The sequence below is a fragment of the Mytilus edulis genome, chromosome 2 (genome assembly GCF_963676685.1).
Source record: "Mytilus edulis chromosome 2, xbMytEdul2.2, whole genome shotgun sequence".
NCBI lineage: Eukaryota > Metazoa > Mollusca > Bivalvia > Mytilida > Mytilidae > Mytilus > Mytilus edulis.
In genome coordinates this window covers 26542752-26810646 of record NC_092345.1, presented here as the reverse complement: position 1 = coordinate 26810646, position 267895 = coordinate 26542752, and the positions used below count along the sequence as shown (strand labels likewise).

The 267895-nt window shown below is 32.1% G+C and overlaps 7 protein-coding genes and 1 long non-coding RNA gene across 18 annotated transcripts; 4 read left to right on the top strand and 4 right to left on the bottom strand.

The window, feature by feature from the left end:
- Window positions 1–35615: 35615 nt before the first annotated feature.
- On the bottom strand, window positions 35616–43462 carry LOC139511849 (uncharacterized). Its single transcript, XM_071298962.1, has 8 exons — window positions 43330–43462; window positions 41542–41566; window positions 40884–40988; window positions 39667–39765; window positions 39225–39332; window positions 37659–37775; window positions 36306–36418; window positions 35616–35673 (listed from the first exon to the last, which is right to left on the bottom strand). Exons 1-7 carry the CDS (start codon window positions 43358–43360, stop codon window positions 36316–36318), a joined length of 588 nt encoding a protein of 195 aa, XP_071155063.1. The 5' UTR covers window positions 43361–43462; the 3' UTR covers window positions 35616–35673; window positions 36306–36315.
- Window positions 43463–63559: 20097 nt separating this feature from the next.
- Window positions 63560–109313, bottom strand: LOC139511856 (choline/ethanolamine transporter flvcr2b-like). Of its 8 annotated transcripts, none has more exons than XM_071298980.1 (12): window positions 109242–109295; window positions 91968–92086; window positions 84655–85188; window positions 82520–82661; window positions 81486–81626; window positions 80463–80530; window positions 80058–80161; window positions 78378–78488; window positions 77625–77728; window positions 72762–72875; window positions 66788–66831; window positions 63560–63661 (listed from the first exon to the last, which is right to left on the bottom strand). In XM_071298980.1, the coding sequence occupies exons 3-12, from the start codon at window positions 85180–85182 to the stop codon at window positions 63587–63589; spliced, it is 1431 nt and encodes a 476-aa protein (XP_071155081.1). In that variant the 5' UTR covers window positions 85183–85188; window positions 91968–92086; window positions 109242–109295; the 3' UTR covers window positions 63560–63586. The 8 variants fall into 8 exon arrangements, with proteins under 8 accessions (XP_071155081.1, XP_071155080.1, XP_071155078.1 ...); XM_071298979.1 differs by lacking the exon at window positions 109242–109295 and adding an exon at window positions 97333–97444; XM_071298977.1 differs by lacking the exon at window positions 109242–109295 and adding an exon at window positions 97184–97319.
- Window positions 109314–118172: 8859 nt separating this feature from the next.
- Window positions 118173–119733, top strand: LOC139510779 (uncharacterized). Its single transcript, XM_071297310.1, has 2 exons — window positions 118173–118378; window positions 119295–119733. The coding sequence occupies exons 1-2, from the start codon at window positions 118173–118175 to the stop codon at window positions 119731–119733; spliced, it is 645 nt and encodes a 214-aa protein (XP_071153411.1).
- A 4548-nt stretch (window positions 119734–124281) lies between these two features.
- On the bottom strand, window positions 124282–140443 carry LOC139511854 (26S proteasome non-ATPase regulatory subunit 5-like). The gene is made up of 8 exons (XM_071298973.1): window positions 140239–140443; window positions 138906–139050; window positions 138049–138187; window positions 133258–133361; window positions 131664–131916; window positions 130844–131032; window positions 129874–129983; window positions 124282–124736 (listed from the first exon to the last, which is right to left on the bottom strand). Exons 1-8 carry the CDS (start codon window positions 140418–140420, stop codon window positions 124341–124343), a joined length of 1518 nt encoding a protein of 505 aa, XP_071155074.1. The 5' UTR covers window positions 140421–140443; the 3' UTR covers window positions 124282–124340.
- Window positions 140444–140452: 9 nt separating this feature from the next.
- LOC139511853 (protein unc-80 homolog) lies at window positions 140453–224650 on the top strand. 4 transcript variants are annotated; one of them, XM_071298970.1, is made up of 58 exons: window positions 140453–140722; window positions 145461–145509; window positions 146493–146655; window positions 147511–149446; window positions 150071–150324; window positions 151023–151210; window positions 151846–152006; window positions 152256–152379; window positions 152742–152886; window positions 153225–153458; window positions 156695–156879; window positions 157176–157391; window positions 157950–158085; window positions 158609–158857; window positions 159327–159593; window positions 160320–160504; window positions 161244–161453; window positions 162611–162787; window positions 163556–163694; window positions 163986–164094; window positions 164568–164640; window positions 166041–166175; window positions 166569–166755; window positions 167598–167729; window positions 171461–171595; window positions 172022–172218; window positions 172764–172847; window positions 173102–173170; window positions 173567–173665; window positions 174004–174100; window positions 175860–175880; window positions 176709–176830; window positions 177571–177648; window positions 195024–195131; window positions 195866–195910; window positions 197108–197292; window positions 197907–198036; window positions 198473–198541; window positions 199612–199719; window positions 200292–200402; window positions 200724–200881; window positions 203094–203213; window positions 204042–204252; window positions 205573–205652; window positions 206252–206375; window positions 207061–207100; window positions 207891–207946; window positions 210625–210798; window positions 211279–211405; window positions 211828–212061; window positions 212376–212471; window positions 213861–213949; window positions 214539–214707; window positions 215209–215373; window positions 215657–215839; window positions 218368–218523; window positions 219372–219700; window positions 224187–224650. In XM_071298970.1, exons 1-58 carry the CDS (start codon window positions 140640–140642, stop codon window positions 224514–224516), a joined length of 10236 nt encoding a protein of 3411 aa, XP_071155071.1. In that variant the 5' UTR covers window positions 140453–140639; the 3' UTR covers window positions 224517–224650. The 4 variants fall into 4 exon arrangements, 3 of the variants coding, with proteins under 3 accessions (XP_071155071.1, XP_071155073.1, XP_071155072.1); XM_071298972.1 differs by lacking the exon at window positions 167598–167729; XM_071298971.1 differs by lacking the exon at window positions 175860–175880.
- An 8043-nt stretch (window positions 224651–232693) lies between these two features.
- Window positions 232694–237494, top strand: LOC139511852 (uncharacterized). The gene is made up of 5 exons (XM_071298969.1): window positions 232694–232759; window positions 233077–233220; window positions 234733–234915; window positions 235333–235473; window positions 237399–237494. Exons 1-5 carry the CDS (start codon window positions 232705–232707, stop codon window positions 237410–237412), a joined length of 537 nt encoding a protein of 178 aa, XP_071155070.1. The 5' UTR covers window positions 232694–232704; the 3' UTR covers window positions 237413–237494.
- Window positions 237495–249807: 12313 nt separating this feature from the next.
- Window positions 249808–252156, top strand: LOC139510529 (uncharacterized). The gene is made up of 4 exons (XR_011661903.1): window positions 249808–249882; window positions 251245–251382; window positions 251634–251698; window positions 252097–252156. It is a non-coding gene; the product is annotated as an uncharacterized lncRNA (long non-coding RNA).
- A 6562-nt stretch (window positions 252157–258718) lies between these two features.
- Window positions 258719–265702, bottom strand: LOC139510778 (uncharacterized). The gene is made up of 7 exons (XM_071297309.1): window positions 265640–265702; window positions 262343–262427; window positions 261951–262028; window positions 260732–260888; window positions 260233–260341; window positions 259595–259724; window positions 258719–259129 (listed from the first exon to the last, which is right to left on the bottom strand). The coding sequence occupies exons 2-7, from the start codon at window positions 262364–262366 to the stop codon at window positions 258719–258721; spliced, it is 909 nt and encodes a 302-aa protein (XP_071153410.1). The 5' UTR covers window positions 262367–262427; window positions 265640–265702.
- Window positions 265703–267895: the final 2193 nt, after the last annotated feature.

Sequence of the window (267895 nt, the reverse complement as noted above, 5' to 3'; positions counted from 1 at the left end):
AGGGTACAATTCATTCTTTGGAAATGTTTCACGCACGCAATCACGAGCTGGGTGACCGTTTTAAATGTTTGTGTCTCAGATGACTACGATCATATACCAAATTTCTTTATCAGAATCCCTTATCTTTACCTCGATCGTGACATCAGCGAATGTTTATAAAATAAGAAGATGTGGCATAAACACCATAAGCAACATGAAGGGAGTCACTAGCTGGACGACAGGATCTGCGGACCTTACTAAAGCACACGAGCCCACTTCCAACACGTTTCAGTTTCACTTCGACGTGTGAGCTTAATATATCTGGTTAATATCATCTCTTTCTTCGTAGTAACAAGAAACGTGTTAAAAGCGGAGTTTTATCTATTTTCTGGTGTACGGAAAGTGGTCTCTTTTCAACTTCATTAAAGATTTGAGAACTGTATTAAAGGGGCACTAGCTGTCAAATTCATTGTCACAGATTTGACTCAAATTCTCATATTTGATTTATAACAATATAAAACATTTATCCAAATTATTAAAAGTCTAAAATAAACAATGTACAGAGCATAGGCTGTATAACACGTAACTTCCTTTCGTGTGTATTTTAGTCTAGACACCATCTCATTAACTATCGAGTTGACCTCGGGAAATCTCCGATTATCATATACGGTATATAAACATAAACAAGATATAAATAGATTAAGCGAACTTGTGCAATTCAATTAATCTAGGTCTATTTAATTTCATATTATAGATTACAAATATATGTTAATCATCGTTTTTGCCTGTAAAAGAATGATTTTTTATGTCGACGATCGAATCAGTCAATCAAATGATTTACCTTTGTTTCACTTTCAATATTGACAGCCTTTTCATTTAAATATTCTAACAAGTCAGGAATATGACTGATTTGAATTTTTGTCTTTTTGTTATTTTACTTTTCAGAATATACCCTTTTTGACCAATAGCTGAGCACAAAACTTTACATCTTTATTGCACCATACGTTTAAGTACTAATCAATGATCTCCATACCATCTAAGAAAAAAAAATTGGGTGTTGAAATCATTCCAAAAACGCCTCTTTACATACATAGTTTTTATAAAGCAGTTTACATGCTAATGTTTAATCTCTTCTGCGTTTGACTTCTAAAACTTTTTTTTATTTCTAAGTTCAATGCTATGTATTGTCAAACTTGCCTCATTTTCTTATATACTCCTGCATCATTCGCATAACCAAATCTTAACAACATAAATGCTTTATCACTATTTAATGACTGCTTCGTTAAAACTTTCAAATAACTTCTTATATATTTTTACAGTCGTCTCTCATACCCCTGGTCTACCGACTAAAAAACATTCAATAAAACGACACGGGAATATCAGCAATGTTTATTAAAGTAGTTGACATGGAGGTGAAATTTGGGATGACGTATTAGCTGTTTTATATCATAAAATGTTAAGAATTCTGATGACTAAGACGCGCTGATGTCTTTTTAGACGCGCCATAGAAAAAAACATAGTTGGTTGTTACAAATATAAGAGCGACATCTTTGGTTATGGTAATGAAGCACTAGTTTCTGGTCATTTAAGAGGTATAATAAATCCTATCAAAACAATTTCAATCAATTATATTGGCAAAAATTTATACATGATGTTGCTCTATACTATAGATCCTGTCCAACTTGTCAACTGATAAAAAAAAATCCATAAAATTTATGTCGCAACGCTACCACAAATTTTTGCATTAAGATTGTAACACAATGTTGACTGATGTACCCATATTATGAATATTTTTACTTATTATCAAATTGTTTATAACATATTCATAATGAATATTCATTTTATGAAATTTACTGTTTGCAAAAGTATAAATTATTCTAAATTATAGGGATTTTCTGGTAACTAACAGAAAACCCTTGCCGTTTTTGGCACAACCTTTTTGATCTTTTGGTCCTCGATGCTGTTCAACTTTGTACTCGTTTCGGCTTTCAAACTTTTTTATCTGGGCAACACACGTAGGTCTTGTGTGGACAAAATACACTTCTGGCCTATTAAAATTTTGAACTTGTTGCCTTTTGTTGGCTGTTGTTCGTGTGATTCTTTGTCAATTGTGTTCTCCAATTTATTTATATTGTAGTCCTGTGTTGTCATTTTGATGTTATATTTCACATGGCCATAAAAGTGCGAGGTTTGGCATGCCACAAAACCAGGTTCAACCCACCATTTTTTCCTTTGAAAATGCCCAATACCAAGTCAAGAATATGACCATCGTTATAATATAGTTCGTTTCTGTGTGTATTACATTATAACGTTGGGTCGTTTGTTTTTCTCTTATATTTGAGTGTAAATTCACATGCGATAAGACGTGTCACGATATTTGTCTATCCCAAATTCATCTATTTGGTTTTGATGTTATATATATATGTTATATTTGTTGTTCTCGTGGGATTTTGTCTATGTGTGTTACATTTTAGTGTTATGTCGTTGTTCTCCTCTTATATTTAATGCGTTTCCCTCGGTTTTAGTTTGTTACCCCGATTTAGTTTTTTGTCCATGGATTTATGAGTTTTGAACAGCGGTATACTACTGTTGCCTTTATTTATTCTGTTTACACATCGTTGTAAGTATATGACTGTCATACACGTGATAGGTTAAGCTAGCTATAATCCGCCATTTTCTACATAAGAAAATGCCTGTACCAAGTCATTAATATGAAAATTCCTATACATACGGGTGATGAATTTACGCTGAATGTAATGTGTTTTTCAACTAAATTTCCATCCGTTTTCTTGTGAAGATAAATCCAGAAAAGTGCGTTCGAAGCACAAAATGTGTAAAATGTTTTATTACATGTATTTGAAAAGCATACAATCTCTTTTTTTAGTTGCAAAAAATAAGTTATGGGTTTATCAGTCTAACTTTTAAGCAGAAATCGGATGTTTTTTTGGGGGGAAGTGATGTATTGATTTGTTCTTCCATGTATCTTTATACTTCTAAATGAGGCTAATTGAGGGAGTTAATATTTTAAAATATAGTTTATCTCACCTCACGTACATGTGTCTGCTCAAAATACTAAATGTATGACCATTTTTGTAAAATGTTGACATTTGTTCTAGACTCAGTGTGGCTTTTTTAAAGGTTTTCATACAGTACACATATTTTCAAGACCGTATGCTCACATCAAGACGACAAGTTTTTGTGTAATATGTAATTCTTCATTTTGTTGACAAGATAATCAAAACTTTTCAGCTGTTGTTTATTTTTAAGAAACTTCTTCCATGTAAATAATTTCTAGGATTGTCAGTGTTTTTATTATTTAGCATTGAATTCGAAATTAAAAAAAGAGAATAGAGTTAAAACAGTAATACTAAACAATAGGAATATGAAACTATCCTTACATGATGAATTGTTATTAGGAGTGCATTTTTTTCTAACACGAACAATGCAAACGGCTAAGCTCGCATACGTTTTGATCATTTCTTTCAAACATACGTTTGCAAAGTTTGCATAAACTTTGACAAACTATGCAAACGATAAAAATGCGTCTGCAGTTTGTCGTTTGTCGTTTGTTAGTACAAACGTTACATTTGTTTCTTACTTCAACCTGATTAATCGAAGTATTTGTTTCTACGTTTGTAAAAAGTCTGTTTACCAACAACATGTAAATGCATTATTGAAAGTTCAAACAGGGTCAGTAAAAACTTATTAAACGATGTATTTGTTTCTACTTTTGTAGCGTTTAGAAAACAACAACAAACGCGACACAACGTTTACAAAATTTGAGCTAGAAAGAAATGCGGCCTTGGTTAGCCCATGGTCGTCGATCGGAACAAATAGATAAATAAAATAAAATAAAACAAAGTATGACAGTTAACTTTGAAACTGCCTACGAATAAAATACTCAACGATTTATCAAGGATACAAACATATTGTTTTTATCTTGACATTTAATAAATGGTGTCAATTCAGCTTGTTTTGTTATCTTATTTAAATGCTGGAAAATATTCTTCAAGAAATGTATCGGTATATCAAAATTATATTGATGAGAAGTGATAACTTGACGTTAATGTGTGAAAATAACCCCATCCATTATCCAATTTACTTTTCCGTAGTGATACAACAATATTGATATTGTAAACCTTGACATTAAAGGAATGATGTCATTGCTGTTATTTTGTTATCACATTGAAATGCTGGAAAATATTCTTCAAGACATTGGTTGGTATAACAAAATTGTATTAGTGTGAAGTGATATCTTGGCCTTAATATCCAGTTTCCTTTTCCATAGTGTAAAACCAATGTAATATATATAAAGATTCCGCCACTGCAACAAGTGTGTTTCGATATATCTCAAATCAAGGCAGTTAAATTTTGATATTTAAAGCGCGAGGCTTGGAAAATGTCGAAAAAAGAAGAACGATTGATCAACAAATGTGAAAACAGCACAAAAATAAGAGAATACTCTTATTTATACAAGTTGTCCTGTGCAATCAAAATAATTGTTTACTAGTATGTTACATGCCATAGACAAGTCGAAGGTTGACTTGCCAGAAAAAACAGAGTCAAGAAAATGACAGTTGCTTTCCATTCGTTCCTTGTGAATACTCTGGTTAGTGAACGCGTCTTTCCAATAAAAAATACAACAGATACATTTCTATGTAACACCATTCCAGCAGCGCATACTTACAGAGTATACATCTCCCAATTGATACGTTGTTCCCGGGCTTGCATTTTCTATTAGGATTTCCAAGACAGTGGGCTGCTGCAAACAAGGAAGCTATGAAAATGGTGAAGTTGACGTCATCCCTTCGTAAATTTTACGGACGCCACCACAAGTGGGTTGACCGTTGTGGAATATCTGTTTCAGAGATTATATCGGATACCATTCCGTTCCTTTTTCACCAATATGACCTACCGAATTAGATTATTAACCGGATTTTTAATGATATGAGCAACACAACGGGTGTCACATGCGGAGCAGGATCTACCTACCTTTCCGGAGCACCTCAGATCACCTCCAGCTTTTTGTTAGGGTTTGTGTTGCCTAGTCTTTAGTTTTCTAGATTGAATGTTACTCTGGTATCTTTCGCCCCTCTTTTATGTGGTGAAATCGATAGTTTGATTTTGACAGGTTTGATAAACTTCCTACTATTTTAATTATTCTTGGAGTTTTGCATTATTATCAATACTGGTTATAGTCATTTACTAAATTTTGATAAAGTTAGTTTGCTTTCAGGATCAGAAATTCACCAAACAAGGCCGTGTTTAGTTATTCATAGATATGAGTATCGTCATCTAAACTGCATGCACAGAATTTTTGGGTCTTTATAGTTTGACGAAGTAAGGTGACAGTAGTTTGTCAGTGTTAAAATTTCGACAATCGACCAAGAAAAAAACCCATATGTAATCGTGATAAACACTTTGAAAAGCATGAACTACATAAGGAGCATGACCGGGTGCGTCGATAAGAAGATGTGGTATGCTTATAAGCGTTACAACTCTTCACCAGAGACCAACCGACATAGAAGTTTACAACCATAGTTCCCATTACAGCCTTCAACAATGAGCAAAAATAGCCAATCAACACTGAAGTTGTGAGTAAGAACACCATAATTGACAAATCGAATTTTTCTACGATTCATCCAGCTTCCGCCACTAAAAAGGGTCACAACAACAAAGCAAATTGTATTGAAAGTGTCGTTAAACACCAAAAAATCAATCAATACTTTTAATTGTTCCAAGATATGTAATATTTCATTTTGTATTCTGTGCTTCCTAGAAATTCGCCAAACATAAACGGGTTTCTCAAATTATAATTGTAGAACGCAACTGAAATTTCATCTTTTTTGCCTAAAAATTAAAAGTAATCTGTAAATCAATCGACATATGAAAACAATTTGTCCAAACATGAAGAACTTTAAAGCTTTACATGTATAATTACTAGCATGTTTTAATACGGCATATTTGCATTAAAATAGCTATTTTGTTATTTTTTCCATGGCTTAATTACAGTTTTCTTACATATTTACTTCATGTATGCTTTTAATAGATAAGAATTATAACAGTAAAACCTTTGTAAAAGGGCAATGATTTCTAAAATGCGTGTATTTTATATGAAGACGAACACGAAATATTAGTTCACTTGAAATTTCGCGTCGTATACATGTGTGTGTCTCTCAAAAAGGATCCTAAATAGATTGAGCGTGAGCCGGCTACTGAACACTATTCACTTTGGACGCCATTTCACACTTGAATAGATGTCAGATACAGAACCTAAATAATTTTAAATTAATGAATAAACCTCCCTCGTTCAACGCACTGATTCCTTTTCTGGAGTTGGTTATACTTCGATGCTTTATTGTTATTAGGACTTCCATTAAAATGAAATAAAAAAAAATATAAAAAAAAAATCGCACTATAATGTCATTTGATTCAAAGCTTATGACGAATGAACCATAAATCCAATAAGAGCCAAAACATAGCTTGTCAAAATTGAAATTGCCCACATCAACACATGGAGTACAACAATCAGTGGATAGAAAACTAAAAGACATAATAAAAATACAAAAAGTATATTGAACTGCTTAACATCATTTTGCATAGCTCATATACACTTTTGAATACTGCTCATCAGATTCAGATTAAAGTTATAAACATGTAATCGCCTAATTAAAAGCGTTGTTTTGTTGTTTTTATTTAAAGCATACCATCCTTATATATATTGGTCGGATTTTTACTGAGTGTATGTTAGTCTGAGATGCATGAGCTTTTGTAAGTTGTAATTGGCTTTGAACTAGATGTTGGTAGCTGCGATTAGTCTTATTTGGGTTGGGGATGTACAAACACCCTGCCACGTTCACTTTGTGCTTTTGTTATATGTTTTCTGCTTGATATCGACCTGGTGAGTTAAGCCCTTTTTAGATAATTTTATTGTTAATTTTCATGTTGTATTGTTTCACCACTGCCCAATGTTAGGTTGAGGGTTTAAATTGGCGCCAGCAAGTCGTAAGTATATATATTTTTTAAGTTGGTTTTGGCATTGAACTAGCTGTCAGTAACTTCAAATATTCTCAGATCTGTAAAGTGTTTTTAGTGTTTTTAGTGTTTTAGTTTGGTTTTTTTTGTTTAGCTTCATATCGATCTGAATAGTGACTGATTTGTATAGGTTGTTCTGATATTGCTCTGTTACACCTTTGTTCAAGTTCAGGGGAAAGTTTTACACCCACTAACTATCTGTCAGTAACTACGAATACTCTTATAATATTAATTTTATGTTTAAATGGGATGTATAAAATTGAGAATGGAAATGGGGAATGTGTCAAAGAGACAACAACCCGACCAAATAAAAAACAACAGCAGAAGGTCACCAACAGGTCTTCAATGTAGCGAGAAATTCCCGCACCCGGAGGCGTCCTTCAGCTGGCCCCTAAACAAATATATACTAGTTCAGTGATAATGAACGCCATACTAATTTCCAAATTGTACACAAGAAACTAAAATTAAAATAATACAAGACTAACAAAGGCCAGAGGCTCCTGACTTGGGACAGGCGCAAAAATGCGGCGGGGTTAAACATGTTTGTGAGATCTCAACCCTCCCCCTATACTTCTAACCAATGTAGAAAAGTAAACGCATAACAATACGTACATTAAAATTCAGTTCAAGAGAAGTCCGAGTCTGATGTCAGAAGATGTAACCAAAGAAAATAAACAAAATGACAATAATACATAAATAACAACAGACTACTAGCAGTTAACTGACATGCCAGCTCCAGACTTCAATTAAACTGACTGAAAGATTATGATTTCATCATATGTACATCAGGCACAATCCTTCCCGTTAGGGGTTTAGTATCATACCATCATAACATAGATGAGAAGAACATAACCCGTGTCATGCCAACAACTGTTTTTAGAATAAATGTGTTAAGTTCCGACGCAAAGACCTTATCAGTGACTCAATATTAACGCCAAAATATGCAATCTTTAATGACTTGACAACAGTATCGTAATTATATCCCTTCTTAATAAGTCTATTCAAAGGTTTTTTAAGTTTCTGAGGTGAATACTGACACCGTTGTGCTTTATAAAGAATATTTCCATAAAAAATTGGATGTGAAATACCTGAACGTATAAGAAGTCTGCATGTTGAGCTATATTTACGAATGATGTCTTTATACCGATGATAAAATTTAGTAAATGTTTTGACTAGTTTGTGATATCGAAAACCCTGGTGTAATAATTTTTCAGTAATACATAAATTTCTCTCGTTAAAATCTAAAACATTGTTACATACACGAGCGAATCGTACAAGTTGAGATATATAAACACCGTAAGATGGTGACAAGGGAACGTCACCATCTAAAAACGGGTAATTAACGATAGGAAATGAAAAATCATCCCTTTTATCATAAATTTTAGTATTCAGGTTTCCGTTAGTGATATAGATATCAAGATCGAGGAAAGGGCAGTGGTCATTGTTAGTATTAGCTTTATTTAAAGTAAGTTCAGCAGGATAAATTTCATTAATATACATACTGAAGTCGTCATTATTGAGAGCCAAAATATCATCCAAATATCTAAAAGTATTATTAAATTTGTTTATCAGATGTTGTTTTGATGGGTCTTTGCTTATTTTTGTCATAAATTGTAACTCATAACAATACAAAAAGATGAATACCCTGCCACGTTCGATCTACTTGTTTTTGTATCGATCTGATGAGTTAACCCATTTCTAATTGATTTTTATAGTTGGATCAAATGTTGTTCTGTTACATCCCTGTCCCAGGTTACGCGACGGATTGACTGCTCGCAAAAATGCTTAACCCCGCCACATTTTGTGTGTGCGTGTCCCTAGGTAGCAGACACCTATATGCGATTTGGTGTCACGATATCACAGTAGCATGGGTTCGAATCCCGGCGAGGGAAGAACCAAAAATTTGCGAAAGCAAATTTACAGATCTAACATTGTTGGGTTGATGTTTAGACGAGTTGTATATACATTATGTACACAGCCATGTATCACCATCATTGATGGCGATTCGATGGATACATCTGTTGTAGATTTGTCACTGACTCAGACGTACTTATAAATATAATTATTTTCTGTGACTGTATATTACATTAATTTGTAGGATCCTTTACTATAGATAATTTAGCTGATCTGTAACAATAACATCTTCATGCCTTATATATCATGTACTGTAGTACGCCGCTAGATTAAAACTGACGAGGAAAGGTATCACACGGCCAGCGAAAGCTCTTTTTTTGAGAGCCCAGGTGGTCGTGTGGTCTAGCGGGACGGCTGCAGTGCAGGCGATTTGGTGTCACGATATCACAGTAGCATGGGTTCGAATCCCGGCGAGGGAAGAACCAAAAATTTGCGAAAGCAAATTTACAGATCTAACATTGTTGGGTTGATGTTTAGACGAGTTGTATATATATATATATATATACAATATAAACACGATGTTGACACGATATTGTCAACATCGCGATGTATACGATGTGAACGATGTAAACAGAAAGGTATAGACTCTACATATACACGATGTTGACACAATATTGTCAATATCGCGATGTATACGATGTGAACGATGTAAACAGAAAGGTATACACTTTATATATATACAGTGAAACCTGGGTAAACCGAACCCTGATAAAACCGAATTTCAGTTTAAACCGAACAATTTTCAAAGTCCCACAAAATTTCTCTATCAATTAACGTTAATCTAACCTGAAAAAACCGAACCCTGTCAACACCGAATTCCGAACGCTTTTTGAAGGCTCGTTAGTAAATTTGTACCTAAAAATTACCTGTCAAAATCGATCAATACCAATCAAAACAATAGAATATTATTAATTATTTGCATGATTTAATTAAACAAACACAGGATGGCAGAGTATCCCCGAAGGTATTTGAGGTTAAATGAACTTGTGGGTTGTTATAACAAACTAATTAGCATGTCTGTGTCCATGTAAAAAGTGTTTTTTTTGTAAAGAAACGTTAAACTGGTCAGCTACCCTCATCGCCGATAATGACAAGAAAGGAACTTTCCCTCAGATCAATTAAATGCACCTTACTCAAATAATTACGGCCACAAAATCGAAACTGCCATTCTGTAGCTAAACTGTTTAATTAAATAATAGTTTTAAAGCCTTTCACCGGATTAAGAAGTCGTGCAACACAACAAGGTCAATGGATTTCGATTGCTGGATTACCTTTAGAGGCCCTATATATTTGATTCGAATGCTCCCGAAGACTTCCGTTAGCTATTTAGCAACGATAAAGTCCGAGAATAAACTGGACCCCTGCTGTTGTTTCACTGTTATCGTGTGCCGAAGTATCAATCAGCAGGTGACCAGTTTAGTCCGAGAACTCGTGTGTACAATGACGTTCCCGATTCAACTACGGAATCGTCATTTGACAGTGACTGTGAATCTGATTGGTCAGTGAATTAACGGATGAGAAAATAATTATAAAAAGCAAAATCGCTCCACGTCGGACATCTCCAAACGACGAGCGTGATTGACGGAGTGGCGTTTGATTTATATAAAAAAAAGTAGCAAAACGTCTATCTTAATCTTCTTTTATTTTTACATTTACATCTAAATTAACACAAAAATTAACTGTCGTCTGTTGTGTCACCTATTATCACTTGTCAGTAAATGCCAAAATTATTTTGGTGTCGACTTCCGTTTACCTCTACAATCCGAACACCTGTGAAAACCGAACAAAACGCAAAGTCCCGTGGGTGTTCGGTTTGGACAGGTTTCACTGTATATATATATATACAATATAAACACGATGTTGATACAATATTGTAAGCATCGCGATGTATACGATGTGAACGATGTAAACAGAAAGGTATAGACTCTATATATACAATATAAATACGATGTTGACACAATATTGTCAACATCGCGATGTATACGATGTGAACGATGTAAACAGAAAGGTATAGACTCTATATATACAATATAAATACGATGTTGACACAATATTGTCAACATCGCGATGTATACGATGTGAACGATGTAAACAGAAAGGTATAGACTTTATATATATAAATACAATATAAACACGATGTTGACACGATATTGTCAACATCGCGATGTATACGATGTGAACGATGTAAACAGAAAGGTATAGACTTTATATATATAAATACAATATAAACACGATTTTGACACGATATTGTCAACATCGCGATGTATACGAAGTGAACGATGTAAACAGAAAGGTATAGACTCTATATATACAGGATGTTGACACAATATTGTCAACATCGCGATGTCTACGATGTGAACGATGTAAACAGAAAGGTATAGACTCTATATATACAGGATGTTGACACAATATTGTCAACATCGCGATGTCTACGATGTGAACGATGTAAACAGAAACGTATAGACTTTATATATATATATACAATATAAACACGATGTTGACACGTTATTGTCAACAACGCGATGTATACGATGTGAACGATGTAAACAGAAAGCTATAGACTCTATATATATACAATATAAACACGATGTCGACACGATATTGTCAACATCCCGATATATACGATGTGAACGATGTAAACAGAAAGGTATAGAACATATTGATAGGATACAATGTAAACACAATAACGACACTATAAAGTTGACATTGCGATGTTGACAATATCGACAAAACATCGTGCACTGGACATTGTTCATGTCCAGTGAAGGATGTTTATTCAATATTGTCGACATCGCGATATCTACAATGTTAACACGATATAGTGGCAACATTGTTTACATTGTTTGAACCCTTATATAATGTATACATCGTTGACATCGCGATGTATACAATGTTAATACGATGTTGTGTTAACATCGTTTACATTGTTTGAACCCTTATATATTGTTTACATCGTTGACATCGTTAACATTGCGATGTATACAATGTAAACACGATGTCGTGTCAACAACGTTGACATTGTTTGAACTCTTATATATTGTTTACATCGTTGACATCGTTAACATCGCGATGTTTACAATGTTAACATGATGTCGTGTCAACATCGTTTACATTGTTTGATCCCTTATTATTGTTTACATCGTTGACATCGTTAACATTGCGATGTATACAATGTAAACATGATGTCGTGTCAACATTGTTGACATTGTTTGAACTTTTATATATTGTTTACATCGTTGACATCGTTAACATCGTGATGTTTACAAGGTTAAAACGCTGTCGAGTGAACATCGTTGACATTGTTTGAACTCTTATATATTGTTTACATCGTTGACATCGTTAACATCGCGATTTACACAATATTAAACCGATATCTAGTCAACTTTGTTAACATTGTTTGAACTCTTATATATTGTTTACATCGTTGACATCGTTAACATAGCGATGTATACATATAAGAAGATGCGGTATAAGTTCAAATGAGACAACGTTTTATTTAAGTTACATCTTTTATAAGTATACCCCTATAGGTTTGACATTCATACGGAGTTTTGGTTTTTATCGAGTAGCAAGCTTTGAAAGGCACAAAAAAACACTAGTGTAAAACTATTTGAACAGGAAAAATAAAGGTCTAATGTAAAAAAAACAATGAAACCAGAAACACGTACGAACAATTTAACAAACGACAACTACTGAACGACAGATTCCTGACTAAGGACAGGTGCAAACAAATGCAGTTAGTTTAACGTTTATATACGTACCATAGACTCAATATAAAATATAAACACGATTTTTACACAATATTGTTAGCATTGTTATGTTAACAATTTAAACAGAAAGGTATTTATAAAAAAAAGAAGTGGTATGATTGCAAATAAGTAAAAATTTCCAGTACATACATACTAACTGGCACATCTATAGATAACTGTATGGCCTTTAACATTGAGCAAAGTTTATATGGCATAGTTAACAATAAAAGACGCCGACATGAAAAATGGAAAACAATTTTAACTATATAACTAACTGCTTAACCATGTTAACTTATTTTAAATAAAAGAACGAAAAAAAATGTTTATACAACAACAACAAGATGTTGACACTATATTGTTAACATTACAATGTAAACGATGTGAACGATGTACACAGAAAGGTGTAGACACTATATATACAATATAAACACGATGTTGACACAATATTGTCAACATCGCGATGTATACGATGTGAACGATGTAAACAGAAAGGTATAGACTCTATATAGACAATATAAATACGATGTTGACATAATATTGTCAACATCGCGATGTATAAGATGTGAACGATGTAAACAGAAAGGTATAGACTCTATATATACAATATAAACATGATGTTGACACAATATTGTCAACATCGCGATGTATACAATGTGAACGATGTAAACAGAAAGGTATAGACTTTATATATATATATATATATATATATATATATATATATATAAGTACGTCTGAGTCAGTGACAACTCTACAACAGATGTATCCATCGGATCGCCATCAATGATGGTGATACATGGCTGTGTACATAATGTATATACAACTCGTCTAAACATCAACCGTACAATGTTAGATCTGTAAATTTGCTTTCGCAAATTTTTGGTTCTTCCCTCGCCGGGATTCGAACCCATGCTACTGTGATATCGTGACACCAAATCGCCTGCACTGCAGCCGTCCCGCCATAAAAGTGCGAGGTTTGGCATGTTACAAAACCAGGTTCAACCCACCATTCTTTCCTTTGAAAATGCCCTGTACCAAGTCAGGAATATGACCATTGTTATAATATAGTTCGTTTCTGTGTGTATTACATTATAACGTTGTGTCGTTTGTTTTCTCTTATTTTTGAGTGTAAATTCACATTGTGATAAGACGTGTCACGATACTTGTCTATCCCAAATTCATGTATTTGGTTTTGATGTTATATATATATATGTTATATTTGTTGTTCTCGTGGGATTTTTGTCTATGTGTGTTACATTTTAGTGTTATGTCGTTGTTCTCCTCTTATATGTAATGCGTTTCCCTCGGTTTTAGTTTGTTACCCCGATTTAGTTTTTTGTCAATGGATTTATGAGTTTTGAACAGCGGTATACTACTGTTGCCTTTATTTATTCTGTTTACACATCGTTGTCAGTATATGACTGTCATACACGTGATAGGTTAAGCTAGCTATAAATCCAGGTTTAATCCGCCATTTTCTACATAAGAAAAGGCCTGTACCAAGTCATTAATATGAAAATTCCTATACATTCGTTTGATGTGTTTGAGATTTTGATTTTGCCATTTGAGTAGGAACTTTCCGTTCTGAATTATCCTCGGAGTTCAGTATTTTTTTTTGATTTTTTTTTTTGATAAACCATTTAGCTGAATGTAATGTGTTTTTCAACTAAATTTCCATCCGTTTTCCAGAAAAGTGCGTTCGAAGCACTAAATGTGTAAAATGTTTTATTACATGTATTTGAAAAGCATACAATCTCTTTTTTTAGTTGCAAAAAATAATTTATGGGTTTATTATTCTAACTTTTAAGCAGAAATCGGATGTTTTTTTTGGGGGAAGTGATGTATTGATTTGTTCTTCCATGTATCTTTATACTTCTAAATTAGGCTAATCGAGGGAGCTAATATTTTAAAATATAGTTTATCTCACCTCACGTACATGTGTCTGCTCAAAATACTAAATGTATGACCATTTTTGTAAAATGTTGACATTTGTTCTAGACTCAGTGTGGCTGATTTAAAGGTTTTCATACAGTACACATATTTTCAAGACCGTATGCTTACATCAAGACGACAAGTTTTTGTGTAATATGTAATTCTTCATTTTGTTGACAAGATAATCAAAACTTTTCAGCTGTTGTTTATTTTTAAGAAACTTCTTCCATGTAAATAATTTCTAGGATTGTCAGTGTTTTTATTATTTAGCATTGAATTCGAAATTAAAAAAAAGAGAATAGAGTTAAAACAGTAATACTAAACAATAGGAATGTGAAACTATCCTTACATGATGAATTGTTATTAGAAGGGCATTTTTTTCTAACACGAACGATGCAAACGGCTAAGCTCGCACATGTTTTGATCATTTCTTTCAAACATACGTTTGCAAAGCTTGCATAAACTTTGACAAACTATGCAACCGATAAAAAATGTGTCTGCAGTTTGTCGTTTGTCGTTTGTTAGTACAAACGTTAGACTTGTTTCTTACTTCAACCTGATTAATCGAAGTATTTGTTTCTACATTTGTAAAAAGTCTGTTTACCAACAACATGTGAATGCCTTATTGAAAGTTCAAACAGGGTCAGTAAAGACTTATTAAACGATGTATTTGTTTCTACTTTTGTAGCGTTTAGAATACAACAACAAACGCGACACAACGTTTACAAAATTTGGGCTAGAAAAAAATGCGGCCTTGGTTAGTTAGCCCATGGTCGTCAATCGGAACAAATAGATAAATAAAAAAAAAAAAAACAAAGTATGACAGTTAACTTTGAAACTGCCTACGAATAAAATACTCAACGAATTATCAAGGATACAAACATATTGTTTGTATCTTGACATTTAATGAATGGTGTCATTTCAGCTTGTTTTGTTATCTTATTTAAATGCTGGAAAATGTTCCTCAAGAAATGTGTCGGTATAACAAAATTATATTGATGAGAATTGATAACTTGACGTTAATGTGTGAAAATAACCCCATCCATTATCCAATTTACTTTTCCGTAGTGATACAACAATATTGTAACACCATTCCAGCAGCGCATACTTACAGAGTATACATCTCCCAATTGATACGTTGTTCCCGGGCTTGCATTTTCTATCAGGATTTCCAAGACAGTGGGCTGCTGCAAACAAGGAAGCTATGAAAATGGTGAAGTTGACGTCATCCCTTCGTAAATTTTACAGACGCCACCACAAGTGGGTTGACCGTTGTGGAATATCTGTTTCAGAGATTATATCGGATACAATTCCGTTCCCTCTTCACCAATATGACCTACCGAATTAGATTATTTACCGGATTTTTAATAATATGAGCAACACAACGGGTGTCACATGCGGAGCAGGATCTGCCTACCTTTCCGGAGCACCTCAGATCACCTCCAGCTTTTTGTTAGGGTTTGTGTTGCCTAGTCTTTATTTTTCTATGTTAAAACGTTGCGTCTTTTAAAATATTATTTGTTTGTTTGTCTTTTTTAGCCATTGTGTTGTCAGTTTATTATCGATCTGTGAGATTGAATGTCACTATGGTATCTTTCGCCCCTCTTTTATGTGGTGAAGTCGATAATTTGATTATGACAGGTTTGATAAACTTCCTACTATTTTAATTATTCTTGGAGTTTTGCATTATTATCAATACTGGTTACAGTCATTTACTAAATTTTGATAAAGTTAGTTTGCTTTCAGGATAAGAAATTCACCAAACAAGGCCGTGTTTAGTTATTCATAGATATGAGTATCGTCATCTAAACTGCATGCACAGAATTTTTGGGTCTTTATAGTTTGACGAAGTAAGGTGACAGTAGTTTGTCAATGTTAAAACTTCGACAATCGACCAAGAAAAAACCCCATATGTAATCGTGATAAACACTTTGAAAAGCATAAACTACATAGGGAGCATGACCGGGTGCGTCGACAAGAAGATGTGGTATGCTTATAAGCGTTACAACTCTTCACCAGAGACCTACCGACATACTAGTAGAAGTTTACAACCATAGTTCACATTACAGCCTTCAACAATGAGCAAAAATAGCTCATCAACACTAAAGTTGTGAGTAATTGACAAGTTGAATTTTTCTACGATTCATCCAGCTTCCTCCACTAAAAAGGGTCACAACAACAAAGCAAATTGTATTGAAAGTGTCGTTAAACACCAAAAAATCAATCAATACTTTTAATTGTTCCAAGATATGTAATATTTCATTTTGTATTCTTTGCTTCCTAGAATTTCGCCAAACATAAACGGGTTTCTCAAATTATAATTGTAGAATGCAACTGAAATTTCATCTTTTTTACCTAAAAATTAAAAGTAATCTGTATATCAATCGACATATTAAAACAATTTGTCCAAACATGAAGAACTTTAAAGGTTTACATGTATAATTACTAGCATGTTTTAATACGGCATATTTGCATTAAAATAGCTATTTTTTATTTTTTCCATGGCTTAATTACAGTTTTCTTACATATTTACTTCATGTATGCTTTTAATAGATAAGAATTATAACAGTAAAACCTTTGTAAAAGGGCAATGATTTCTAAAATGCGTGTATTTTATATGAAGACGAACACGAAATATTAGTTCACTTGAAATTTCGCGTCGTATACATGTGTGTGTCTCGCAAAAAGGGTCATAAATAGATTGAGCGTGAGCCGGCTACTGAACACTATTCACTTTGGACGCCATTTCACACTTGAATAGATGTCAGATACAGAACCTAAATAATTTTAAATGAATGAATAAACCTCCCTCGTTCAACGTACTGATTCCTTTTCTGGAGGTGGTTATACTTTCGATGCTTTATTGTTATTAGGACTTCCATTAAAATGAAATAAAAAAACAATAAAAAAAAAAACCAATCGCACTATAATGTCATTTGATTCAGAGCTTATGACGAATGAACCATAAATCCAATAAGAGCCAAAACATAGCTTGTCAAAATTGAAATTGCCCACATCAACACATGGAGTACAACACTCAGTGGATAGAAAACTAAAAGACATAATAAAAATACAAAAAGTATATTGAACTGCTTAAGGTTCATGTGGACCCTATGGCTAAAATGGCCGTATTTTAACCTCAAAATTTACTCTGAGTACAGACAAACCTGCGCATCTGTAACAAATTTCAGGCATAGCATGCCCTAGATAAATGAATTTTAAGTATGTTTCATGTTTTAGAAAAACAAAAACTTACCAGGATTTTGCCGTGCACTTTTTTTCATCCCTCCAGAAGGTGCCAAAATAAACTAAGTTGGGAAACAGGTTTGAGAACTTCCCCACACGTAAAAATTAAAGTGAGCATTTTTATTGATATGGACAGTACATGGACAATAGATACCTGACAATAATTGGTTATTTAAACTGTGTACCTGAGTGGACCATATCAAGGTAAACTCAACTGTTTGTTAATTCTATCATCTTCTGCAGAGACGAAAAAAAGTGTACGGCAAAATCCAGTTAAGTTAAGAATTTTCTAAATCCTACAATGCATTTGAATTCTATTTATCTAGGGCATGCTATGCCTTAAAACTTTTCCAGATGCACAGGTTTGTCTGTACTCAGAGCAAAAATTTGAGGTGAAAATACGGCCATTTTAGCCATAGGGTCCACATGAACCTTAACATCATTTTCCATAGCGCGTATACACTTATGAATACACTGGTGGTAAGCGGATGGTCGTAACTAAAAGTTACGACCATCTGAATATGGGAAACAACTATAGGGATAAGTTTTTCTTTTCCGATTTTCGTGCAGTAAAAGGTTCATTTGAGTAAAACTGCTTGTCTCATATACACATATCGTGAGTGCATTCTTATTGAAACCAAATTTGACACATAAAATCATTCCAATTTTCGTAAAATAGTCATTCAAAAATTCGAGCATGATGGTCGTAACTTTAACTTGTGATGGTCGTAATGTCAACTATAGTATTTTGGATGATGGTCGTAACCGACACAAGATGGTCGTAACTTTGAAAGATGACCGTAACTCAAGTATTTAGACGAACTTTTATCAAGCTATTTGAAAAGTACTGTGCACATGCATAACCATGTTAATAAACTCAGTTGTTATATAAAGTTTACTACAATATTTTTTATTTCATTTGTTACTCTGATAATGGTATGCAGAAATTAAGTTAAAGAATTATCAATCATACATTTTTGATATGTTCTAAACGACCATCATTTAGGAGAAACAGTGAAAACTAATCAACTCGCATTAAGCCAAATAGTATGTTAGGGTTGAGTATTAATATATTTTTACTGTACGTTAAGGCATAAAATTGTTGAATATTTGCTTTCAGATTTTTTTTTATTTACGACTTTTTATTTCCTGCAATCATGTCGGCAGAGGAAATTATTGAACATACAATTTTGAACAATCTTCTTTAATTTTTAATCAGCTATTGCAGTTTTTATAAACCATTGGCTTTCAAATATTCTGCTTTTGGTGAATCATGATTCATGAAAATCCACAAATGCCTGGTGTTTTTATCGTGTTGTCTTTATTTTTTATCGATTGCATGACGATCTTGCGGTATATCATTGATAATTGTTCTAAGTATTGGTTCAGAATAAAAACTTAATCCATGGTGGCGCAATGAACATTGTGTTAACCTAGAAAGTATGAATAAGGTTGAGATATTTTACAATGCTACACGCGTTGAATTTAAGAGTAAGATCAAATATCAGTAGTTTGTAGACAGGCTTGTAGCCAGGATAATATTACAAGGTAGAACCAAATGTACTGCGGCAAATATTACATACATATATGCAGGTATATATTTTACAATGATACACGCTTTGAATTTAAGAGTAAGATCAAATATTAGTAGTTTATAGCCAGCCTTGTAGCTAAGATAATATTACAAGGTTGACCTAAATGTACTGCGGCAACTTTCACATACATATGCAGGTTGAAAATAATATTTATGTTATATGTTTATATTGTATGAATGTACTCAGATTTAAAAGACCAGCACGCTGAGTTGAAGCATAAAGATCTATCTTTTAAATATTATCCTGGCTACAAGCTATGTATGAATACAGTTTGCTGAAGTCCTTTTGCTTAAAATAAAATAAAAAAAAAAACATTATCATCAGCATATAGTAAACAATGTAAATTGCTGACCCCTTTAATATTCTTTAGAAAGAAGTTTAAGGATCCATACTGTGAAGGAATTTTTTTAACTCGTGTAGTAATTTTGACTCTAAATATGCCTCCTCTAGTAGTGGAAAGATGATTCCAAATTGTCAAGCCTGTGCCAGTATCTGAACATAGACTTTGCAATGACAAAATACAGAGTGAATCTACCGAGTTAAGAAAGATTGGCAAAATGTGTTTCTCTTTTGGTAACACCAAGTAAATGTTTACAAAATTCAATGCGTAGTCTTTCTGAAAGAATCTTTTTTTTGAAAGGGTTGAAATATTCCCAAATTTTAGTACTATATAAGAGAATAGGTTTTATTGTATGCTCAAAAACATGAAGGCTGTTTTTTAAACTTAGATTCAGTGACAGAAAGTCCTTGAGTAGCTTATGGTAGACTTTTAACGCCTGTTATTAAAATAAAAATCATGTTTGATATGTCTGCCTGTCTTGTTAAATACTATTGCTTGGTTTTATTGGGATTAATTTTCAAACACCGATTTTAATCCATCAAGTTTACTTTGAAGTCCTTTTGCTGAAGTTGATAAAATGGCAAGATCATCAGCATATGTATAGTAAAGAATAGGCTGGTCGTAAATAAACAACAGCTGGATCAGGGGAACTTTTAACACAATCAGGAAGTTCATTTATAAAGATTTTAAACAAATTTGGACCCAAATTGTCTCCCTGTTTTACTCCAACTTTAGTTCTAAAGAGATCTCTTACCATACTCTCTAACTATATTCAATAGCTTAAGTTTTATCCCTGGGAGAATGACAGTATCAAAAGCCTTCTGGAAATCAACAAAAAAGGTAAACATTCTACCTTCTTTTGTATTACAATACTTATTTATAATAGTTTTTAGAATGAACATATGGTCAGATTGTTATATATTTAGATATATATTATATGTATATGTGTAATTCAGTTTATATGTTTTACGGAACTGTACAAGTGATGTCCGGAAACGCCTTTTTGTTTTACTCTCTCTTTCATTAAATGTCGTGAACGTAAGACGTGTTTTTGTTCATGAGCTAGTCGCAACCCCAACACTAATATTAATAAGACGAGGCGATATCGTTACATGGTGGAGTGACCCTAAAACGATTATTAGGAGACTTTTAACAATTTTATGAGAATATTTGCCGTTTTTAAAAGACATTTTAATTATTTTTGAAAATGTGACTCCCGTTGATAATACATGTAGACCCCATCCACGAGGACGACACACGTGGTTGATTCGTCAATATGGATACATTATGAGAGCATTATACTAGTGAATTATTCGAACAAATATTTATTTTAAAACTATATATCCAAACAAACATAGAGACATTTATTTTAATACATTGAATCGTCATTTCATAGTAGATGATTCTTCCCCGTGTCAGAAAATATCATGGACGTCCGTGGGTATATTCATATATATATGGTCTTGTATAGACGGAATAAATTGGAATAATATGAGATTGTAAAAATAAAGATTAATTATAGTATGCATTGCCTGTATTTATTTTCATTTATGTAGAATGTGAGATTCATCTCATTTCTGCTCGTCTACTTACAGCCGAGCGTACAGTATGTGAGATTTTTCTCATTACTGATTTTTCCGTGTGATATATATAAAACATTGTATTTTTATTGGGTAAATGTCGGAATCTGACAACGAGTCTGTATTTACAGACGATTTTCTATTATATAACCAAATAACAGACGACATAGAACCCGATATTGGCTATTTATTGCAACCACCGGCTTCTCCACTACAGTTAAATACTTCGTTTAGTCTGCCAAATGTAGAGACACCGATTACCCTTGCCTGGACACAATTTGATAAATTTCAAACCTCAGATTTTACCAATTCTAGTACGCCAAATACCGTAGTTTCTTCAACACTTGACGACGAAGTTCAACCTCCCATATCAAATTTATAACATAATTCTTTTCTCAAAATGGAAAAGTTAGCAAATTGCCGTAAATTTGGGGGATACCCACATGAAAATGCATTTCAGTTTTTGAGTGAGTTTGAGTCTTATGCCGTGTTACATCATATATTACCTGAAGAAGATGCTAGAAAAATTGCCGCTTTTCATTTGCACCTTTGTGGTCCAGCTCTTACTTGGTTCAATACTCTTCCAGCCGACAATAAGCATGTATGGCAAACATTTGAACAGGTGTACAAGAAGCAATATATTGATGTTGATTTTCGAAGTCCAACTATACTTCTTGAAGGTGAAATATTTGAAACATTAAAGCTTTCAAAAGGGCAATCAATTGACGATTTTTACGCTCAACTCCTTGAAAAAGCAACAATTTTGCACAAAAGTGATCACGAAATACTGATTAAATTTATAAAGGGTTTGCCTGATCAACTCGCCTTTTTTGTTCGGGCAGGTCACCATAGTGATAGCGCAAATTGCCTAGCAGCTGCCAAAATGGGTGAAGCTTACGGTTATCGAAAGGACGAAGCACCACTTGTAGCTGCTGTTACTAAATCTGCCAATAACACACCCGCTGCGGTGAAAGATTTAAACAATTCCAAAACCGATGTAGTTAGTGAATTACAAGGACAAATAAACAGTCTAACCCAAGCCGTGTCAAAACTTGCCACAAACTTTTCACAGCAACTAGATAATTCTCGTGATGTAAAAGAAAACGATCGGTTTTCTCGTCCACGAAATCGAGATCGTCAAGTATATCAATATGACCGTGGACTGTGCCATAAATGTCAAGCGCCAGGACACTTTGCACGTGCCTGCAATTGGAATGAACAGGGTAATATAGATTCCTCATTTATTTGTCATATTTGTGGCCAAACGGGCCATAAGAGTCCACAGTGTGTAAACTATTCGGGAAACCGGAGGAACCCGGGGTTCACAGGTCAGGACCCCCGGGGCGGCGACTAGAAAAAAATTATGTACACGAGTCTGCCCATGTTATTAATAACATTTCTGATAAAACTGTAAATTATTCAGAATCAACTGAATGTACAAGTGACGACGATTCAACATTTGTTTGTAAATTTTTGTATATGCCTGTGCGAATTGCAAATCAGGAAATTTCAGCATTAATTGATACAGGTAGTTCAATAAATGTCATGTCATCGCAACTTTTTAACTCAATACCAGATTCAATGAAGTCCGAGTTCAGTGCTACGAGTGACAAAATTACTTTAGCGAATAATCAAACAGTGCAAATTTATGGAACTGCTAAGGTTAAGATTTCTGTGCCTCAAGGAAAGCACTGGATTCATGTATATATTTTAGTGCAAACATCGCATCCTTTAATTTTAGGAACGCATTATTTGTATTCCAAGAATATCGTTCTTGACTTTAGTGATTGTTGCATAAAATCTAAACAGTTCAAAGTTCTAACTCAAAGTCCTGCTTCTTTACCTCCGAATTCAGAAGTCCTTATTTGGGGACACGTAAATGGAAAAGTGCAATATGGAATGCAAGGTATATGTACTTCTAAAATATCTAAAGACCGAGGAGTCATAATATCAAAAGCTGTAGTGACAGTAAATCGAGAGAAACAAGTCCCGATTAAAATATTGAATTTTACCTATGAAACTGTACATTTGAATAAAGGACAGATTTTAGCGGAGCTTGAACCATTTTCTAAGGATCATGTATGTATGCCTTTGAGTGAAAATAATGACACTCATTTTGTTCAAAATATTCAATTGTCGACTGAACCGGTGATTAAAGATACTGAGATCGACTCTAAATTTATTTCTTATTTTAATATTCCCGAATACTTAACTGAAGTACAGAAATCGACATTGATTGAATTTTTACATTCTAATAAAGAATTATTTGTAACCGAGGAAAACCCTGACTTAGGCTTTACCAATGTTGTTCAACACCAAATATGTTTGAAGCCCGACTTTAAACCGAAACACCAACGTTCATATCGTTTAACTCCTGAAAAGAAGGATATTCTAAGACATCATTTAGATGAACTTTTGAGACAAGGTGTAATTGCACCGGTAGACGAAACAGAAGATGTCCCTATTACAAGTCCGGTTGTACTTGTGTCGAAAAGAACGTACCAAAAAGGCAAAGCAAATGCTTCATCGAAAGAGACTAGTTTGTCAAAATTTCGTTTCTGTTGTGACTTTAGGTATTTAAATTCCATGACTCAGCACTTTTCGTATTCAATTCCAGATTTACAAGACCTCACTGAATCGTTTTCTACAAAAACACCGAATTTTCTGACATCAATAGACTTATCGTCTGGATTTCAAAAGACAGTCAACGTTACACAGCCTTTAATACATGTTTTGGTACTTTTAAATTTTTAAGATTACCGATGGGACTGAGCGCATCTCCAGCATCTTTTCAACTGTTGATGGATAAAGTACTTAAGGATTAACTTTTAAATCATGTTTGTGCTATCTTGATGATATCCTTATTGCATCCGAAACATTCGATCAGCATATTGAAGATTTACGGAACGTTTTTCAAAGACTTTCGAATGCTGGTTTAAAGCTGGGACCCAAAAAGTGTACCTTTGCTCAGAACTCTTGTATATATTTAGGTCATAAAATTTCAAATAAAGGAATTGAGCCACCACCGGACCGTGTTCAGGCCATCGTTGATTATCCTATACCAAAAAATGTGAAAGAGTTACGCCGCCTTGTTGGTTTATTTAATTGGTTTCGGAAATACATAAAAAATTTCAGTGCTGAAATGGAACCTCTGACGAGACTTTTAAAGAAATATGAACGTTTTAGCTGGACCGATGAACAACAACGTGCATTTCAGAATGTTAAATCACTCCTGTTAGATTCTCCTATTCTAGCCTTTCCAAACTTCAATTTGCCATTTAGACTTGCTGTAGACTCTTGTTGTAAGGGGATTGGTTACGTGCTATATCAGAAAATGAGCGAAACTGATGAAATTCGTGTTATACGATTCGGATCTAAGGCACTTAGTAAATGGCAGAAATCATATGGCCCAACAAAGCTAGAATTACTTGGCATGGTTACCGCCGTTTTAGAATGTTCATCATACCTACGTACACAGCCGTTTGTTATAGAATGCGACCACCAAGCGTTGAAACCGCTATTTAGCAACCAACTGAAAGGCGCCATTTATGAGCGATGGATTGCAATTTTGCAGCAATATAATTTTGAAATTCAATACAAACCTGCGAGGGAAATGCAAGTTCCGGCTGCTTTGTCACGATGCACGCAAGAGACTAATAACGCCTTTGAAAGTCCAGACGAGCAAGATCCGTACTTCCCATATGAACCGGAAAATACAGGTCAAATAATTGTTCCAGGAGGTATTCAATTGACCACTTTATTACATGACTCGGATACTAGCGACAGTAAACATTTACAATTGAACAATATTTGTCTGCCTGCGCCAGTTCCGATGTATACCGTCGATAATAGTGTTCCACTCAAAAATGTATTGTTACAGGCACAAAATGAATATGATGCCGACACTGAAGACATTGATCAACAGTTTGCACGTGTAGCAAAGAAACGTAAACCGCGAAAAACGATACAACTTTACCCACGAAAGAAATATAACGCAGTGAAAAAATCAGAACCTTTGAATAAACTGACCGATTGTGACTCAAAGCATACTCCAATATCGATTTCTGATCAGTTGAACCAGTTTGAAAAAGTTTATCAACAAATCACTCAGTCGACTAATTTACCAAAATCGGATCAAATATTTGATCAAAGTACTGATAGTGCTACTTCTCAATGTGATGCAACATTTTTCAATCAAAACACTGAAAGTTCTCAAAATGAAGAGCCAGACAAAATATTTAATCAAAGCACTGCAAGTGATAATGTACAGGATTCGGACAAAATATTTGAGCGAACTACTGACGTTAATGAAACGCAGGTTGCTTATACCAGTGAAAATGAAATTACGAACAATTATACCAACAAACGAGACTCTGATACTGGTATTGATAATGATCCAAATGTAAATATTTTGAAATCGATTGACATTTTTCGGGAAAAGGGATTTAGCATAGAGTCGATACATGAATTGCAGCGTAATGATACAAACTGCAGACCGTTAATTAAGTATCTTGAAAGAAACGAACTACCAAAGCTGCAGAAAGAAGCGCGCAGACTTCTTTTATTAATACCAAATTTTCACTTGATCAATGGAATATTATTTCATACACGAAATAGGAAATCAGTGCGTGCAAAAACAATGAATAATTTTCAGCTAGTTGTCCCGGAAATTTCATTGAAAACAATAATTGCATTACATCATGATTCGACATTAGGTGGACATTGTGGTATACAAAATACTCTTGATTTAATCCAAGAACAGTACTATTTTCCGAATTTGAGTGAAAAAGTAACTGATTATATTCGTTCATGTCATGAATGTCAAAGCAGGAAAAATACCACACTAAAAACAAAAGCGTCCATTACGTCATTTCCTACGCCGTGTGCACCATTTGAAGTTTGGGAAATGGACCTTCAATATGGACCCGTCCCTGTCTCTCGAAGTGGCAATTCTTACATTTTTACTGCAATTGACTTATTTAGTAAATACATGTTTGCAGAGCCGATACCTAACACTGATCCGTTAACAGTCGGAAATGCTCTTTTTAGATTAGTCACGCAATTTGGAGTTTGTCGAACTATCGTTAGTGATCAAGGATCGGAATTTATTGGTAAATGTTTCCGAGAAGTTTGTCGTTAATTGGATATTATTCAGGAATATACCCCTAGCTTCGCTCATCATTGTTTGGGAGCATGTGAGAGACCTCACAGAACTTTATCGGAAAGACTAACACCGTTTATTGTAAAAGGAAAACCATGGGAGGACGTATTACCGGGAATAGTATTTTCGATGAACAATACGCCAAATCAAAGTGTTGGATTTTCGCCTTTTGAAATAGTGTTTGGGAAAAGACCCCAATTTCCGTTGTCTCTACATATTTTAAAGGACACCGACTTTTCGTCTGTACCTAAAGATTGCCATACGTATCTGAAACAGCAATGTGAAAAATTAAACATTATACGTACTGAAGTCGAGAAAAATGCTATCAATTCAAAAGTTAAAATGATGGACCGAGTAAATAAGGACAAAATATAAAATATTTCATTTAATGAAAACGACTATGTTTATTTGTTGAAAGAGCCAACCGGGTCAGGACAAAAATTTAAGAATAAATTTGCCGGTCCATATGTGATTTCTGCAGTAAATAGCCCTCATATGTTCACCCTGAAGGACCCACACACGAACAAAATTCTATCAAAGTCAGTGCATATCAATAGACTGAAATCTGCGTATGTGAGAAAACCAAATCCGTCAAAATATTTTATGGACCCTGTTCATACGAAACTAGACGATGTTGAAGTGCAAGATTATACATCTATGGATGAGGATAATACGCCTGTTAAGGACAACCAGAACACCAATTATGACAATTTATCTGAAAATACTTCCAATTCTGATAATACAAGCAAATCAGACAATACTTTGATTGTTGAAAATAGTACAGCCATGTCTCGCCCAAAGCGCGCTAAGAAATTACCCGCTAGGTTCAAAGATAATAATTTCATTCATTTTAGTGAGGTTGACGTATCTAGCGAATCAACGTCTACAAGTCAGTTAAAAGTGAAAAGATTTCTAGCGCACAAAATTATGAATGGAAAAAGAGCGTATCTTGCTCATATAGTTGGTGAACCAGCCCAACACGCTATGTGGCTTCAAGAACATCAGCTTGGATCGAAAGCAAAGGCCAAATTAAAATCTCGACCTCCGCCAAAAATTTAAACATTTTTATTGTCTTATCATCATCTTTATTAAAATGCGTCCACCATTTATATACTCGTTAGATTTATCTCATGAGTACATGCGCGATACAACTGTATATATATATATATATATATATATATATATATATATATATATATATATATATATATATATATATATATATATATATATATTCACAAGTAGACTATTTGTCTGTGAGAATTTTCTCATGACTTCATGCGCAATACAACTGTATATATTCACAAGTTACTATTTGTCTGTGAGATTGATCTCATGACAATTTAATGAAGTAGCTATCTAAAACGTAACATTTATCGAAATTTGGAACATCGACTCATGATATTAATAATTTGTCAAGGATCTGTGTTTGCCGTCTGTATTTTATTCTTTCGCAAACTTACTTGTGAGATTTATCTCATAGTAAGATATCCGTTATACTGGATATCCGTAAATGAAGACCAAGAGGCAAAAGAAAAGAGAATTGTGAACATTTATTGTGTGTTCCCTATTATATTTTGTATTATTATGCATTGATGTTTTATTTTATCATTCCGGCATCACTTATAGTCGCCGTCAGCTGAAATTCGTAGCGGTTATCGGTAAAAATAATCTAAACTATCAATCGCGTTCACTCGAGATATAGTTTTTCACATTCCATTCATAAATCGCATTTAGAAAAACCACTACTGACCTACCTTTTAAGTGATCGCACTGTAATAATCCTGACCTTCACTTTTCATAGACGATTTTGAATGGTGGAATCAGCCATTGTTTTTACCGGAAGTGTTTCCGTGGAGTTCAATTTCATAAAATTTGCATAAAGCGCGGGAAACCTTATCACATCAATGAAAGGAACATTTCAGGAAACTGCGTACAGTGACGAATGTCATATGTAAACAAATGATCCTCATAGAAACGAAGATGGCGGAATTACAATGGAAAATATTCTGGAAAATGTGAAGGTCAGGATTATTACAGTGCGATCACTTAAAAGGTAGGTCAGTAGTGGTTTTTCTAAATGCGATTTTTGAATGGAATGTAAAAAACTATATCTCGAGTAAACGCGATTGATAGTTTAGATTATTTTTACCGATAACCGCTACGAATTTCAGCTGACGGCGACTATACATATATGATTATTGCAATATTTTGTATTGATTATTGATAACATGAATAATTTTGTTTGATAAACATGGTTTTTTTTGTAATGAAGCTTTTATTAGAATGAAAAGGCAGTTAGCCTAAATTACTTTTGATAGCAAATTCATTGACTTTAGAACATGTAGTTAAAAGAATGGTTTTTTTTTGTGTTTTTTTTTTCATTTTGAATATAGGATTTTGCGTATCGTATAAAACTTTTGTTTGTAATTTCGAAAGTTGCAAGGATTAGTTAAAGACTAAATCGTATTGTCAAAACTTTATAAAGAAAACTACACTTTATTTTGAGAAATGAACATTGTTTTTTCTGTAGTGCGGATTGTTAGTGAAATACGTTTAATACCCCCAAAACATGGAAATTGGAATAGTAAGGCATAGATAACCAAATGAGATCGTATGAATATCTGTCAGTGACTTTTATATGTTAATCACGAATAACCTGAGTAGTATTGCTGTGAATAGTATGGTTCACGAGAAATTCAGAGTGCATGAGAGTTTTATGATCTGGTCTTATATTGTATTTTTGTGTGAAGACTCTCTGAAAGTGTGCATATTTTATCACGTTTAGCATTTATCTACAAAATAAGAGTATAAGGTCTCTGGTGACTTCATAGTAATTTATATCATATGATATTAACTGTCACGTTTATGACGAACAAGATATTTTCTATACATGTAGTACTCTGCAATTTGTTACAAGATGCTTATTCCACAAAGTTATCCATACCAGTTACTTGTTTGTTTTTATATATTGAAAGTTGAGAGAATTTTGCATATTATGAAAGTTAGAAAGATATATTGGTATTATTGATCATGTATTGTATTTGATTATGGTATGAATTCCACATATGCAAAAATTCATTGGGAATTTTCTTTCTGCCGGGGGATGTTATATATTTAGATATATATTATATGTATATCTGTAATTCAGTTTATATGTTTTACGGAACTGTACAAGTGATGTCCGGAAACGCCTTTTTGTTTTACTCTCTCTTTCATTAAATGTCGTGAACGTAAGACGTGTTTTTGTTCATGAGCTAGTCGCAACCCCAACACTAATATTAATAAGACGAGGCGATATCGTTACAAGATGGTCGTGTTTTTTTTTTTTTTTTTTTTTTTTTTTTTGGTAAACCCAATTTTGCTCTCATCAATGATATGATATTTATCTAAGGATTTACAAAGACGTGTATCAAGTATCTTATTAAAAAGGCTTCCCCAATGAATCAGTAATTGTAATTCCTCGATAGTTATTAAGATCGGATTCATCCTTCCTTTTATGAATTGGGAATAACAAACGTGTGGTCCAGGGTTCATGGCATTTTCCATAAGAAAGACAAAGATGTATAACGGATAGCATGGTACCAATAGGCGTATTAATAATTTTCTAAAACCACGTGTAATAATATACCTGAACTTCGAATTTGCACCTTAGGGACCGTTCAATATTTATCAGATGGATGGGCCGGTGCAAAATGGGGCGGGGCAAGCACTTTTTTTGTGGAAATATTTGGATGGGCGAGAACTTTTTTTAAAATATTTAGTGGATGGGCCAGAACATATTTTATAGGAAAATGTTTTATCCATTTTATCGGTGTGTAAGAAATTTCTTTTGCGGGCACTCAAAAACTGGTAGCTTGGTTCATTTCTGACAACTTTAAGGATTAAATTAAGGATTAAAAAAGCTAAAATTTTCTGTTCGGACTAACTTATAAATTATTTTGACCTTATGGAATACCAAGTTGTTTAATAGTTTGGTGTATTGCTGTTAAATTTATGGATTTAATTAATAGGTAAGAAAAAAAGCTCAAATTTTTAGTTAGGGATAAATTCAGATAGTCAACTTTATTTTTTTTGTAAATTTTTCAAATCAACTTGGATTTTCAAAAACCTATACAGCTTATTCATTAATATATTGATCTTATAGGAAATCAGGTTGTTTGGTAGTTAGGTGTATTGCTGTTAAATTTATGGATTTTATTAATAGGTTAGAAAAAAAGCTCAAATTTTCATTTTAGGCTAAATTCAGATAGTCAACTTTAATTTTTTTTATAACTTTTTCAAATCAACTTGGATTTTCATAAAACTCAAGAGCTATCTCAATTATATATTGATCTTACAGAAAGCCAGTTTGTTTGGTACTTTGGTGTATTGCTGTCATTTTTATGGATTTTATAAATAGGTAAAAAAATCTAGAATTTTAAGTTTAGGCTGAATCTAGATAGTCATCTTTAATGTTTTTTATAACTTTTTTAGATCAACCTGGATTTTCATAAAACTATACAGCCTTTTCATTTATATATTGAACTTACAGAATGCCACGTTGATTGGTAGTTTGGTGTATGTCTGTCATTCTTACGGATTTAATAACAAGGTTTAAGAAAAAGCTCAAATTTTCAGTTTATGCTAAATCCAGAAAGTCATCTTTAATTTTTTTTATAACTTTTTCAAATCAACATGGATTTCCATAAAACTTTACAGCTATTTCATTTATATATTGATCTAAAAGAATTACAAGTTGTTTGGTAGTTTGGTGTGCTGCTGTCATTCTTATGGATTTAATAAAAAGGTTTAAGAAAAAGCTAAATATTCTGTTTTAGGTTATTTCAAAATAGTCATCTTTAAATTTGTTTATAACTTTTTCAAATCAACTTGTATTTTCATAAAACTCTACTGCTAAATCATTTTTATATTGATCTTACTAAATGCCAGGCTGTTTAGTACTTTGTTTTTTTGCTGTCATTTTTATGGATTTAGTTAATAGCTAAAAAAAAAGCTGCAATTTTAAGTTTGGACCAAATTTGGATGGTGACCGGTCACCTTTAAAAATTTTTTAACTTTTTCAAATCAACTTAGATTTTCATATAACTGTACAGCTTTCTCATTTATATATCAATCTTACAGAATGCTAGGTTTTTTGATAGTTTGGTGTTTAGTTGTCAAATTTAGGGAATTAATTAATAGGCGAAAAAGGCTGCATCAAATTCAACAACATGCCTGCCTATATTTGCTAAAAAGGACCATTTCTTTTTCCAAAAGTATAACAGATAAAAGAATATTCATATTTGAACTAAATGTATACATATATGGAATTAACTAGCACATTTTAAATTTTGTATTAACACCAAAGTTTATTCTTTGATTTCAAGACATAAAATTTTAAAAACTTTAAAATAGAAAAAGAACCTAAATCATTTTTGATTGTCTTATAGTTTTAGAGGGGCAAGGACTTTTTTTATAGATTTTTTTAGATGGGCAAGGACTTTTTTTCATAATTTAAAAGGATGGGCGTTAGCTTTTTTAATGAAACAATATTAAGAATGCACCGGCCCATCCATCTGGTAAATATTGAACAGTCCCTTATAATCAGCTTGACTATATACCAAATGACAATACGACTTCTCAAAATCCAGGCTAAGAATAAGATGTATGTTGTTTAATTCGATTACGGACCTGCGATTTCGCGGATATGGTCTTGTCTCGATAACGATCCCCATAACATTATTTTGACTCCTTACTTATGCTTTTTCGACTTAAAGTATCAATTTTAAATTGTAGATTTTTCTTTTAAATTCCACCTAGTAGGTACATACTAGTTTTTAAAAGTTTATCTTTTCAATACATGCAAAATATAAAGAAAATAAATCAGGATACTGTTATTTCATGTGATGTCAAATTTGTTAAAATCGCCTTTTCTTAATTCGTAACTAAGAATGATCATAACCAGAGCTGTGTGTTAAAATGAATTCTCCACTTTTTAGAATTTATATTGTTATTAAACTTATTAATAACAGCTCATAATTAGTTGCCTCTTGGTTGATTTTATACATTATATTTCAAGTAACAGTGACTGGTCATTTCAATTTGTATTGGTTTTTTTTTCTTCGATTCGTTCCAATTTTCTTTCCTTTTCCACTTTACAGGTATCCCTCTCTTCACCTCTTTTAGTTTTTATCATTTAGTGAAATCAACTTCACAAATATATCATATAATACATTCATATAAAAAAAGACACGTTTAAAACTACTGACTTGTCTTATTAGGTCCTATTTAATAAAGAGTTACGATCATCACAATTTTAAGTTACGACCATCCCGAACATTTTTGTTTTTTTAGTTACGACCATCATGCTCGAATTATTGAATGATCATTTTACGAAAATTGGAATGTTTTTATGTATCAAATTTTGTTTCAATATCAACGCACTGACGATTAGTATGTATGAGACAAGCGGTTTTACTGAAACATTTTTTTACTGCACGAAAATCGGAAAAGAAAAATGTATCCCTAGAGTTGTCTCCCGTCTTCGGATGGTCGTAACTTTAAGTTACGACCATCCGCTTACCACCAGTGATGTTAGTCTGAGATGCATGAGCTTTTGTAAGTTGTAATTGGCTTTGAACTAGATGTTGGTAGCTGCGATTAGTCCTATTTGGGTTGGGGATGTAAAAACACCCTGCCACGTCCACTTTGTGCTTTTGTTACATGTTTTCTGCTTGATATCGACCTGGTGAGTTAAGCCCTTTTTAAATACTTTTATTGTTAATTTTCATGTTGTATTGTTTCACCACTGCCCAATGTTAGGTTGAGGGTTTAAATTGGCGCCAGCAAGTCGTAAGTATATATATTTTTTAAGTTGGTTTTGGCATTGAACTAGCTGTCAGTAACTTCAAATATTCTCAGATCTGTAAAGTGTTTTTAGTGTTTTCGCTTGTTTTTTTTAGTTTAGCTTCATATCGATCTGAATAGTGACTGATTTGTATAGGTTGTTCTGATATTGCTCTGTGACACCATTGTTCAAGTTCAGGGGAAAGTTTTACACCCACTAACTATCTGTCAGTAACTACGAATACTCTTATAATATTAATTTTATGTTTAAATGGGATGTATGAATACCCTGCCACGTTCGGTCTACTTGTTTTTGTATCGATCTGATGAGTTAACCCATTTCTAATTGATTTTTATAGTTGGATCAAATGTTGTGCTGTTACATCCCTGTCCCAGGTTACGCGACGGATTGACTGCTCGCAAAAATGCTTAACCCCGCCACATTTTGTGTGTGCGTGTCCCTAGGTAGCAGGATGTTTTTTTAATTATTGTTATTTGTTGCAGTACATACTATATCATTGTTGGTTTTTGTGTATTTTTTCGAACCAATCTGACCGTGAGTTCTGTCGTTTTTTAATTGTTTTGTATCTATCATGTCGGGGCCTTTAAAAACTTGCTAAGCGGGTTTTGTTTAAGCTAAATGCATGCGCGAAGTACGGTTACATATAGTTGCTAACTTCTTTTTCATTTGGTCTCTAATTGAGAAATGTCTCATAGACAATCATGCCATTTTTTAATTTTTTTTTAATTATAGAGAATATTGCGTCTGCATCTTGAAAACAATTCCATTCAAATCGATTTTTGATGTTTGAAATTGTAATGGGGGTGCGATGTTTTGATCCCGTTTCTTTAACTTCGTACTTCATTTGGCCTTTTGAACTTTTTGGATTCGAGCGTCACTGATGAGTCTTTTGTAGACCAAACGCGCGTCTGGCTTAAATACAAAATGTAATTCAGGTATCTATTGTGCCGTAATCAATTCCATCTAAGATTTGATGGTCAGTTCTTAATCAGTTTAATGATCTTGTTTAATGTGACACTTTATACGATACATTAGTTGCACAGTTGAACTGCAATAGCATTTACAAGTTTATCCAAATAATCTAAGACCCTTAATCAATGCCTTTGCTTACATAAATTAAGAACATGTGTTTATAGCTGGATCTTTTGAGAAACTTTATGTATTGGTCAGATATATGAGAGAAGTATAGCTTGAAGTACCAATTAGTTGTATGTACGAACGTTAATTGGAAATTATGATTAAGAATATTTATTATACATGTACTGTTATATAAAGATTATATATATATGATTAAACATGTGAACATTAAATGGACTTCGTTATATAGACAGTACTAAGTGAGCTTACGGAGAAACTTTACAATAACTAGTTCCCTATGTTAACGGGCAACATGGATTACGATCCCGGATACGTAGATCCGAAATAATGACATAGTTCTAAGACACACAGAAGAAAGCCCCGTTATATCATGATGAGTTTATTTACAATGCATTGCTGTAACTCTGAGATGAAGAATAGCACTGAAAGCCATTATCCCTAGGTTCTGTCAAATGCATGTATGAATTTGTGTCATGCATTAAGTATCAAAAACCATTTATTGTCATTGTTCTTGCTGACGATCAAGTCAAATTTATCAAAGCTGGTGTTATGCTCAAATGGTCGATGTAAAGAAGTGAAACTCCATTATTGTGAGATTAGCCACAATTATTTCGCATTTCAAAGCTCAAATTTCTTATCGAAGATTTTCTCGATATTATCTGCTGTGTTGAGTGTACGCATCGTTTGATGGCACTTATGTGTCTGTCTGTTGTATGTATATAGAAAAAAGTAATAGATTTGTATGCCATATATTTAAAAAAAAAAAAAAAAAAACAGATGTGGTATGATTGCCCAGGAGAAAACTCTTAAAACGCGACCAAATGACACAAAAATTGACAACTATGTCGGTATTGTATTACTCTTTGATATGTTTATATTTGTGGTTTGCTGTGGTATTTTGCACGTAATAAAACATTGTCAAGTGTAAAAAAAAATTTCAAAGAACTAGGATAAACATTTAAAAAAGCAAATGTGCGTTTTTTCTATATAAGATTCATCTTTAAAATTGTTGAAAGGCGAAATCAAGTATTGCTTTGCAGAGGATTGACAAGTCAAATGCTTTTGACAAGAAAAAACCTCAGTTTGATGAATGTATCATTAAGAACCCAATTCATATCAAATCATAAAAATACTGTATATATCAAAATATAGAAAACTTTTATTGATAAAAGTTACACTGTCTCTGTCGTTTGCATTCTGAAATATAATATAAATCAACATTAAATACAGTTTTTGTTCTCAAAATAACGTTAAAAATGATATTTAAATGTGTGTTTTACCTTTGGTGTGTTATTTGTCATATGTATCAACATGACAACAGTTATTTGACATCATGGTTTATAAGGTAATAAAAGCGGGATGTTTGACTAGTCAACACTGTTCAACTGGAACAACCTACCATTATTTTTCTCAAAATGTCCTGTTCCAAGTCAGGAAAATGGCATTTGTTCTAATATAGTTCGTGTCTGTATGTTTTGTCTTGTCGTTTAGTTGGGTTTATTTTGCACTTAAGTGTTTCTGTTGTTTCGTTGTTGTTCTCTTACAGTTGTTTTACAGAATTTTATCACTACTTCATGCTGAAATGACGATAACTGTGTATTTGTTTAAGCTATTTCTGATATCAATTTACTATAAAAGAACCCCTTATTATAATGTTATGTTAACACTATAGTAGTAGGAAATATTTCTTGGACTATTTCATCTGAGATGGATTCACAATCGGATTATTTCGAAAATTACGCAACCGATTTAGCACAATCAAGTAGCATCACTATGGCATTACAGCAAAACTTATAAATACTAACGTGAATCAAGATCATAACACTTACTGGTCGTTCCCTAATGCTGATGACAATGACATTTATTATTAGTGCATGTACCAATATGAGGACTGCAATGTGCTGAACACTCTGAATTATTATGACACATAACTTGTCTTCTTCTACAAAACAAAACAAAAACTTTTCTTAACAAATTATAAGCCTGGAAACTTTTTGTTTTATGTAGGAATATTCCTTCTGGTATAAAGCAAAAACAAATAACAAATCGTGATATCCTTCATCCATTTGGTATATAAAATACATTCAAGATCAAGAGTAATCAGTTATATACAAGAATTTGGTGACTGCTACGATCATATGAAACCTCAAATTTCATTACTATTCACGGACGTCATTCCTTTTTAACATTTAACAACGCGGGTTCTTCAGTATGCACCACTTGTTTGATATAATGTTTTCATTCACAGAAATATTATAGTCATTCCAAATAATTTAATTCTATGTTCCAATTTTAAGGTGTAAATCATGAAAAAAACACACAATTTTAAGACGTAAGTGTAACATGAAAAAATATTGTCCATGGGCTGATATACAAAAACTTTTCAGTCAATAAGAAGACGTGTTACATCTGAAACAATATTGTTAAATGATATGTTAGATCTCGATATGAGAGAAATTGCATTCAATCTCCGTCTGAGTCAGATAAAAAAACTTTAAAACAAGTAATTGCTCATTATCTGCTGAGTATTAACACTAAAACCGATCGGTTCGACTTCAGAATAATGCATTCGTGTAATGATACATGTTTTCTTTGTAATGCTACCTTGAGAACTAGCCTGTTGAAAAAACTCAATATACAAAGCAGTGTTCATATTCATATCACATTAATATTTTTTCATCCTGAATATGCAATTAATTTACATCTGAACGTAAAACATTATTCTACTACCACACTTGCCGAACTAGTCCGAGATTACTCTGACGTCGAACGGCTGTTTTGCCAGACAAGCTGGGGCCAGGGGTCACTCTGACGTCGAACGGCTGTTTTGCCAGACAAGCTGGGGCCAGAGGTCCCACGGCCCCAGCTTGTCTGGCAAAACAGCCGTTCGACGTCAGAGTAATCTCGGACTATTACCGAACTTAATACGAGGACAGGTGTAACTGGAGTAAGACGAAAAGGTTCGTGAATAAAATACCGAAATGTAGTTTAAAGTGTCATATTCTGTCAATGAATAAAATGAGAGCTCATCTGAAAACAGTTTTAAAGGATGGTTGGAAATACAATTTAATGACATGGTACGTTTCAATAATATCTTACCGCTTTCTCAAAACAAAATTAAAACCAATAGTCATAAACGAATGTTAAAATTATTTACAAATTAAATCTACATCGGAACTCACCCTACTGGATGACCATTGTCATGTTTACATTGGCACTGATGATGTGCATCACATTCTGCTACTGTTCCGTGAGGACAGCTACAGTCAACAGCAGTCGTACAATGAGCTCTGAGTGCTCTACATGTAAAATAAAACAATGTAAGTTCGAGCTAAGATATCTAATGTATAACTGGTTGAGTTTAATTATTTAGTTTAATGACTTCATCGCTAAAATCAGTTAAAAAATGTATTACTGGTTGCTATTAATTATGTAGTTTTATAACTTGTTGCGATTATGTATGTAGTTTTATAATTGGTTGCAATTATGTATGTAGTTTTATAACTGGTTGAGATTATGTATGTAGTTTTATAACTGGTTGAGATTATGTATGTAGTTTTATAACTGGTTGCGATTATGAATGTAGTTTTATAACTTGTTGAGATAATGTATGTAGTTTTATAACTGGTTAAGATTATGTATGTAGTTTTATAACTGGCTGCGATTAGATTGATAGTTTAATAATTTGGTTGAGATTATGTATGTAGTTTTATAACTGGTTGCGATTATGTATGTAGTTTTATAACTGGTTGAGATTATGTATGTAGTTTTATAACTTGTGTATGTAGTTTTATAACTGGTTGAGATTATGTATGAAGTTTTATAACTGGTTGAGATTATGTATGTAGCTTTAAAACCTGTTGAGATTATGTATGTAGTTTTATAACTGATTGCGATTATGTATGTAGTTTTATAACTGGTTGAGATTATGTATGTAGTTTTATAACTGGTTGCGATTAGATTGATAGTTTAATAATTGGGTTGACATTAGTTTCTAGTATAAAGTAATAGTTCTATATCTTTTTCTGCTTAGATACATAATAAGTTTGATGATTGTTTCATATTAGTTTTTCTGTAGTTTATTTGAGATCAGTTATGTAGTTTAATAACTAGTTAAGATAAGCTGTCAGACACTTAAACATTGATTTTATTTTCCAAAGTTTAATACATATCAAAACATAGATTGCTATTCGTTTGCTGATTTATATTTATATCTTGATAAAATAAAATGTTGAATTTGGAATTTAAAATATCTCTAAGTAACTTCAGGTATTTTTACATCAGTACTCTACGTCTGTTTTTATTTGATTAAGTTTTATTTGTTAATATGATGTGATCTTTTCCTATTCCTAACTGACTTTTACTGTTTGTTCTATTTTAATACTGGTATATGACTGTCCAATGTTAGCCACATTGACCACCTAATGATTCACGCCCGAAATTCGATATGTGACTTTACCAAGTGTCAAGAGCATTTTAATCAGTTATTGTCATTGGTTGATGGCTGTCATAATTGTATATTGTAACTTGCATAAATAATGTCGTTGATTGTCTTTTTTGAATGTTTTCATATTTTATTTCTAATTCTTGGTCAGTGTGGGTTCTACTCACATCAATATGCTGACGACTTTGTTTTTAATTCTTATCATTAAGTCTTGATAGCTGTCTCAATGGCAACCATAAAAGATCATCTTTATTTTTATAACACAATTATTGTGTAATATCATCTCTCTAAAATGCTAACTTACGGAGCCTCATGGTGACAGTGGCACTTGTCATGTTTACATTCACCAATGTTTGGGGCACAATGAGTGTCACAAGTTGTTGCATTAGTACAGGCAACAGTTTCCCTTTTCCTAAATGAAAGAATAATCATATGAATTATATTTACACGATAGTAGCAACAGACAGTTTCCTTCGTTTACAATCATTTCAATTTCATCTACTAAGTATCATATGATAACAGGATAAATTAAAAAATGTCCTCCATAAATAAGAACATTAAACTTATGTCCTTTTTCCTAACATTTCATTTTTAAAAACAATGAATATTTGTTGGCATGATAATATTTGTGTTTCAACTGATATTCATTGTACACGCTATTACGACACGCGTGTTTTGTGATTCATGAAGACAAATTAAATATAAAATAAAATTAAGTATTAACTGATAAATGAGGAGTACTTTACCCATGATTATGGTGGCAATGACAGTGTCCATGAGCACATTGGGCGGTCTGATCTGCTCCACATGTGCAGTCTGCTTCAGTAGTGCAAGTTGGGCCTTGTCTATAAGATATATTTAAGAATTTTGAATGGATACATATGATTTTGTTTTCGTGGTCATAAATTCTAAGGAACTGCGGTAAATTTCAGAATTGTTCGTTTGAGAAAAGATAGAATAACGTCATGAAAACTGTTGATCAAATTAAATGCTGTCATCACACTCATAAAATAACACTTATAACGTCAGGGTATCCAAATTGCACCTATTTTGACAGTTTTTTAACCTACGTTCATTTATACTTCAGACAAAAGTTTTCATTCTACGTTTATTTTGTAGATGTATCATTATTCATGATATGGTTTCACAAATTTAATTTTGAATCCATATGGAGTCATAGAAAAATTGGTCTAAACTGACCTCCATACCATCAATGATTCTGAAATGAGGAGTACCCAAATTGCATCCATGCTTAAATTAGCATCGTCAAAAGTATAATAACAGAGCTTTTGTTTCATTTTTTCAAATATTTTGAACAATTGGATATTAGTCCATGCTTACTCTTCGTTTTTTAAGAAAAGGATACTTGTAACATATTGTATTTGCTCATTTTAAAAAGATGACGTTTTGATGACGTCGCATGGTGACTTTTCAGTAGATTTTGCTTTTTCAGTAAACACTTCATTTGTTGATAAATACTATGAACAATTTGTGCATATCTAAATAATTTTACCTATGTTGAAAGATGTGCATAGTATCAAATTATAAAAATACAAATTGTTTAGTCTCTAGGAAATCTTGTAAGATTTCCGCTTCTATTTCCGCTAAAAAGGTGCAATTTGGGTACTCGTTGCAATTTGGGTACCGTTACGTTATACTAGTACGTTAAATTAGATAATTAGTGCCTTGTACGTTAAAAAATGGCAGTTGTTACCTTATAGTTTGTTTGTGTGTGTGTGTGTTGTATTGTCGTTTGTTGTTTGTTCACTTCAGTGTTTCTGTTGTTTCATTGTTTTACTCTTATAGTTGATGTGTTCCCTTCAGTTTTTAGTTTTTACCCCGGATTTGTTTTCTCTCAATCGATTTATGACCTTCGATCAGCGGTATACTACTGTTGCCTTTATTTACTAGACAAAATGTATATGAAAAATTAATAGAATAAAAGATTTGTTAAAATACTGACCCTCCAGTGTGGTGACAATGACATGTTCCATCATGATGGCAAGTTGCGGTCTCATCTGTCGCACATGTCGTACAGTCTGCTACAGTGGTACATTGTGTAGTTTGTCTGTAACACAAAATAAGACTTGAGAATTGGACTTTTAGTTTAGGTCAAATAGAAAACAAAGTCAATGCATATTATGTATCTATCTATATATAGGTTAACAAGAATATTTAAAAACAATTTAGCAAAACGGATATTATACTAAAAAAACAAAGGATGTTGGGCAACCATTTATGACACAAAATTAGTACATGCACAGAAAACACACACACAAAAGCAAAGTAACATCGCTTGTATTGCTGTTCTTCATCTCAGAGTCGCAGGGAGAACTTCAACACGGAACAAAAAATCTCTCTTCTCATTGCAAGACGACCCAAAGCATTGTTTCAGTGGAATTATTCTTTCTGAACTCATCTGTGCAGAGGGAAGAAAAATTGAACCGAAAACATTTTTGGCTATTTGTTTCTTTTTTTTGCAATTTTTTGGTGTATTTGTTTGGTTTTTTTTGTTTGTTTTTATTTGTTTTGTTTATTTTTTTGTTTTGTTTATTTGTTGTTTGTTTGTTGTTTTGTCTCATATCACGAAAATAATTAGTTGATATCTTCTATTCACTTACCCACTAACAAATACAGCAGCAATACCTACAACATGAGATATAATTTTGTCTTTTATTTCTTATTATTTTATTGCTGACTGTCACAACTCGACGAATGTTTTTTTTTACATGATTCTATTCATCTGTTTGACTTTCTTTGGAAATAATTTCATGTTGCCTTCGTCGTCGTCGTCTTCTGTCTTATTGAATTACTTGAAATTTCATATACTTTTAGTGCGGATATACCATCATGTGTAAAACTACTTCCGATATATAAATGTTTGATGCCGTAAGCGGCAAAAGAAAGTTCCGATTGATTGGTGAGGGATCGGGTGAAAAGTATGGAGGTAAGTCAGAACAATTATCTTAACACCATTAGGAAACACTTTGACATGCTATTGAAAAAGTCATCATGGATGCCAGGATTATCATTTTGAACGCTAGACAAGTCAACAAAAGACTCATCAATGTCCCTCGAATCACAGAAAATTTAAAAGGCCAAATAAAATACGAAATTGAAATGATTTGAGGACCTTTTGCCAAATACAGATATGTAACATATTCTTGTAGAATAAAACCCTTAATATTTCGAAAATTTAGAGTTTTGTAAACAGTTAATTTAAAAATATGATCACACCAATTATGATGTTCTTCCATATTATTCATACGTACTAACATCATAGGAACAATGACGTCCTTGAATGAATTCAAAATATCTTTATGGTTATTAATGGAATAATATAAGGGTGGGATCTATTTCAAGATATTGTACGATTGGTCCTTAATGTTTCAAACGAATCTTCCTATTCGTATACTTTGTGCATGTTGCTTAATTAGTTGTTTCCTTTATTCCTTATTTAGAAAATGCTATATTTTTTAATTATTGTTAGTCAGTTACAACTTAGCAATGTATTCAGTCAAATTGTATTTATAGATAGTACATGTATGATATAAGTTGGTATGAATTATGAGATATGGTATGCCAATTATCATTTGTTAATTTCTGTGTCATTTGGTCTCTTGTGGAGAGTTGTCTCTTTTGCAATCATACCACATCTTCTTTTTTATTTGTCCACAAAATTTCAAGTGGATGTAAATAATTACAGGCACCGTACTGTCCTCAACAATGAGAACACCCCATACCGTATAGTCATTTATAAAATGTCACAACAGGAGAAATATGAACCTATTCAGTTGAGAAAACCTACGGCGTTATTAATAACAAACACATTTTCGAGAAAAAAATTACAGATGTGAACCAACGAAAACCATTGAACCATCTCTTGACTTGTTTGTTTGCGGCACAAGATATTTCTTCCTATTAAAAAATGCAATCAGGTGGGCTGACCCCCACTTAATCATCATGGTCAAAATTCAAAATTTCATTTTAATTGTACTTGTATCGACACAAACTGTTAAATATAACTGTCAGAGAAAAGTAAAAACGGGAAGTTCCTAATCAAATGGCAAAATCAAAATCTCAAACACATCAAACGTACAAATACTTCCATAAATCCCACCAATCTAATTGTACAATACTGAAACAACAACATATATTAAAAAAAAGATCACATCATTTAGCCAACCAATGTTTTGCCTGTAATTTTGTTTAAAAAACATAGATTTTACACGAATTGAATGCCAAATGTTTCTGCAATATATAAATCTACTTTTTGACACCACAGACGAGTAAAAGGTATGTGGGCAGTATTTAATCTCATCGACAATGTTATGAACACAAACAAGTCATTTGTAACAGAAGTGTAAATACATAAATACGATGAAATTTTATAATGAAAATTTTCTTACCAACAACTAGGAATATAGTAAGCTTCATCATTATGGAGGTAAAGTCGAAGAATAATTTCAAAACAAATTCCTGACTTATATAGTACCACTCATTTGGTTGTGACCTCTTTTGACTAAATCGTGTGTGATCTTTGGTCGAAATTCATGTTTACAGAAATGTTCATACTTTGGTCTTCATTTCGTTCTTATACTATCAGAGATGAAAGATATCATAGGAACAAGCAAACTCATAAATTCGATTACGAATAAACAATGACATGGCCCAAAAAAACGAAAAACGACCAAAAGACAAACACCCGTATACTAAACACGACATAGAAAACTAAAGATGAATTCAATACAAATTATATTTAGAAATGAAATACGAAGCGAATTCTAAAACAATATAATGAAAAGGGTAAACTCTTAAAAACAAATGTCATTATTTTTAACTCACCTGGCCCAAAGGAACAATTGAGCTTTTCTCATTACTTGGTGTCGTTCGTCTGTCATATTATTTTGAAAGCGTTACAGATAAACATTTTATTTAGCATGCTGAGATCTGCCTATTTTTTTAAACTGTCAGACGAAGTCTTATAGGAGTTTTCACCCTTTTGCATTTTATTTCTTCAATTATGATACATAGAAAAAAATATAACAAGGGGATAAAATGCAATTGTTGTGGCTATCTCTTCAATTATAATAGATAGAAAAAATAAATAAAAATAAAACTGATCAGCAAGACATTATTTACAATCGATGTAACATGATCGAAATTGTTAGTCGAAACCTTATAAAAATTATAGCCCTTAAATGACGATTTTCTCAATTGTTGTGTTTGTTGCTCATCAGTAAGAAAACTTTATCAGTAGATAGAAAAGTTTTTGGTGGGGTTCGTGTTGTTTATTCTTTAGTTTTCTATGTTGTGTCATGTGTACTATTGTTTTTCTGTTTGTCTTTTTCATTTTTAGCCATGGCGTTGTCAGTTTGTTTTAGATTTATGAGTTTGACTGTCCCTTTGGTATCTTTCGTCCCTCTTTTATTAGCAAAAAGGATAAACATGACAAAAAGGTTAAGAGACAAAAGTCGTTTGTCGACTCCTTATTGAAGTGATAATCCTTTAGTTATAATTCCCCCTAATTTTCATTATTGCCTATTATCTATAATAAATAGTATAAAACTTTTAAATATGCAATAATTATCACCAAGACAAGATCTAAAAATAAGACTCCTTATTGAAATCAATGCCCTTTAAAATAAGACTCCTTATTGGAATCAATGCCCTTTAATGATCTTTTACCATTGTTTTGTTGGAATCAATGCCCTTTAATGATCTTTTACCATTGTTTTGTTGGAATCAATGCCCTTAAATGATCTTTTACCATTGTTTTGTTGGAATCAATGCCCTTTAATGATCTTTTACCATTGTTTTGTTGGAATCAATGCCCTTTAATGATCTTTTACCATTGTTTTGTTGGAATCAATGCCCTTAAATGATCTTTTACCATTGTTTTGTTGGAATCAATGCCCTTTAATGATCTTTTACCATTGTTTTGTTGGAATCAATGCCCTTTAATGATCTTTTACCATTGTTTTGTTGGAATCAATGCCCTTAAATGATCTTTTACCATTGTTTAAAACTCCTTATTGGAATCAATGCCCTTAAATGATCTTTTACCATTGTTTAAAATTCCTTATTGGAATCAATGCCCTTTAATGATCTTTTACCATTGTTTTGTTGGAATCAATGCCCTTAAATGATCTTTTACCATTGTTTTGTTGGAATCAATGCCCTTTAATGATCTTTTACCATTGTTTTGTTGGAATCAATGCCCTTTAATGATCTTTTACCATTGTTTTGTTGGAATCAATGCCCTTTAATGATCTTTTACCATTGTTTTGTTGGAATCAATGCCCTTAAATGATCTTTTACCATTGTTTAAAACTCCTTATTGGAATCAATGCCCTTTAATGATCTTTTACCATTGTTTTGTTGGAATCAATGCCCTTTAATGATCTTTTACCATTGTTTTGTTGGAATCAATGCCCTTTAATGATCTTTTACCATTGTTTTGTTGGAATCAATGCCCTTAAATGATCTTTTACTATTGTTTAAAATTCCTTATTGGAATCAATGCCCTTTAATGATCTTTTACCATTGTTTAAAACTCCTTATTGGAATCAATGCCCTTTAATGATCTTTTACCATTGTTTTGTTGGAATCAATGCCCTTAAATGATCTTTTACTATTGTTTAAAATTCCTTATTGGAATCAATGCCCTTTGATGATCTTTTACCATTGTTTGGCGTTTTTGTCTCTTTTTTCAAAACAATTATATATAAACAAAAATGGCAGTTGTTATCTTATAGTTCGTTTCTGTGTGTGTTGCATCGTCGTTTTGATTTTTTTTTTATGCACTTCAGTGTTTCTGTTGTTTTGTTGTTTTCCTCTTATAGTTGATGTGTTTACCTCAGTTTTAGTTTGTAACCATGATTTGTTTCTCTCTTTCGATTTATGATTTTCGAACAGCGACATACTACTGTTGCCTTTATATACGAATAGAAACTTAAAAACAAAAAACATGATCAGCTTTCATACTGTAATTACACTTTATACAAAACAGGGGCAATTGTTGACGATGCAGCTAGGTGAGCGACTCAGGCTCTTTAGAGTATCTAGTTGTCATATAGATTACTCAAGTATTAACGTATTTGCGATCAGATTGATCATTCTAGAAAAAAAATATACAAATCGAGTGAACAAACCATATATTGTTATTGTTGTTGCCTTATCCCTATATATTTAATGATCTTAAATTGCAATAATAATATGATTGTTAACTTTCTATCCTTATATATCAATTTAAACAGATATGTGTGAACACGGAAAATAATGTTAAGGCATAATTTCCAAGTTTGAAAAAAGTAAACAAAATCATTTGTGTATAAAAGGTTATACTTTGGACCTGCTATTTCTTTGTATATGTGTATGTTAATAATAATATGTTAATGAGACGTACCATTAAAAAATATTAAACTATTGTGATAACTTTGTGTTAAAATTTTATTAATCATAAAAAGGCATATGTTGGCTTTAATATTGATTCACTTATATGGTCTTTGCATCGGAATTAAACACATTTATCCTAAAACCAGTTGATGGCATGGTTATGTTCTTCTCATATATTTCATAATGGTATAATACTAAACACTAACATGAGGGATTGTGCCTGATACTCATATGATGAGACATAATCTTTCAGTCAGTTTAATTGAGGTCTGGAGCTGGCATGTCAGTTAACTGCTAGTAGTCTGTTGTTATTTATGTATTATTGTCATTTTGTTTATTTTCTTTTGTTTCATATTCTGACATCGGACTCGGACTTCTCTTAAATTGAGTTGTATTGTGCGTTTGTTTTTTCTACATTGGCTAGAGGTATAGGGGAGGGTTGAGATCTCAAAAACACATGTTTAACCCCACCGCAATTTTGAGCCTGTCCCAATTCAGGAGCCTCTGGCCTTTGTTAGTCTTGTATGATTTTTTTATTTTAGTTTCTTGTGTATAATTCGGAGTTTAGTATGACGTCCATTATCACTGAACAAGTATACATCATATTTGTTTAGGGACCAGCTGAAGGACGCCACAGGGTGCGGGAGTTTCTAGCTACATTGAAGACCCATTGGTGGCCTTCGGCTGTTGTCTGCTCTATGGTCGGGTTGTTGTTGCTTTGACACATTCCCCATTTCCAGTCTCAATTTTATGTATGCACATGTTTTTTATCATGTGTATATGTATGAAATTGTATTAAAGAAGAAAACTCATGTCAACTTTCAACTCTCAATATAAAAAGAAGATATGATATGATGGCTAATAACACCCATAGGTGACATATAATTGTTAATATCTGTGTCATTTGTTGTGGAGAGTTTCATCGGCAATCATACCACATATTATTTATTTATAATAACACAACTATCCATCAGATATCAAATTATATAGAAGTTAAAAACTATAAGTCACTGTACTGTCTGATACAATTATGTAAACCAATACAAAATAGTCAGCTAGAAAATGCCCAGAAATGACAAATGTTAAACAAGTCAAACGAGAAATATTTCATGCATTCATGACGACCTCCATTATGGTAAAATCATATTAATAGAACAATTTCTTGGTTTGCCTGCAAATGCGTTGTTTGCGAACCGGTAAATTACATAAACAAATCTCAAATAAAAGGAACGTTCAAACTTATGATTGCGTTGGATAAAAACCGTAATTTTCATACGTATGCATGCAAAACAAATTTCTTGGTAGAGAGGTCTAAGTACATAAACAACATTTTTTTCCAAAAGACCAAACAAGTGACAAAGTATATGTTAACAAAACGCATTTGACTAGCAGGTCGACCAAATGATGTTCTTCAACCCTGATGACTGCCATTGGCGATTACCAAATAAACGGATCAGCATATGGAAGAACATGGATCTTATAAGTTATTAATTAATTACCAAACAGAAAGCAATAAACTTGCAGAAAAGATGGAATACCGCAAACAAGAGGTACAAAAATTTGTACACCATATCCGGATTTCGACAATTAATGTCTCTTTAGTCATGTTAGGAATCAAAAAGGTATTTTGAACGTCATATAATTTACCTGAATTTTATGGTAGACTCTTGAATTTTGAAAGAGTCGAAATAGAATGAACGGATCATTTAAACCCGAAGTCAAAAATAATACAAGCCCATACGAAAAAATATAAATATATCGGATAATATGGATTTTAGCATTCCCCTGATGTATTATCGAATGATTTTATGATGAACTGTCTCTGATGCCATTAACCGAGAGAAAAATAATGTTGAAGTTTATATTTCAAGTAAAAACTTTTTGTGCATTAATCAAAAGTTGTTTTTTTGTAAACCTTCCTAATCAAAAACGTGACTTATGTAATTAATTTACTTTTGAATGAAAACAATAGAGTATTAATATGTATACAAAGTCACATACTCTCTTATTTGACGTATATATGCTGTTAATCGTGATTAAAGCTGTTCACATTTAATTAAGGAATGACTATTGTTCCTGTCTATAAAGCAATAACTTTGATAATATAGTGCACACTGAATAACGTTTTTCATTTCAGTAGTCAGCACATTTGTACAGAAATGATTTGTTTTTCTTATGTTGTGCTGTTAAATCACTTTTCCGTGTTATTGGGATGGTTCAGCGTTTTTGAACATGTTTAACCATGCCACAATTTGTATGTGCCTGTACCAATTTAGGACATGTAGTTCATTGGTTGTCGTTGGTTTGTGTCTGTCATATTTGTTTTATTAGATTGTTTTGAAATAGTTATGGCGGTTGGTTTTCTCTTAAAGGTGTCATCAATTGTTTCACGTTTTGCATATGGAGCCTCTCATATCCAGCTATACACATGATACAGTATATGTATTTTCTCATTGATGAATGATCTACGGTTGCCCATAACTGCTTGCATCTTCGCCATTTGAAAATGTTGTCTCTTTGACCGCCATACCACATGTATTTAATTTGCTATTAAACATTTTCTTTTAAATACAATCCAGTAAATGTTTAAATATTTCTATGTAAACCTCATGTTTCACCATTGTTGTGGCTGGGGGTTACTTTGCTTTCTGTATACCATTGTATTTACAAAGGATATCGGAATAAACGTATTATACCCCAAGTAACAAAGTTGTGGAGGGTATAATGTTTTTGATCCGTCCGTCTGTCCGTCTGTCGAACCGTCCGTCAGTCCGTCAGTCCTGCTCTAGTCATCGCACCTCCTCTGAAACCACACAACAGAATTTCATGACACCTTTTTAGATTAAAAAGGTCATAATATGTAGATGTGCATATCGACAGAAAATTACGATTCAATTTTTTTTTCTAGGAGTAACGCCCCTTTGAACTTATTTGCTTCAATAAACTACTGCAACCGATTGTCATCTCAACTCCTATCTCCATTGAAACAACACAACAACTGTCACGAAACTTTGTAGATAATATGGACATACTATGTAGAAGTCCATATTAACAGTAAATTATGATTCAATTTTTCTTACAGTTATTTTATTTCTCCAGTGACAATGTGGGGACGTGGGGTATTGTGAGCGCGCTCACTAAGGTTCTTTAATTATATAGACATTTTCAAATCTAAGTCATGCTATTTTTAAAGTTGTTTTCCTAATATTGATTATCTGTTCAAGCAGATTAGTGAAGACGGCAGACAGTCAATCGTTATCCCTGTTGCATTAATGCGCCTGTTCCATGTCTGGAGCCTCTGGTCTTTGTTATTCTTGTATGTTTTTAAATCAAAACCAAAAACTTTTCAGTAGCAATGATCTAGAATAATTATAGTTTACCAATTATCAGTCTGATATGATATTTCAGAGCTTGCGTTTCCTATTATGATTTCCTTCTTCAACGGATTTTGCTAACAAGGCAATTATTGAATTAAGGGTTTCAAGTGGTAAACATAAAAGTCGATTGTCTGTTATTGTGTGTCTTTGTCATGACGTAGTAAGTTATTCTTCGACTTGAGAGATTTAAATGTCAACTTGCAATATAATGTCATTTTTTTAAGCGATGAAGTTGGTATAACATTTTAGTAAATTAGTATCATACAAGGTCAAAACCTTTCGAATTAACACAGTAAACAAATCCAGTTGGAAATCCTTTAATTATGTTATTTAGACGCCTTACCTTGATATTTTCAAGGAAACCACATGACATTACACATATGGTGATTTATTCGAGGCAGCTGTTCGACACCTCCACTTAATTACAATTTTGCCATATCTCGAGTTGTCGTCTTTTTGATATAAAATTGGGTTACCTTTTCATACTATTCTGTCATTTTACTTTGTCTTGAAGATATTCTTTTATACTATGAATACATCTTGATATAAAATGGAGCAACCTTTTCATAAAGATTTTTATTATGCTCTACTATTTTGTCATATTACTATCTAGCGATAGTTATTTATGTATTATTGTCATTTTGTTTATTTTCTTTGGTTACATCTTCTGACATCAGACTCGGATTTCTCTTGAACTGAATTTTAATGTGCGTATTGTTATGCGTTTAATTTACTACATTGGTTAGAGGTACAATGTATAGGGGGAGGGTTGAGATCTCACAAACATGTTTAACCCCGCCGCATTTTTGCGCCTGTCCCAAGTCAGGAGCCTCTGGCCTTTGTTAGTCTTGTATTATTTTAATTTTAGTTTCTTGTGTACAATTTGGAAATTAGTATGGCGTTCATTATCACTGGACTAGTATATATTTGTTTAGGGGCCAGCTGAAGGACGCCTCCGGGTGCGGGAATTTCTCGCTACATTGAAGACCTGTTGGTGACCCTCTGCTATTGTTTTTTATTTGGGCGGGTTGTTGTCTCTTTGACACATTCCCCATTTCCATTCTCAATTTTATGATAAAGTAGTATACCTAAAAGATATCTTGATATGATCATGGCTATCTTTTTATACTATCTTATCTCCTCACTATGCTACAATATCATTATGATACATCTTTATACTTTAGAGACGTATTGATATGGCCATTGTTATATTATAGTTCGTTTCTGTGTGTGCTACATTTTAATGTTGTGTTCTGTTGTGTCGAAGTTCTCTCTTATATTTGATGCGTTTCCCTCAGTTTTAGTTTGTTACCCGGATTTGTTTTTTTTTTCTCACTCGATTTATGAATTTTGAACAGTGGTATACTACTGTTGACTTTATTGATATAATAGTAATGCTGACCAAGGAACATAAAAGGTCGCAATTTTTGTTTGTTTTCGTATAACTTAATAAATTGGAGGTAAATTTGGCTTGTGAAAATTTGCTTCCCCTTTTTATATGTTTTTAATAATTTTCTAATGGTCTGTATACTTTTTGGTGAAGTTTTGATTTTTTCTTCCAGAGTCATGGACTTTTTACCCAGACAAAAGGAGAAGGCAAATTATAACAAAACTAGCGATGTGTTAAGTGGGCGCAACAGACGCACGTCACTTAATCACACCCAGTCAATAGCCAGTGAAATGAACGGTAAAGAAATGGTATCGTCCACACTGTTATGAAATCAATAATAATTGTTCTACATACAGTTTTAGAAAGAAAATAAACTCGTCTACATATGATTTAAAAAAGAGATTTAGATATAGAACATGTACATTATTTATGCTTCTGAGCAAAGGTAAGATAAGATAATATATGCGTAAAAAATAAACAAATTGTTATAGAAATTCTTGTCAATATCTTTTTTTATAAATATATATATACATAATGTAAAGATTAAGGACAGTCTCAGTGCTTCAATAAGCAGAGGAAGCAACATTTAAATCTTTTATTGACGTTGCTAACGTAAATTGTTATTTTCGCGACGTCAAACTATGACTTATCGGGAAAGAATTCAGTTTTCTACTGGTTTTTATCATTCAAACGTATTTAACTTGAAAACGAGTACATTTTTTTAAATTGCAATTTGGTTTGAAGTTATGAGAGAAGATTATGTGTACCAATTTTCAAGAAAACGTAAATAGTGCAATTTTTTTTTTATTTCATAAATATACAGCAGTTTTATTCTACATTCATGAACATTTGATAAAATATGAGTTATTTCTGAATAAAAAATGTATAAACTTTTAGGATACTTATAAAATACAGAAATTACAAATTATTTAACAAAAAACAATTTGCGTTTATCTTTTAAAACAAACAAGTTATGTCTTTCTTTCGAAAAGAAAAATACGGCCACAAATCCGAATTTTTAGCAAATATACAAAATTTCGACCTCATTTTACTCAAAAAGTAGCACATGAAGGTATATTTTTTATTACATATTTGATTTAATCAGGTAAAAAATAGTCAATATGGAAATTTTTATCAAAATGTACATACGGGATCAAAAATGTATCGTATGCCCTTAAATATATATCCTGTGAAAGCATGCATTCAAAATCACGGAAAAGGGAACGACCTTTTAACTTCAAGAGGGGAGTTATAGTCCCCCCCCCCCTCAAAAACAAATATTCTGATAAAAAATTCGATTAAAAACTAGAACTGTGGCCAAGAAGATGACAAAAAAAGATTTTTAATCCAGATTTCCCCCATACCTTATACTGTTGAATATTGATAAAGATTTAGGATAAACTCTTTAATTAGGAAAGTCGAAAAGGGTGAACGTATCATATAAACCCGAAGGTACATAATATAAGTCAAAACGAGAAAAAAGAAATCAAGTCTAAATTGAAAACAACATTCAATCCAATGATTGCGTATGCAAAACGAATTTCTTGGTCGAGGGGTCTTAATACAGCACAAACAACTTTTTCCAAAATAACAAAAAATTGAAAAAGTTTATTTTAACAAATCGTATTTGACTAGCAAATCGAACAACGGATGTTCTCAAGCCCTGCTGACTGCCATTGGCGATTGTCAAATAAACGGATCACCAGATGTAACAGAATATATCTTAATTATTAATGTATGTCAAACAGAAAGCAATAAACATGAATAAACACTAAAAAGATGGTATACTGCAAACCAAAGGTGTAAAAATTAGTACATACATAATTGACTGACATGAGTCCGGCACTTATTTTTTAGAGTTTTTTTCTTTTGCCTAAAACTAACTCCTTGCGTTTTACAAAAAATACTAAACTGATCTTACATGTTCTTTTTGCAGGCTTGCACAGCATATACACAGACCCAAACTGGTTTAACAAAGCAGGTTTAAGATTACAATGCACGTTGCAACATATATTGTTAACAAAACAGACATGTATCCTATATCGGAGTTGGATCACAATATTGGCTATACAATTAGTCAAATTATCTTTTTCTTTTTAGTTGTCTTGTATACAGGATTGTTTAACATTCGAATGATTCATATTGTTATCAAACATGAATACTTGCATCTTTCATCAAACTGGATAATGTGTTTTATCCTGTTGTGTGATATATTTATTGTCTTTCAATATTCAATATGTGCAATCATTCTTACGTCTCGTGCTCTGTGGCTTTCAGAAACTGGGGCAAGATTTATTTCTTCTTTGTCAATGGTATCAACTGGAATGCAACGATTTTTGCTTGCACTTGCATCAGTTGAGAAGTTATTTTACTTTAAATTTGTTTATAAACATGTTGATTTGTTTACTAAGAGTAAAACAATCAGGTATATAATCATCATTAGTATTTTTTGCGTTCTCAGTGGAATTTTGTCTTGCCTTCCTACTCAAGTACAGTTTATACCAGACTTGATGATGTGTGCTCTTCGCTATGGTAGTTTTAAAGAAGCTACAATTCTATCTAAGATCTCCATAGTATTTCGATTGACAACAGAATGTGTAGTTGCTATTTTTTCACTTTTGTTGCAAGTGGGTATTTTCATCTTTTCTTGGAATGTTGCGAAAACAGATCTAGTTTTTCAGAGAAAGAATAGGATATGGAAAAGAATGATTCTAAATTTTATCTCGCTATTTTTTGTAACATTACTTATTTTATTTGGAGCAATATTTTTAGAGTTATCTTTTAGACTAACTTTTCCAGTTTTTAGACGTTTATCCGTGTTTGTGTACATCTTTGGATCACCTCTCATTAATCCGTTGATTGCTCTGTTTGGAAATCCTCCACTACGTCGTGCTTTTATGAAGAAAAAGAAGAAGTTTGTAACAGATTTTTGTGCAAAAACAGATAATGCACCTCAAACACCGCCATTACCGAGTATTAGCTGACCTCTTTATTGTAGCAATCAACCACTAATAGAGGTGTATTGCATTATTATATGAGACAAAGTCAACATATTGTTAATTCAATTATCTAATTGATCAAACGGTTTCTTTATCAAATAACTACTCAAACTTAAATGAAAAATGTACTTATTTAGCAACTTTACCTGACCATATAGGAAAGTAGGTATTTAGTCGGATCTTAACACGTACTTGTGATTTGGTTAAAACCGGTTTTGTTCGGAAATGTCGAAAGTTCAGGACTTAATTAAATCCGTATTTCGGTAGGATGGTGCAAGCATACGATTTTTATTGCGTCTTAGACTTTGAGAAGCGAATAATCTTCAACTACTTTATTCAAATATTGTGTAAAAACGTTAATTTTGAGCTATGAAAGTCAAGTGATCTCAAGTGGCTCGAGTATTTTTCTGAGGAAGTTTTAAAAAATTGCAAAGAAATATTTTTACGTTGGGTTAGCTTTCATTAGTCTTAACTATCTATAGATTAACAACTTTTGGTTATATTTATAATTTAGAATCATCATTGAAGGTGGGGGACGATTTCGCAGATAATTAATTATATTGATGTGCCATTTGTAAGCAAAGAGTGACATTTCGTTGTATTATGTGCCAATTCGAAAAAGTTATGCGAGTATTCTCTCCCCTTAACAGGTTCATTATTTTATAATTAAGTCTAGGTTTCTGATATAATTTTTGAATAATTACAAAATGTATCAATTCAATATATTTCAGTTTTTGTTATTGGTGTATCAAAAACATTGATGTACGAATATAATTTCATAAATTTGAAACGTTTAAAATGATTACATACCAATATAAAGAACCGTTCATCATTTTTGAAAAAGACTATGATTGGGAAATGAACCAGCGTAATATAATGGTAATCACAGAGAGGGACCAGCAAGCAATTTTTAATTGTAGCTTATTCAACGTTAAAACAATTTTCTACTATAAACGAATGTTACTTTATACAAATATAAGGACTTTGTTAGCTAAATCTACAAATTTTATTAGATATATAATTTTTTATTGCAATAGATTAATATGCTAACTTATTTTTTTAATAAAAATGTAGAACACAGCATTTACCAGGCTCAAACAATGTATTGATAAATGTACTTAGAGTTTCTCGTCATAATGATATTATTCGAAATGCAAATTGTTTAGCGGCTTTCTGTCTGTTTTCTATAATAGATATAGGAAGATGTGGTGTGAGTGCCAATGAGACAACTCTCCATCCAAATAACAATTTAAAAAAAAGTAAACCATTATAGGTCAATGTATGGCCTTCAACACAGAGCCTTGGCTCACACCGAACAACAAGATATAAAGGGCCCCAAAATTACTAGTGTAAAACCATTCAAACGGGAAAACCAACGGTCTAATCTATATAAAATTTAAAAAAAAAAACGAGAAACGAAAAACACGTATATAACATAAACAAACGACAACTACTGTACATCAGATTTCTGACTTAGGATAGGTACAAACATTTGCAGCGGGATTAAATGTTTAAATGGATCCAAACCTTCTCCCAATTTCTGAAACAATAGCATAACATCACAACATAAAAAAAACACACATTGAAAAAAAAATCACAAAAATACTGAACTCCAAGGAAAGCATAACATCACAACATAGAACAAGAATGTGTCCATAGTACACAGATGCCCCACTCCCACTATCATTTTCTATGTTCAGTAGACCGTGAAATTGAGGTCAAAACTTTAATTTGGAATTAAAATTAGAAAGATCATATCATAGGGAACATGTGTACTAAGTTTCAAGTTGATGTAACTTTAACTTCATCAAAAACTACCTTGACCAAAAACTTTAACCTGAACTTTGCACTATCATTTTCTATGTTCAGTGGACCATGAAATTGGGGTCAAAACTATAATTTGGCATTAAAATTAGAAAGATCATATCATGGGGAACATGTGTATTAAGTTTCAAGTTGATTGGACTTCAGCTTCATCAAAAACTACCTCGACCAAAAACTTTTACCGGACGGACGAACGGAGGCACAGACGGACGGACGGACAAACGGAGGCACAGACCAGAAAACATAATGGCCCTCTACTATCGTAGGTGGGGCATAAAAACACACATAAAAAGATCAATTGGAAAAAAGCTTAACTCAATAAAAAAAAAACGTACATTAATACACTATGAACGAATAAATTCGATCTGCGATATCTGAATGCAAATGCACAGTCAATAAAATATTAGGGACAAACATTCAAGGCCAAAAAGCAAACAAATAAGTCCAAACAAAGCCATGGCAAGTCACCACTGCGAAATATTCACTATAGAAAAAAAAACGGGTTTAAAAAAATACAGGTAAATCTTGAAGTTTGTACAAATGTAGTAAGAAGAAGTGAAACTTAGAATATATTCAAAATAATCAAAGCTGGTATGTAGACAAGATCATATAAATATAAAATAACAAAAAAGCATTATCAACAGGAATTCACAAGAAAATACGATTTGAGAGTTCTAAGAAAATTCAGGAAATCATGAAACCCAACAAAAATAAAACACTGGACAATAAAGACTTGACAAACGTGCAAAGGAAAGGCTAAAATATCAAAGTTTGAAACGCCACAGCTGTCTTATGTGGTACTCTGATTTAAAGTTGTAACATTTTTATTATTAATTAAGATATTTTGTCTCAAAATAACATGGTGTTGACATTACAATGTAATTGGGGTTTCAGGCGTTCGTTTTACGTCATTGGCGACATTTTTAATCCGAAATAGATGGAAATTAATCAAATCTAATTCATCAATCATTACAGAATGTTATCTTCATCTTACACTATCATCTGAACTCTATCATAAAACACAGTGCATAATATGTACTTTCTTCGAGACATTATATTTAGACAATATACTTATAGTGTCTTGAAATATGAAATTTATTTGTATGAGGCTTAGAAACGGGGGAAATGCGAGATTCTACCGAGCATTTCACCTGTTTCGTGCCGAATACAAATAAATTTCATATTTCAAGACACTATACGTATATTGTTTTTATACGGAAATTGATAAAAATAAAAAAATGAAAAAAAATATTTAACAAATATTGTTAAAAAAAAGTGTTTGGAATTTCCATCTTGGGGTATTTCCCTATGACCGTAGTCCAGGTGACAGAACATTGACATTGTAAGGAATTAGAAAGGAAAAATGAACTTAATTAATAACATTTATTCTAATAGTGCAACAACGTTTGTAACGTTCATTTTAATTTGATAACGTCACTTTCTTACATGGCATCAATTGACAATTGATGCTATGGGACGTACGCGCAAGCGAAGACGGCATATGACAGATTTTAAATACACGTTTTAACGTTGTTTTCTGTCAGTATCATTAGAATGGACATAACAATACTGTATTTTAAGCTCCGACGGCATCAATTTGGGATTTGATGGTCGTAAATACCCGTTTACTGTCTCCTCTAACGCGTCGCCAGTAAACTTAATTTGCGACCATCAAATCCGCAATTGTCAATTTGAGGCCGTCGGAGCTTTAAATACAATACAGTTATCTCCTAAATAAACATGGTATATATAAATTACCAATTTGAAGACATAACAAAAAAAAAAAAAAAAAAAAAAAAAAAAATTTGAAGACATAACAAGTATGAAGGCAGGGCTTATAGGTTTGTTTTGAGAGGTTTGTTGAGGTCATTGACGTAACAAGCTAACGTTTATACGTATAGCTTTATCTGTATAGTAAAATAGCTGATTGCAGTATAAAACTTTATATACTGCAGCTGTCCTAATTGCATTGACTGTATATTCATATGTGATATACAGTCACTGACCGTATATCACCTTGTTTATGACGTTGACAATGCGTTTCCGTAGAGTTTTATTTATGACGTCAATAAAACATACAGGTTCGCGGAAATTTTACGTCGTCCGCTTCAAATTAAAAAAATGATGGTTTTTACCCTAAATACTTCATTTAGAACACTTATAAGAGTTGCAGTATATAAAGAATAACCATACATTGTCTCGAAATATCAATCGGTTATTTGTACTCGGCTCGAAACAGGTAGAAATGCTCGGCACAGCCTCGCTTTCTACCTGTTTCTAAGCCTTGTACAAATAACATTGATATTTCGAGACAATGTATGGTTATTCTATATATATACTGCAGCTGTGCTATTTGAGCAGTCATATTGCATTGACTGTATATTTATTTGTGATATAGAGTCACTGACCGTATATCACCTTGTTTATGACGTTGACAATGCGTTTCCGTAGAGTTTTATTTATGACGTCAATAAAACATACAGGTTCGCGGAAATTTTACGTCGTCCGCTCCAAATTAAAAGAATGACGTTTTTTACCCTAAATACCTATTTTGAACAGTTGTAAGAGTTGCAGTGTATAAAGAATAACCATACATTGTCTCAAAATATCAATCTGTTATTTGTACTCGGCTCGAAACAGGTAGAAATGCTCGGCACAGCCTCGCTATCTACTTGTTTCTAAGCCTTGTACAAATAACATTGATATTTCGAGACAATGTATGGTTATTCTATATATATAGCTATTTTGATATGAGCGTCACTGATCAGTCTTATGTAGACGAAACGCGCGTCTGGCGTACTAATCCTGGTACTTTTGATAACTATTTACAAGGCTTATTTACCTCAGGAATAGAATTACCTTAGATGTATTTGGCAAATGTTTTTGGAATATTGGTCCTCAATACTCCTCAACTCCGTACTTTATTTGATCTTTTCTGGCTTCTATGGATTCGAGCGTCACTGATGAGTCTTTTGTAGACGAAACGCGCGTCTCGCGTAAATACAAAATTTAAACCTGGTATCTATGATGAGTCTATTTATACATTACGCTTAATTACAATGCATGTTCTTCCACTTATTCTTTCTTAATTAAATTCTTCGTCAATTTATCCCTTTCTGCACCCATTGTATAAAAAAAATATTCAACGTGTGGTTAATTTGATCTAAGTTCATTTTTGCTTAAAATGACGAATATTGTCTAAAGTGTATACATGTTTATTTGTCATAGTTTTTTATGCCCCATTTATTGTCATTATGTTTTCTGGTCTGTGCGTCCGCTCGTTCGTCCGTCTGTCCCGCTTCAGGTTAAAGTTTTTAGTCGAGGTAGTTTTTGATGAAGTTGAAGTCCAATCAACTCGAAACTTAGTACACATGTTCCCTATAATATGATCTTTCTGATTTTAATGCCAAATTAAGAGATTTTTCCCATTTTTACGGTCCACTAAACATAGAAAATGATAGTACGGATGGGGCATCCGTGTACTCTCTTGTTTTTAGTTGTTTTTTTTCTCTTGATTCATTTTGTTAAAAAATATAGCATATTTACTATACTATGGGTGCAATCAACAGTTTTTTACGTGACGTCATTCTGTAACAGGGCATGTAATAGTGGACCCATCATGCAGAAGTCAGATATTCATAGTTATATAGATATCTATACATCAATGGAAAGATAATTCTATGAACTTTCTGAATAAATAAAAAAAATCCAACATCTCTTGTTTAAACATGCAAATTGGTACAAGTTATCAGATGGAAATTAGGCATTTTCCCCCTAAAAAACCTTAAAAACAGACCACCTTTGGACACACGGATCAGTAACCTGTGCATATATTTGAGATTTCTTATAATATGCATTTCGAAGAGCTTATCCGGCTGATTTAAGAAAATGTAGTTTCAGCCTACGTTCGCCTGCTCCGAAAGGAGCTATCTTACCTGACAAATCAAAGTGCTTTTTGCAACAGGTGAAAATCAGCTGTTTATGGAGTTGCCTCCCATATAGTAGGAAGTCACAAAAACATTTTTTTTTTTTTTAAATCTTGACAAAAGTGGCATTTTAATTGAACTTCAATATATGTTTTTCACATTGAACATAAAAAACAATCAACTTTTTCATTTAGTGGTATATAAATAGCAGGGAATTCCATCAGTATGTAAATCTCACTGGGGAAATACCCCTAGTTTTTAGTACGAAACTGTTTATAGCACCCTATATATAAAAATATTAATTTTCGCGAATTAGGGAGCTACCATTTTATTTTTATGGGGGGCTAGGATGAAATTTGAAAAAAATAGGCAGGACAGGAATTTTGAATTAAAAAAAAAGGCTGGATGTTAGAGACACTTGCAAAAAACAAAAGTCAGGATGACAATTTAAATAAAAAAAGTCAGGATAAACTAAAAAAAAAAAGGAAGGACCGAATAGAGTGAAAAATAAAAAGGCAGGACAGAGATTACAACTAAAAAAAATGGTCACGGAAATTCCAAAAAATGGCATCAGTAAGGAGAGTTGTACAAATAGTGTGAATACACAGAACCCCCATCCAATTCATCTTTAGCTAAAAGTATTCATCATTTTCTAATTTATATGTACTAACAATATTCCAATTTTCTATAGTTTCGATTAAAATGTGCCCAAATCTGAGTTTAAATAGGTCGAATGCCCCAAATAAACATTCCCTGATTGGTTGAAGTACTGTGGCCTCGATATAAAGCACACGCTTCACAGGAATAAGGAGAGTTTTACAAATAATGTGAATACACAGACCCTCATTCAAATTTATGGATTGCTGAAAATAATCAAGTGTTCATCATTTTCTGTTTTGATTCTGCTAACAACATTCCAATTTTCTACAATTCCGATTTCAATATGTGAAACCCCCGCAATAAAAAAAGATGGTCTCAATGATTTAAACGCAAAGCAAAAAATTTCTTTTAATATGTTAACATCTTGAACTTCGACCCTGGGTTCAAAGGAGTTAATACACCGATTCACAAATAGAGATCCCCTTGCGCTCAAATGTAATCCTTAGTAAAGTATACAGGCAACTTCGTTTTCAGATATTTATATATACTTTATCAGAAATATATTGTCATGTATCTGCATATTTACGTTTTTTATACTGAACTTTAGTCAAATTCGATTCCACACAAATTTTATTACGTAAAGCAATAGGAGTAAGAATATTTTTAGCGCCAATTTATCCAGCATTCCCTGATCATTGTCATCATCAAAATTATGTATCGTAATCATTGTGAAATTTCATTTACCATGTTTACATAGAGTTTATTAATATAGAGTAATTTTGGTAAGTATGTCTTATTAATGTCAAGGTTTTCAAAATGTGCTTCTCTAGACATTTTTGACGGTCAATTTAATCCCATTTATCTGAATATTATCCCCGATGACAGAAATGTCAACCCGACCTATTCGTGTCAAAAGTGAAACTCTAATCTATTTGATGAACTAATTTCTTATAAAACTGTACATGCATTATTTCTGTATTATTTGATAACCCAACCACTTTCACGATGCATGTTTGCATGATAATTGGTTCTGTATGAGTGAATTGTGTAGTGAATTGCAAGATCGATGCAAATTGTGACGTCAGTGAGCACGTGACATTATTATTTGTAAACAAACCAGCTCATGTAACACGTGTCTGAAGTATATATTCAAAGTGCAATCAATCTTCCAATCACTATTTTTTTTATATTTTTGTGTCTGTTTTTAGGTTTGCATATCAGTAGTCGAAGTAAATTAGACATAGTGTCATATTGTTCATGTTCTGAGTTGTGATTTTTTATATAGAATTAGAAGGTATGTCCAAATAAGTAATTATTTAAGAGGGTGGGTCGGAGGGGTCCTGATCCCGAAATCCCCAGTTTAAAAACATGAAATCTTGAGGTCCCGAATTTAAAAAATATCAAAACCTGACATCCCGAAATTTGAAGAAAGTGATCCCTGACCACGAAATCTCGAACTTAAAAACACCCGATCCAGACGTCCCGAAAAAGGTCCTGCCCCTTCTCATTTAACTTGCGTCTAAAAAGATGACTCGACTTTAAAATTTCCCTCTAATTTGCTCCCCTTGAACTCTATTTGGCCCCTTCCCAATCATTTTCCTCTACATTTGTTTAAAAGTCAGATATATATTCTTTAGTCCATTTACAGTAACAGCTGTTTTGTGATTTTGATTCGGTTTCCATGTATTTGTGTCTTATATGGGGGAGGTCTTACATACTAAACTATATTTATTTTCTTGTTAAATTATATACTTTTCTGATGCACAAATCAGTCTTAATTTATGTATAATAATTGCACTTCAATTTCTATGCATATTTATTATAATGATTTGGCCTTGTATGTACGTTTCTTTTTTTTTATCTACTAGTTAATCACATCCGAAATGAATGACAGACGGACATATATACATAGATTCTTTATCTACGTATTCTTTAAGAACTTAAATAGTTCTCGTTTAACTTTCTTTTTTTTTTTATCTCATTGTTTGTATTGTATTATGAAAAAATTATTGATGTTGTAATGTTTATGCCCTTTGGGGCCCATAATTGGAAATAAAAATATCTTATCTTATCTTATCTTATACAAAACTTAATGAATAATCGGAATCAAGATATTTGCGTTATAACGCAAATGTTTGCGTTATATCGCAAAGGTTTGCGTTACAACGCAAAGGTTTGCGTTGTAACGCAAAAGGTTTGCGTTATAACGCAAAAGGTTTGCGTTATAACGCAAAGGTTTGTTTGCGTTTTAAAACGCAAAAGGTTTGCGTTGTAACGCAAAGGTTTGTGTTATATCGCAAAGGTTTGCATGATTCATGCAAATTTGTACGGAAGCGTATTAGCGCCACACATTTTTTTCTAAATTTTTCTTCCTATGTTTGCGTTAAACGCAAACCTTTGCGATATAACGCAAGGGTTATAACGCAAACATAGGAAGAAGAAAAAATGTGTGGCGCTAATACGCTTCCGTACAAATTTGCATGAATCGAACAAGAAATTTTATTAAATTTGGTTTTGAAAAATAATTTGTTTATATACGGGGGAATCCCGAGTAAATAATAATACGTATTGCCACACTCTGTAGTCATCTTGCAATTTACTATTATCAATTAAAGGAAACCATTTGATATGAAGGTATGTATATCCTGCGGAAATAGCTTTAATTCATTGTCTCAAAAAGTCTTTACTTAAGGTCATTACTGTAATCTCAGCTCTTCGACTTTTGAAATAAGTTTGACTTTCTCAAATATATTGTCTTAAATCATCCTTGACTGATTAGACATTAATGACCAAAATATGAATCTTGAGCAGTAAAATCGCTGAAAGGTATTCCTTCTGTCGCTAAGCTATGTGAAATTTTGATCAATTTTCTTTGGTTGAACGTCTACTCTTTGTTTTCTTCCCGGAAATATTCCTCACAGTAATGTCGCTGTGCATTCACCCGTATTGACGGTCCTTATCAGCATTTTAATACTAATCCGTAGTTTAAACAAAGATAATCATCTTTGGAAGCAAAGTTACCGAGATGAAAACAAAGAGAACTAGATAAACATTCCCCTCGTTCAATATAGAACGGTTAAAAAGCGAAGGGAGGGAGCAAAACATTATAAGAAAGCTAAGTAAAATACAAATATTTGATAGTTTTAATATTGTCATGTTTTATCCAAATTCAATTTTGATTTTTCATCAATTTCAACGTCTATTTCCACTTTCATTTTCGAATGCATCTGTAAAGATAAAAACAAAATTATCGAATCAATAGATATTGGTAAAGTTTATTGCTTTATAATTAAAATTTGAAACTAAATAGTAAGTCGGTCAATGCTTTGTTATCTTTCGTCTCTCTTTAACGTTAATCAACAAGGTACATGAACATTTTAAAACTATTTCATCGTACTTATTCAATCCTTATTTTCAATTTGTTAAAGAAAAAAAACCTTGGTAATTTGAAGTGACATGTTTTTTATTGTTGTTGTTGATGTTGTTGTGTATGGCTGTATGTTTACCATTGTGTCTATAAACAGTAACACCACAAAAATACTGAACTCAGAGGAAAATCAATTCGGAAAGTCCATAATCACATGGCAAAATCAAATAACAAAACGCATCAAAAACGAATGGACAAGAACTGTCATATTCCTGACTTGGTACAGGCATTTTCAAATGTAGAAAATGGTGGATTAAACCTGGTTTTATAGCTCTAACCCTCTCACTTTGATGACAGTCTCATCAAATTCCGTTATATTTACATTGATGCATTAACTAAACAGACAGTCACACAATAAATAAAATAGTCAAAATATGGGTACATCAGTCATCATCGTATAACAATTTTAAAAGGAACAATTTAACAGAACACAAAAACATCTATCTACAAACACATTCATTGAGTTGTGTGTCTGACGTCAGAAAATTTTATACGTCACATAGATTTGTCGTTCAATATGCATACAAAAAACAATTTTAAAATTTTCATAGGCAATGTTAGCATATAGGGTTATAATTTAATTTTGAATGTAACGCGTCTTCTGATTGGCTGACGTTATTTTGTTATGAGCCCATAGACATAATTTAGACATGTGACCGTGACGTCATCAACGTTTTTTCGAGGTTTTCTACTTGCTGCCGAGTTTTTTTCCTGCTTTGTCGCGCCAAAAGCATCTTGACGTTTCTTATCTGTGACGTTGCAAAACTTGTGCATCTCTGTAGAACTGCGCTTTCCCGCCGTCCATAATTTTTCCCGCGTCAATGTAGCCGTAATTATGAAAACGATGTATAAGTTATTTTACGGAAGTTAAATATGCTCTAAGATTGTCATAAACGATGTTTTTTACACAAGATTATTTAAAAATACACTTTTAACCTTGGAATATATTTTTTTTTATCTTTCTTGTCTTAAAATAAAGTGAAAATAATATACAAATTGCTATACTAGCTTTAAAGGCGACTTTGTTTTATCTTTGTCAAGTGAAATGCATAAATGATTCTTAACCACCTATAAAATAGTAAAATATTTATTCTCGTTTTTTTATTAGGTAATTGGTATAAATACTGTAAAAAAATCTCTCAAATCATTATATAAACGGCAAAACAACGGAACTCAATGAAAATGAAAATAAAAACAAAGCGTGTACAAATTAATAAAAATAAATAAAATCTCCGAGCAGCTGTTCCATGATTCTATGAGCTACTTCTTGTTGTAAAGTATCAAACGTGTCAGATTAAAATTATCATGATTTCAATCCTTGTTTCGGTAGGCGAGGAAATATTTTTTTATATAAAAATTATCATCCATATTCATTTTGCTTATTTTTTTAATAATGTTTATTATAATTTTGTTAACCACTTATTGCTCAAAATTTTAGAGATTACGAATTAAAAAAAATATAGTAAAAACGAGGAAAGAAATTCTCTAAAATGAATTTCTATTGTCTACAAGTGAATCTGAATCAATAATAATTCATTTTCATTTACTAAGATAAAGTACACACTGTAATTGACATATACATGAAATATCTTTAAATCTGTTAATTGATAAATTGTTCTCTTTTCAACTTTCAGTGGCAAATATTTCATGCAATATTAAGGACGTCTGAAATTGAATATACAATACATCTATTGCTTAATGAGTCCTACAAAGTAAAAGATATGTGGTGAATGCAAGAAAAAAGAGGTTGCCACTGGGAAAGGATATCTATGATATATATGATAGAAATCGAAATCATTGTGTCAACTACTAATTTAACATCCCCATTTCGAATGAAAATAAACATTTTTAAGGCAGTGCTTCCATGATGAAACAGGTTTAAAATGTATTGAAATATCGTATGGCAATACAAGTACATCGGTTAACATGTGTACTTTTACAAAAAAAAAATCCTAACTGAGATTTCAATCGTGGTATTTGAGCACTAAATAAATTATCCAGTTCGTTTAAATAAAGCGTGTATGGTGTATTGTGAATGATTATTAATATTTAAGGTAATCAAGTATAACAGTTACCTTTTTTATGATTATTTATCAGGGATAAGATTTTTTGACTTATATGAGAAATTCTGATTGATAGAGTGTACGAAAAAAAAAATGTAAAACAAATTTCTCGAAAGAATGCAACATTTTACATGAAAATGACGAAATAGATAATTAGCAAACACGTTAAATAAGTTGGTATTATAATACTAACAAGCTTATGATCCTGTATCATTTCTTGACATCCGTTTTAAGTATACTTTTAAAGCATTTTATTCAGTTTGCTTCATTCCCGCCAAAATCGCCCTTTTGACGCCGTATTTTGATGTTATCAGTGCCCCCTGAGTATTGTGACGTTACAATATACCTTTGACGTTCTACACAATCAACAAGATTTGTGTGTAGAAGCCATAAATGTCCCTTTGGCAGCAAGAGGGTTAAAATAGAATTTAGAATTAAATTATAAGAAATGAATGTAATATTTTTTCTGTCTATTCGAAATAACATAAAAATGTGGTGCACACTGTTAAATTACCCGCTACGCGCGTAAATATATCATAATAACATAAAATAGAACAATATCATACTGACGGGATCTTTTAAAGTACAGAGTCAAGTTATTAGAACCAAAGAAATACAAACAGTCGCTTATACAAAACACGCCACCAAAAAATGAAAGACAATACAAACACATTGACGAGATGTATAAGTACCGATAAAAAGGGATACAAGTTGACAATACCATACTATATTGACTTCTAGATCCGGCCATTGTAAAATACCACATCTTGTAAGAATATTGCACATTTTAAACATTGATATGGGTAATAAAAAATACGTGTATTAACAACTACAAAACAAAAACATATATAACTATACATTACCTCTTTGCCAGCTGCTTGTCTTTTATAATTTGGTCTGATAAATGCTGCAATTAGTCAGATGAATATATCTTAAGTTAAAGGGAAAATTCACGATTTTTTACTTATGGTTTAAATATGTTCATTATGACATAATATATATATTCACAAAGTTTTATCGCTATATGTGCAGTAATAAAGGAGAAATTCAATAATTAATGAAAAAATATCAACTACTTCCTGTAGGTCGTGACGTTTTCTCCTGATTTTTGCATGCCGGGATTTAAAATACAATCATTAAAAGTCTTGGTTTTTAATCATATTTTAACGTAATCGTAAGCGCGCCGATGACGTATGCTTTATCTAATAACCATCCGATAATAAGAAGATAAAACGCACAGACGTTCAATTGTACTCATTCGTGAGATAAATTATCTATGTTAAACGTATATATTCGAATTATTTTTGTAGACAACACAAAAAGTTATAAATTTATTTTTAATAAATGCATTTTCGGACTGATAAGGTGAGCAAATTAAAGTACAATAATCTGTAAAGACAATATGTTGGTGTACTATTATTGACCTTTTACTATCTCTGCTATGGCTAGGTTTATACGATGTGTGTATTCACGGTTCTGTGGCAATACTCGTAGATGGCTTGTTGAAAGGTAAATTGTTATTTGCACTTCGGTATTTAACCACGCCTCTAGGGCACACCTTGCCAGGTGTGACTGTCTATTCGGATCAGTGGTAGCATTTAATACACACATTAAAAATACATATTCAAGTTGGTGACAAATAAAAATTGGTCGCCGTGGAATTATTTAATTATATTTGGTGCTATTATTTATTTCAATTCAAATAAGTTAATTTACTAAGAAATACACATTTTTCGGTTAAAGACGGGAAACTTAATTCATATGTCAGAATGAAATGATATACAAGTCTTGTCCTTGATTTATGTCTCATAAAAAAGGGGGACTTAGAAATTAGAAATAGCTTTACTAAATCATTTTTATTTGTCTTTATTCGGCGAAAAAATGTACGAGAACACTTACATTTAGACTTTTGAAAGCCATGTATTAATTAATATATGAAACTATCTGAAGATAACTCTACCGAAGCGGAATATAATATGTACGAATAAAGAAAAAAATATTTTTGTAATGGAATCGAAAAATTACGAATAGATATTCTTTTCAAGTGTGATAAACGTCAACCAAATTTATTCATAATCGGGAACGTCCTTATTAAAATCTGAGACAACTATAATAATCGTCGTCCCCCAACGTATATATATACTTAAATAACTATTTGATCAACGATGTTTAAAATTAAAAGACAACGAATTTAATGTTATCTTTCCCTATTTTTGAATGTTATTATAAGTCTGTTCAACATGCAAGAATACCCCTAAAGCGGACAAATATCCGACAAGCAGTTTATTCTTTAAATTGCTGTCATTGAATATCAAGAAAGAAAATAAATCCCGAAATTGATACTCAATAGTTTTCCTAGAAAATATTCACATTCCTTGGGGATTATTAGTGTACGTCCAGTTGCATATATTTTACATGAATGTTGGAACAATTGTGATGATGACGAATTTCGTCCTTTATTCGAGAACAATTTAATTGATATATAAATCTGTGAGTTTACTATGTTCTTAACTTCGATGAACCAAAGCAAGTTATAAATTGACCTGTATTTAAATCAAATTGTTTCTTTTTTTTCTTCTTCTTCTTTTGGTATACAATAGTCTATCGAATTCGTTGATTACATACTGTTGGCATACGTGGACTAGTCTATTTACAAAACTTTTACCACACTTTACACAAAATGTATGTTTCTTTCTTATGTTCAATGTATACATGTATACATATTTTAAATAGCGCTACTGACTATAGTTCCGTAACTTTCTACCAGGCGTATGTATACACGAATCGTCGACAAATGCGCACATTTTTTTAGTTTTTTAGATCAATAATTCTGGTATGTTCCAATCTGTCCTAAACTATTGACAACGAGTATATATTACATTTTCCCAAATTAACCCTTGGAAAAATATGTAAATAGATTTGTATTTCTTCAATTATTTTTTTTGTATTATTTTTTTTTATAAGTAATATTCTTTACACCAGAAATGTTATTTATAAACAAGCGTATGAGTTCAGTAATGACTAGTATATTATATCACTTTCGGACACGCAAGACAAAAATGTATATTATACATGCACCTGATAGTTCAAAATGGAAAGTTATAAGTAACGGTCGTGTACACTGATCAATACCTACAGAAGTGAAACGATGCATGAACTTGCAAGCCCGCCGGACAGGAAATCGATTGAATACCTGGACGTGTCACCTTACACCCCTTCCAATACCTTTGGGAGTAATACCTTTAGCCATGCTGGTGATCAGATGAGGGAAGATCCGAATTTATTTAAATAAAGTTTATTACTTGAAAGAATTATGAACGAATTAGATTTTCGAAAACAATTTCCACGGAACACTTATTTATCATTTTATGATTTGAACTTTGACTTTTTAACTAATTACAATATTATCAGTTTAAAAATAACAGACTATATGGTTATTTAAAAATATAAGACCATTTTCCGTATCAAGTTACTCAGTCAGATAAAACAACCGTACGATTGACAAGATATCGACACGCAATTACGACTACATCGTTTACTGTAGTTTTGTTCCTTTGTGGTTTATTGACATATCGTGATTTTTCATCGGAGAAGGTGACAAGATGGCGGAGAGTAGAGAACTGATACTCAAAATTTAAAATCGATGGTGATCTCTTATTTAGCGGAATAAAACTTTAATATCTATAAATTTGAGCATTTTTATACAGAATGGACATAATATCAATTTTTGATTTTTTTGCGAAGTTTCCCTTTAACAAAACATATTCTCATTCAAAATGTTATTGTGTGATTGATTGCCTTGTTAGTATCTAAATTGCTTCATTCGAAACTAAAGTATTTTTAAGTTATCGTTGGGAAACTTACATAACCGTTGGAACTGTAATTATAATTTTTTTGATTTTTTTTTGGGGGGGGGGGGTTTAAACACTGCTAAGGACTCCTTAGTGCACTAAGGACTTATAACATGCCACTAAGGACTAGATGGGGTGCTGTTACATGTAATTTCTTTTCATATTATGGTAGAGATTGATATTTAATGCATAAATTTCAAATTTTATAGAAAAATAATCATAGATAAATAAGATATTCAACATTATTTAGGCACGTGCCTATTTTTCTTTGATATGCCGAAAATCAATGAACCGTTTGGCACGTGTCAAATTACATATCTGATTACACGGAAATCCTGCTGTCTGTTGTGTTGAATCGACAAGATTGGTAAAGTTGGATACAAATAAATGAATTGTTTCTGAAATTTTATTAATGTTTATTTTTTTGACGAAGTATATTCTCAAGTGTATGTTGTGTTTCTTGAAAATAATAAATTGTTCCACCAGAGCAATATATCTAATGTCGGGGTTTTTATTTGATGTTTAAATATTTAAATTACATTTCATAGATCAGACATACAAATGTTCAAAATCGCGTCTGTGTTCGAGCGACTATTGGTCTTTTTGTTTGACATGGTTTCTTGGCAAGTCTCTGAGGTAATGGCATGGTAAAGTCAAACAGAGTACTTATCACTGTTTTTGCTTTAATTGAAGTCAAACTAAACTTGTCACAGTCTTTCATTAGCTTTTTGAAAAAGGCGATCTTTTTTATCAGATGTTTGTGTAAGCCAGCATTGATACAACAATTGGTAGCGCTTAAAGTATCCAAACAGCAGGTAATTTCCTTGGCTGTACAGTGCTTGTCTTAAGTCAACAAACTCCAGCTTGACTAGTTCGTGGAGCGTTTTCACAAGTTCTGGTATACTTTGCGGTATCCAGTTAATCGCTTGTTTGGACAGAGATGATCTTATGCGGTTGCTATTGTTCATTTTCAAAAATTATGTCATATGAAGAAAAAGTTTTGCCAATATATTTCAGGACAAAAACGAATTCCATATGATAAAAAATATTTACTACGTGTTACCAAACTTATTTACTGCAGCATGTAAACAGACGTATTTGGACAGAGTTTATATCTTTTGCGTTTGCTATGGTTCATTTTCTAAATTTATTATCACATGAAGAACACGTTTGAGCAATATATCTTTTGACAAAAACGAGTTCAATATAAAAAAATTTTACTACATGCAACCAATATAAATAAGAAGATGTGGTATGATTGGCGATATGAGACAACTCTTCACAAGAGACAAAATGACACAGAAATAAATAACCATAAGTCACCCTACGGCCTTCAACAGTGAGTATAGCACATACCACATAGTTATTATTTAATAAATTATTTCATGCAATAAACAAAAATATGTTAAACAGACAATTCGGTAAAAAAAAAATTTGACTCTTTTATTTTTTGGAAAATGAAACTTAATCTGACTTAAGTTCGTTAAATAATTTGTAACCTTCTTTTTCTTTTAGAAAAAAAAAAAAACAATGTCGAACAATTACAAACAAATAAGTACCATATGAGGCCGTTGTAAACAGATATCAAACTCGTTGAAAACTAGTCGTTTTGATAAATCCCAAGGACGCCACATGATTTTTTTTTTTCAATTCAATCGTAATTCGTACTATGTATAATTAAATTAAATATTTATTTTATTTATTTATTTATAATATAAAGCATTAATTAAAAAGTGGAAAAGCAATCATCATGATTTATAGTTTTTTTATTCATATTTTTAGTGCAACCATTTGTATAAAATAATAATAAAAAAAAATATTTTATTATTGTGTCACATACTCGCATCTTTGTCTGAATTAAAATAAAAACAAAACACTTATAAATATATTTATTCCTTTTTTGTCCTCGTGTCTCTTACATAAACATTTTAACAAACTGACCACACTCTAACGTATTAGTCATTTGGTTGCCGCACATCAAAGTCGTGCACCTATGGCAAATGGCTTTGTCGGGAAATAAATAAAGCAAACTTATTTGGCCTTTAAATCATTTTAAATAAGAACAAGACGTTTAATTATAAATATTAAGCATAAATCTTTTCGATACAATTGTTATTTACTTTTAAAAACAAAAAGATCATGATTGTTTAATCAGTAACTGTTGTTATGTTATTTGGCGAAACCTATTTGGCACGTGTCAATCGGTTCATTGATTTTCGGCATATCAAAGAAAATAAGGCACGTGTCTAAATAATGTTGAATAACTTATTTATTTATTATTATTTTTCTATAAAATTTGAAATTTATGCATTAAATATCTATCTCTACCATAATATGTAAAAATAATACAAATAAAAGCTCCCCTTCTAGTCCTTAGTGGCACTGTATAGTCCTTAGTGCACTAAGGAGTCCTTAGCAGTGTTTAGACGTACCGGGGGGGGGGGGGGGGGGGTTCTGAACGCTTTGTTTTCATTGGAAACCTACGGATGAAGTAGATACCGGAAATCCGTTTACTGACATTGCATTGTCAGTTTGTTTTCGACTATAAAGTTTGTATATTCCTTTGGTATCCTTGCTACTCTTTAACTAAACATTTTTAACCAAACTGAAATATGATTTCAAAACTTTCCAAATGGATAGTTAAGTGACATCCATTTCTTAAACAAATAGACTGATTTTGAAAAATCATGTTAATAGCATTTTTAAACTAATGGTAACAGATAGGAGTTTGAGACATCTGACGAAACACAATAAGGATAGTTGGACGATTCACGATTAAACTTTTAACAAATTCGACGCTAACGGTAGCCGAAAATGATTATTTGACGCCTGATGGTGAAAGGAATTCCTACCTTCTTTCTAGTATGTAGCTCAGAATATGGTACCATATAATTATAGCTTGCTGGACGTTAATCATCGACTCATTTGTCGAGCAATAAGAAATCAATTTTTCTAATCGAACTCAATGACTAACTATATTTCCTACCTGAAAGCACAGTTCCAACAAGTAGTGCAGCACACACAGTAGCGTTAGCGGCAAATATACTGACGTTTGTCATCAGTGCTCTCATCCCAATAGTCGATACAATTCCAATAATCTAAAGTTTTAAAGAAAATCAGTTTTCTACATAAAGAAATACTAAATCAAGTTTGAAATTTGACAGGTGTTTTCATTTGTTTTTTGTGTTTGAGCTTTTGATTTTGTCATTTGATCAAGGACTTTCCGTTTCCGTTTTGGAATTTTACTAGGAATTCGGTAGTTTGTTGCATTTTACTTATAATTAGTGCTTCTAATGACAATGGAAAATTACATTTTTGATCCTAATCTATCGAAAATTTAAAGATTCTGTGACGCTTCCCTTATATCTGTAAACAATATAATTGACTTGTGTTCATGTAAGATGCTACAAACATGTTGTTCTATCAGTTTCAAGTTTTAAAAAAATGCAGAACACCTAACCATGGTTTTAAGTTGATCACTTCCATGTTTTTAATACCAAAAAAAAAAAGATAGATAGTCATAGACTACTCCCGGTCTCAAATAATTTATCTTTTAGTGGCATTTTAGCAAATAAAGGATTATGTTCTTTACCGGACAGTTTTGTGATAATATAAATGTCACCAAAAAAAAAATCAGTTTTAGAAACGCTGGTCAATTCATGTGACGCGCAGTTTATATTTTGCTAGTGATGTCCCAGTGTGCTGTCGTAAATTCATTGGTGATGTGTTTTTATTCTGTGGTTTACATGTTGTTATGTACTAATATATTTTTATGTACTATGTATTTCAACGTGCTGAATGTCCTTGCGTTTGTTTGTACTGTATTCTTGTCAGGTATAGTGCTTTCGTTTAGCCATGAAATCGGGTTCAACCCTCCATTTGTTATTTACATGTCCTGTAACAAGTCAGAATACGGCAGTTGTTATATACAGTCCATATCTATGTATTTTCAATTGTTATTCAGTGTTTCTGTTGTTCTGTTGTTCTCCTAGGAGTCGAGATTAAGAATTGAACGGTGGACACTTAGGGCGTGATTTTTTCTTGCTACCTGATTGGAAGATATCACGAGACGTGAATAATCAAAATTTATTGATTGGTTAGGACAATCCAAACCAAGTAAATGTCCTTCAATCCCGTAGAATATCGGATTTGTCGTCTCTATTTTAGCAATTAGATTTTACACAGGTAACTTTTATCTATAAATAGACGAATCTTCTGGAGTAAATAACAAGGACTGTATAGCCAGTCAAGGTCGTTAAAAACTTCCATTTGTTGTTAACAACAACGTTAAACGATACTACAAGTTCATATAACGTGTTACCTCACGTGTGTGGTAAAATTTGTTGATTGATGCACGTGGTTATTCTAGTAAATGAGGGCCCTCATGGGGTTTTTTATTATGTGATTACTTGGCCGTTTTTTTAATGATTATTTGATTATTAAGCCAAATATTTCATGATTATTTGATTACCTAGGACTGTATTTTTAGTTTATGATTATTTGATTACTAAAGATAAGCAAATATTTAATGATTATGTGATTATATTGGCAAAAAAATGGTGATTATGTGATTACTAGGACCCCCCCCCCCCCCCCCCCCCCCCCATGAGGGGCCTCGTAAATGAATTAATCTACAAAGCGAGAGCTCTTTCCATTTTCATCAGCTAAGAGTCGAATTTAGCACTTTTTGAAAGGCTATCGCTTGTTTTCCTCTTATAGTTGATGTGTTTCCCTAGGTTTTAGAGTGTTATCTGGAACTGTTTTTGCTTAAATCGAATTATTTCTTCGGAACAGCGGCATATTACTGTAGCCTTTATATAGTTATCAAAGGTTCCAGGATTTTAATTAAGTACGCAAGACGCGCGTTTCGTCTACATAAGACTCATCATTTATTATAGTTTCATTATGTATACACAAAAAAATATATACATTGTTTGGATTTCCATTGTTAGCGTTATTGATAATATTACACTGAAGACATGAGATTCATTTTTTCCAGTTGAAATACACAACTTCTAGAAAAGTTACTGGGTAGTATTTAAACTTTGCTTGTTTCATCATTACGAACTACTAGGTGTCTCTTGTTAAACTTAATTAAATTTTTATTAGTAAAATAAGAAAATTTATCCCTCCAAAATCACGCTAAAAAAAGGAACAACTCGAATTACATCATATTGAACCAATATATATAGGTAAGTGATTAAATCTTCCTGATGCAGATACCAAGGATTAACACAGTCGAAGAGTTTAATTATGGGTAAAAGCCATACCATATTGCATGTTGTAAATCGTCAAAAACGTAGGCATTCAAGTTTATATTTTTTAAATCCAATTAAATAGTATTGCATAAAGAAAACAGATTCAGTAGCAATATAGATAGGAGAGAGTAAACTTACCTCAGCCGTTTTTTCAATAGAGATAGGAGATAGTAAACTTACCTCAGCCGCTGTATCAATAGAGATAGGAGAGAGTAAACTTACCTCAGCCGCTGTATCAATATAGATAGGAGAGAGTAAACTTACCTCAGCCGCTGTATCAATAGAGATAGGAGAGAGTAAACGTACCTCAGCCGCTGTAGCAATAGAGATAGGAGAGAGCAAACTTACCCAAGCCGCTGTAGCAATAGAGATAGGAGAGAGTAAACTTACCTCAGCCGTTTTGTCAATAGAGATAGGAGATAGTAAACTTAACTCAGCCGCTGTAGCAATGGAATGGAGATAGGAGATAGTAAACTTACCTCAGCCGCTGTATCAATAGAGACAGGAGAGAGAGAATTTACCTCAGCCGCTGTATAAATGGAGATAGGAGAGAGTAAACTTACCTCAGCCGTTTTGTCAATAGAGATAGGAGATAGTAAACTTACTCAGCCGCTGTATCAATAGAGAAAGGAGATAGTAAACTTACCTCAGCCGCTGTATCAATATAGATAGGAGATAGTAAACTTACCTCAGCCGCTGTATCAATAGAGATAGGAGAGAGTAAACGTACCTCAGCCGCTGTAGCAATAATAGAGATAGGAGAGAGCAAACTTACCCAAGCCGCTGTAGCAATAGAGATAGGAGAGAGTAAACTAACCTCAGCCGCTGTAGCAATATAGATAGGAGAGAGTAAACTTACCTCAGCCGCTGTAGCAATAGAGATAGGAGAGAGTAAACTTACCGCAGCCGCTGTAGCAATGGAGATAGGAGAGAGTAAACTAACCTCAGCAGCTGTAGCAATATAAATAGGAGAGAGTAAACTTACCTCAGCCGCTGTAGCAATGGAGATAGGAGAGAGTAAACTTACCTCAGCAGCTGTAGCAATATAGAAAGGAGAGAGTAAACTTACCTCAGCCGCTGTAGCAATGGAGTTAGGAGAGAGTGAACTCGAAAAAATGTACCTCAGCCGCTGTAGCAATATAGATAGGAGAGAGTAAACTTACCTCAGCCGCTGTAGCAATAGAGATAGGAGGGAGTAAACTTACCTCAGCCGCTGTAGCAATAGAGATAGGAGAGAGTAAACTTACCTCAGCCGCTGTAGCAGTAGAGATAGGAGAGAGTAAACGTACCTCAGCCGCTGTAGCAGTAGAGATAGGAGAGAGTAAACTTACCTCAGCCGCTGTAGCAGTAGAGATAGGAGAGAGTAAACGTACCTCAGCCGCTGTAGCAGTAGAGATAGGAGAGAGTAAACGTACCTCAGCCGCTGTAGCAGTAGAGATAGGAGAGAGTAAACGTACCTCAGCCGCTGTAGCAGTAGAGATAGGAGAGAGTAAACTTACCTCAGCCGCTGTAGCAGTAGAGATAGGAGAGAGTAAACTTACCTCAGCCGCTGTAGCAGTAGAGATAGGAGAGAGTAAACGTACCTCAGCCGCTGTAGCAGTAGAGATAGGAGAGAGTAAACGTACCTCAGCCGCTGTAGCAGTAGAGATAGGAGAGAGTAAACTTACCTCAGCCGCTGTAGCAGTAGAGATAGGAGAGAGTAAACTTACCTCAGCCGCTGTAGCAGTAGAGATAGGAGAGAGTAAACTTACCTCAGCCGCTGTAGCAGTAGAGATAGGAGAGAGTAAACTTACCTCAGCCGTTTTTTCAATAGAGATAGGAGATATTAAACTTAACTCAGCCGCTGTAACAATAGAGATAGGAGAGAGTAAACTTACCTCAGCCGCTGTATCAATAGAGATATGAGAGAGTAAACTTACCTTAGCCGCTGTATCAATATAGATAGGAGAGAGTAAACTTACCTCAGCCGCTGTAGCAATAGAGATAGCAGAGAGTAAACTTACCTCAGCCGCTGTAGCAATGGAATGAAGATAGGAGAGAGTAAACGTACCTCAGCCGCTGTAGCAATATAGATAGGAGAATAAACTTACCTCAGCCGCTGTAACAATAGAGATAGGAGAGAGTAAACTTACCTCAGCCGCTGTATCAATAGAGATAGATGAGAGTAATCCTACCTCAGCCGCTGTATCAATAGAGATAGGAGAGAGTAAACTTACCTCAGCCGCTGTAGCAATGGAGACAGGAGAGTAAACTTACCTCAGCCGCTGTAGCAATATAGATAGGAGAGAGTTAACTTACCTCAGCCGCTGTAGCAATATAGATAGGAGAGAGTGAACTTACCTCAGCCGCTGTATCAATAGAGATAGATGAGAGTAATCTTACCTCAGCCGCTGTATCAATAGAGAAAGGAGAGAGTAAACTTACCTCAGCCGCTGTAGCAATGGAGACAGGAGAGTAAACTTACCTCAGCCGCTGTAGCAATATAGATAGGAGAGAGTTAACTTACCTCAGCCGCTGTAGCAATATAGATAGGAGAGAGTAAACTTACCTCAGCCGCTGTAGCAATAGAGATAGGAGAGGTAAACTTATCTCAGCCGCTAAATTTAATAACCCGGATGAAGTCCCTTCACATTCAGGATATGTAACCTCAGCGGCTAGCTGAAATCCTACAGGACGATAGCCAGTTAGAAAAAACCTATAATAAAGTTTGACTCAGAACTAACAAGCTCTCATGGTAGAATCTTAAGATTACATATATTTCCCATGTAGTTATATACAACTTTTTTTGATGGATTTGTTATGTATAAGTTTTAAAAGTTATCGTTTATAGGTCCATTATAGACAATCCCTAGTAAATTAAACATGTTCAGTGAATCGTATACATGTAAAAAATCTAAAAACGTGACAACTTTATGACGAATGTTGTCCATCGGATAGCCAATGGTTATACAGGACTAACATCATAATGTAAATGTCCTTTATCTGGTATGTAGACGGTCGAACAATGACAAATCTGCTAATTTGTTTTATCGGCTTATGCAAAATCCGCAAGTCCATGTCAACTATTTTTCACTTGAGTTCTGATCAAACTGGTGTGGTAACCGATCAAACTGGTGTGGTAACCGATCAAACTGGTGTGGTAACCGATCAAACTGGAGTGGTAACCGATCAAATTGGTGTGGTAACCGATCAAACTGGTGTGTTAACCGATCAAATTGGTGTGTTAACCGATCAAACTGGTGTGGTAACCGATCAAACTGGTGTGGTAACCGATCAAATTGGTGTGGTAACCGATCAAAATGAACTAACGCACAATGCAAAATACAACTGTACAATGTACTCACCCAAGAAATCCAGCAAACACATACACTAGCCACAAACGATGTAGCTTTAAAATAAATGTATACACGACCATACCAATACAACTTATCAAATATATCCCGATTGTTGTTCCTCTAAAAATATAAAATTTGACTGTATGTATTACAAACCCATCATAGCAATGAACAATGGAGATAGAAAATTTGAGGCTGTACTCTAACGATACATAAAAGTAAATCACAAACAAACAGTTCGAAAGCAGACTAAATACATTTTACTTCAATTCTTATCGTTGGTATACAAATCTCCGTTTTTATTTGGCTAGTGTATGAATATTTCTTTCTTTTCGCAATGATGGTATAACCGATAGTAAACGTGAAAAATTTGAATTGCAAATAAAATTTATGCACGCGTCGGCATTTTCTTCGTTCATCACTGACTATAAAATAAAATTGCGAACAATGACAAATGCTCATAGTTTGTTTAGGATTTGAAACATATATAGCGTATACATAAAACAAATATTATTTAGTTTGTCAAACCCTGTACGTGTTCTAGGCTTTAATGTTGTTGTTTTCAAAGGCCCGAAATATCGCGAACCTAGATCCATCAAGTGTAAAACTGATAGATTAAATTAAGGATTATGCCAGGCAAGGATATGCGGTCCTACTAAAATATGCCCGGGAGCGCCCTGGAAAAGAAAAAGCGCCCGGTGAAGAAAATAAAGCGTCCGGGAGAATAAAATAATAATATTTTATAACAATAAATGTTTTCCTGAATAAAAAAAATCATTGCTTGTTTTGTATATGAGGTTATTGATATTTATCATAATTGAATATCAGAATGGATATATGAATACACATGCTACATCGATCTTTAGAGACCAAAATGTTGCTAAGCACATGTCCTATCCCCATGACAAATATATGAGTGTGCCCGCAAATAAAACTCCAGACAACAGCGTGTTTGTGTGTAAATCACACAACATAAACCATTTAATAAAGGAATAAGGTTTTCACAGAACACACATCAATGTGGAAATCGAGAATAATAATAATAGTCTGTTCTATGTTCGTTTGGAATTTCAACCAAAAGATGAATAACTGGATCTTCCTTGATTGTATTGGATGCTTGAATTACATAAGTTTCCTTATGAATAACGCTATATTGCTGGGTATTCCAAGTGTTCCATGACCACTCCTTCTAAACCTCAATTGTACCGGCATTCAAAGCCTGGCTTCAAATTATTGTTAAACTATATAATTTAGGGGAGGCGTGAATCAGATGTGGATATTAAAAATCAATTTACAAAATTATGTTTGAGTAAATACAATCTGTGCTAATTAACTGCCATATATCCTTTACACTGTTATTCCTCTTTCAAAAGTTAAAGACAATTTTAACAAAATCTGTATCATGAGAAAAAGTATAGTCAACGTAGATACAAATCACAATGCATAACGATAAATCTCAAACACATCAAAAGAATGGATAACAACTGTCATATTCCTGACTTGGTTAAGGCATTTTCTTATTTAGAAAATGGTAGATTAAACCTTGTTTGATAGCTAGCTAAATAAAACCTCTCGCTTGTATTCCAGCCGGTGATTAGTCTTAAAATTCAAACTAAGTTTAATGACTTTCTTAAAATTGTTTTTGTAGCCAATGCGTAATTTGTACAACAATAGTTCTGATAAACTTACTTAAATGTTTTAGTCCGATCCAACCATAAACCAGATAATATAGAACCAAAAACTCCCGATAAAATAATTGTAAGACCGATAAATCCTGCATCTTTCTGATGACTCTGTAAAAAAATGCATCGTGTTTTATTTAATTCATATATATATAGCTTGCAAGTGAATAGTTCATCATCAATGTTTCTTAGCTTAATTTGACAAAAAATGTACCATACTGTCTGCTAAAAGCGACTATTTCAATTTCGTTAATGAATGAACAAAACAAATATTACCTTAAATTTTGTTTTCATCTCGTTGCTATAGTGCCCGTTTAAGACATGACACTTCGGAAGAACTATATGACCTAGAGAAGCTTTAATATTAAAAGCAACATTTGTCTTAGCCCAATTTTGGCTGAGGAATAATTACCTTGAAGTAAAACAATATGATTGGATTCAGTAAGGTTGATATGGCATAGGAGCAACCCAAGTTCATTGCTGTAATATAGAAAGTAATATTATATCAATTATGCTCAACCAGGAAGATGATTATAGTAGATTAATTTGAAATATTGACAAATCCTCAGAACATCACAGAAAGATGGAAAGGCTCTAGGAACATGATTTTAAAAATAGTTTAGTTTAGTCCAATGGTCGAAATTCAAATGTTTCGCCTATTGGTTGCTGCATATATGGAACCTATTGAACATATTTGAAAATGTTAAGGGCGTAATCATGAGATGGCTAGTTGTTATTGAATACCTGTGTCACAGATGACCATGGATGTAGTCCAATTGTCATATTTACACTCCCGTCCTACGTGTGAAGTAGGATCTGCTCACCCTTTCAAAGCATCTGAGATTACCACGGTTTAAGTTGTGTTGCATGTTGCTTATTCTAATGTTTCTTATGTCGTGTATTGTAAACGTGTTTGTCTTTTCTGCAATTTACGTTTCTGCCATAATGTCACAAGTCTCTCTTCAGATTATATTTTTTTATTTATCTTAAGGTATCTTCTGTCACTGGTTGTTTTTTTTTCAAATATAAAAGACAAAAGAATATTAAAACGGTAACGAATAAGCGAAAAGAAATAAAACATATTATCAATTGTTATTTCAACTAATTTTTATAATCAATTATTTCAATGTTTTAAACAACAAGTTAAAATTCAGGCGAACGAAAAAGAAAGAAAAAAAAAGAGAAAATGCTAAACAGTTTATTTCTTATTAAGGCACCAACCATTTCTCAAATGAAAAATTACTGAGATTGAATTTCAAAATTACTTTTGTTATTCTATATATATTAACAGCATTTTCCCCCCGTGGAGACACCTGCTGAAATGGCATTTCGCGATAAAAGTTAATTTAGGAATGTCTTTCTTAACAAAAAATTCAAACTCCAATCTCGAAAACAAAATGGTTGGTGTCTTAGTGTTACCTGTGCCGACACTTGCCAAATGAAACACAAACCAAGCAAAAATCCCTGTTTTTAACGAAATTGAGGAGTGATTTTCCATAATGCACCTGCTTTTTCGTTAAGTCTAGTACTTTCTTTTGAGCTTTACTTGGAGGTAATGGTGGGCTTTCTCTAAAAACTTAAAGAAAAAAGGTGAAAATAACATTGAGTTCCTTCTCAAGCATTGGCTTCTTTCCATTTTGCTGTCAGATTAAGTGCAGTGACGCAGTCTTTGACAGCTAGACAAAATGACGGCAGCGTTCGCTTCAATCTCCGTACAGCGCTCGTTTCCTTTCCGTATACTTAGTACACTACAATACAATGACCTCTGCCGTACGTTGTTTTTAAGCCCCGCCTCTTTATGCAAAGTATGCACTACTTTCCAAGTCTCTAAAAAAAATAATTACTAAAAAAAAAAATAATGAGCTTCAAAACATTTAAATAAAGATATACAAGTTATATTTAGTGTAGTGATACGTAGTAAGTACGGAACGGATGTGAGCTCTGCGCCGGAGATTGCGTTCGCTTATCTTCCATCTGGTTTATAGGAGTATTTGTATATAACCGAGGCTTCATTCGTTAGTGTGCTTGTTTACACTTTCTTCGACATTGTATGGTATGTGTGTGTTAATAGGGATCAGTTTCCAGCTATCTCAATTTCTTACTATTTCGGATTTACAATGTATAACGATAACTAAACTGAAGCTTTGAGAATGTTTTACCAACAAGATTAAGATCAGTAATAATTTGTTAATTGGTTCCATCTAAGATCTACTATTTACCTATAAAGTGTCCGCAATTTACAAGTATACATATTGAATATTTGGAAAGTATGTTTTGGGATTAGTGAAATATATAAGTATAAAACTATCGGGCATTTATGAATAAAATTTTAAAATCCAGACAATAAGAGACTTCAAAATTTAATCATGGTATAGACATAGATATATCTGATGAGAGCATAGACTTTTACCCTCTCATCCTATACCAGTAAAATTTATATAAGTTTAAAAAAAAGGGTTGATATCTTACCAATAATAAGTAAAATGAAACACAATGTGGTAACTGCTGCACTTATGTAAAACATTAATGACAAGTTATGACCTATATAAGTAATATCTTTAGTGTATGGCACAACAATAGGTGGTAGCAAAAACCCTACAGCATTACCAATCTGAAAAAAAATATAATAAAGTGTAGTTTTCAAATTCTCACGTTCCAGCTAGTTTAAGATATACAACTTGAAAACAATGTGGTGTGTTATGTATATCTTGAAGAACACTTGGTGATATACCAACGAATATCAAACAATAAAGCTTATATTAAGTTAAAAATAACATCACAAAAATACTGAACTCAGAGGAAAATCTAATCGGAAAGTCTTTAATCACATGGCAAAATCAAATGACAAAAAAACATCAAAAACGAATGGACAAGAACTGTCATATTACTGACTTGATACAGGAATTTTCAAATGTAGAAAATGATGGATTAAATCTAGATGCCGTCTTGATCTGACATCGAAATCTTAGAGATAGTTTATGGGTCAAAAAGGAAATCCCTTATCGCAGAAAAACACTTACAACAGCATAATCAAATGAAGAAAAAAGGCGAAAAGACTCATCAAACTCCGCAAAACACCACATACTGTGTTTGTTACTAGTCTTGCGCTTTCCAGAAATATCAATATTACAAAAAGTCAGAAGGTACCAATTAATGAGGCAATCAAAACCCTTACATCGAAAACAGATGGGCAACCTTGTGTTCAAAAAGAGCAGACTGACAACCTTATGGCAAAAAAGGACGATTTATAAAACAGCAAACTACAAAACAATACACAGAAACTTTAATATTGGTCATTACGGTACATGAAGAGAAATTTATCTAATTCAACCAATATCTCTTTCCCTAAAAATATTTATATAATAGAAAAACAAAGAATATGTGCTATTAATCCATGACACACAACCAGTATATGCACAGCAAAAAAAACCCACACACAAGCAAAATAACAGCGTTTTTATTGCTGTTCTTCATCACAAAGTCACACGTTCACTTACCAGCAATCAACACAACAAAATATATTGTAGAAACACCAGCACTTATGTAAAACATTTTTGATAAGTTCTGGCCTATATCTTCAATAATTTCACTGTGCGGTACTATAATAGGAGGTACTACAAATCCCATAGCATGACCAATCTACAATAGAATTCAAAAAACAAATTCTACCTCCGCCAATATTTTTTAACCTGATTAATAATCAGCATCAGACTGAGAACGGGATAATTGGGACGCTTTCTGGACTATATACTATTGTTGTGATGAAATAAATGTTTACAAATTTCAAGTCACGAATCACAGAATCTTGGATCGACTTTTGTCAAATTTAATCAAGGAAAACTCCTGGTGTGTTATTTGGGCTTTAAACAGTGGACTTCTTGTCGTTTGCATTACATAACCATAATGGTATTATCCAATCATCATACAGTTGCCACAGGATAACTTTAGGAAGCAGCAATCAATTTAACGAATTGACCATGCTTTAATGATCTGTGCATTGAAATTTTTTGTTCATATGATCATTTTTTTTTGTAGAAGGTATTTTTGTAACAAGAGGGAGGTCAAATTTCTTATTCTTTCCATTCGATTATTAATTTTTAATGGAGACCCCCCTTGAGGGCGTTACGTCCATTACCTATCTTTGGGTGTGCCTCAGTTGTTTACTGCACGTGAAGAAAACTCCTTTAACAACTCTTTGAGAATTTGTATGTGGCATTTACACAAAATGTGGCATGCCGCCATTACATCTTTTACCAGTGACCGCCAAAATTTCCAGTCGAACATCCCGGTCGAACCTACTTATTTGATTTATTTTGTACAAATTTTATATCGTCCTGAATATGTATGAAATGATTTGACATATATGACTTGTGGTATTTCGTGATTAAAATTTTAATCGGATGGACAGGAAGACGGACAGGTCGAAATTAGTGTACAAAAGTAATTTTGCGCTGATGCATCGTTAAACAAATAGTACTCAATCAAGTTTTTAAAAGTGAGTTCAAACTTATTCGACCTTTTACTTCAATGTGAAATGGTAAAATGTTAAGAATAGGTGAAAAAAAATATGATTGCAATTAAAGTCCTCTGCAGACTAAGATTACCTGGATACCAAAAATCCCAATAGCTGTTGCTGTAGAAACTTCGTTAGGGCCGAACCAAACTGCTGCTATTCTTGCTGGTAAACTGAGAGTGAAAACCTGAGCAATGGCGCACATAGTTTGTCCAAACATAAGAACTCCAAATCGGTCAGAGTTCACAGATGCTACCTTTATCCAAGCACCAATGGCATTTAGAAATGCCCCACACAAAGTGGATACTCGTAATCCTTTTTTCTGTAGAAACCACATGGAGGGAAAAATAAGTGTAACATACGTCAACATATAAATCAAAGACAGCCAATCAAGTGACATGTCTCTTTTTAATTCATCTTCCGGTAAACTCGCGTTATAAAACGTTAATATGACGTCACCTATTATGTTTAGAGAAAGCCACTGAAAGGCATTGCTAGACAGATAAAACGAGAAGACAAATATAATGATCCATCGACGTTTATACAGTCGTGATTCTGGTTGATCTTTTGTGTTGTCCACTTCTCCATTTAATAGCATTGGCTTTTCTTGCACACTCATCGTTACCTAAAACGAAAATTAATAAATTGTAAAACAAATCTGTTTGTCTTTTGCTGCCAATGATCGGCAATGCTTTGTCATATTATCATTGTTTGTCATTTGCTGCCAATGATCACCAATGCTTGTCATCTTATCATTTCCATACCCTTCATGTTTACCAAATCGACTCATATTATCGTCTTAAAAGTTGCTTGTCTTTTAAGTTGTAAATGTAGCTCTGTATAACAAATCCCTAACCCATTGTCAACTGTACTTCGTTCTGTGTTTGATTTCCTACAAGACAGCCTGTTATATACTTCACGTGGTTATATAAATTTTTCTAATTTTTGTGATATTTTCGCCTTTTTTTAAGCGGTGCGATAAAAAAAAATTTCACTATTGAAATATCTGTTCTCAGCAAATTATTGGTCTAAATTTAATTATTGACGTTAAATTTTCTTGATTTTTTTATTGTGACGTCCTGAAAAAGGCGATCATGTATGATGGCGTCCACATAGTATATAGAATGAAATTCAAAACAGTGTGGCTGTGGCCATTGATTGACACATTAAATCCATCCATTGACTGGGGCAATTTAGGTAAACGTTTGTATGTAACAACCACTGCTCACTATGTACTTTTTAAAGACACTTAAACTATGGGGTCACCAAAGGTTCTCAACACCTTAATAAAGTAATTCGAAAAATTAATCAGAAATAACACGATGTTTTGATTTATATCAATTATATAAATCAAAACATAAAGGTTATTCCTGATTAATGTTTCGAATTATTTTATAGTTAAAGGCGTTAAGAAACCTTTGGTGACCCCACAGTTTAAATGTCTATCGTAGGTACGTCGTGAACAGTGGTCGTTACAGACAAACGTTCACGTAAATTGTCCCATTCAATGGATGAATTTAATGTGTCAATCAATGGCCACAGCCACACTGTTTTGAATTTCATTCTAGAACACTACATTCTGCAAATCTTTGAAAAGGAAGGATAAAAATCATTCGAGAAAAAGATTCCACCACTATAACTAATGTATCACAATATTTCTCCACTTTCAACAGGTAAATTTTAATCAGTATTTAAAAAAGCTCAGCAAGCTTTGCGCTTTAAATATCAAAATCTAACTGTGTCGAGTAATGCAGCCAGTGACAGAATATATTTATATCAGTATTATTTATTTGGAATTTGACACGAAATTGTATAATCGGTTCCTTTATACTGTCTTGTTTCAGTGACATTTCGAGGAAAATTTTCGAAATATTTCTTAATTTTGACCATCAATTGCTCACAAGAAAATTATATATCAAGTATCCAACCAAACCTATTAGAAGCCTAGAAAACACAATGTCAAACAAACAGATTCCAGTAACTGTTAATGGAATTTAAGTTTCTTAAGCCAATAGAATGACATATTTTACAAAATATGGCTTTGAACAGAAGTATAGATTTTCACCTACATCGTTATAAAAGCTAAAACTTTTTTGGCAACCTGGACTTGTTATTGAATGTCGAATTTTATTAAGAATTAAAATAGTTGATACCTTTAATAAATTGATAAATCTGAAAGAATTTTATGCAGGTTATGTACCAAACAATTCAAATAAAACATACACCAAGAATGTGATTCAACGCAATTTTAAAATGATTTCAAAATCAGATTTAAGATTGTTATGACCGTATTTCTATTTTTTTTATACAACAAGTGTGAATGAAAAAAGTTTTTATAAAATTCTCATTCCCTTCCCCTCTCTCAAATCATATGCATTTTCCTTCTCACAAATACTCTGTCACACACATTATGTCTCCACTCTCAGTCAATCTTCTCTCTCACACCCACCCGCGCACACACTCACTCAGTACTCTCTCTCCTATCTCACACAAAGAAACTGTATTTCCTCTCTCCAAAACACACCCATACACGGGAGTCAGTTCTCTCACTCACACATACTCTTTTTTCTCACACACTCTCTCCCTCACACACTCGTCCTTTCATACACTCTCCCTCAAACTCTCTCCTCTCACACACTCTATACCTCATACACTCGTCCTCTTACAGTCTCCTGTCACACACTCACCCTCGTCCTCTCAGACATACTCTCCCTCACTCACCCTCTCTCCTGTCACAGACTCATCCTCTCACACACACTCTACCTCGCTCACTCGTCCTGTCAAACACTCGTCCTCTCACTTAGCCTACCCTGAACACCACTCGATCTTAACCTTTTTCACCCTGAAACATACCTTTAACCCTCTCAACCCTTCGCATACCTCCCCTTCAATACCCCTAACTATGCTTACCTTTAACTAAACCTACCCGTAAACACCCAACTCAACCGATAACCCATAACCCTAACCACCCTTACCACCAAAAAATCACCCCGTCATATCCCCTACCCTACACGACACTTAACCCTTACTCCTTTCCATGACCCAAAATCCTCACCCAGTGAATGCTCTGTATACAACTATTTCCATTCCACATGAAAAATGTTAATATGACAGACATTCAAAATGGCTATGACAGTGTAGGAGTTCTACTCCTTCACGGCTGTGCACACAATAGTCCATCCAGAAGGACGCCACTGTCTACCATTGTCTAGGAAAGGTTGGTACTCGTCCCTTCAGTTAACCTTCATTAGGTAAGAGTACAACAACATATAAGAAAATCTATGCTTTTTTATTGCAATGAAAATGTCATACTTCACCGGTCTTTTAACATTTTACAATTTGCAATATATACCTGTATGAAGAACCAATTGTTTTGTGTTTTCATTTGCATATCACTTTTTAATATTCTTGGCCCTTTTTATGTTCAGTTAGCTATAAAATTTCTTAAATTTTGTATGCACAAAAAATATTAAATGAGATGAAATAAAGGGTGCTAACTGTGACAGTCCTTAAGTCATTGTTAATATATAACGTAACAAATATACGGCTAATTAACAGATTGCACAAAAAGTCAATGTATGAAAAATCAGTTCACTTGTAATCATAGTAATCACTGAACTGTAGAAATATCAACTGAACATTAATATCTTATATTTCAATTTATATTATAATGATTTTTCTAATGAATTAAAAGTGGTTATATCACATTTTTTTATCTGACTAGCTCTCAAAAACTCTGTTGAATAATATCAGCCCCTGTTGTTTCCTATTATCTTTGGTTGGCCCATTTGTCTGCACTTGGTGGTATTCTTTCTTCTTGTAATGTCTTTTGTTTATAGCCTTTTAATTCAGTATTATTCGTTGGATACCAACTTTCGTTGATTTCGTGGTTTCATGGGAACAACAGTTGTCAGGTTTGTGAATTTATCTGGTAGGTCGTCGATTTCCGCTTAATGTATTTCGCCCATTGGTTATTTTCAACAAAATATTTCAAGCATTAATAAAAATCATTATAAAATTGAGAATGGGAATGGGGAATGTGTCAAAGAGACAACAACCCGACCATAGAACAGCCAACAGCAGAAGGTCACCAATGCAGCGAGAAATTCCCGCACCCGGAGGCGTCCTTCAGCTGGCCCCTAAACAAATATATATACTAGTTAAGTGATAATGAACGCCATACTAAACTCCAAATTGTACACAAGAAACTAAAATTAAAATTAATACAATACAATACTAACAAAGGCCAGAGGCTCCTGACTTGGGACAGGCGCAACAATGCGGCGGGGTTAAACACGTTTATGAGATCTCAACCCTCCACCTATACCTCTAGCCAATGTAGAAAATGAGTACTTTATTGAAGAGCGAACTTTCTAAAAAAAAACATTGGCAAAACAACATTATTATGGAAGTCTTTGTAAACGAGCTTTTGTACAACTGCTCTAAGATCCTCTAATAGCCGATATTACGAATGTGCACCTGGTTATTTCAAATACGTGTATTTTATAAATTTTCAATTGAATCTGTAGGCCATGTGAATAACGAAATTTTCAAACTGCAATTTAGTATCAAAACAGAAAATATATTGAATAACAGAGGTGGGCCTTTTTGTACATATACCAAGAGGAAACTTCGTGCAAAGCATTATTATTTATTGTTTCATTGCATTTTATAGAAAAGGGGGAGGGGTTGTGGCAACTTAATCAAAGTAACAAATCAACAGACTTTATGAATAGATTTTTGTTATAAAATTTCAAACAAATATTATTCACTTGATTTTCTATGATGTGCTACCATTTATTCTTTACAAACAGTCCAAAACAACCTTTAAATTCCAAATCACCTCGTGCTGGGTCACTAAAGTCGAGGCACCCGAGAAGGTGTACTTGATTTTTTCCATATTTATATTTGTTTTAATCAATATCTAAATTTATAAACTTGTCTTAAGGAAATCATTGCTAGCACTGCATGCAATAATCCTGTATCCAAATATGAGAGTACAAGGGGAAAGACTTGATATAAAAAATCCTTATGTTTATCATTGAATCAACACTAGGGTACATAATCCTTAGTTAAATACATTTGTAACGAGTCAAAACCAAAGCTTCGTTTTACTACAAATGTTTCAATTTTAAGTGTATTTTTCGAAAGTATATTTTATATATATGTAAATGCAGACCAACTTGATGTTAATCCACAATAACATAAGCTATTTCTATGTTCTATTCATATTTGCTGGAACATAATATATATATGTATACTACCCAGAAATGTGTTTGCTAATATGTTTATATAAAATAAAGCTGAAATCTTAAATCATTAATTAAACATTTAGTTTTATCTTGTCATTTTTTACTAGACTAGTGCAAGTTTTCTCAGTGCTCCAACCAATGACAAAGTGATCATTTATTAGCATTGGTTTGTTTAAAGTCAGTTATTCATGTTTAGCATAATAATTAGCAACACATACATTAACTATTGTTGGTTGATTGCTTGATGTACAGTCGCAAATGTTTCATGCATATTTAGAGCAAATATAAAGATATAAATAGTTAATTTTGTTCAGTTAAATTCATTGTTTACAAAGTAAATTATTCTTTTCCACAAATAAATTGCAGTGATTACTATATATTTTAATAATGGATCAGGGATTCGTGGTATTGCAGGTACATGTTTACCGTTCTGAAAATCGAGAGGCCGGATTTATACTGGATATATTTCACGGAGAGAACAAATCGGCCTAAATGAGAGGTGACAAAGTCTGCTGAGATCTATAAAACCCAAATAAACACCACTACATGTGCATGTGTCTATTTTAAATCGGTTATTTTATGTCACATATTAATGTTTTGTCGTTAAGATAACTTATTCTAATGCAACAACGTTTGTAACGTTCATTTTGATTGGATAACGTCACCTTTTTACATGGCATCAATTGACAATTGATGCTATGGGACGTACGCGCAAGCGTAGACGGCATATGACAGATTTTAATTGCATGTTTTAACGTTGTTTTCTGTCAGTTTCATTAGAATGGAGATAACAATATTGTATTTTAAGCTCCGACGGCATCAATTGGGGATTTGATGGTCGCAAATACCCGTTTACTGTCTCCGCTAACGCGTCGCCAGTAAACTTAATTTGCGACCATCAAATCCCCAATTGATGCCGTCGGAGCTTAAAATACAATACAGTTATCTCCTAATTAATGTTTATGGCAGAACTTTTAATGTGTCTGTCATTGTTTCATTGACGTAAACATCATTTTTCTTTTTTATTCTTTAACATGCTGCATGAATTATTATGTATGAGATTTCTAACCATTTATGCTCAAAACTTTTTCAAATTGTTTTTATTGCATTTTAGTATTTTTGGCATACACTTGGCGTCATCGGTGCTTCGTTTTATTCAAACATGTACATTTGAAACACCTTGTGGTCGTTGTTTACTTATTGAAATTTATGTCAGACCCGTAACGCCTCATTACTTAAAAGAAGAGAATATAGACCTCCACCGGTACGAAAATTGTGCATGATTCGATTATATTGATTAATTCGCTTTTCAGCACTCTGAGTCTCGCTCGTGTGAGCTAAAACATTTTTTTTTTAAATCAACGCATTTCAGTTTTGCGTTTCATCTTTAACGAAGACCGGTGCAAACGTATCTAGATATCCTGTTTTGGGGTCAAGGCATATCAGCACTTACGATACGGGTGGGATATTTTGTGACATACATAATGTGTGTCAGTGAAAGTTTGATATGGTTATCTGAATATCTAATATCACACAGCAAAAAAAAAAATACCCGCTAATAAAGTATCAAAGAATTCGATTATCAAAAACTAACAATGAAACTCAATTGAACACTACTATCACTAGTCTTTAAGTTATTTCAAGTTTTTTTTAATTATTATTTCTTTACTGATGATTTGAAATCTTCAGGAGTAGTAGTATATCTATTTCTAGTAGACTACGTTTCAGTTAAAACACAAATTGAAATGATAATCAGGCGCGGATCCAGCCATTTTAAAAGGGGGGTCCCAACCCAGAGTAAAGGGGGGTTCCAACTATATGCTCCCATTCAAATGCATTGATCGGCCAAAAAAGGGGGGGTTCCAACCCCCGGAATCCCCCCTCTGGATCCGCCACTGATAATGAATTGAAAATGGACGAAGTTGTCATTAATCTTTATTCAGATTTATCATTAGACAGTTGTATTTGTACAATAACTTTTTAAACTAATTATCGACAGGGCCTCCCAATTTTGCACCATGATGCAAGAATAAAAATAAAAAAAAGAACAGGATTGTTTTTCCTATATTGTACACAGTTATGTTTCAGAATGTACATATCTATCTTGTCTTAGGAGTATTATTCATTTTCAATGTGCAGATTTTCTACTTACCTCGTTTATTTGATCCTCTGAACTAGACTTACACTAGCTTTTAGTTATTTTGTTTTCCATAAGGTATGATTTTTTTCACGTAAAAGTTGTTAAACATAAACTGTATGTTTCTTTCAAATCTACAAATTTAGGAAAATTTTCTGTAAACATCTATCAAAAATTTCCGAATCTTATATTGCTATTCATAATTTTTACTCACCATTGTACTTGTATAAAAAAAATACCCAAATTAATATCAATTATAACAGATGACCTGAAATGACCTCGAAAATGACCTTAATGTTTTTTTGGCTATTATATTCAAAACCTTATATAGAGTTAAACAGTTTTAAAGGATAACATAACCTAGATAAGTTTCATGAAGTTCTTGGGTGATTATAAATATGTCTATATAATATTTTCTCAGTCATCATTTTCCTTTTATCAAACTTAACCAAAGCTCATAATCATATTAATTACTTCGAAAAAAAAATGAGTTGTAATTAATTTAGAAAGTACAGCAAATATTATATAAACAGTTTATTTCGATTTGACGCAGTTTTATTGTTCGGCCTATCGTATTTGTAGCCTAGACATCAATTTCAAGTGTATTCGAGGTCATTTCAGGTCATTGATCATTATAAACTTTTATATAAGTTAGTAATTACAACAGACTAACAATATGATAGTAGTAGCAGGCGTGGATCCAGAGGGGGGGGGGTTCCGGGGGTTGGAACCCCCCCTTTTTTTGGACGATCAATGCATTTGAATGGGGACATGTAATTGGAACCCCCCTTTGTCTTGGGTTAGGAACCCCCCCCCCCCCTTTTTTAAAATGGCTGGATCCGCCCTTGAGTAGGAGCATTTCTATATTTCCGATGATACATCAGATCTGTTAATTTGAAGACGATTTTGCTGAAACTTAAGTTGACAATACCAAAGGAAAAATTTACAAACTTGAAGAAAAAAGATTCTGCATGCAAAGAAATTAGTTTTGCACCAGGGTAGCGCTAGTGCCAGTTCTAAAAAAAACAATACGATTACGAAGTTTTGCGATGTTTTAAATAAAAGTTTAAATTCAATACTTTGTAGTAAGTTCATATATGAAAATAAGAAGAGACCAAATGACACAGAAATTAACAACTATTGGTCACTGTACGGCCATCAAGAATGAGTTTAACACATTTCGCATGGCCAGCTTTATAAGGCCTCGAAATAACAAATGTTAAACAATTCAAACGAGAAAACTAATGTCCTGCTATACGGCAACCAATAAACTTCAGGATTCTGCATGACTTGGGACAGGCACATATAGAATGTGGCGGGGTTTAACAAGTTAAAAGGCGCGCCAATTCCCTCCTCTAACCTGGGACAGTATATATAGTTTACTTATAATGCATTGTTTATCGGTAAGAGGCAAAGCTACACTTTTCAGTGTCCTGTTTCTTGGTCAAAGTATATCAACCTTGTATATTAAGGTGACGTGTACTGTAATATGGCATGCAATTAAGTCTCTTATCTGTGGACGTAATATTACTGAAAGGTAATTTACAAATTTACAAATTAAGGTTTAATGCGCTTTATCATATATTTGAACAGGAGAGTATATATGAACTGCTTACTGATCAAAAGCACATAGGTTACCTTCAGATCAATTTTGCCTTGTTTTAAAATCTTTATCAAATATTAATTATTCATCCGAAGCAACTGTGTGTACAATTTGCGACCTGTTGTCCATAGAAATATTTTGTTTTTGCACGAAAAAAAGTCTTTTGATGTTGTTCAAGAGTTTGATTATTAGACCTTTTCAACATCTCTCGACACCGACTAATGACACCTACAGTTTACAGGTAAAATGGATGGGTCGTCTCAAAGACAAAAACCTTCATGATTATCAATACGTTACATATTGGATTGGCGCCCGCCGCGGTAATATACTGTCTTGACTATACACCTTCAGAATATATATTAACCAAATACTAGATAAATAAATATATGTATCTGTCATATAGTTTTCTTATTTTGTATGTATTTACACGACATTTCATGTTGAATTGATTTAAACAAATACAGCAACCATTCTGCATCCTGGTCCGCTTCTCTTCAATTTTATGATTATGTGAGTCTTTTACCAAATATTTGTCGCAAGTAAATAGCGATTAATTTGTTGGTGTTAAAACTTTGATGAAATTTTCAAAAATTTAAAAAAAAAAAGAAGTAAATACTGGACTGTCCGTATGTCCGTATCACACTTGTGAACACGACCAAATTTGTATTTTTCAACCGGTCTTCGCCTTAGTTGATGTACATATTCAATTTCTGGATGGATAATCACATATAGATTTTAAAGGTCTAAGGAAAATATCACATCTGGTTTTTTTTTTTTTTTTTTTTTTATCAACGGCGGACTTCTCCGCCTCAAGATATTTTATTAGAGTTGATGTTTTCATGATGAATTTTAAAGAAAAAAATATAATTGACTTCTCGTTTTAATGTTACAACATCTAAGCAGTACATATTTTTTTTTACATACATGCGTATGGAATTTATATTTCAAGTTGTTAGTTAACACTATAGAGCTCGTTGACATTGCAAAATCAATATGGTCAGTGCTAAGCAGGGGCTTGGAAACCAACGGCTGATGTCCTGAAAACAACATACCTTGTCCCTTCGTCATAGTGTTTTTCCCCTGTTCCTGAAAATGACCTTTTGGTTTCTTACACAAAGTTGATACACTGTCATTGCTGTATTTTGTTTTGTTCTCACCGGGTCAGAATGTGTTTCTCTATATCCAATTTAAGGAACAAAGTTTTGTACCTTTTTCAGTTCTTTTTTTTCGTACTTTAGATTTCTTTTATCTCATCTATGACCATACATAAGGGATGTTTTGGGTCAAAATAAGGAGAAATGGTCTTCTGCATTTTCCGGAGGACTGTGTTCTCCTTAGAGACAAAGTTTATCCAAATCGTCATATTTCAGTTACACCATTTACAACACCTCAAATTAATCGTAAGCCATAACATTTGATAAAAAAACCCAGCAAATAGCGTGATTGGTGAATACAGAATTCAAGTGGAACACCAAATTGGTGAATTAAAAATATACAAAGTATTGAGTACATTATGGAGGCACCAAAGGCCAAAACTAACAGACACTTTGGAAACATGTGCCGCCTTTGTCAACAGACATAATACATTGTTTAATTGAATTTTAACCACAATTAAGCATGCTTTGTTCTTTTCAAATTCCACCAGGACAGCTAGAAGCTCAACGTCTCAAAAGATAAACTATAAAAAAAAATCTATGTTATTTGGACTCTGTAGGAAAGTTCTATCATTGTCAATGAAAGTAATAAAATCAACAATGATTTCATTTATTTTTTATTTTTGAGACGACCCTTCACATTTTACCTGTCGTAGTCGTTCTCAATTGTAGGTGTCGAGAGATGTTTAAAAGGTCTATTATGATATATCGACACGCCTACAATTATGAAAGAAAAACTTATGCAAATAGACAAACACAAAAGTAACATGAAAAAGACATGTGTACGGACCAAAACAAAACATGTGTATGGACCAATTGGTACGGACCAACACATGACAAGTGTATGGACCAACACAAGCACAGTATACGGACCAACACAACACAAGTGTACGGACCAACACATACAAACTGTACAGACCAAGTTAACACAAGACAAGTGTACGAACCAATACGAGACATATGAACGGACGTCACGAAAGCAATTCAAGTGTACGGACCAACACGAAACAAGTTTACGGACCAACATATGTATATGCCAAAGAAACATACATGGCGACCAGGACATCTAAGAACTTAAGGGCCATTCTCTGTAAGGACCAAAATTACTGTTTACACTTAGGTCACAGATTTCAATAATTCTCTGTACACAAACTACATAACTAAGATACTTTACAATTGAAACTTTAGAAATTGGTTTAAAAGATTCAAATAAATATGAAATAAAAAGTAATAAATTAAATAGAAGATAGACAAGCTTTTACTTTTGCATTAATACGTAAAACAATTTTGAAGTATTTTTGTGAAAAGGGGATATTTTAGTTAGACATATACTGCCACAGCTTGAAGAAAAATCTAAGATTATACTATGAAACAAACCGAAAATGACAAAGAAAGACTAGCAAATAGGACAATCGAAAAAATAAAAGACAGAGTTTCAATGCCCCCCTTCCTCGTGTTGAACATATTTTGACTGTCCATGGACTTAACTAACACATCCTTTTTTTTCTCAATAAAATTAATATTTACTAGGGCATAACTCTCTTAAAAATAGTTGATCGGCATGTACTGATTTTCGAAAATGCCATAGACATGATTGCTGATACAGTTGGTATACGTTTGATCAAAAGCTGACTGGAATTGTACACGTGAGAGCGTTTTACTTAATATGAAATAAGAATATTTGGTATAATTAAGAGATATTTCTCCACCAGAGACAAAATGACATAGAAGTAAACAACTATTGGTCACTACGGTCTTCAACAATGCTGAAGCACAAGACACGGAGGACGGACTCGCACAGACGTACGAACGGTGCATGGTATTTCTATATCTCCCGCAACGCATCGTGATGACAGACAATCGTCCACAAAATGAAATAGAGAAATCTACGAAACTCGAGATTTACTCAAGTAAAACATGTCGACGTAGTTTAATATAATCTTTCATTTATTGTGGATAATTTTGAGCATGTAGTTTTTACGGACAGGGGGCGGATCCAGCCATTTTTGAAAGGGGGTACCAAACCCAAGACAAAGGGGGTTCCCAGACAAAGGGGTTTCCAACCATATGTCCCCATTCAAATGCATTGATCGTAAAAAAAAAAGAAGGATTTTAACCCCCGGACCTCCCCTTTTGGTTCCGACACTGACTCTCTTATCTTGGGATTATAAAAAAAATATCTAAAGCAAAGATGGTGTTTTTTCCTATTGTAAAAATACACTGTTAAATCAACAGTAACGTGAAACCCTTTGTTTCATTGTATATGTATAATTCCTATTGTGATCTATTGTTACAGTATTGATGCGTGTGCATATGCCATAACAGCTAAGTATTTATAGAACACTGAATCAGTCACCTCGTCGCTGTTTCTTCAACAGTAGCCATTACTCAATATATATATATATTTACATTTTCAATAATCGCCAACAAATGTCTGATGATATATATATATATTAAATGTATACTTAACTTACCATGGTAGATGTTATACTAAAATTTCCTGCAATGTAGTCAAATATCACTCTGACTTAATATTTGTAATTAATCCATTTAAACGATCAAGCAAGGTCAATACACAATGTTATGCATTCATGTGGTAATTATAAATAAAATCAATACATACTATGCCATATGTTTATTATCCACAACATATGAGTGACAGCTGATATGTTTTTTGGCATGCCTACGTTAGTAAAGGGACTTTATGTTTGTTTGTCGGTCTGTGTGTCTGTCCTTACATGGTAAAATCAACTTGAAACTAATTACGTTTGTTCATTGATATTTAAATCTGAACTAATATACAAAAGAAGGGTTTTGACCGAGATTTCACGGTTTGATGAAAAAGAAAATGTGATAGCGCGGGGATACATATTACCATATGAATCACATCCTTCTTTTTAATTTCCGAATTTTGGGATTTTTCTTTAAAACATAGAATGATTATATTGATAAGTATTTAATGTCAGCACGATTATTGTAACGTTAGAAGACTCTAATCTATTACTCAATAATTCTTTTTCTGATGGGAACTTTAAATTTTCCCATGGGAACTTTTAATATTCCCATGGGAATTTTAGAACTTCCCATGGACATTGTACTTTAAATCAGTTGAAGTGACAACTGTGACATGTTTGAAAATATGGGAAAATTTATTATAATCATCTATCACTTGGATAAAAACTATCTTAAATTTGTTATCATGTAAAACATCACAGTCAGATTTGCCAATTCTGGAATGGCAAATTTGTCCCGCACAGTGTTCTGATATGTCCGGGTTGAGTGACATGTCTTTATACTGAATGTAATCAACTTCTTGTATCATACGAAAAGTCTATATTTTTGACAATAAATAGATATAAAATATCTGACAGGGGTAATATATATTAATTTAAGGATTATAACTGCTAATTTTGAATATTTTACCCCTTTCAGCTGACAGGGGTAAAATATATTAATTTAAGAATTATAATTGCTAATTTTGAATATTTTGTCAGATTTTTTATATCTATTTGTTGTCAAAAGCATAGACTTTATATATAATACAAGAAGTTCATTACAAACTAGAGTGATAAACTTCTGTCACTTTATCATATCCTTAAGAATGTTAAAGTCATGTTTAATTGCAATTGACCCCTGATTAGATAGTTTAACCGCCATACTTTTTAAATATAAACTATTTATATTTTAGTTACACAATTCAATTGATCTAATACGGCATTCCTTTTGCTTAACAACTTGCGAAGTTGTCCATATCGTCTTTTTGACATTCCTATTTTATTATTTATCTAGGTGTTAAGATTTTATCATCATCTTTACTCCTTTTGGCGAATTACATTCACGTTTTTATCAATATTATATGAACAGTTAGATTTACAGCAATTCTTTATGTAGATTAGCATTTTTTTCGTGGATGGAGGGACCTAAATGTGATTCAATTTGAATAAGTTTTGTTAAAATTCAAATTTATATCAAATATAGTTCACAGTTTCATGTTTTAAGCATACAATATACATCTTTTGAAACAAAAGATTTAACCAAATATTCATCTTACAAATTTATTAATTATCTTAGTGAGAAAAAAAAGATGATAAAAAGTCATGAAACTAAGATATTGTCTCCCAAGTAAAAAGGTTGTTTTAATGCAAGTTCAAAACTAGGTTTTAAAATATTTCTCCTCTATGAACTGCTTATGATTTTGAAAACAATTATATGATATTGAAGATAAGAAGTTTTAGGGTGGCATAAGGTAATTTTCATTATCTGACTACTTGTCTAAAAATTGTATTCCATTGTCCAAAGATGGGAGAATATAACGTTTAAAAAGCATATTCTATAAATGTTTCAATCTCAAAAGATATAGCGAAGAGAAATTCGAAATTCGAAAATAAATGTATGAGTCTCTTCACGATGACCAAGCGCAGACCCAGGATTTGATGTACAGGGCGCCACTAAGAATAAGAGGACAATATTTTTTACCGAAAAAGTGTTGTAATTTTGATTATGAAAATCATTTGTAGTTCTATTATGCATACAATTCTTATTTAAAATTAGAAAATTGGAGGAACATTAAACTCAATATTTTGATAAATGTTTCTTTAATTTTCAGTCAGTCAGCTTACACTTATAAAAGACAGAATGAAAGATAATTCTATAGTGTTGCAATAAAAAAAATAGATGACATATAGCTATGGTTTCCGCCTACCTAAATGTTTTTGCGAGACAAACAATAAAGAAGGCAGGTATATTTATTTTTGGGAACACAAACCGAGAAGATTTTTTCAGCTTGTAATCTATAGGTGTGGCGGCATCGAATTTGATTGAAATATATCTATGAAAAATTTCAAGTGGCATGTGTTTCAAAGTACTGCTTCCAAAGAGAAATGAGATATCACACTCATACGTCGAAAACGAATTGACAATGATATGCCAGAAAAGAAAAATGACCACATGACAAACAACATTGAAAACTAAAGACTGATCATGAGCAACACAAAGCCTGATTTTAGGTACTCCGGAAGGGTAAGAAGATCCTGCTCCAACATTGCATTGACATCTAGAGGACGACCTATAAAATACATCGGTGTTTAAAAGGATATCGGGGAAGAAAACTGAAAAGTTTACTTTATGACCGAAATTAAATAGACTGTGTCCTTGGATTTATTATGAGACATGTGAGTTTCCCACCATCTACGGGGCGCCGAATGTGACTCTTGTGGTTTTGTACTCGAAATTCAATTTTGTACGGACAAAAGTGAGTTTTGTTCAACAAAAATGAGTTCAGTTTAACAAAATTTGTAGCATACTACAAATTTAAAATTTTGTCATACAAAATTATCTTTCAGTGGACAAAAGTTACTTTTGTCATGACAAAAATCATTTTTGTATCACAGACTTGACTTTTGTTACCTAATTTGAAAATTGGGCGACAAAAGTCAATTTTGCATGCAAATTAGTTTAGTTTGGATTCTGTGAACTAATTTGCATACAAAATCGACTTTTGTGAGACAAAATTGACTTTTGTGAGACAAAATTGACAAAATTGAATTTTGTCTCACAAAGGTTAATTTTGTCTCACAAAGGTCAATTTTGTCGTCACAAAATTGACTTTTGTGAGACAAAATTGACGAAATTGAATTTTGTCTCACACAATAAACTTTTGTGTTTTAATTTCCATATCAGGTAACAAAAGTCAATTGTGTATGCAAATAAGTTTATACTTGCATACCTTTTTGACAAAATTGACTTTTGTCATGACAAAAATGAATTTTGTCATCACAAAATTGAAGTTCTCATAAAACAAGTCTGTATCACATAGTTTTGTAAGACAAAAATGATTTTGTTATGACAGAATTGATTTTTGTACAAACCACAAGAGTCCCATTCTATTTTTACATGATTAAGTGTTGACTTAATAACCTTGCCTTTTAAGCATCATTTAAGTTAGATATAATGTTGGTTAATGTATTCACCTATATTATATTGTTTGCCAAAAAAAGGTTCACGGTCTATGTAGTATCATATTGTGGAAAAAAGGAAATTTCAATAGTAACTAGACGTAGACATCATGATAGCCTTGGAATAAAAAGCACGATGAAGGTCTAGGTCGCGGTTTACCGAACATGAACATAAATTAACTTAAAAATAAAGAATGGAGAATAACTTGAAAAGATCAAAATGCAAAGATAACGGTCCCTAAAACACTTCACAGAAAATTGAGCATCACGATTAATTTATGAACTTTTGATTTTGATGGTAATTATGTTATATGAAATTGAGAATGGAAATGGGGAATGTGCCAAAGAGACAACAACCCGACCACAGAAAAAAAACAACAGCAGAAGGTCACCAACAGGTCTTCAATGTAGCGAAAAATTCCCGCACCCGGAGGCGTCCTTCAGCTTGCCCCTAAACAAATATATACTAGTTCAGTGATAATGAACGCCATACTAATTTCCAAATTGTACACAAGAAACTAAAATTAAAATAATACAAGACTAACAAATGCCAGAGGCTCCTGACTTGGGACAGGCGCAAAAATGCGACGGGGTTAAACATGTTTGTGAGATCTCAACCCTCCCCCTATACCTCTAGCCAATGTAGAAAAGTAAACGCATAACAATACGCACATTAAAATTCAATTCAAGAGAAGTCCGAGTCTGATGTCAGAAGATATAACCAAAGAAAATGCTAATTTTTATTAAAAATGATTTTTTGGCAAACTAGGCGGTACTATGGAAAGCGGCATAACTCTTTGTTCTTATTTGGTAGAAACGCAAATACCAAGTTATTCCTTCCCCTGATCATGTTATATGATCTCAGAAGGCGCTTCAGTTGCAGTTAGAAGTGGCAGGAAAATTTTGGAACTAAAAATTATATTACATTCTGCGTAATTTGTGTTTTAAATAATATGATTATATTGTGACTTGAGAAGAAAAAGGATTATATTCTGTAGATAATTAGGTAACTTTAATATGTTATCTGACATTGGAATTTATAGGTCCGTAATTTGTCGTAATTTGCATCTACCTGCTTGAGAGTTCTAGAGTTTAAAGAACATTGTAGTCTAATTTTATTGAAAGGTTTTTCTTGTATTACTTTTCACGGAACGGTTCCTATATAAGTACAAGAAAAAGTATCCAGAGAATATTGTATTAGATCCAGTGAGTGATTTTGGTCAGCTGAAGCGCCAGAAAATAAAATTATAGTTTAATTAGAGAGACTGTGTAATTTTACGAGGAAAATTGTCGTAGTTGGTAGTTCACACGTTCGTAGATTGCGAACTTTTATTTATAATAGACCTGCATTACATAATTTCAACTTGATGAACTGTGAGGTAAAATGTCTTGGGATCGGCGGCGGAAAAGTTTCAAATTCAGATCATGTGCAAACTATTTTGTCTTTCATAGAGAAAAATCGTCCCGAACATGTAATTGTTCACATTGGTGGTAACGATTTGGATATATTAGGAGCCTCTGAAGATACGGTAGAGGAATTGGGGTTACGGCTGATTTTATTATCCCAAACATTGACAACTCGATTTGAGATTAAGTCAGTAACAATATGCCAACTTCTACCAAGAGCGACACGAGCCATTGCATCAAATGTGTATAATGATTTAGTTATTAAGACTAACAGATTTTTGAAAGCTCAAATAAAGGACCAACCACATTGTCGTTACTGGAAAATAACAGGGGTGAAAAATTCGGATCGCAATAACTATGTTGATGGTGTTCACTTTAACTATGATGTTGGCATGCCAAAATATTTTCGAAATATAAGAGGGTCAGTTATTCAAGCTATGAAATGAAGAAAGTTAACAGCAGTTAAGTATTGGACAGGTTTTTATTTATTTATTTATTTGTTAAAAGCTATATTTAGTTCAAGGGAAATTCCCCATAAACATGCTTGTACAGAACAATGCGATTTAATGTTCAATTTCTTTCAAAACTGGAGGTATAATTTGGGTATTATGTGCCAAGAATAGTTTTATGCAACTATGGTATATTTATACCAGGATGATTTGTTTCAATAATAATTATATTAAAATTAGGGTTTTAACCGGAGTGTCATATCATTATAACAGTTTTTATGATAACAACACGTTATATTCCTTGGATACTTTCTCGCGTGGTTGTATCGTATCGGGACCACACATAGGAGCAGAAGATAAATAAACAAACTCATAAACTATACGGCTTGTAATTAAAGTCATGATAGTAACAACACAGCTGCATCATCCATAAATTTTAACGGTCATCCAGACAGTCTGCTAAGGTTCATAAAAACAATTAAGATAAAATTATTTAACAACCTTATCCCTAACAAATTAAAACACAGCTGCATATCACATTAATTTTAACGGTCATTCAGACAGTCTGATAGAGTTCATGAAAACAACTAAGAGAAATTTATTTAACAATCCTTATCATAGCAAATTAGGTGGGCAATTAAATACGGGCAACAGAACTGCGTAATACTATATTTACAGAGCTTAAATCTTCTTCTTGCGTTTTGTTATAAGTGTAACATTATACATGTAGACTTTTTCACCAAGAATCATTGTAATTAGAATTCACATATTTATTAGTGAATAGTGCATATGACACATACATGTATATAGAATATCATTAATTTTTTATTTTATTTTTTCCTAAATTTTGTATTTGGATACATTGCGTACTTTAAACAGGTGTTATGGCACCTACATGAATTTATAAGGCTCTTTTGACGAGCCACTGAGATAAATAGTGTACTTGGATACATTTATGTACTTAACACAAGCGCATATGAATCTATGAGGCTCTAGTACATATGCATGATATGGTGCTTTGATGAGCAATGCCCATGTGGCATTTATATAGTTTTATTGTGCTTGAGTACATATTTGTATGCATGATGGGTGCCTATAACATTTGGATGAATTCTATGAGGCTCTAGTACCCATATGGTGCGTTGAGGAGCATGCCCATATGGCATATAGATAGATTTGTTGTGTTTGAGTACTTATTGTATCTAGTTTTGAGTACATATAGCATTTAGATGAATCTCGTACAAATGGTGCTTTATATGTATAGAATATGATTAATTTTTTATTTTATTTTTTCCTAAATTTTGTACTTGGATACATTGTGTACTTTAAACAGGTGTTATGGCACCTACATGAATTTATAAGGCTCTTTTGATGAGCCACTGAGATAAATAGTGTACTTGGATACATTTATGTACTTAACACAAGCGCATCTGAATCTATGAGGCTCTAGTACATATGCATGATATGGTGCTTTGATGAGCAATGCCCATATGGCATTTATATAGTTTTGTTGTGCTTGAGTACATATTTGTATGCATGATGGGTGCATATAACATTTAGATGAATTCTATGAGGCTCTAGTACCCATATGGTGCGTTGAGGAGCATGCCCATATGGCATATAGATAGATTTGTTGTGTTTGAGTACTCTTTGTATCTATTTTTGAGTGCAAATAGCATTTAGATGAATTTGCGACGCTCTAGTAAAAATGGTGCTTTGATGGGCAGTGCTTAGGGTACTTAGGTCAATTCTGTTGTGGTTAATAAAATATAATATTAAGAATCGGTGCACACGGCACTTAAATGAATTTAAGGGTATAGAGTATATATGGTATAAAAGAGAAGTGCAGATGGTATAAATATGTTCAAAATGTTCTTATGGCTCTTATTTTGATATGGTAGTTCTATATCATGCATTCAATATATCTTGTGTTCTTTTTCCAGCAACCGTTTTATCAGAAATGCCATCCAAAGAACCAAAAAGAAGTAATCGTAAACGGAAAAGCACACAGAGGCTTGGAGAAGTTATTGAAAACCTAGGCAGTTCAGATTTGGGACTGGGTGTATCTATAGACAATTCTGTACCAAGCTCTTCAAATCCAAATATTAATTCCGGCCAGTTGTCAGCTGATAATTCACCTGTACAGTCCAATCCAATTGATCCAAATACGTATAATGATGACCAAATTCTGAGAATATTGACGGTCGCAACTCCAATTATCACCCAAACAATAGTTACAATACTCAAAAGCACTGGTGTTATTCAAGGCAGGAATGTAAACTCACCGAATCCAACTTTGATACCAACACACCAAGGTGTTAATTCCATTTGTCCACCAAGGCAAGATACCACTACATGTAATACAACAGAGATGACGACACCATCCCAGTCCCACTCAACAAATATTATTGATAAACAATCATCTGAGAGCAGTCATCCGTCCTGCTCAAATGTGATTAGCAGAAGCGGTCAACAGTGTTTCATGCCAACTGAAGGATCTCCGAGTCAACAGGTGGTGAACAATCTTCTACAGGGCACTCCAAACACAGTTACATGTTCAAACGAGTTAGGAGGCCAGGGTTTATCACGCCCACTGGCTTTGGGTGTGGACCCAAAACTGAAAGCTGATATTTAGTCTAACAAATACATTAATCTGGAGGATGTATTGAAATCCAAATCCAGAGTTGTAAAGTATGTTCCAATAGAGAAAGATGATGGTTTAACATTTGTTAAAAATAGTAGTAGTAAGGCAAAAATTGAGTCAATGGCACAGTGGCATGAAGCTTTTCGCTTTTATGGGGCAATTTATTTTGAAAAATACCCTACTGAATCCCCGAAGCTGATGAAATATGCGGCTATCATTGCAAACTTGGCAGAAAAAGCTGGAATTGAGGCTGCAGTTTTTTTTTTTTTTATGATCAAGCATATAGGCAGTGGAGGGAAGTAGACCCTTTGCACTTACCATGGGATGGTGTAAATGGGGAATTATTCAATGAGGCGTTAGCTATGGGGCTTATTGGGAAAACTAATGCCATGAAACAGCCCTTTCTTACACAAAGCCTCACGGCTCCAGCCCTTAAACAGAAAAGGTTTTGTTATGCTTTCAACTATGAATCAGGCTGCACGGCAAGAATTTGTAGATACGAGCACACCTGCCAGGTTTGCGATGGAGACCATAGTAGGAGGGATTGCCAACAATCCAAACACGAGAACGCCGATTCTAACTCTACCAATAGAAGGGGGCCCTGATACCAGTCCTTAACATCTGAATCTGTTTTATGTGTTTTGATGTTGTATCATGGGGATATGGACCTCCAGCTCCAGACTTCAATTAAACTGACTGAAAGATTATGATTTCATCATATGAACATCAGGCACAATCCTTCCCGTTAGGGGTTTAGTATCATACCATCATAACATATATGAGAAGAACATAACCCGTGTCATGCCAACAACTGGTTTTTGAATAAATGTGTTTAGTTCCGATGCAAAGACCCTATAAGTGAATCAATATTGACGCCAAAATATGAAATCTTTAATGACCTGACAACAGTATCGTAACTATATCCCTTCTTAATAAGTCTATTCAAAGGTTTTGTTAGTTTTTGAGGTGAATACTGACACCTTTATGCTTTATAAAGAATATTTCCATAAAAAAATTGGATGTGAAATACCTGAACGTATAAGAAATCTGCATGTTGAGCTATATTTACGAATGATGTCCTTATACCGATGATAAAATTTAGTAAATGTTTTGACTAGTTTGTGATATCGAAAACCCTGGTGTAATAATTTTTCAGTCATACATAAATTTCTCTCGTTATTATATTATAAAATGTACCCGTTTAAGGAACAAGGTTGTAATTACAAAAACATGCATCAATAGTTAATAAAACATTTTGATTTTTCTACATATGTTTGTTTAACTTAACTTTGCATAAATATTTTATGCATCTTTTCACACCGAGAAAACCCATCCAAAGATTTTTTTATTAATTTTCACTTGAATATTATACTTTATAATGGTTGTGGACCAAAGTTTCTAAAATATCACAAACAGCTAAATCGAGGATATCTGCATCAGCTTGACAAAAATATGAATATTATGTAGGATATCAATATTATATGAACAATTTTGTTCTATGTTTTTTTAAGGTTGAAATCTTTATTCCAGCAAAACTACTGACCTTGAGGACAGAATTTGTGTTTGGACCCGGACTCGATGGTGCTATCCGCCGATATTGCATTAATTAAAATTTTGAAAAGTATCATATGTTAAGGTGATTGGTCTTCCTCCATCTTGGATTTTGAAGAACCAGATGACAATACGTCTGGATTTTTAATGAAATATGCAAATCTTGAGAGTATAGAATGTAATTCATGTGTAAGACTTTTCATGTTACTATAAAACATAAGGTGTTTATCATATTTACTGCAATGGAAAAAATAACGAAAACGACAAAAGATCAACAACAGCCCACAAAACATAAAAAAAAATCAAAGCGATTGAGCAGCACAAACGCTTTCAAAAATCACTGGGGATGATCTGAGAAGCAGATCTTGCTGTACGTGTGGCACATGTCATGTTGCCTATGTATGTACAAACACGGTCACATTGGAAGTCCTGTATTAAGAAAATCATCATAGAAATTTTTAGCTCTTAATATCGTTTCAACTGCGAGATATATATTTCAATCGCCAGTGCTGCTGAAATTTTGCTACATATATATAGAAATGGAAAGTACACAATTGGGAAGATGAAAGCGGTAAATCGCTGTTCTCAACCGAACCCTTTGTAGATGCAAGTCAAGATATGAGACAGACTCACATGTATCTGTTGTATCTTTTATTTTAAGTTCGATGAGATTGATGCATTAAACATAGTCACAACTTTGTCTTTTTAATTGCAGGGCACCATCTATAATACAGAACGTGAAGTATAAGGATAATGCTAGCTTCTTTTCATTCTTTCTAAGAAGCGCCTGTATGAAGTATGTCTGATATGAAGCTTGGAACAAACTCGGCGTGAACATATAGAAAGCCAGGCTTGTAACGCTACCTTAACAGTGAAGAGCCATATGGTCAAAAGAGGCTTAATAATAAACTAATCAATTTTGAGTAAACTTTCCCTTATTCTTTTTTTTTTATTTCTCAATTTATCAACGAAAAATGTAATTGAAAGCGTATGTTATAAATCTTGTCTGTACTTTGGCACCGACTTATGAGCTGATGATAACTTCAGGGACAAACAGTTCGCCCACAGTGGTATCAGTGCAGTGCTAGAAAAATTAAAATACCATTTTATAAATTTTATAAATGCGTGGCGTCCAGAATCTCTGGACGCAACGCATTTATAAAATGGTATCTGAGAGTTTTCTTGGTTCAACTCACCAGGAAAGCAAATACAGAAAATATTGAAAGCCAAGAATGTTTAATCACCGGAAAACGTGGAAAGTCGTATGATTAAAACGTGCCTTTAAGAATAAACTAGAGGTGTCAACGGTTAATCGGTTAACCATCGGGTGGACCGAATATTGAATACAAAAACGCTAACCAGTTAAAAGATAAAATATACAAATACCGAACTTCGTTGAAAATTCAAAAGGAAAAAGATCCCTTATCAAAATACAAAATAAAAAGATCTCAAACACATACCATGAAACACATCAAACGAATGGATAACAACTGTCATATTCCCAACTTGGTACAGACATTTTCTTATGTAGAAAATGGTGGATTAAACCTGATTGTATAGCTAGCTTAACCTCTCACTTGTATGACAATCGCATAAATTTCATTACAACAACCACTGAAACTTCATTTAAAAAAAACAGATACAATATTTCTTTAATGCATATATACGTTCATTGTCGTCTTTATTTTAGAGCGAAGTTTCAATAAAAGCCAATCAAGTATTTCACAAGAGAAATTATACGTGTTGCTTAAATGACATAGATGTTGAAGAAAATTAAAAAATAATATGTGTATCAAAACGTCTGCCCGCGAAATATGCTGGATATAAGTTCATTTCATTCTTTCTTTACGCACTAGCTTAACGTGCAAAAGGAAAAAGGGGGGGATAAAGATAACATCATCTGATAATCATACACCAATGTATAGAAGTCTGGGCTATGTTATAAGTCCCACACAACTCACAATACTGGTATATAGATCGTTTGATAAGTTGGTATTTATTTGCGGATTTGGCTATGTATAGAATTGCAGGAAATATACGGAAGATAAAATAACATCAAATATTTTCTCCAACAATAAACATTACGATATTGTTGTACTGATATGCTATTTTTCGTTTCAATTTTAGATTTTGCTTTATTTTGTGTGTTTAATTTTGGCACATTCATTGGAGACATCAAATAAATCAAAATAAAACTACAAGCAAAATAACCCAACTTACGTTATATAGATTGTTTGATTGCTCATAAACTTCCAGTGGGAAGAAATTATGTGTATTAAGGGTCAAAATAAAGCTTCTTAGTATGCAGGGCTCGTGCCAGTTGTATATATAGCTTTTCTTCAGATGGCATATGTCCGTATGTATATAATACCATATGTGAAAATACAAATGCCAAAATTTTATAAAACTTTTAAATCCAAATACACACATCCGATGTTAAATACTTGATAAAATAAATATATGCATTTATAGCTGTTAATCATGGTGATAAGTTCATGCAATATGTTGGTTTTATTTTAATACTTACTTGTTACAGGAAGGATGATATGCACCAAAAGTGTATTCTCAATTTTTCTCCACTATATTTGAACAACTCGTGTCTTTTAAAATTTTAAGTGACCTTGTATATTATATAGAATTAAAATTGTGTTTATTACAAAAAAAAAATGCCAAATATATGTATCAACTTAAATAGTAAGATGGATTAGTGTGTAAGAAGTTTTATCCTGTTTGGATAAAAATAGCTTTAGTTTTATGATTGATGAGATGAAATGCTTCGTTTTTTTCGCAAACAAGAGGGGAATAAACAGGGGAAGGGGCGTGTGTCTGAAATTATGGCTATCTATACATATAAATGATACAAGTGATATATAAATCACTGATGGAGAGATTGGAAAAGTAGTTTGAATCATTTGATATGGTATGGACAAATTAAGAAACTAGAGGCTCTAAAGAGCCTGTGTCGCTCACCTTGGTCTATGTGAATATTAAACAATGGACACAGATGGATTCATGACAAAATTGTGTTTTGGTGATGGTGATGTGTTTGTAGATCTTACTTTACTAAACATTCTTGCTGCTTACAATTATCTCTATCTATAACAGTACTTTCTGTGGAAAATGTTAATGAAAATCTTCAAATTTTAAGAAAATTGTTAAAAATTGACTATGAAGGGCAATAACTCCTTAGGGGGTCAATTGACTATTTTGGTCATAGTGACTTATTTTTAGTTCTTACTTTGCTGTACATTATTGCTGTTAACAGTTTATCTCTATCTATAATAATATTCAAGATAACAAAAAAAAACAGCAAAATTTCCTCAAAATTACCAATTCAGGGGCAGCAACCTAACAACCGATTATCCGATTCATCTGAAAATTCCAGGGCAGATAGATCGTGACCTGATCAACAATTTTACTTCCTGTCAGATTTGCTCTTAATGCTTTGGTTTTTGAGTTATAAGCCAAAAACTGCATTTTACTCCCATGTTCTATTTTTAGCCATGGCGGCCATCTTGTTTGTTGGCCGAGTTACCGGACACATTTTTTTAACTAGATACCCCAATTATGGCTAAGTTTGGTTAAATTTGGCCCAGTAGTTTCAGAGGAGAAGATTTTTCTAAAAGATTACTAAGATTTACGAAAAATGGTTAAATAAAGGCAACAGTAGTATACCGCTGTTCAAAACTCATAAATCCATGGACAAAAAACAAAATCGGGATAACAAACTAAAACCGAGGGAAACGCATTAAATATAAGAGGAGAACAACGACATAACACTAAAATGTAACACATATAGACAAAATCCCACGAGAATAACAAATATAACATATATATATATAACATCAAAACCAAATACATGAATTTGGGATAGACAAGTACCGTGACACGTCTTATCGCAATGTGAATTTACACTCAAAAATAAGAGAAAACAAACGACACAACGTTATAATGTAATACACACAGAAACGAACTATAATATAACAATGACCATATTCCTGACTTGGTACAGGGCATTTTTAAAGGAAAAAATGGTGGGTTGAACCTGGTTTTGTGGCATGCCAAACCTCGCACTTTTATGGCCATGTGAAATATAACATCAAAATGACAACACAGGACTACAATATAAATAAATTGGAGAACACAATTGACAAAGAATCACACGAACAACAGCCAACAAAAGGCAACAAGTTCAAAATTTTAATACGCCAGAAGTGTATTTTGTCCACACAAGACCTATGTGTGACGCACAGATACAAAAGTTTGAAAGCCGAAACGAGTACAAAGTTGAACAGCATCGAGGACCAAAAGATCAAAAAGGTTGTGCCAAAAACGGCAAGGGTTTTCTGTTAAGTTACCAGAAAATCCCTATAATTTAGAGTAATTTATACTTTTGTAAACAGTAAATTTAATAAAATGAATATTCAAAAGATGTACATGATAAAGCTGAAGTATTAACTAATTACAGGAAACAACTGAAATACATTTACATAACCAGACATTTGAAACACAAAAGTAGACACATCCGAATACGTTTAAACCTCTACGCCAAGTGACGTCCTATTTGAAACTGAAAAATGACGAAAAAATTGACTATAAAGGGCAATAACTCCTAAAGTGGTCAACTGACCATTTTGGCCCAGTAGTTTCAGAGGAGAAGATTTTTCTAAAAGATTACTAAGATTAACGAAAAATGGTTAAAAATTGACTATAAAGGGCAATAACTCCTAAAGTGGTCAACTGACCATTTTGGTCATGTTGACTTATTTGTAAATCTTATTTTGCTGAACATTATTGCTCTCTATCTATAATAATATTCAAGATAATAACCAAAAACAGCAAAATTTCCTTAAAATTATTATTTCAGGGGCAGCAACCCAACAACGGGTTGTTCGATTCATCTGAAAATTTCAGGGCAGATAGATCTTGACCTGATGAACAATTTTACCAAGTCAGATTTGCTCTAAATGCTTTGGTTTTTGAGTTATAAGCCAAAAACTGCATTTTACCCCTATGTTCTATTTTTAGCCATGGCGGCCATCTTGGTTGGTTGGCCAGGTCACGCCACACATTTTTTAAACTAGATACCCCAATCATGATTGTGGCCAAGTTTGGATTAATTTGTCCCAGTAGTTTTAGAGGAGAAGATTTTTGTAAAAGATAACTAAGATTTACGAAAAATGGTTAAAAATGGACTAAAAAGGGCAATAACTCCTAAAGGGGTCAACTGACCATTTCGGTCACGTTGACTTATTTGTAAATCTTATTTTGCTGAACATTATTGCTGTTTACAGTTTATCTCTATCTATAATAATATTCAAGATAATAACCAAAAACAGCAAAATTTCCTTAAAATTATCATTTCAGGGGCAGCAACCCAACAACGGGTTGTTCGATTCATCTGAAAATTTCAGGGCAGATAGATCTTGACCTGATTAACAATTTTACTGTCAGATTTGCTCTAAATGCTTTGGTTTTTGAGTTACAAGCCAAAAACTGCATTTTACCCCTATGTTCTATTTTTAGCCATGGCGGCCATCTTGGTTGGTTGGCCGGGTCACGCCACACATTTTTTAAACTAGATACCCCAATGATGATTGTGGCCAAGTTTGGTTTACTTTGGCCCAGTAGTTTCAGAGGAGAAGATTTTTGTAAAAGTTAACGACGACGGACGACAACGACGGACGACGGACGCCGGACGCAAAGTGATGGGAAAAGCTCACTTGGCCCTTCGGGCCAGGTGAGCTAAAAAAATGGAGACAGTAATATTTACAGCAATATTTTAGGTAGACAAAATGACCTTGTTGTCTCTTTGACACAGTCCCCATTTCCATTCTCAATTTTATTAATGTGATTTAATTCGAATAACAGTTTTGTTAAAAAAAATCAATTTAGATCAAATATATTTCACAGTTGATTGTTTAAAGCATTCAATGTACATCTTTGATACAGGAGATTTAACCAAATAAACATTCTTCTTACAAAGTTTATTAGTTATCTTAGTGAAAATAAGATTGATAGAAAGACTTGAAACTAAGATACTTGTCTCCCAAAATTAACATAATTTATATAGGTTGTTTTGAAGCATGTGAAAGTTCAAACATAGGTTTTAAATATTTGTCCTCTATGCATTGCTTTTGATGTTGAAAATACTTATATGGTACTAGTACTGAAAATGAAAAGTTGTAGGGTGGGATTAGCAATTTCATTTTCATAATTTGACTACATTTATCTAATTTTTATTCCACTGTCCACGTTTTAAAGAAGAATATTCTATGAATATTTTAGTCTTAAAATGCGAAATGATTTTTGTGCATATCATCTTAAAAATTTGATTTGGATGCATAGGATTTTAAAAGGATGGTTAAGCAGCCCAGTCCCACTAGACCACGATCGCACCACGCTCACCGCGATCTAAAACAAATTCAGATCGTGGTGCGGTCGCGGTATGAGCGGCATGAAAATGTAAATTTAAGTTGCTTTAACGATGCTACTACGTCCTCATTACGCGTCTCCTACAACGATCCCGCTACAATTATACCACGTTCTCATCGCGCTTGTTCTGCGACCTCACTACGCTTATCAAGATCTTTCTACGCTCATCACGTTCTCACAACGACCATACCACGAGTTATCCGATTGCAACACTATCTTACCACGCTTCTACTGCGATCATAGCACGTTCTTACCACGATTATACTACGTTCATACCGCGATCTTGAGCTGGGGTCACACATTCACGATTTTTACTGCCGTCCTTGACAGGACCATTCCCGATTAAAGTTTGTCAAAAGTCTAATTAAGATCCTGTGAATCGTGGATGGAAATTCAAACTTTAAAATTTGCAAAACAAATAATTTAATCACGACAACAATCAGATATTGTTCAAGGAAGCGTCGATATTCAACCGTTTCCAAGCGAATTTATCCCGATAATCCTGTTCTCAATCCGCTTCTAATCTAATTTGTATCTTTAGCCTGGTAAAATTCGACCGAGTCTGTCACGACTGCGTCCCAATTCTACCGAATGTAATACGACAGAGATCAGACAGTGAACCGACGCTGACGGAAGTCATCCGTTCGAAAACTGTCGGCATACTCGGGATGATCAGGTACTGTCGGAACGTAATCCTATCACAGTCTGCTATATGCCGATCTGAAACGGGAGCAATAATCGGCAATGTGTGAATCCCGCATTACTAGTTCTCAGCAATAACCTCAACATCGTGTTCCATATAAAAACTGATCTATTCCTTATATTTCTGATTAATACATAGATTTCTCGGAAACAAACCTAGCCATGTCACAAAAATCTACCAGAACCGTGACGTGGGCGTGGTGGTAGAAGTAGATGTAGATGCAGCGGGAGCTCTAGTAGTAAAGAATACTGATACAGCAGAGATGTCGGACTGACCAATGCAACCTGAATCACAACTTACTGCTGGTTCATCAAGCTCAAATGACGATGTTTAAGTGAAGGATTGCAGGGATGACACGGATGTGTCAAGCATGATTGTGCCGTTGGAGAAAAAGGACAAGAGGTCCAAATTACATACAGACAAACAAATGTGTTCTTCTCATATATTTTATGATGGTATACTTCTAAATCCCTAACGGGAGTGATAGTGCTTATGATATGATGAAGACTTTATCTTTCGAATCAGTTTAATTGAGGTCTGGAGCTGGCATGTCAGTTACTGCTAGTAGTATTTTGTTATCTATGTATTATTGTCATTTTGTTTATTTTCTTTTGTTACCTATTCTGACATCGGACTCGGACTTCTCTTAAACTGAATTTTACTGTGCGTATTGTTGTGCATTTGTTTTTTCTACATTGGCTAGAGGTATAAGGGGGGTGTGATATCTCAAAAAACATGTTTAACCCCACCGCGTTTTTGTGCCTGTCCAAAGTCCGGAGACTCTGGCCTTTGTTAGTCTTGTATGCTTTTTAGCTCACCTGGCCCAAAGGGCAAAGTGAGCTTTTCTCATCACTTGGCGTCCGTCGTCCGGCGTCTGTAAACTTTTACAAAAATCTTCTCCTCTGAAACTACGGGGTCAAATTTAACCAAACTTGGCCACAATCATCCTATTCCTTGGGGTATCTAGTTTAAAAATGTGTCCGATGGCCCGGCCATCCAACCAAGATAGCCGTCATGGCTAAAAATAGAACATAGGGGTAAAATGTAGATTTTGGCTTATATCTCTGAAACTAAAGTATTTAGAGCAAATCTGAAATGGGGTTAAATTGTTTATTAGGTCAAGATCTATCTGCTCTGAAATTTTCAGATGAATCAGAGAACCCGTTGTTGGGTTGCTGCCCCTAAATTTGTAATTTTAAGGAAATTTTGCCGTTTTGGTTATTATTATAGATAGAGGTAAACTGTGAACAGCAATAATGTTCAGCAAAGTAAGATCTACAAATAAGTCAACATGATCAAAATGGTCAATTGATCCTTAAGGAGTTATTGCACTTTATAGTCAATTGTTAACAATTTTTCATAAATTTTTGTAATCTTCTCCAATTTTTAACCAATTTTCACATATTTTTTTTAAATCTTCTCCTCTGAAACTACTAAGGCAAATTTAACCAAACTTGATCACACTCATCACTAGGGTATGTAGATTAAAAAATGTGTCCGATGACCCTGCCCGCGAACCAAGATGGCAGACATGGCTAAACATATTACATAGGGTAAAATGCAGTTTTTGGTGTACATCTCTGAAATTGAAGCATTTAGAGCAAATCTGACAGGTGGCAAAAATGTTCATCAGATCTAGATAAAGCTGCCCTGAAATTTTCAGACAAATCCGACAACCAGTTGTTGGGTTGCTGCCCCTGAGTTAGTAATTTTATGGAAATTTTGCAGTTGTTTGCTATTATCTTAGATATTATTATATATAGTATCTAATGATATCTTATACTATAAATCATGATTTTAACCTTATTTTACATAATTTCCAAAGCATCAGTAAATGCAGGTGAGCGACACTGGCTCTTTAGAGCCTCTAGTTAATTTTAGTTTCTTGTGTATAATTCGGAGTTAAGTATGACGTCCTATATCACTGAACTAATATACATATTTGTTTAGGGGCCAGTTGAAGGAGACCTGCGGGTTCGAGAGTTTCTCGCTGCATTGAAGATTCATTGGTGGCCTTCGGCTGTTGTCTGCTCTATGGTCGGGTTGTTTTGTCTCTTTGACACATTCCCCATTTCAATTCTCAATTTTAAACAAAACATACAGTATTTTTATATATTTCATGTGATAATGACAATGAGCATGATGGGGACGGCATGGGCGTGCTAGAATCGTACTATGGTCTTAATCAGCGTGGTGTAAACGTGGTATAGTCGTAGTGGAAGCGTATCTGGGTCGCAGTGAGAACGTGATGGTCGTAGTGAGGTCGTAGTAACGTCGCTGTGAGATCGTAGCACAGTCTCTACGATTAGAATCATGTTTTCTCTACGCTCTCGCTACGATGGTACAGCGACCTTTGCGATCTTACCAAGACCTTACTGAGCTCTCACTACGCTTCTCCTATGGCCTGATTTCGCCACGACCGCACCACGATTGTTTTGAACATATTCAAAGTTGGCCACGCTCATCACGATCTTGAAGACCTCACCACGACCGGTCCGTATTACGACCTTACTGCGATCTACACGATCGCACTTCGATCGTCAAAATTTGCATTTTTATTCACAGATCGTAGTGCGATCGTGTCCTATTGGGACTGCGGTATATTAGCGAATTTTTATTGAACTCTTAGTTGAATTTTGATGAAAGGGCATTGAAAATGTTTTTTTTTTCTATTTCAAAATAAACTAAGTAACTACATTGTCATTATATGAAATATGGTATAATAGTATTAACTATTTGGTATAATTGCGAATAAGACGACAAACACTTCACCAGAGACCAAATAGCATAAAAATTGTTTCTTACACTTCCTGTATTTATATTATACAATACAATTACCTTATATTGATACAGCAAAATAATGGGGAACTTACACACGAAAATATTTACATGCTCAGGTTAAGTTTTAATAAGGGAATCAATAGTGATTTCATTTTTAAATATTGATCTTGTTACTGTATTATGAGACACCCATACAACCACGCATTCCATATTGCACAATACACAGTGTAGGATCCGACACTATTTTAGTGTTTCAGCAGTTAAGCTTGGGATGATCATTTTGATATGTATTATTTTAATATAATGATATGTAACACTCAGAAACGTGTCCTTCCCCCCCCCCCCCCCCCCCCCCCAAACGTGTCCGATTCCCCCAAACGTGTCTAACATCGACGTCACTGAACTGCAACCAGCGTGCCAATTGTATCAACGCCTAAACGTGTCAATTTTTTCAACTAACCCCCAAACGTGTCCATATCAAGCGTTATTTGGCTTTTTGCTATTTCATTAACGTATAATAATTTTACCATTTCATTAAAAAAATAAAGATGAAGTCGTGAGGTCTTTTTTAAACCGGCAGTATACACTGGGTAAAGTAGGGGCGTTATTTCGGCTATGTCGTATGTAAATTGTAAGCAAACATTTTTATTTAAACTGTACATATAGCTGGTCAAAATGTTCCTTTTTTGCGCATTAAAACTTTTATTTTCTCTCTAAATATGCATGAAACAATTGCAACTGAAATACGCAATCAACAGTCTAAAGTTAATTTATACACTAGAAATGTAAAATCATTAAAACTTGTATGTTCTCTCTAAATATGCATGAAATACTTGCAACTTGAAATACGCCGGTACCTCGAATCACCGAATAACACTAGTACTGTTATTATCCGAATAACACATGTAATGACCGAATAACTCTTCAAATATCAATATTAACACATTTGAGTGACTTTTAAACATATATTATTGAATAAAATTATATTAGAAGTGTATTTTATAACCTAAAAATGATTTACAAGTTGCAGGTAAGTTAATATTGATCATTAAAAATTTATGGATATCGGTGTGTACTTCCAAGATGGCGACCAATGAAATCGTATGGAATGAATAAAAGAAAGATTGCATATGCCTTCAAAGGAAAACGCTATGAAAATATAGTATTAAATATTTTACTGTATATACAGAGAATTGTCTAATGATTGTTTTTCCGAAAGGATTTGAAAATTTAACCAGTACATCAAAGCAATGCAATTACTCCAATCACTAATTACTTTTCATAACAATTTACTCAACATTAAATAAAATGTAATTAAGTATTTGAACATATTCAATTCAAATTTAATTAAAAAAATATTATACTTGATTGTTTTAATAAAAACAAAGCTTCTGAATGGATGATTCGTATGTTTGTTCTAATAAAATTTTCTCAAAACTAAATTAAAGATTTTCATTGGCAAATATAAATGTTTTTACAAGTAACTATAATTTTGTATAAAAAACCATGAAGACATTTGTGCTGTCTTCCATTTTCAAAATGGCTTTATATCCGTGTGTTCAATGTGATGAAGAATGTGTTGATTGCACCATTCAATGCAGTTGTTGTGATCGTTGGGTTCACAGTGCTTGTGTCCCAATGGATGATGCATTGTTATTGGCCTGGTCAGATGTGTCTCTAAAGTTCCTATGTAAGGACTGCTGCTTTACAGACAACAAGTATGACATGGCCAAGGCCCTAGAAAGGTAAGTATTTTTTTAAGTATATTTCAGACATACCGTTTATATTATATAGGTTGTTTTATATATTATAAGGTATATAAATGTGAAATTGAGTTTTTATATTATTAATAGAGAACAAAACATGGAACAAGAAGATTAAAATAAAAATTTTAATTTTTAAGAAGATAATCTTTCACTAAGTTTATTATATTTCCTTTATTTCTTATTTCATTTAAAATGTATTAAATTTAATTAATTTAAGTTACTAAAAAATCAGAAATAATATTCTTCTAAAATTAGTATTTACGTTTTTTTATTGCTACTTTCCTTTATTTTCATACATTGAATAAGTTTTAATAGTGAAATGTTCAGTACCAAATATATAATTTAGCAGTGATAATGAGTTAATATGTTCCAATAAACAAAATAATCATTACCTCACACTTCTGTTATATTGTTAATTCGGTTGTTGTTTACTGACACGTGCCCATTACATAATTAATCATTAAGAGATAATGAAATTATATTACGGTATGGACACTCTGCATTAAACAGGCTTGTGACTGTCTTGGTTTACCAAGGCTGCATTACCAACACCAATAATTATATATGCGTTAAACAATGGTCAAGTGTCTTGAGACATTGGGCTAGGTGTTCCATAATGGACCCACACAGGATAAATTTTAAAATTTTTAAGTGGTCTATACGAAAGTGTAATACTAGAATTAAAAACTGGAGTTTTAGAGTTATAGAAATGTTAAAATTGTATAATTATGAGCAATATTGTAATTTTGAATCAAATGTATTAAACAAAAATTGTATTAAACAAATTGAGGAGGATGTATTTGATAATTTTAAATCAAACTGCATTTTTAAAACTAAGACACATCTGGAAGACAAGCAACATCAGTAAGAACACCAAAATAAGATTATATAACAGTTGTGTACTAGCAGTGCTGCTATATGGGGCGGAATGCTGGAGAATGACAGAAAAAGACATCAACAAGCTCTCCAGTTTTCACAATGGTTGCCTTAGAAAGATCTTAAGGATATTCTGGCCGCGTAAGATTACCAACAAAGACCTCCATGAAACAACAGGATCCAACAACATGGAGACTTTATTGAAGCAGAAAAGATGGAGATGGATTGGCCATGTTCTAAGAAGACCAGCAGAGGACTTGACCAGAGTAGCCTTAAGATGGACACCTGAGGGGAAAAGGAAGAAAGGACGCCCCAAAACAACTTGGAGAAGAACAGTTGAAGCTGAAATGAAAGAACATGGAATCAGCTGGGGTGTAATAGAAAAGAAAGCACAGAACAGAGATGAGTGGAAAGAACTAGTCCTTGCCCTATGTGCCCCCGGGCATAATAAGGACTAGGTAGGTAAGGTAGGTGTACAAGAGTTGCTGCATATGCAGAGGGAAGTAAATTAAGAACTTACAAATTGTTTAAAAATAACTATTGTACTGAAAATTATTTGCAAAATATTATATCTTTAAAGAACAGAAGTTCATTTGCTAAATTTAGATGTGGGGTAGCTCCACTAAAACTAGAAACTGGAAGATATGAAAAGAAAGAAGTCCACGAGAGGACATGTTTTAACTGTAGCTCTATTGTTGAAGATGAAATGCATGTCATTTTAAAATGCCCATTATATGTGGATCTAAGACAAATCATGATACATGAAGCTTTACATTTTAATGAACATTTTAACCTTTTATCAGATAATGAAAAATTTATATTTTTATTTAGTAATGACAATGTTGCTGCTATAGTTGCCAAAACCTGCAACAACATTTTATTAAGAAGAAATAGTATTTTATTTCACTAGTTTTTAAAGAAACAAATGTTTTAATATCATTTAGTAAAAATGTATATTATGTCAGAATTTTTAATTCTAAATGTGTAAAAATAAGTTTATATGTATATAGTATATCTTAAAAGTCTCTCATAAATCTTTTTAAGATTGGTACATGCAATGCAAATGTTTTAATGTTTTAAATCTATGTATGTGAATCTCATTTTATGTTTGTATGTGGTGAGACTATAATAAAATATTGAATCTGAATCTATAAAAATGAAAAAAGAACACAAATAAATATTTACAACTATATACAATATGTACATCCTATGTTAGCTTTCTGTGAAAAGGTAATAATGTTGGCACTGGCTACGGTTACATGGAAATGTAACAATAATAAAAATATTATTGTTACATTGGAGACTAATTGCCGGAATGCAAAGTTGGGCAAGGAACCGATTAATTACGAATGTAACAATAATTATTGAGGCTACGGTTACATTGTGTTATTGTTACATGAAAAACAGCAATGTACGCTAAATTTATTAAATTTAAATCTTCTTTAGCTGTGTTGCTTAATTCTTTCATATGTACTAATTAATACTTGTAATAATGATAATTAATAAGTATTATTATTATACAAATGATGTTGAAGTAGTTTTACATATTAATCTTAAAGGTAATAAAAATACCTCAGATTAGCAGTGTCAAAATTAATGCGAAAAATATAGTTTGTTGTTGAGAACTGGGGCTGATAAAGTGTTCACTTTTTGAAGTATTTAACTGCATACCTTCTCTTATTTCTGTCATTTATATATACTTTGAACAATGGATGAAGAGATTTATTTTACCAATTTAGTTTTGGATGAAAAACTTGGGATGCGTTTGAAACGAAAATGAAACAATATCAAGACACAAATTTCATACAGCTCTATAGCTATAGCTCTATACAAAAGCAACTCTAAGAAATTGATACATCAACTGAAGCAAAGTTTGTTAACTGCTAAGTTGGATACTGAAATCTGAGGTAAACCTAACATCCGTAATGGACGGCAATGCAATCATATTGAAAGACAACATGAAGCTACACCACATGCTTTCAACCAAAAGATCGGATGAGAATATCAACATTGCGAGAGTAAAATAGTATTTCTCACCGAAAGCAAATAAACCATGGCAAACATTAAAGACCGACCGTGCAAAGGCTGTATAGCCAGTCAAGGTCGTTAAAAACTTCCATTTGTAACATTAAAGATTTCCTTATCTTCTAAAAGGAATATCGCAGAATTGAATCGCACGGTATGCGATACAGACGTTCACAGCGGAGGGTAGGAGGGGTCCTGATCCCGAAATCCCGGGCTTAAAAAAATAAATCCCGACACCCCGAAAGATCAATCTCGATATCCCGAGCTTAAAAAACACCCGATCCCGCATCCCGAAAAAGGTCCTGCCCCCTTATTACTGGTGTGTGATGGCTGCTTGGAGTAGATTCGTCAAAATGATATGTCGGACTTAAACATGCTCCAAAAACCACTTACTGGATATTTATTAACTGTCTTTGTAAATAAAAAAAAATAAAGACATTGTATGTATTGTAAATATAAAATAAATGTCTTAAACTTTTATTATTTAGTACATATTACAAGTCCCCATCGTACATTGCTGTTTTTCATGTAACAATAACGCTATGTAACCGTAGCCTCAATAGTTATTGTTACATTCGTAATTAATCAGGTCCTCACCCAACCATGCATTCCGGCATTTAGTCTCCAATGTAACAATAATATTTCTATTATTGTTACATTTCCATGTAACCGTAGCCAGTGCCAATAATGTTCAATGTTTCACCAATAATTTTTGATTATTTAAAATTATTAAAATAAAAAAAAGTATTTAAAGTTGATTTGAGTTTTCCTGTTAAAAAAGCTTTCTTCTGGCAAATTATAATTTAAAATTAAAAATATGTAAGAACTTTTGGATTATTTTAGTCATTCGATGTTAAAAAAAAATTTCTTCTTCTTAAACAAAATACATTTCACGTGGAGTCGTTGAGAAAATATTTCAGTTCATTTGCTAACTTTGTTAATAAACCAACTGACCGACTTCCTCAAAGCTACTAAGAAGGCACGGTAACCCTCTTCAGTGAAATGTACCCCGTCACGAGCTTCGTATTCCACCCGATAAACATTAGTTGGCTTGAAATAATGTACAAAATGATTTTCAAGAGCTATGCTTTTCATCATTTTGTTCACTATCTCTCGGCGAACTGTATGCTCATCGGGAGTGCAATACCAAGGCCCAGACCGCTTCATAACTGACATGAATACCACTGATACTCCTCTCGAAAGACAAGCATAAATGAAAATATTCATGTCTGTTCTGAAGGCAGTCTCATCAAATGAATATCTGTCACAATCATTGCTACCTAAATAAAGTATTTTCGCGGACTATGACAGATAAGCCCGTGCCTTGTGCAGGATATCTTAGTAGTTATAAATTTTTTACAATAAATTCTAAATAAAGTATTTTCGCGGACTATGACAGATAAGCCTGTGCCTTGTGCAGGATATCTTAATAGTTATAATTTTTTTAAAATAAATTCTAAATAAAGTATTTCCGCGGACTATGACAGATAAGCCCGTGCCTTGTGCAGGATATCTTAGTAGTTATAAATTTTTTACAATAAATTCTAAATAAAGTATTTTCGCGGACTATGACAGATATGCCCTTGCCTTGTGCAGGGTATCTTAGTAGTTGTAATTTTAGAGTTTAAAAGGGGGCTTGGTTAACATCCATTTCTAAATTAAAAATATAATAATATGATAAAGATAATATTTTTTTTTTTAATAACTAACTAAAATTAAAACAAAAACTAATTTAAACAGTTTACTATTCCATATTTTATTTAAAAAAAGCCCACCCTCACATTGTTCATTGCCTTGTCGTGGCGTGAGGGCTCCACTTAGGTGGTCCAAGATGAACACGTTGAGGGATTGTATGCAATCTTTCTTTTATTCATTCCATACGATTTCCTTGGTCGCCATCTTGGAAATACACACCGATATCCATAAATTTTTAATGATCAATATTAACTTACCTGCAACTTGTAAATCATTTTTAGGTTATAAAATACACTTCTAATATAATTTTATTCAATAATATATGTTTAAAAGTCACTCAAATGTGTTAATATTGATATTTGAAGAGTTATTCGGTCATTACATGTGTTATTCGGATAATAACAGTGTTATTCGGTGATTCGTGTTACCCGAAATACGCCATCAACAGTCTAAAGTTAATTTATACAGCAAATGTAAAAACATTAAAACTTGTATGTTCCCTCTAAATATGCATGAAGTACTTGCAACTGGACAATACGCAATCAACAGTCTGAACGCTTAATAGATACAGTACAAATCAAATTTGCAATTACGATAATTAACAACAGTACAAATCAAATTTGCAATTACGATAATTAACAACCGGCGTGTATCACATAATAATCATATTGATAAAATAAATCTATAAAACCATTGCTAGTAAAAATACATTTTTATTGTGCTATTCTTATCTGGAGTCTGTTTATATCCCGGTATGATAATACATTTATAGAACCTGTCTACAGTATATGTATTGTATACATGATGTCGTTCAAATAATGCATGAAACATTTGGCACTGGACGTTATGTTCTTGATCTGAGTGATACCGGTGTTACTCAAGTCACCATAATGATGACGACGACGGATGCCAAGTGATGAGAAAAGCTCATTTGGTCCTTTGGGCCAGGTGAGCTAACAATGCTGAAGAACATTAATACTTGATAGGTTTTAGGTACTTGGCTTAGAAAGACTGAGTATTCCAAACCTATCTTAAATAAAAGTTTGACTTAGAGCCATGTCTTGTTCGTAATTTTGATAATCTCCATCGAAATACGATGTGCAAATGCTTAAAACTACATAGCAAATATTATGGACTTTCCACTAGTGCTTCCCCATAAACTCACTTAATCACAAATAATAAATTATTGACGCTTCCGCTGAAAACAGCACAATTTAAAAGTCTGACTTTTTCAATTGGTCTAGAGTAAGACATAAAGTGTGTTATTTAGTTACAAATCAACATCATTCAGGTACTAACAGATTTTTATTAAATAAAAAAATATTTTAATATAATATTATCAAAATCAATCACCTTCAAATGCCACCTGGCTTTCTGTTTGCACATAAATAGGCCCTTGCAAAAAATAAGCCTTTAATTGGACAATATAGGGCGAGCCAAAAATATCCATAGAAGTTGGACTCTCTGCTAATGTTTTAACTATTTCATATTTGGACTCTTTAGCTTCTTTAGACTTTTCTGTTGATCGATCTAGAAGGTATTCGTTAAAACCTGGAAATTCACATAATCTTTTCTGTCCCCATGGTATTAAAGCTAGTGCTGAGAGAACACTGTGAGAACTATGTCTAAGTTCTGGAAATGGTTGCCTAGCAATAGACATGATAATCTGAAGCATGTTGGGGTCCAGATGATCAAACCATTTCTCTGACAGCTTACAGTTGTCAGAAGTTTGTTCTGGTACCTGTAATAAAAATTTAAAAAACAATAAGGAAATTTGGATCATTGGGTTAGTTATTACATGAGCAAAATAACAGGTGCCACATGTGAGTAGAATGTGCTTACCCTCCTCAAGAACCTCAGATCCCTCTATTTATTTTGAAGGTTTTGTGTTGCTTTAATAGTTGTTCGTTTTTTATTTTGTTTTTTGTAAACTTGTCTTTTGATTGTTTTTTTGTTTTTTAATCTATTGCATTGTCAGTTGTCTTAATTTTCTTTTAAAATGTAAGGACACTCTGGATCAGAAATAAATTTACTAATTCAAGAGGAAATGTCTTAATCAAGTTCCTGATTCAGTAGCTACATGTATTGGAAATGAAGAAATAAAGTTACTAATTCCATATGAAATGCATAAATCATTTCACTGAATTATGAGGAAATGAAGAAAGCAATTTACTGATTCAAGAGGAAATGTAGAAATCAAACCCCCCAAAAAGTATGTTATTTATAATAAACAGCTGCGCCATGAGCGCATGATACGCCCGACGTCTTGTGTGGAAGTTTTATGCAATAATCATAAATAGTTTCTGAGGAAGTTTAAAGCAATAACCATTTATTGTTTTTGAGACACGGCGGGACATGTGAACTCCCCCCCCCCTGTTTTTTTTTATACAAATATCACTAAAATAAAATCTTGAATCAAACCAAAAAGTATACAGATCTTTAAATTAGTATAACAAAGAAGTGTGTGCAGTTTCAAGCAATAATCATAAATTGTTTTTGAGATACGGCGTGACATGTAAAAAAAAACCTCCCCTTTTTTACAAAGTACTCAATAACTCAAAAATAAAATTTTGAGTCATCACCAAAAAGTATACAGATCTTTAGATTAATATAACAAGAGTGCACACACTGAAATGTCTCGCCTTCTTTACTAATCATTGATATTATGTTGATACTCCTAAATATAAAGCTTTATTACGACTGTCACATAAACCATGAAATTGAGGTCAAGGTCAGTTGAACCATATGCCAGGCAGACATGTACAGCTAACAATGCTTCCATACAACAAATATAGTTGACCTATTGCTTATATTTTAAGAAAATAGACCAAAACACAAAAACTTAACACAGAGCAATGAACCGTGAAAACCAGGTCAAGGTAAAATAAAACCTGCACGACTGACATATAGATCATAAAATATTTCCATACACCAAATATAGTTGACCTATGACATATAGTATAAGATAAAAAGACCAAAACTCAAAAACTTAACTTTGACAACTGAACCATGAAAATGAGGTCAAGGTCAGATGACATCTGCCCGCTAGACATGTACACCTTACAATCATTCCATACAACAAATATAGTAAACCTATTGCATAAAGTATGAGAAAAACAGACCAAAACACAAAAACTTAACTATAACCACTGAACCATGAAAATGATGTCAAGGTCAGATGACATCTGCCCGCTAGACATGTACACCTTACAATCATTTCATACAACAAATATAGTAAACCTATTGCATAAAGTATGAGAAAAACAGACCAAAACACAAAAACTCAACTATAACCACTGAACCATGAAAATGAGGTCAAGGTCAGATGACACCTGCAAGTTGGACATGTACACCTTACAGTCCTTCCATACACCAAATATACTAGACCTATTGCTTATAGTATCTGAGATATGGACTTGACCACCAAAACTTAACCTTGTTCACTGATCCATGAAATGAGGTCGAGGTAAGTGAAAACTGTCTGACGGGCATGAGGACCTTGCAAGGTACGCACATACTAAATATAGTTATCCTATTACTTACAGTAAGAGAGAATTTAACATTACAAAAAATCTGAACTTTTTTTTCAAGTGGTCACTGAACCATGAAAATGAGGTCAAGGACAATGGACATGTGACTGACGGAAACTTCGTAACATGAGGCATCTATATACAATATATGAAGCATCCACGTCTTCCACCTTCTTAAATATATAGCTTTTAAGAAGTGAGCTAACACCGCCGCCGTAGCCGCCGCCGGATCACTATCCCTATGTCGAGCTTTCTGCAACAAAAGTTGCAGGCTCGACAACAAAGAAGTGTGTAAAGTTTTAAGCAATAATAATAAATCGTTTTTGAGATACGGCACGACATGTAAAAAAAACCCTCCCCCTTTTTTACAAAATACTCAATAACTCAAAAATGAAATTTTGAATCATCACCAAAAAGTATACAGATCTTTAGATTAATATAACAAAGAAGTGTGTAAAGTTTTAAGCAATAATCATAAATCATTTTTGAGATACGGCGCGATATGTAAAAAAAACCTCCCCCTTTTTTACAAAATACTCAAAAACTCAACTAGAGGCTCTAAAGAGCCTGTGTCGCTCACCTTGGTCTATGTGCATATTAAACAAAGGACACAAATGGATTCATGACAAAATTGTATTTTGGTGATGGTGATGTGTTTGAAGTTCTTACTTTACTGAACGATTTTGCTTCTTACAATTATATCTATAATGAACTTTGCCCATTAGTAACAGAGAACTATATTTGGTAAAAATTTACATATATTTACCAAATTAATGAAAATTGTTAAAAATTGACTATAAAGGGCAATAACTCCTTAAGGGATCAATTGACCATTTAGGTCATGTTGACTTATTTGTAGATCTTACTTTGCTGAACATTATTGCTGTTTACAGTTTATCGCTATCTATAATAGTATTCAAGATAACCAAAAACGGCAAAATTTCTTTAAAAATTACCAATTGGAGGGCAGCAACCCAACAACCAGTTGTCCAATTCATCTGAAAAATTCAGGGCAGATAGATATTGACTTGATTAACAATTTAACTTCTTGTCAGATTTGCTCTAGATGCTTTGAATTCATAGTTATAAGCCAAAAACTGCATTTTACCCCTATGTTCTATTTTTAGCCGTGGCGGCCATCTTGGTTGAATGGCCAGGTCATCGGACACATTTTTCAAACTAGATACCCCAAAGATGATTGTGGCCTAGTAGTTTCAGTGGAGATTTTGTAAAAGATTACTTAGATTTATGAAAAATGGTTAAAGATTGACTATAAAGGGCAATAACTCCTAAAGGGGTCAACTGACCATTTTGGTCATGTTGACTTATTTGTAGATCTTACTTTGCTGAACATTATTGCTGTTTACAATTTATCTCTATCTATAATAATATTCAAGATAATAACCAAAAACAGCAAAATTTCCTCAAAATTACCAATTCAGGGGCAGCAACCCAACAACCGATTGACCGATTCATCTGAAAATTTCAGGGCAGATAGATCTTGACCTGATAAACATTTTTATCCCATGTCAGATTTCCTCAAAATGCTTTGGTTTTTGAGTTATAAGCCAAAAACTGCATTTTACCCCTATGTTCTTTTTTTAGCGGTGGCGGCCATCTTGGTTGGTTGACCAGGTCACGCCACACATTTTTTAAACTAGATACCCCAAAGATGATTGTGGCCAAGTTTGGATTAATTTGGCCCAGTAGTTTCAGAGGAGAAGATTTTTGTAAAAGATTAATTTAATGTATGAAAAATGGTTAAAATTGACTATAAAGGGCAATAACTCCTAAACGGGTCAACTGACCATTTTGGTCATGTTGACTTATTTGTAGATCTTACTTTGCTGAACATTATTGCTGTTTACAGTTTATCTCTATCTATAATAATATTCAAGATAATAACCAAAAACAGCAAAATTTCCTCAAAATTACCAATTCAGGGGCAGCAACCCAACAACCGATTGACTGATTCATCTGAAAATTTCAGGGCAGATAGATCTTGACCTGGTAAACATTTTTATCCCGTCAGATTTCCTCAAAATGCTTTGGTTTTTGAGTTATAAGCCAAAAACTGCATTTTACCCCTTTGTTCTATTTTTAGCCGTGGCGGCCATCTTGGTTAGTTGACCAGGTCACGCCACACATTTTTTAAACTAGATACCCCAAAGATGATTGTGGCCAAGTTTGGATTAATTTGGCCCAGTAGTTTCAGAGGAGAAGATTTTTGTAAAAGATTACTTTAATTAACGAAAAATGGTTAAAAATTGACTATAAAGGGCAATAACTCCTAAACGGGTCAACTGACCATTTTGGTCATGTTGACTTATTTGTAGATCTTACTTTGCTGAACATTATTGCTGTTTACAGTTTATCTCTATCTATAATAATATTCAAGATAATAACCAAAAACAGCAAAATTTCCTCAAAATTACCAATTCAGGGGCAGCAACCCAACAACCGATAGACCGATTTATCTGAAAATTTCAGGGCAGATAGATCTTGACCTGATAAACATTTTTACCCCATTTCAGATTTGCTCTAAATGCTTTGGTTTTTGAGTTATAAGCCAAAAACTGCATTTTACCCCTATGTTCTATTTTTAGCCGTGGCAGCCATCTTGGTTGGTTGACCGGGTCACGCCACACATTTTTTGAACTAGATACCCCAATGATGATTGTGGCCAAGTTTGGTTTGATTTGGCCCAGTAGTTTCAGAGGAGAAGATTTTTGTAAAAGTTAACGACGACGGACGACGGACGCCAAGTGATGAGAAAAGCTCACTTGGCCCTTCGGGCCAGGTGAGCTAAAAATGAAATTTTGAATCATCACCAAAAAGTATACAGATATTAAAATTAATATAACTAAGAAGTGTGTAAAGTTTTAAGCAATAATCAAGAAACGTTTTTGAGATACAGTGCGACATGTGAAAAAAAACACACCCCTGTTTTAGTTACAAAGTGCCGTAACTCAAAAAGTTTAAATCTTATTTTCACCAAAAAGTATACAGATCATTTGACCATCATAAGAAACAACTATATTAAGTTGCATGAAATTTGGATAAGTCGTTCTCAAGTTACGGTGCGACATGTTTACGCCGGACAGACGGACAGACAGACGGACAGACAGACGGACGGACACCGGACATTTGTATACCATAATACGTCCCGTCAAAATTTTGACAGGCGTATAAAAACCTACATTCACAGATTATAATATGGAATGTGATTATCTCCCCTTTCTGTATCTAATTATCTCCCCCAAAGAGAGTATATATGATTTCATGGCCAAATCCTAATTTGTTATAACTATGTGGATGTATATCAAAAATTTTTGCCATAATACTTACTGGAATATGAATAAGATTTGCAGTAGTATGAAGAGCAATTTCCCGTAGATCTGATGGTGCCTGTTTCACCATCTTTCCTATTGTCTGTAACCCATCAATAAACATGTTTCCTGTAAAATACATAAATCTGTAATTTTGATTGACTGACAATAATCAAGAACAACAACAATATAATACCTTAATTCGGTTTTAAAAACAACTGCACAACGTTAATATATATGATCCTGCACAAACTAACCAGAGCAATGATAAAACAATACGAAACAAAAACAAAAGAGAAGCTTGAATATAGATGCAAGTTTCATGGAAATTGCACAAAATCTTATTGTAAGAGTTTAATGGTTCTCTATTTAAAGGATTGTAAAAGAGTTGGTTTTGTGCATAAATTTTAAATAATTCAATTGACACTATTTCACTCCTCTATAAATGATCAGTTCAATTAAAGTTAAAAAAAAAATTAACTCACCCTTTTCCCATGTCATTTGATCAGACTGCTTTGGTTATGGTTGAAAATGGTTTTTGTATCAATCTGAGGAGTTAATCCCTTTTCAACTGATTTTTATTAGTTTGTTCTTATTTTATACTGTGGCGCCAACAAGCTGTTTAACCGCAACAAATTCTTTATGTGTCTGTCCCAAGTTAGGAGCCTGTAGTTCAGTGGATGTTGTTTGTTGCAGGTGATCATATTTGCTTTTTGTTCATTGTTGTGTACATAAATCAGGCCTTTAGTTTTCTCGTTTGAATTGTTTTACATTTGTCATATCTAGGACTTTTATGGCTGACTATGTGGTATGCTAATTGTTAATGGCTTTACAGTGACCTATAGTTTTTAACTTCTGTGTTATTTTGTTTCAAGTGGAGAGTTGTCTCAGTGGAGAGTTGTCTCATTGGCAATCATACAACATCTTATTCTTATATTGTCAGATTTATTGCAACAAAATAGTGTAGGGTTGATACTGTTAATATTTACCCAACTTCTCAAGAGCTAGTTTTCCCTCTATGGTTTTAGCTATTAATCCAATAGTCTGTACAGAAATACTGCATAAATTTTTATCCTCTGAAGTCAAGTTTCTTAACAGTAGATTAACAAATGTCTTGTTCCCATTAAACACTTCTTTAGGATAAAAATAGGCAACACCTCCAAAAAACTTAATTAAACCTGAAATTGATCAACATATCAAATTAGTCTACATCAAACTGTATGATATGATTTAATAGCTACATGTCTCTTAATCTCAACATTTTAAACAACATGATCATTATATATCCTGAATATGCATGAAATATTTTGCTGGACCTTAACAAGTAAACATAAATTATAATTTTTTATATGTTTGTGTCCCATCCCCCCCCCCCCCTTTCAACTATCATTGCTTGAATTCATCAGTTATTTCATGAATGCCGAACTCTTACAAAATGTGCATCCAATTCTTTGATACAATTAATTTAAAGTTAACATGAATTAGAATAACATCTAAATAAAATAATAATCAATGATTATCATTTAAAAGATAGGATTGATATTATTTTGATTCATTTCCCTTTGGTTTGACAATATATCAATAGTTTCTTTCATTTGATATGAAAGTTTTTAACATCACCATGTGTGTAAGCCAATAGCAAAATACATAATAAATAAAATGTGAATTTATATATCATATAAAATTATATACCATATAAGCCATACATGTCATATCAAGGTTATTTAATTTCTCAGGTATCTTCAAATAGCAGGAACAGGATTTATCAACCTAACAAAAACTTTGTGGAAAAAGCCATTGTTTGCATACCTGGTAACAAGAGTCCTCCCATTGGATCTGTAGAAGATGTTGACAGTAGGGTCTCTATCTGTTTTATGATTCCTGCTCCATCTAGAAAAACAATTCCATGCTCTACCATACCAAGGTCAGAAAGTAGTTCCAAACAATTTAACTGACTAAGAATATCATCTTTATGGATCTCATTTAACAACAGCTGAAGTAATCCTGACTCGCGTGTCTTTTGGAGAGATGATTCTGATACTTTACTGATATGAACTATTAACTATAATAAAAACATAAAAATTGTTTTGGTTTAATTTCATGTATGTACAAAAGATATTTACATAAACTTTGGCCACAAAACATGCATTTAATCTGTTTATGTTTCTGATAGCAAATTCCTAATTATCTAGGCTGGTAATTAGCTAGCAAGTAATAGTTATCATCTTATTAGAAACAACAGTTGCTCATGACTTTTTATTTATGTAACTATAGTTTTACTGAGCATTAACATTGTAATAAGTCTGGTGTATATCAATAGGCAAACTTGTCATTTATCCAGAATAACAAGATGATTATAAACACAAACAAGAATGTGTCCCCAGTACACGAATGCCCCACTCGCACTATCATTTTCTGTGTTCAGTGGACCGTGAAATTGGGGTAAACCCTCTAATTTGGCATTAAAATTAAAAGATCATATCATAGGGAACATGTATACTAAGTTTGAAGTCGATTGGACTTCAACTTCATCAAAAACTACCTTGACCAAAAACTTTAACCTGAAGCGGGACAGACGGACGGACGGACAGACGGACGAACGAACGGACGCACAGACCAGAAAACATAATGCCCCTCTACTATCGTAGGTGGGGCATAAAAATGACCAAGACTGTTTGATACAGGTGAAAATTAGAGATGTTAGCAGAGATGCAAACAGTTTTTTTTTCCTGTCAGACAATGGGGCCTACAGGGTACCAAGTTTTGCCAGACCCATCAAATTTCTGCCAGACCCATATTTTCACTCAAAAATCAAATGAAATTATGCTATTGAACTGGTTTGGTCTTTTACCGGGTTTCGACCCACTTACAAATTTTATCGGCCATGACATATTTCCTGAACTTATCAACTATGCTTAATAGACCTCCTTCCTAGAGAGCGAATTTCTAAAACAAATACGGAGAATTGTTCGGGGCGAGATGGACAAGGTACGAAAGACTATTACTGGGCGGAAATACTGGTTCCCGGAGTTAGAAAATGCGGGGGAACAGGACATTTACTTTTATTAATTTAAAAGATGATCGCAATTTTATAAACAAAATACTCTGCCGGGGCCGACGGGGATTTCAGTTTTGGCGGACCCAAGCAGACTTAAATATTGCCGGCCATCAGGTCCTGCACAGCTACGAGTTTTGCCGGACCTGCATAAATTCTGCCCCTTAGGTCCGACGATTAGTTGCATCTCTGGTTAGATTTTTTCCTACTTATCAATGAAACTTAGTTAGTTCTAAACAGTAACATGTGAATATTCTTTCACAATTTATATATAAAATTGAAAACCAAACCAATGAGATTCTGTTTAAACAGATTCCACTGTACACATTATACACAGTAAAACAATACCTCATAAACTCTGAATTTGACAGTATCATCTGTCTGGAGGACTTCTTGTAGAGATGATAACATTTCTGAGGAGTAGATAAAATCCAGACCATCATTTGTTCTGCCTTCAAAAAAAGAACAAGAGTAGTGTTATATATATGTAAAACATTCTGTGAAAGTTAGTCAAAGGAATGAGATTAGTTACACAGTGTGCAATTGTCCTAATACAGGAATTTATCGGGTCAATAAAATTAATATCAGGAATTTATCCTGATGTTGTTATATTACAAATTATTATATTCAAATTCAATATAAGGACAATATCAACCAAATATATTTTAGATATTTAATCTAAAACTGAAAATTTTAAAATATCACGACTATTTATAAGGCAACTTCAATTTTTCTTTCTTTTTTATTAGGTCAATGGTATAAGGGAGATAATCTCAATTGACGTAACAAATAAGGGAGATAATTCCTATTGACGTAATAAAAAATTGTACTGAAATTTATTAGGACGATATCAGCCAATCAAATTGCAAGAAATTATTCTAAATCAGGATAAATAAATTTATTATAGAGGATCGAGGGAACAAAAATTCAGATTTTTTTTTTCATTATAAATTTTATTTATAACACTATTTTTTTTCACTTTATCATGGGATACAAAAATCAACCAAAAAAATTGATTTGTTTTAGCCCCAGAAGTCTTTTAAAATGTTTATATCATTGAAAAAGCTCAAAATTATCTCCCTTTGATGCAAAAATGCCATTTTTTTTTGCATTAAAATTGAAATATCTTTTTTAACACATCATATTTTTTTAATATTATTTTCAAATAAGCTGAACTTCTAAACAATAGTAAAATTGAGGTGATTTCTGTAATTTAGTTCTTTTTTTATTCCGATATTACCTATATGTCTTTTATTAGTTCAACAGAAATAAAGTACCTGAACAAAATGCATGCTTCTTAAGCAGGGCTTGAGCTTAAAAGAATGGTGACCCCATTTTTTAATTTGATTTTTCTATTAAGTATATAATAAAGTTCATTTATAGAAAAAATTGCGAAATCCTATATTTAAAAAAAATCGATTGAACCCGTGAGCCCCCTTTAGTCATTATTATTGAGTTTACACTTATCTACCGAAAATCACCTCTAGTTCAGCCAGCAACCCATTCAGCAAACAATATTGTGAAATAAAAACCCTTATTCATCGGTTAAATTTTAGTAGAAATTAGTACCATTGATTTTTGTCATAAGATTTTTTTGTAAAAAGAGCCAAGCATTACAAAATACAGGCATATTTGACAACATTTTTGCACCTGTCCCAAGTCGGGAGCCTCTAGCCTTTGTTGGTATTGTATGATTTTTAGTTTTAGATCATTTATGTATTTCAGAGTTTAGTATGACATCTATTATCACTGAACTAGTACTAATTTTTGTTTAGGGGCCAGCTGAAGCACGCCCTTGGGTGCATGATGTGCTCCCTGTGTTGAAGACCAATTGGTGGCCTGCAGCTGTTTTTTACTCTTTGGTTGGGCTGTTGTCTCTTTAAAACATTCCCCATTCCATTTTCAATTTTATAGTAGGCACTTGACAAAATGCTTGACAACTACTGTAAGCTTCCTTCTAACTATAAAAGTCCAGTCAATCTATCATAAATTTGACCCTAACTTTGAAGTAATTGCAACAAAAGATTTTAAAGTTTTGATCTTTAGCATTATATCCCAAATACACTCAAAAAAAAGTCCCATAAAATTAACTTGAGGAAATCTAAAAACTCATGATTTTAAAATTCCTATGGAGATTTGCATTGATAAGGGAGATAACTCTTAAAAAATAGTGGTCTTTAGAGTATAACAAAAAACAGGTGTTTTCATATCTTTTATCAAGCTACAACCTAGATTTCATAATTCATTGGTTAACCATTTATAAGATTTTTCAGCATGTCAAAGTAAAGAATCTCAAATTGAATAAAACCAATTCAGGGCTCACACTACTTCAGAATTATAGGGAGAAGTGACTTCTCTTTTTGAAACTGATAGGGAGAAGTGGTGAGATTTGAAAGAGAAGTGCTCATTCGCGCGGTGCGCTACAATGTTTGGATTTTACAATAGTATAAAGGGCCATATGTAAATAATGTTCTTTTTATATTGTTCAATTCATATCTGAGTAAAAAAATTACAATTAAAGTAACATTTGAAATTAAAAGTTGTTTAAGTTTTACTAAGGTTCTTGTGAGAAACTTATTCCAACTAAATATCTAGCACTAAAAAAAAAAAATATTTTAAAAAATGTAAAGAAATTATAATATATCATTATTACAATTTAATTAAAAATTATCTTGTGTATGAAATTCAGTGTTTCTCATAAAAAAATATAAAAGTTATTAAGCTGGGCCATAATATATTGAAATTAGTATAATAGTCTCAGAGTTAAGCAACTTTAATCAATAGTTTGAAACAATCCATAAAAAAATATAGGGAATTATATACACCAATCAATTAGATGTAACCAAAAGTCTCTTTATGTGTGTGGAATGCGTAATTTTTCCCTTTGGAATCAATATTCTTCTGTCAACTGTTCCGTCCGTGCGTCCGTAGTAATTATTGTAAAAGTACGATTTCAGTCATAGCTGGTCCGGTTCAGATCCGTAGTTTAGAAATCGGTCAATGGCGGACAAATGCAAGAAAATTTACAAAAATAAACGATGTTTGACAAGTTATTTGAAAAGGAACATGACGTTTTTAATGCAATAAATGGATTAAACATTTACTGGAGGCAACTTTTTCACGTTTAAATGAAGTAACAAACTTATTTTGCCGCCGAAATTTAGGTTGATGTACGTTTTCGAGTAACAAGCACCGGAACTTGCGAAAATGCATGAAGTGATAAAAAGTTGTATTTTTATCAAATAACCTGCTGCACACTGCGAAGACAATGCTTCAACCTCTTTTCTAAAGATAATGAATCGTTTATGTCTGAATTTCTTTAATTATCAATAACAAATTGATGTTTCATCAACTTGGTAAAAATTGAAAATGTCCGATGACGGAAGCGACTGAAAGCGAGTATCGCCAAGAACAGGGCGACTTGATTTCGCTTTTGGGGGTCGGGGAAAGCGAAGTGACAGTGGGGAAGGCGACTTCTTCGCCCAAGTCGCCTGGTAGCGTGAGCCCTGCAATTAAGCATATATATTCTTCTTTTTGTGGTTTACAGTTTCTTTTAAAAAGGTAGATGCTGAACAAATATATTTAGCAGTTATAAACAATACCAAATATTCACATTATTTATTTCAAATTGGTCACAAAGCCATAAATTTGCAAATTCTTTAATGAAAAATGTGCAAAAAAAAAAAAATACCCATAATACATCGGTTATCATATGTACATTTTATGAGCTGAACATTATATAATATAGTAAAATACGAACTTACAACCCCATCAAAGTATCATATTTTACATGAATTTTAAGAAAATCAACCAAAAACTGACAAAAAAAGACTATTTTTTGCAGAGTTATCTCCCTTTCCAATGTTAATTTCCACAAGAAATTAAAAATGCTCATATTAAGTTTTCCTCAAGTTAGATTTTATTGGACTTTTTTCTGTGTATTTTTAGGGCTTAATGCTATAGATTAGAACTAAAACATTTCTGCAATTAGTTTGAGGTTCAAACTTAGTTTGATTGGACTATAAAGGTACAGGTACAGGTACATTTTTTGTACATTAAAGGATTCCCACTATAGAGATATTAGTGTGATCTTGAGTCATAGCACATGTACAGTCGACTCTCGTTATGTCGAAGTCAGCCGGACCAGAGAAATATTACACGTAGTTCGACTCAAACGAACACCGGAAGTTCGACAATCTAAGGGACACAACTCTTGCTTAGCTTGGTAAAGCTTAAATAAATCCAGCTGAATATGGCAAGGGGATCGATATTCTAGTATCAGATCGATGTATTTGTATGTCACAGTCTTTTATTATTATAATGACATTATTTGTACTTATTCAATTGTTTCAATTAAAAAAAAATGCTATGGCTTTTCCAAGAGAGTAATTTCCAATCGATAGTTTCGTTATTCAGGTCGGTTATAGCTGACAAAATTGTTTATTCTCGGATACAAGAGATTTAAGAAAATTTTGATTTCTATTCATTTTGTTTTATCTCACTCTTTCTTTTCAAAAGAAAATATAACAAGATTGAAGACGCCGTTTGAGTAGTTTTTAGGTGATCATCAACGGAAGCCACAATCCTCACTTTATACACACTCAAGCTCATTAGTGTAAATCACAAATTAATTGTTTTGTAAACATTTTAAATACTTTTTCATGAACATTAACAATGTATCACTAATTATTTATCAAAATTCTATAAAAGATAATCTTAGGTAAACACTCATGGAAATAGCATGTCATAAATCAATACAGTGGTCAGTGACCGGAAATTTAATTACACGTGTATTGTCAGATTAACTCTTCAATCCATTTAAATCCCGGAGGTCATGTTTTGACATATATGTGTATTAGTTCGAGATAAAAAATGAATTTTGAATGCTTTGTTAACCTTGGGACCGTACATTTAGTTCGACTCAACCGAAATTTCGACTCATCCAATTTCGACTCATCAGGAGTCGAATTACATACTTTTGTATGGAATAAAGTTCGGGACCACGTGAAAATTTCGACTCATCCGAAATTTCGAGTCAACCGAGTTCGAGACAACGAGAGTTAACTGTATAATAAATGAATGCACATTATAGCATCTATAGAGAGATATTGAAGTGATTTTAAGTTAAAGACAACATACTAATATTAAGTATCACATTCTGTGCATGTTTTGCCACCTGAAGGGATGGGCTAGCTATCAAATTGATCACTGTTTTGATGACATCTCTTGCTGAATCCCAATTCAAAAGTGTTTGGTCATCTTCTCCAGCAAGTTTTAGCTGAAAAAAAGATTTTAAAGGACATTGATTACAGTAAAATGAACATAATGATTCACAAGCATATGCCTGAATATTTAGCCTTAAGACTGGTGTATGGGTTTATATAAGTCGAAAGTACATGTATGTGCACAATAAAACATTACTGGAGGGGGGCTTCCCCAGAAATTATTTTTTCTGGTAAAAAATGGTATGGTATCATACTTGGTAACTTTATTATCATAAAAATTATCTTATTAACTCAATTTAAGAAGCTACTGATGTATTCTTATAATATTAAGTCACTCTAAAATCTTTTCACTGAGCTTCAATAAACCTTATAAATCGCTATTTATTCCAATCCAAAAAGTTCAAATATTGTCCACTCTTTCAAACCAGTTGAAGCTATCTGGAGCCCTGTATAAACAATGTACTGTGCATGCAAATTTTCAAAGAGTTGTGTTTAAACCCTTGCAAACACTTCGAACAAAGCATTTTTCTTACTTTCATTCATAAACTATACAAATTTCACAATGTTCACTTTCTAAACATTTCTGCCCTCATCTCGTTACTGATGAACTTTGTTCTTGGTTCACTCGACCCAAACAGGAAGTTGTCCAAGTTACTGTTTTTCCTGGATTGAACTAAATAGCAATAAGGTTTATCAAATTGCCCCTTCATCCAACATGAGTGGACATAGATCTATATAAATAATCCTTACTAAAACATAGAAGAATGTTACCTGTCTTAAACATAAACACTGTATCGTGGTAGAAGGGTGCTTTAATCCTATATCAAAATCATTTTTGAATAGGTCCAACCCAACAGCAGGTGACCATGCTAGCAAAACATTTTTTAAAATACTGCAACATTCTTCAATGATTTCACTGAAAGAAAAAAACAATAAAACAGTCACTAAACATAACAATAAAATAACATTTAAATGCAATATATGAAGCTATCTATTCTAATTTCAGATTATCTTTTAAAAAATTGTTTTTGGTTTTGAACAAGCTGTTAATTTAATCATGTTAATAGAAACATAACAATCTTAGATCTGCATGATCTGTGCTTTGTGTCTTTTTTGTTGTAAGAGATGTATTAATAACCTGCAAAATTCATTTATTTAGTTTGATGTTTTATCGATCTGATGAGTTAAGCCCTTTTCAACTGATTTTTATATTTTTTCTCATGTTTATATTGTTATGCACCACTGTCTAAGTTTATAAAAAGTGCCTGTCCAAAGTCAGGAGTCTTTGAATTGTTTCCTATATCAAGTGTATTGAATGTTGAGTAGATATAATAAGATGTGGTACAAAAAATGTATGAGTGACAATGAGACAACTCTCATGGCATCCAAGACACAATTTGTAAAATTAAAGTAAACCATAAATACATTGTAGGTAAAAGTTTGGTCTTCCAAATGAAGCCTTGGCTTCTACCTAACAGCAAACTCTAATAAATCTATTATTCTGATTATTATGCTGAAATAACAGGAAGCAGCAACAGAAATAATAGAGATTATAACACAATACATGTATATGAGGATGGTGAAGAGGAACCCTAAGGTTGCTGTATATAGGGCACCAAAAATGACTAGTGTAAAATCTTTCAAATAGGTAAAACAAGGTCTAATTTATATTAAAAAACAAGAAACATGTATAAATCACATCAAGAAACAACAACCACTGGACATGCTGAACATCAGGTTCCTAATTTAAAAAAAATGTAGAACAGGTGCAAACAAATGCAATGAGTTAAGGGCTATACGTTTTAAGATACCAACCTTAACCCTTACATGTACCTGAAACAAATGGTATAACATTTGAGACACATTATAAAATATCAATAGGAAATGGCTTAACCATGTTAACTCAATATTAACACAAGTGATTTTCATCTTGAATTTAGTCTAATGTAAATTATACATAGATAGTCAACCTTCCTAATGATGTAAGCAAATACTGTGGAGATCAGTCTTTATAAGCCTAAACTGTACAACGCTGGAGATACATGGAGATATTGTGAAGTATAGGATGACTTGCAAAATTGAAGTAAAAACATGAGTTACAAACCCGTCATCAGTGTTTAACAAGCCAAATAACTTCTGTACAGATGAAACTGAGACTACTGTGTGTAGATTTATTGTTCTGACAGATGATAAAGCTGCTTTCAACTCAACCAATGTTGATAAAACATCTGTTGACAGTGTTGTCGTTTCCAAAGACCGACAAATGTCGTCTACATTTGCCGCCATTTTTACGATGAACAGTCTAGAGAGTGTCGAATGTAGATATACATTTCTCGGAAATCTCGGACTCTTTTATTAAAAATATACTGATCAAAACAATCAGCTTCAGCAGCCGATTCAGATCAATAAACAGATAAGAGAGTTCCAGTCATACGCCATTTTTGATGCGAAACAGAAAATTAAAGATGGAAGGGTGTAAATATTTAATGAAGAAGCAATTATAAAATGCCTAAGCGTAAAAATCTGTCTGGTGACGATGATCAATCGATTCCATTGCCTATCCAGGCTTTTTTCTGGCGTCAAACAAGGTGGGCGTATTAAATGTTAATTTCATTAATCATGTTAATCCACATATTCTTCATTAATCATGTTATTGAAAGTTTCTTTTCCAAAAATTTAGTTTTCACAAAGCAATCAAGAAGTTTTTGGTGCCATTTGCATTGATTGAAATGTCAAGACTGAAGGGGGAGCACTCTATGTATAAATTAATATAAACACAACAAAGAGTTCAAATGCACCCATTTATGCAACACTTTAAATTTAAATCTTGTAACCATTAATTTTGCAGACGTTAATTATGTTTAAAAATTATATGATAATTTTATTTGTTTTTGTTCCTGTAAATACACAAAGTTTGTTATTTTTAACTTGGCGTGTACTGGTTGACACACGCGTTCAGTATATTTGCGTTATGGAATTTCCGACTGCAGATTAACCACATAGAAGTAGAAGTAGAAGATATAAATATTTACAAAAGTTACAGAAACCACCCAAATTTTTAATATGATTCTTATTGTTCAATGAACAAGGCAGTGTCTGCATGTTCCCGCATGCCGGTACGCATAGCTAATTCGGCCATCATATTAGGCTATGCGTAACCGCAACCGATTTTTTAATAAACGGTCATATGATCAGGAATAGAACATAAAAGATCATGAAGATACCCCAAAAAATCAGTTATTTACGGATTTTGTGAATTCAGTGTTCAAAGAATGGCAAATAATAAATAATAATTTGTGTTTAATGTATTATTTAAAAAAAAAATAGAAATTAAACGTAAATGCACATTAAAAGAAGAATAAAATTATACTGAATTTGAATAATTGTATGTTAACAATGGTTAATAAAAAACTTGTGTGAAAGTTATTTTCTAATAAAATTCAGAACAGAAACCTGGACATGCTGGAAACATAAATTTTAAAATATGATCTAAAACAACTTAAAATAAAGTTTGAGTGTATACATAATTGAAGATGATAAGATAAAATTTCATATGCCTAAAACTAGATGCATTTGATATTCACATATTTATGATTATTTATTTCAAGAACTTGAACTGTCCTAATTTTGTATTGTTTTTCACTTGTTTGTTATACTTTTTTAATTGGATTATCTTCTAAAAAATAATGGTGTATATCAAATTATATCAATAATTATAATTAATATTAAATAAGATATTAAAATAATAACCAAGGTCATTTCTAGGGGGGGGGGGGGCTAGACCATTTTCGGGTCGCCTGGATTGGCCAATTTTAGCAATGGGAAATCGGGATTGCCTTGTTTAAAGATCGGGAGTTCGGGATAGAAAAACATTGGGATACAGGAAAGCCACGTTTTTAGCCACAGGAATGTGGGATTATTATGTTGAAATATTACGGGATTGACAAACAACTGTACCTTGGACAAAGTGCCATGTTCATTATACTTCAATCAGAATCGCATCTAGAAACAGAGTAGATCCAGATCAGAGTATACGTACATGTAAACCCCAAGGGTGACTGAGGTCACTTGGTCTTCTCCAAAACGGCAGTAAAACGCTTGCTGAAGTTGGCTGTGCGGGATGTGTCAAGTTCGCAGTCACGTCGGTCAGAATGGGGACGTTAAATCGGATGCCTCATGTAAAGAGAGTGCCACACTCTGTGCATGTTAAGAATCCTTGCAACAACTCTTTGAGGCCTGTTGCAAGGCAAAATTTCTGTCCCTATCTAATCTACCCTCATTTTCCAGTGGCAGTCCAAATATCTCCGACCATCATTCCAAAGGGCCTCTTTAATGACAAGACCTACCTATTGTACTTATTGTGAACTTGTTCTCGTCTGGAATATGCATGAAGTATTTGCCACTGGACATTAAGCAACCAACAATCAATCAAAGTACATGTGATAGTACGTTTAGAGATACAGCTTTGAGCTCGGATCAGGTCTTTAATTATTCCGTTAATTAAACGATTCTCAAATTATATCAATTAGAACCCTTTTGTTGTTCCACAAAGACAAACATTCTTTGGCTTTCCTTAAGGAAAAAACAAACATTGTGCTAAAGGACAGCGAAAGCTTCACTGACTTAATCAAATTAAAAAAATATGTTAGGCCAATTAAAATTAATTGCTAGATTTTCATCCCCGCCCGCCCCTCTGAAATTGTCCCGCCCTGATTTTTTTTATTTAACAAAAAAAATATTTCCGGATTTTGTTCATGTCCGTTACCGGGAACCATCGATAATTTCGTTTCATTCAAAACTTCCTGTTTCAAATTTCGTATTTGTATTTCTTCGAGTAATCTAACAAAAATGATTAAGTCGACATATTCTGCTGCTCTATAATGACAACATCATCTACCGAGAATAGAGATTGATAACGAGAAGGGCGTGAAATATTCGAGTTACGAGTAAAACGCCTTGTCCTTGAACGCAAATTGCAGTAGTCACTAGTGAATCGAAAACCGTGTTTTTTCTTTATTTATACGATGACTTTGTGTCAGGAAATTTGGACTGTGAATGATATCCAAAGCGCAAGAATCGTAGAACACATTGGTACAAAAAACATGACTGTATTAAAGAAATTTGCACAAGCACGAACTTGTTTGATTTATGACCGTATATTGAGAAAAAAAAGTCGACAAACACGCATTTTAATTATAACAAGCCCTTATATTTACCCATGGCTGTTGTTTTTGTTGACAAACAGCAAACACCCTTTGTAACTATCCCAATACCCTCAATTTAGTCATTAAACTGCTTTTCGGTTAAGTTCATGTTTTACATTGTACTTTCAATACTGAGTTTACATTTTATTCTGTACTCATAATACTTGTGTTGCATACAATTGTACCAATACATTTTATTGATTTTATGGGGACTAAAAACCATTGCTTAGAAAGCAAAATAAATTTGGTGTAGGTATAGTCAAACTGAAGGGGGCATTTTTCTTCTTTTTGATGTATACTATAAATAGGTTTCTAAAGCGGCAATTACATGTTTAACAGTGGTTGCCAATCAGGGATTTTTATTTAAGAGTTTAAAAAATAGTGTAGGATTCCTTTTACGGCATGTATATACATTATACAAGCTTGTTTTCCACTAGCATATACCCTGCGGTATGAAGAACTCGTGACGAGGGTTTCATATGAAATAAAATTTTAAAAATAAAATCCTCCCACCCGCCCCATTTTTTTCAAAAATTTGGATGAAAATCTACTAATTGATTTTAGTTGGCCTTATCAATTATTGGGGAATTAATGAATCGGCCTGTGAAAAAAGGATGGGGAGAAATATTAATACAAAGATGACCAAGGAAAAGTATATTTATACACAGCATCAATGGGATCCCGAGAAAACATTCCTTCAAACTGAAAGATCAAATTTGATAGGTACATGTAGAAAATTATCTCTTTCTGTGAAAGTACTAATAAGTATTCATTCAATCAACTTGAAAATATCGTTCGATTTTTTATTAAAGTTGTATATACAAAACCTTACCCCCTTTTTTCCCCCTAAACGTGTGCATCCAGTTTCTTATCAAGCCAAATTCTTGTTTTGACTTGAACTGGAATTTGGCCAATTTTCTGACTGGCTACTGAAGATTTTGGTGAACAAAAATGCTTATATACAGCTTGACTTCACGGTAACAGTGATAATACATATTCGGATTGGTTAAGCTGAAAGACTTTGAACATTAATCATAAGCATTGAAACTTTAAACTTTTAAATTTATCGGGATCATGATTTTTAACAAAATATGTCTGGGATTGCGAAAACTTCCGGGTTCATTTCACATTTTATTCCCAATCCAATGACATGAAATTATTAAACCTGATGCAGAAACGCATACCCTACAAAGAAAAATTTGGCTATTGGTACCCGCATGCAGGTACAATGTATGCTCAGACACTGCCTATTTATATAAACAAATTATATAAACAAATCCATAATATATGGGATTGCCAATAGGCCCCTTCACGGTTAAACTGGACCCCTTTTATGTTCCCTTATTGCCAAACTAACAACAGGTAAGGCCTAAATCCTGCAGTCAGCTTTCGGTCTATGTGATTTAATATTCAGACGTGACTGGTGCATCATGTCATGTGTTTATATGTTTTATATCAATCATGTTGACAGTATATCAAATGAGAAATTAGCACATTTATATCCTAAATGAGTTCTAAAAGAAATGAAAGATACTGGCTCAATTTGTCAAGAATATGATAACGGGCTGCCACCATGGGGTTAATTAACAGACACTTATTCATTTTAGCTTTCATCATGTTCATGGATATTGAGTCATGTGATCCTGATCATATGAGTTGTAGACCTTTCAGTAGTGAGAAGTGATACTTAGAGCACTGTCCGTGAAATAACTTCAAAACGTTTGACAAAATTTTTTAAATGTTAATAACTGTGACTAAATGAAGAATCAATTTAATTTCAAGATTTTAAATTGTATTATTGTTAAGTTGTAGATAGATATAGGAAAATATGGTGTGAGTGCTAATGAGACAACTCTCCATCCAAATAACAATTTTAAAAAAGTAAACCATTATAGGTCAATGTACGGCCTTCAACAAGGAGCCTTGGCTCACACAGAACAATTAACAAGCAATAAAGGGCCCCAAAATTACTAGTGTAAAACCATTCAAACAGGAAAACCAACGGTCTTATCTATATAAAATAAAAAAATGAGAAACGAGAAACGAGACCTGTAAGTAACAAAAAGTGATGTTTAAATTGATTTTGGTCTTTCTGTTCCTGAACATAAATTTTCTTTTGCAGTCCATTTATAAGACCAAAGAGAGGAAAACTGTGTGAAGCAGCTGTAGTTGTAAGTTGAATAACATAATTTTTGCAGATACAAATTTATCATGTATATATACATGTATGTGAACATTTAAAAAAATAGTCTTTTAATAATAGTTTGCAAATGTGTTGGATATATATCCCATTAAAAACTTGTTATGTCTGAAAAAAAATTATACAGTACTTAGAACTCGAGTTGCACATAATGAACAAAAGTATTATGTTTTTTTGTGTATAAAAAAGAAAGCTTGCTCATGTGCTTTACGGTACTAGCCAAAGAAAGTAACAGAATACAAATTATTATAAGATAAACATAATTTAGCCATTGAAAAATTAGCCATCATAATGAGTCTTACATGTACATAACATGATCATTTGTTACAGTGGCAGATTTGTTGAAAAAGCAGCATACATTTTTACACTACACTGTATAAACTGTTATATATTTGGTCTACAGGTCATGAAATCAGGATTTATTTAAAGATGAGTATGCTTTGAGATAGTTTACACTGCATATCTTTTTAAAAAACATTAAATTGAAGCAATTTATGAAAAATTAAACTCACCTAGGTTTGAATGCACATTTGATTAATTCCAAAGTCTAGAGTGGAATCTAGGATCCTTGTGGTATTTGACTTTAATTTGACTGTCAATATATAACAGTCAACAAGCTTATGTCAACAGACTGGAGGCGAATCTGGAACGAATTTAATGATTGTCATCAATCATGTCAATAAAAGAGGAGACAATTTGTTATAAAATTGATTGGTTACCATAATGACAGTGGAATAAATACATAAATGTATATATGGAAGAAGAATTAGATACAATACACATATACCAGAACTCAAAAGGTCATTTCATGAAAAAATGCTTGAAAGTCATGAATTTTTTCATTTAAACTTTCAATAATTTTTCATCCTACATTTAAGAGTTTATGTGAAAATAGCCCCACATGGTAGTGAATATTCATAGGGAAAACGTAAAAAAGTTCCATTTATTTTTCAGTCACTGGAACGTGTTGTTGTACAGAATATCCTTCATGGAGCCTCCCCTAGTCTTTGTGAGGCCATACAGAGTGTATCTAGATGGAAGGTTATACAAGCAGCATTTCCACATGTCATGCATGCATGTTCTTCACTCTTGGCTGCTTGCAAACAAAACCAAACAGGTTAGTGTACATGCTTGTTCTTATTAACCACACATTTTTATACAAATGGTTATTTCGGCAACAAATATTTTGGATTTGGAAGCCATTTAGAAAAATAATAATGATAACGCATGGGTGATTAAGTTCATTGCAACTTTCACAGTGTATTATTAAAATTAAAATACACATATATTTTTATAAAATTGTATTGTTGTCCATAGTGTAGTTTGTTTCATTGTACTGCACATGTATAGTTTACTTACACTCCAGATTGATTCCTTTCAAATTTCAATGGATGTACAATGATGCTCCTGCTCAATGTATTTTTTTTCTGTAGGAGGAATTGCCCTGTTGCTACACAATTTTGGTTATTTTTTAGATGCTGTGAAAGTTGGGGGTCATTTTTTTCAAACTGTCTTATTTATAGTAGATTCACAGGATCAAAAACGTTATATTGACAATTGAAGTTATTGAACTGCATTTACTTCAAGAAATTTCTTTCCATTTATCTACTGAACAGATCAGTCTTTTATTTAGCCAACATCTTGATATTGATAAAAGTTGTAATGTTTGAGGACTTTTTGGATCAGTCAGACAACTACTTCCTGTTATGATGCTCTTAATAAGAAGTCAGGGTATGCTTAGACAAACATTGGTAGCAATTTTGTAATAAAATTTAAACAAAAATCATCACATATATTTTTTTGTACATGACAAAGAAAATTGATACAATGTATTATTAATTGCCAAAGTAAAAAAAAGTACCGTACATGTACTGTATGTGCTTATATTTTACTTTTCAAAATGATCGAAAACATTGTAACTAAAACAATAATCATGTGATAATTGTCGATAAAATAATTATATAATTAACAGAGAGAAGACTGGGTCCTAGTGAGTCCAAGTTATTGTACATCCTTCACTGGATAATACTGGATGCTGCCTCAGAATGTGAAGACCTAGAATCTGACCCCTCCAGAGTTGAAAGTTCAGTACAGATGCACACACTTACCACAATACAGCTGTTTATTTATCTGTTTGCTCCACTTATTCACCTCTTGGAAATATCAGATTTTCAAACATTGAAGTTAGAAAATGGCCTTCAGCTTTGGCAGCCATTGTGGGACTATCGCCAACCAGATATCACTTGTTTTGCTGCTCCTGTTAAACCCCAACGTAACATACTGAAAGCCCAGAGGAACATGTTTAAACTTAATACAAATGCTGCTAACATTTACATTGGGAAAGGTTCTTCTAGAGATAATTTGGCCTTTCCATTTGGTGACCCTATAAGCAGACGGACCAGTTGTAATGATCAGTCACCTGGTGACGCTCCACTGGTTACCATGAGTGATATATGCCATTGGTCAATGACAGATTCACAGTCAGCCAACATGGAGGTCATTTGTGAATTTTGTAACACAGTTGTCCCTAGTGGAAATTCTGCTGGAAAAACATGCCAGTGTGGGAAGAAAAACAGTGTTTATAGTATTTCATCAGATTTCAAAATGCCACCTTTTCAGAAGAAAGATTCAATTGACCGAGAATTCAATAAAAATAGACTGATCAGTGCTGTGATGAGTGGAACGAAGGCACCAGGGATGTCTGATATCCTTAGTGCAAGTTATTTTGATGTGGCTGTATTGAGATGTCTGTTCTGCCTTCATTGGTCTGAGGAAGGTATTTATTGGGCTTTACGTTACATTCAGCAGAGAATGTTGGAAGTTTGTGATGAAAATACAAGACTTGACCTTTCTGAGAGGGAAAGAAGTTACTCCCTACCCATCCCTGATATCCAAATTCTACAGAGAAATAGTACAATCACTCCAACATTTCAAAAATTTCTAGAGTTAAAGAAACACAGAAGGGAAAAAAATTTGCTTGATAAAGCCAAACAAGCTGCTGCCAAAACTCTACAGACAATCCCAAGTGAATCAATAATCAATGATGGAAACCTAACAGAAGATAGAAAACAACCACCGTTAAAGAAAACTCGTGTAGATGAGTTGAAATTGAAATATGAAAAGTATATAGACTCAAGAAACCCTTCACCAGAAAAAGAAGTTCCTAATGTCACAGATTCCTCCTCTAGTTCAGGGTCTACTGCTGACAATGAAGGACACAGTTCCAAAAACCAAAGCTTTAAGATTAACCCTGATTTCCTGTCCGCAAGTCAGGGTATGTCTCATAGCGTTAAGATAAAACTGACAGAAAATAAAAATCCTCCTCCTCATGCTCCTCATGACATGTCTGACCAGGAATCTGCTGAGAGTAGTAATGAATCTTCTGTCTCCTCCCATCAAGGAGACACATTCACAGCAAAGGAAAATAAAAATCCAATAATAATGGTGACAGAACATACCCCTAAACACAAAGAAAAAATGTTTGCAATGTTAGAAAAGGGTATGGAAGATGAACAGAATGACAGCAGTAAATTACTGAAACCATCAGATAAAATACCACGCAGCATGACCGATTCAGATATAAGTTATCAAATTGAAGAAGATGTCGGTGAGGTATCTGGGTCAGTGTATTACATACAAGATAATGGACAATTGAATTACAAGATTGTTTTACGTGCTGTACATTTTATTTCAACCAATCAAAGAAGCCAGCGTGTTGCTGAAGTGTTATTAAATATAATAAATTGTCTGCTGGATTTAGATATTATAGAGAGAAAAAGTGATATTCGATCTAAACCAGGGGAGACAAAACCTTCTGATACTAAGGAGGAAACAAAGACGCCCTCAAAATGTGATCTTGCAATGGGAAAAGTGACAGCTCATGGTTTAGCTATGGATAGTTTAATTAGGTAGGTTTTAACAGCAGAATCTAAAGTTATGGTAGGTAGAACGTAACAGAAATAAATAATTATATAACTAAATAAATTTTGGGGTGGATTTATTTTGGTCTAATACAAATACATAAATACATGTAAATACAAATGCAAAGAATTGGAATAATTTAACACAGTTTGACTTGAAAATTACAGACAGACCTTTAAATTAATAGTTTAATTATGCAGTTGTAGAAATTACAATGTTATCATGTTTATAGTAGACAATTCAAAAGAACAAATAACACAAGTCGACCCAAAAAGAGAGATCCACATTTTTTTTCTAATTGTTATATACATTCATGACATTATCATGTTATAATGATTCTTTCTTTAATGTTAGTCAATCTTATTAATAAAAAAGTACACATGGCTGTTCACAGCAGGTTGGCAATTGATATATAGAATAACAAAATATACCCTCTGTTAGTCAACTTAGTGTCACATGTATACAACATACTTTGGATTCATTTTTCATGGGATACCATTTTTTTGTAGATTTCCTGGGTAAAGGTAAACAATGGTGAACTATCCAGAAAAATTGGTACCCAGGAAAATAAATGAATTAACAATACATCATTGTATTTTCTTTTTATACAGTATTTTCAAATCTTTTGGATGTCCTAATGGATGTGGTGATGGATTACATGGTAGCTATGGTGACCATCTGAGGGCAAAAGGTCATAACTGTCTTCAACGCCTGCAGCGAATTAATTCAGGATTGTTCCGAAGCTATTTAAGAGATACTGTTAAGAAGATGCCAGTTCAAGAAACTATTGATTTTCTCCATTCTTTCTTAGGATTCTGTATCGATCCTACGACTATACGCCAAGCTAGTCAAACACCAGGACAAGGTATGTACAATAATCTCTTCCTTAGGTGTTGTGTTCACAAATATTGTTGCCAACCTAAAAAAATGATTGCTATTTATCTCTGACATGTCTGTCTGATAAGAACTAGCATTTATGGTAATTTTATTTAACACTACTTTTTCGTCAGTCACATCTTATTTTCAAGTACAAAATAGTCTCACCCTTTCGGTTATGGTTCAATGACAATGAAAATCAAGCAGGTATATACATTGTTATTTATCTGTAGCCTTGATGGCATACATGTTTTCTTATCTGATATAAAAATAAGAAGATGTGGGATGATCTCCAATAAGATCCACCAAAGACCAAATGACACACATTGTAGATGTAAGCAACTATAGATACGTACGGTGACCTATAGTTGTTAATGTCTGTGTCATTTTGGTCTTTTGTGGATAGTTGTCTCATTGGCAATCATACCGCATCTTTTTTTTATAGTCACTGTATCATGAACCTAATTATGAGCTCCAACCCATTCATCCATTTATGAGAATTCAAAATATTTCCCATACATATATCAGTTGTTGTTATTGCTTACATATTTGATCAAAATCCTTTGCCAGTTCCTTGTGTAAATTGCTTTTTAAATTGAATTTTATGAGAATTATAAACTTTCAGTTGACAGGTTGAATCTCAATCATCCAAACAGAATTAGTCATATTTCTATTGTTTCATTTCAGGCTTCTTTAAGTCCTCGTCAACAGAGAGAATGTCTTTCCAACAGAATGGTTTCCATAACAATTTTGGTCACAGTATTGGTGGATTGGGATATAGAGGTGTGGAGGGAGTACTGATCACCAACATACTCAAGCCTTTTATATCTAAATGTGTGGATAATACAAGGGAACTCTACAGCAGTGACAATATCGTAATTATTCTTTTAAACTTTTTAATCCTTCACTTTTTAGCATAAAAGTAGCAGGTTACTAATTTTGCTATAAATGCCATGTACGTTAATAATGTACTTAAACAAGTACCTACTTTGTCATAAAATGAATGATTTATTTGTACAAACTGTAGAAACAGGCTTCACAAATTAAGATAGAGTCATCTAAGCAATATTGATGTCAATACTCTATTTATGTCTAAATGTGTATAGCATATTACTCAATTTATTTCACTTGACTGGGCGGAGTTTAACCGGTTCACTCACAATAAACCAGTCCATCTATAGATAGGTGTTTTAGGATAAACTCATCAATGAAGTGTTCAGTCATTCTTTTGTAAATTCCTTTGATGACACTGATAGGGGATTAGAAATCATAAATAATTATAACAGCAATCTTCCTTATCACACACATCTTCAAATAGACTGTCCTTATGCAAATTAAAACATAAACTCCGCCGGATCAGTTGAAATAACATTGGTAATAAGCATGTTTAAATAAAATTAAGATTGAACTGACCAGCGGTAATAAAAAGAACCAGTTGATAAGACTTGTATTAACTCATGTAATTTGAGTGATATTTGTGGGATGAAACATAGGAAATTTTATATTGTAGAGTATGTTTTGTGATATACGTCAGTTTATAGCCTATGTAAAGGAGATCCACGGTGGAACATTCAGGAGAGTGGAACTGAGTGGACTTCTGGACTCATTGGATAAACTGAAGAAAAAAGAAAAAGAAAGAGAGGAAAAGATAAAGAAAGTTATACCTATGAGGTAGGTATAGATTGTTTTGTTGAAACTTATGTGACACAAAAGAGAAAGATATTTTGCATGTTTAGAGTAACGGTACATTAAAGATAATTCAAAATACAGTTAACCCTGTGTATTTTTGAACCAATAAAACTAACTTTATAACAAGAATGTTGAACAAGTGATGTCAAACACCAACAAGGAAAACTAGTATATAATGTAGTTTCTGACCATTATTTATGTTGATTAAATCATACATGTTACTTTTTACAGGAGGACAACTTCTCAGACATCAGAAAGTGGTGATGAAAAAGAAAGTTCTAAGAATGCATCTCCTGCTTCTGGGGAGGAGTCTGGAAAACCAAAGAAATCACTCTTCAAAAAAAAGATAAAAAAGGTTTACTTCTATAGAAAAAAAAAAGATAAATATCTTATTGAAAGCTCACAGAAAAATTACAGAGGAATAAATGTTATTATTGTAATATTGAAGAAAAACAAAAAAACTTTTAATTGAAAAGCATGAGCATGTATTGAGAAAAAGAATTTATGAGTTAGAAATTTGTTCAAAATCAAGTTACTTTTAAATAAAAGTCTTTGAAAGAAGCAGATGATGTGGGATTAAATTTTCAAAGACAAATTACAGCAAGATTCAAAATCTAGCAGTGACCTGTTAGATGCCTGTGTTTTCACAATTCATGCATATGCAGATATTCGATCAAATATAAATACATATACATACAGAATAAAATATGTTTACAGTCATTGGCCTTACAAACTTTGTATGCTGCAAGTGATTCAGAATTAATGGACGAGATGAGACAGAAAAAAGAAGGATCTAATACAGATGATGACTCAATAAGTGGATCTGGAATTACTAGGAGAAGATTTAGCAAGTTTCATATCGGTAATCTTATTTAATATTTTACAAAATTTTTTTAACACTCATTATTTAAATGATACATTTTTATGACAAATTTTCAGTTTGCAAATCATGTAATTTTGCTTGGGGCTATTTCAGAATTAAAAGAATGTGGTGGAAGTTGTTTTTCATTTAAATCCCAGCTGTCCATATACATGTATATTTAATTTCATTTGAAATCTTTAGAATATTTAGTCGATTTCATATTTAGCAAAAAGTGATTAGAAATCAAAGTTCAAAATGATAATGTTAGACATAAGTTATAGTGTCAGTAAACTTAATATTCTTAATTTTGGTATAAAAAAATAAGAATTATATTTCAGGTTGGAAACGAGCTGCTAAATCTGACCATGAAGAGGAAGCGATGAGTGATCCCCACCCCTTAGACAGGAGGGATAGTAAAAGTGACATACAGGTTCCTAGGGCAGTACTGAAAGGAAAAATGTCATTTAAAACAGCTAGTCATGCTGCCATATCTCTTATAAGTTCCAGTAAGAGAATACAAGGTGGACTGAAGAACCTTGGGAAAAGAATGAATAAAAGAGGGAGTACTGATGGTAAGAAAAAGAATGAATAAAAGAGGGAGTACTGACGGAAGGGAAAGAATGAATAAAAGAGGGAGTACTAATGGTAAGAAAAAGAATGAATAAAAGAGGGAGTACTGACGGGAAGGAAAAGAATGAATAAAAGAGGGAGTACTGATGGTAAGAAAAAGAATGAATAAAAGAGGGAGTACTGATGGTAAGAAAAAGAATGAATAAAAGGGGGAGTACTGATGGTAAGGAAAAGTAGAAAAATCTTTGGACTCTTTTTTTAATTCAGTAATGAAGATAGTTGATATACGTATTCAACATTTTAAAGAACATTTTACTATAAACAATAACCACAATAAACCTATTTCTCGTATCAAACATAAACTAAAAGAACTAGCCAAGGAATTTGTTTTTGTCCCGGCAGATAAAGCTGCTAATAATATTATTATTGTTTGACGTAAATTTTACATTGAGGTTCTGAAAAAGGAAATCACCAATTCACCAACATTCCAACTGACTCCATTTTCAGAAAACGAAATCTGTAACAAACATAAACTGTTAGCCACCGCTTTACAAGCAGAGCCAAATACAATGAAAGTCCCAACTATGTGTTGGCTTCCGAAGCTACACAAAACCCCTTACAAATATAGATTTATTTCGTCTTCAAGCCATTGTTCAACTACTAAATTGTCTATTCTTCTTACCAGCACACTTGGTACAATTAAAAACCTGATAATAAATTGTTCAAATAAGGCCTTCGAAAATAGTGGAATAAATTACTTTTGGAGTGTCAAGAACTCGTTGGAAGTACTTGATAAATTGCATGCTTATATTGGTGATTTTGAATCTGTTCAAAGTTTTGATTTTTCTACCCTGTTTACCATATTGCCTCACATTCTCATTAAGAAAAAATTCACACACCTAATTAAATGGGCATTCAAAAAATCAGAATGTGAATATATATGTTCAAACTCTTTTAGGTCATTTTTTAGTAGCAATAAACAAAAAAACTATGTTAATTGGACATGCTTTGATACTATATATGCCCTTGAATTTTTACTAGATAACATTTTTGTTCGCTTTGGAGATTCCGTATATCGTCAGATTATCGGAATTCCAATGGGGACTAACTGTGCACCACTTATTGCGGACCTGTTTTTGTATTGTTATGAGTTACAATTTATGACAAAAATAAGCAAAGACCCATCGAAACAACATCTGATAAACAAATTTAATAATACTTTTAGATATTTGGATGATATTTTGGCTCTCAATAATGATGACTTCAGTATGTATATTAATGAAATTTATCCTGTTGAACTTACATTAAATAAAGCTAATACTAACAATGACCACTACCCTTTTCTTGATCTTGATATCTATATCACTAATGGAAAGCTGAATACTAAAATTTATGATAAAAGGGATGATTTTTCATTTCCTATCGTTAATTATCCGTTTTTAGATGGTGACGTTCCCTTGTCACAATCTCACGGTGTTTATATATCTCAACTTGTACGATTCGCTCGTGTATGTAACAATGTTTTCGATTTTAACGAGAGAAATTTATGTATTACTGAAAAATTATTACACCAGGGTTTTCGATATCACAAACTAGTCAAAACATTTACTAAATTTTATCATCGGTATAAAGACATCATTCGTAAATATAGCTCAACATGCAGACTTCTAATACGTTCAGGTATTTCACATCCAATTTTTTATGGTAATATTCTTTATAAAGCACAAAGGTGTCAGTATTCACCTCAGAAACTTACAAAACCTTTGAATAGACTTATTAAGAAGGGATATAATTACGATATTGTTGTCAAGTCATTAAAGATTGCATATTTTGGCGTTAATATTGAGTCACTGATAAGGTCTTTGCATCGGAACTAAACACATTTATTCTAAAATACAGTTGTTGGCATGACACGGGTTATGTTCTTCTCATATATGTTATGATGGTATGATACTAAACCCCTAACGGGAAGGATTGTGCCTGATGTTCATATGATGAAATCATAATCTTTCAGTCAGTTTAATTGAAGTCTGGAGCTGGCATGTCAGTTAACTGCTAGTAGTCTGTTGTTATTTATGTATTATTGTCATTTTGTTTATTTTCTTTGGTTACATCTTCTGACATCAGACTCGGATTTCTCTTGAACTGAATTTTAATGTGCGTATTGTTATGCATTTACTTTACTACATTGGTTAGAGGTATAGGGGGAGGGTTGAGATCTCACAAACATGTTTAACCCCGCCGCATTTTTGCGCCTGTCCCAAGTCAGGAGCCTCTGGCCTTTGTTAGTCTTGTATTATTTTAATTTTAGTTTCTTGTGTACAATTTGGAAATTAGTATGGCGTTCATTATCACTGGACTAGTATATATTTGTTTAGGGGCCAGCTGAAGGACGCCTCCGGGTGCGGGAATTTCTCGCTACATTGAAGACCTGTTGGTGACCCTCTGCTGTTGTTGTTTTTTATTTGGTCGGGTTGTTGTCTCTTTGACACATTCCCCATTTCCATTCTCAATTTTAATGCAGATGATAGTGGTTATTGCTGATGAATTTTGATTAGATAACTTTCAGTAATGGTTTACTATTGTATTTGTGTAAGGCAGTTTTTTTGCTACTGGTTAGTTTGAATTTTATCTAGAGCCAAAAAATTAATGAGGAGATAAGTGTTTTGACATAAGAAAATTTCAGGCTCTACTGTTTTAGACCTTTTTATATGCCCGTTTATGGAACGTATTATGGTATACCGTTGTCTGTCCATCTGTCTGTCTGTCCGTCGTCAACATGTCGGAAATTAACTCCAAAATGCTTTAACCAATTTGCACAAAATTTTGGTGAAGTATTTATATCTATTGACGTCAGCTACCTTTCGTTTTTTATGAATTTTAGATTTTACGTTTCGATTTATTTGATTTTGGAGCCTGTCCAGTTTAGTATTTTCATTAGATGAATGCAATCCATATTTTCCTAGATATATTTTCAAAGTTTTTCTGTAAAATATAGCATTTTCTTCACAAGTTGAGCATGCTTTAAATTTTATGACTTTATGTTTATTTCTCTGCTGATATAAACCGTAATTTTAAGGTCTTCATTAATGAAGTGAACAGCTTACTCCTTCCAGTAAGATCAAATTGGTCATTAACAACCACTTCAGTTATACTCTTTGATATCATTTTGTGAATTAATACTTATGTAACATATGTTTTTTAAGAATTTTGAAATAATAAAGATGTCTTTTTGCAGGTTGGAAAAACAAAGATCAGGCTCAGAATGATGATACAGACCTGGATTTTGTATTGACTAGAGAAAAGAAACTGGTAGACAAATATCTGATTAAGTCAGGGATGTTAAGATTCTCATTTCTTCTGGAATGTTGTCATCCTGGTTCCATTCCTGATCCACAGCTTATTGCAGCCATGTTAGAGTTGGTAAGTATGCAAAGAAAGTATATAGTAGTTCATGATTTGAGAACAATTTTTTTCTTTAATTGTACAAAGGGAGAAAGAAAGTGCATTCCATAAAAAAATATTGCCCTTATTTTAAAAACTTATGGAATTTATAATTCTGTACATTACTACAAAGTTGTTTTAATTGAGAAAAAAAAAAACAATTTCAGCTTACTTATAATTTTGTAGTTATTTTGAATTTTTATGTTATATGAAAAAAAACAACATATAAAATCTGAAAAATTACTGTGATTGGATAATGTGTGTTCAAACTTTAGGATGCTCCTGTCATAGCCAGAGCTTCACTTTTGTTAGAATGTGCACAATTTATACATCGTTGTAACCATGGAGACTGGCCAAACTGGATGAGATTGAATATTCCAAGTTTCCGTAATTCTGCATCAGCACTACAGAATAGAGGCCAGCCATCAGGATATCGTAGAACACTTACATTACAGAAAGCTGCTGGTAGAATGTTTTACAGTTGGGCAGAGGTAAAATTTCATTGAAAAAATAGAATAATGGAGGCTGTGGTTTATTGGAGATTTTATTGCAAGTTATCAAATCAAATATACTAAAAAAAATTTAAAAAAACAGTAGTTTATAAATAGTCTCTAAAAATATCAGTAGTTAATGATCCAAATATTCTGTAAGAAACCAGTAACGTGCCATTTGCAGTAGGAATGGTAAAAAATTGTATGAGTTCTGTAGTATCATGAATATTGATACAGACCATTATGTATCTTTAATGAAATTTAAATTCTTTTTATTAATGCAAATAGAAAGTCATTTTTCATAGGACCTAATATATGCTTTTTGTTTTTTTGATTCTGCAATCTATCAATATATTTTTTATATATATCCACATGCATAGAATACTACATGTACATCATAAAGTACATTCTATAACAACTAGAAAATTTTAAATTAAAACAACTACCGGTATTAAAAATAAGGAGATGAACATGTAGTATGATAACCAATGAAACAACTATTGACCAGAGACCAAAGGTCAAAGATGTAATTAATAGATGTAATTAATATTTCTTCAGAATCTAGGGCTGATGATGGAGTATATACTAGCTAAAGAACACAAAGACAGACAGAAGATAATTAGTGATATACAAAGTGAAACAACCAAGAAAGAATTAAAGATATGTGATGAGGATGAAGATTTCTTAGATGAAGGTATAAATGTTTTCACAAGCTTAAGCGTTTTCAGGGGATTTTTTTTGTTAGAAATTGAATGGATTCTTTATCTTCATGTTAATGTATATCATTTATGCAGTGCAGTCAATGCAGTGTATTACATAATATCTTGAAAGGTCTTGCTTACATTTTGTTTGATAGCCAGTTTTTTCCACTATTGACATTCTTATCTCACCAGTTGATCATTTATCCTAGAGTGATTGTGCATGTAGATGTTCCAAATATTTTATTCCAAAAGAGTCAAATTTTTTAAAGAACTTAGATGCAGGAATTTGAAAATACTGACTAAACCACTAACAGCATGTTTGTAGAGGGCAGGAGGCACAATCTTTTAACCCCAGACACCAACAATAAAGTTTTTTCTAAATTCTTTATGATTCTTAAAGATGTCATATAATGATAAATCACCATCAAGTTTTTATCAAGTGCCTCCCAACTCAAACACATAAAATTATGAAAGACACCATGAAAAGTTTGTAACTGACACATGTATTTATTTCAGGAACAGTAAATGTTACTGGTTCCTCATGTCCATATGCTTTGAAGATGATGGCTTGTTTAGTACTGCAAGAAATCACAACATTCTTAAGGGAAACTTTCAGAGATCTTCCAAAAGGTCGAAGTCCAAGACGTGATACTCCTGGTCCAGATCGATCTGCAGCTTCCAGAAGATGGAGCAGTATAGTCAGCAGTCCAATCCATTCCCAGAGTTCTGAGTCCAATATGGCTGACATGACTCATTCTGCTTCAGGTAACATTTAATTTCAGCTGTGTCAGGATAAGTATGACTATGGAATGTGTAATGGTTTTAATTTTTTGTATTACCATTCCAGTATACAGTAAAACTTTAAAACTCACTTTCAATACAGTTTTAAGCAAATTTTGAATATTGAGGTGCAAATCATGTGGAAGACAAGGAAGGGGCCAGAACATTGTTTGGGTTATATTAATATTATTTGTCAGTTATTGTTGTTTGTAAAATTATAGACAGATTAGTTGACCCGATTAATAGGTAAAATTTTGTTTTCTATGAACTCTGGTACTAAATTATTTCCAGTTATTATTATTAACTGAAGTTTCTAGAAATTCTATAAGTTTTATCCTATTATAGTTTTTAATGTAGGTAAATTGACATTTAAGTGGAGTAAGAAAAACAAAATAGTTTTTGTTTAGAAAAATTACATTCAATAAAAAAAGATGATCGAATATTTTTTTTTCAGGAGTAACTGTTGGAAGTCCCGGTACTGGAGACAGAAAGATCAGCTTTGCTGTACTTGGTGAGAAGTCTGACTCTGTACACAGTAGTACCACGTCCCTGTCTGCCATTGATCCAGGCATGCCACCTCATACACCTAACGAAGAAAGGAAGGGGAGACGACTAGCTCAAGGCAGACCAAAGTTACTGAAACATTTCAGGCGAGGGTCTGGAGCTAACTCAAGCTTTAGACATAACAGAAGTTTTAGACTGAAAAGACAAGAAGGAGGAAGTAAGACAAATTTTAAAGTTTGATTAAAAAATTATGATGACGGTTTTGATTACATGTACTATTAATTTAGGAACATTTCGAGATTTTTATTAATGCTAAAATGTGACTGGATGAGTAATGTGAGTATATAGCAAGGAATATTTGACTTCACCATTTTCTGGCAGTCAGTCGTTTATTTCCAAGTACTTAGCTTGTCACCCTTTATAAACAGGTAATCTAACACTGCAACATGGAATAAATGTATATATAAACAAAAGTTGATGGTACAGCTACACTGGTCAACCAATTATTATGTTGATTATTTCATAATTGACAAATACAATAGAACTGAAAAAGCACAACAGTTACAAGTTCTTCTTAAATTTAATCAACTTTGTATATGAAGCACTGCAGATTCAATTATTTTTGTGGCAATCAATTTTTGTGGATTTAGTAATAATTTATTTTGTGGATATTCGATTTGATGGTTTTGTTTAAGTCTGCATACAATCCTATAGATAATTAGCACTTTGTTGCAATTTATACCCACGCAATACACAAACATTGTTAACCGAAAAATATCAATAAACTTTATTAAAGTACAAATTAATGAATCCACAGTATTGTGTTTGTTGCTAGAGTTGATCTTAAAATTAAATAAAACTAAAATTGGAAGCAAAATTGAACACAGAAGTTAAAAGAGCAACATCATATGATTATCATATTATATTGTGGATATTATTTCAGGTATAAAAAGATTTGGTAGTATAAAGTCCCGCAAGGTCAGTAGTCAGTCATTACAATCAGACAAAGTAATGGTGGGAGATGAGGATCATGACGATATAGAGTCTGTGCTTAGTGATGAAAATGAACAAACGGATGTCCCGGAAACTGACGATTTCAGCATGTGTAGAAATATGCCATGGGTTAGGGTAAGCTATAAATATGAAGTCATCAGTCAGTCAGTAACTAACTTCTATGTGTTATGCAAAAAAAGTATCAACCTGAGTTAGTAAACACAAAGATTTTCACTATTTTTTTTGTTATAGAAGATTTTAGAATGATTTCAATTTTCTAGGGGCTTTTCCAGAATTGATCATGGTTGAGGAGAGGGGGGAGATAAATTGTGGATGATTGCATATCCTTAGAATTTTACCAGAATTATTATTAAAATCATATTTATATATATAGATGGTTGGGGTCTACAAAAATGTGCCTTCAATATGCGTCCCATGCATTTATATTCTGGAATAACTGTAACTGTTTTGGAAATGTAAAAAATATATATTGTAATATTTCTTACAAACACACATGTTTGAAAGTATCAATGATATATATATCACTGCTAAATGAAAACGAAATTAGTATACACAAAAATAAATTAATTATAGTTCTCCAACAGTTCAGCTGTTCCTGTAAATTTGAAATATTATAATTTGAATTAATTTAATCGGTTCTTATACATCCTTGGCTTTCAAATATTTGACTTTGAGCGTTCCTAATGAAGGAAATCCAGAAAATGCTTCCAATGCATGTAGTTTATAAAATGTTTGTCTCTCATTTTAGTTCAAATAACTGGCTTATGATAGTCACTGTTAATTTAACTGCACTAAAAGATGAATGATTTGATCATAAAAATATTTATCTAGTAATTTTTAAAAAAATTTCCAGGTAGTAGTACAACTTGCCAATCTGTCTAACTTTATCTGTACCCACCAGAACTACTGTCATCCTGATTGTTACGAGAGACAGAGAAGGTCATGTTCTCGTATGATCACTGCCATGAAAAAGGTTTATCAGTCAACGGAAAATGATAATGACGACCAAGATAAAGCTAAACTAGACAGCAAAGAAATATTCCGGGAAAGGCTGAGAAGGAGGGTAGGGAACTTATTAACTTGATTAGAATTAACTTAAAATAAGTAAAGAGTAAATTGTATGCCACGTTCATACAAGTGAGAGGTTTGGCTAGCTTTAAAACCAGGTTTAATTTACAATATTCTACATAAGAAAACTACTGTACCAAGTTGGCAATATGACAGTTGTTTTCCAATTGTTAAATGTGTTAGAGCTTTGGATTTTGCCATTTGAAAACGGACTTTCTGTTCTAAAATTTCTTTGGAGTTTAGTATTTTTGTTATTTTACTTTTTACCAATTTTAAACAAGTAACTAATAAAGTTCTGTGACATATTGGTATATTAAATTAATCTTTGACAACATAAAATTGAGAATGGAAATGGGGAATGTGTCAAAGAGACAACAACCCGACCAAATAAAAAACAACAGCAGAGGGTCACCAACAGGTCTTCAATGTAGCGAGAAATTCCCGCACCCGGAGGCGTCCTTCAGCTGGCCCCTAAACAAATATATACTAGTCCAGTGATAATGAACGCCATACTAATTTCCAAATTGTACACAAGAAACTAAAATTAAAATAATACAAGACTAACAAAGGCCAGAGGCTCCTGACTTGGGACAGGCGCAAAAATGCGGCGGGGTTAAACATGTTTGTGAGATCTCAACCCTCCCCCTATACCTCTAACCAATGTAGTAAAGTAAACGCATAACAATACGCACATTAAAATTCAGTTCAAGAGAAATCCGAGTCTGATGTCAGAAAATGTAACTAAAGAAAATAAACAAAATGACAATAATACATAAATAACAACAGACTACTAGCAGTTAACTGACATGCCAGCTCCAGACTTCAATTAAACTGACTGAAAGATTATGATATCATCATATGAACATCAGGCACAATCCGTCCCGTTAGGGGTTTAGTATCATACCATCATAACATATATGAGAAGAACATAACCCGTGTCATGCCAACAACTGCTTTTAGAATAAATGTGTTTAGTTCCGATGCAAAGACCTTATCAGTGACTCAATATTAACGCCAAAATATGCAATCTTTAATGACTTGACAACAGTATCGTAATTATATCCCTTCTTAATAAGTCTATTCAAAGGTTTTGTAAGTTTGTGAGGTGAATGTATGATTGTTGTAAACTAAAAGTTTCCATTTAATTTTAAGGAGTCAGTATTTCACAGTTCTTCACCAACAAGAAGAAGAGAAAGTACCCCATTGTTGGAAAAGATAAAAACAGATGTATCTATGGGTAAAATGAAACTAACTTCTACATGGAAAAAGGAAGAGAAACTCAAGGAAGTCAAAGAAGATACACCTGTCATAAAATATATCAACTCACAGGTACAATACACTTAATACACATATGTTTGTAAGCAAGGGATATGAATCGCCCATGAAAAGTTGTAAAATACTTACTCCCCTCAAACAAAAGTGGGTTTTTTTGTTGGGTATATTGCAATCGCCTTGTCTGATATCATCTGTCTGTCTTGTCTGTCTGCCTTGTCTGACAATGTACCATATAACTTTAATTTCACCGAAATGGCTTGACAGACATTGATGAACCTTTATACAGTTGTAGAACATTACCTGAGGATATTCAAAAAGAAGTATGTTAAATTTACAACATGTTCAACAGGAGGGAATTAAATATACGTAGTTTAATATACTATAAGTATTGTAGGGAGGATAGGAGTGATACAAGTTATTATTCTATTATGATTATGAGTTCACTCACTATTCTATTTATACTTATGATAGCCCTGTGCAGCATTCAGTTAATGCAAGATTATAATTTAACATTAACATATACAATTTTGTCAAAATTTTTATTCCATTACATCAATTAAAGGTGTAAAACCCCAGAGAGAAAGCAAAAATCTATTGAATACTGTAAATTCAGAAATTATTGTGTGTTTTTATCATTGCAAAATATGTGACAGGGTTATAATCGCAATATAATTTAAATTCTCATTTTGAAATTTTTTATATTAATTGAATAGGATTTTTCACTATATCTCAAAAATTAAAATGGCATTTTCACCCAAAATGACAAAATCACAATAATAAATGAACGCAATAATTAATTTATGATATGCATGAATTTTCTAGGCTCAGAAGTTAACCCAGTGTCCTATGGGAATATTAGCAAAAGCAGCTCCAATCCTGACAGATGATAATTTTTCTGACATATTACCAGTAGCATGGGAGCTAATGATAGAAAACGACCAGGAACTGGCTGCTTCAGCAGGTACTTTCCCACTTAAACTTTGTTATATTTAATAGTTATTGTTATCACTTAAAGACAGTTTTCCATTATATTGTTATGGTATGAATCATTATAAATATAATACTTAAAATCTAAAGATGGAAAAATATAATATAATACAAATTCAATATCTGTTAGTGGGACATACTGCATGCAGGGAAAATATTGTTTTAATGAAACATTGTGGTAATTATATAATTTAGTTCCTCTTTGCTCCTTCCAACAAATTGAAAATTGACAAACATCTATATATTTTTCAAATAATCATTTCAGCATCTGTGTTCCTATTAACATCTGTAAAGGCTCCAGAGAAAGCTCAGAGTCTGATTGTGAAACAACTCCAACACGAAGATGCTGCACAGAGAGTTAATGCTGTACTCAGGTCAGTGAAATCTCATCTAACTCATACATGCTGCACAACTTTGTCAGTACTTTTTTGTCTGTCTTTCTGTATTATTTGTGATAAATGACAATAACTGTATTTTGTCCAGCAATATTTAAAAAACATTCTTTTAGGTGTCACAAAATTTTACAGTTTTCACAATACACTTACGTCCACTCCATCGGCTTGTTTCAAATGTTTTTCACATGATCATCCATTCAATGACCATTTTCATAGTCTGCGATGTCTTATTCTAAGTAAGTTGAGAGATTTATTGACAACTACATGATATTTCCTATAAACATTTATTTATTACAATTATTTATACAAGACTAAAACTTGGTTCGTAGGAATCATGATCTGCACTTTACTATATACTGTAAAAAAGATATGCATAAACTTGTCTTGTAAAATGTATGGATTTTTTTTTTTCTTCAATTTGATAATGTACATGTATAAATGGTATCTTGTAGATTCGGAACTCTATGGAAGTTTCGTCATCAGGTATGGCCAAGAATGGAAGATGGGGCAAACCTTTTCTTTAAGGTAGGTTAAATTATTTTCCACTCAATTTTCTATAATTATTTCATTGTACATGTGTATATGGATTTTTTTCCTTTAAGATAGGTTTGATACATCACCTTTAATGTATTTTTTTTTCATTTTGAAATATTAATAGCCTTTTTATGGCCCCGCAACAAAGTTGTCGTTGCCATATAGTTTTACCCTTGTCCGAAATTCTGTAATTCCGAAATTCCGTCATTCCGTCATTCTGCAACAAACCATTATACAGAGTTTTTTTCTAAACGCCTTCAGATATTGGGCTGAATTTTGGTATGTGAGTTAACCATGATGAGTAACAGATCAAGTTTAAGTTTCGTTCTACTCCACTAATTTTTACCGAATTAGGGGCTTTGGACTTTGATAAATTGTTGAAAAGCACAGTTATACAGACTATTTTTCTAAACGCTTTCAGATATTAGGATAATTTTTGGCATGTGAGTTAACCAAGATGAGTTACAGATCAAGTTAAAGTTTTGTTCTGCTTGGCTAATTTTTGCCGAGATTACGGGCTATGGACTTTTTTTTCTAAATGCTTTCAGATATTGGGCTGATTTTTTGTATGTGAGCTAACTATGATGAGTTGCAGATCAAGTTTAAATTTTGATTTGCTCCCCTAATTTTTGCCAATATTAAGGGTTAACAACTTTGAAAATTGTTGAAAATCACAGTTATACAGACTTTTATTCTATAAGCCTCCAGATTTTGAGCTGTTAATTGACATGTGAGACTACCATCATGTTTGTGTCCACATGTGTTATTGAAATTGCAGATTTTTCAACATTTTAAGACGGGGCCATTCATGTCGCTTTGACACATCTAGTTATACAATGTATTGGTCAGTGCAGGGAGCATTTAGCAATATGTGCACATTTGAATAATTGCTTAATTTGGTGGGCAAATCTCAACTTTTGCACACTATTTAAAACAAAACTTCTTCAAAGATAAAGTTTTATATGAAAAGAGGGGCCAAAGACACCAGAGGGACATTCAAATTCATAGATTGAAAATAAACTGACAGCTATAAAAGAAAAAGACAAACAGACTAATAATAGTATACAAGACACAACATAGAAAACTAAAGACGAAGCAACATGAACCCCACCAAAAACTGGGGGTGATCTCAGTTGCTCCTGAAGGGTAAGCAGATCCTGCACTACATGTGGCACCGGTCCTGTTGCTCATGTTATTACAAACCTGGTAAATAGTCTTTCATTCGGTAGGTGACATGCATGAAAAGGGAATGGAGAAGCTATGTGAAAGGATTGTTCTGTTTATGAATTAGCTATCATGAACATAAACCGAACTCTAACTTTATGTATTGAATTACTGTGTTAATTAGACTTGTCACCCCTGATAATATCATTTATTTTGTATTATTTCAGCTACCACCACCTAACATAGATTTTACACTTCCATCACCTACCATTGGGTTACCAATGCAATCAGTTGTAGATCCTCCATGGACACCACATTTTAAGGCTAAGATAGAGGAAGTCACAGTTAACCAAGAAGAAACTGTAAGATTTTATGTTTACATACTTTTATTAATTTTTTTTATATGGATATTCATGCCTTTTTAAGAGACCAAATACCTCTGACACTTCTAAAATGTAAAAAAAAAAACAACCCCAAAAACCCTATTGAATAAAAAGTTGATACCACCATTAACCATTTCGAAATTATTATCTTTTGATTTCGTAATCTTAAATGTTTATATGTTAATAGAAAAAGATATGGGATATATATCAATGACACAGCAATACCAAAAGATATGAATTTCATGTGTAATGTCTTGATATTCAGTATGTCTCATTCAGCTCTGAACTTTGCACAATACAAAAATTTATGAAGAAAACTTTTACAACATTTTGAGTCCTTGCATATATTTTTTTTTCTTTCTATTTTGACAGAAATCCTTAGTAACAGCAACAACAACAAGGAGAAAAGAGCAACAGGAAATGATAAGGAAAGCTCTTCAGGCAGAGGAGGAGAGAAAACGTATTGGACGAGAGAATTTCCAGATGACAACAGTGCCAGTACCACAGCTAGCTGCTGACGAGCCAGCACTTCATCATGCTACTGATGAACATGAAGAAGGTATCACTTACAATTCATATTTGTTTAAGAATTTTTTTAATTAAAATTTTGAATTAATGTAACCTGATAAAATTACCTTTCAAAGATGTACAATTCTGAATAGAACCTGGATACATGTTGTCCCATAACATGGAGAATTCTGTCAGACTTTTAATTTCTATAATTATATATGTCGATACAGATCCTTTTCTTTCTTACTAAACCCTATCCATTGCCTTGCAGCCCTTCTAACACCTTCAACCATGTGTAAACCTGCTGCCATTGTTTCTGTATATACCCTTAACTCTTATTAAACTATATGTACAGCATGATGAAATAAAAGGTTTTCCATTAACAATACTGTAAACCAAAGAATATTCAAGACTTATCATCACAAGTAGAAAAATAACACAAACTTAATCGTCGCAATATGTGAAACTCAAGATCTTCCGATACACATGTATAAATGTACCATGAAAATGAGAGGGTTGCAAAAATAAATCCCTAAGAAGTTGGCTTTAAAGAACTAAATGAGAAATAAAATATATGTGAAAATAATTTGGTTTACAGTATACATTTGTACATGTAAGTGAAGAAAAAATGTTACCAATATTATGTTACTTTTCTTATATAAAAGCTTAAATTAAAAAGACAGGAAATTATTATAAAATGATATTAAAATAGATTTTGGTAATTTGAATGGTCAATGACTTTTCTGCATGTAAAGTGAGCCTATCAACGACTGTTTATAATCAAAGTCATGTCTAACTGCTTGTGGTTTGTATGTTTTAACCTTTGTGTGAACTAATATGTGCTTGTCCTTTTAACCTTTAACCTTGCATCTTGCTTTAACATGTCTTTAGTGGCAGTGATACCTGAAGAGCTTAACTTGGCTGCTAGACGTGTGTCCCTTGCTCCTGCTAATCGTGCAAACATGCAGGGTCGTAGTTTGTCCTGGAGGAATGGAAGCGTACATTGGTCTCGTGGTATGGAAGGTAGGCATCCTGAAACAGCCACAGTGAATAAGCTGATGATTAGTCGTAGTGAATTGTATAACACCTTAGGAAAGTCTTTTCAAAATTGAAACTGAATTATCACAAAGACCAGAATTCTATATCCTATTTTATTGCAAGTCACAATTTATAGAAATATCAATTTATCAATATAAGGTCATTAATTTTTTAGGGGATAGTAGATAGATATACTGTTACAATTGATGATTTAGATTAACCCTCTTTATAAATGCTCTTCTTTTTACAAATATGTTGAATTTCTGTACATCTGTTGATTGCTTATGGCTTTACTCAATCAAAAGCTACCATTATACTAAAATTATCTCCCTTTATAATTTCCTAATGAAATGTTGGTATCTTTTTACGCTTTGAAAGAGCAATCTAAAACTTAGCAAACAGAATTTAACAGAAGTGCTCAATATATTTTGCAATAAATTCTACATGTTGAGGGATGATTTTTACTGCAAAAATAAATGGATGATAAAAATTGAGATAAGAATTATTTTTTTTTTATCTGACAATCTAAATAGAATTGACCTTTACACAAGAGAGTATACTAACTAATGTTGTATCAAAGTCATTCAACATGACTTCAATTAAAATTGATGTAAATAGAACTTGGTCAATCGATTCAATCTCAGAAATATTGATTTCAACAGCTAACAGCTTCATGAAACTTTTTATACAGCCTGTATTAATTTTAATATGTAGTGGTAATTAAATATAAGAAAATAGATATATATTATGCTGGACTTTGTGACAATATTTTTTAGTAATGAGAATTAGTCTTACAAACAGTGCATGTATATGCTGTTTAGAAAACTAAAGTGAATTTGCATCTTTCCTTTATATATTGCCATGTATTATCCTCTGTTCCCAGTCTGTGTTTTGTCTTGTCTTAATATTGCTATTAAATCTGTTTATTTACTGTTGATTCATATATTTTTTTTGGTACCAATTTTTGTGGATGGAAAAAAAAAAATTTCATAGTATCGCCAAATTTTACATACAGACCAAAACTTTATACTTTGTTAAACTTTTGAATTCATTGTTTGCTTCTAATATCATGACTATGAAATCCAGGAAAATTGATACCCTTGAATAATAATGGACCCACAGTAAACCATGTACATGTATACTGATTGACAATACTAATTAGGATGAATTGTGCATGGAGACATATTCTTAATACTGCAATACATTTTATTACCCATATTTACTTTGTAAAACTTATTTTGAATGGCCCTTTTTCTGTCAATGTCAACATATTGGCATTTGGACTTTATTTTTTATGTTCAATAGACCGACTTTGAGTTTTTATTAAGAATGAGTTACAATGGTTCACCTGAGGTCACTCTGAATAAATGACATATTTTAACAATTGACTATTTTAAAAATATTGTTATATAATAACATTAACATTGGAAATTCATGAATGTGAAATTCCTCTATTAGATCTTTAAAAATATTTTCAGGAAGGAAAGACTGAAATTGCGGTCAAATGTCAAGGTCACCATAGGCTGTAACTATTGGTTGAATGTTATTTGTATGGAAATTATTTCTATATTACATCTTTTTGGTCATACATTCATTGTAAAACATACTAACATTAAGAAATAAAGCAGCTTTTGAAATTAAAACTTGTGTAGTTAGAATTCAATTATTTTCATGTTGCTAGATCAAAGGTCAATGGCATAGCAGCTATAAGAGACAATAATAATTGATTGAATTCTGCTTAATGTCCATTGGAAAATAGTTCCTGCATGTTCAGGACGAGGCAAATAGCATGAATAATATATATAATACATGTATAAGGTGAATTTTTACTTCCAGATAATGTTATTCAAGTCATGTATTTTATTAACAAAAACTGATTTTCATGTGCTCAAAAAAGATATTATAGATGACTATGTCAGATGTCCGTGTCACATTTATAAAAAGTAGACAGAAATTTTAACACATATAGTCAGAACAAGAACTTGCACATGTTTTCATCTCTTCTTGCAATATTAAGAATGTGTTAGGTCTTCAGGCATTCTATGAGGTTTATTTCTTAAAAAAAATGTCATGCAGCCTTGTGTTGCAAAGAAATTCTATACTGTAATACACCTGATCTTATGGTTGATATTTATGCCAACACCTTAATGTAATGTACATGTGTTGTGACATTGTGCTATCCATAAATGGTAACTGTTGATGTACATTGATAAAGAAATTGACTGATAACAATAATCCTTTAATTCAGTTTATGGTGCCAATAAGGAAAATTAGCATTTTTTAAGATTTTCTGTCCAATTTCTATGTGAATGCATGCTGAATTTCAATATTTAGGTTGATTGACTACCTATCTCAATTTTGAATAAGTTCCAAAACAGGCTTTTGAAATCCACAACATACAATAAATGTTTTACAAATTTAACTAAGACTTAACAGCAGTTAAATTCATTTGAGTAAAATCCAGTGTAAGGTTCAATTGATTAATTCATCTTGTGTTGATTAAATGTATTGAGTATAAAAGTGTAATTATTTGATAAACAGTTAATCAGTGGTTTGGTTTTTTTTCGCAAATTGGCATTTCATGAGCCCCCATATAATCTTTCATTTGCGCCACAAACCATTGTTCAATTGCGCCATTAATGCAGGTAATAAGTATCAAAAATGTTTTATTCAAAAGAGACTTTTAATGATAATAACTTTAAAACACAGTTTTTGTTTACATAATAAAACATATACCTTCTAATAATTATCAAAGGTACCAGGATCATAATTTAGTACGCCAGACGCGCGTTTCGTCTACATAAGACTCATCAGTGACGCTCATAAAATATTTATAAAGCCAAACAAGTACAAAGTTGAAGAGCATTGAGGATTCTAAATCAGTCATCAAATCCATAATAAAAGCATTATACACTGGTACGTTCTTAATTAGAGAATGTTGTTGATAAAGTAAAAACACAGTTCTGTTATAAAGTAACAAGATCATAAAACCTGAAAGAAAGCACTATACCCTGAAGTAAACCAAAAGTTAGTTCTGAAACAAGACTTGTAAGCAATGGTAATTGTTAGGATGTACTCATTTTTGGCTAGATAACCTATATGTGTGGTAATAGAAAAATAGACTTATTCTATATACATCTATCCAGCAAAGTTCTAATGAAGTGGATGAAAGCCATAATAGACATTGTACAGCCTTCAAAAACCTATTTTCAGTTCAGTTGAAAATATAGTCATCTACAAACGGCCCCAACATGAAAAATTTGAAACAATCCAATTCTGAGAAAACTAACAGCCTGTTTGTCTCAGAATTGACAACATCCATGTTGACACCTCAAACATGTTAACAAGTAATATATAATTTGAAACTTAAGTGACTCTCAGTTTTATGTTAGAAATGAGAATGAACTTACATACCCAGGGGAAAACTTAAAAAAGTCAATCTTTTCAGAGATGTGGCAATGAATATTGTAAATTTTCCGTTATATTTTACATGTAAAATGGTGCAAATGCAGTTTTATTTTTTGGCACACAAGATATATTACCTTGTGGCACAAATGAAAAAAATGAATTTTGTAAAAATTGGTTGAAATCAATGCACCCCAGTTAATTAAGGGTGTTGACCACGATTTATCGTAGAACAGATAATTTTTAGTGAAAATTTTACATCATTTACAAAAAGTTGAATCATGTGTTATTGTTTTAAAATTTATATTCAGGAGAGGAGGAGAGAACAGAACATGTACACCATGTGCAGATGGCCCAATCATTTTTCCCATCATGCATCTGTGCTTGTGTTTTACCAATTATTCACATGTTGGATGATGGAGATGTAAACAGTGAAGGCATATCAGGTAAAACATTATAGCTGAGAACTGGCTTAATTATTGATATCAGTGTTTGAAAGGTTGTTTGAAAGGAGATATTTATATTTTGAATTGCTTTTAAAGATAAATAAAATATTTCTAGGCAGAATGATTTATATTATTACACCACAGGGGCAGATCCTGGGAGAGTTTCGGAACCCTTTTCATTATTACACCACGGGGGCAGATCCTGGGAGAGTTTTGGAACCCCCCCTTTTTTGGAACAATTAATGCATTTGTATGGGGACATATAGTTAGAACCCCCCTTTCACCAAGGTTGGGAAACCCCCCTTTTAAAAATTGCTGGATCGCCACTGCACCATTTCATCATATTTCTTGTTTTTTTCAATCAAATTAAGCCTAGCATAGTGTATGAAGAAAAGGTATAGATCATTACTGTTCTTATATTTACAGTGTCTGAGGTATCAGAGAAGGTTATATGGAATGCCTTAGTAGATGACCCTGTCTTGTTTCTGCGTCATTTCCTGGAGAAGCTAACTGTGAAAGATAAAATGGACAAAGTAGAAGAGTTACTGTTCTTGTTACGAAAATTGATCCTGCATTTTCAGGACCTTCCAGCACAGATGGCTCATTCTTTGTTCAATTATCTTGTAAGTGTTAAGCCTTGCATACTACCTGTTTCAAAGTCTTTTACAAATAGATTTTAAATTTTGAAACAATTTATAGTTAGATGATATATATCATGTATATATGGGAGTAGTTTGATTTCATTATAAATTTTAATTCCACCTTATGTAATAATGCTGTATTTCTATGTATTGAGATTTTCTTTTCTCTTCTGGTGTATTTGTTATTAGGGAATTCCATGTGCTGGGGTTTTTGCTAGCAAATACCATGGCAGATGTGGTATACCAGGTATAAAAATAACCCAATGAATTATTTTTATTCTAATAGGACAAATTTATGGTTATTCTTTATACGGCCTAACAGCTCTGGATTTTTTTTTACCTCTCAATCAATTTTTGTTGGCAAATACCCCTTATTAGCATGATATATTTGTATAAAATACCATTTTGATCTTGGTTTTTGTTCACAGTGGAAATGATCTCATATATATCCCCTATTAAGGTTACCAATCAAATTGCATGATTAGCTGTGATATTTCACCCCAGTACAATATATTTATCTGTTGTAGATTGGATATGTAATGTTCTATGTGAGGAGTCCTTGTGCTGGAAGTCAAGAGGCTATAGGGGGAGCACTTGCTCTCATTTGGCAGGTATGTAAGATATTTATTATTTTAATTTTCTGATTGCATAAACCAAATTACCCTTGTCCTTCTGTATGTCCTTACCTCCCAAATTGGTTTCATTTCTCTAACTCTAGTTTGTTCGAACCAAATGTTATTAAACTTAAACATGATGCCTATAACCACAAACTAAATTAAAAAATTAAATCTTGGTAGCATTGTTTTAACGGATTATGAAATAACCTATATTTTTACAGTTTTTCCTATGTTTTTGTCTATTACAGGTTATACCTAGTGTTGAAGGAATCTACTTCAAAGATTTAAAACAGACACTAAAGAAAGAGCAGTGTGATGTTAGTATATTATTGCCTTTTTAATTCTAATGTTTACAAGGCTATGTTTTTTTTTTGCACACCACCATCACAAGATATTATAATTGATAATTCCTTTCTGTCAGAAAATGAAAATTCACGCCATGAAAATAATAATAATAATAAAGCTGTGTCATTAGAAATCTTTCCACATAAATTTTACATAACCTCTTCTAAAATTTTAAGGACGATTAATTCAGCTCAACTAAAGAAATTTAAACAAAATAAAATGTGAAATAAAATTTCCAGATAAATACAATGAATACATGAGTTTTTTCGTGTGCACTGACTTAATGTTGTTTTGTCAAATACTTCAATTTGTTATAACAACGCTAGAAGCTGAACAGTATCAATAACTTATCATGTGTTATCTTGTAGCCCTACTTGTTGATCTCTGCTATGGTACCAAGTGCTAAGAAGATAATTGTTCATGGTCCTGATCAAACTAGTATTCCTACTCAGTTACCAATACATGAGGTTGGTATCAAAACTTAGGTTCTGAATCATTCAGTCCAACAAGATAGATATAAGAAGATGTGGTATGAGTGCCAAAGAGACAACTCTCCATCTAAGTCACAATTTTTAGAAGTAAACCATGGCTGCTTAGACCTTTTAGGTATTTTGCTGTCAAATGCTTTATTATATCAAATGCCTTTATTTTTGGTACCAGGGACAAATAAAGTAAATTGATTCGAATGTAATGTAACAATAAAGTTTGAGTTAACTACATTGTTGTACTTAAAAGGAATTTCTCGATAGATGAATGAATAATGATGTTATTATACATGTAATTTGCTTTAATTGTAAAATTATAGGACACACAGTTTTCCCAGATTCTACAAGAAAGTTTAGAATTTTTCAATATTCCTGAGGAAGACTACCCATCTTACTTCCTTGTTGACAGTAAATCTAGTAAGTATTTATTCATCACTAAATATAGTATAACTAATAAATATTTAACAAGTGACTGAACTTTAAGGGATGATTGCATAAAGTTCGAATTTTGTTAATCTAAATTGCATTTTATATAGTTATAAAGCTCATGTAGCAATCTTTGGAAAAAATTCAAAGACAGTTATTCATATACTGGTCCGAGAACACAATAACTTGCAAATGTTTTCGAAACACTTTCCGAATTTATTTTTTGGTATTTTATGTCTGAAATACTAAGTAAGGGGATGCAATTACATTTAAAAAAAATTTGGATACTGAATCTTTGTTAGTTGTAATTTGGTCTAGTAAAAAAAGGTAAAAAATTAGTATGTCTTAAGCTTTTAAACTGAATTCAGACCCACTTATCATATATAGAAATGTCCATAGTTTGAGTTAAGCTGGTAGACTTTTCTATAATTTTGATATTATTTGTCCCCATAGTAGTACACTACACTGTAAAAATCATTTTGAATAGAGCAGGTGAGATTTTTATACAACCGCAAAAAAAAATTTGGATTGTATAATTATGGTATGAAGTTGTCGTCGTCTGCGTTGTCCGAAGACACATTTGGTGTCCAGACAATAACTTTATAGTTTACGTGAATGGATCTCTTTGAAATTTAATAAAAAGGTTCAATACCTCAAAAGGAAGGTTTGGATTGATTTTGCGGATGATGGTCCCGATTGTTTAGGAATTAGGGGCCCAAAAGGGGCCAAAAACAAGCATTTTTCTAGTTTCTGGACAATTACTTGTGTGTAAGTGTAGGGATTTCTCTGACATTGTGCCACAAAGTTAAAAATCACAAAAGGAAGGCTGTGTATTGAGTTTGGGGGCTATTGCTCCATTCATGCAGGAATTAGAGGCCAAAAAAGGGCTAAAAATAAGCATTTTTCTAGTTTCAAGACAATAACTTGTGTTTAAGTTTATGGATCTCTCTGAAATTGTACTAGAAGGTTCCATATACTACAATATAAAGGCTGGGATCTAGTTAGGGGGTAATTGCTCCAAAATGGGGGGTTTGGGGGTTCCAATTTGTTTAAGGGGTTCAATTTTTTTCTTCAAAATTTCTCAAATTTCAATTTTTGAAAAGTTTCAAGAAAAAATCTTTTATTGCACAGTATTGTGTAATAGATTTGTAAGATCTTGACATTTGTTATGTGTCAGAAACCTATATTATGTCAAAAATTTGATCACATTTCAAAGTCAGAGCTGTATCATGCTTGAATGTTGTGTCCATACTTGCTTCAAATGTTCAGTGTTCGACCTCTGCGGTCGTACAAAGCTGCGCCCTGCAGAGCATCTGGTTTTAATTTGAATTTATTTTCCAAAAGAAATGCACTACGAAATAACTATGTTCTCCGTCCTACTACCTATATAATTTTGTCATTATAAATTTATACATGTAGGTCCCTGTTTTCATGAAACAAATCAAGGTACTGTTAATTCATAAATTTTTTGATGCATTTATTATAGTGATTTTTGAAGAATGAACAAAAGTGCAAGTTTATTTAGTGCAATTTTAGGAAAAGCTATGTACCAGATATCAGAATGCAAGTTTTTATTCCTTCGGTCATCAAGGCATTGCATTAATAAAAACCTCGAAATAATTTCTGAAATATCAGTATGATTATAGTTTTTATTCACATTCAAAAGAGAGAAAAGATTGATGGTAAAAAGAAAAAAAACACAAAAGAAACACTGCAGTTTTGTTGGAATTTTTATCTAAATTGCTTTCAGGAAATCAAAAGAAAAATAATGGTAAGGGGTTTTATTAATATTGAACATAACAGTTAAAAATGCAATAATACTTGTGTAATATAATATTGCTTGATTTTCTCCGATCTTATTCCTTATTATTACAAAATTACCCCCCTTATAACAAGAATTAACCCCTTCTAACAAGAATAGTATGTGTTTTTTTACCAAGCATGTAGAACATGACAATCAGGTGTGAAACTGTTGAATAACCTCCTTCCTGTTTGCCAATGTTTTGACATGTGCATTATTGATCATTTAGTTGTGAACACATGAACATTTCACTCATGAGTTTAGATTTATATGAATCTCACATGAAATTCATTTTGATTCAAGGCCAGTATAAGCTCATTTAAGGTGAATTTCTGGTGAGATCCATGTGAAACTCATGTGAGCAAAATTTGCCTGTGTAGATATGGTATTGAACATGTTGAATGTCAGATGATTTTTTATTAATTTTTTGTTGCATTTTCTGTGATATCCTAACGTGTATTGTCCATGTACTGTTATGTCTAATTTGAATGAAATGTAGAAATTTCATAAAATACTTTCCTTTTAAAACAATGACATTTGTGAAAGAGTAAGCTAATAAAAAAAATCTCAAAAGAAAAAGGATAAAAACATTATAAAGCAAAGTTAAGGTGACATATTATTTCGGATGCTGTTTGAAAAGAAAGAGGAAGAAAAATACATTCAGATTATGTACAAGTAAAAAAAATAGGAAATTTGTCTAATACATGTAATGCTTATAGTTCACAATTTCGTTGTTTGTAAGATGATATGAAATAATTTTCCGATTATTAACTTACAATGTTTGATTTTTACTTTCAGACCAGATACATAACCTGAACTCTTATGTTAGGGATTTCTACTTCTTCCGACGTAACTTCTATCCACAGCTGAGTCTGGTTAATATAAATCCTGATAAAGCCTTTCAGGATCTAGATAAACAGGTTAGACTATGTTTGGAAAATTCTGTTTTTATATATATTCTTGACATAGTGTGAAAAAAAAAAAATTTCTGAAAACAAAGTTAGCTGGTTCTCTCTTGGTATTCATCATTTAAATATCAGACAAGAGCCATAACACAATTCGTCATTTTTATTCAGTCAATCGTTTCCTAAGAATTCAATTTCAACTATTATAGTTATTAAAGGGTCTTGTGAGACAACATTTATTAAAATTAAAACTGAGAAAACCAATAGCCTGTAATAGAACATCAAATGAAAAAGATTTATATCAGTGAATAACCAATAACCACTAAACTACAGGCTTCTGACCTAATTGAAAGTATGAGGGAATATTATACGGATCCTCATATCTGTCATATCATCATCTGTACATTTGTCCTGCTATGACTTTTATGTTGTCTTGATCTGTCATATACTTTTTTTCTAGAATTTAAATTTAGTGGTTAAATCTATTGAATGCCATCTACAGTTAGTTATATACAGTTCATTTATGTTCTGATAGATTTGGCAAATAGCATTCAAACTGGTAGCAATTATTTTACCTACATGTAAAATTCTCATAATTGCAGATTACAGGCTATAATTTGAACTTGGAATTACTTTTAATTATGGAATTTGCATAATATCTTGTGGTTGAAATTTTTAATAAATTCCAAGTTTAAATAATAGCTAGGCCTGTTAGATTCAGCTATTAACTATAAAATACTGTTGATTTGTTGTAGGCTTTTACTCTGAAATTTGTAGAAATAGGGAAGGTACTATTCACTACTGCTGTTCTAAAGAATACACCACCACATCAGGTAAGGTACTATTCACTACTGCTGTTCTAAAGAATACACCACCACATCAGGTAAGGTACTATTCACTACTGCTGTTCTAAAGAATACACCACCACATCAGGTGAGGTACTATTCACTACTGCTGTTCTAAAGAATACACCACCACATCAGGTGAGGTACTATTCACTACTGCTGTTCTAAAGAATACACCACCACGTCAGGTAAAGTACTATTCACTACTGCTGTTCTAAAGAATACACCACCACATCAGGTGAGGTACTATTCACTACTGCTGTTCTAAAGAATACACCACCACATCAGGTGAGGTACTATTCACTACTGCTGTTCTAAAGAATACACCACCACATCACACAATATACCACTCCTTTAGCCCCCCCCACAAAAAAAAAAAATTATCTTCAATTTTTGACCCCCCATTTTAAAGAAAAAAAAACCTTTTTACATCCAAAATAAAAAATTTACCAACATTTTTGTGTGATTTTTAACTTCAAAATTAAGAAGAAAAAAAACACACTTTGTATTTATACCCCCCATAAAAAAAATAAAAAAATTTTTTTATGTAAAGAGCACACCAAAACCTTAATCCTGGTTTTTTTTATAAAACTCATTTTTTCCCCTAAGGGGAGTAGTATAGTACTTGAACGACTCCAGCACCCCCCCTTCAAAAAAAAAAAAAATTTGACCCCCAAAAAATTACCCTCATTTCAAGTAAAAGAGCCCTAAATTTTCATATAAAACAAAGCAAAAAAACACCCCAAAAACACCAAATTTTCTTACTCCCAAAAAAAACCGGGATAACAGGCAGAGAAAGAATTCTGTGGGATTTAAGAGAAAAAATAATTTCCCCAGTGCGCCCCAACCTTTTTAATTAATTTTATCAATATAGTCTAGTAATAAAACGGATCAATACTACTACAACTTAAATTGCTTTTTACATTTGTGAAGTGCTATAGACAAAATCAATCATTGGAAATATTTACATGGTTGTCAAGAGTATGTTTACATGTTGCCTAGACAATGTTGTCATCACATGTAAACATATAGCAGACTGGTGCGGTCTTTCGTTTCAAATTAACAGTGGTGAGACATTAATTTTACCTTCAAATCAGTGTGAACGTGAAGCAGATATGGAATCAGAACAACAATGGACTGTTACCCAAAAACAATTGATTAATGATTATAGAATTTACTATCACAATATGGGATTGTTGGTTAACGAAATTGGTTCAAATGGACCAACCGGAAAGATGCCGAAGCTTCCTAAAAAACCTAAACAACGGCTTAGTGACGTTTATGGAAAAGTGAATAAGGAAAAAATGACCCCCCTAGAACTGCACAAATATCTAACAGACAACATTGCTGATATTAACCGCACAATTTCTAGAGAAACATTCTGCGACGGTTATTTGCATTTTGACAATGAGAGTGAGACGATCATTGTGGAAAAATTAAATAAAGGGATACGAAATTTAAAACGGCAGGATGCTCAAACACTTTTAATTCATATTAATTTTGGACAGTTTTTAAATCTTACCAAAGCCTGGCTGGAAAATGAAAGGAAAGAAGGAAGAATTCAACAATCTTGGTCTGCATGGTTAAAAGAGAAGACAGGGTATTCCGATGACCACGCGAGGAAGCTACGTGCTCTCGCAAAGGTTCTTCACGGATACCCTAATTTTTTAAATGTGGGATTACCTCTAAATTTCATTTTGAGAAAACTAAAAGAAATTGAAATCATGCTACAAATTCCAGATTTCAATGCATTCTGGAGAGTACCTGTGGTTCTACCAACCACCAATACTCTTCAATCATCGCAAGACGATACACTTACACTGACTGCTTCCGAGTGACTTTTTTAAATGCTATATTTAGAAACTTAGAACTTTCTCAATCTGTAATTGTGTTTTTAATATAGTATATGTGATATTGATTTTCTTATTCCATATAAGGAGTAATTATACATGATCAGTGGCTGGGACAACTTTGTATATATTCCGTATAAGGAATGACTATTTCTCAATGCTATATTTAGAAACGGTTATGCATAACCGGGTAACTTTTAGTGGATGTGACAGTTCTAACTTTGAACAGTGATATTATGTTTATAGTGTTTGATTTGTATGTATTCATTGCACTTTTGTTTTCAAATTAAAATTTTGAAACTGATTATTGTTTTGGTAATAAATTAACCGTAAGTAAAGGAGGAGCGAAAAACCAAAGGGACGTTATATCTCATAAGTAAAAAGTAAATCGACAAAGCCATGGCTAAAAAAGAAACAGACAAACAGACAAACAACAGAACACAAAATACAACACAGAAAAAAACCTAAAGACTGAGAAACACGAACCCCACCAAAAACCGGGGTGATCTCAGGTGCTCTGGAAGGGTAAGCGGACCCTGCTCCACATGTGGCACCTTTCATTTAGAAAGATCTAAAACTTAGTCATCATTAATTCTTGTTCATAGAAAGCACCTGTTATTTCTTCGCCTTTTAAATCAATTATTTTATAAGTAAAAGGAATTGTATTTAAAACTTTTTCAATTACAAATATTTCTTTAGTCCAACGAGTAGTATAACCCTTTTCAAATTTACCCTTCTTTTTTGTTATTCTTACTCTAGTACCTGCTTTAAATTTAGGTTTTTTAATTTTCTCTTCCTTTTCTGGATATAAATTTTTATACACTGTTAATTCATTTTTTAATTTACTTGCTTGAACAGGTGTCATTTTAATTGAAGAATGTACTGTATTATTATAATTTTTAACTAATTTATCTAATATATCATAATATTTTAAAGTTTCATTAGCAGTAAAGTATTTATACATATGTTGTTTCATTGTTCCTATCCATCGTTCCACTACACTGGATTTTTCTTCATTCTCAGTTGAATATAACTTTATGTGATTATCTTTTAACAATTCTTTTACTTGTCGATTATAAAATTCGGATCCTTTATCTGACCAAATATATATTGGTTTTCTTTCTTTAAATAATGTTTTAAATGCTTCACTCACTGCTACTCCTGTTTTATTTTTCAATGGAATCAACCAACCATATTTACTAAAAACATCTATAACTGCTAATAAATATTTATAGTGTTTATTTTGTTTTGAATATTGTTGTATATCTATCAAATCAACTGCCCATGTTTGATCTATTGAATTAACATAAACACGTCTTTTAGGAAAAGATTTTATAACTCTATGATGTAGTTCATCTGCTAATTTATTTGTTAGATTTGTTTTAGACATTTTTAAGTAACTAAAATGTTTTCTTAAAAAATGGAGGCAAAAAAGGATAAAATTTTATCCAAGCGAGGAGATTCATATAAACTTGTTTTGACAAAAGAATATAAACATAAAGCAAGTATTTATGTATTTAATTATAAAATTAGTCTAAAGGATGAAAAACAAGAAACATTTACAAATGCTTTTGAACACATGGTAGACTATTCCATAAAAGATTACCCTAATGGAAGAATTAAAATAGTACCTATTCATGAAATCATAATTACTAAACATAAAAGCTGGCCTATAAGAACATATAATACAGTTAAAAAGTTATTCATGGATCAAATGGAAAGATTATTAAATAGTGCTGAAGAATTAAATTTAGAAGAAGTTATTTTTGAAGTTACTGTTATCCCTAATAGAAAAGGAAAAGGTAAAGCTTTAAAAATATTAGATGTCACAAATAAAAGAAGTATTATCCAAATAAAAAATGATGATACAATATGTTTATCAAGGGCAATTGTAACTTCTTTAGCTTCAAATAAGTTATTAAAAGATTTTACAGATTCTCAATTAAAACATATCAATGAAGGTAGACCATTACAAAAAAGAGTTGCTGAAGATTTACATGAACAATCAGGAGTAGAAATAAAAGAAGAAGGTAATAATTTAGATGATTTAAAAGCTTTTGAAAATTATCTTAATATTAGGATAATTGTTTTTACATCAAATAGTACAGAATATATTGTATATAATGGTAATGAAGAATATAATGAACAAATATATTTATATTATCATGATGAACACTTTGACACTATAACAAATATAACAGGATTTTTAGCTAAACGTAGGTTTTGTAAAGTATGTTTAATTGGTTATACTGAACAACATACATGCAAAGATAACACAGTAACAACTATCAGAAAACAACATATTTGTGATAAATGTAACAAAACATATACAGGCAAAAATCACAAATGTGGTGAAAAAATATGTTTAATATGTTATGAAAAATACACGGAAAGTAATGAAGAACACTTATGTTATATGAAACCATCAGTACCAAAACAAGTAAAAAATAATAAATATGTATATTTTGATTTTGAAGCAAATCAAGAAACAGGAATACATATAATGAATTTTTGTATAGCTTACGATTTAGAAAATATTTATTGTTTTAAAAATAACTATGTAAAAGTATTTAAATGTGATTTCAATATTGATAATTTAAACTTGTTAAAATTAGACATAGATGATTGTTTTAGTGATGTAGAAAAAATTCCCTTTAGGGAATATGAAACCCCTATAGGAAATTCTGTAATAGACAACTTTTGTAAATATTTCATAAGAGACAAATTTAAAGACTACACTTTTATTTCACATTATGGAAAAGGTTATGATATGCAACCGATTTTAGGATGGATAATAAAAAATAAAATTGAACATAGTATTATTTCTTCAGGATTAAAATTAACATTTATAGTTATTAAAGGAATAAATTTAAGATTCATAGATTCTATAAATTTTACATTATGTGGATTAGCTGCTTTCCCAAAAACATTTGGATTTGTGGGTAACAAAGGTTATTTTCCACATTATTTTAATACAACAGAGAATCAAAAATATAAGGGAATTTATCCTGATAAAGAATATTTTGGTTATAATACTATGACAATTAAAAATAAAGAATTATTTGATGAATGGTATAATAAAGTTAGAGAAAAAGAATTTAAATTCAATAAAGAAATATTTTATTATTGTCTATTGGATGTTTTAATTCTTGCCAAAGGTTGTACCTTATATAGAAAATTATTTTTAAATATAACCAATAATTGTATCGATCCATTTCAATATATTACAATTGCTCAATGTTGTACAAAAATATTTAAAACATTAATGTTGACAAATGAAACAATTGGAATTCACAAAAAGATGACAATTAAAGAAGTACATTCACAAAAATCAATACAATGGTTAGAGTATATTTCTTTAGAATATAATATAATGATTCAACATGCTAAAAGAGGAGGTGAAAAGATATTATCCATTAATAAGAAATGTTATAAAGTCGATGGTTATTATTATGATAGAAAAAATAAAATGCGTAATGTTTATGAATTTTTTGGATGTTATTGGCATGGATGCCCAAAATGTTATAGTCCTGAAGAAATATGCAAAAAAGATAGAAATAAAAAAACTATGAAAGAGTTATATAATGAAACTAAAGAAAGACTTAAAATTATTAAAGATAATCTAAAACCAAATGTAAAAATTCATACAATATGGGAATGTGAGTTTGATCAACAAAAATATCCTGAAGTTGATCCACATTTAAAACCTATTGATAAAAGAGATGCATTTTATGGAGGAAGAACAGAAACTATTCAATTATACAATAATCTTTCTGATTTAAAAGGTAGATATGTAGATTTTTGTTCTCTGTATCCATCAGTAAATAAATATTGTAAATATCCTATAGGACATCCTATTACATATACAGATATTTCTGTAGATGATTATATAAAAAATAATTATTTCGGAATAATGAAATGTAAAATATTACCACCTAAAGGATTGTATCACCCTAGTGATAATACACATAAATTACTTTTTGGATTATGTAGAACATGTATGAATAAAATATCTTTTAAATGTCCCCATAGGAAACACATAGATGCGTCAAGCGATCCTACTTTAAATAAACATGATAAAATACATGAAATAAAAAGATGTAAAGAATGTAAAAATATTAAAAATGAAAAATGTATACATTCTGATGAGGAAAGAGTTATAGTAGGTACATGGTCTACAATAGAAATAGATAAAGCAATAGAAAAAGGTTATGAATTACAAAAAATATATGAACTAGAACATTTTGAAAAAACATCTACAGATATATTTAAACTTTATGTAGATACGTTTATGAAATATAAACAAGAAGCTTCAGGATGTAAATGTGATCCTAAATATTGTAAAAATGATTGTAAAAACGATAAAGAATGTAAAACAAAAATACAATACATTATAGATAATACTGCTTATGATTTAGATATTGACAAAGTTAAGTACAATTCAGGATTAAGATTTATAGCTAAAATATGTTTAAATAATTTATGGGGACATTTTGGTATGAGAGATAATTTTACACAAAAAGAATATTGTTTTACTTTAGAACATATAACTAAAATAGTATTTAATGAAAAATATAAAGATATAAGTACTATGATATTAGATGAAGATATTGTTTTAACAGAATATAAAAATAAAGAAGAATACTCTAAACCTAATCCAAGTGTAAATGTTTATATAGCTTTGTTTACAACAGCACATGCTAGATTAAAATTATACGAACTATTGGATATTCTACAAGAAAGAGTTTTATACATGGATACAGATTCTTGTATTTATAATGATGATGGTTCTGAAGCTTGTAAAAAGATAGAAAGTATGATGGGAAATAAATTAGGAGATTTAACAGATGAAATTGTTTCAAAACATAACGCTAATCATATAAAACAATTTATATCTGCTGGTCCAAAAGATTATTCTATGAAACTAGATACAGAAAAACTAGTTAGCTGTTGTAAAGGTTTTAGATTAAATGCTGAAGTTGAAAAAAAGATTACATTAGATAAAAAAATAAAAATAGTTACTGATGAAAATGAAAAATATGAAACTGTAAAATATAATAATATAAAAATAGGAAAAGATCATCAACTTAAAACAGTTAAACAAGTTAAAGCTTATGATTATATGTTTGATAAAAGAATGGTATATTGTGAAAATGAAAATCTAATTAGAAGTTTTCCTTATGGATATTAAAAAATATATAATTTAAATTTTTATTTTAAAAAATAAAAGACTAAAAAATGATTGAAGCTTATACTGAGAAAGATGATCCTGACGCTAAAGTTATATTAGGAAGAATAATGTTATCAGATTATCAGATATGTTGTTTAAGAGATGATGGAGAATGTCCTTTGACTCCAAAACAAATGGAAGTAATGGAAAAGTTTGATGGTAAAAAGTTATCTAAGTTTCCTCCTGGTTGGGATGCTTTTATTAGACCAGATAAAGTTTATGAATATGTTTTTGAAAAACCATGTCCTGAAATTTAATTTTTTATTTTATTTTATTATTTCTCTATACCCCCTAAAAACAGAAAAAGTACAGGAATAGTACATACTTTTTTCTGCAATTTTGCTGTTTTTACCAGGAAAAGTAAAGAAATTAGGGATTCTAATTTTTATCAATTTTTTATTTTAATTTCCAAACAATAAAACCAGTTAATGCCATACCACCAACAACAAATGCAATCTCTCTATTTTTCTGGTCTTCTGATGGAGTATAAAAATCACTTAATGTAGGTTTAGGTGATAATGAAGTAAATTTTTTATTCGTGACACGATAGTATAGTTTCATTGCCTGGTCAACATCATCAAAAGTCTGAACTGCATGATGTTCCTTTTGTAATTGTTCATTTATAAAATCTAATCTTTGTATTCTTTTTTTATTCCATTCTGCTTGTGCTTTTTCTAATTTTTCTATAGCTTTATCATGTCTTATTTTCTCTTCATTTGCATTACTACCCATATGTGAAAATAAATAATTACTCCCTGAAAATGCAAAAGCATTTGTTATTGCCCCACCAAGCATCATTGTTAAAGCACTTGCCATTTTATAAAAACAAAAATTACTTCATAATATCAGCAGGTATAATACCTTGCTTAATCAACATATCTTTTGTTGCCATTGCAAGTAATATATCAATGGATAACATTACAACATCATTCATATTAAAATCCACTTTTGGTGCTGGCCTCCTTAATACCTTTTTACCTATTTCTGCATATCCAACTGTTAGCAATGTTTCCACTCCAGCATGATATAACATATTTGCTATTTGTTTTCCGTCTTTTTGAGTTGTCATTTTAATGTACTAAATTTAATTAAATTCAAAAGGATCAATTTCTTTCTTTTGTTTTTCTGGTTTTGTTATTTCTTTAATCATTCTTTCTGGTGTCTTACTTTGGTTGTAAAAAAACAATCCCAATCCAACAATACTTATAGAAAAAAGTACAAATTTATAATCAACTAGGGAACTGGAGTGTTTCTCAACCGAAGGAATATGTTCGTTTGATTCATAATCTGTTTCTGTATCAGAATCTTTTGTTATTTGTTTGATTTTTGAATTTTCTTTTTTTAATTTTTCCACTTCTTTTTTTCTCAATTCTGCATTTCTTATTCTTACTTCTGCACCTTTCTTACCAGCAGCTACTCTTTTTGGGTCTTTTGGTTTGGGTTTTTTAAATACTTCTTTTTGTTCAGGATTTTCATTCATCATTTTTTATGTCATTTTTTTCATCTTTTTTTTGGAAATCGAGCGAAGCGAGTGGTTCAATATGTCTTGCTGTTGTTAATATTGCAGTAAAAGGAGCAAGATACATTCCATATCTATAGTACAGTTCACAACATGTATTAGTTAAAGCATTATTGATAAAAGGATCTTCCTCTAAGTCTTGTATCAAAATTGGTGGATTAACAACTTTGAAAAACTTTGATACACCCATAACATATAAATTTATAAAAGAGTTTCCTAATGTCTTGGTCATACTAGCTCCCAATCTTGCTTCATATTTGCAGTATAGTTTGTTTATTTGTTCTGTTGTCATTTTATCAATATCCGACAGTTGTAATTCTTTACCCAGATATTGTTTACTACTCCCACCAGCAACAACAGCTGATAATCTTTCGCGTTTTTTTTCTTGAAGGGAACCGTTCACTTCGCTCGCTTCATCATCAATATTTATGTGTTCCACAATTTGCTCGCTTAATAATTCTTCAGCATTCATTTTATACGTTTTAAAAAACGGATATAATTTATTTTTAACTTTAAAAAAAATTAAATACAACATATCCAACCAATGATAAGACTGCAGTGTTTGTTGCAATTGTTAGTATTTCCAACAGCATTGCTTTTTTTATTGCTTATTTTTGGTTAAATTACTTAAGAATTACTTATTTTGGTTAAATTACTTAAGAATTACTTAAGCATTACTTAAGAATTATTTTGCTTATTTTGGTTAAATTACTTAAGAATTACTTATTTTGGTTAAATTACTTAAGAATTACTTAAGCATTACTTAAGCATTACTTAAGCATTACTTGAGAATTGCTAAAAAAAAATCAATTAAGTAACCAATAATCAGTAGGTTGATCTGTCTTTAATATTAATTTACGATGTTTCTTTTTTTTAAGTTCTTCCTTTATTCTTTGTCTTTCTTCCAAAGTAGGAATAACATCATTTTCTCTTAGACAATTATCAAAACTATCTCTATCTTTTGTGTAGAACATGCATAACCATTTTGTTTGTTCTCTTAAATCTTTTAAAACAGAGTTGTATCTCTGTGAAATGACCCACACTGATTGTTCCGCATGTCTTCCTGAAAATGCAAGCTCGGACAGCATATCTTTTTTCTTTGTTAGTTCTTTTGTTGCACTGCAGTCATCAATGATATATAATGTTGGATGACCAGCATATTTTTTAAAGAACATTCTTAGTAGTTCTTGTAGCTTCTCTTCTTTATAAAGGGAACCGTTCGCTTCTCTCACTTCAACAATAGGATTAACAATTATTAAATTTTTTGTTTTTGGTTTTCTAACATCACCAATCCATTCACGATTTTTGTATGCTTTGTTCCATTGGATGGTTGGACAAAGTATGACTATATATTTGAAAACTCCACTATATTCTTTTTCTAATAAATCAAGAACAAACTCTGTTTTTCCACATCCTGTTTGTCCACATATAATAGCACAATGGGGATATTTTGGTAATTCATAAAGGGAATCGGAGTGTATCTCTTCCATTTTTAAAGGGGAACCGTTCGCTTACTAGTAATTAACTTCTTTAAATCTTCCATCTTCAAAATTAATTTGTGCATCTTGTATAACAAACAGATAAACATTTATTAATTTATTTGCTCCTGCTGTTTTTGTTATTTGGATAGTAATACCTTCAGAAGCATTTTCAATTCTTCTACCTGAACCGTGTAACGAATTGTCATCTGTTGAACGTAAATCTAACCATAATGCATAATTAGTTGTAAGATATTTTTCTAATGTTGTATAGGATAAATTTAAATCCTTTAAAACTTCTTCTGTTGTTTTATTTCTTTTTGAATTTAAAGCAAAGAATTTATTTATTTCATCCCATTGTTGATATGCTTTCATTCCTTGACTGTATAGTTGATTTGGAACACCTTCTATTGTCATTTCTACTTTTGTTATGTTAGGATTATAATAAGTTTCGGTACTTGTTCTTTCAGGATCTTCGAACAACATTAGAATTCCTTTCATACTTCTAGCTGGAACATTTAAATTTATATTCCACAATGTATCAGATTTGTTTTTGGTTATTTTTCTATGTCTTAGTATTCTATCGTACAAAATAACCATCTTACCATTAACTTGTTGTCTTATCTGCCTTGCTAATTCTGCATCAGTAACCATATCAAATTCTAAACAAATGTTTTTGATTGTATAACTTGCAGATGTATCTGTTGATTTAATAACATTGCTATAATTATTAAATGTAAGTTCATATTCAAGTCTATCACCAAGACCTGCTTGATAAAAAGGCATATGAGTTTCTAATAGTTCAAAATCAAGTGGGATACAAAATCTTGTACCATATGCAGTTGCAATTGCTTCATCGCCTATGTCTGATGCTTTATCATCCGCGCCAACTCTGTGTTTTAACATGTTTGTTTCACCAATACCTTGGTATGCCATATTTAAACGTTCAGATGTAGATTTCCATAAATCAACATAACAATGATAAATATCACTATCATCAATTGACATAATTTCATTTCCACTTATACGAATTGTTGTTTTTTTAACTATTGTTCTTCCTATGTTTTGATATATAGTTGCATTGTCGTCTGTAGATGTGAGTTCTATTTCAAATGCCAATCTGGTTGTTCCAGGAACAATAACATCATTATTGCTTAGATTGGGGAATCTCACTAATAGCTGTTGATTTTGATCAATAGTTGAAGGATTATTTGTTATTGATACACTTTGACGAATACCTTTCACACCACGAGGTTCTCTTATTTTTCTGTAAGGATTTAATTTGTTTCCGTATGCCGACATTTTTAAGGATTAAATTTGTTATAAAAATAATTCAATTACCACTGATACTAGAGTATTGATACATGTATAATTATTAGTCATACTAATAAAACTTATTAAATCTCCAGCCTTAACTTCAAAAGGTGTATAAAAGTTATTAAAACCGTGTGTGACACCATTATCCAAACTCATTTTGTAACTAGTTGACTTATCATTAACAATCATCTTAATGGCTATAATATCTGTGCTTGTTCTTAAACTTACTAAACTAATACCCAATATTTGTCCTGGAAAGTTCATTACATAATAACCACCACCATCACCAAAATTAAACTTTTTATTTCCATGTATTGGACCATCAATTCCAGCATATATACTTATTATTTTTCTGTCTGGTTTATTTTTAATATTACTAACTATATTTTCAACATTTAAAACTCTGATGCTTAGGGCAGCGACACTCCGATGTAAATTTTTATCCTTAGTATCCATTGTTTGAAGCTCACTCTTCATATTTAATATTTCTTTTTCTACGTTTTTTTTTTTGACACCAAGTATGCTCATTTTATTAAATAAATTATATAACTTCTAAAACACAATTAATTGGTAAATGATTAATTATCTTGTTATTATTTTCATCTCTTATTTCTAATTTCAATTCTGTTATAACATCATTTACTAAACACTTATATTCCGGATGCTCAAATCTCGCTGTTATAACTTCACCAAACTCTTTATTTTCGACTGGAATAACAGCCAATAATGTACTTGGCTTACCATCAAGATAATTATGAGAAGTGCTAACTTGTTCCAAATGGATATATAATGATTTATGGATAGCAAAATCCACAAATTTGTTTCCATAATGTAATTCATTAGGTTCAAATTTACGTTTATTATTAAACCCTAACATATTTCCCAAACCCTTACTTATCTTTAACTCAGTAGTAGTGTTTAATGAAGCGATACCATTTGCTTCATTTACGGATAATACAATATTTTCTTTTTGAAATTCATCCACTATTTGTTGAAAACTATAATAACCATTCATAATCCTTTGTTGTTCCTCTCCGGTTTTTGTTATAAACCCATGATAAACATTATACCAACCTATACTGTATCTTATAAATTTCAAACCAATACGTTTATTTCCATTTCTGTTATTTATGTATTGTTCTAAGTTTATTGTATTATCAATATTTGAAATAGTATGAAACATTTTTAATATAAAAAAATGATAACAAAAGAATTTAAATATAATCCTAATGTTTCATATAATCCAGGTATTAAATATTCTGAAAAAGATCATCAATTAAAAACAAATCTTGTAAATCAAACAATATTTGTAAATCAAAAAGAGAACTTTAAAACATCTTTTCCTGATTTATTTCAAAACTATCAAAATCCACCAATACATACTAATGAACCATGGAATGCCTGGATTCATTCTTCATTTGATTGGTGGCAATGTCAGTTAAATTTTGCAGTTTGGTGTGCAAGTACAGGATGTGGTGTTTCTTATAATGATCATATACAAAATACTTCAAATCTTACAAAGTCTTTTTATATGTTTCATTTATATTATTGCATTGCAAGAATGTTAAAAGAACTTAAATCACCTTTACCAACAGATTCTTCTTTCTGTTATTACAAGAACCCATATGACAAAGCTGCATACCAGAAATTATGTGATGAATTTAATATTTCTCCAAATACAGATTGGAGACAAAAACTAGAATCATCATGTCAAGGATTAGGAAGTTTTGAGCAATATTATAAACCAAGTGGTGAATATAGACAAAATCATAAAAAGGATGGTCCATTCTTTAATATTCGTGATACAATTTATCATGAAAAAGATATAAGTATGGCTTGGACAACATTTATTTTAGATAAATCAGAAGGTTTTACACGAGCAGGTATTGAACGTATTAATGAAAGTATTAAAATTTACGTATGGGCTTTGTTGGGTGCTCAATCTCAAACAAAAACAGAAATTTTAAAAGTAGGAACAGGATTTGATGCACAAAAACAATTCTTAGCAAATGTACAAGATGTTATTAATAGTCCTATTGATTTACCCACTCAGATATCAAATTATCAAAATGTTTTAAAATACGCAAGAAGTAAAGTTGATTATGCTTATGGACTTGGTTTATATATGTCTCCCAGTGATATGGTTTTACAAATTGGAACTATTGTTGGTTATAATAATAAAATTATAATTGCAACAGAAAATCAAACACTTGGGTTTAATGATGATTTAAATAATAAAAATTTTGATCATGTTGATTTTAAACCAAAAGAACCTGTAAAACCACAAGAACCTATAAAACCTGAAAAGCCTAAAGAACCAAAAATAGATCCAATAAAAAAAATTGAACATGAAAATCACGAAGATAATAAACAAGCAATAATATTTGTAAGTATTGTAATAGGATTTACAGCACTTTATTTTTTAAAATAATCTCTAGCAGCAGTAAACAATAAACTAACAACTAAAATAAGCAATGCCCATAAGTTGTTTGCAAACCAATTTACTACGTCTTTTGTTGCAGACAATAACCAAGAAACAATAGAACCTATAATACCTGGTAATGCAGCTGCTAATTTTCCTGCAAGAAAAGATAATAATTTTCCAAGATTTTTTAATTGTTTTTTTATCCAGTCTTGTACACCACCACCTTTTGATGGAGGAGAAGGAGCAGGAGAAGGAGAACCAGTAAATGCCTCAACAATAACACCAATAATCATTCCAAAAGCAGTTAAAACACTAACTATTGTTATTCCTTGTTCTCTGAATAATGTTCTTATTCTTTCACCTAATGTTTTGTCTTCGTTTAACATTTTATGTATTGTTTGTTTAAATCTGTTCACTTGACTACGTAGTTTCTCTTTATTAATATTAATTACTTCTAGTCTTGCACTTCTCTCAGATTCTAACTCTCTTATTCGACTACTTATTCTATCTATTTGAAATTCATCATTGTCTTCTTTAGCTTGTTCTAATTTGGTATTTTCTTTTGCTAAGTCTTTATTTGTTTCATTCAGTTTTGTTAATTCATTTGCAATCTCTTCTTTTACTGATGTCATTGCACTGATTATACCATCCATCTCTCTTTTTGTCATATATGTTTGTGTTTCTTCATTTATGTAAGATGTTCCTTGTTCAATAAATGAAGTTTCTATTTCTTTCACATGTGTTTCTTCATTACTTGCTATTTCTAATAATTCTTGTCCTTCTTGTTGTGTAGATATTTCTTGTAATGGAATTTCTATATAATCGAGTTCACGAATTGGTGCTTTTATCGTTCTATGAAACTCTTCTCTAGCTTCTCTTAAATTATCAGATATTTTAAAATCATCTACACCTAAAACATCCCTGACAAAATTAACACCGTATTCTTTTTGAAGAGTGCTAAATTTATAAAACTTTAATACTCCTTTTTTAAAATATGTTAATGCAATATTATTACCTTTTTCATCTTTTACATATAATATTTGGTTTCCTTTATAATCTTCTCTAACTAAAAAACCTATTTCACTACGTGTTGTTTCACCATTATTTTTATAAAATTGTTTAATCATTTTTTTTATAGTTTCTTTTTTACGAATTTTAGCATCATTTTCTGATAAAGCTCTTGAATTTTCAAATTCATTATTTATATAATTTTGAAACTCTTCATCATCATTATCCATTAATGGTGTTTTTTCTTCATCATCATAATCATCATCATCATAATCATCTATTTTAAACTCATAACCCCCTTCTGCCATTTTTAATTAAATAAAATAAAAATGCCATTTTTAATTAACCAAATATTTCTGTTAATAAACAATAAAAACTACCTGTAAATATTAATTTTTCTACTAACAAAAAGATATTTGAATATTTAAATTCATTATCAACCATTATTTGTAGATTTTCTATAATTTTATCTTTTTGTTTTTTTGTAAGTCCATTTATTTTCGCTTGACGCTCTTCTTCTTCATCTGAAGAATCTTCTTGTTCTAAAATATATTGAATTGTTTTTTTAGCGCATTTCGATTTTTCAGTTTCCATTTATTTAATAAAAAAATCACCCTGTGTCTAAAAAATCGATTCATAGTTTGGTGGATTTTCCCTAAGGGGAATAGAAGAAATTATAACTTTATTTATAAAAATTATAGATTTTCCATTTTTTTTTTTATTTCGTTTCTTACTCTATTTTCTGTTTCTTGTATAAGTTTTTTCTTTCATCTTCTCCTAAAGTAGTTAAACTTTTTCCTTTTAGGAAATTTTCCATTTTTCCTTTTTGGGAATTTTTTTTCATTTCATTAAATTTTTCTTGCTCTTCTAAAATAAGTTTAAATTCTTCTTCACTTATTTTGTTGTCAGTTAAAGACCTAGAAATTAAATCTTTAATACTATTTAATTTACATTCTGCTAAAGTTTTTATTTCGTAATGTTTTTTAGCTTTTAAAGTAAGCTTTCTTCTTATTAATTTTATTACACCACCAATACTTCCGCATGCGACTGCTGTTATTTGTAAAGGTAATAAAATAGGAATAGCAACACCTATACCTGCAGAAATAACTGATGCTGAAATTAAAGTTGTATCTATTCCATCTGTAAAGTTTACTCCTCTTTTATATTTTTTATATAAAGAATTTCTTTTGTCTCTTTCATTTTTTAAAGAATTTTCTATTTCTGAAATTTTTTGTAATCTATAGTTTTGTCCATCTTCTATAGGTAATTCTGGATATAAATCAGGAGCTGTAGGTTGTTTCATTTTTTAAAGTAAAAATTGATTTTTTTTTTTTTCTCTTAAATCCCACAGAATTTTTTCTCTGCCTGTTATCCCGGTTTTTTTTTGGGAGTAAGAAAATTTGGTGTTTTTTGGGGTGTTTTTTTGCTTTGTTTTATATGAAAATTTAGGGCTCTTTTACTTGAAATGAGGGTAATTTTTTGGGGGTCAAATTTTTTTTTTTTTTGAAGGGGGGGGGGGGGGTGCTGGAGTCGTTCAAGTACTATACTACTCCCCTTAGGGGAAAAAATGAGTTTTATAAAAAAAACCAGGATTAAGGTTTTGGTGTGCTCTTTACATAAAAAATTTTTTTTATTTTTTTTATGGGGGGTATAAATACAAAGTGTGTTTTTTTTCTTCTTAATTTTGAAGTTAAAAATCACACAAAAATGTTGGTAAAATTTTTATTTTGGATGTAAAAAGGGTTTTTTTTCTTTAAAATGGGGGGTCAAAAATTGAAGATAATTTTTTTTTTTTTGTGGGGGGCTAAAGGAGTGGTATATTGTGTCACATCAGGTGAGGTACTATTCACTACTGCTGTTCTAAAGAATACACCACCACATCAGGTGAGGTACTATTCACTACTGCTGTTCTAAAGAATACACCACCACATCAGGTGAGGTACTATTCACTACTGCTGTTCTAAAGAATACACCACCACATCAGGTGAGGTACTATTCACTTCTGCTGTTCTAAAGAATACACCACCACATCAGGTAAGGTACTATTCACTACTGCTGTTCTAAAGAATACACCACCACATCAGGTGAGGTACTATTCACTACTGCTGTTCTAAAGAATACACCACCACATCAGGTGAGGAAAATAGGTCACTGTGACTTATGGTTGGTGTTTATTACATTGAAATTTTATAGTATTGAAAGGTCAAACATATTCTTAGACTTTAAATCATTTGATAAAAAAATCATATTTTACTCTTAGATTGAGGAGTCAATTTGTAACTAATACTGTGGTCAATTTGCCATTTTTTATGAAAGGCCAAAATTTGTTTATGAGATTTCATTATTCTAAAGCAAGGAGAACTAAGTTTAAGTATTGTTTCTCATATTGGACAATAATGAGTGTTGAAAAAATGCACAAAGTTAGTATTTTATTTAACATTTCTATCTATGTATATTGTTTTGTAAGAAAATCAATAATAGAAAAGAAAACATAAAATACATTTTTACAAGAAATTGAGTGAAATTATTTTTCTAGTTACAAAACCATGTGTCTTTCCTGCACGAGGAGTTCCTGAAGTTACCATCTTTCCCAAGGAAAGCTCTTGAAGCTGAGTTTGGACTTTATGGAGGCAACTGGGGACAGGCAAGTATAGACAGGATGTTAAGTTAAAAGAGAAAAACAGAATGAAATGTTATCTGGAACATATTACTTGTTGCCTTTTAGTTATATAATTACAAAGGTAGCAAACAACCTTGACCTTCTAAAGACCAACTTTCTGTAACCTAACAAATTTTCACAGATACTTCATTTTGCGTTTTGTCTTTTTATTGGTGACTTTCAAGGTGTGATTTATTTCACAATTTTCCAACTGTATTTATGTAAGGGAAGATCCATGTTTCACATATCATTTGTGTATTCTACTCATGAGTACAAATCACTCATAAAATGATTTTGTTTACAGTATGTAATAATATAACATTAACAATTGAACAGAAATAACCAACATGGTTTTTTTATTGCTCAGAAACACAAAAAATGCAATTGTTTTTTACAGTTATTTGAAGATTATAGTTTTTACAATTTTGCTTTTATTTGATAAACTTATGTGTTCTTTACCATACATAAAATATATAACCTGTTTTAATGTCAACTGACTGACTCTATCATATGACATGTATAGTATATGCCAATTATTTGAAATGCCAGTTCTGTGAATAGGTTAAAAAAAACTTTTAAAAAAAGCTAAATCTATTTGTCTATTCAAATGATATATGAAATTGTTGTTTTCCTTAATTTTAAGTTATTTGTTCTCGATTGTTGCATAAAAGTATAATACTATATACCGTGTTTTAAATTATTCTTTTTAATATTTATAGGAACTGTATGGACTAGACACTCTTCACAAGTACTCATGGGTTAAGGTAAGATTGTCTTTTTGCTTTATTCATTTTTATGGCCCTACAACGAAGTTGTCGGTGCCATATAGTTTTAGTTTTACCCTTGTCCGTAATTCTGAAATTCTGTAATTCCGTAATTCCGTCATTCCGCAACAAACCATTATACCGTGTTTTTTTCTTAACGCCTTCAGATATTGGGCGGATTTTTGATGTGTGAGTTAATCATAATGAGTTACAGATCAAGTTTAAGTTTCGTTCCACTCCGCTGATTTTTGCCGAAATTACAGGCTTTGGACTTTGATAAATTGTTGAAATTCACAGTTATACAGACTTTTTTTCTTAAACGCTTTCAGATATTGGGCTGGTTGTTGGCATGTGAGTTAACTATGATGAGTTACAGATCAAGTTTAAGTTTCATTCCGCTCCGCTAATTTTTGCCAAAATTACGGGCTTTTGGACTTTGATAAATTGTTGAAAATCACAGTTATACAGACATTTTATTTCTAAACTCTTTCAGATATTTGGATGATTTTTGGCATGTGAGACTACCAATATGTTTGTGTCTACATGAGCTATTGAAATTGCAGATTTTTCAACTTTTTGAGACAGGGCCATTCGTTTCGCTTTGACACAACTGGTTTTTTTTAAATGGAAGGGCATTTACAAAGTTGATACAGATATTTTGTTTACCAATTAATTAAAAATAATATTAAACACATTAAAATAACAATCCTTCAGATTATCTGAAAACATTAGTCTATTAAACTCCAGTAAGAACAGTTCTTAAGACATTTAAGACATCAGTTAAGCCATATTTGATTATTTCATACATATTTGCTTTATGCCTTCAAATTTCTCTGTGTAAGAAAAAATGCATTTCATTTTACCAAAAAAACAATATGTGTGAATCAACCAATTACTGTCAGATCTATTGATTGTGGCATGTTTATGACATCACAAATAAGTTTCATATACAAAAGTCAAGTTACTTGAGTTTGTCATCCAAATCATGTATCACTTGAAAATAAAAAAAAAAAAGAAGAATAAGAAAACTAACTGATTTTAACATTAAATTTATACCAGACATGAATATTGAATACATGTATAGAAATGGCATAAAGTTAAATGCATGTACAACATGTATGTTATATATCATTTGATAATGTTTGATAAAAAATATTCTCACATATTTATCATCAGTTGTTTATATTTCTGTTACAGTTGATGACAACCATGTTCGATTCAATGACCAGTACATTTGCATGGTCCAGTGACCTTCAGCTCTTCCTCAATGTCATCAACGGATGCATCATTCTCCATTGTGAAGATTCAGCAATGTTACGCTTCTGCTTGATGTCACTTATCAACACTTGTATACACTTCAAGTATATCTTCTCAATGAATGGGTAAATTAAAATTCCTTTATTGTGTTGTATTTATTGCCTCCTTTACACATGTCATGCAATTTTTTTAATGTTACTTTTTTACTTATTTTTTTTAAAGGAGGTAGTTGATGACTTGCAAGTAGTTATTAGGATTAACTTTATCATATTAAACAAGGTAGATTTTAACCATGTAAATTTGAAATTTTAGTGAAATACTAATTTTGTGAAAAAAAGCTGCAACCACAAGTATACCAGGAAAATCAATCTTTTATATATAGAATAGAAGTGAAACAGGGAATGTGTCAAAGAGACAATAACCTGAACAAAGACCAAAAAACAGCACAAGGCCAGCATAGGTCTTCAACAGAGCAACAATATCCCACACCCAGAGCTTTTCCCTACAGAAGTTCCCGTGGAACCTTCGTTATAGAAGTTACCCTTGAATTTTGTTATAAATAATGCCATAATATATGTTCCTGAAGCAAATGTTCTACAGCTTTATTCTGTTATGAACAAATACTTTAGGTAACATGTTCCAGCATTTGTTTCGAGAGGAAGTTATATTACAGAATTTTTCTTCTTTTTAGAAGTTCTTTTTCATAATAGAAGGTAATTTTAAAGATACTTCCTTGTAGATTTATGTACATCATGCCAAGCCTATTGAAGACATACAGTAATAACCAGCCTAACCCAGTGTTGTGTTCAGCAATACAATTTGTATGCAAGACCTTTTATATCCTACACAGAAAACCATTTATTTTACAGGTAAGCATTATTATATGTATGACTTATGTTTCAAGTTCACTTTTTTATAAAAAAAAATCTTCATTTATACTCACTTTTATTGTATCCATAATCAGTCAGTGCACCCTGAAAAAAACAACATGTGGGAAGTTATAAATATTTAGCATTATCATTTATTGAAAGTGTCACTATGAAATAAAATTTATAGATGTTCATCGATTAGGTCATTCAAAATATACTGTTTCTAGGTACTGTTGTTATGGCCCATCTCTTATTTCTATTGCCACTAATTATATTATTGATCAAGTTTTATCTTTATGAGATTGAAATCTTTTAATGTAATTTTTTTCTATTCTAACTTTTGGGAAGCATCTTCGAAATCTATATATGTATAGTTTATGCAAGTGTTTGTGGTTAAGTTTTTTAAAAGTATATTTCCTTTCTTTTTTCCCCCCAGATGTTTGGTAGTATTGTGCCATTGTTGGATGAGTCCTCATCAGAGACTGGTATTGTGGACTGTAGAAAGGTTAGCATGTTATTTTTAGGAGGTTGATCACCAGAGTAGTACCTCTATCTCATGGTATCTGTTTCTAATTATAGAATATCAAGTCAAACATTTGCTTTGATTCTATTTTATACCTAATTAATAGCTGAAAAGATATGAGCTGCGTCGGATAGAAATCGACCTTATGCAAGTGCAAGTACACATATACATGTATAAGACTTTGATCGATTTTGGAATAATTTAGATATAAAAGATGCATTTTGGTCCGTTTTAAAGGGTTGTCTTCTTATGAAAACCTACCTTTGGAACAATTACAGACTTTCCGTAGAAATCATTTCAACCTAAAATAGGTTAACTTAACAGAGGTATTGATTTTTGTTTGCATAAGGTCGATTTCTATTTGACGCAGATCATATGTTAATTGAATCTTCATGAGGAGTTGTTTGACCATGAAAACAAATAATTATATAAATAATCACTATTGTTTTGAACAGCTTGAATTTTATATCTCTTTGTGTATTAAGTTTCAATTATTTAGAGGAGCAATAGTACAGAAAGTAAAACATAACTACTTTTATAATTATGTCTATTTAGTTACTGAGACTTTCCTGTTTGTTTATTTTTTCTACAACAGTCTTTTAAAAACTCTTACCAAATTACAATTACCAACCCCAAAGAAAACTGATCTTATGGTAAGAAAGTTTACCAAACAGTTATTGGGGTGAATGGCTTGTAATTAAAGTTATTAGTCAAATGAAAAAAGAAAGGATACAAGTACTTAGTATTGGAATGTACACTCTGTCTATGAATAGACTATTTTAAAGACAAAGTTTTTCTCAGCACCTCCATACCATATGTTGTTAACAACTACTGTAAATCAGAAATTTTTGCATGCATTTATTATTGCAATTTTGTGAAATTAGACTAAAATGTGATTTTATTTTTTGCCATATTGAAAAATCCTTTTTAATTCATGTAAAAATTTCAAATGCAAGTTTAAATTATTGTGATTATAACCCACATTTTTTGCATTGATTATAAAAGTATTGCAATAATTTCTGAATATATAGTACCAATATGCATAATTACAGATTCAACCAGACTGTTTGTTTGAGCTACTCATGTCACTAGGGAAAGACTGCCCTGATAACTTATGTGTTCTAGATTTAGTTCAAAGTGAAAAACCTTTGAAAGCTTTGGTAAGTTTATATTTGATGCTGTTAATGTTTGTCTTGTGTTGATCAGCAGTCAAGTCAAACTTAAGACTTTGAATTGGTATCTGCTGCTTCTCTGCTAAGCATGCAGCATTTTATATGAGAAGTTAGAAAAACTGGAATTTAAGGGAAAGATATATGCTTATCAAGCATCTCCTGATTTAGCAGTGTTGAAAAATTTACTAATTAGAAATTTATATTGTAAAGCATAATTTGTTTCCCACAGATCACTGAATTTGACCAATTATAATGACATTTACTTGTCATGATTATCCTTAAAGTTGACACTAGTAGAGTAGGAACTATTTATCCATCCGGAACACTGGGTCAATATCTTTGCTGGTGGACATTTTGTCCCCTAGGACATCATCTGTCCAGTAGCAATATTGCATAATTTTTTTTTATCTGTGAGTTTGAATGTCTTCAATGGTCTTCGGTGTCTTTTGCCCCTCTTTTAGGTTCCCCTTCGTTTTCAAGTTAGGTATAATATTGCTCAATCTTTAGTTGGATGGATATAATGGGACTTTTATGTATTATGTATATATTGTGTATTTCAGGATTTCTGTTATGAGAATGACCCCGATAGACTTGCTATGATAGATGTAATAAATATGTGTGTTACAGTGATAGCATATGCTCCAGACTCCTTTAGGAGTGTTCAGATGCTGGTTTGTATTGAATTTTATTGTCTGTTTTTTTTAATACAAAATAAATAATGTCCTTTAATTTTGTCTTAACAAATATCTTCCCAGTATTGTCTTTACACAATGATATGTCAAAAGATAAAACATATGTAATGATATCTTTCCATCAAATTCTTAAATCTGTATGTTTATCAATTTGGTAGAAGTATTTCATTGTAAAAGTAGTAAATATTAAAAAAAAAATGTTGATTTAAAAATGAGAAAAATATCTGGAAAGACCTTTTTTTTCTTCTTAGGTTCAAGTTCATCAAAATATATTCATTGTGAAACACATTTTTTTTACAGAAAATACTAGAAGTATTAATACCAAGATATCTAAGTCATCTAAAGAAGGACACAAATCAGAGAGACAACCCACCAGCAGCCAGATCAGAAATCACTGTTATTTCTAACATAGCTATATCTATAAAGGCTTTACTATGCTGTAGTGAATTCTTCACCAGGTAGGTCAGAGGTTATGACCTTAAGTGAGCACTTAAAATATCTTTATTTTTGTTTGCTGGAAGAACATACCTACCAACTTTTCAAAATTTCCATAAGGGAATTTTAGCATGAAAGGACTATTACTCCTCTTATATAACCATAAGTGTTTTTAATCTACAAAAACATTGTTTGAATGAGTATATATGTGGAACTGATTAGATACCCTTTTGACTCATTTAAAGGACTGTTTTGAGGTGTACAGTTAATATATTAATAAACAATTCCAAATTTCAAGTCAACACCTCTCAGTGGTATATCCCCTGTAAATCGTGATATTTGGCAGGGTGGAAGTTTGTCTGTTTTTGAAATATGGATTTTGAAGAAAAAAATCATTGATTAAAATGAAGGAGGATGAAAAACTTCCTGCATTGTCTGCCCTGCAATGCTAAAGAGATTTAATAAATTATGCCTGGAAATTTGATTGCAAGTGCAATATTAAAAATAGCATTAATCTACCAATTTTTTCTGCACTAAATGCAAATGTTTATGTCACCTTCAATTACAATATTTGCTCTTTCATATCAAAGAAAAAATCATCAAAGCTTGTGACTAGTTTAACCTTGTTTCGCTGTATCAATATATCAGGGTAGAAAAACTAAACTACATTGTATAATTTCTTTCATCCAAGTCTATCTTTGAATCTCATATTTGGGACAATATCCCTAATGTGCCTCTGATTGAGGAACTAATGTGCCTCTGATTGAGGAACACAAAAGTTTGTAAACAAAAAATCTCTGTGTAGTGATATTGGACATGTTTCAATTTTGAACAAGTGACTGAGCTTAACCATTTGTGTTGATCTGGAAAGTATAGGACCTTAGAATAAATGTGTAAAAACTATGTAGTTATTATATGTATTCAAAGTATTAAATTTTCAAAGAAATTATTGTGTGAAAAAAAGGACTTTTTACCATGAAGAGCCGCATCACGAAAAGATTTTCGGGGTATGCTAATTTACGGAAAAATGAATCACACTTTGTACCCAAAAAATTTAACCATATATGTAAAAATGTCTCAGCTTTGAAACAAGCCATCATACATAAACAAGTTTACGATATGGGCTGAGCAACAGAAGAAATGTTACCATTGCTGCCTATCATAGGCTAATGAGAAACAATTACGCATATTGCCCCCATACCTGCCAACTTTTGAAAATGGCCATGGGGGTTTTTGTGCGCGGCACCATTTTTGAGGGTAGAAAATTTTCGCGGCATTATTTCGAGTGATGATTTGGCTCCTAAAAGTGGCTGACATACTTCTTTTTTGGATGGTGATAGTTGAAGATAACCCATCTTTTTTTTAAATTGTTTGATTGTTGTGTTTTTTGTTGTTGTTGAGATAAACACCAGTAAGATGACTTTATGTTTGTCTGATACATTGTCAAGAAATAAAAAAAGTAATAATTTTAATAATTTAATAACAAAAAAACAACAATATATTATATAGATCAATATCACAAGTTGTAATGTCAAACAGTCAAACACAAAAAGCATGTTCTGTGTGTTGAATGACTTCTGGTGAAGAGCAGTACTAGAATGTTTGGAGACATCATTAAGGCCACCGGGGTCAACTTTAAAGTCTCTGTTGCAAACTTTACAAAAGGCATGTGACGATCCTAACGTTGATTTAGACAACCAGCCCCTGAACTTGACATCATTTTCCCGCTTCTCTAAGTATTTGCACGAAACAACACGCTTTTTCTTCTTAGGCGGTAACAAAACTATTTTGCAAGTGATAACTCGCCCATCATGATTCCAATTTTTATAAATTTAACACCCAAGCTAAAAAAAAACAACTCAAAGTACCTAACAATCTTCGATTCTTTGATTGTTTACTATGCCGACATTAATCAACTGGTGAATGCATGATCACTAAATTTTGATTGGATGAAATTTGTCAGACACGATTTGTCTCCCATGGGAAAACTTTCAAAAGTTCAATATAGGGAACAAAAATATTTTTAGTGTAAATTTTACTAAAATGGTGTTTTTTGGCTATTTTCACGATCACGATCGTGTAATCGGGACAGAGGGTCAAAATCATGTAGTACACGCCTAAATCATGAAAGTTGGCAGGTATGTGCCCCATTTACGATGTTTAGTGTGTGTGACTTTTATATGACTTTTATGAAATATGTATCTTTTTATTAAAAAAACTTACTGTTGATTTCAGAAACATGAGTCTTCCACAAAGACAGTTTGACTTGGAAAAGTCTTCAGCTAAGGTTCAAAGCAATCATTCCCCACTAGGTGGCACTAGTTATTATGATGACAGAGAGGATTCACATGCAAGGTAGGATTTGGATAGCTTTAATAAGTATAGGAGTAAATGATTGGTAACATTTTTGTGAGAACTTTCAATTAAATTTGTATGATTATATTTAATGATAACAACATTTATTGATGAATACATAATCCTGTTTCTCGATTGATTCAACATTTAGATTTGTTATTTGCATACTGCAATAGCAATCTTATGCAGTTTTAAGAAATAGTACTTAATTCATTGGTTTCAGTCATTGCCTTGATTTTTCTTAATGAATGGATATATGTTAATTTAACATAAAAAAGAAGATGTGGTATGATTGCCAATGAGACAACTATCCACAAAAGACCAAAATGACACAGACATTAACAACTATAGGTCACTGTATGGCCTTCAACGATGAGCAAAGCCCATACCTCATAGTCCGCTATAAAAGGCCCCCGATAAGACAATGTAAAACAATTCAAACGAGAAAACTAACAGCATTATTTATGTAAAAAAAAAAATGAACAAAAAACAAATATGTAACACATAAACAAACGACAACCACTGAATTACAGGCTCCTGACTTGGGACAGTCACATACATGAATAATGTGGCGGGGTTAAACATGTAAACGGGATCCCAACCCTCCCCCTAATCTGGAACAGTGGTATAACAGTACAACATAAGAACGAACTATAAAAATCAGTTGAAAAAGGCTTTACTCATCAGATGGACAGCTTTTTTTATTAATTGAAAATAGTTAAGTTGGCCTAATCCTGCATAATTGTTTGTGATTGATTTTGAAAAGAGTTATTACTGTATCTTGACAAAGATTATATATTTTTCTTCAATATATTACTTAATTTATAGTCGTCACATGGAGGAAGGAAGGAAAAAAACATACGTCCATGACTTAGATGATACAGATATGAAGAATGATTTCCGTAAACCAAGGGACCTCCTCCTGAATGTCATTGCAGATTTCTACTCCACCTGCCAAGTGAGACTGAAAGAATTACGTAGAATTCTGGCAGACCCCTCATACAGACCTCCTGATCTCCTGGACTCCAAATCTCATAATGTAAGTATACTTCTGATCAAGGAAAGGGCGTAGAGAGAGGGTATGTCCCCATTTTATGCATCACAAACTGAAAAGAAACTCATTTTTTAACCGGATTTTTGTGACAAAAATGTCGGTTATTGATTTGGGGATGTACGCCGGGCTGCCGGGCGGCCGGGCAGTCGGGCGGGCGGCAATCAAATGTTGTCCGTGCATTAACTCAGGAACCGTTCAGCCAAAGCTTTTAAAGTTTTAATATGTTGTTACTGACAACTAAATGAAGGTCAAGTTCAATAATGGCGATTTTGACTTTTACCGTTCAGGAGTTATGGTTCTTGAAAGATTGAAAAATTGAGTTTTCAGTCGTGTCCGTGCATTTACGCATGAACTGTTCTACCAAAGCTTCCCAAATTTTAATATGTTGTTACTGATGACAAAATGGAGGTCAAGTTCAATAATGATGATTTTGACCTTTACCGTTCAGGAGTTATGGTTCTTGAAAGATTGACAAATGGAGTTTCCAGTTGTGTCCGTGCATTTACGCATGAACTGTTCTACCAAAGCTTCCCAAATTTTAATATGTTGTAACTGATGACAAAATAGAGGTCAAGTTAAATAATGACGATTTTGAATTTTACCGTTCAGGAGTTATGGTTCTTGAAAGATTGAAAAATGGTGTTTCCAGTCGTGTCCGTGCATTTTCTCATGAACCATTCAACCAAAGCTTTTGAAATTTTTTTATGTTGTTACTGATTACAAAATAGAGGTCAAGTTCAATAATGACGATTTTGACTTTTACCGTTCAGGGGTTATGGTTCTTGAAAGATTGTAAAATGGCATTTCCATTCACGTTATTGCATTTACTCATGAACCATTCAATCTAAGCTTTTCAAATTTTAATATGTTGATACTGATGACAAAATGGAGGTCAAATTTGATATTGATGATTTTCACTTTCACCATTCATCAGTAATGGTTCTTGTGATATTGCCAGGACACAAATAAATATTAATAAATCCGGTTTGCTGTCGTTGTGACAGCCTCTTGTCTCACGATTTATTTAAATTTTTAGCATAGAATAGATTAAAAGAGATTTGGTATGAGTGCCAATGAGACAACTCTTCATCCAAGTCACAATTTGTAAAAGTAAAACATTATAGGTCAAAGTATGTTTCAAAAGGTAGCTAAAAGCTTCACCTTTTTGGAGTTATGTCCAATTTTTAAAATGTCTATTTTTGTCATCAGGAAAACTATGCATATTATGGGTTGGTTCAGGTTTTGACCCTTCTGACCTTGTTCATCTTTATAGTGCTATAAAATAGATTGTTTTAATGATTTCAGAGACTTGCAGAAATTGCCAACACTTTGTTAAAGTTAGCTCCATATGATGCTGCAACTTTGGGCTGTACTGGTCTCCAGAGGTATTTATAATATGATTGGTACCAGTTTTTAAAAGTAAATACTGACCTTTTTTCAAATTTTATGCAGTTAGTGAGATATATTCTAGTTTTTTTAAACAGCTGGCAAAATCATAATTGATCACATAAATAAAATGGATTTTTTTTAGAAAATTTGCTAGAATACCAATTAGTTTCTGTGCAAATCTGTAGCTATACATTGACGTGATTCTTCAGTCTTTCAGGATATTGCTGTAAGCCTACACAGACCCAAAAAATCAATACCAATCTCAAGAGAATTTATGTTTGTCACATTCAATAAACTCATCATAAATACCAGGCTTAAAATTTTGTAAACCAGATGTGTGTTTTTTTTCTACAAAAGAAAAATCAGTGACAGTTAAATCAAAATTTATGAAATTTATATCAAGTACAAAGCTGGAGAGCATTTTGGACCCAAAATTCTGAAATTCAATGGTAGTGCACAGTCAAGTATTCATAATGTCTTGTTTTGGTTTTGCTGTGTTGATGGGTTACTGTCTCATTGATTGTACAGTCCACCCTATTTCTATTTTTTTATTGACAAATGTCTTTGAAATCTATATGTTTAATGTATGTTTCAGGTATATGGTAGAAATTCTTCCTATAACTGACTGGAAGCAAGAAGCTGTTCGACCTGGATTAAACTTGATCTTGAGGAGGCTTGACAGATTGTTTAATAAGATATCAAAGAAGTCTTCTTTGAGGGTAACTAGTACTATAATGAGGGTTTAGTTTTATCAGTGTTGTATTCAAATGAATTGAATTGGATTGGGCAACAGGCAAAGCCTATATATGTAATCCTTCTCCATAAATATGGTCTGAATTGTGTTAACAGAATTGCAATAAAGAATAGTGGACAAAATAGACCAAATATAAAAAATACAGAATAAAAGGAAATAGATATAAGAAGATGTGGTATGAGTGAAAATGAGACAACTCTCCATCCAAGTCACAATTTATAAAAGTAAACCATGTTAGGTCAAAGTACCATCTTCAACACAGAGCATTGGTTCTCACCGAACAGCAAGCTATAAAGGGCTCCAAAAATGACAAGTGTAAAACAGTTAAAACGGGAAAACCAACCGTCTAATCTATATAAAAAAAAACAAGAAACGAGAAACACTTATGAACCACATCAACAAACCACAACTACTGAAAATCAGATTCCTGATAAGGACTGATGCAAAGAATTGCAGCGGGTTTAAAAGTTTTAATGGTACTAATCCTTCACCCTTATCAGAAACTGTAGTGTAACATCACAACATAGAAAGACTCACAATAAAATATCAATTGAAATGGCTGTACTCAATCAAAAGACATATTAACACAAGTGAACATACACTGAACAAATAAACAGACATGATTGTTAATTTAATATTTTTCCTTACAGAGACAAGCTGATTGGGATGCAGCTGCCAATTTATTGAAAGGTCGGTGGTCAAATTAAATATAATATTATACAGAACATTAAACATTTATTAATATAGTATCTGCATTTATGTCATACTATTGTATTTTATTAAGAAATTTGAAAAAAAAGATTGATGCAAATATTTAGGTCTTGTAGCTACTTATATTATGTGTATATCTTTTCAGCTTTCTTATATTATATAATATCTTGTGAAAAATACAAATTTTGAGGGTAGTTTTGAAGTTTTGCTTTATTGCTCTCATTTATAGCTATAGGCTTATTGCATTTCTAAAGATATTTTTATGTTATGAAAAAGGGCAGTTATTGCAAACCTTTATCTTCTTGGAAAATGGCCTTAATTTTTCAAACCCTTGCAATATTTTATTCTCTTTGATGATCTGGTTTGTTACAATTTATATAGCTTCACTTATTCCTGGCTTAAATTGAGTTCTGAAACATAATTGTCAAAATTATTTTTAAAGTAAATTAATAAAAGTGCAAACAGACATGAGGCAAATACATGTAGTAAACATTTTGTTAGAATCTTTCAACAAATAAGTTTTACAAAATATAAAAATAAAGCACTACTTTTGTATGAAATTGTGTTTTTTTAATTCAATTGTGGCCCTTTATAATCTTATATCTATATATATATAAATATATATATATATATATATATATATATATATATATATATATATATATATATCAGCGGAAACAGAAGTAAATCCATTAAAATTGTTATCTTTAATGATATTTTATATAATTTCCTGTTTTTATGTTGTGCACATTTAAATTATTCATTTTAGGCGTATTTCTTACACTGAGGAAATTTCAGTATATTGCACACCTCCCACACCTGAAGGTATAATGCATTGTGGGCATGCTGCATGGTCAAAATATCCTTCCCTGTGTGTCTGAAATTAGGCAGGTTTGCTGCATGTATGGTCAAATAATCCCTCATAATGTGTCTGAAATTAAAATTAGGTAGGCATGCTGCATGACAAACTTGAAAGTAATTGTGTACGCTATATCCTTACTCTTCTTCAGAATGATTGATCTGTTTTTGTAAAACATATATATTTCTGATACATTGGCATAAGCAAAATAATATAGATAGATTGTTCAAAAATGAAAGATAATGCACTACAAAATCTTCTATAAGTACAGGCAAACTGATGCATCTAGGAAAGTTTTAAGGAATGGCAGGACTAGATATATCAAAGTTATATAAATTCTATGTTTCAGAAAATTAAAACCCTGACTCTTCTTTAAAATTTCTGATTTACAAAAACTTTGTTTTTCTAATACAAAAAAAAAAAAAAACGATAAATATTTAAAAAAAATGAAAAAATAAATAATTAAAGTAATAGTGAAATATTTAAACTTTTTTCTGTAGTTTGGTGTAAACAAAAAATATTTGTTTAAAAAATAATTGCCCTTGAATGTATAAGATATGTGCAACATGGTGGATATAGGACATCTTTTCTGTTATACAAATTGAATGACCACATGATTATATTGTTGTCACTAATTTGTGTTTTTAGTTGTGTATAAGTTGTGCATTTATGTAATCCTATGACATGCAGTGTTGTCTGTTTACCTGTTTAATTTTGTAAAATTATTGTGAAATATAGCAAATGTTTTTTTATTTTTTTAATTTTGATCTAAAAGTGAAATAATATTTAAATGAAAAGAATTTAAATTTCCTTTCACAATATTTTTTTTAAAGATTTGCCATCAGCATCTGTTAATTGTATCACATAAATATCCGCCCAATAACTAATTGGCTTGTGTTTACTAAAGGAAGATTTTAAAAGTAAAAAAATATTGTCCAAAATTTTTCATAGCTTTTGAATTTTTTGTTTGTTTGTATAACATACTATATTTTAAATAACGAATGAGACTCTTTTGTCATCAGAAATTTTCAGACTTGGATTAAGGAGGCTTCAGGAATTTTGATTTAAAAATTAGCTCTTCCTTTTGGGTTAGGGTTTTTATTGTCGAGCCTGCAACTTTTGTTGCAGAAAGCTCGACATAGTGATAGTGATCCGGCGGCAGCGGCGGCCGCTACGGCGGCGGCGTTAGCTCACTTCTTAAAAGCTTTATATTTTAGAAGGTGGAAGACCTGGATGCTTCATACTTTGTATATAGATGCTTCATGTTACGAAGTTTCCGTCAGTCACATGTCCAATGTCCTTGACCTCATTTTCATGGTTGAAAATTTTTTTCCACTTTCCACTTGAAAAAAACAGTTCAAATTTTTTGTAATGTTGAATTCTCTCTTATTATAAGTAATAGGATAACTGTATTTGATATGTGCGTACCTTGCAAGGTCCTCGTGTCTGTCAGACAGTTTTCTCTTGACCTCGACCTCATTTCATGGATCAGTGAACAAGGTTATGTTTTGGTGGTCAAGTCCATATCTCAGATACTATAAGCAATAGGGCTAGTATATTCGGTGTATGGAAGGACTGTAAGGTGTACATGTACAACTGGCAGGTGTCATCTGACCTTGACCTCATTTTCATGGTTCAGTGGTTATAGTTAAATTTTTGTGTTTTGGTCTGTTTTTCTCATACCATATGCAATAGGTTTACTATATTTGTTGTATGGAATGATTGTTAAGTGTACATGTCTAGCGGGCAGATGTCATGTGACCTTGACCTCATTTTCATGGTTCAGTGGTCAAAGTTAAGTTTTTGAGTTTTGGTCTTTTTATCTAATGCTATATGCTATAGGTCAACTATATTTGGTTTATGGAAATATTTTATGATCTTTATGTCAGTCGAGCAGGTTTTATTTAACCGTGACCTCATTTTCACGGTTCATTGCACAGTGTTAAGTTTTTGTGTTTTGGTCTATTTTTCTTAAACTATAAGTAAGTAATGTGTCAACTATATATGTTGTATAGAAGCATTGTTAGCTGTACCTGTCTGCCTGGCATGGTTCATCTGACCTGGACCTCTTTTTCAAGGTTCATTGGTCTTTGTTTAGTTATCTTGGTTAATGTTAAGTTTATGTGACAGTTGTAATAAAGCTTAGCTTTATACTTAGGACTATCAACATAATATCAATGATTAGTATAGAAGGCGAGATATTTCAGCGTGTGCACTCTTGTTACAAATAAAACACTAAAAGTAGACATGTTTGATTGAGATAGTCAGCCTGAAAGGTTTATATGATATCTACAGTGTACTCACTGCTCCTGGTACAAATATACATGCATGATATCACCCTATTCAAAAGTTTGAAAAAAAAATAAAGCAGAATAATGGTGAATTATATGAAAAACATGAATTGCTGACTAGAGATAAGAATATAAAATTAAAATTACAATATTAATAATTTTTTATGCACAGGTAAGTATTCTAGTTGATGTAGAGGCAGCTATCTTAAATTTGGGATTTTGTACCATAGATTAAGGGTTTTTTTTCAACCACAAAAAGGCTGTGGGTAAAAATATTTATTGGATAGACTGAAAGAGTATTTTTAAACAGATAAATGTTTTCTGTTGTAACAAACCATTCTATATCACTTCAGACCCTGGTCAGTGCCCTACTAAGTATAGTGCTGTGTGGACCAGGAGGTCCTATTTTCCCCGACAGTCTGACCATGCAGGGAAGTCAGCGTAGTGAACAGATCTGTCATACAACACCTCCATCATTCTGTAGTGCTGTTATCAAACTGGTGGCCATGCAGATGCAGGCTCTGGGGGTAAGTTTTCATACAACACCTCCATCATTCTGTAGTGCTGTTATCAAACTATTGGCCATGCAAATGCAAGCTCTTGGGGTAAGTCTTACCAATGAAGAATTAACAAATTGAGAAGCAATTTAAAAAAAACTGTTGACCAGATGTGAGAGTTAAGAGTGTGTTGAATGAAAATATTTTTGATTATTCTGATCATGAATTACATTGAATGATTTAAATCATATTATGATTTCTTATGTATCTTAATTGTACCTAAACATATTATTTTTTTTAAATTAACAGAGATTTTTGTTCTGGAATACAGATCTAGTTAACCTTCACATCTGCTTACTTCATCTAAACAACTTTGTGTAAATAATTTTCATATAATTTGTAAAGACAAATCAAAAGACTATTTTGCAATTGATGAATTCTGGGTCACTCTGTCTAAACTTGTACATTTCTAGTACTACAGTGTATATTTATATTTGTCATTTGTTTCAGGACCAGTTCAATTTGGAACAGGTGATAAGTACTGTGTCCACCTTCACAGTGTCTCCTGACAGATCTGTTAGTGTGATGGTCAACTTTATATTACCTCTGTGTATCAGGATGGGAGCAGGCCGGAGAGGTAATGTTTTAAAATACAGTAGAAATGTATACACTCTCATCTTTTCATCACAATAAGATAAATAGCATTAAAACTCATTCCTTTTTCAGAAATTAACTGTTTGGATATGATACTGCATTGTAACTGTATTGAAATGAACCATTTATTTGTCGATAGATTTAGTTATAAAGTTTTGATTTATTCTTGGAAGATAAAATTTTGTGAAGACATTTTAAAATATATTCCTAATTTCTTGGTACTGGTAAATATTTCTCATGAATATTTTCTTAGAAAATTTGCAAGCTGTATCCTGTTAAATAACTTTTCGTTCTTAAATTATAAAGCGGGTATTTACTTCTGTAATATGTTAGGGAAAGAAAAAAATCACAAGCTACTCGTTGGCATAGAATTGTAGTAATGAGAGCAATACAATATACTTACAGAGACACCAAGACTGAGGCATTGTGATGTCAGCTATGCTTTGTCAATGATACTGAATATGCTGAGTCCCCCTCCTTTCCATGCTGCACAGACACAACATAACAATGCCAACCAGAAACCAGGTCATCACCATCATCTGTCCATGACTGAAAACCATAGATGTGGCAGCTTCTCACATCATTTGACATTTGACAAACGACAAGATAATGAACTGGTTCTTCATGTGGCATTTCTAGGTAGGTATCAGAATGTGCTCTTCATTTGCATATCAATGTTTGGGGATATGGCTGCTGTTGGTGTTGTAGTATTTTTCTGCCTTTTTTCTTAATTTGTGAACATGTTTGAGTTGTGATATTTTGGGCAATAATTTTGCAAATTTTAGACATGAGAGTGGAAGGGTTTTAAAAATACTTTCATGTGCCAAAGTCCTTTTGAAATAAAAGTTTCATTGTATATTTCCCTTGACAATTTTGAACATGAAAAACTATATGTAGAGCTCAAATTTAAACAATTTCAAGAATTTGATTCAGCTTACTTAAATTTGTTATAGGATTAGAGATATTAATGACATGTTTTGACAAAGTCTTGTCTTCTGAATGGCATAAAGTGGCCAGATGCATCCAAGATATGGTTTCAAAAGGAAAAGGTATGTACTCTTTAGATTAATATATTATTAATATCAGCAAATTTTTTGGATATTTTGTTAATGTATTTTAATGAGCCTCAACCACAAACCTCAAAAGATTGAGATCTCCCTTTGAGGAATAATATCTGAATCAAGATTGGCTGTACAACCTATTCTTCATTATATGTTTATCATTCTTTTTAGATTTAAATTGAAATATATTAAAAAGAGAGGCAACCAGCTTTGTAATGGATAAAATTATTAAAGTATCAACTTATTCAATAGCATTGTCTGGTAGTTTGAGATATATCAGTGAAGCAAACAATGATATGGCAATCATGCAATCATTTGTCAGTTTTACAACAACAAAATACAATTATTTTTGATTAAATAACAGTGAAAGGAAGACAAAATTAGATTTGTGTTTATCAGAGTTGGAGGTCTAACCTCACTGTGATTCATAGGTTTTAAGTGGTAGATTTCTAAAAATTTTGCAAAAATGATTTATAGAGGCTCGGACCCATATCTAGAAGCTTTACACATAAAGTTTCTAGATGAATAATATATCCTGTGATGATAAAAAGAATTCCTGCACACATTCTATAGTAGTGATAAGTAACTATTTTCTGCAAAAATAGATAGTAATGTTCTTACAAAAATATTCCTGTGAAGATAGTTTTTGCAATTCTGTGCATTTTGACAACGGGGATAATTTAAAGATCAAACCCATAAACCTGTGTTTACCCTCAAACTAGAAATCTACTTCTGTATGCACCGGGAGAACAACCAATTTGTGCATTTTAATTTGTTTTAATGTGTTTCATGAAATAGATTATAAATAATAGTAAATTTATGTTTATTTAATTAATTTTAATAAATATCTTAAATTCCTTAGAATAAAAGAATGGGCTAGAAGACTCCAAAAGACAATGAGTAATTATAAGTAATAGGTAAACAGGAAACCTATAAAAAAAAAAAACAGGGGTGCTCCAGAGCAATACTCAAATCATTGTAAATAATTTAATTTTGGATGTAACGTGTCTTCTGATTGGCTGACGTTATTTTGTTATGAGCCCATAGACATAATCTAGTCATGTGACCGTGACGTCATCAACGTTTTTTCATGGTTTTCTATGGTTAAAAATGGAATTTAGAATTAAATTATAAGAAATGACTAATATTTTTTCTGTCTATTCGAAATAACATAAAAAATGTGGTGCACACTGTTAAATAACCCGCTACGCGCGTTATTCAGTGTGCACCAAATTTTTTATGTTATTTCTTCATAGAAAGAAAAAATATTATAGTCATTCCTTAAATAAACAAATGAATTGGTCAGGAGCCTTATAATGAAGTATAGAAAAATTATTTCATGTAAAATAGTATAAAACGATTATTGTTCAATTTCAGTATCGTTACCATTCTGGAAGTTCCTGGATTTCATTGTGACTTACAGACCATCTTTGTATTTAATGCTGCATCCATTTATACAATTCAAGGTGAGACCATGACTAGAAATAAAAAAAATCTCTTATTTGTTACTATTTCTTCAAACTTATAACAGTAAGGCAAAAGGATATTTACATGCACACTCTTACTTCATTGTTGATTGATTATTGATATAAAAAAAAACGAGAAACAAGAAAAACTTATGAACCACATCTGACAACAAACGACAACTACTGAACATCATATTTGTTTGCTCAGAGACAGACTGTGACCTTGTGAAAAAACACATTAAACTTCAAGCTCAGCATTTCAGTCTAATACAAAGTAGGGTTCATACATATTTCACTTTTCAATTAAATTTTCCTTAATATGTATGAAAAATTGATAAAAAAACATCCACCCATGAAGACTCAGCAGCTACAGATTTATGGAGTTCTAACATGTGGGATATGAATCAATGAAATAGCTACCCAACAACACAAAACAAACAACAAAAAGTGTTGACAGGGGTGGAAAGACGTGAGATATATAACAATCACATTTTTGTTAAAAACTACATAACAATGAAAATGCATAGTACAAATGTATAGTAGTTTTGTTTAAAATTTTGATATGTGAATATCATGATATTTTATTTAGATGATGAAAGTGAACTGTGACATGGCACAGGAGTATTATTTACAGCAGACCATCAAAGACAAATTACAGGGCTACAGTTTCCAACACCCTAAATGTAGTGCTGGGGTAGTACTTATGTTAGCTGGGGAGTTACAACAGATAAAAGAAGATATAGCAGCTGTTGGGGCAGGTAAGGAAATCACGATAAAATAAGATATTGTCCTCAGCCGGCTTTTTAAGGTGAAGATGGCACTTTGGTGTTATTCCATTAAGGTAGAGGGGGAAATCAGACATTGATTTTGGGTTGGTTATGGGAGTATTTTCATTTGATACCTGCAAAGATACTTTAGTGAACTTAGGTCCTTTATAGTTGTGTATGCATTTGAATTTGAAAAAAAGCAAGAAAAAAGTAAGTTGGTTGAACATGAATTTAAGAAAGGCTTTCTTACCTTCTGACATCCATTTTAGCCTGTATTTGTATCAATCTAGGGTTTATTCTCCAGTATATGCTGTTTCATGGTAGAAAATTTCAAAGATACATGAAAAATATTTTGTACCATGCTTCTTTAAAAATTTAAAAAACACAATAAACAACCTGTGATTGAATATTTTTTTTTTATTACAACAAAAGAAAATATTAACAGGTAATAATTTGTAACAGTGGTCTAGTTTTTTTTCACTCTTGTTTCAGTTGCAGGAGAGTACAGGTCAAGGACATGCACCATGACAACAGACAGATCCCAATCTCAGTACCATGATCATAGGAGACATGCCAGTATTACTGATGTTAACACAGAAACAATCATATCTGCAACAAAACCATCACTGGCTAATATTGGCAAGAGGGCAAGCAAAGGTAAGGCTATAATATTGGCAAGACAGTAATAAAGGTTGAGTGTCAGGAAATGCGGACATATAAAAAAGGGGTTCAGTTTTTTAAATGAATCTTTTATAACAATATTTTACGATGTTTTCAGTCAACATAATTATCAAGTTAAATTCTCAATCAATATTTGCATATGTTAACATTTTGAAATTTGTAATTTTCTAAACAGCAACTATGATACCTAAGTTTTTTAAGAAAAATATAAAAAAGAATTACTAGGCATGACATTTAAAAAGAAACTATTTTGCTTCAGCCACCATACTTTCTCAGAGTTCATGTGCAAGTGCACCGTTCAGGAACACAGTGCTGACCTCTAGTGTTGATAGTGCAAGTCCTGAGATGGGAGACAAGAGAACTCGTAGAATTTCAGCCAGAGATGGCAGTAGTATTTTGGAGAAATTTCAAAGGCCAACCATTGAGGATATATCTCCTGGAGGTTTGTTTTGTTGAATAGGGAAAATATGTATGTTAATACAAGTTATATATCAGGTTTTGATATTCATCAATTTTTCATGAAAAATATCAGTAATTTTTGTCATTTTTAACCGGATTTTTGTGACGGCAATCAAATGTTGTCCGTGCATTAACTCATGAACCGTTCAACCAAAGCTTTTCAAATTTTAATATGTTATTACTGACAACTATACGAAGGTCAAGTTCAATAATGGCGATTTTGACTTTTACCGTTCAGGAGTTATGGTTCTTGAAAGGCGGCAATCAAATGTTGTCCGTGCATTAACTCATGAACCGTTCAACCAAAGCTTTTAAAATTTTAATATGTTATTACTGACAAATATATGGAGGTCAAGTTAAATAATGGTGATTTTGACTTTTACTGTTCAGGAGTTATGGTTCTTGAAAGATTGAAAAATGGAGTTTTCAGTCGTGCCCGTGCATTTACTCATGAACTGTTCTACCAAAGCTTCCCAAATTTTAATATGTTGTTACTGATGACAGAATGGAGGTCAAGTTCAATAATGACGATTTTGAATTTTACCGTTCAGGAGTTATGGTTCTTGAAAGATTGAAAAATGGAGTTTCCAGTCGTGTCCGTGCATTTATGCATGAACTGTTCTACCAAAGCTTCCGAAATTTTAATATGCTGTTACTGATGACAAAATGGAGGTCAAGTTCAATAATGACGATTTTGACTTTTCCTGTTCAGGAGTTATGGTTCTTGAAAGATTGAAAAATGGTGTTTCCCGTCGTGTCCGTGCATTTTCTCATGAACCATTTAACCAAAGCTTTTGAAATTTTAATATGTAAAATTGTTACTGATGACAAAATAGAGGTCAAGTTCCATAATGACGATTTTGACTTTTACTGTTCAGGAGTTATGGTTCTTGAAAGATTGTAAAATGGCGTTTCCATTCACGTTGTTGCATTTACTCATGAACCATTCAATCTAAGCTTTTCAAATATTATTATTTCAAAATGTTGATACTGATGACAAAATGGAGGTCAAATTTGATATTGATGATTTTCACTTTCACCATTCATCAGTAATGGTTCTTGTGATATTGCCAGGACACAAATAAATGTAAATAAATCCGGTTTGCTGTCGTTGTGACAGCCTCTTGTTTGTAACATTAAGTACATCTTGATCTGAAATTATTTTTTTACACTTAAATTTGTTCACCTATTTTTACTAAAATCTAAATATTTTGGTTCCGTAAAAGAGGGGTGAAAGATACCAGAGAGACGGTCAAACTCATAGATAGAAAATAAACTGACAACGCCATTATTTTTACATAAAAACATAAAAAAAATCATTTTAAAATATTGTATTAAAGTAGTAAAAGCAAAAATGTGTTTAATTAATAAAAAAAAAAGCAAAGTACAAACTATGTCATAAAGGACTGAAATATTAGAAAGTTGATTTTACAAAACCCTGATGTCTTGACTTCATGTTCATCTCTAGACTTATTTTGTCTTGCTGATTGAGAAAACTTCTCATATTACATGGTCATACCTGTCTACCTATGATAATGAAAAGGTCATGACCTTCATTAAAGAATGAAATCTCAGGTCATAACGTGTACAAACTTTTTCTGAATTTCAGTATTTAGGGAACGTTTTTCTTACAATTTAAATCAAAGTTACCAAAACATGTTCACTTGGTGAAGTAATTTAAAATTTTATTAATTATTTATTTCATTGCACTTTTAAAAACTTTTGATTAATTTGTGTAATACTTGCCTTAATTCCTTTTCTTATTGATATTTATTACATTTCTTAAAATTTTCTGCATTCTTCACATTCTATAATGGAAGTATTTAGACTTTTAGATTGGCTTTTCAGTTCCAAATCAACTACATTTTGTTAAGGACAGTGAAATTATAGTATAGTAAAATGAAGTTAAACAGGTAAAGGAAGTATAGATGAAAAAAATAATTAAACTATTTATTTTATAATAGTATAAAGGTATGGAAATAATGAAAAATAATATTTCAATATATATTTGCATTCTGTTTGTCTTAGATTTAATCTTTTTTACTTAAAAAAAACGTAAATATAAGGATTAATTTTAAATGGTGACAAAAAAGGGGAAGTAACTCAAGTTAAACAACTGATATACACTTATTATTTACTACCTAATGCTAAGGTAATTGGTGTTAGTTAACAGTGTGTTTGACACCAAAGCTGTCAAGTGAAGCCATACACTTAATGTGTCACTTAATTTGACAGTTTACACAGATAGCTGAACTTTTTGTTCATTGAAGAATTACGAATTTGCCAGTATTTCAAAGGAAAATCACTTATGAAATCATCTCAAGGCTAAAAAATCCGGGTGAAAACAGGTCATTTGGGAATTCCCGGGTTATTCAATCACCCGGCGGGTGTCCTGCGTGATCCTTCAGAATTGTGAAAATCTTGGGTCACACCCACAGAATACGGGTCAGTTGACAGGTATGCATGGTATGTAAATCTAACATGGGTTATTTCTCATCGATGTAATTTCAGATGCAGCTGTGATATCAGACCCACCCAGACTAACAAGACAACCAACGATCTGTTTCCGTTCACCAGAGACATCCAAACAGAGCAGTATTGATGAGGAGATACCTGCCTCTGTGTTATATGAGAATGAAGAATATGTAGATATGCCAAATGGAGGAGGTAATTATAATAACAAAAACATCCAAAAAGTTTGATCTTTTATTATAGGTGAACTTGCACTTTAGGGAGTCAGCGTTCAGTTTTAAATTATTGTTATGCATTCACTAAACTTACTGTAATACTATCCTGTACACTTGGCTCTATATGGATTGGACTCAAAAGTTAAAGAGGGCTAAATATTCAACAAATCTTTTTAAAATGCATTCACCTAGAAGAGTTTGTTAACAGTACAACAAAAATTGCTTTGTATATTACTAATAGAAATTACTAGTTCCAATTTTACTTTAAAGCCCCGTTACTTTTAGGACGGTATTTAAATGGGCCTATGGTGAAGTGTATTACCCCACTCATTGACCATTGACCCGCTGTACATTAAAAATTGTTTGTTAATCCAAAAACTACCAAAAAAAATGAAAGGAGGCCAATGAAATTTTTTTGCTCAGTTATTGTGCACAATATGTCGATGTGCAAATTATTATTTGTTGAAATTTATGTTACTGATTTTTATTTTTTTAATTTTATATCTACTAGCTTGTACAAAAAAATCCAAGAAATATTGATAACCCACATTGAACATGCATTGCTATGTTTGTATCAATATGAATTATTTACCTCTGTGCATCACTCAAATATACCATCAACAGGCGCAGATCCAGTGGGGGGGTTCCGGGGTGGAACCCCCCCTTTTTTTGGACGATCAATGCATTTGAATGGGGACATGTAATTGGAACCCCCCCTTTTTTAAATGGCTGGATCCGCCCCTGATCAAGGCCTTTTTGATTACTATGAGTATTATTTCAAGAAGATAACAATGTTTTGAATCTTTACTTTTGAAAACTTTTTTCAAGGTGCAATTGGTCCAACCAATGATTTAGATCCAAGACCACATCGCTTGCAAAGACAGGACGCCAAGAGTCGTAAAACTTTTAAACGTAAGCGCACGGCCACAAAGACCACAAGTATGAGACGATACTTACCTAAGAGCCATCATCATGACACCTATAGTGATGCAGAGAGTCAGAGTTTGGATACTTCTCCTACTCACAGAATGTACTCCTACAGAAATGCTGAGCAGGATATAGCTAGACTCCAACAAGCCAGGGCTGCTCTGGGTAAAGCTCACTCACCAAGTTTGGCTAGATCTGAAGAAATGCTCCCAGAAACAGTAGAAATGAAGGTAACTGTCATAAATATAAAAAAAGAAGATGTGGGATGATTGCCAATGAGACAACTCTCCACAATAGACCAAATGACACAGAAATTAATAATTATAGGTCACTGTATGGCCTATTAACAGCCTGTTTTTGGTTTACAATTTAACAAAAAACTTAACAACCATCAAATATCAGTTTAGACAGGGTTTACAGAAGAGATGATTCTATACAATAGAAAGATTGATCAAAACAATAAAGAATAGAGAAAATAGGCTAAAACAATAAAGAATACAGAAAATAGGCTAAAAAGATAAAGAATAGAGAAAATAGGCTAAAACAATAAAGAATAGAGAAAATAGGCTAAAACAATAAAGAATAGAGAAAATAGGCTAAAAAGATAAAGAATAGAGAAAATAGGCTAAAACGATAAAGAATAGAGAAAATAGGCTAAAAAGATAAAGAATAGAGAAAATAGGCTAAAAAGATAAAGAATAGAGAAAATAGGCTAAAAAGATAAAGAATAGAGAAAATAGGCTAAAACAATAAAGAATAGAGAAAATAGGCTAAAAAGATAAAGAATAGAGAAAATAGGCTAAAACAATAAAGAATAGAGAAAATAGGCTAAAACAATAAAGAATAGAGAAAATAGGCTAAAAAGATAAAGAATAGAGAAAATAGGCTAAAAAAATAAAGAATAGAGAAAATAGGCTAAAAAAATAAAGAATAGAGAAAATAGACTAAAACAATAAAGAATAGAGAAAATAGGCTAAAACAATAAAGAATAGAGAAAATAGGCTAAAAAAATAAAGAATAGAGAAAATAGGCTAAAAAGATAAAGAATAGAGAAAATAGGCTAAAACAATAAAGAATAGAGAAAATAGGCTAAAACGATAAAGAATACAGAAAATAGGCTAAAAAGATAAAGAATAGAGAAAATAGGCTAAAAAGATAAAGAATAGAGAAAATAGGCTAAAACAATAAAGAATAGAGAAAATAGGCTAAAAAGATAAAGAATACAGAAAATAGGCTAAAACAATAAAGAATAGAGAAAATAGGCTAAAAAGATAAAGAATAGAGAAAATAGGCTAAAAAGATAAAGAATAGAGAAAATAGGCTAAAACAATAAAGAATAGAGAAAATAGGCTAAAACAATAAAGAATAGAGAAAATAGGCTAAAACAATAAAGAATAGAGAAAATAGGCTAAAAAAATAAAGAATAGAGAAAATAGGCTAAAAAGATAAAGAATAGAGAAAATAGGCTAAAAAAATAAAGAATAGAGAAAATAGGCTAAAACAATAAAGAATAGAGAAAATAGGCTAAAACAATAAAGAATAGAGAAAATAGGCTAAAAAAATAAAGAATAGAGAAAATAGGCTAAAAAGATAAAGAATAGAGAAAATAGGCTAAAACGATAAAGAATAGAGAAAATAGGCTAAAACGATAAAGAATAGAGAAAATAGGCTAAAAAGATAAAAGAATAGAGAAAATAGGCTAAAAAGATAAAGAATAGAGAAAATAGGCTAAAACAATAAAGGATAGAGAAAATAGGCTAAAAAAATAAAGAATAGAGAAAATAGGCTAAAAAGATAAAGAATAGAGAAAATAGGCTAAAACAATAAAGAATAGAGAAAATAGGCTAAAACGATAAAGAATACAGAAAATAGGCTAAAAAAATAAAGAATAGAGAAAATAGGCTAAAACAATAAAGAATAGAGAAAATAGGCTAAAACAATAAAGAATAGAGAAAATAGGCTAAAAAGATAAAGAATACAGAAAATAGGCTAAAAAGATAAAGAATACAGAAAATAGGCTAAAAAGATAAAGAATACAGAAAATAGGCTAAAAAGATAAAGAATAGAGAAAATAGGCTAAAACAATAAAGAATAGAGAAAATAGGCTTAAAAAATTAAGAATAGAGAAAATAGGCTAAAACAATAAAGAATAGAGAAAATAGGCTAAAAAGATAAAGAATAGAGAAAATAGGCTAAAACAATAAAGAATAGAGAAAATAGGCTAAAAAAATAAAGAATAGAGAAAATAGGCTAAAAAGATAAAGAATAGAGAAAATAGGCTAAAAAGATAAAGAATACAGAAAATAGGCTAAAAAGATAAAGAATAGAGAAAATAGGCTAAAAAAATAAAGAATAGAGAAAATAGGCTAAAAAAATAAAGAATAGAGAAACATTGGGTGCTGAAATATAAAGAATAGAAATTAATGCTAAAAAAATATAAAAAATAGAGAAAAAAGGTGCTTGTAGTGTATGCCCTTATATTTTTCAGTTATTGGTTGTTTGCCTGTGAGAGTGCTTTCACATGTTTATATTATCTTAGTATTAAATCTTTATTGTTTATTTAATATTACGGCGTTTTGATGTATTAATACTCATCCACGCCTACTATTTTTTATTTTACTTTTATAAATTGTTATTTGGATGGAGAGTTGACTCACACCACATCTTCCTATATCTACTAAAAGATCAAAGAATACAGAAATGTTAGATTAATTATTAAAAGAGCATAATTCAGTTAAGGTTGCAATTAACCCTTTTCTTAAATATGTTAAAAATTTAACAGTGATGAGAACGTCTGTTTGTTAAAAAAAAATTAAAACTGATTAGAATATCTGTGTATTTACTTGTATTGGGGTGTGTAACACAGGTAGGGTGATAGGACATCCTAGGGATGTTTATATTTCTAGATCACCTAGATGTTTTGCAATGAGTACTTGTTAACAGAAATTATATTCTTATTTGATAAATGTCAATTTTCACTGGTAGGCATAACTCTATTATTAAAAATCTCAACTTTGGAACAAATTGTTCCACTTTGCAGGATAAAAAATTAGATCATGATTGTTTAATTTAAAAAAAATTATGAATAAGATTACCCTTTTGAGAAACAAATTTATTAAAAAAAAGACACTTTCTTATCCTCCTATGACATGATTGAGTCTGTTTATCGTTCTAACTTTCAAGTCATTTAATTTTCATTGAAACATAATTTTCACAGAATGGTCTCTTTTCACAAAAAATCTTGCTACTAAAGTGGTTATAATTTATTTAGATATATTCATGACTTATATGAGTAAAACATTCATAAATTTTTTTTGTGAAAAGAGTCACTGCATTTTCTTCATTTTTTGTCGAGCCTGCAACTTTTGTTGCAGAAAGCTCGACATAGGGATAGTGATCCGGCAGCGGCGGCGGCTACGGCGGCGGCGTTAGCTAACTTCTTAAAAGGTTTATATTTTAGAAGGTGAAAGACCTGGATGCTTCATACTTTGTATATAGATGCCTCATGTTACGAAGTTTCCGTCAGTCACATGTCCAATGTCCTTGACCTCATTTTCATGGTTCAGTGACCACTTGAAAAAAAAGTTCAGAATTTTTGTAATGTTGAATTCTCTCTTATTATAAGTAATAGGATAACTATATTTGGTATGTGCGTACCTTGCAAGGTCCTCATGCCCGTCAGACAGTTTTCACTTGACCTCGACCTCATTTCATGGATCAGTGAACAAGGTTAAGTTTTGGTGGTCAAGTCCATATCTCAGATACTATAAGCAATAGGGCTAGTATATTTGGTGTATGGAAGGACTGGAAGGTGTACATGTCCAACTGGCAGGTGTCATCTGACCTTGACCTCATTTTCATGGTTCAGTGGTTATAGTTAAGTTTTTGTGTTTTGGTCTGTTTTTCTCATACTTTATGCAATAGGTCTACTATATTTGTTGTATGGAATGATTGTAAGGTGTACATGTCTAGCGGGCAGATGTCATCTGACCTTGACCTCATTTTCATGGTTCAGTGGTCAAAGTTAAGTTTTTAAGTTTTGGTCTTTTTATGTAATTTTATATGCCAAAGGTCAGCTATATTTGGTGTATGGAAATATATTATGATCTATATGTCAGTCCCGCAGATTTATTTGACCATGACCTCAATTGCACGGTTCATTGCACAGTGTTAAGTTTTTGTGTTTTGGTCTATTTTTCTTAAACTATAATAAGTAATAGGTCAACTATATTTGTTGTATGGAAGCTTTGTTAGCTGTACATGTCTGCCTGGCATGGTTCATCTGACCTTGACCTCATTTTCATGGTTCATTGGTCTTTGTTTAGCTACTTGGTTAATGTTAAGTTTATGTGACAGTTGTAATAAAGCTTTATACTTAGGACTATCAACATAATATCAATGATTAGTAAAGAAGGCGAGACATTTCAGTGTGTGCACTCTTGTTTTTTTATAAAATGATTCATTGTAAGATCATTTTCTCTGCAAGATTTTTTTTGCTGATCCAGTATGCAAGAGATGTTGAGATATGAATATAAAATATGCACACAGTTTATCCATACTTTTTTTAAGTCATAGGTTAAAATAACATCATTTATGATGTAATTCTTGAAATTATGGTACTAGCTGTTTTCTTATCACAAGAAAAGAATATAAATTATCAATAATTGATACTGTAAGGGTAAGTATTTTTAATGCCTTTAGTACGTTGTTTTTTAGACCAACAGACAAAGATATATACAAAGATCTAAGTCACACGATGACCCACATGTCGACTCAGCTCCTGGAACAGTCAAAGGTCGTATTGCCAGACAAGGGGCTAGAATTGTCAGATCAAGGTCACCATCCAACAGCCCAGTACGTTCACCAGTGAGGTCCCCTGTACAAAATGCCGCTATCTCACAGGCTTATATATCTCACTATGACTCGACTGACTCCTTGAATACTAATGAGTTTTCTTCTCTCCTGAAAGAAACTGAAAGCACTGACTCATCACCCACTGTTAGAGGTTGTTATACCAAGAGAGGATCTAGAGATACTGTAGTATAAATACAAATCAAAATTAATTTTCTGAAAAATATATTTATATGAGAGTGTTGTTCCATAAAATAATACATAGATCCAGGGAAGACAATTTGAAATCTCAAATATGGATGAATATCAAGTACAATAAAAATGTTAGTGAAATTTGCCACTATCAGTGGTTTCCCCATTTTGAACATGCCTTCCATGGGTACAATGTATTCTTAAATGGAACACCCCTAATACCATCAAATTATGTTCCATGATTGATATCCTAGATGCTATTAACCATCTTTAAAAAAAGAATGTTATGATAAAATATACTTTTGTTTGTAAAGCATGAAATATTATTTAGACTTAGGTTTATTTAGGGTGCAAGAATAAGTACTCTGTGACAATTGAATATTTTGTGTCTTATTTTTTGTTTAGATTCTGACCTTTGAAAAAATGATATTGTAAGAACAACTAATGAAATGAAAAGATCAAATTAATTCAGAAGGCAATATGAAAGTGTTAATTTAAAAGAGTATGAACAGTTTTCATTTGTATAAATTTAAAAGTGACCAAGTGACCTGAGGCAATTTTAGATGTGACTTTGTGATCTAAGTGGGATACCCTACTAGGGCCCCATTTAAAAAATGTGTTATGTTTATAAGTATATATACTGCTGATATATGTGATGTGATACCCATATTAGATAAATATAAGTTTGGTTTTTTTATAATTCACTAAAATTTTATTTCAAATTATAATCAGCATTCAAAACAGTGAAAAATGGGATGGTAAAATATATTTATTAGAGAATAAGGATGAAAAAATATAAAGGACGGAGAAAAAAATCTAATTATAAAAACTTAAAGAATACAGAAACAAAGAAACTCCTTCCAGACTTTTTTAAGTACTGTAAACATGGAAATTTTTATGCACTAATTATTTCCTTTTATTTAATGAAATACAATAAAATGTCCCATGTTCTAAAAGTTTGCATGAATCAAAAATATTTATGTTAAAGTCTTATTTTAAATGTGTTTTTCTTTAATATTCAAGTTACTTGTAATTTAATCCTTGCCAAAAAGTTGTTGCATTGAAATTACAAAAATAACAACCAGCTGTTATAAATTTATTTTTATGTTTACAATATTAACTAGTAATTATTTAAGTTACATAAGTCTTATTAAATGCCTCTATAGGTACTATTCTTTAATTTTTTACTGAAAGTTATTACAACAAGAGAGTTACTTTCTTGTTTGCTGATATCATGTATATATTTTTAACTGACATATTTAACGTACAATCATAATTTATATTTTGTTTTCATTTATTTATTGGTTGTTTATATTGTTACTTTTGTAGCTTTTAGGTTGTTATAGTTCAATAAAAGAGTGTGTATTTTATATGAATTGTTTTTATCATGATTACTATATGAGTTGGATCCAACTTGGTAGTAACTACACAAGTGATAACATTAATGGTACCAAAATTTACCAGTCCAGATGTGCATTTGACAATTAATGTCTCTAGTTATGCTGGAGGTCGATACATTTGTAAATCCAAAACCTGTTAGAACAAAAATTGAGGACCTGATCAAATCAAAAAGTATAGTCAAATACAGACAGAAGGTCAAAGCTTTGCGTAGTTCTTTCAATTAGACACAAAAATAAAAAAAATGCATATAGATATTTTGTCTTACTAAGCATTTTTATGCCCCATTTATGGGCATTATGTTTTCTGGTCTGTGCGTTTGTCCTTCCTCCTGTTCGTCTGTCTGTCCCTCTTCAGATTAAAGTTTATGGTTGAGGTAGTTTTTGATGAAGTTGAAGTCCAAACAACTTGAAACTTAGTACACATGTTCCTTATGATATTATCTTTCTAATTATAATGCCAAATTAGAGATTTCCCCCCATTTTTACGGTTCACTGAACATAGAAAATGATAGTGCAGATGGGGCATCTGTGTACTTAGGACACATTCTTGTTGAGCACTATTTCTGTGCTTTATGCATGCATTCTAGGTTTTTCAATACACCTTATCACTATTTGTCCGCTTTTACTGGACATCATAGAATCCATAAAATTTTTATGTCATGATAGAAAATATCTGACTCCTCAGTTTGAAAGTGATAGTTGTTTGACATCAAAATCTCAAGTTGGACAGATCTTGGGTCAATCAGACAGATTTTCAAAAAGCGATAATGTGTATAGTATTGAACCTGTTGACTATCAGCAGACCAATAACCTTCAAATTTTCAGTTAGTCATTCGTCATCCAAGTCATAACTTAATTTTAGAACTTTTAAAATTGTTGGAAAATATCAGTTTTCACACCTTTTGTTGTATCCTAATAACAAAACATTATAGATCAAAATTAAGGTTTGTTAATGTTGGTCGAGGTTTTGGTAAGTTATTGCCTTTGGACATAGCAATTCGCTTGAAAATATATGTTTTCTATCGTTTTTGTAGTGCTCATTCTATAGTATGGGTGTTTGATATAAACAAAGGCAACAGAAGTATAACACTGTTCAAAAGTCAGAGAAAACAAGTCCAGTTACAAACTATAACAGATGGAAACACATCAAATATAAGAGAAAAACAATGGAACAATAGAAACACGGAAGTGCAACAAAAGCAAACGCCAATACAACATATATAGAAACAAACTATTTGATAACAAATGCAATGTTCTTGACTTGGTAGTTGGTTCAAGACATTTTAAGATTGAACCTGGTTTTATGGCTACCCAAACCTCCCGCTTATAAGGCAATGTTAAAAATTTAGCTTAAATGACAATATTATGTGACAGGAGTACAGTACAAATACATGCAAGAACACACAAGACAGAAAAATACATAAATAAATAATATAATAGTACATAAAATTGAGAATGGAAATGGGGAATGTGCCAAAGAGACAACAACCCGACCATAGAAAAAAAACAACAGCAGGTCACCAACAGGTCTTCAATGTAGCGAGAAATTTCAGCACCCGGAGGCGTCCTTCAACTGGCCCCTAAACAAATATATACTAGTTCAGTGATAATGAACGCCATACTAATTTCCAAATTGTACACAAGAAACTAAAATTAAAATAACACAAGACTAACAAAGGCCAGAGGCTCCTGACTTGGGGACAGGCGCAAAAATGCGGCATGACTTTTTCAACCATCACCAGTCATATGATACTGACACGTCGGATTAAAACCCGTTTTTTAAGCTTGGTTTTATGACATGTAAATATTTCCTTTATATTGACAAAATTTTGCAACCAACCCAAGCAGGTATAGTTAGTTCGTGTGTTAATAAAGGGAATATGCAGGAGCCTTAATTTGTGTAACATACATCATTATTATACAATATGAATACATTAGATAATCCATACATAATCAATTAAATATAACAAAGACACCTTCAAAAAAGGTTTTGTAGATAAAAATAATTATGATCTAGTACTATGCAATCTTGTGATATAAAACCAGAATTAATTTTCTATTTAAGGCCTGTACCAAGTCAGGAATATGACAGTTGTTTTCCATTCTTTTGATGTGTTTTAGCTTTTCATTTTGCTATTTGATATTGAGAGACTTTCCAATTTGAACTTACTTTGGAGTTCGGTATTTTTGTTATTTTACTTTTTGTTCTGCAAAATAGACTTTTTAATGTGACTTATAATATTTCACTACACAGTAGGGATGTCAACGAGTACTCGAGTATCGCTCTGTACTACCGAGTATCGATTACTAAAATGGAAATTGGCTAATCGGTTTCCTGATTGAAAGTTGTTGCTTTGTAAAGCTTAAAAAAGTTATTGAGAGCGCCTCCCGGCAAATGATATATTAATCAAAATAAAAAATAAAATAAAAATACGATTGCGATTGGAATGTTTGCGTTAAACTGTCATTTAAAATTCCCCCAAACAGAAGTGCATGTAGGATATATGATTGAACAACAGCATTTTGTAAGGCTTGCACTTTTAGCTAATATAAGTCTCTCCCCCACCTCTGTACCGTCAGAGCTGATATTTTCATCATCGCACCCTGTTTCGACCCTCAGTGTTTTTTACGGTTCCCGAATACTGTTGTTTGAGTAATAAATTTTCTATAGATCATACCAGTTTACATAATTAGTACATGTAGTAAAAAAGTAAACTAAGTTGGCATAAAATTCCTCGGACTATTATCTAATCATAGGTAATAATGTTGAGGGTTTTACGATCATAAGACAACGACCTTAAAGACATAGCATACATGATAGGTTTAATTTGTGTTTCCTTTTTGTTAATTTTTTACCGAGCTAGTACTCGAGTATCGCTCGGTAGAGCCAACGAGTAATCGATTAGTATATCTTCACAGAGTTGACATCCCTACTAGTACAAAGTAATATCGACATTCTCAAAATATGTATTCAATACAAAACAAAGGTAACAAAAGAAAGGGCTGGTGACAGCTGTTGCATTATAGTTTTCTGCAAGAGTATTCCTATTAAGGTAAAGGGTGATAGACGAGGTTCTTGACCTGACTTCGAGTGCAGTAAAGTATACAGCTGGTTGTTACCAGACCATTTCGTTTGTAATTTTCTTTTGTATATATCTTCGGCAACATTTTATTTTGGTTAGAAACATTTTGCATTTAATAAAAGACAAGACACCAAAAATATACTACAATGTTTGGAGAAAGTAAGTGGTTTTTCCATTCTTAAACGGTGTAAAAATAAAACCGAAAACATTGTTACATATCAGATGTTTAAAAGTAAATAAAGGCAACAGTAGTATATCGCTGTTCGAAAGTCATCAATCGATTGAGAGAAAACAAATTCGGGTTACAAACTAAAACTGAGGGAAACACATCAAGTATAAGAGGGAAACACCGATACAACAGAAACACGTAAGTGCAACTAAAAACAAACCTCAAAGACAATGCAATTTTGGATTCGAGCGTCACTGATGAGTCTTTTGTAGACGAAACGCGCGTCTGGCGTATAAACAAAATTTAGTCCTGATATCTATGATGAGTTTATTTACAACCACTGTGTCGATGCTACTGCTTGTGGAGATTTATTTCCCCGAGGGTATCACCAGTCCAGTAGTCAGCACTTGTTGTGCTGCTGACATGAATTATCATTGATATGGTTATATTTATAAATTAACTGTTTACAAAATTTAGAATTTTTGAAATACTAAGGCTTTTCTACCTCAGGCATAGATTACCTTAGCTGGATTTGGCAAAACTTTTAGGAATTTTGGTCCTCAATGCTCTTCAACTTCGTACTTTATTTTGACTTTTTAACTTTTTTGGATTCGAGCGTCACTGATGAGTCTTTTGTAGACGAAACACGCGTCTGGCGTATATACAAAATTTAGTCCTGGTATCTATGATGAGTTTATATACACAGAAACGAACTATAAGATAACAATTGCAATTTCCCTGACTTGGTACAGGACATGTAAGATAAATGGTGGGTTGAACTGGTTTTGTGGATAGCCTAACCTCCCGCTTTAATGTCAATGTTAAATATAACACTAAAATCACAATTAAAAGGGTATCAAGATCCCGATGTCATTCTTAATACTTTTATCGGTGTTCCAACTGTCGGTCGTCTGTCTCAATCTGCTCAGCTCTTTCAATAGTGAATAGCACCGTCACGGCTTTGTGACATCAAATGCGCTTACAAGTCATTTTTTTTACCCATACCTATTGCCAACATCACAATGAATTAACCGGTATTGATAAGTTTGACATAAACTTATCGAGTCGTTTTTCCGGTTTGCTTGCTTTTATCATGCAAAATACAGTCATAGAATCCGATAAATCGATTATCAGATTTTCATCATATTTATGTTGTAAAATATCAACTGCACGACACAATATAAAGACTTTGAATTCGTTTGCTGCGCTGATTCGACAAAAAGTTTCATATTATGCCTTGCAGCTAATATTTTGCAATATCTGTATGTAGACATCATGAAAATCTGTACAACTATTGAAAGTTGCATTTTTATATTATCTAACTGCTTGCGCATCTCAAACTTGCCTCAAATCTGACCAAAGGGACCCAATAATTTGAAAGAGTTTTCATAATGCCAGCGCGTTTATCGATAAAAAATATTGTAGGTCAATTATTGATAATGCTCTGCCAATCAATAGTAAGTATAACTTAGTAACAGTCTTATTTTTAAACCTACCCGATACTGGTTGAATTTAACTATGATTCCTCTGTCTGTCTTCTGCTTTTTTGTAGAAGGATTATCTCATTTCCCTATATTTCTGATAATTCATAACAGTAAACTTTGGTGAATAAAACTAACAGTGACTGTTTTCTTTAATGTCCTTTAACAATGTGTAGATTAACGAGGGAGTCAGGATTCGAGAAGAGAGGGCAGTCATTTGTTTATTACGTCGTTCAACAAGCAAATGTCATACATTTTTTTTAAACATTATTAAATTATACATCCACCCATACCGATAAATGATGGCTTGTGTTTTGCACTTTTTTCAGAAGATTTCTGTATATTAATTAAAATATATATGAAATATCGAAGATTAATAAACCCATTTGTAAACTTTCACTGCATCTATGTACGGACTAAACTCTAGTGAATTAAAAACTTATATAAACCTTTTAATATTCCCTGGCGACAGCACGTATTTCTTCTGCATACTTTATTTAATAATAGATTAATTGTATAGTCTCATCAGTTTAGTGCAGTATACATGCGTCTAAATAAAAAAGTAAACAATGACTACGAAGATGTAGACATAATGTTTTCCAGGTTTTCAATGATACAGAAAGGAATTATTGATTGAAACATAATATAAGATATTTTATTAAACTTAACGCTAAAATGTCGGATTTTTTTTTGTTTACTATGTACGAGGGAGATAATTTACCCTATTCCATAGCTCAGTGTCAGTGTGTGACATTTTTTCAAGTATTCATTTCGGACACACCAATAAAACATCTATAATTTGAAGGACATTGCATTGCCTTGACATTTACAATGTGCAAGTTCTACGTTTCGGCCCAAACGCTATAAAAAAGACTGTTTAAATGAAAAGAAAATACATCTTGCTTCACTTTTGTTGTATTTATAATTACTGAAAGGTTGCAAACATTATGTAAAAGACATCATAGTTAATTACTAAATACATGTACTGCCAATCTACAATATATAAGACAATAGTGACAGTCCGTTCAAAATGATACACTTGATAAATAAAGACAACAAAAGTTAACCACTGTTCAATAGTTATTATAATTCAATTAAGCAAAAACTAATCTGGGTTACTATCTAAAACTTAGGGAAAATAACACATCGCTGAGGGGGATGATGGAAGGATTGTTAAATGTACCCCTCGGTTGACAATGTTTTTTCGGGGTAACAATCTGCTCTACCACCGTCTCGGCTATGTATTATTTATATCATATCACAAACTATACTTATAATTTAGGAGATTTTTTCTATTTGTGTTAATTTGGGTGTTAAGGTATATTTTATAACTACTTGAACAAATGCTATTATCACACATTTATTATAACCTTTTTACAAAAATAAACTGGAATGGTTAAACACAACATATTTGTTATAATCCCTACATGCAAAATGAAGTAGCTATACTTGGAATCAATTTTAAACATTTTTTTTGGTTTTGTATTACTCATATGAATGGGCTTTACCAGTTTTTATTGTATTTTAAAATGTCCTGTTAAACGACGAACACTTAATATAGGATAATCGTATCTAAACTTTGCATGCATTAATACCTGCAATGTTTTAAAACACGATCAGGCCAATGTTTAGTTTTTCTTTGGTTCACATCCTTTTCTTGACAAGTTTGATGGTCTTGGATAAAGAAAAAACACAAAAAATATTTCAGAAATCTTTAAAAAAATATATGATTTTTATAGGGACAATTTCAGCCTGTGTTGAATATTAAGTATACGGATGTATTATCTTATATCTTTTTTGTTGACTTATAGGTTTGAAAATTCATCTTAACATAAAACAAATAATAAGACAGATATGGCATTTATATTCTAAGCAATTTCACAATTCTTTTTAAATTAACTTTTAACATATTTGTGTGGTTGTAATATATGTTGATCCTATTTTAAAACAGTTCTTGCAAATTCGTGCATGTAATATGCGACACATCTGTCTGAAAAATCGAATTGACTTTCATACTTAAAGCAGCTTCAGTTGCAAAAATGCAACATACTTTTCAAGATGAAAGCAACAATAATACTTGCAGTCGTAGTTTTAGCCACAATGTGTGGATCAGGTAATGTCTATGTTTACACGTATTATATGTTTCGCGTCGGTCATGTATGAAGTCGCAATTTAGGTATCTAAAGAATAATTGGTAATTTATTGCTCATATTAAAAAAATGAAAAATACTCAATTTGCCATTTTAGTTTTCCTGCTCCTTTTTTTAAATATGAATATACTTTTATTATAAAGGATGATGATGTCTATTTACAAAGTCTAATGGGTATATTAAGAAGGAAAAACGTTTCTGTCGAAAATTTCAAAATTCTTTCTTAATTCTTTATATAATCGCTTTTTGTATATTTGTCAATGTTACTTTTATCTTCTAGGTCAAGCTGGTGGGTATTCTGTAACCAACAGTTGTTACAGTAAAGGTGGTTACTGCACCCATTACACTTGTGATTATAAAGGATATATTTGCGATAGCACGACTAAATACTCCGATTGTCCTAATATCAAATGTTGTCTTCCTGGTAAGTGTCAATATCATTACATAATTACATTGTATGTATGTTTCATTGGAATCCATTATTTTGATTGGGTGACAAAAATTGGTAGGAATTTTAATATCATACGTATTTCCATAAGTATCTGTATGAAATAGATGTTTTTTTTAATATATTTTAAAGGATTAGAAACGCGTTGATCGTGTGCACAGTTTTTAGCTAGAAAAAGAAAAGCTTTCTCCACGTTCACATCCAATAAATTTATAAAATTAGAATGAAATTCAAAACAGTGTGGCTGTTGCCATTGATTGACACATTAAATTCATCCATTGACTGGGACAATTTAGGTGAACGTTTGTATGTAACGACCACTGCTCACTATGTACTTTTTAAAGACACTCAAACTATGGGGTCACCAAAGGTTCGCAACACCTTAATAAAGTAATTCGAAAAACTAATCAGAAATAACACGATGTTTTGATTTATATCAATGATATAAATCAAAACATAAAGGTTATTCCTGATTAATTTTTTGAATTATTTTATAATTAAAGGCGTTAAGAAACCTTTGGTGACCCCACAGTTTAAATGTCTATCGTAGGTAGGTCGTAAACAATGGTCGTTACAGACAAACGTTCATGTAAATTGTCCCAGTCAATGGATGAATTTAATGTGTCAATCAATCGCCACAGCCACACTGTTTTGAATTTCATTCTAAATATTCAAGAATTACAACGATCTGAAAAAAGGTAGAGAATATACCCAAGAGGTAATACCACAAATAAATGAAACAGAGACTAACCCATCGACAAAAGCAGAAAAAAGTACCAATAAAATCCCATAACAGAAAGCTTACATATGAACACCAATCATGATATACTGGTGGTGAACTCGGGTGTTGTTATTAAAGAGTGCGAAGTTTTTTAAGTTTATGTTACTATCTACAATGCTGATACCAATTCTAAGAATTTAATTTTCCGAATGCCTTGTGTTATATAGCATCGCATTTTTCAACCGCTCGCTCAACATGGGAAGGAAGTTCACATAGTTACCCCAGTTTTTGTTGCTGCCTTGATTTGTAACTTCGTTATCGACTTAGGTTTTACCATCGGTAAACTAATGTCAAATTAATTTAGGAATAGAATATAAAAATGAATGGTAATAACTTGGGGCAACAGTAGTATACCACTGTTAAAAAGATTGAGCAAAAACAGATCCAGGTTAAAATCTCAAACAAAGCGAACACATTAACTATAAGAGGAAACAGACATTTGACATGCCAACTGCATTATTCCTGACTTGGTACAAGACATTTTTGGAAGAAAACAAATGTAAAAAAAAAGTTTGTGAAAAAAATAAATATTTCTGTTTCGAACTCATCAATGAGTCATTCATTATAAATGATTCTTAGACGACACTTTATTTGAATCATTACTTACAAAATGGATATGCAATGTACGGAAGACAATCTAAATTGTATGTGCTGTTGAAATTTAATTTAGTTTTCTCAATTTTCTTAATTTAGACTTTCTTTTATAGATCCACATTACGTCAAGCCAAAACCAATTGCACGAAGCTACAACCCCACCAAAGTGTACAATACCAACCCAGTATACAACAACAAAGGATATTGTAGCAATTATGACAGTTGCCGTGCTGGGTACTACTTTTATAGCAAGAGCGCCTATAACTGTAATTCTTATAAAGGATGTTGTATCCCACGTAAGTTTTAATATACTTATAAAATTACCACTGAGAGTGAGATCCATTGAATAAAATAATTAATGTTGTATCATACATTTGCAAACCTTTTTAAATTATTATCCAATAAACTGCAACATTCAAAATTTTAAAAACAACGGTAAGCGTCTACCTGAAGGCGATATCAAAATTGTATCGTACGAACTGTTTACCATTAACCAATGAAAAGAGTTGATTTTGATTAATTTGTTGTTGATGAAGCTTATATAGCTAACATCACTCAAGATTTTATTGTGAAATAACGTTATTGAAAAGTGAAATCAGGAAAAAATATTTGCATCGTCTATGCTGTTATAAGAATTGGTATGGTCTTCTATTTTCGTTTAAATATGCACACTCTTACTAAGTAATTTCTATAAATCAATTTTTATCTTATAGGTGACCCACACGGTCAAGGATTCTGCGCTGAGTATGGCAGTTGTCCTGCAGAATATTATTTCTGTAACAACAAAGGCTACTATTACTATGACACCTCACGCTACGTAGATTGTCATGGTTACAAAGGATGTTGTCTTCCTAGTAAGTGTTACTATATTTCTAGATAAAACACTACAATCGTCATGAACACAACTGAAAAATTTGTATCAACATATCGAACTTAACATGTTAACTTTCAAATAATTCTAAATAGATATAGGAAGATGTGGTGTGAGTGCCAATGAGACAACTCTCCATCCAAATAACAATTTAAAAATTAAACCATTATAGGTTAAAGTACGGCCTTCAACACGGAGCCTTGGCTCACACCGGACAACAAGCTATAAAGAGCCCCAAAATTACTAGTGTAAAACCATTCAAACGGGAAAACCAACGGTCTAATCTATATAAACAAAACGAGAAACGAGAAACACGTATATATTACATAAACAAACGACAACTACTGTACATCAGATTTCTGACTTAGGACAGGTGCTACACGTATATATTACATAAACAAACGACAACTACTGTACATCAGATTCCTGACTTAGGACAAAAGCTGTTTCATTAAACTATATGTACTACGAATAATAGAGTGGAGGACGCCTAGAAATACAGTTAATTAAAAACTAAAAGTTATTGTAATAGAAAATATGAAGACAGTAAACATTTAAAAGGCATGTGTTTCATTTAGTAATGGGACATAGCTTCGCTGTGCAATAATATTGTTTTCAAAAATCCATTTTTAACAACATTTTTTAATTCATTACAAAATTAAAGGATAATTTCAACACCATTACATAATATTGAAAATAATTGAAACCTTAATTGTATTTAAGGTGGCTCGTGGGTACAAAAATTTCAGCAAAAAATTAAACCTTTATTTTTTCATTACAAATTTTATTCATTACACTATTAGTTATTACTTTATGATATGGTACAAAAATCAACCCAGAAAATAGATTCGGTTTGGCCCCAGATGACTTTTAAAATGTTTATATCATTGAAAAAGCTCCAAATTATCTCCCTTTGGTGCAAAAATGCCATTTTTTGGCATTAAATTGGAAAAATCTTTTTTAACTCATCGGTGACCTATATTTTTTATTATTGTTTTTCAAATAAGCTGTACATAAACTAAATAATTGTAAAATTTAAGCGATTTCTGTAATTAGGTTATTTTTTAATTTCGATATTACCTCTATTTCTCCTATTAGTTCAACAGAAAAAAGGACATTAACAAAATTGTATGCTTCTTCGGGAGGCAGATTGTAAGCTTAAATGAACGGTGACCCCATTTTTTTTATTTCATTTTTCTTTTAAGTATATGATAAAGTTCATTTATAAAAAATTATAGCGAAATCCTATATTGGAAAAAAAAAATGATTTATACCCAGGAGCCCCCTTAAATGATTTACGTAAAGAAATATGTCGGTTTAGACTTTTATATATATTCCTTAATGGTAACAATATGTTTATCCAAACAGTATGTTATAGATAAAAGCGATAAGTAATTTTTTGAAAGGTTTTATGTAAAATACTTTCATCATTCAGTAGACTCATAAACTGTGATTTGATTGAAGCTTGTACCGAAAAAGTATTGGTGGCAATCTATCAAACTTATTGTTTAGTACAATTTGCTATAACACTGCTGTAGAAATTCATCAACATGTGTAGTGTTGTACATATATGGATATATAGTTGACTTAAGGAAAATAATAAAAATGTAAGTTTGTTAGTAAATGTAAGTTTAAAGGACAATTGAAAAACACAGCTAAAAGCTACACCTATAAAGAGATCTAAAGGTTATCTGTGTGGCGTTATTGTAACAGTTGGTGATGGTTTTTTACGGACTGCAGACTTTGAATGAGTACTAAATTCAAAGAATCATTTTGTTTTCAATATTGTTATTTCTATCTTCTTATAAATGTTGATGCAATCTCGAACATATATCATTCTATAGTTGCTATAAAAAGTTAATAATTGATTTTGAAGACTGTATATAAAATTGTGTTTTTCTTTTTCAGATAAAGGTTATTGATTTTAATTCTTCAAGAGATCTGTTGAATTGAAATCAGCATGTGATAATGTGATAATTATATACAATAAAAGTTTAGAAACAATTTACCTGTATTACGATACACTATTTATTTTATCATGAGCAAACATTACCACCAGAAAAATCCGCAACGGCTTTTATCTTTTATTTGTATTATTGAATAGAAAAGATCAGAGATGTTAATCGAATGTAGACAATTTAAGTCTACCATCTGCATAAGAAAAAGCATGTATCAAGTCAAAACTATGAAAGTTGTTATCCATTCGTTTGAAGCTTTTGATTTTGGCATTTGGTTTTGGACTTTTAGATTATAATTTTCCTCGGCGTTCGGTATTGTGGTTATTTTACTTTTTTTCTCTATACGTTTTACTTTGATTTATCACAACACTTATTAAAAACCAGTTGCTGGTAAATTGCTTGTCTACACACCAGGCACTGTAAAGAGGAAGAAATTTATCATCCTCAATTGCATATAATACACAAAGTACAAAACAGTCCTCATCAATAAATTTTCAAATTTTTAAGATTCTATCATCTGTCGTTATCATGGCATAGACGGATTGTTAAGCAAAACGTGCAAAAATGTCTGTCGTTTACACATACTGCAGGGTTTCTGTGTAACGTCCTCGAAGTCACTACTCCATCAGCAATCAACAATCAGAACCGTGATTAGGAATTACTAGAAGCAACCTACTCTTGTCAATCAGATTGATAGACCAATCTTCAAGAATGTATAAAATCAAAATTATTCTTATCATGCAATACAATAAAAAAAATTGCTTTCGACCTTTTTCTCAATCCTAAATACAGACTGAAAGAATTGGTAAAACTTTGCGCCATTTAAAAATGAAATTTCGATAATGTTCTATAGAACTGAAAGATCGTTCTTCTGTTTGTAAAAACCACTCTTTCTCTGACAAAGATTATTGAAACTATCATAACTACGGTTCATTCTTCTTTATCTGACAAAAGGGTAAGAAAATAACAAAAAGGTAAACAAATGTGAAAATAAAACAAAGTAAAAAAATGCAGATATACATTGTGGAAGTTTTAGTCATTTTTGTTTATGTTCGCCAGTCAAAACTTGTTGATAAAACACACAGAAGGATAAAACATCACATTTCTGGTTGCCAATTTGGTATTTTCCTCTTTTTGAACTTAAATATAACTTTGTGTGTTTAAATTCTGAAATCCCTATAAAAACTGAATATCAGAATTGCAAAATAAAAACAGCCTCTAGGACAAAAATAGACGAAAGTATGACCGAAAACACACTAAAATAGAGGCTCCCCCCAGAAAAACGTAAATACACCACAGAAAACTAATACATAGCAGCTACCCTTGAAGATAAAAAGGAGTGAACTTAAGGTGGTCAGCAGTTTCTCGTTAATTAAACTTTTTGTTTTGCCAATAACAAACAGACATATAGGTGTTAAATCGCAATCAGTTATGGTATGATATGGCGTAACAATAGGACATAGATTGTATGTACTCTAACTGGTCATCGTATAACTAACCCGTCTGATTCAGGATATCATTTTCTATCTTTAATACGTTTATGTGACAACGCCCTAAGAATATGAAGATTCATGCCCTGTTTTGACTGATTATATAATAGATGTTTATTACTTGGAAACAACGTATTTTTGAGGACAAAAAGTACGATGACGTTCTCGCTAAAGAAATTTCTGCTATTTGGTATCTAGACAAAACCCGTAATGAAATGTGTAAAATAACAAAAATACCGAACTCCGAGAAACAAGCAATACGAAAAACCCGTAATCAAATAGCAGAATTAAAGGCTCAAACACATCAAACGAAATGAAACAAACAGTCATATTCCTTGTGTAAAAAGGGTGCTGGTTTTATGGCTAGCTAAACCGCTCATTTATTAAACATTCGTATTTAATTTCATTGTATTGACAACGGTATTGTTTGAGGCATTGTTAGGAGGGGACACCATCATAATTGTCGAGATAGTATTGCACCATAAAGGTTTTTGAATGCGTATTCAAGGTTACCGCCATCTTAGATTGTACAATAGCAATATACAAACTGTCTAGTTATTTGCCTAAATGTGGAAATATTGAGACAGATTTTCAATGTATGTTAACGACTGTTTATTTATGTAACGAAAAAATAAGTGATGTGTTGCATTATGCAAAATACCAAGACAATAACAAAATATTTATGTCTTTAGAATCAATTCAACTTAGCAATTTGAGGGAGAAAAAAATATAATAGTAGTTAAAATGTTAAACTGGAATGAAGAGACATATTTTTTTTGTTGCAAAGAAACAAGCTCGGTAGTATCATTTTTTTCTGTTTTTTTTTCTTTTCAAAAATTAGTTCTTTCATGGACATGTTGATACATACCTATTTGTTATTTAAAAAAAAAAAAACATAGTAAAATCTTCATTTTAGCAAAAGATTAGGACACTACTTCTGAGGAAATGTATATACTTATTATCTTCCTTAAAACAGGTTTCACAAATTGGAATTAAAATTAACTGAAAAGACTAACAGTAGACAATAATTTAACATTCAAATATAAATGTAATGTCATCTTCCATTTTTGGTCAGATTACTTTTCAGGCAAGCAGGTAATGTGTACTTGTAATCTATATATTTAATCCTTGTTGTCAATGATTATTTCTACATAAACTTGCTTCAGATTATCCTCACATTTCCACAAAAGAAAAACAATAAGACACTCGTAAGAGAAACGTACATTTTTAATAAGTAGGATTAAATTGTATAGTTTAAGATGATAAATGACGAATGGAATTTATATGGTTCATGTTACAAACCGTTGTCGCTTCGTTTTCATCAGTTACCCTCTGCTTGTGCTCGGATGGTCCGAAAAATATTACTAGACTTACAAAGGAATGCATCAATTGTGTTTGTGCTGTGTTTCTGTCACGTAGTGTTGTCATTCTAGCGATATCTCTTAACATCGGCATAACGCGGGAAGTTTGGCTAGCAATTCATCTAGGTTCAACACACCATTTTTTTCCTAAAAGGTCCTGCACTAAGTCAGGAATATGGCAGTTGTTATTTAATGGTTAGTTTCTATGTTTGTTTTTGTTGCACTTCAATGATCTGTTGTTCCTTGTTTTCCTCTTATAGTTGATGCGTTTCTCTCGGTTTTGGTTTGTAACCCGGATATGTTTTCTCTCTATCGATTCATAAATTTTGAAACCTAAAATTGAGAATGAAATGGGGAATGTGCCAACGAGATAACAACCCGACCATAGAGCAGACAACAGCAGAAGGTCACCAACAGGTCTTCAATGCAACGAGAAATTCTCGCACCCGGAGGCGTCCTTCAGCTGGCCCCTAAACAAATATATACTGGTTCAGTGATAATGAACACCATACTAAACTCCAAATTGTACACAAGAAACTAAAAGTTAAAATGATACAAGACGAACAAAAGCCAGAGGCTCCTGACTTGGGAGAGGCGCAAAAATGCGGCGGGGTTAAACATGTTTGTGAGATCTCAACCCTCCCCGTATACCTCTAGCCAATGCAGAAATTATATACTACTATTGCTTTCATTTCAGTTACCACTGATTTTGTCATGACCAACAAGCCTGGCGTTCCTAACAAACATAAACTGTTTATACTTCCGGAGCTACATACAAGAATTAATTTTTTGAATGAGACAACTATCCACTCGCAACCAACGAACAAGTGTGTAAACAACCCATGTTGCAAAATAAATGAAGGTTTCTCACTGCTTGATTACACGAGAAACAATTTATAGTGAAAACCAACATCTTAACTCGCGCAAACAAAATTTCATCGAGCAAACACTTAGTTGTAGTGTCTTGACTAGGGACCGACACATACAGAGAATGTTGCAGTTAATTCTAATATGACGTGCTTCTTTCGCTTTGTAAACAACACCGTGATAAAATTCTCGATATATCTATACTTAGCGCAGACTCCAAGATGTACACAAATGGCTGTTTAAATATGCCTCCCACGTAAATCCACATGTATCGTAACCTATGTGTAAACGGTTGTGGATTTCGCTGTGTTAACAATTACAATTGAATAAAACCCTACAGAACATTTATTCTGATTCTGATGCATAACAAAAAGAATTTACACATTAGAGAACGGAAAAATGGACAAAAACAAAACAAATTAAAATTCCGCGAAATTCCAGTAATGATTTTTGCGCATGAACGTCATCTCAAAACATGACGTCATACGAATGAAAACGTCAAAGCTGAAGGTTTTTCTATTGCGTTTACCTTCTAAACTCGGATACAATTGCATTAAAATAAAGTATTGAGGTAGGTGTTGTTAGTTTTCTGTTCTATTGCAATATTCGCACATTTACTGATTTCAGCAAGTCAACATGGCGGCTCCTTGGTTACAACATGTCAACAGTGAATTTGACGGTAACTTACGATAAAAAATGCAAATCTAAAATTGCAAATGTTGGGTTTACTGAGAAGTAAAAAAAGTAATCACATTTTTTCTAGCGGTTAGTTAAGAAATCATTCATGCAGGTTTATTAGATTTGTTTTACATTTATCGAACAGTGGGTAAAATAGAACAGCCACACACACGGTATACCCATCATCGCTTCAGTTTTTTAATGATCGTATTTGTCCTATTAGAATCGAAATAATTCATGGAAGCCATAGATTTGTTGTAAATTTACACATGGCCTGGGCCGTGATATTCGTTAATTTTATCCCTCGCTAACGCTCAGGATAAAATTCGAATATCACGGCCCAGGCCATGTGTAAATTTCCAACAAATCTATGGCTTCCATGAATAATTTCTTAAACAAATGTCATGTATTTAGAGCTTTCAACCCTCGCAAAAATTACAGACACTGGTTTTAAAGTGAAACAAATGAACAAACTGTAAAATAGAGTTGAAAATTACAACTCTTATCGAATTGGTATGCAGTACAAAAAACACTTAAAAAAGTAATAGTAAAAAAAACCCATTAACGCTGAATTACTTTATGGAATGAAACATGTAAGTATCAACATCATAACCTTTGAGAATATATATATTCATAGTAAACAATAAATTCATCAAATATTCCAGGTTTGTAATAAGATTACTAGTTGGTCAAGCCAAACTTCCAATTCAAAACTATTCCTTTATGTAATAATTAAGTAGAAGAGGGACGAAAGATACCAAAGGGACAGTCAAACTCATAAATCTAAAACAAACTGACAACGCCATGGCTAAAAATGAAAAAGACAAATAAACAACAGCACACATGACACAACATAGAAAACAAAAGAATAAACAACACGAACCCCATAAAAATACTAGGGGTGATCTCAGGTGCTCCGAAAGGGTAAGCAGATCCTGCTCCACATGTGGCACCCGTCGTGTTGCTTATGTGATTAACAAATCCGGTAAATAGTCTAATTCGGTAGGTCACATTCATGAAAGGAAAGGGGATTGTAGTTACGACGTAAGGAACATATCCGATATCATTTGTGAAACGGCTATTCCATAGCGGTCAACCAACTCGTGATGGCGTCCGTAAATTTACGAAGGGATGATTTCAACTTCACCATTTGGAACTCTTGGTTTAATAGCTTCCTAGTGAGCAGCAACCCTCTATCAAGACAATCATGATAGAAAATGCAAGCACGGGAATATCGTATCAATTGGGAGATATATACCCGTATGCAGGTGCTGCTGGTATGTTGCTACTTAGAAATGGAAAGTTCACAATTGGAAAGCTGAAATCATCTCTTTTGTCGTAAAGTTTTGTTTTCAACCGACCCTCATTGTCAATTTCACAAGGGGGCAAAGGAATAAGTCCTCTAAAAGAGTAAATTAACAAAATTCCTAAAAAAAAAAAAAAAAAATTTACTAAACGGAATGAAATTGTTTCTTTATTTAAATCATAAACGGTGAGTTTTAACTCAAACTTGAATTCATTCCATTATTATCATAAAGCATAAAAAACGAAAAACGACGACAAGCTAGACAACAGTACACAAAACACAACATGAAAAACTAAAGACTGAACAATACGAACGCCATAACATGCAAGGGGTCTCAGGTGCCTCAATACGGTAAGCATATTGTGCTGCCTTTTACTGTATCATGTAATTAATCGTTGTCACTTACCTAACCCTACCATAAGGCATCACTAAATTGATAAACTATAGGTTGTGTTAATGTTCTAACCTGAAATTTGATATCAAGATAAACATGATAAAGGATAGACAATATAAAAGTATAGAGATTTAATTGCCACAGTGACAACTATTTCACAAAAGTGTAAATGAGATGGATGTAAGCAATTTAAGTCAAACACACGGTCTTTAACAATGAGAAACATTTATCGTATAGTCTGATATTATTTCCTCGACATGAAAGATATAAATCATTTCTATAGAGAAACGACTGTTATCGGTATCAACCTCACAGCAATTTAAACATAAAAAGCACAAAGAAGTACTAAAAATTCAGCAACAGGAACACGAACCTTATGGTACATAACTAGCAGTGATATCAGGTGATCAAAAGGGTTAAGCAGATCCTGCTCCAAATTTGACACCGGTTGTATTGCTCATTTATGTACAAACCCGGTGAAAAGTCTATTTCGATAGTTCATAATCGAGGACAAATGGAACTAACGTATAGCGGGTTATTTTCGCGGGGTTGAATTTTCTCTTATTTTCGCGGATAGAACATAATCGCTAAAATAAATTCCGCCAATTTAAAAATGCATAAGGTATTGATATCAGTTTTGAATCCGCCAATATAATAACCACCAAAATATTACGTATACCTTTTTTCTATGAAATTTTACACCCGCGAAAATAACCCGCTATACGGTATCTGTTTTCAGTGGTGAAACAGATGGTTAACTATGGGCAACTTATTTATGAACATGTCAATATTTGTCTCGAAATGATGTTTTCAAATTTACTATTTTAAATTTTTCATTTTTAGAAGCAATCCCTTTTCAAGGGAATCATGATGAGAAATGCAAGCTCTGTTATGTCGTATCAATAGGGAAATTAATATGCAATACTCATGCGCAGCTGGAATGTTGCTATATAAAAATGAAAAGTACACTATTTGGGAAATCTAATTATTTCTCTTTTTCCTTGTAAATTGTTTTTTTCACCTGACCCTTATTTTCAATTTCTAGATTTAAGTCAAGATATTGTATCTGTTGTATCATTTATTACATGCTCGATTGGAGAGATGCTTCCAGCATAGTCACCAATTTTTAAATATTTAGTGAGAAGATATCATCTTATTACCCGTGGGTATCACCAGCCAAGTTTCAGCAATTCGGTGTTGACATGAATTATAAGTTACTGTTTGCACAAGTATGAGGGCGCAAGTTCCGTATCAGGAAAGTTGCCTCCCAAAAAATCAATATAATAATAACAAGTATGAATTATTTGAAATAGTAGGGATCTTTTTATACATGTAATAACAGGTATAGATTACCTTAGCTGTATTTGGGAAAACTTTTTGGGAATTTTGTATCATCAATGCTCTTCTAACTTTGTACTTGTTTGGCTGTCTAACTATTTTGATCTGAGCGTCACTGATGAGTCTTATGCAGACGAAACGCGCGTCTGGCGAATCACATTATAAGCCTGGTATATTTGATAACAATTTTTCGTTCGCCCAGAGAGGCTGCTGTATAAAGTCAGCCTCATATTATAATTTATTATAAATACAATACAATTGTTCCATCCTTAAGGCAACATACTTGTGGCTACGTTGGCCATTCTTTTTGTTAGGAAACAAACCAGGACCAATTTCAAGTGTTTTATTTGGGAAGGGGAATACTTGTGTAACGTGTAAAAAGTTCAAATGTTTTAATACGATTCCTAGAAAGAGAGACTTATGTATGTTCTGTTTCACAGTTGCAAATCTTTGGAATTTTGAATAAGCCACATCTGGTCGATACCTCAAAAAATAAGAAATTATGTATAAAAGGAATGTATTATGGTACACTTTCTGTTCATCCCGTCGTGAACGGCACTTTGCACGTTATTTTGAATTTGATTCAATCACAATAATGAAATGTTTACATACCATAAGGTTTGAACGATGAAGCCTTTTTTTCGATTTTGAAGCAGTTGTTATATAGGCCCAGACAGACTGTAACTGTCAGATTCAATGATTTATTTTCAGATATCGCACACTAATTACAGTATGCTTGAATAGATTTCCTCAAATTTATTTTTCCTTTTTATGGATGAATAAAAAGAAAGCCCCCTTTTGATTTGAAAAACATATCTTTGTTTGTCATTCAAAAGTAGTCTGACTGAAATGCCAAATTTTGCCCGAACTCAAATATACTTGGATTTAATTTTCTAAAAATGTATCTAGATGTTATGTAAGACCTCTAGTATGCTTGGATAACAATAATACCAAATGCATACTGTTATTGGCATTGTTGAATGTAGATCTATTCTTTACTTGATTTTTTGTCTGGATTTTCGTAGAGTGAGGGACATTTTAATAGTAATATTTATTGCAATTTGTATATGCATAAAGGTTGTTATGCAGATTTTTTTTTAAAACCATTTGATAAAATGTCTACTAAATATTTTCTCGCAACAAAATAATAGAATGCACAAGAAGTGCGCAACATCTCCCAATTAGATTAGGCTACTTTTAATTAACGAAGGCTATATTGTTTAGATAAAGATCCTTGTCATCGAAAACTTAACCAATGCATTGTGTAATTTTATAATTACATTCTAAGATATATGAAAGAGGGGCGAAAGATACCAGAGGGACAGTAGATTGAAAATATACTGACAACGTCATGGCTAAAAAAGAAAAAGAATAACAGACAAATAATAGTACACAAGACACAACAAGGAAAACTAAAGAATAAGCAACACGAACCCAACCAAAAACTAGGATTATTATTATGTTATTATAAATCCGGTAAATAGTCTAGTTCGGTAGGTCACATTCGTGAAAAGGGAAGGGTATTGGAATAACGACATAAGGAAAATATCCCGATATCATCTGTGACACGGCTATTCCTTAACGGTCAACAAACTCGTGATGGCGTTCGTAAAAGTTATCAAAGGTACCAGGATTATAATTTAGTACGCCAGACGCGCGTTTCGTCTACATAAGACTCATCAGTGACGCTCAAATCAAAATATTTATAAAGCCAAACAAGTACAAAATTGAAGAGCATTGAGGAAAAATTTACGAAAGGATGATTTCAACTTCACCATTTGGAATTTTTGGTTTAATAGCTTCCTTGTGAGCAGCAACACTCTATCAAGGAAATCATGATATCCTCTATTTTTGGAGGTTTTGTTAAATATGTTTAAATATTATATACGTTTAAGAAAATCTGATGACTTATTATTAAAAGTGGCTTTCAACCTCTCAAAATCTCTACATGATGAGCAGAAAAAGAGCTGGTATACCAGTATTCAAACTTTATTTAAATACTTTAGCATCAATGAAAATTATGCACTTAATTTAAAGACGAAGTTAAAAAACTATTTTTGCAAAAAGATGCAATCAAAATATGATTTAATATGGCAAACTGAGCTTAATAATGATTTCAGAGGCAATAAACTATATGGTAATAAGCTCAGAACTTATAGACTTTTTAAAAGCAGATTTTGCTTAGAAAATTACCTTCTGCAGGAAAATTTTAGATAGACATTATTTAACAAAATTCCGTATCAGTGCTCACGATTTAGAGATTGAGAGGGGAAGGTACAAAAATCTGACAGTGTCAGAACGTATCTGTAAATTGTGCAGTACTGAGGTTGAGGATGAAAATCATTTTCTTCGTCAGTGCCACAAACTTTCAAATATTCGTTTCAACTTTTTAAATGAAATAAAACAACGGTTTAAAAATTTTAGTGGTTTAGATATTAAATCACAATTTATTTGGCTAATGTCCTCTGAAGATACTTTCATACTCCAGAAACTTGGAGAATTATTGAAAAATTTATCCTCATATAGGAAAGTTTCCTTAAATGATATATATATATAGAAATGCCCAGTGACCCCCCTTATATTATTAAACACTGTTCTTGTTGTATTCTTGTACTTTTCTTAATAAATATTTTTTGGTTTTGTTATTTTTTGTGTTATTTTTTTTTTATAACATTGTGTCTTAATCATATTGAATCACTTGTAATCATTTGCATGTAATTAATGTTGCTTGTTCTGCTCCTTGTGGGCGCTTTGATTAGCAATAAAATATATTTGATTTGATTTGATAGGAAATACAAGCCCGGGAATATCGTATCAGTTGGGAGATATATACTCCGTATGCAACGCTGTTGGAATGTTGCTACATAGAAACGGAGAGTTCACAATTTGGAAGCTGAAATCATCTCTTTTGTCGTTAAGTTTCTTTTCAACCGACCCTCATTGTCAATTTTTAGATGTTAGTCAAGATAAGAGGCACTCTAAATGAATCAGTAGTATCCTTTATCTCTAGATTGGTGGGATGAAAAAGTGGCATGAGTGCCTATGAGACAACTCTCCATCTAAGTCACAATTTGTAAAAGTAAACCAGTTTCTGTCAAAGTACGGTCTTCAACACAGAGCCTTGGCTCACACCGAACAGCAAGATATAAAGGGCCCCAAAAATGGACTTGTGTTAAACCATTCAAACGGGAAAACCAACGTTCTAATCTATATCAAAAACGAGAAACGAGAAACACTTATGAACCACATCAACAACCGACAACTACTGAACATCAGATTCCTGACTTATGACAGATGCCAAAAAAGCAGCGGATTAGGACGTTTTAATAGGTGTCAACCTTCGCCCTTATCTGAATTAATAGTGTAACATCACAACATAGAAAACACTATAAAATATCAATGAAAGGGCTTAACTCATCAAAAGACATATTGACACAAGTGATCATACACTAAACGAATATATATTCGATCTATGACACAATGTGAATACAAAATTAGTGAATAAGGGGCAAATAAATTAAGGCATATACCGCTGTGAGATGTTAATCAATTTCAGAAAAACAACAATTACCTTGAAAAAAGTCTCCAAACAGAATAATGTTCACAGGAAAATGAAAAATAATTTTGTGGTAAGGAATATAGTTTAAATGGATAACGAAAATATTTTTTACGAAATACATAATTTTGTTGTTCTTAGTACAAGAACAGAAGTGAACATTTATAGTCATCCCGAACACTTATCAAAGCTGGTATATATTTAAAAAAAAAAGAAGAGAGACGAGAAAAATAACACTAAATAAGTAAACATTAAATAACATAAACGCATTATAAATAGTATCAGCAGGTCAAATTAACAAGAAAGTACGATTTGAGAGTACTTGAAGTTACTGACAGCTAGTTAAAAGCCGAAAAAATTAATAATAAAGAAGCATGCATCAGCGACTAAAATCAACTAAAACACATCCCTGGGATTTAGTATATAACATGAATGTGATGTGCGATTTCTGTCACGATAAACGAAGAAAAAGAAGAACATACTGGAATTTCAGTCCTTTTTCTTTTATTGCTTTTATGTAAGTTGTGTTTTAATTTTAGTCAATGGCAACTTATTTTCACAGTTTATTTTTATATTGTGTTTTTACACCACCTTCCCAATTTAAGGGGAGGTTTTAGCAAACATGACAAACATTCTTTATATGCCTGTTACCAGTCAGTAGATTGTATTTAAGTGGTTGTCGTTGGTTCATTCGTAAATTGTTTTGTTGTAAATTACTCAGTTGTGTTTTTGCGTTTGAATTGTTTCACATGTTCTATGTCGGGACCCTTTAAAGCCGACTAAAAAGTATGTTTTTTCTCCTTGTTGAAGGCCAGACAGTTTCTTATAATTACTAACATTCAACTTATTTAAACTTTAATGGATAGTTGTCTCATTAGCAATAATACCACGTCTTTTTATCCTTTGAATTACGTTTTTTTTTTTTATTCAATTCGATTTATTTTAGATAAGGGTTGACAAAAATAAAAGACACGTTAAAATATGCATACGTATAAGCTTCTTCTCACATGTCACAGTTTAAAACTGTAAAATTGTCATACCTCATATATTCATATTTAATTCTATGTAATAATACATGGTAGTGTTAATGTAATGTACAATAACACGATGAATATGATACTAGCCTAAATCGACATTTATATGCATCAACTGTTTAGATGTGTTCAAACACGATTTAGATTCTCGAGAATTGAATTTTCACTATTTTTGACAGTTTTGCCATTCAGTTTTAACAAACTACGTGGTTGTAGTATAACTTAATCCGGTTTTTAAACATGTCTTGATTATTCATGTAAATAACAAGTGTTACACATCTGTCTGAAAATCTATTTTCCTTTCCTATATAAAGCACTATCAACATTCAAAATTACAAACCAAAATTGCAAGATGAATTCAATTCAGATGATCGCCGTTGTTTTAGTGTTTACCGCTGTTTCCGTTTCAGGTAAGTTAAAAAATGAACCTACATTTCCTATATTCATTCTGCCTCTATGTTTGCACAGCAGACACTTTTGTAGATGAGAAATATTGCAATAAAATGTTGGGTAGTAATTTTGCTCCATTATCATTCATTTTTTAAAAGTTGTTTTATTGAAAAGAGCATTAGCTACGAGATATGGAAAAAAATTAAAATTATTTTAGTTGCTTCAGTTATTCATAAAAGTGGAACAATGAAATGATAAGTTCAATTTTGTCCAAATAAACATAAAGACATAGGTTGACATTTTAACTCATTAGCTATAGATTGATTGCTCATGTATTAGTCGTGTTTAGCCATCAAACTACTTTCTAACCTACAACATGAAATCAAACAGATCTGGATAAATAAAATTGCATGAGGTCGTTATCTATCAATAATTATGTGTATGCATATATCGGGTTATTGGACTATCGGCGATTATAGGAGGTCATTTCGTTAGTTAATTAACTGGCGTCTAAACTAAAATACACTCGAAATTCTGATATATTTGATCGAGTACATGAGTGCATTATCTAAATATACGTTTAAGTATGTTATAAATCAAATATGACTAATTATGTCAAATCAGTAGCATGAATTTGACAGACAATGCCATTTTAGATATTTCTGTAATAACTTGCAGATAGACATGAAGTTAATATAAATCGCAAAGTTTGCACCCACAAAGCCAAACTATTCGATGCAATGTCAGAAAGCGTTTGTTTGAGCACGAAAGATTGTTAATTTTGTTTGCATGTCGTTTTTATATTTAGCTACATGAACTTAAAACAAATAATCATAAATGTTGACCCGCGATGGTTCAGTCATGTTAAACACATTACCAATTTACATATCACACTAGCTAGGTGTCGTTGATTATTTTTTAAAGCATGAATGTGTAATAAAAAAGATAATTATCAGTTATCATCGGATTTTGATATACACAATGTAAAAAAAATTACACATTGCAAATATATTAAAGGCTGTACATAAGTAATTTAATATTGACATCAACATGCAAGGATTTATGCATTCGCAATATCACAACAGTTGTAGTTGTTTGTGTTAATAAAACTATCAATAGGGGTAAATATATTTTTTCAAAATATAGAAGAAATATTCTATCTTTCCTGATTTACAGATTTTAACACAGACTTCTCACTGAATGATGTTTTGTTCAATATTTAGTTATACCTGTTGTGGATAGGATATTGCTCAAGCAGTTGTCCGTTCTTATTGAGGACATAGTGATAAATCCTGTTTTATTTTTTTTGGATTTTATAACATGTTTCCGGTATTATCATTCTCTTTTGACCATCAGCTCGCAAACATTATTTTATCTTACAGCTGGCTATTACAAAAACTTGATGCCAATATGCTACGATAAAGGCGGATATTGCGAAAGAGGATATGAATGTCGTAAAGGATTCACATGTGACGTAAAGAACTCATATGGATGCAAAGGGGATAAATGTTGTATTCGTGGTAAGTATTACAATAACACGTTTGTAAAATGAATGCAAAATATACCAAAATCATAAGTTGAAAACAACTTAATAACGCCATCACAAAAGACAAAATCGGCCAAAAGATAAACAACAATATTCAAAACGCAAGATCGAAAAATAAGAAAAAGTATCAATTATCACACAAATGATGTCTTGTTGTGTTTGGTTATCATTATAAAGATTTTTTTTTATTTGATGAAGATTAAATAAAAAATGCATTTCTTGCAGATAAATCGTATGACACTTACGAACCAGAATATAACCCACACTGGAGGCAGTAATAAAGACTTCAGGTAAATTATACAAAAGTGAAATTAATTAAATGTTAAAGTTTATGCACATATACAGTCTACAGATGGATAATAAGATTGGGTCAAATACGAACACAATTCTGATCCATTTAAATGATTCTTTACAATGTTAAATTGTTTCTTACAGACTCTTTGTATTTTCAATACAGTTTTTGTTTGTTATAAATCAATATGAGAATTTGGATCAAATTGGTGACCAATAATTAGATAGTTAATACCATTTTCATTAATATCATAAAATGATATGCTAAAGCATGTATAAATATTAATTGTAAACTTATTTGCATTCTTATTTATTCAAACAATACATATATTGCGAATGCGTAACATTTTTCATCAATTTACTGTTATTCATTTAAAGTAATTTCTTCATTTTTCAGGCTACGGATTATGAAGACATATGTTCTAAGAGGACACCTGTAGATGAAGTTGATTAAAACTATGATTTCAAATAAAATATTTTAAAAATAAACAATTATTCGAATATATACTATAATTTAAATATCGACATATTATAACACAGTATAGATTGGTTTGATGATAAGCAATATTTTGCAGTCACTAATGGTTTGAAAAAGACATTTTCATCGCATCCAATACACTTTGCATGATTCATAACCACTATCACCAAAGTTGTAAATGCGTCGAGGAAAAGAGATCAGCAACCCACGATGCAAAACAATATAAGAAGTCAACAAACAATATACTGGTTTCTGTACGATATGTACAGCTTAATAAAAACAAAAAGGTCAATCAAAATAAATCTGTCGAAGAAAAACCGACAAAATTATTGCAAAAAACTAATGACGACCAAAAAGACAAACGACCGTCCATTCAACTCTCCGTATAATTTACAGATTGATAAACACGTTTTATATAAAAAAAAACTGGGGTACTCAGGTTTCCAGTAGGGTGAATAGATCCACCTATAACATGTTGGACCCGCATTATTGCTCATGGTAAGAAGCATTCTGTAATAACTCGCATTAGATGATGTCACAATCTTGGATATGAAGACGGCATTGTGGCAACAAGAGTTCGGTTCTTACCGTGGTCATCTGGGCACATATGTTCCATACATAGTTAATCATATCAGGATGTCACACAGAGACAATCAACGGTTCAGGTCTTTTATGTTTTAAACGTTTTATGACAGACACCAAACTCAATCTTAACCTAAAACAGAAGTGTAGTAAAGTGAAATTAACTAAATTTCAGGAGATTTCAAAAAAGTCAAATTGACATATCATGAATTAAAGGAGATATGGTGTCAACGTCAATTAGGTAGCAACGTTAACCCAACAACAAAATCAACCAACAAAAAAAAACACGTTAAAGGCAACATGTTTATACAGTTTTCAACAATTGACAGGCACATGTCTTTTAAAAATCGTCCATTATGTATAAAAGTTGTGATTTAACTGAGTACAAAATATCAAAGATCTTCCATCCTAACCATATTCTGAAAATAAGAAATAAACATTATATAAGCTTACTCTACGGCGTGAATTTCGCTAATTAATGGAAACCGTAAATGGATATTTTTGTCACAATGGCAATCACACCAAAATGATAGACATATGTACTGAGTTCAAACTTGTCGATCTGAAAATGTCATTTTTGGGACTGTAAAAACGTATACACAGGAACATACCAAAAACATTAACCTACTTTTAGAATTAGTCAATCATTTGCTTGTCCCGACAAAACAATATCTAGCCTGGAATCCAGGTTTACTGTTCGACGGAGAGCCAAGCAGAATACAATAACTTGTATCAATTTATTGGCTAGTAAAGTGATGCGTCATGTGATAGCACTATTTCTTGATATACGTGGGAAATACTAATACTGCCACGAATTTAATAAAATTATTTTAAAATTCATATAATGTTTGAAATAAATGCGAAATATATTACTGATATTTCAAACATTATTGATATACTTCAAAAATAAGCCATGAACGAACGATTCGTTCGGTACATTTTTAAATGATTCCAATCATTATGCAGAGGTTCCTTTCTGTTCTTGCGCTTGGCTGTTCTGAAGCAAAGTGGAATTTTTGCCTGCATGCAAAAGCAAAATTGAAGTGATAATTTGTTTTACACTCTTGAATTAGTTAGAAGACGATGAACTAAGGAAATAATCAAATCAAAAGTCTAACAGTAGCAGACAAAGATTAAAAGACAAAATTAGAAAAAAAACCAAATATAACTGTCAATAAGAGAAAACATAAAAAAATTATAAAGACTAAGAAAGACGAACCCATTGAATAACAAGGGATGTCAGGTACTGTAAAATGTACATGTCCTACTCAAATATTGACACACTTCAGGTTGCTAATGGGGAGTTAGATTTGAGTGATAAAAAAGTAAGATTACAAAAATACCAAACTCCGGGTAAAATCTAAAACGGAAAGTCCATAAGCAAATGTAAAAAAAGCCAAATGCTGAAACACATCAAACGAATGGATAACAGCTGTCATATTCATTACTTGATAAAGGCATTTTCTGATGTAAAAATGGTTGATTGAACCTGATATTATAGTTAGCTAAACAAAATTCGTATGCAGCTGATAAATGGAATGTAGTAGAAGTTGCAAATGACGATAAATGTATAATAACTTAACCATTCAGATGATGAAAAATATAATTTAAAGTATAAGTGAACCATGTTTAAAGACGCTAGCTAGCGCTTGAGTATCATATGTATTATAATTTTCCTTCGGAGATGGTTGCTTCTTAAAATATTGTTAAAGCAACTTGTAAAATTGAACTTATCCGTTCGAACTTATTTTCTTTCGAGGCCGTCATAACTGTAATGCAATCTCTGAGTCACAGATAACCACGATATGCTCCAATGGTCGTTGACTCATCACATCTTGTGTGGCTTCATCGAATACGAATTATCACCTATATATTGTTGCCAATATAATGGAATTTGAAGCGACTCTCATACAAGTGAGAGGTAGCTTACCATCATAAAACATAGGATACTCAAGCACTAGCGTGTCTATAAATACGATTTTAGAGGTTCATCTTTAAACATGATTCCCTATACTTTAATTCATATTTTTTTATCATCGGAATGGTAAAATTATTATACATTTGTCGTCATTTGCAACTTCTACTACATTCCATTTATCAGCTGCATACGAATTTTGCAGTGAAGGCATGCTGTGAAATATATGAATTTTATCAAGCATTGAATTGCGTGATAAATAACACACTGCGCATGCGTAAGACATAAAAGATTTGTAGGTTACAGATGAATCATCTTACAGGTTTTGTTTGTAACGACGACTACACTGTTGTTAACCGTGTGTTATTATTACAAAACTAACCTTTTCATGGTATTTCAATAAGTGTATTGTTTTGACATTGTGAGAATAAAAGGATAAAGTCATAAAAGAGAGGTGAAGAAAGCAAAGGGATTTTCAAAGTCATCAGTCGAAAATAAACTGAAAACGGCATGTCTTAAAAAAAATTGACAAACATTCAAACAGCATTACACAAAACAACAATGAAACCCAAAGACTGAGCAACAAGAACGAACCCAAATACTTGGTGGTGATCATAGCTTGCGTAACGTCATCGTCATTGTTAATTTAAGCATACTGAACTCCGAGGAAAAGTCCTTAATCAAATGGCAAAATCAAATGATAAAACACATCAAACGAATTGACAACAACTGTCATATTCCTGACTTGGTACAGGCATTTTCAAATGTAGAAAATGATGGATTGAACCTGGTTTTATATTGCTAATCCTCTCACTGATATGACAATCGAATGAGAATTTAGACATGAAATGTCAGATTTCAGTTAAATTTTCTTCATTATACCAAACTCAAATAAGTAAGTTAGTTTCTAAACTGCCATTTGAAGGTAATTGCACTTTTAATGTCAGATTTATGAAAAGGATTTTTTTTTAAATTTCATGTAAGACCTGTTGTATGCTTTGGTGAAAATACTGATCAATGTATGCTGCTGTTGGGATTGGTGAATGTAGACCTAATTTGTCTTTATAATTATTTTTGGGTTTTTGTAAGGACCTTTTTATACAAATGTAGTCATATTCAATGCAATATCTATACCCCAAAACATAATCTCATGCAACCTTTGAAGCAGAGAGATTGAAAACCACTTGATAAGATGCCTTCTAAATATTTCCTTTTGTTTATGCAACAATATCAATATGCACAAGAAGGACGTATCATGCACTCTTCATGTTATTACTGTGAATTCATTAAGCCTGTCTTTTTTTAAATTAATCTACTTACTGTAGAAACATTGTGAAATGTTATAATTACATCCTTACCTGAATGTGATTTTTGATCACTGTAGATAGAGAAAACCATATTCTTATTTTGTGCCTTTTTTCTATTGTTTTTATGTTAATTGAGCTGGGGCTTTGTCCCGATATGTGTCATACCCATGATCAAAACCTTTTCGTACTCTATAGACCAAATGCATTGTCTGAAGAAATATGAATGGCTGAAATGACATACATAGAAGTAGTCCATTAGGTACGAAATTGCACAAATATAAATCTTATACAAATGGGTATGCACATTAATACTGCATGGCTGTAAAGTGAGGATTACAATCATTATGTATATGCCAGTCACGATCAGGAGCTTGTAGTATAGTGCACGTGGTTGTCGCTGGTTCGTTCGTAATCTATTTTGTTATAAATTAGACCATGGGTTTTTTGGTTTAAAATATTTCACAATGTTCATGTCGGGGACTTTTGTAGCCGAATCAACATAATGTGTTTTTCTCATTGTTGAAGATCAGAAAGTTGCATACATTTGCTTACATCCAACTTATTTGAACTCTAGTGTATAGTAGTTTCATTAGGAATCATACTACATCTCCTTATTTCTGTATTATTTTTTTTTCGTATAAATTTCATTTTACTATAAACGATTTACAGTAGGGTTCGTGCGAATAAGATGAGAAAAAAAAAACGTTGTAGTACATACATATTTATTAGCGTAATTCCACTTGTAAAAATTGAAATCACAAAATTACTTACCTCCAATAAAATTCCAAACGGAAAGTCCCTAATCAAATGGCAAAATCAAAAGCTCAAACACATGAAACGAATGGACAACAACTGTCATATACCTGACTTGGTACAAGCATTTTCATGTGTACAAAATGGTGAATTAAACCTGGTTTTATAGCTAGGTAAACCTCTCACTTGTATGACAGTTGCATAAAATTCCATTATATTGACAACGATGTGTGAACAAACCAAATAGTCATAATGGGTAAAAATGTCAAAAATAGGGATACAGCAGTCAATATTCGGATATTATCGTAATCACTATAAAAACAAACAAATATATGTAAACGAACATTAACCATGGCACAGTTACACAATAACGGGATGTTTAAGTACAAAGCCACGTGGGATATATAACCCCCCCCAAAAAAACCAACACAAGTAGGCATATAAACAAAGTACATTAGCATAAATGAAAGACAAGAATACAAAAACTATTATAGAGAAATAACACAATGACATGGGATGTATGAGTACAGAGCCACGTCACGTTTTACAAAGAAACACAAAAAGACATACAGACAAAGTATATTAGCAAAAATGAAAGACAAGAATACAAAACATATCATTAAACATAATACAATTACGAGATATATAAGAACCGAGCCACGTCAATTGGATACCACCAAAACAGACTAAACAGTAAAAGTAATATTCATAAAAACAAATAAGAGAGTACTTCAATACGTCATTAAGTTGAAACAACGCCAGTATCAATAATCTATACTACAAGACGACCGTATATTATTTGTGAAGCTGAAACAGAATATTTATCAACAAGGTCTTGGTACCTTCCGATGAACTTAAAAACCGGACGCGACTTTTTTTTATATTCCCCTGGTTCGTCTGGTTTCTGCTTAGACACTGGTGACGTTTTACAAAGTCTTAGTAGTTTCTGTACACTCTTGAATACCGAATAAATTGGGAATGTATATCCAATATGCGGTAGAAATTGGTATATTGCTACTAAGGTGGGGGAAATTGACAATTTAAAAAATAAAATTGTCTCGTTTGTGATAGGTTCAAATAGTTTAAAACTGTAAATTTGTCATACGTTATATAATAATATTTATTTCAATGTAATTACATAAATGGTGTATTGTATTGTAAATGGCATGTGCAATAAACCCATAAATTTTAAATTAACTTAATCTTGCATTTATACATGTCATATGCATCAACACTTTTATTGTATTCAAACACGATTTATTTTCTGGAGATTTTTTTTAAAACTGTTTAAGATAGTTTTGCTCTTCAAGTTTCAAATACTGCTTGGTTGTGTCGTAGTTTAATCCATTTTAATATGTCCTTATAACTCATGCAAATAACAAGTTGCACATATGTCTTAAAATCTATTTTTCTTTCATATATAAGGCAGCAACAACTTTCAAAGTTACAAAACAAAATTTAAAGATGAAGTCAATTCAGATGATTCTCGTTGTTTTAGTGTTTACCGCTGTTTGTGTTACAGGTTAATTCAATATTGTTCACAGACTTCCCGAATTCGTTTTGCCTACAAGATTTCATAGTTATTTATTTTGTAAAGGAGAAATATTGAAATATAAATTTTAGTAGTTTATTTGCTCCATTATAATTTATTTTTAAATTTTTTCGATTACGAATAAGTAAATATGTTGAAAGGTTTCCACCCAAAAAGCTTAATTTTAAATGCCGTGTGGAAGAGTTTTTGTTTTTATATTTAAATTCTGTCTTTTTTTTATCTTACAGCTGGCTATTACAAAAACTTGATGCCAATATGCTACGATAAAGACGGATATTGCGAAAGGGGTTATGAATGTCGTAAAGGATTCACATGTGACGTAAATCAATCATATGGATGCAAAAGAGCGAGATGTTGTATTCGAGGTAATTGTTAGAATAACTCTTTTGTAAAAGAGATACAAAAGTTACCAAAAGGAAAGTCGAAAACAACCTAGGTTGGTCCCCTCCGTAAAACATTCAGTATGCCCACTGAGTTAGATATATTATCTAAAATAGCTTCCCTTAACGGCTCAATAGACATTATAATCCTCGACATATTTTTTGTATTTCTTGTGGTAGACATTGTATGTCTCAACATTACAATGTCTTTGGTAGTTATTACTTTGGACTTTGTAGTATCTGTCAAATGGGGTATGATTTTGTTGAATTTTTCCACTGTTTTTCCTGGTGCTCCTATATGGCGTTTTGCAGGTTTAATTTGCAATGAAGATATGTAGCTATGGTCACTACCTACCCTTGCTTTGTTTTCTTTTGGCATTACTTTACCTTCACCTTTTTCATCAACAATCTTCTCATGCTTCTTAGGTGTTGATGTCAAGCATTGCAGAAAGCTGTCATCAAGCTGCAAATGTAATCAAATGAAAAGCTGAAAAGGTGTCATCAAACACAGATATTTTATATTAAAAACAATTATTACATTGGTTGCAATGAATTACATTAAAATTGGTTATTTCAGTCTTCTGACGGCATACAACAATCGGCTTGGTAAAGACATCCATAAAGCTGCATCAAAACAGATTCTTAATATACAAAGACAATATCATGTTATATAGATTAGACCATTGGGTTTCTCATTTGAATGGTCTAACACTAGTAATTTTTAAGCCCGTTATTGCTTGTTGTTCGGTGTGAGCCAAGGCTCTGTGTTGAAGGCCAGACATTGACCTATAATTGTTTACTATTATAAATTGTTATTTGGATGGAGAGTTGTCTCGTTGGCTCTAACACAAAATCCGATATCTAAAGACAACATCATAAAAATGTCTAAAATTATAATTGACAAATGAAGACTTTTTGGTAAACTCACCAACATTGTTCGCAGAACTGAACTGCTGGACTCGCTTTCATATGCAGTATCTACTGAATCATGTGAATCAGAAGAATTAGTTCTCAATTCTAAAATTTCTTCATCCATTTTCATGAAAACAAAGTTATCACTGCAATATAGAAAGATGATAAGTTTATAGGACATGCATCTTCTCATATTTGATATTCAATTAATTATTTAGCATAAACTCAAAATTGGAGTTAAATGAGTGAGAACAAAAATTTTAAGACTAAAATTGAATGGATATTTCTTTTAAATCAAAGGATATAAACTGAAAGGTTTGCTGATTACCTTTTAATACAGGATGGTTTGGATTTTAATTTAAACCACCATCTACTGAAATTGCATATATATTCCAGCTGTACTTTTTGCAAAGTTTTACCTTATATATTTCATTAAGAACAGTTATAAGAGTTGCAGTATATGAAGAATAACCATACATTGTTTCGAAACAAACTATTATTTGTACTCATCTGGAAACAGGTATAAATGCTCATCATAGCCTCGCTTTTTTCCAGTTTCCATTTTTTTTAATGTAAAAGGTACAGAAGAATAAGCATTATGTAATCACACTTTCACACAATATCACAATCTGAATACTGCTGTATAATACTTACTTTGGATTCAGCGTTATATCAGTTTGACAACTTGCATTGACCATCTCCACTTTATTTTCACTGTCTTTAAAAGCCATAATCCTTTTATACTGGTTCTGACATGATTTTGCTGTTATTGAGGTATAAAGAATGAATACTTTATTTGCAAAAAACATAACTCAGTACCAGGAACTGTTCTTATGTAAAGAAAAACTTTCTGCAATTTTTGGTTTAAACATAGTCATACATGTACATAAACCTCTGAACCAAATATGACAGACTTACTAACATACATTTGTACATGCAGTTGGTTCCCTTAAAATGAAGTTATTACAGGCTGTAATATGTGACTGTACAAAAATTTCAAAGTCAATAAAAACGACTTGCTGAACTTAATCATAAAATCTTTAAATAATTTATAAATGTCAAATAAATGTCAATGCCTATACTTCTACACACAAGATGTTTTTACAAACATATATCAAATATTAATAAAATACTATGAAAATAATTTACTTACCAGTTCTATTACTTCCAAACATCACATTCAGTGATTCAGTTACTGACTTCCACTCAGTACTGTCATTAAAAGTACACTCTGTAACTGTAGCGAGAAGATTCTCCTTCTCTTCTGGTGTCCATTTATTATAATTATTATTTCTATCAACACTACATATCTACAGTAAAAAGTACCGGTACATGTATTTGAGCAGTTAACAGCTGCACTGCTTACATGGTGTATATAGGATATAAGCGTTACAACAATAGATTATTGAAATTTAAACCAATTTGTATATTTTACAATGAAGTACTTTATAATATTTCCCACAGAAAGTAACCAAAAGTTAGCGTTAAATTCCAATATTGCACTAGTGCAATAAATCTTCAAAATTCATGACATCATGAACAACAAAATCTTAGTTGAAACCGATTTTTACATTCAGATGTTATATTGCTATACAATAAAAGGGTTATTGCATGAATATTTGGGATTATTCCATATTGATAAAATTTTAGTAGGGTTTTCTATATGAATAGGATTTTGAATAATTACTCAATAAATAAGCATATTCACCTGCAGAAAGGGATATTCACGGCAAAGAACGTTGCGTGCTTTTACGTGCATAATTTTGGTAAAAGATTAACGTCTGAATTTGGTAAATAATTGCCATTACATACATTTCTCTCAAAATATGGAATAAAACAATTACTGTCTCAGTGAATATAAACTCTCATTCTCAGAAGCTAGTGCAATATGAAATTCTACTCTGGACAATATTCCCCATTATCCCCGGCTTAGTATATATCTAGGATTTTGATTGGTTAACTTTGACTCAATCCAGTTTCTCCGTCTCCGTATTAAAAACGTCTTATATTTGACTACCTGTAGGGTTCTACCACAGGTAGTACCCTACACCCCGTAAAAAAATATGTAAAATTTTCAAATTTCAATAAAACTTTTTTAGATAACGAAAAAAACGTTGTTTTCGTGTTACACTTTGTACCCGAATTTCCATAAAACTCGCGCGATTCGGACTTAGACCGGGGATAAATTCGTTATCTACGTTCATACCCGTAGATATGGATATGAACGTAGATAACTTATAATATTAAAGCAATAACCATTATTCTTAGGAGTATAAGCACTAAATATATGTATTGTATTCAATTCAGCAGTTATGGTAGTTTATTAGATGTACTTTTAACATGTTAATAAAATTGTATTGAATTAGACTTACTTCAGGTTTTTTTTTATTCAGAGGAGATATTGATGGGAATGCTGTGTTTTCCCTTTTTCTCTTTAGAAAGCCTTCTATCTGAAAAATATCATTTGCAATATAAACAATCATCGAAAATAAAATCACCTTAACTACCTTATATTTTTGTTTGACATTAGAATCTCGTTATAAAATCCGCGTCGCCAGGTAAACTAAATTTGCGACAGTAAAACTACCGATGGACGTCCTTAAAGCTTCAAATACAATACAGTTATCTCTTAAATGTCATAGTCATGATAGTAATTTATTTCAACATCTGAATATTTTAGTTGGCATTGAAAAAATTGGAGAGAGCACACTCTAATCTGAATGTCAATGAAGACTTTGTGATTTATAAAATGTATAGCTTTCACCTCTAAATATGTTATATCTGCCATCTTAGGCTATCCAGTATCTTTTGTTCTTCAGCAAACAATAATCATACACTGCACTCAGGAGCTGAAAAAAAAAAAAATATATGCTTTTTTTTATCACTTAAATCAACACTAATCATGTTTAATAACATTTAAGATAGTACACAGTTAAAAGTCTTTATTTTTGCATAGTTTTACTATTTCTTTTTTTGTAACTGTCCATTATATTTCATTTATGATTTTTGACCAAAATAGTAAGTGTCCATTTCTTCATGATATTCCGATAAGGCCTTTTATCATAAAGCTGTCATGGATGTGTGTGTTTCTAACAAATTGTCCAAAATTATATTTTTTTCATAATTTTCTTTTAGTAACAAAATATTGTTAACCTTTTGTTCATATGCCTAGTATTTCTTTGCCTCCAATTTTCAATTTATCTTTTCATGACCCGCGTCATTTTAGACTTTAATCATATTCTTATCAGCAACCTATCTTAAGGTGTTGGATTACTTCTTTTCTTTTTTCCTGATATTTATTTTTCAGATGTTTTCAATGGTTGTTTAAATGTGATGAGTCAATCTTTTTCAAAACATGTTTGAATATTGTTCTTTGTTGTTTTATACCACCACCATTCAATATTTTAATCACACAAAAAAATTGTTAACACTACATTATATATTCAGTTTCAAGAAGGCATTGCAAGTAACTTGATATCTAGAGGTCCATATTGGTTTATATTGATATTCTCCTACATGTGTACTTGTATCATTATTTGTATTTGTATTTTTGAAATGCATGCATTGTTTGTGTAAGTTGGTATACTAAAGTCATGATTGTATCCTGATCAGGACATAATGAACATCTATATATTGTATTGTTAAATAATAATTAATAAATTAATTACATTACATGTTACACTTTTGGTTTTTACTTCTGACCCTGAGTAATTTCATGTTTTGTTGTACTCATAAAAATGATAAAACTTGAGTATAATTAATCTATATCATATCTGTTTCCAAGTGAGCCCCAAAATAGAGGTTAAATAAGCTGTCATATTCCTTCAGTATGGTTACATGTAAATGTAACAGTAAGGCCACACCAATTTAATTTCTTGTTCTACAGATTTTTGGACTTCAAAAATTGGGGCGAGCGAGCGATTTGAAAATTTTAATAAAAAATATTTGATTTGGAAATTTTTGAGGCGAAGCTTGAAAAGTAAAGGCGAGCGACTATATTTTTTTTTGTAAACATAAAATAGTAGGTTTTGACAATTTTAAAACTTGATTTATCACTTGTACTTTGACCATGTTGACATTTCTTTATTTTTTGGAATTGCTATATGTATGTGTGCCAATTAATGAGACAATTCTTCATCCTAAAAACAATTTTATAAGTATCCCTTTTAATGAGGGGTCAATATAAGTTATAATGTATTTTTTTGTAAATAACACTTTTTAGTACAAAAGGCCTCATCTTTTCCCAAAGAACTATATCTATCTGGTATTAAATGATAAAAACATGTCCAAGAATTTTGTGATATATTCCTGGACCTTAGACATTTTAACACATTTTATTTAATATTATTTAAAACAAGTGGACACCTCTAGTTGTTTAAAATATGATGTATTTCACCTCTTTTTAAGTAATAAAATTGAAGTTTTTCAATTGATTTGTATAGAAGCACTATACAAATCCTTAGTATTTCTTTTCTACAACAGTAAAATGATTCCATATGAGCTCTGTTAACACAGGGCATTGACCCAGATCAAACAGCAAGCTATAAGGGACACAAAATTATAAGTAAAATTGAGAAAGGAAATTGGGAATGTGTCAAAGCAACAACAACCCGACCATAGAGCAATCACAATTCGAACTGGAAAACCAACGATCTTATTTATATATACAAACGGGAAAATAACAAATAATTTTCAAACATCAACAAACGATATCTACATTGTAACTGCTGAATGACAGGCCCCTGAAGCAATCAGGAAAGGTGCTTAAACATGCGGCGGGTATGGATTAGTTTTGTATTACCACTACCAGCATACAATATACACTTGTAATTGCAGTTGAAGGCATTTCTTTCCGAAGTTCTTTGAAGTTTATTCTAACAACGAAAATTTCTTGATAGAGAATTTCAGTAAGGGGAAGGAAACCAATGTTTTGTTTTGACTGGTATTTTCCTCTGTTACATATTTCTATCGGAGCACTCCCACTTTAGTCTTGGGTGTAAATGTGTATCATGCTGAATCAAATATTATTTCAGATATTTACACAAATGGGGTGCTTATATGTTTAAAATCGTTATATACAGGTAAGACTGTATATATCTTTTTATAATATTTACAAAAAACGGTGCGGAAAATAAACACGATTACATTTCCCGATGCGGGAATACAAAAAAATATTCTGTTTTGAAAAAAATAGGTGCGGGCGGGTCCGTCGAACAAGGAATTAAATTGGTGTGGCCTAATATAAAATTTATTGTAACATTGGAGGGTGATTGTGGGAATGCAATGTCGGGTAAGGAACCAATTCATCATGAATGTAACAATAATATTTTGTTCTTTATAATACAGTTGTATTGTTACATTTCCATCTATAAACTGTAGCCAGTGCTTTTTTTTTAATTTGCAATAAATTTTTGATCTGTGTTTTAGGAGTAGAATATTGGGAACAATCAGCCTGTGAATTAGAAAGGTTCTCACTAGCCCTTCTTCTATATATAAAAATGATGCCTTAAAGCTTTAAAATCTATTTCATATTTGTGGGGTTTGGATCCATCCTTCCATGGTGTCAATATTATGTGTCTTAATTATTTTCAATTTGACCAAAGTACATCAATCAAAACCTTTTGTCTAGGGACATAATTCTACAAGGCCAATCCTCACCCATATTCACACCATAAAAAGTGCAAAATAAAATAGTGGGCTGAAGGTGATTGCAAGAAATTCTGAAAAACTGGTCAAGACTCGCGATGTCAGAACGATTAAAAAATGTTTTTCAGCTCATTTTTCGTTAAAGTAGCTATTTATACAGTTCTTTTCATGAAGAAATCTATATACAGTGAAAAAACAGTGAAAATTATGATAATTTATGGTTTACATTGTTTGTTTCGTCTCCTATCAGTGTAATTGAAGCTGGTGTTGCGAGTAAAACATAAAAAATGGACAAATTGGCCACTTCAAAAGCTTGCCCATCTGAGAATATAGGATTTGCATATTTAAAAACCGAATAATATCGTTCAGATGATATATAAGTTTCTTATTTTCAACTTGGGCAACACAAAATTACTTCAGTCAACAGTTTCAGTGCTTTATGTCCTGCTCTCACATCTTTGAAGCGAAGAATTTGAACGGCCAGGGTGTATGCACATGCTCAGAAATCGGCTGTTTGAAATAGTAAAATTAGCCCATACCGGACGGTAGTGTCAAGAATTTCAATAACGGCCGGGAAACAGACTAAAAACAACCTGACAACGCCATGACAAAACAAAAAGAAAAACTACCGAAAGACAAACCACAGTATTCAAAACACAACATTGAAAACTATGGAAAAGAAATAAGGCATCAATTATCACATACTGGTGTCTCATAAAAGTCGTGTATGGTAATTATTAGTATTTTAAAAGAACATTTTAATTTTTATTTAGATTCAATATTAATACGTATCTTGCAGATAAATCGTACGACACTTACCAACCAGAATATAACTCATACCGGCCGAGGAATTAAAATAGAATTCAGGTAAATTATACATAAGTAAATTAATTAAATGTTTATGCAGATATACAGTCTTTAGAGGGATAATAAGATTGCGTCAAATACAAACACAATTTTGATACATTTTAATTATTCTAAAATGTTGAATTGTTTCTTATAGACTTTTTGTAATTTCAATATAATTTTTGATTTGTTATAAAAGAAATAAGAGAGGTTGGATAAAATCGATAAAGAAGAATTAGGTAGTTTATATCACCTTTCATTAATATCATGGAATGTAACTCTACAGCATGTATAAAGATTAATTGTGAACTTATTTGCATTCTAATTTATTCAAACAATACATATATTTCGAATGCGTAACATTTTCTTGTTTTACTGTTATTCATTTAAAACAATTTCTTCATTTTTCAGCATACCAATTATGAAGACATATATGTTCTAAGAGGACACTTTTGGATTTAGCTGATTCCAAACTTTGATTTCAAATAAAATATTTTAAAATATCAATCATTCGAATATATAATATAAGCATCGACATATTAAAACACAGCATAGTTTAATTGACGATAAGCAATATTTTGCATTCATTATTGGTTCGACCAAGACATTTGCATCGCATGCAACAAATGTGCATGATTCATTAAAACTATCACCACAGATGTATATGCGTCGGGGGGAAATACCATTAAATCTATTAACTCAATACAAAAATAAAGATCATCATCTCAAGATACCAAAAACCGTGAATATAAGAAATCAGTATTCTTATTCAGCAATAGACAGGTTTTATATGATATATATAGCTTAAAATAAATAAAACTCAAAAGATGTGGTTCTTCCTTTAGGGTCAATCAATTTAAATCTGTCGAAGAGAAACCAGTCAAACTATTGCAAAAAAACTAAAGACGACAAAAAGACAAACAACCGTCCTCTTACCACTCCGTAGTATTTAAAGATTGATTATTACAATTCTTACGAAAAACGGGGGTGATCTTGATGTTTCCGGTAAAAAAGGTAAAGGGGGCCCCATATAAATGTTGCAATTCCAATATTGTTCGTGGTAAGAAGCATTCTATGATAATTCTCATTCGAAAATGTCACACACTTAGAGAAGAAGACGGCATTGTGACAATGACAATTCGGTGATAACCATGGTCACTTGACACAGATGTTCCACACAATCAACCATATCAAGATGTCATACAGAGACCCTCAACAGTCATCCATCATATACAAAAATACAAAAAAAAGAAGCAATGAAATATATCTTCTGAAGACGATCCTGGCTTTTGGCACGATCTGGAGTAGCATATGGGGTTTAACTAGTATTTGGGAGCCATAACCTTATTTATTTATTAAAATAAAATAAATAAGAAAGTAATAAAAGCGAAATTTCACGGAGGCGACTTTTACGATAAAGTGCCCCTTTAGTGTTTAAATGCTTAACATGTGAATATTCTAAAGAATATCATCATCCTTTCTATATCTTCCATATCTTGTCTTGATGAATACTACTTTTGTTGTTTCGACTGTTTATGGTGATACCCTATTGGCGTGACTCTGTACTCATTCCGTAATTGTGTTATGGTTTAATGCTCACGTTTGTATTCTTGTCTTTCATTTCTGCTCATGTACTTTGTTTATATGCTTTTCGTGTGTGTGTTATTTTGATACAATTGATGTGGCTTTGTACTTATACATTCCGTTATTATGTTATTGTGAAATGCCTTTAGTTGTTCTTTGTTCTTTGTTCATAGTGATTAAGGTTATGACCCAATGTTGATTGCTGTACCCCTATTTTGACATTTTCACCTATTATGTCTGT

Excerpts from the sequence above, each read along its gene's own strand:
- LOC139511849 (XM_071298962.1), bottom strand. The coding sequence starts at position 43,360 with ATGATGAAGCTTACTATATTCCTAGTTGTTG. Across the intron at positions 40,989-41,541 it reads GCTGCTGTATTTGTTAGTGG|ACAAACTACACAATGTACCA; the intron begins GTAAGTGAATAG and ends TTTGTGTTACAG. Across the intron at positions 39,766-40,883 it reads CATTGTCACCACACTGGAGG|ACAAGGCCCAACTTGCACTA; the intron begins GTCAGTATTTTA and ends TATATCTTATAG.
- LOC139511856 (XM_071298975.1), bottom strand. The coding sequence starts at position 87,681 with ATGTCTGTCATATTAACATTTTTCATGTGGAATGGAAATAGTTGTATA. Across the intron at positions 83,690-84,654 it reads TTGGGATTTTTGGTATCCAG|ATTGGTCATGCTATGGGATT; the intron begins GTAATCTTAGTC and ends ATTCTATTGTAG. Across the intron at positions 66,832-72,761 it reads TGTTGGAACTGTGCTTTCAG|CATTTATCAGACCAAATTAT; the intron begins GTAGGAAATATA and ends GACTAATTGCAG.
- LOC139510779 (XM_071297310.1), top strand. The coding sequence starts at position 118,173 with ATGGCTTTATATCCGTGTGTTCAATGTGATGAAGAATGTGTTGATTGC. Across the intron at positions 118,379-119,294 it reads ATGGCCAAGGCCCTAGAAAG|TTGTGTACTAGCAGTGCTGC; the intron begins GTAAGTATTTTT and ends ATTATATAACAG.
- LOC139511854 (XM_071298973.1), bottom strand. The coding sequence starts at position 140,420 with ATGGCGGCAAATGTAGACGACATTTGTCGGTCTTTGGAAACGACAACA. Across the intron at positions 139,051-140,238 it reads TTGTTAAACACTGATGACGG|TGAAATCATTGAAGAATGTT; the intron begins GTTTGTAACTCA and ends TTTTTCTTTCAG. Across the intron at positions 131,033-131,663 it reads GGGAGGACTCTTGTTACCAG|GTTTAATTAAGTTTTTTGGA; the intron begins GTATGCAAACAA and ends GATCAATTTCAG.
- LOC139511853 (XM_071298970.1), top strand. The coding sequence starts at position 140,640 with ATGCCTAAGCGTAAAAATCTGTCTGGTGACGATGATCAATCGATTCCA. Across the intron at positions 152,380-152,741 it reads TCAAAAAAAAGATAAAAAAG|TCATTGGCCTTACAAACTTT; the intron begins GTTTACTTCTAT and ends ATATGTTTACAG. Across the intron at positions 195,132-195,865 it reads ATGGAGGCAACTGGGGACAG|GAACTGTATGGACTAGACAC; the intron begins GCAAGTATAGAC and ends TAATATTTATAG.
- LOC139511852 (XM_071298969.1), top strand. The coding sequence starts at position 232,705 with ATGAAAGCAACAATAATACTTGCAGTCGTAGTTTTAGCCACAATGTGT. Across the intron at positions 232,760-233,076 it reads AGCCACAATGTGTGGATCAG|GTCAAGCTGGTGGGTATTCT; the intron begins GTAATGTCTATG and ends TTTATCTTCTAG. Across the intron at positions 234,916-235,332 it reads TAAAGGATGTTGTATCCCAC|GTGACCCACACGGTCAAGGA; the intron begins GTAAGTTTTAAT and ends TTTATCTTATAG.
- LOC139510778 (XM_071297309.1), bottom strand. The coding sequence starts at position 262,366 with ATGGCAGATATAACATATTTAGAG. Across the intron at positions 262,029-262,342 it reads CAGATATAACATATTTAGAG|ATAGAAGGCTTTCTAAAGAG; the intron begins GTGAAAGCTATA and ends GATATTTTTCAG. Across the intron at positions 260,889-261,950 it reads TGAATAAAAAAAAACCTGAA|ATATGTAGTGTTGATAGAAA; the intron begins GTAAGTCTAATT and ends TTTTTACTGTAG.